Below are 288,358 nucleotides of genomic sequence, written 5' to 3'. Positions count from 1 at the left end.
TAGATAAAATGGCCCAACTTCAAGTAGGTAGACAACTATTTAATTTTAAAAGAAAATTTTAAGGATGCTTAGCCTTGGTAATGTTCTGATGCTGTAAGCAGGGCTGGGGAGTCTAGCTTAGGGCTGCTCCCCCAGGGGGAGCAGAGGCTGGGTTGAGGGTGGAGAGAACTTATATCAGATGTGATGTTGCTTAATCAAGGTTAAGCCTTAGGCTGTTACCAAGGAGAGGAAGAGCTAGTGAATCTGACTACATAATTGTTATTTACCTCTCTCTCTCTTTCTCTCTCTCTCTTTCTTAAAAAAAAAAAAAAAAAAAAGATTGGGAAAGAAGGGAGGAAGGAAGGGACAAGCTTAGACTCTGTAGGTTATTTCTGAATAATGGAAATACTTTAAATTCTTGTTGTAATTAATCAAATCTATGCTCTTCCAGAGTAGAAAACTAAATGGATGCATCATTAACGGCTTACTGTAAAAGTACAATCATGCAAATTTAACATAGCCTTCTATTCATTCCAACTGAAGACTAATGATAACAGTTAACGTCTTGAACCCTCACTGTGTGCTGGATAGACATCGTGTTGAAAGCTCTGCACACATTATTTTCCTCGAACCTCAGCTGAGGAAACTGAGGCTTACAGAAGCAAAGCCAATCGTCACATCTCAAAGTTTGTATATGGGGCAAGCAGGATTGGCATCTTGTCTCGAAGGTCTTACTCTAAAGTTGTGTTCATAGCCACTGTGCTATATTTCATCTCCTGCCTGCCTGCAACAGACACATCCTTGCAATCAGGAACAGGTTTTTCTTAAGGAGCCAAAGGAGAGGAGAGCCAATTTAGATGATAGGAGGAAAATTGTGGCAGAGCACACCTCTGTCACAGACAGCTCTTTGAAAATCCCAGGTGACTGAACTGAAATAAATGGAAACAATGTACTTACTGGATGCAGGGCATGGTTTACTGCTATAGCGGACAGCAGAGGGTGAGACGGCCTAATGCTGGAGCCAGCAGAAAAAAAGCTCTTGGTCACTGCATTCTTGGTCAGGGTTGTAAGAAGCTGGGGCATATTGTGGGTGTCTCTAGATTTAAATTTTGGTTGTTTGGCTTATGGAGATAACAAGAAAAATGATATGGAAATAGGGCTTTTCCAAATTTCAGAACTTTAGATGGGAACGCAGCATTTCCCTTGTAATAAAGGTTGGGTAGGGAAGAACCCTCTTCCCTTAGCTGGACTAAGACCACGCAAAGTGCTAAGTAGCATGTGAACAGCCCCGAGTTTAAGTGACACAGTGGTAACAGCCAGACAGACCTGGCTTCCCACTCCTGCTCCTGCACTCAGGGAGGCCCCTTAACCTCCCACACTCAGTTCCCTTACCTGTACCATGGGATTAGAATGCTTTTCTAGGTTGTCTTGAGGATCAGAGATCATGTACAATTGTACCTGGCACAGAGTACGTGCTTGATAAGTGGTAGTTATTACAGGTCTACAGTTTTTACTGAGTGGGCGAGAGAAGGCTAAACTAAGAAAGGGAAACATTGGAAGGGCTGAAAAAGAAAAAAAGGGGGAGGGAGGGGATGATGGCATCTGGCCTGAGAGCCCTGCTGTTGCCCCTCCCTAACTCTGTCCTTTTAATGAGCCATATGCAGCTTCCGATAGATGAGATCTGGTGCCTGCAAAGACAAAACAGAGCCAAAAGGCGATGTAACATGGAATTATAGACCACATTTCCCTCTAATGAGCCAGCCTGCTCGTTAAGAATGCAGTGCCGTTTGGAGCCCAGATTGGGTGCTGCGTGCAGTTGTGCGCCGGCCCCCTCCCAGCACATGCACATGGGTGGTTTGAGCACGCGAGCGTGACTGCCAATATCACGGTTGGTTAGTTCCAGCCCAACACCGGGCGGTGTGATGTATGCGGGAGGCGGTGTACTGGAGCCGGGCTGTTAAGGACAACTACGGGAGTCACGCAGCCTTCAAGTTACTTGGGAAATGGCCTCTCGTCGGACAATGATGCTCTCAAGATCTGGCTGAGTGAAGAGGCATTCTGGAAGTGAGAAGAAGAGGCACTGGCTATTCCCACAAAGGGCTTACTGCTCAGTTAGGAAGACCACCCCCCCACACCACACGTGCACTCTACACACACTACACACACATGCAGGCCACGTACAGACCACATACGTATACATACCATGCATCACACATGTATGCACGTACCACATGCACTAAATACATGTATACACAGGCACACCGTGCACACGCACCCAGCACACATACCCTCTGCATATACTACACACGCATACACACATCACACACACACCTGTCACATACAGACTGCACACACATACACACACCATTTATAACACACATTTGCATATACCACATGCCCCACACATCACACCTACATACACACACGTACACACGCCACACAAGCATGCCACACACACGGCACGTGTACACATATCCATCCATATCACTCACGTATATATACACCAATCCCATACTATAATTGTGCACTACACCACACACAACACACAGCTGGACACACACTATCGACTTCGACACCACACATGTACAGAAATCACCCACACCCCCTGCTTACATCACATATACCCCCACAGGTACACACATGTGCTATTCTCCATAATTACATACATACTATATAGATATAAACATGTACAGCACATAAACACATACAAACATGTACCACGTATCACACGTGCACACCACACTCACAGAACCCACTGGTACACACATACACACACCACACAAACACCCTACACATAACATACCAATGTACCCACACCACACAGAAAAACACATTCCTACACAATATACACACATAATACATACATATGCCTTAAATGTACACCACACAGGTATAGAAATCCTCCCACACCCCACATGTATCACACACATCCATATAACAAACATGAACACACACATCATCCATACCACCCATATGGTAGCACTTATGCACACACACACAACACATATATGTACATATATACGTGTGCACCTATACATAGCACGCACAATACACACATAGAAACACCCCCCTCCACATACACACACAACACATACAGATACATGCCATGTACCACACACCTGATCATACACAACACACACATAACACATACACCCACTACCACACACACACGCATTATCTTTCACACGTCCCATAGACACACATAACAAGCACATATAGAATGTGCCTTGCTGTGTCCCCTTGCAAGACTGTGGCCCTGTGGGGACCAGGACACTAAGCCCACAGAGCTCAGAGTGGTGGGAACAGGAAGCAAAATTGAGGCAGTAAGTCATTGGGACTGGCAGACTCTGGATGATGTGGTGTGTGATACAATGAGTGATCCCATGGGTCCACTCCCTTATTTTCTTCAAAGTGAAATGGGTCCTCTGTTGGATGCTGTGTTGTTAGGGATTCTGAGACTATGGATCAAACATACTACAAACCCCTGGATAGTGTGCTGGTTGAGGCTCTGTGGGCAGGAAACCCAAACTCATTTTGAGAAAGGTCTCTATCCCAGTGAAGAAGAGCTGCTAATCCTTCAAAGATCGGAGAGGCCCAATGTAGGTGACTTGTCACCACATGGCCCAGTGGTCTCCATGAGGAGTGCCACATCAGGGACTCAATATTGATCTTTGCTGCTGACAGGCTGGGCATTCCAAAGGCAGCCCCATTAAGTGGAAGCCAGTCCTGCTGGGTCCATCCATGGTCTCCACCTCTGTCCTTGTGGCCATTCCTTTAATGTGTCCGTTATGCCAGTTCTGAGACAGCTCATGACAAAGAATGCCTAACTAATATCAACTGGCCAAGTCATTTTGTCTACATGGTTACTCTGTACCTTTTCTGTGAGGATGCTTTTTTAGTGTGTATTAAAGTGTGATACAACAATCTTGACACTTCATGCTCAACCCCCTATGTCCATCCACATGCCTCTACCCCAGGACTCCTCACCAATCTTCCAGTTCTTTACTCCCAGGCCCTGGCTAGCCCAGGAATCTCTGTACAGTTAATCCTTGAACAACATGAGTTTGGACTGTTCAGGTCTACTTACATGCAGATATTTTTTAATACAGTATAGGACTATAAATGTATTTTCTCTTCCTTATGATCTACTGAATAACACCTTCTTTTCTTTAGTTTAGTTTATTGTAAGGATACAGTATAAAATACATACAACATATAAAATATGTATTAATCAACTGTTTGTTATTGATAAAGTTTCTGATCAATAACAGGCTGTTAGAAGTTAAGTTTGGGGGGAGTCAAAAGTTATATGCAGATTTTCAATTGCACTGGGGTTTGGTGCCCCTAACCCCTGCATTGTTCAAGGGTCAACCATACATTCTCACCTCATTCTCTCTCTTACAAAATGGATGATCAGGTACAATGCTCACTGATCTGCCCATTGGGAAGCTTTTACTTTGCTCTTGTCTTTCAAGGTTACCCTGTGAATATGGCTGTAATACAGCTGCCATTCATTTTTAGCTTGTGTCCCATATTGAGCCATGCAAGAGACAATTCTCACGAATCTCTTATTTCTGTATGTTTGCAAGGAGAGGCACTGACTACCTTTTTTCTAGATCATCTTCTCCAGGTTGTTTGTATAGTGATTGGCCTTAGGAAACAGAGATAGTGTCTCCCTCCAGAGCAAAAAGCAGGCATACTTATTATCCATTGTAGAAGATTTGGGTTTCATAAGTTCAAAGTTTCTCTCCTATAATGGAACCTACTATATGTGCATGTCACTTAGCATTCTTTACACTACCTTATAGGAATTGGAACTCAGGTAACTGCTGTAAACAAAACAAGACAAACAAAATTAACAAAAACAAAACAGAACACTGATACCCTGGCTACTGCTATTGTGCTCAGTAAGAAAGTTCTTTGAATCCTGGGCGCCTGGGTGGCTCAATAGGTTAAGCGTCCAACTCAGGTCATGATCCCAGGGTTGTGGGATCAAGCCCCATGTCAGGCTCTGAACTGAGCATGGAGTCTGCTTAAGGTTCTCTCTCTCTACCCTTCCCCTGCTTATGCTCACTCTCTCTCTCTCTCTCTCTCTCTCTCAAAAATAAAAAAAAAAAGGAAAGTTCTTTGACCACATCTTCTGCTAGCCTCAATACAACTACGGCAGGATAACTTGTTTTTGGCAAGCTGACATACCACTCATTAGTCAAGTTTGGACTTTCTCTCTCTTCCTTCAACTGGTCATATGAGGCACTCCCTTGGCAACATGTGCGGCACTGATGCAACCACAATGGGTGACAAAGGGGTCTGGGCTCCCTGCTCATGCAACCTCCTTATGCTTCTGGTTCCACTCATTTCCATCTTACAACAAATTACTTCTGAGCCTATCTGATTTCATGACTTGGCAGTTCCAACAGAACCTAGATCACAATAGATAGTCTAGCTACATAGTCATGCAATGCCTCATGGTTTAGCTTTCCATCAGAAACATGCCCAAAAATATGCCGGGAGCTTTCTCAAAAGACATAATTTTGCTGTACATAGCATGGCCTTTCTCTAGAATCCCAGAGACCTGCATTATTGTTTCTCACTGGGATTTGCCATTAATTCCATGCTATATATTTTTCTATCGCTGACTCTTTCAACACCATAGAGTCTGTTGAATCGTATGGTGCAAATGGTCAGGCAGGCTAGAGCTGCTGAAGAACCCATTCCTACTCAAAGCCCCCTTGGAAACTGGCAGTCATCTGTGTCATCTGGTATATGGGCTGGAACAGTATTCCCAAGTATGGAAAGTGCTATCTTCAGAAGGGGCCAAAGAGACCTCTTTAGCAGGGATATCCTGGACCCCTACATACTTCACTGAGTAGCAGCTCCCTGATTCTTCATATATCACACCCTCTGCAATGTACATATCTTCCCAAGGCCTCCAGCGTATAGCAACCTCTTGCTCATCTTGCCCAATCAACATGATGTCATCAACATAATGGATCAATGTAACATTCTGCAGAATGTCCAGATGGTCCAGATCCCCAGAGGCTATGTTGTGGCAGAGAGTGACTGAGTTAAAAAAATCCCGAGAACAAAATCGTTTTTTAGTAACCAATCAGTGGCTATGTACCGTATACCTGAAGTATATTAATCTGTTCTAGCAATGAAATCACATGTGGCACAATAGCTTTTATCAGGACTACTACTTGGCAAAGTCTGCAGTAGAAAATAATCATTCTCAAGGACCCAACTTGAGAATGGGGCCAGACTGGCAAATTAAACACAGATATATTGGGGACCACCACCCTGTATCTTTGAAGTCTTTAATGGGCACAAATATCCACTGCTAGAATATGGTATTGCTTTTGATTTACTATCTTAGTTGGAGATAGGGTGGAGAGTGAGGGCAATTTCAGAGGCTTCCACTTGGCCTTCAATAGCTCATACCCAATATGCCAAGGATCCGATGTTTGGGTTATACCAAATGCCACGTGCATCAGTTCTGATTATATACTCAAGGACTGGAGACATGACTACTAGGTGGATCCAAAGACTACCTAGAGTACACACTGGAAGCCAAGCTTTAGCCAGGACTTACTTTATTTCCTGGCTCTGTGATCTCCAACTCTAACAGAAGGCTGCGATAACACTTCAGGTCTCTTCTCTAGGCATCAATGTCAGCTCAGACCTGTGTCTGACAGCATCAAAATATTTGGGTATACTCATTTCCCCAGTGTGTATAGGCCCCTTTTGGAGAGGAGTAGGGGAATCATCATGGTATATACTTGCCATGGCATTGCAGTCTCATTTTGCCTAGGGATCTGGCCACCTCTTTAGTGAATGGGATCAGATCTGACAATCTTCTCAGGTCCAGGAAATAAAGCAAATGGTGATGACTTTTTATTGCAGTGCTCTCTGCTACTGCTCCTCCATTCATGCCTTCTTCTGACTGTAGGTATTAATCAGTACCCTCATTGGCTAGCTGTCATTTTACCTCCAGTCTTATGTTCAACCATTTTGATCAAGCATATTCAAAATCTAATTCCAGGGGTACCTCTCTGGCTCCTGGTGGTTCATGCTAGCTGATTCTCTCAGCTCCTTTGAGATATAATCTCTATTTTTCCTTATCAAACCCTATATGTCCTCAGGTGAATTATGCTGAAATTTAATCTTCATTACTGGCCTGGTAGCCAGAATAAGAGATGCGATAGCTCCTGGGTTGGGGGACAGGGGTACTTGGTACCTTGCTGAGGAAAGAACCCTACGGTATCTTTCTGAATTACAAAAATGCTGTTTTTTACTCTGGGGGTGGGGGGCATCTACAAGAGCTCTGAGGGTTAGGAGGGACCTGAGGAATCAAATTCTTGAGAACATCCACCCAGATGCCCCTGACTCAGTGTTTAAGGTCTTATGTTTTCTCAACCAGGGCCTTGATCCCATAAAAGATCTGTCTTGGCTGAGTACGTAAACATCACTTTGGCTTTGCAATCCTATCAGATTCTGAATTTGCTCCTCAACTGTGTCTGCTCTTCCACTGCATGAGATAAAAGCCTCTTTATAAACTACCAGAAAGGCCCCTGGCTCCCACACTTAGCTTTTGTCTGTATGTTAACTGTACTTGGTTTCTTCATACTCCCCTGGAGCCCACCAGTACAACTTAGTAGCAACCAGTAAATTCACCTGTCCTTGTAAGCCATGTTCCCCCACATATCTTTCAGATGTCTTAATCATCACACAGGCAAAAGCATTCTCCCTCACCAGAATGTTTTCCCAGGGGCAACCACACATGAAATCTTCAACAGTTAAGTTGCCACCTTGTGCCAGGGAGTATCTGTCTCCTATACACCACTCAGGATGAGGTCTTTCTGGTCAGCCAGGTTGTGGGCAGCCCAGTTCCAAAACCCACCTTAATACCAGCTTACTCAGAACACTCCTGGTGTCTCCTCTGTCTTTCAAGCAGCAGACACCCACACAGCATTAGATATACAAGATATTTATTGCAGTAAACACTCATAAAAAATAAAAGGGAAACAAGAATATGCAGAAGAGTCTAGACTCGATGCAAGCCTGACATCCATGAAAGAAGACACGGAAGGAAGAGTTGAGTTGGAAGAGTTATTGACCCCAGTGGGGTTCTAAGTAAGTCTTGGCCAAGTCAATGCGAAGGCCCTGAGTCAGAACTTCCCCTTAGATAATTCCACATTTAGGAGGAATGGGTTAGTAACCCGACAATTCTCTGTCATTGATTGGGAGCAATCCAGAAATCCAGTGGATCCAAAGGTGCAGGAGCTAGAAGCTGTCAGTCAGCTAGTCCCTTCACCCCAACAGCCCAGCAAGTTCTCTTCAAAGGAGAACTGAGTCATGGCTGCCATGATGGGTGAACAACCCCTCCTATGGGATTGATGGGGACAACTCCCAAGAGGAGAGCAAAGCACAGACAGCCTCTGGGCACTCTCTTCAGAAAGGAAGGAGAAACTAACCATGCAGCAGAAAAGTTAGGGTGAGGGTCCCTGGGAACTAGCTTCTAACTTAGCTTTCCCCTATTCAGTCATAATTTTCTAACCTTTTCATCAAGTTGGGAAGAAGTCAAAGAAGACCCTTTAGGATCACAAATACTTAAAAAAAAAAAAAAAAAAAAAAAGGCACTTATAACCAGAGTCTAAAACCCACACTGGCAGGTGTGGCTTCCATGGCTTCCAAAGCACCAAGCAATGCTGAGGGTGGCAGTCTCAGACATATACTGCAGATGTATCAGGCAAGGTCAACCCACTTGGAATGCCCATCTCACTCCAACTTTCAGCGATTCTCTCCATCTATAAACAGGAGAATAAGGCAGTGTCAACATCAAGGAAAGGTACTGAGGAGGAGGAAGTAACCTGCCAAGCAGTTCTTACTTTACCTGCCATGGAAACACCTGAAGCCAACATGAAACCTAAGTGATTCCTAAGGTATTATTGCTTCGGTGTGTACATAAGCAGAAAAGTTCCCTGCTCACGTGAATGCAGTTCTCCATCTAATTACCCAATTATCCAGCCCATTTCTAGGAAAGGATCTGGGCCCTGGAGAGTTCATCTGGGTACATATTAATTGGCTGACCAACTGGCTGGATTCTCCTGTTTAAAAACTTGGAGGAAATGAGTCCAAATTCTGACAGCAGGGAATTTTAGTGGCTGTGTTCTGTTTCTTGGGCTAATAGAGATTATATTAAGGGTCACCCTCATCTCTAGACCCACATCTGACCATTGGTTTGAAGTTCTAGTTTCAGGGAATTTCAAGGTTGGAAGGGACCATATGAAGCCATCGTACCCCAAACCCCATGACCGGAAATGTTGACAATGTACGGAAATGGTGATGCCATCCATATCAACCCTGGTATCACATTTGCTTCTTTTTCTGTTGATCTGGACACAGCTAGAGGCAGCTACTGACCTACGTTCTCGCTTTTACAATTATTTGTTGTCCAAGGTTTTCTGTGTCCAAATGTCTGGGCCCTATGACTTGAGAGCTTGTACACTGTGCATAAATGTGGTTATGATAATAAATTTGAAATCAAATTTCACACTAACTTCCCCTGGCCATCCCACACACTCCCATCTCCCCATGCAATCAGCCGGCATATGGCTTAGGAAATATCAGCCATATACCAGTAAAAACAAGGCACAGTTAGGAAGCATATCGCTGTCAAGAAACCATGCAATTAATATCAGAGTAAAAAATAATTGGATTATCTGTGCCATGGCTTTCTTCATTAATGCAGATAATTGGGAGATTTTAGTATTATATTTCCTTCCTTCTTGAAGAAAATGCTTATAATATAATGATGGGGATCCCTCCCCTTTAGGTTTCTCCTGGGTGGGAGTTCGTAGGAGCCTATGTCTGGTACCTTTGGCTGGCAGGTAAGGAATAAAGTACTAGAAAAAAGTAACCTCGGAGCCCTGGACCATGAAAAAAAAAAATCGCTGAAGCCCTAACTATCACTGCACACCACCACCCCATGTGAACATGACATCTGCCACACACTCTCACACTGGGGTTGAAGCCACACAGACGCATGCTCTCCAGAAGGAGTCAGTGGTCAGAGTCGGGCTGGCCAAGTGGGATCTGGCAACAGAGTGACAGAATAAATCCAGGCAGGAAGGATCCTAAGGGCAAAGGCTGAGAGTCAGCAAGAACAGCAGGGAGAGAAAGTTATACCCAGGATGAGAAAAGACACTGCTCTGGCCTCCATGTTGCACTGCTTGCTGGCTGGGCTTGGCACAAAGTGTGGTCACAAGAGCACGTGCAGGAAAATCACCTAAGGAGTTTGCAAAGATGCAGATTCCTGGGTCTCTGCCACAGACCTGTTTAATCAGCATCTTTGGGATCCGAGCCCAGGAATATGTATTTTAACAGGTTCTTGGGTGAGTCTAATACAATGAAAATTCAGACTGCCTGCTCTGGGCACATTGTGTGAACTCTGGCAGGGGAGTTCCACCTGCCTAGGTGTGAATCAGTATCTGACTGTGGCACACTCATCTCAGGGCGTTTTTCACAGCCCCCACCGGCATGGATATTCACCAGGATCAAATCCAAAATGGGCTTAATGAGCACGTTCTTTTTAAGAAATGCTGTTTGGAAATCCCAAACCAGCAATGGGCAATCTCTTAGGGCAGAGAGGCTGAAAATAAGCAACAATTTATTTTCTCAGAACTGGTAAGTGTGGAGCGGCTGTCTTTTCTAGCTGGATGTGCTGTATTAGAACCATGCAAAACAAATACAGTTCCCCCAGGGCCCTGTGCATGATTTATTTCTAGATTTAATGAATGACCACGTGCCTGGGTTAGTGGAAAATAACCCGCAGACTGGCTCATCCTTGAAATGCAGTGGAAAAGCCTCTCTCACTGATGCCGCTGAAGGACGCTGACCCTTTTCCACATCCTAATCTCTCAGCAAAGCAGGTGACATGGCGGGCTGACAAGGTACTCAGGATGCCAGCTTTGCCTCTGAGAACACAGTTTCCCAACATCTTATGAAATGTCTATTGATCTGAGCATGTAGCTGATGTCGACACTGATTGTCTGAAGGGAGGCTACTCAATATCACAAGGTCATGATGAGGGGAAAAAAACAACTAATAATTCACTATCCTTGTACACAAAGGACTGGGCATTGTTTTCTCCCTTCTTAATAGTATCTTTCTGTGGTGCTGAGTGACTCTCCCTGTCACTGGCCTTGCTGTGGGATTTAGGTCTTACATTCACTTGTATTTACCTGTTTCTCCCCTGGCTTAACTTTTCAGATTCCTGTCACAGCGAACACCTGCTTTATATGCTCCGTCCCTGCTGCAGCCTCATCACACAAAAGGCTGATTTAACTCCTCAAGAGAAAGCCATTATTTCACAAGCCCTGGGACTTTTCTGAATCATATTTTCTACCTGTTAGGAACACCATGTCTATACTGAAATAGTATTTATCAATGCTTAATTGATTTAATAGGCCTTGTCTTGCAGATGTACGGTCGGGCTTAATGAATTCATTCATTTGTAAGGTTCTGTGAGATATGTAGAGGGAATGAGGTCTGGTGACTCTACATGAGCACGGATTGGTATCTGCTGCCCTGGCCCACACAGCACTAAGAGATGCATCACAGAAAGTGCCGCACCTTCCCGGGAAGGGCAGCTAGCGCGAGGAGAAGCAGGGCCATTTGTAATAACACAGAGTTAGCTCTACCTTTATGGCTGTTCCTACCCAACATTACGAGGTAGGCAAAGTCCTCTTTCTTTTTTGCACATTATTTTGCCCCTTGGTTCATTCATTCTCTCCTGCCCTCCCACAGCCCTCCTTTCTCTCTGTGCGTCCCTCACCCTGTTTCTCTCTCCACCTCTTATCTGGGAAACATTCCTCACTGGTACTCTGCCTTCAGAAAAATACAGGATAAACTGATTCACATTAAGGAATACGTGACCAAGGAAAAAGGTTAATATCTCTCAACAGCATGTGTATTTTAAGAGGAAAATGTTAAATTGAAGGGGGAGAAATACTGGGATGGTGGCAATTCACACACCAGCACAGAGGGGAGAGAATAAGACTTTCTTTTTTTCTGAAATCACAATACTAGTTACATCCTTTTGCCTCTTTAAGGTCTGTTTCTTGGATCACGTGTTTAACAGGTATCAGTTTCCTTCCACAGAATCAGGTGTGTCAGAAACCTAATTCTTTGTTTGTTTGTTTGTTTGTTTTTTTCGTTTGAAGCCTCCATTCCTCTGGGGTGACAGAAATTTAATTTCAATTAATTTGGCTTCTCCCTTCCCACCCTTCCCTGGATTGCATCTACATTTTGGAGGCTTACATAGTGCCATGTACTGTAGGGGACATCTGGTCCTCGGGATCATTCACCATCCATGCTGGCCTCCCCCGAGGTGTCCACCTTGCCATCTGGTCTTCCGTTATTGGTTCACCAGGTGGCTGCTGACTCATCCCTTATTCCTGACCCTGAGACTCCTCCATATCCAGCTCTCTCTCAGCTACTTCCAGGACCTCTTGGGTATAAGGTGTTCACTGCTTTTGCCACAAAATTCTCAGCCTCAGAAATCTCCAAAAGGCTGTCCAGAATCTTTCCCCATTTTTTTTTTTTTACCACTAACATAATCCTACCAGTGCCCCACACCATGCTGGGGCATGAGAACAACATTAATTTATGGGATCATGTTGCTTCCTGAGCTCTAGCTGGGAACCTGGAATGCAGGTCCCTTCTTTCTCTAGGATGAACAGACCAAGGTGGGAAAAGAGGGCTTCTGTCCTTCCCCCCAAGTCCCACCTCATGCTGAATTCTGGAAAAGGGACACAGAAATGTATCTCAGGGACCCACCAGCCTCTAAGTCCTTTGGGCTTTCTTCTACCTCCCTTCCTCCCCATAGCTAATCATGTATTCCTCTTTTCTCTAATTTCCATTATGTTATCCTTTTCTTGAGGCCAAAAATGCAAAATGACTGAAGACAGGGAAGTCCAAGGAATGCAAGAAAAAGGTGGACAGACTAATTTTATTCTAAAATATTCATTAAACTATAAAATACTGTGCTAGCCATTGTGAGGTATATAAATGCCTTGTCTGCAAGGAATTTATACAGATAAATGTAATGCTAAATACCAACTCAGAAGTCACATGAATTTATGAGGATAAAAGAAGCCAGTTCATAATTGCCCCCACACTTTTCCTTTTTTTTTTTCTTTTCTCATTTTTCCCTTTCAAGGAATTAAAACTCTTCAGCTGTCAGTGGGAATTTCTTGGAGCTAGAAGCTAAATAGGATACAGGTTAGACTCCATATCAACAAATATTACTGTAGCTTCCATCTGTGATTAAACTAGAAATACCAAAGCTTTCTCATGAAATTTACTTACTCTGAGCGGTACTGGATACAAACGAATTCTAAGACCAAAGGATTTGAATACCGCTCTTAAAATTACAACGTCTTTTGCCTTTTTTGTTTTTTTTAATGAAAATGTTGTATTTTTTTTTTTAAGTAGGCTTCACACCCAGCACGGAGCCCAATGCAGGGCTTGAAACCATGCCCGTGAGATCAAGACCTGAGCTAAAATCAAGAGTTGGATGCTCAACCAACTGGGCCACCCAGGTGCCCCTGTTTGCCTTTTTAAAGATATATTAGTTTGGAGACTTTATTTCTGATATAAAAAATTGAGAGCAGCAGCCACAGAATTTTAAGATTGGTGAGGAAGGAGATGGTCATATCAGTCAGGGTAAGGAAGGCCAGCTGCTGTAACAACAACCTCAAGGTCTTCAGGCCTTAACACATTGAAGGTGATTTTTCACTCCACAGTCTATTGTTCCCCCCAGTCATGTGGGGACCTATTTTCTATCTTTAATGCATGGTTCCCAAGCTCCCCCTGGGTGACCCTGAGCCTACTAATGGGGATGAGAGGGCATGCAGGATTATGCAGGAGGTCTTATGGGCCTGCCTTGGAGGTACTACACATTACTTCCTCTCATTTTTCACTGGCCAGAACTCATCACATGAATTAGGCACCATTTAATCGAAGAGGGCGGGGAAATGTCATCTAGCTGTGGGTCTAGGAGAAAAAGGCAACAGGTTTGGTGAGCATAGCTTCTCTGCCATATTTGTGAGCAAAACTCTCTGACTGCATAATGCTCCCAGTGACTAAAGCTTCATTAGCAAAGAACCAGAATTGTTTCATAGAGAGAGAGAGCTGGAGGATCAGAGAGGCCTGATAGTTCTACCTGACCTCCCTCCCTCCCTTCTTCCTGCTCCAGCTTCCTCATCTCTCCTTGGGAGAGTGGGGAGGCAAGCTAAAGCCTGCATCTGCACACTCGCTGGCACTATACAGATTTCTTTAGAAAGCAGAGGCAAAAGCAGTCAGAACCGGGCTTCTCTTCCAGGTGCTTGGCAGCACCTGGCCCCGCCTCGGAAAGCACAGCACATGAATAAGCAGCACTAATCAATGTCAGCCTCATCATTCGATGTTGGCAGAGGCTCAGAATGGCACTGGAGAGAAGGCCTGGTAGTCATGCTGGGCATTTGGGGTGAGGAAGGAACTAAGGCCTACTGAGCCTGTAGGTGGAGGACTATCTGTGCCGGAAAGGTTCTGATGGAAGATATTTTGGTCTCTCTTGTGCTATTCAAGCCAAGCCCAGGCCCTGTAAAGCACTCACTTTGTTGACCGAAAAGGAATCGTTCTAAGGCAAAAAATGCCAACAGTGCGAGTGGGAATTCTGCTTTTGCCCTTTAGTGTCTAAGTGGTTTTAAGGAAATGGATTAACTTGGTGTTTTCAAATGAGATACTCTTCACTTCTGTCCTCAAACACACCGTATCTAGGTGCAAGGCAGCCTTCTTCTGGAATAAGCCACCACCTGAAGACAGAGAGCTGGCACCTCTCTAATGGCAGTGACATTTTTATCAATGGATCAAGCCTGAGGAGCTGGTTGGTTTGGGCAGCCATCTTCTTACATTACACACACCTGAAAAAACTGGGGCCTGAGGAAAGGACATTTGTGTGATGAGCCAGGCTTACAAAAAAAAGTAAGGGTTCTTAGGTTTTGGTCCAGGGAGAAGGGCAGCCGTCACCCAACAGTGGAACTGGAGATGGAGAATGATGGAAAACTAACAGAGGCTTTCCAGATGGGAGCACAGGTGAAGTCGCAGGTGAGGAGGATTAATGCATCTGATGAGGAATGCACAGTATACAGAACTCTGTTGTTCTTTCCTTTTTACTTCTAGTAAGTTCTAAAAGAGTAAGGTATTAAAATTTCCTTCCTAGGGCCTTTCAGCTAAAAAGTAATCCATCTTCCATTCATCTCTGCAGAGTCAGCAGGGGTGGAATATGTGAGATTTTAAAGTATCTTCTCTCTGACACTTCTATAGTGATAGGCTTCAAAAATATTCAATCCAACCAACTCTTCACCGCTACTTACGATCTCATAACCTTTTTATTTAGTAGAGCAGGTCAAGCTTATAACCATAGCTTTCCTCAGAGATGGCAGTTGTGCTGGATGTTGGCTCCAGAGAGATTCATGTTGAGTGCCTCCTAGAACTCTGTCCCCAACACTGTTTCCTGCTGGAGTGAGGTCAGAAGCCTAAGAATTTTCTTCTGGTAAGATTTTTGCCCTATCCTGCCTAGCTTTGAAAATCAGATGAGAGCCCGGGCCTCAGTTGTTAAGTTACAAACAGTTACAATCGATAATATAAGTACATATTTTCTCATACATGGTCAACCTGCCATGGAATTGCATGATCACTTTTTTTTCCAGAGGATTTATGTTTCCAAAAAGCAGCATAATTGCAAAAAGAAGTACACAAAATATGCTTTTGATTTCTCAAGCAATGGTTTGGATTGGCTGGGTTTTTTCAGATTATAAAACCCTGAGACAAGGTCATTGCACATCCTGACCATAGGAGGTCAAGGGAGACTTTGTCATTTCTTTCTTTCCTTTTTTTTTCTTCATTTTTTTCATGCCCTCATCAATGATTTATTGTTGAACACTACCATGGACCAGGAAATAAATTATACAGGAAAGAAGAATCTTGTTGCTGAAAGGTATTGAGGAAATGCAGTGCTTTGAAATTCTTTTCTTTAAATAATTAGAGGAATTGAAGGAAAAATCAGGAATTATAAAATTGATTTTTGGCATGGGCACTGAACCAAAATAAGACTGTGTACAGTTAGTTGACTTTCCAAATGTTTTCATTTTCCCATTCATATGTAAAATCCTTAGGTAAAAATGCACTAAAAATAAGCCAGATACTATTTCTAGTCCTGAAGTCATCCTGAACAGTATCTCCAGAATGGATATCATCCTCAATGAAAATCAGGTGATTTGCTAAGATTAGAAGGGGAAATAAATCAGCTAAGTAATGCTTATGTCATTCACAAGAAACCGAAATGAACATCAAGAGACATTATGAAGGTAGGTGTTCCTATCCACGTAGTGTTGGAAGCCAATAATGAAAGTAGATTGTAGATGCAGTTACCCAGTTGAATATTTAAATATGTCCTTATTTGACTGTGCAATCACAGCCAAATATATTCAAGGGTGGTTTCCTTTATAAGAAAAAAAAAGACTAAATGAAATGCTCAAAGATGACATTAGCTCAATTTTATGTTTGAAAACTTAATTGCACCCAAGTGAGAAAATACAAAATTAAAGTTCTCACTGCAACAATTGAGCCTTACGGTGCCTAGTAACAAGGAGAGATTTTTCCACACATGTTGGGACTCCATGTGATGTGTGTACTGAAACGTAGACTGGGAAAACGCCCACAAACCCATTACTGCCCCTTTCTAGAGCCCGAAGGAAAGCCTTCCTTTGAGATTATATAGTGATTTTATCTCGAGAGTGACACCTAGGATTTGTACCAGGGACTGTACCAATTGAAGCAGGTGAAGAAAGAAATTACCATTTATTAAACGTCCTCCTACTGAATAGGAACTTGTATGAATTTTATGGAAAAATAATTTTGTCTTTCTATATCCTCTATGCAGTGCCTACCAAGACAATCCTATCAATTCAAAAAGATGAGATAGCCTATGTGAGTGTGTGGAGGTGAAACCTCAGGCCCTGTGCTCTTGCCATCAACCTTGCTTCATTATTGTAGCACATGAAGCCACAGACTGTAGTGACCCCTGACCCTTTCCAGTGCTTCTAGTTTAAAGGATCTGTTTCTTTCCTTTGGAGACTTCTAGCATCTTAGAAATGCCTAGTGTAGCTTCTTCACACCCATACCAGCCCAGAAGAGCCCAGGTTCCTCTCTCTTTTCTACGGGATTATCTCCTGAATTCCTCGGTTCAGCTGGAGCTGTGGGAACAATACTGGGAACTCTGACTGTCTTTGTGAAATACCTACTAGAATTCAGGAAAGGGGAAGTGAGTGCTGCCTAGTGAAATAGGGTGTGGAGATCTTTTGCCTAGAATTCCCCTGATGTGACTTAATTCCTTCCCAGTGTTGTACACTTTAGGGGTAGAGGCAATAAAGAAAGCAAACATTGCCTGTGTCAGAACCATCACCTGCTTGTAAGATCTGTTCTTCAATCATTTATTAAACAAACTGGAATTGTAAGTCTACCATGGTGCTAGTCTTCTTAGGACATTTAAAAGATGATTAAGACATTGCTTGTACCCTAAAGGGACTCACACTGTAGGTTGAGAGATGATGCATGTACAAACAAATACCCATAATACCAGCTAGAATGTGATGAGTGATGTGGGAGTGCCAGGAGGGTTCAGATTTGAGAGGAGGCTTCAAGGATGGAGTGACAGTTGAGCCGGGCCTTGCAAGGGAAGAGTATGGTGCCCTGGCATGGTGAGCCACAAGATGCTGGTGCCATAGATAGGACATCAGTAGATAAAGAGGAAAGGCAGGGATTTTTGGGGTGGTGGTGGCAGATGCGTGCTACAGGCTGAGGCAGCAGGTAGGAGGTAGGGGAGAGATAAGGAGATAATACCACTTTCTGGACATGTTGAGTTTGAAATTGCAGTTGGAGATGCCAGGGGAGCTTTCCAACAGGCAAAAAAAGAACAGTCCTGGGAAAGTTTAAACTTGGGATCATGTCTGCACAAAGAGGCCTGTTGAGATATTGGATGTTGCTTAGGAACTAGGGCTAAAAAAGCCTTATAGTGAAGCAATTAACACTAAGCAACAGATAGTAATGTGTTCGTTACTTGCAGGCAGGCCATAAACCACAACACTGGGAGAAATTTAGCTTTTGAGAAATATGGGAGACTCTTCCCTAGATTAGAGCAATAAGGCTTGTCTCTGTTAAGTGGATACTGGTGGGGGCATTTTGGTACAGTGATCCCCATGATGAAAAGCTGATCTGTCCCTTTAAATTAAAAAAAAAAAAAAAAAAGAATGCTACCCTTTTCTCCTCATCTAGAACTGTTTTGAAGTGGATGTCATGAGCACCCTTTTCTCTTCTTGCTATCTGGTGGACCCCGTCTTCTCAGAATGATGTAGATGCGTGTTTGAGCCCTTCTGTGATTTGTCTGCTGCTGTACTATTATAAGCATTATTGATCACACAATCCATTAGGGCACCATTCACCATAAATAATTTATCCTTCAGGCATGAGCTCGTCTCTGCCACAGATGCCATCAGCAAGAATCCCCTTCAGGAGGTTCAGGGTGGGGGGAAAACAACTGCATTGCAAATGTAGTTTAAACACGCAAGGCCCAGGGAGAAATACAAATAATGACTGAGCAAACCTCATGCCTGAAGACTGGATTCTACTGGGGATGGTCTGTCAAAGACAGAACAGATCTGAAGTTTTTCAGACCAGTGCTGTTCCCACAAAAAAGCATGCTGTCCTGACAAATAGATATAAGCCTATCTTCCTAGCTGAGGGAATTTGTTTAGGCAGCGTATCAATATTTGTTGAACACACTAGAGCAATTCTAAATGCTATAATTGCCGGGGACTGGTGGGGCTGAGGGAGGGGTAGGAACAGGCAGCAGAAGAAATAGTAGACAAGGTCCACATGGTAGCTATCTGGACCTTAAAATTCTACTGGTCAAGGCGTGCCTGAGTGGCTCAGTCAGTTAAGTGTTCGACTATTGATCTCAGCTCAGGTCGTGATCTTAAGATTTGCGAGATCGAGCCCCGCATTGCGCTCTGTGCTGGTAGCACGGGCCTGCCTTCTCTCTCTCTCTCTCTCTCTCTCTCTCTCTCTCTCTCTCTCTCTCTCTCTCTCCCTCTTTCCCTCTCTCTCTCTCTCCCTCTGCCCCTTCCCCTCTTGTGCACACACAGACACACAGACACACACACACACAAACTCTCTCTCTCTCTCTCTTTCAAAAATAAATAAACATTTAAAAAAAGTTTTTTAAATTCTACTGGTCAAATAGGAAAGCATGTACAATTAAAACTACAAGATTTCTGACAAAAAGAAACAAAAGAGTACAAGAGCATTCAAGTTCAGAGTGCATCTATAACTTGTTGAAGGACACATAACAGAACAGGGTGATCAAACCTCAGGCTTTAAGCAGGGTTGCAAAGGAGGGAGAGCCATGTAGGCAGAGAGGCGAGGAAGAGAGAGGATGAATGTACAAAAGTGTGCACTTGGGAGCTCACGAATCACGGGTGCCAGAGAACACATTTCAGCTGGGACAGAGATTCCATACATGGTGTCAAACCTGAGAGCACTTGACAGTACTAAGTGAAGGTGGTGGAAGGGGGCTGCTAGGCTGTGGCTTTCCCACACAGCACTAGAGTCAGAAGCGTCTTTGGAAGGGTAGACAAGACCTATGGAAATTTCTTCACCTTTTCTCCCCTTTGAGCCCTTCTTTTTTGAGCTCCCCAGGACTTCCCTGCTACTGTAGGTCTTGTAGACAAAAATAACCATTAAGCTTACTTATAATATTTATATACTGACCCTCTGAATAACTCAGAGTTGAGACAAGAAAACAGAGCCTATGTCAGGTAGTTCACTAAAGGGAATTAATAGGGGAACTAGCTATAAACAGGTTGGAAGACGTGAAAAGCCAACAGGAGATGGCGAGGCAGTGATTAGTAACAGCTAGAGCTGGAGGTGCCAAGGGAGGAGAGCCTGGACTACCTGGAGGATATGGAGCCATGTTCAAGCTGCCTCGTAGGAGCTGGGACCACGGAAGAAACACGGACACCATGAGAGACACCACCCGAGGCTGAGAGCAGGGTGGAAATAGCAGAACTTCTCCCCTTCCTCTGCCCTCTGCCTTCCTGCCAAGGCCTCCCCCTGGCCTAACCTAACTGGAAGCCAGTTGGTAAGGAAATCTAAGAAATACAGTGTGTATATTTGTAGATATCAGTAGTGGAAGGATAGGGAATGATAGGTATTCTCTTGATGATCAGTACAGTAGTTGCTTTCTCAAAGGAAAGCAATGCCTGTCACTTGCAAGTGGATTTAAACTGGCAGAATTAAGCATCAGGTGAGGCAATATTTAAGGGCACGATCTTCTTAGCGACTCTGCAATTAACACTACCAAGTCTACTGCCTGTCCTATAGTAGAATAGCTGAAATCAGAATCATAGCTTAGTTGGGGAGTGGCTGAGGTCTCTCTCGAGAAGTCTGAGATTCTGTCCACCATGACTGCCCTAAGGTTGGCTCTGGAGAAGAATCAGCCAACACCTGTTTGGCCCAATGCAGGGTCAGTGAACAGTGAGCAGAACTGATGATCAAAGTGTGTGGTTTCTGCTACTCTCACTCAATTCCAGAGGCAAAGTCTTACTGCCTAGAACCCTCCAGTCTCTCGTTCCTTACAAAAGTACTCTGTTGCTATTTATGGGCCTCTATTGTTCCTCAGAGACTTCACACACCTCCGAGGAGCATTCTTGACTTGTCTGAGTCTCTTAGGTCTGATTTGAGTAACAGATTAAACCATATACAAGTTTTACCAAGGGAGCTCACACCAATTCGTTCCAAGGCCCAATGGACACTCTTAGACACACTGGGTTTCCCACAGAAGTCCTGTCCCCAAGGCGATGCTACCCAGTAACCTTTAGGGGTCATATGCCTTTACATTAAGTAGTTTGAAATTTCAAATGATGGTCAAGACTATGGGTGATAGTAAGAAGACATGGAGACCCTGTCTTGTTTTATCCCAAGAAGTTAACGTTGATGTATACCACATTGATTTAATATTGTTCACTTAACATGGATTGATCAACCACAGGGCAGATGGCCTCATAGAGACATGATCCCTGCCCTTATGCCGATTTAGTCAGGGCCAGGAAGAGGCAGTCAGATACTTGCTGGTGACAGCTCACGACTGTATAGGCAGAACACTGATTTTCAAGAGTGGAATGTGATCACTGCATTGTTCATCTGCTTGGTACTACTGCTGCAATTCGCTGATTCTTAAACAGAGCTCGACAAAATAGGCTTATTGTTAAGCCAGGCTGCTAATTGTGCTGGTAATTAAAAATTGGCTGTACTGAGTCTGGCCCATGTTCCCCACCTCAAAACCTTCCAAATCGGTGTTTGCCTTTCACGATGAGCAAAACACCTGGTCTGTTTCCCCCACTCATTTTCGAAAACTTGCAAATGCCACTTAGCTGATGCTTTCCCAGAGCCTGGAAGGACTTCTGGTATTTCATTCAGAAAGATGGCATGTGCACCGCAGTCAGCAGGGCTATATATAGCCAGGGCCGACCAAGGGGCGACTGCTGAGAGTGCTCCAGGAGCCGAGAGCACGGCTGCACTCGCGGCCTCATCTCATCCTCCTGCCAGGCTTCTTTGGTGACGCCACACTCCATTCAGTTTCTGGCTCCGGGAGCCTGAGTGTCAATTACTGGAGGCTGAGGGCCACGTGGCAGTCCACAGCTTGCAGGCTTGCTTGTGCGTGCATGTTCATGCATGCACTTCCCCTCAGAGTTGATGCGTCATCCTCCTACATTTATCCAGTTGCTGTTTCAGTGGCTCTGAGCAGCATCTGTAAAAAAAACAAAGCTGCCTCTCCTGCTATGCAAGCTGTTTGAGCTCCAGAGACAGGCTCTACTGTCTCAATCTGTGTGTGTGTGCAAGCAGGGGTTGTGATTCCCAGAGTGCCTGGGTCACTGAGGAAACACCGTCTGCCTCCTCCAGCCAGCTGAGAACTTACAATACAGGAGCATGCAGCTTTTGTGCTCTAGCCATGGTCCTGCTGTCCTTGCTCACTCCCAGCTAGGTCTGATTGGGAGAGGTACGATGTGAGCAGAATGAACATCTGGGTGGGAAAGGGGAGTTTGTCAGGCCTCTGGGGCAGGAAAAATTGGCACCAATAGCTGCAGTAAGGAATGAGGACCTGGAAAGTTATCATGAAATGTTTGAGCTGAAAGGGATCATTGATATCATCTACCTAAGACTGTTGTCTCATAGGTAGGGAAACTGAGGCCAAGCAGGTGAACAGTCATCCAGGATCAGCGCTGACCCCGAAGCCCAGCACTTCTGAATCCCAGGGCAGTGACTTTCTATGACCCTGTACCCAGCAGCTGGAACCCCACCTCACCTGTAGGCCATTCTCCAGCAAACATCCTTCAAAACAGAAAGTCTAAAGACGATGTGCTAAAGACCATTCACAAGTCTTGGCCAGGGAAGCCTACTGATAGGTGACAGGAAGTATGTTGGTGAAGAGTGACTAGAAAGGTTGTTGTACACCAGATCTCTGGCTTCTGCCAAGGGCCATCTGCTAACATATCCCTGTCACCACTCTGTGTCTTAGCCATTGTCACATCCTGCTGTGCAGTCGGACCCCTCCTCAGCACATTCTTTCACAATTACCACTTTATGCTTTGTGGACAATCTCAGCACTAGCACCCACAGGATGACTCAGTCTAGAAATATCCAAATAGGAAGATCCAAATAAATCTGGGCTTCTTTGCCATTCCTTAAATCCTCTTCCCTTATAATAACTTATCCAGGAGAAAAATAAATCCTATTCCCAAATCTTGCAGAGTGACAAAGATCTTTATGATGGCTTTCTGTGATGTAGGTTAAGAGAGAGTTACTCAGAAGTGCCTATTGAAAACTTGCTGCAAATCCTCTCCTCCATTCCGTTCTCCCCCAAATACCACAGCTCATAGAAGCTACTCAAATTTCACTCTTCCTCTCTTGCAAAATCTCCAGCCCAGGCTGCCTCTCCCATCAGCTCCCTCCTTCCCTCTCTCTTGCTATCCTTCTTGGGTCCTGGATATTTTCTTTGCTCCCTGAGGTAGTTCTATGCCTTTTCCTATGCAGATCAAGTTACTTCTTTTCACGTTCTCCCAAAGATCCTTTCTACCCATTTACCTGACCAGTACACCAAAGGCACGTGAACTGAGCTACTAAGACAACAACTGTCCTTACAATGTGGGGAGAGGAATGGTTGTAAATATTTATATGTACATCTTTGCCACATGAAAAATCAAGTCAAACTGATGTGCAACTAGTTGTACTTGGTTAGGTTCCTCCACTTATTCAATTCCTAAAGTACTGGAAGTAATACAGTAGAAGGCTCCCTCAATCTCACACATTCTTATTTAAAATAGTCTGCTGCCTGACAAAAATGATTTTAGGATGCCATGGTGGGTGCATTCCCAGCCACCTACCTGCTGCCAGCTGGATTCATATCTCCTATTTCATGAGGTTATGGTCAAACCTTAAATCAATCTCAAAGAACAATAAACCCTTCAGGAACCTTCACTCTATGTGCAATAGATTAGTGTCCCTGTTTTATCAGAGTAGGAACTCACTGTCAAAGCAGCATCCAGCATGGTCAGAGTATTCAACACAATTTCTGGCATTTGAGGGAATCTTCCTTTCCCTCCTATGGGTCTGGCCTTGGACCACTTTTGAAAAGTGTTGGGAAGTGGCTGCAGCCCCTCTCTCACCCTGTTTACCTCCCCTGAGGGCTAAGTAGTCTTATCTGCTTGGGAGGTCAGAAGGACTGAGCAAGAAACTCAGCCCTTTCTTCCTTTTTCTTTTTGATCTCCTCTGTTTAGAGGATGGGTGTGTTCTGCTTACTTCCTGCCTCATGGGTGGTCATCAGGAAGGGGTCAGAATTCACCCACTGCCAGGGTCAGCTCTAAAGACCTAGATCTCACTTTGTTCCAGTGCAGGGACATGATAGATGCACCCATTTTGCTCTGCATGTATGTACTGCAGAGCCAGCCCTCTCCGGCTGAGATGTACCAAGTTTCAGACTTGAGAAAAAGCACTGGAGAGTCTGTGACCCCAGGGAAGCTCTACTCTTCAATCCAGCTTTATCATCAATAAAACATATTCTTAAAATCTTCATTTGTCTGATTTCTGCAATTGTTTCTCAGCAGCACTTGTGAAACCATACTATCTGCTTTCAATTCAATTAAACTAATATTCAACTACCTATTTGGCACATACCCCTAGAGGTGGAGAACATTAGCTCATTCCTTTGTAATGAGATCATCTAGATCATGCAATTAACATTTTCCAACCATTCACCATGAGTGAGTCTAAAGCCAAGTAAAATGGTAGGGCCATCCTAGGTAAATTCCTAGGATTAAATCAAGGGTAAGGATGAAGACCTTAAACTCCATGATGCAACTTACAGTGGATTTTTATATCAATGTCAGAAGCCTGTGGAACTCCCCCCTCTTCCCTGTGAGCCTGGGCATGTGTTAGTAGCAGCACAGTGCTGTGGTTGGGCAGGTGACTCAGGGCCAGCGCTTGAGTTCATCCTTTCTCCACCTCAACCATAAGACTGTGGCTGGTAACATAAACTCTTTTTTTTTTCCTAAAAAAGATTCTTTATCTGGGAAAGTGGGACAATATCTCTTATAATTTGGGAGTGAGAGAATTGTGTGATGATCTTAGAACGATTTCTGGCAGGTAGTAAGCCTTCAATAAATGTTAGTGATTATTACTAGTGGTAGCAAAATATTTTTCTGTCACAAAAAATATCCCATCAGGATGCATCTTTAGAACGTGTCAATGAAAAAAAAAGGGCTTTGATTTTAAAATAATTGTTTTGTAAATATTTTGGGATGAATATTTAAGTGAGAATCAGCTATATTGCTTTCTAACAAATATGAATTGGAATTTACTTGTTAAAAAACAGAAATACCACTTTTATCACTTTCCCCATCCACACCATCTCAAGGAACATTTCTTAGCTGCTTTTACCCAGAGATGTGTCAGACCTCAAATGCAGTGACAACTGCCTCCTGAAAGTCTTGACATGGGCTCCTGAGTGGGGGCATTTCTAATCTTGAAATGAGCTATGTGGTTCAAAGCTCCATGCTTTCCAACAAGTAGATGATTGATAAGACTTTCTCGTTCACTGATCAAGCTTGGTAAAAAGGAAAAACAGAAACTAAAAATACCATTTACGTGTGAACCAGGGGCACTGAAAGGAAAAGTAGACCCAGATTTACATATGTGATTACATAAGTAGATATTTAACTGGTAGTTTGGAGCAGTTATCCTTAAATCTAGGGATTTTTGTTATTTCATCCCATAAATTTGTAGTTATTACCACCACAGAGCTGAATGCTTTTTGCTGATTTTTTTTTAATTCAAGATACTTGTCATTGTACCACCTAGAAATTTTGCCACCTATAGAGCTAACAAGAAATTCATTTGCATGTTATATCAGCCTATCTGAATTCTCTGTAAAACTGAGATGACATCGAACATTAACTAAGTAAAGGTGACATAATAAATGCTGGTCATTTAGAGTCTATCCTTCCCCTCTAGCAGGGATGCCCAGAGGAGAGGCTCCTCAGAAAACCTCTTGCTGAGTGAGTTCTCCATCTTTTCATGGCAGGAGATACTCATGTCTTTCAACTCATTTTGGTTGTTGTTTATTTATTTATTTTGACAGAAAGGGAGAGAGAGACAGGGAGCTTGGTAGGGTAGGGGAGTGTGGGGGAGGGGCAGAGAGAGAGAGTCTCCAGCAGGCTCCACGCTGACAGCATGCAGGGCTTGAACTCACGAACCTGAGCCAAAACGAAGAGTCGGACACTTAACTGACCGAGCCACCCAGGCTTGCATTTCTACTTGAACAAATAAACTGACACTAACCTGAAGTTTATCCTGCAAGCAAAAAGCTATCAAACTGGAAATGTGGATTTTAAACTTAGCATATGAGCTACTGTGGAGAGTAACAAGAACAGGAAATTGATCTCTTCTATTGCAAATCTTTCATCTGTACCTAAGAGATGGAAGTCTCAGATTCAAGTGCCTAAGCTAATATCCTGGGGGAGGTGACCATTAAATTTAAGACTGTCTTACTAATTTATAAAGTAAAGCCAAGGAAAAAGTAGTAAGTCATCATTTCATGAAAGCCTTGGGTCCCACTCTTTATGTTTTTTGGGGATTCTAGTGCTTCCCCTGAGTGAGAACTCAACCTCATAATAGGAGCCCTGTACATCACAGGGTAACTAAACATCCCAGACCGATTCTCTCCTGTGTATGAACCTCAAGGAGATGGGGAAGAGAGAATGGCAAATGTGGAAGTTGACAGGGAAGCTGGCAAGCCATTCCATGGAGATGCTAGTGTCAGGAGCAATCAGAGGTTGGTCTCAGAGGGCAATGGGATGACCAGGGCCAGAGGGGCCACTGGGACCTGAGATTCTGTATAGCCATGAATGTCCCTCCAGTTTTCCAGGAGGCATGGCTGTGTGGCTGCTAAGATGGTTCCTTGCCATTTTTTACTCTCCTATCTATCCTTACAATAACTCACTACTACCAAATAAGTCTGAGTCCCTTGAATCCAAGAGAATCAAACACTGGATCATTCTTTCTTATCAAGAATCTGAGGGTTAGTTGGCAATTCAGTGCCTTCATAGTAGGTTGGGGCTCCTCTGTAAAGAACCTTGTTCTTTGTCCCCAAAAGTCCCCTGAAGAATCTGATAGTCTCTCTTCTCAGTGAGTGAAATAATAAAAATGCAAATCTCTAATCTTCCCCTGGATGTCAACAGACATTCCTTTTCTAGGGGGAAGCGACCTTTCAGTAATGGTACAAAGTAGTAGGCTGTAGCTTAAATATTTTAGAAGGGGAGAGTGTGGCTAGCAATATCTAACATTTATTGTGTACATCCACAGGTTCTGTACTACATTACCTAATCTGATCCTTACACTAGCCCTTTGAGATGTGTGTTATCTTATCCCCTTTATGTATCTTCATAATTAACTGGAGGTCATACAATGAGGAAGTGGTAGAACTGGTATTCAAACTCAGGTTTTTTTTTTTAAGCTTTTAAATTTATTTTGAAAGAAAGAGAAATCAGGGAGGGGCAGAGAGAAAGGGAGTCAAAGAATCCCAAGCAGGCTCCTCGTCTTAACCGACTGAGCCACCCAGGCACCCCTCAAACTCAGTTTTAATTCCAGAGCTTGAGCTCCTAACCAGGATGCTGTAAGAGGAGCAAACTCTCAAAAATATTTCACCCTGTCTCTGGACACGACATCTTCTGTTCCCAGTAATGTCTCTCACTGGCAGGTCCAAGTAGTAGCCTATACCCAGGCTCTTTGGGCAGCAAAGAGGCCCTCTCAGTGTGTCTACACTGATATCTACACTGTCTGGTGAAATCTCAGTGATTTTCTGTGATCAAATCACAAGGGATAACCTCCCTTCATGCTCTTTGAACACTTTAACCTAGATTTTTAGAACTTTCTACTTTACCTGCTTCTTCCTTTTTGCTCCAATTTCCAAGAGACTCCTGGTTTCAGGCCTTTTTCCCCACCAGGGGAGAGAAGTGCTATAATATGATTGTATTAGATACCAGAAATAGGCACAAAGTGCACAGAAGCTTTAATATACCAGGTTCTGTGGGCCTTTTGTGGTGGTGACACATTTCCTAAACCAAGAAAATTAGTCCCATAACCAGGTCTCTTAACGTGTTTCTCCACAATGGCATCTGACAGCAGCCCTGGAAAACATCATACAAAATGCGCTATCCCCTCAACGCTTACTCCCAGTCATGGCCTCACTGGCAGAAACACCCCCTGAAAGCACACATCTCTGGTGTGGTAATGTCAAGGACTTCTCATCAATGCACCAGCACCAGGGCCTCAGTCAACAGAGAACTGCAGCATTTCTCTCCCATTGTTCACTTTGGGGACATTTTCATGCAGATGCTTCTGTGTGTTTCGCCGGATCCTTCTTACAACCTCGGTAGGAGGCCGGGTCAGGAGAAGGACAGTTTTCCAAATCAATAAGGAGGAAAAACACAGATTTTTGTCTCTCCTACCTGCAGATTCACAAATATACTTATTCTTTAGTTGTTTGTAATGCAAATAACAGCAATCATTTCAACTTCTGTATATAACACTGTGTGTTTTCACAGAAACAAGTTTATTTTTATATGAACTTTTCTAAGAACACACCTCCCCCTTAAAAGAGTCAAACTGTGCCTTTGTTTCAGTGTCTTAATTTCCAAGAGAGGAAAGGGATTCTCAGGGAAGGGATGGGCAAAGGGAGCTGGTATGGGGGAAGGGTGGTTTCCAGAATCACCTGGTGGGACTTATACAAAGTGCCTTTCTCTTGTAGGCTCTACCACCCACCCCACCTCCACCCCACCTCCACCCTGGAAGGAAGCATTAGAATTAAAGACCCACTGAAGCCCTCAGATGCATCAGAGTGGAAAAAAATCTTGAGTTACTAGAACCCAAAACATTTTCAATGAAACAGAATGGTAACTAGGTCGCTGAGAATTGAACCTTTTAGCATCAGGTATGATTCTCAGTCTACAAATTAAGATGTGCAAGCAATATAAATATCTATTTTCCAGAAGTCTACTATATTGACTGTGAACTCCAATCTCTCCAAACGTGTGTGAAAATATAATCTGTGCCATTACTGAGTCCTCCCCTCCCTCCCTCCCTCAAAGTCACGTAGGGTGTGTAGCAACCTCTGCAGTGTGAACATATCTGTGGAGGTGGAGAACACTGCTGTTTGTCTTCTGTCTCTCAGGTTTCCACTAAGACTTCATTGTCTTTGGCCCTAAGGGCTCTTCAGGACTGGTGGCACTCTATGCTTCCAAGTCACACCTAAGACAGAGGGATCTTTTGTAAGGTGGCATAGTGGTCCTGTCTGCCTAGATAGCACATGCAGCTCTTCCTCTATGGGCTCTTGTGGTCCCCCTTTTGTGCTCTATTCCAGGACATCCCTTTCTCCAGTCCTGGTAAGGAACTTTTTTCTAGTCTGGGAAAAAGCCTTTGTCTTTCTGTTATCCTCTTTGCTTCTTATAAAGCCATGTGCTTTTCTTTCTCTACAAACCTTTTAACTTCTACTATAGGCTCAGGGTTCTAGGAACAAAACCCAGAAGTTTTTGGAAGTTATTTCTTTCTGTCCTACCACATAACTCTCCTCCCAACCCCCCAGTCCTGAGGCAATGGAAGCACAGAATCAGCTCCAAGTTTAAGTAATAGAAACATACAGGGGAAAAAAAACAAGAAAAAAAAAATATATTCCAAAATATTCCATCACATTTTTATACACTCTTCATTGGCAATTCCCCGTTCTAGTTTCCAAATATCCCTAGAAAGATGTCTTTTGGCTGTTATAAAAATCCTCCAAAACTTTTAAAATCAAGTTAATGCTAATGATATTTAAATTTATTTTATCTTTCATCATAATAAGTGTATTTTTTAATCCACATCACCCATTTCACCCAGCCCCCCTCCTCTGGTAACCATCAGTTTGTTCTCTATAGTTAAGAGTTTGTTTCCTGGTTTGTCTCTTTCTTTTTTCCTCTTTGTTCATTTGTTTTGTTTCTTAAATTCCACATATGAATGAAATCATATGGTATTTATCTTTCTCTGACTGACTTATTTCACTTAGCATTATACTTTCACTTGCAATCCATGGCATTGCAATTGACAAGATCTCATTCTTTATGGCTGTATAACATTCTATGTATATACTACATCTTCTTTATCCATTCATCCATTGATGGATCCTTGGGCTTCTTCCATAGTTTGGCTATTGTAAATAATGCTGTAATAAACATAGGGGTGCATATATCCCTTGAATTAGTGTTTTTGTATTTGGGGGGTAAATACCCAGTAGTGTGATTATTGGGTTGTAGTGTAGTTCTATTTTTAATTTTTTGAGGAACTTCTGTATTGTTTTCCACAATGGCTATATCAGTTTGCATTCCCATCAACAGTGCAAGAGGGTGCCTTTTTCTCCACACCCTCACTAACACTTGTTTCTTGTGTTTTTGATTTTAGCCATTCCTTCAGGTGTGATATCTCATTGTAGTTTTGATTTGCACTTCCCTGATGATGAATAATGGTAAGTATCTTTTCATGTGTTGGCCATCTGTGTGTCTTCTTTGGAGAAATGTCTGTTCACATCTTCTGCCCATTTTTAACTGGATTATTTGGTTTTTTGGGGTGTTGAGTTGTATCAGTTCTTTATATATTTTGGATACTAACCCTTTATTGGGTATGTCATTTGCAAATATCTTCTCCCATTCAGTAGTTGCCTTTTAGTTTTGTTGTCTGTTTTCTTCACTGTGCTGAAACTTTTTATTTTGATGTAGTCCCAACAGTTTATTTTTGCTTTTATTTCCCTTGCCTCAGGAGACATGTTTCGAAAAATGTTGCTACCGCCAATGTCAGAGAGATTACTGCCTGTGCTCTCTTCAAGGATTTTCATGGTTTCAGGTCTCTCACTTAGATGTTTAATCCATTTTGAGTTTATTTTTGTGTATGGTGAAAGTGGTCCAATTTCATTCTTCTACATGTAGCTGTCCAGTTTTCCCAGCATCATTTGTGGAAGGGACTATCTTTTCCCCAGTGTATATTCATCCCTCCTTTGTTCAAGATTAATTGACCATATAATTGTGGGTTAATTTCCAGGTTTTGTATTCTATTCCATTGATCTATGTGTCTATTTTTATGCCAGTACCATACTGTTTTAATTACTACCACTTTGCAATGAAGTCTGGAATTATACCCCCAGTTTTGTTTTTCTTTTTCAAGATTGCTTTGGCTATATTGAGGTCTTTTGTGGCTCCATACAAATTTTAAGATTTTTTTTCTAGTTCTGTAACAAATGCTATTGGTATTTGATATAGATTGCATTAACTCTGTAGATTGCTTTGGGTACTGTAGACATTTTAACAATATTTGTTCTTTCAACCCATGAGCATGGAATGTCTTTCCATTTCTTTGCGTTGTCTTGAATATCTTTCAACAGTGTTTTATAGTTTTCAGAGTACAGATCTTTCACCTCTTTGGTTAAGTTTATTCCTAGATATTTTATTGTTTTTGGTGCAATTTTAAATGGGATGGTTTTCTTAATTTCACTTTCTGCTGCTTCATTTTTAGTGTACAGAAATACAACAGATTTCTGCACATTGATTTTGTGTCCTGCAACTTTACTGAATTCATTTATCAGTTCTAATAGTTTTTTGGTGGAGTCTTTAGGGTTTTCTATATACAGTATCATGTCCTCTGCAAATAAAGTTTTACTTCTTCCTTACCAATTTAGATGCGTTTTATTTCTTTATATTATCTAATTGCTGTGGCTAGGACTTTCAGTACTATGTTGGATAAAAGTGGTGAAAATGGACATCTTGTCTTGTTCCTGACCTTAAGGGGGAAAGCTCTTAGTTTTACACCATTGAGTATTGTGTTGGCTGTGGGGTTTTCATATAAGGCCTTTATTATGTTGAGATATGTTCCCTCTAGATCCACTTTGCAGAGGGTTTTTTTTTTAATCATGAATGGATGTTGTACTTTGTCAAATGCTTTTTCCGCATCTATTGAAATGATCATATGGTTTTCAACCTTTCTCTTATTGATGTGACATATCATGTTGATTGTTTTGTGAATATTTAACCACGCTTGTGTCCTGGGAATAAATCCCATTTGATTGTGGTGTTTTTTTTAACATATTGTTGGATTCAATTTGATAATATTTTGTTGAGGATTTTCTGCATCTATATTCATGAGAGATATTGGCCTGTAATTCTCACTCTCTTTCTCTCTCCCACTTTTGCAGTGTCTTTATCTGGTTTTGGTATCTATAAGGGATACTGGCCTCATAGAATAAATTTGGAAGTTTTCCTTCCTCTTCTATTCTTTGGAATTTAAAAATTTTAAATATGACTAATGGTTGTTGGTAAAGTCAGAGATTTAAAAACTGGAAAAAGCATTGTTCCTCTCCTTACAATAAGAAAAAAACTGAATAAGCTTCAAATTAACAACTTTTCTTGTACCTATCAGAGAACTAATATTGCAGGCAAATAACTAACTTGAAGCAAGAAAAAGACAAAGGCTTGCAGGAAGAAACAGGCTTCAAGCATTTGTTTACCTGAGACAGATGCTGCCAAATCCCCTAAAAGCTGGTAAGAAGATTCAACTAGAAATGTTTAAAGAATTGCTAAAGCCAAGTGTGGGCTAGCATGAGAGTGTGAAGTCCCAGGGGGCTGCAGACATAGGATGGTTCATACCCTCCTGTAGGTTTTACCTCTGGGAACACCAGGTGCTCATAGGGAAGATCAGAGAGAATCTTAAGAAAATGCCCTGTAAGGTGCTAGCTGGGGAAGGAGAATAGCAGCCATTGTCCACTGCCCAAATGTCACCTTGAACATCTCCTTTATCACCTCTACCCAACGCAGCCTTAATCTGCAGCAGGAAGAGGATCAAAACTGTACCCTGAGAGTATTGGTAGAAATTGACTGTAGCTAGAAAAGAAGAATAGGGAGGAAAAGAAGCTTCCCCATTGGGGGAGGGGCAAGAATATTTGCTAGCGACAGCACTACAGCTGGAGAAGAGGCAGAAACACTTGAGACCGAGGTTTCCAGTGTCTGTCTAAGACTGAGGCTTTGTGAGAACATGAGAGGTCAACCCTCTCCCATCTACTATCACCACACTAACAAGAGTTGCAGTGTAATACAGTTGAGAGAGCTACAGTGTACAGAATTTCTGGGGATCAGAAATGCAGACCCTAACTCTCACATCAAAGGCCTAGGAAAAGGAAAGTCTTGCTCATCTTTGAGCATAAAAAATATTTTTTTAGTATCTATTGTCATATACAATATGTTCACCTTTCAACAAAAAAAATTATACAGCATACAAAAAGGCAAGAAAAAGCATAGCCTGGAAAGATAAAGCAATCATCAGAACCAGAATAAAACATATCAGACAGGGAGTTTTAAGTTACTGTGATTAAGTAACTTATTTAAGACTCCAATGGGAAAAGCAAACAAAATGCACAGATAGAAAATTTTAGTAAAGAGAAAGAAATGGTAAGAAAATCAAATGAAATGCTAGAAATCAAAAACTTAGCAATATATATGAAGAATATCTTTGCAGGCTTATCAGTAGACTTGACATAGTCGAGGAAAGAATCAGTGAGGTTGAATATACATCAATAAAATTTACCCAAACTGAAACAGAAGGATAAAAAAGATTGGAAAAAAAAATAGAACACGATTCCAAAGTGCTGTGGGACAATACCAGAAAGTCCAACGTATACATAATTTAGAATCTCAGAAGGAGAAAAAAGAGAGAATGGTTAGAAAAAATATTCAAGAGATAATGGCTGAGAATTTTCTAAATTAGTGGCAAATACCAGACCTAAGATTCAAGAAGCATAGAGAACTCCAAGAAGAATTTAAAAACTAAAACAAAACAAATAAAATAACCAAACAAAACCACTAAGACATACCAAAGATAAAATCATTAAGGAAGCCAAAGGAAAAAAATACATGACCTATAGAGGAATAAGTATAACAATTATAGCAGACTTCTTACAAGAAACTGTAAAATAGAATGATATCTTCAATGTGTTGAGAGGGGAAAAAATGTCAATCCAGAATTCTATATCCAGAAAAAAATGTCCTTAAGTATAGAAACAATAAACACTTTCTCAGACAAACAAAAAAAATGTAAGGACCTACCTTCAAGCAGCACACCCACCTTACAAGAAATGTTAAAAGACCTTCTTCAGGGTAGGAGAAAATGACATATGTTAGAACATTACATCTGTACCAAGAGATGAAGAGTATCAGAAATGGAATAAATGAAGGGCTTGTAAGATCATTTTTGTCTCATTTCAATTGCTCTAAAAAATAACTGACCATTTAAAGCAACAACACAACAATGAATTGTGTGTTTATAGCATGTGTAAAATACATGAGAACAATGGCACATGAGAGGGAGAGAAAAATTGAGAATATACTGTTACAAAAGTTTTCAAACTACATGTGTAATAGGATATTATTATTTGAAGGTACATTCAGATTTTTAAAAATTTTATTGTAAATACTAGGGCAACCATTAAAAAGGTGTTTAAATGTTGAATTAAACCCAGAGAAGGCAGAGAAGGTAAAAAGAAAGAAATAACAAGTGAAACAAACAAAAAGCAGCTAGTAAAATGGCAGATTTTAATCCAATAATATCAATAATCTTTAATGTGAACAGTCTAAACACACAAGTTAAAAAGACATAAATGGGGGTACCTGGGTGACTCAGTTGGTTAAGTGTCCAACTTTTGATTTTGGCTAGGTCATGATCTCACAGTTCATGGGATCAAGCCTGCATCAGATTCCACGCTGCTTGGAAATCTCTCTCTTCTCACTCTCTGACCCTCCCCCTGCTCACACATGCTCTCTCACTCTCAAAGTAAATAAATATTTTTTTAAAAAAACAAAAATGATCAAAATTGACTAAAAAAAACCCCAAGATTCAAGTTTATTCAGTCTATGAGAGACCCACTTTAAATAAAAAGTCATATTTAGATTAAAAATAAAAGGATGGAGACAGATATATCAGGAAAACATTGACAAAGTATTATATTAATTTTGAACAAAGTAGATGTCACAACAGGGGCTATTACCAGAGATAAAGAGGATGTTACATTATGAAGAAGAAGTCAATTCTCCAAGAAAATATAATAATTGTAAAATGTGTATGTACCCAACAACAAGCTTCAAAACACATGTGGCAAAATGTGTAGACCTTAAAGGAGAAATAGACAAATCTACAATTTTAGATGGAGACTTTCAACACATTCTCTCAAAAACTGATAGAAGTAGGTAGAAAATCAGCAGGGATATAGATGACCAGAACACCACCATCAACCAATTTGTCCCATTTGACATTTGTAGATAAGCAAAAGACACATTCTTCTCAAGTGCAGAGAATATTCTCAGCCATAAAAAACCTTAGCAATTAAAAAGAATAGAAAATATATGAAGTATATTCTCAAATTATATGAAATTAATAATAATAGGTAATAATATCAATAATAGCAAGATATCTAGTAAATGCCCAAATATTTGGAAATTAAGCAACACTTGTCTAAATAATGCACAGGTCAAAAAGTAAAAGAAAAGAAAAATACAACATACCAAAAATTTGTAGGATGCAGTTAAAGCATCTTTAGAAGGAAATTTATAGCATTTAAATGCTCATATTAGAAAAGAACAATAGAAAGATCAGAATTCAGTAAACTATTCTTCCACCCTAAGACATTAAAGGGGATCAAATTAAGTTGAAAGCAAGCAGATGAAAAAAAGTAATAAGGAAATAATACAGAACAGAAATCAATGACATTGAAAACAGAAAACCAAAAGCTGATTGTTTGATAAAGTCATAAAATTAATAACTCTCTGTTCTAGCTGCCTCCCCCAAAGAGAAAGACACAATTTACCAATATTAGGAATGAAGTGATCCTATAGGCATTAAAGTATAATAAGGAAATACTACAAACAAGTCCATATTCATAAATTCATCAGCTTAGATAACATGGACCAATTCCTTATAAGGCCCAAACCATTAAGACTCACTCAAGAATAAGTGCTTAACCTGAATAGTTTTATATCTATTAAAGAAATTGAATTTCTAGTTTAAAAACTTCCAAAAAGAGGGGCACCTGGGTACCTCAATCAGTTGAGAGACCAACTCTTGATTTAGCTCAGCTCATGATCCCAGGGTCATGAGATCGAGCCCTGCATCAGGCTCCATGTTGGGCATGGAGTCTTCTTGGGATTCTCTCTCTCTCTCTCTCTCTCTCTCTCTCTGCCCCCTCCTCCACTTGTGCTCACTCACTCTCACTCTCTCTCCCTCAAATTAAAAAATTTTTAAACTTAAAAAAAAAAAAAAAAAAACTTCCAAAAAGAAAACCCAAATGATTTCACGAGTGAATTCCACAAAACATGTAAGGAAGAAACGATGTCAATTATACACAACAGCTACCAGAATACAGAAAGGAGGGGAATATTTCCCAGCTCATTATATGAAATCAGCATTACCCTAAGACTCAAACTAAATTGTATGTTGCAAGAAAAGAAAACTATAAACCAAGATATGTCATAAATATAAAGTCAAAAATTCTCAGGAAAATATTAGCAAACTGAATCTAGCAATATATAAAAAGGATAATACATGAATTGGGACTTATCCCAGATCCTAGGAATACAAGAATTACAAGAATATAAGAAGGCTGGTTCAAATTTAAAAATCAATCAATATAATTCACCATGGCAACAGCCATATCTACCTACCTACCTATGTACCTACGTACCTACCTACCTACCTATCTCAATAGGAGCAAAACCAAAATTTAACATCCTTTCTTGATAAAACTCTCAGAAAATTAAGAATAGAAAGGAACTTCCTTAAACTTTATATAGGGAATCTATGAAAAACCTTTCACTAACACCATATGTAAAGGTAAGATACTGAATGCTTCTTCCCATAGTTTAGGAATAAGGCAAGGATGTTCATTCTCACTATACCTATTCAACATCATACTGGAAGTCACAGCCAGTGAAATAAGCTAAGAAAAATATCTTAAAAGCATACAGATTTGAAAGGAAAAAGATGATTGCCTTTATTTGAAGACAACAAGGTTGTCAATGTAGATAATTACAAAGATATACAAAAACATTCCTGAAACTAGTATGTAAGTTTTAAAAGACCAATATAGAAACCATATTCTTATCTTTTGACACTGATAATTGGAATGTGATATTAAAAAACAATACCATTTACATTACTTACACCAAAAAAAAGGTGAAGTTCTTAGGTATAAGCTTCATGGAAGATGTGGAAATGATGCTGAAAACTATACTGATAAAATTCATTAAAGAAAATATTCATATATTAAGAAATAAAATGTGTTCAGGGTTTGGAAGCATCAATATTATTAAGATGTCATTTCTCCCCAGGTTGATCTTATAGATTTAACGCAATCTCAATCAAAATCACAGTAAGCTTTTTATAGATAATGACAAGCCAATTCTGCAATTTATATGGAGAGGCAAAGGACTCAGAATAGCCAAAAGAATACTGAAAACAAAAAAAAGTTGGAGGACTCACACTATAGGATTTTAAGACTTACTATAAAGCTATAATAATCAAGACAGTGTTGTATTAGCTAACAGATAATGTGCATAAAGCAATGGAACAGAATAGAGAATTCATATATGGACCCACAGAAACATAGCCAACTGATTTTGCACAAAGGTGTCAGGACAGAGCAATGGGCATAATAGTATTTTCAAAAATGGATACTGAAACAACTGGACATACATATGCAAAAATAAAACAAAGCAAAAAACCTCTGTATATATTCCACACCTTGGAGAAAATTTAACTAAAGATAGATTGTAAACTTGACTATAAAATGTAAAACCGTAAAATGTCCAAAAGAAAACACAGCAGAAAGTTTTAATGACGTGGGGTCTGGTAATGAGTTTTTAGATACAATGCTAAAAGAAAACAAAATTGATGAATTGGACTTTATTAAAACTCAAATCTTTGCTCTGCCAAAGATATACTTAAGAAAATGAAAAGACAAGGCACAGTCTGGGAAAAAATATTTATGAATCACATATCTGAGAAAAACTTGTATCCAGAATTGATAACATCTTAAAACTCAACAATAACAAAAGAAACAACCCATTTTTTTAAATGGGCAAAAGATGTGAACAGTTATTTCACTAAGAAGATATTAATGGCAAATAAGTATTGAAAGACGCTCAACATCATTTGTTACCAAGGAAATGTAAATGAAAACCATGATGTGATAGCACTATATACTTATTATAACTGCTAAGTTAAAAAAAAAAAAAAAACCTGTCAGTACCAAATTCTGGTAAGAAGGCAAAATAATCAGAATTCTCCTTCACTGTGGTTGAGGGTAGACAATAGTACAACCATATTGGAAGACAATTTGGTCATCTTATAAAGTATATGCTCACATGACCCAGACATCCCACTTGTGGGCATTTCAACCCCAAATGAATTGAAACACACACGAATGTTTATCACAAATTTTATTGGAAGTCATCCCAAACTGGAAACAACCAAGATAAACTTCAGTGGGGTAATGGGTATGGATCTAACTTGAGATCCATACAATGGACTACTATTCAGCAAAAGAAAGAAAAAAGGAAAAAAAAAAAAAAAAAAAAAAAGAATGGGCCATTGATCCACACACAATAACCTAGATAAATCTTAAATACATTCTGTAAGTGAAAGAAATCAGACCCCAAAGGCCACATGTGGTATGATTACACCTTTATAAAATTTTGGAAAAGGCACATCTGTGGGGATAGAAAATGGGTCAGTGGTTGCCAGGGGTTGGGGGAATGGGGAAAGGTTTTCTACAAAGTGGCCACATCAGGGAGCTTTTAGGGCAGTGGAATGCTCTATGTGGCACCAGGGTGGTAGAGATACGTGAATCTATGCATTTGTCAAGTCCCATAAAACTGCACTACAAAGAATGAATTTTACTGTATGCACATTGAAAAAAAATTGACCAAGATGTCAAGGAGATCCCAATAGGAAATACGGAAAATAAATATTTGCTGAGTAGCAACTTTTAAAGAGTGTCAAAGAGTAGAAAAAACAAATAGCAATAAATGTAGTGTATCGACTTCAAAACAGTTGGTGTATAAACTTTTCACTCTTCTCTGCTATGATGAATGCTGTGTTAATGTAAGCTCCTGAACAGCAAGGCCTGGGTTTGTCTCCCTCTGTAGGCCTAAGGGTTACAGTACACTGTTTCTCAAAGGAAGAATATTCAGACCACCCTTTTTGAAAGAAAAATTTCTCATAGGTTGTCAGCTTATAATGTTGACATCTTTTATCCTCTTGTTTTAAGAATATGTATAAATATAAAATATATAATTTTTATGTTTATAATTCTTATGCAGCTATGAAATGGTAACAGCAAACTATAACCCCAGTAAAGCTCAATCTAATAACAACATTAAATTGGTGAAACCAAATCACTGCTCACAATGTGGTTGGGTCTTTTGAGGTGCGCAGGCTGCACTGTTGTTGAGACTATTCAATGTTCCAGCTACTATTTTCTCCTCAATTACACAAACCTCCTTTTTTTATAACATATCTTAATGTCATGTAAGATGGCTTGAAGAGATTGGGAATCACTTACCACGGTAACAACCATTATAATTACTACTAGACCCTGTTACAATCATTCTATTCCCACCTGTACCTAGTCTGTGCTAAATAAAATTTCATGTAAGTTGAACTTGATCCTTGTCCTCTGAGGAGGCTGAGTGTGAAAATAACACAGCGATGCAGATGGACATAATCTGTCTATGTTTGAGGAGAAAAGAATCTATTGGCAATTATGAGGGAAGACTCAGCTATCTTTGTCCCGACTCTTTGTCTGCTTTAGAAGATTCTGACAGGAGGAAGATGCCAACACCACCTTCAGGTGGGATTTCAAAATTTTGCACCATTATACTGATCTATTTTGAACTATTTGGAATTGCCTAAGGTTAAAATAATGCTTTTTACTGTGCTTTCAAGACTGAAAAAAAAAAAAAAAAAACCCTTATAGATGGTGATAATAACATAACTTGTCAATTTAAATAGAAATCTATAAAAAGTGGCGCCCTGGTGGCTCAGTTGGTTAAGCATCCAACTCTTGATTTAGGCTCAGGTCATGGCCTAACGGTTCCTGAGTTTGAGCCCCACATTGGGCTCCACACTGACAGTGCAGAGCCTGCTTGGGATTCTCTCTCTCTCTCTCTCTCTCTCTCTCTCTCTCTCCCTTTCTGCCCCTCACCCACTTGCATGTGGGTGCATGTGTGCTTTTTCTCTCTCTCAAAACAAACTTAAAAAAAAGAAGTCTAAAAAAATATTGTATGACACCTGGTTCTGGTGATAATCTGTGATTCGGAGAAATTCATGTTATAACAATGGATAGTCAAGTGTGCACTGGAGTAATTTTTGATATATTTCATATGAAAGTAAAACATACTTTCGAATTTTTACAATGCTGCTGCCAGATTTTGCTCAAGTCTGTAAGATAGCAAGTTGGGGGCTGCACTAAGGCCGTGTGAGAGAAAGACAATGACTGCGTATTTTTCTGTAGTGCTCAGTGTGACTCCTGGTTCGACAACTCAACAGACAAGACAGTCAAAGATTTCCCTGCTCCCTTCATTCGCTGCCTGTGCCTCCAATACCACACTTGTGAAACAGCCACAAGGAAACGGATACACGTGTGGATGACGGAACCAAGTCCTGGCAGCCACACTTACCAGCTATACTGTCCTTGGGAAAATCACCAGCCTCTCTGTGCTTTCATCACCTCATCAGTAAAGTAATGTAAGAGTGACAAGGTTGAAATGAGGAGATGTAGGTAATGTCCTGAGAGAAAAGCTCGATGCCAGGACATACTCTATAAATGTAGCTATTTTCATTGTCATACTTAACACATTGGGTTGGAATCACCCATTTCCTCTTTTTGCTTTAAACTCGATGGTTCTATGAGGTCTTGGGGGGCAGGGACCACAATATCTTCCTCTCTGTATCAACAGCTTTGGTCACACAATACTCCATCCAGGTATCTGAACAGAAGAGAGGGAATAGAATTGGAAACAAGGAGATTGCGACCAAGCAAAGAGACAAAATGAGTAACTTTCGCTTTGTAGTGGAAGATAGTAATACCTGTGTGACACTTCAGGGTCAGCCTCTGTCCCCAACATATTTTCATCTCAATGCATTTAACAAATGATTCCCCGCAGTGCCTTCGGGTGGCCTATTGACAGTGATTCCACACCTACAGTTTGTTTTCTCTGCTGTAAAACAGACCTGAATGCTAATAAGTGAATCAATTTTTAAAAAGCCGTATCCTAAGGTGTTGGAAATATTTTGGTCTGGGTGTTGGATATGTATTATATATCTATAATCTTACAATTTGCAACTTATATATACGTACACATACAGATATATGTTTATGTGTGTTACGTATATATAATACCTTAAAACAAAATTTTAAAAAGGCCTTTGCCCATCAATTGCAATTCCACCTGACACATGTTTATAGATCACCACTGCTACCCTGAATATCCTTTCCTTGGTACTTCCCGACCTACTGATCTCAAAGGCATCCTGTGTATACACAGCATATAAAAATGGGAAATCTCCTGTTACTCACTTTGAATGGGCAAGCCCTCTAGGCTTCAAAACACTGAGGCTTTTTGTTAAAGAGCACCCAAAATTAATGTTCATGTAATCTATCCACCAGAGGGAGCCAACACAGCCAGAATAATAATATACTGACCTTAGCAAAACCACCAATCAAGTGTTTCAGACAAGGACTGCAGAGTTCCAACACCTGCAAGTCTCAATTTCTTAGTTCCTAGGAAGGCATGTGAAATTTTACTGAAGTCATATTTCATTGATGGTTTTATTTTTCTCCTCAAAAGTAGACATTTAATAATAAGAGGCAACTGACTTTGGAGACATTAACACTAATAAATGCCTACTAAGAATAAGGATGTGAGTATCAAGATAGCTCATCTTTGAAAAACACTTAACAAATTATTAAGGATTTTCAGGTGAAGAAGTGAGTTTTAGCAATTTTTCTTCTTAATACAGGAATTTAATTTCTAAATGCAGTTGTGCCTGTTGGAGATGAAAAAGCAGTTTCCATTGCCTTGATGTAGGGTTACCATTAGCATATATGCAAATTAGAAAAAGGCATGCCTGTGAGGTCTAGGGCCTGGTTCTACCAACAGAACATGGGATGGATTTCAGGCCCCACATACCCTACCAAACAGCTCTGTACTGAAACAAGTACACAGAATATTTGCAGTCCCAAAATCTGGGCAGTGGTCCCCCAGGGGATGCTTTGATAAGGACCATTCATTGATAAGGACTATAATATTTTCTTAATATCATGTAAAATGCAGTTGTAAGGCAAGTGGGCACTTGCCTCCTTCCAATCAGAATGCTGACCTTGAGTTCTTCCTGTAGAGAAGTTCTGGATCCACTACTGAGGCACAGAAATGAACATTTCCATCCTGTTCTTCTCTGCCTTCAATCCACCCTGCTGGAAAGATCTTGCTCGTATTTTCCAAATTGCCTCTTTCTTTATAATTTCCATTTCTTGATCATTCCTTATCTCCTTATTTTTGTAGCCACGACTTTTTCTCATTGGTTGAAAATTTTTGTAGGAGGAAACTGAAACCAGGCATTCACTTGAACATCTAACATATGATCATTTCTCAGTTCTTACCTTATTTGACCTGACAACACCTCTTAACTCTGTTGATCACTTTGTTCTTAGAAAACAGTTTCTTCAGGGGCACCTGGGTGGCTCAGTCAGTTGAGCATCTGACTTTGGCTCAGGTCATGATCTCACAGTTTGTGGGTTTGAGTCCTGCATCGGGCTCTATGCTGAGAGCTTGCTCAGAGCCTGGAGCCTGCTTTGGATTCTGTCTCCTTATCTCTCTGCCCCTCTCCCACTTGTGCTCTGTCTCTGTCTCTCAAAAATAAATAAATGTAAAAAAAATTAAAAAAACAAAACAAAACACTGTCTTCATTTGGCTTCCAGGACACAGCTTTTTGGATTCTCCTTCTTACATGCTCACTGCTCTTTCTCAGCCCTGGCACTGATTCTTCTCATATTCCTGATTTCTAAAGGTTGACATGCATGAACCATTCTCTCCTCTGCTCTGTCTACACCATTGCCTGAGAGATCTGAGCTCACCTATGGCTTTATATACCATCTATCATGAAAAATTCGCAAGTGTAATTCTCCCCCAGCCTCTACCCTGAACTCCAGACACATATTCTTACTCAACATCTCTATTTAGAGGTTTAAAGGCATCTCAAATTGACTGCCCCCCAAAAAACGCTTAAATTCCACCCCCCCCCCCCATGTGTTCCTCTCACAGTCTTTCTCCCTTTCTCCCCCAAAATGGTATCTTCTTTTTTGGTTGCTTATGCCAAAAACCTTGGAGTGATCCTTGGCTCATGCCTTTCTCTCACTCCCCACATCAGCAAATGCTATTGGTTTCAAGTTTGAAATCTGCCCAGAGTTGGACTATTTCATTACAACCTCCACAGCTATTGCTGAAGTCTAAATCAGCACCACCTCTTGGACTGGATTATTGGAATAGTCTTCTAATTAACTTCCCTGATTCTGCCTTTCCTCCCCTCTCCACTCTCCAACCAGAGCCAACATTCTTTACTACAGTCAGAGTGATTCTAAGTGAGATCACGTCTCTCCTCTGCATAATGTGTCCCACCTCACAGAGTGAAACTCAAGAAACTTGAAGACTCTACATGGTCAATGAACCTTGGGTCAGTGATCCCAAGGTTCTACATGGACAGCCCCCTGCTGTATTTCTGGATATTACTCAAGCCTCACTGTCCTTTGTGCACCTTCTTTGAACATGTCAAACCTGCTCCCACCTCTAGATCTTTGTACTTGCTGCTCTGTCTTTCTGTCAGGATTGCTCTTCCTTCAGAGTCCTTATCCTTGCTCCCTCAACTCCATTAGTGTCTGCTCAAATGTCATCATAACAGATAGGTCTTCCCTGGCACATTATATTAAATAACACCACCTTCCCATCACTCTCTATCTCCCTTACCCTGCATTATTTTCTTTCCTAGCACATTCTAACACTTCTCTCCATTGTATGGATGTGTATTTGGGTATTTGCATATACATATTAGTATATATATTTGTATATGTGTATGTATATGTATGTGTGTGTGTGTTTGATCATTGTCTTTCTCCCTATCAAGAATGTAAGCTCTATGATAGAAAGTATTTTGTTTCATTCATTGTTATATTTCCCAGTGCCTAGGAAAATGGCTAGCACATAGCAGATGTTCAATAAATATTTTTTGAATGAATGTAGAATAAATCCAGACATTTTATATACTAAAAGTTATATACAATATATGAAATAAAATGTGTTAAAATTTGCCTTAAATTTTCCTGTGTTGCCCAAGCAGGATTGGACATCTTGAAAGGCATTTAAAGAGACACAGTATTTACCCTTGAAGCCAATGAAGCCACATAATGTTTGCTGGTGGAGTGCAATGTTCCATCTTTATGCTCCATGACTCTCTAAAGGTAATTGGGCAAAACAGGAGCTACTCACTAACATTACTTAACTCTTTTTGGCCTTGTGTTGAATCACAAAGCATTACATATATTACATGTTTATTTCTTTTTACCAATTGCTATCAAATTCTATTACTAAACAGGATTTGCATACATGTTATATGCTCACCTAAATGAATGTATTATGAATGTCATGATATGTTATTGCAGATGCTGAAGAATACAGGCTGATGTCTTATGAGGGAATATCCATCAGTGAAGTCACAAATTGTTTCTATTTATCACTCAATTGCCAAAGCTAATTGTTTATGTAAAAACTCCTTGATGTGAATTGTTAGCATATTAAAGTATATTAAATGAAGTTGAGTATATGACCTAAATGACATCTAGTTTAAATATACTTGTGATAAACAAAACATAAATTCATTTACAACAGGGTATAATTAATGAAAATTTTTTACTTAAAAAAATCCCCACACTATACTTTAAAAAAATGGGGCACCTGGGTGGCTTAGTCGAGTAAGCATCTGACTCGATCTCAGCTCAGGTCTTGATCCCAGGGTCATGATTTCAAGCCCCATAATGGGCCCCATGCTAGGTGTGGAACCTACTTAAAAAAAACAAACACCCACACTCATAGCTAACCTGGTTTATAGTAACCTAAAGAAGAACACAAATCTAAAATTTCCTAATATTTCCTTTCTCACATATTTTAGTATTTGATCTTTATCTTTGAAATGAACATGTAGAGGTAAAAATACAATATGAATCAGATAGAATGAATCAGATGTTTAAAGGCTTATGTAAAATAGAGGCCACATAACAGAGTGGTTGGAGTGTGGGCTTTGGACCCGGACTGCCTGGGTATGAATCCTGGCTCTGCTACTTCCTGGCTGTGGGTCTTGGGCAAACTATCTTGTCCATGTGATTCTGCTTCCTTATAGGGTTGTTGTGAAGAATAATGAGATGGTTACTAGTAAAACAGACTATCACTGAGTATAATCACTCAATAAACACTAGCTATTATTATCAGCTCTATATAATGAAAGTAAAGTTCTGCCATCACATCCCCCTTTGTAGCTAATAGGCTGAATTAATCCAATTTGCACTAATTTGTCAAAAATATCCAAATAGTCTCATCTGAAATTACTCCTAAAGAAAGAGAACCTTTTATACAGCTGAGGAATGCTTAGCACCTTCTTTAAAGATGCCAGTTTCTCTCCAGGAATCTACTGATTACATGCACTTCAGATGGCGTAATTGGTACTCAGAGCCCTTAGAGATGTTTCCTGGGTTATTGCTTTTAAAAAGCTCTGTGAAAGCCAATAGTAAATACTAGCTTCCAATGTGTTTCATTCTTGATATTGATATTTTGAGATCATGACAAAGGCAGTGAGAATCTTGATTAGTTTATGAATTCTCTTCATTTTACACTTTCTTCAGCTCTGCTATCCCCAGCCAGCACCAGCACCCACTAATGTGCACACACACACACACACACACACACACACACATCTCACACTCCCCACTTAAAAGTTGAGACGATGATTTGTTATGTATCCTTATTCACTTTAGTGCTTGTGCGTTTGAATCCTCTTTTATGGTAGACTGTATTATAATAAAGATTGGTGTCCTTATCTTAACCTTTCTCACCGTATTAATTCTGTGAGATGTGGTAGATATGACACAAGGTCTATTCTAGCCCTATTAATTCTATGACAAATTGTAGACTACTCTTACATTGAATTTGAAACTGTAAATAAAGTATGTTATGATTTAGGGTACTTAATTCAATTCTTTCATTCACATTATGGAGGGACAGGCAAACCCTGCATAATTCTTTTTCCTAATCTTTCTTAATCTTTATTTTTTAAGTTGAGGTGAAATTCACATAATAAGCAATTAACCGTCATAAAGTATACAATTCAGTAGCATTTAGTATATTCCCAATGTGGTTCAATCACCACCCGTCTCTAGTTTCAAACTTTTCATTATCCCAGAAAAATACCCCATACTCATTAAATAATCTCTCCACATTCCCTCCTTCCCCCCATCCCCTGTTTTCTGCCTCTATGGACTTTCCCATTCTGGATATATCATATAAAAGGGATCATACAATATATGTGACTCTTCGTGTCTAGTTTCTTTCACTTAACATGTTTTCAAAATTCATTTAAGTTGTAGCCTACATCAGCACTTTGGTATTGCTTATTGATTAACAATATCTCATCATATTTGTATATCACAATATGTTTATCATTCATCCACTGATGGGCATTTGGATTGTTTCCACCTTTTTGCTTCTGTGAATAATGAATGCTGCTACAAACATTCATCTACAAGTTTCTATGTGAATATATGCTTTCATTACTTTTGGATATATGCTCTAGGAGTGGAATTTCTGAGTTTCATATGATAACTCTATGTTTAATATTTTAAGGAACTGCCAAAATATTTTCCGCAATGGCTGCATCATTGTACATTCCCATCAGCCATGGATGGGATTATTTCCCCATGTCCTTGCCATTATGTTCCACTTTTGTTATCTTTTTATTAATTCCATCCTAGTAGGTATGAGACTGTATCTCATTGTGGTTTTGATTTGCATTTTCATAATGACCATAATATTTAACATCTTTTCATGTATTTATTTGCCACTTGTATATCTTCTTTGGAGAAATATCTGTTCATGTTCTTTGGCCATTTTTTAAATTGGGTTGTATTTTTGTTGTTGAATTGTAAGAGTTATTTATATATTCTGGAAATTAAAGTTTTATCAAATATGTGATTTGCAAGTATTTTATCCCATCTGTAGATAGCCTTTTCACATTCTTGATAATGTCCTTTGATGTATACACTTTTGACATTTTCATGAAGTCCAAGTTATTTTTTTCTTTTGTTGCTCATGTTTTTGGTGTCAGTTTAGGAGTCCATTGGGGCAACTGGGTGGCTCAGTCGATTAAGTGTCTGACTTTGGGTTAAGGCATGATCTCATGGTTCACAAGTTCAAGCCCCACATCGAGCTCTGTGCTGACAGCTCAGAGCTTGGAGCCTGCTTCAGATTCTGTGTCTCCCCCTCTCTCTGCCCCTCCCCTGCTCACACTCTGTCTCTCAAAAAATAATAAATTTTTTTTAAATGTTAAAAAATTAATTAAAAATTTAGGGGTCCATTGCCAAATTCATGTCAATCCTCAAATTCATATGGAACTTCAAAGGACCCCAAATAATCAAAGTATTATTTAAAAGGAAAAACAAAGTTGGAGTACTCATACTTCCTGATTTCAAAGCTTGCCACAAAACTATGGTAATCAAAGCAGTGTGGTGCTGACATAAGGACAGACATATAGTCCCATGTAATAGAACTGAGATTCCAAAACTAAACCCTAACATCTAGACCCATTGATTTTTGACAAGGATGCCAAGACCATTCAATGAGGGAAAAGATATTCTCTTCAACAAATGGTGTTAGAACAGCTAAATATCCAAATGCAAAGAAATGAAGCTGCACCCCTACCCTACTCCACATGCAAAAATTAACTCAAAATGAATCAGTGACTTAAATATGGAAACTAAAACAATAAAACTATTAGGAGAAAAAAAGGGGAAAATATTCACCATGGATAATTTCAATCCACAGATAATTCTCTACTCCAGGTAAAAGTGAACATCTCCATTATAACTTTTGCCCAAAGACTATGGAGACAGTAGTAATGCTGACTGACTTGAGTTTTCTCTCTTTTCATTCCCCCATCCATTAGGATTGATACTTCATAATAAATGTCCTTTTTTAAGGTAATCAGAAAGGCAAAGAATCGTGCACTTAGGCTAATTCTGGCAAAAAGTACCACTGGCCATGAGTAATAAAAATAAAACCCCCATACACAATTAAACCAAACATACCCTTTGGTTTCTAAATTCTTTTGCCACATTGATTACTTCTCTTTCATCCCCTCCCTTACCCAATAATTTTATCAGGAGTAGTTAACACAGTGGTTAAGAGCACAGACCCTACACCCAGAGGGTTTCCATTCCCAGCTTTACCACACATTTCACTGCTTGTCTTTTATTTAATATCTTCCCATGCCTCAGCTCCCTCATCTTTTAAATGGGAATAGTATTAGCATCTACCTCATGGTTGTTGCCTAGCACAGGGTATTACTTAAGTGTGTGCTATTATTTCTAGGACTGACAGAGGAAGGATCAGGCAAGAGAGGTATTTCTATGCTTCCTAAAGTACTGGTCCATGATTATATACAGAGTTGCTAGAAAAAGCAGCTCATATGGTGGCCATGAACGTGTGCCTTGTAGACCTTCAAGTACAGGGAGTGTAATCGACTAAGGCCCCAGCTGCTGTGCTCTGAAATCCATCACCACGTTTGCACAGAGGCCTCACTTCCCACCAGCTGCTCCCACCCAGTAGCCAAGAGCTGCAGGAATGCCAAGGGAGGCCATTCCTGGGAGGCACAGGACTGCTCTTATGGTCAGCTTTGGCCAGCGTACTCTTTGACAACCCTGTTGTAACTTCCTTAGTGTGAAAGATAAACTAGACCTTCCCTCCTGCTTTGTCCTCACTGGGTTGATCTTGCATCACAGTCTGATGGATCTCCTGGTCTTTTCTTTGCTCCCTCCCTATTTTTTCTCACCCTTTTCATCTCATCTAAGAGTCCAATTCTTAAAGGACTTGGACTAACACAGTCTGACATTCAAAACACTCTTAGATATGACCTTAACCTATATTCTACCTTATCTCCTACTTCTTAGCTATGAATGTCTTCCACTCTGGGTCCCTCTACGTGCCTACTGCTTTCCCATCTCTAGGCCTTTGTACATGCTCCTTCACTGAGAAAGCACTTTTGCCTACTAGACCCCACTTGTCATTGATCATGCATCTCAAATGTCACTTTCTCTAAACCTTTCTAAGATCTGCCAACCAGACACACTCTTCCCCTTCTCTAAACCTCCAGAACTCTTGCCTTTGAGCTGTTTTATAAGCTTATTGACAGCAATAACCATCTGTTACTTTGAACCCTCCAAAGTCCCCAGCTTGTACAAAATAGGCACTCAATATTTGTAGACTGTAATTAGAAAATTGGGGGGGAATTCTATTCTAGTGAATTTAATTTTTAACATTCAGGATTTCTAGCAGTTTATATCCATTTTGCTTGATATAGCAACAATGAACTCAGGTGGATAAAAAAAAATCCTATGTATCAAAGCACTTAAGGCAGAACATATTATGTAGCAACTCAATTTTGATATCTGCTTAAAATTCTTCATTAAATTTGGTTGATTTTTTTTTCCTCTGAAAGTGATAATGAGAAACTCTAAAATAGTTTTGGGCTTGTCTATGTATCTGACAAGATATGTGACCAAGAAAAATAGTTGTAAAAACATGCTTCCTCCTCAGGGGCACTGGGGTGGCTCAGTTGGTTAAGCATCTGACTTCAGCTCAGGTCATAATCTCACAGTTCATGAGTTCGAACCCCATGTCAGGCCCTGTGCTGACAGCTCAGAGCCTGGAGCCTGCTTCAGATTCTATGTATCCCTCTCTCTGTCCCTCCCCCGCTCATGCTCTGTCTCTCTCTCAAAAATAAATAAACATTAAGAGGAAAAAAAAAAAGAATGCTTCCTCCTCTAACAAAGGGCCCTTGGCTTAAGGGCTGGCAAGGCCATCGTGCCCTCCCTTGGGCTCCTCCAGAAATAGAGAAGGGAGATCTGTCATTTTAATAAACTTTCCTAGGGTGAGGTATAGACATAGTAATATGAGAGGGCACTGATGAGCTCACTATGTAGCAAATACTACTTCCTCACATATGTCTGATCATTTGTGGTCATTATTGTGGTTGACATTTATCAAGTGCATGGCATCCACTTTTAATCCTTAACAAAAGATTTATCATCATGTAGGACAGGAAATTGAGGCTCTGTGACCAAGTCATGCTGCTAGGTCACTAACCAAAATCCTTGACAAGTTTATTGTAGGTGTCCCAAAAATATGCCAATCACATAAAATTCAATTTCTTCTCCCAATTTCATTCCAGTGCTTTTTGGACAACTTCGTAGACAATGCAGCTCAAGCAAACTGTCAATGGACTAAAGGCAAGGTTTGGCATTTAGCCAGGGTACAGCAGTAATGCCAGCTCAACAGCTTCAGGTAAAGGGTTATAGCTCTTTAACTTGGGTCTCTAACTATTTCCGGTTAGGAACACAACACCCAGGTAAGAACCTCTCAGGTGGAAAGCAGGAAGAAGGTGGCTATCGCAAAGATCAGATAGTACCTGCTTGGACACTCATTTATTAATGATTTAACAAGGGTGATCACATGGGAGAACAGCCATTTTTCCCTGCCCTCATTTATCTCACTAACAGGCCTGAGCAGTGAGCAGGATGGAGGGGTCCAGCAAAGAGGAAGAGGAGGAAGGCACATTCACCAACATTTCCCTTACAGATGATATAGGTAAGGAAGAAAGCACTTGATGAATTCTGAAATATAAAATTCAGCGACTGCTCAGTTTTTAAAAAATATAACTTACTTTTATTTTAATGGTGAAACATGCTCATTATAGAAAACTTGGAAAATATAGCTACAAAATAAAACAAAAAACTTTTGTGCAAGAGCTATTTTTCTTTTCCTTTTAAATTAAGTGATTATTTAGAAAGTTTCTGTGGTTGTATTACATCTTCTTTTAAAATAAATCAACAAATAAAAATAAAAAATGTTTATTTCCTAAAAGCCCAGGAAATATAACCTCAATGTTGTTCATAGAACAACTTATGATATTATTACCATATTTTGTTCAATTATAGTCAATTTCTTCCCTATTTTGTAAAACAATTTTATCATCTCTGAAAATTGAACTAGAATATGCTGCAATTCATTTTAAGAATTATTTTGGAAAATGCCTTGTTTTTAAGCAAGGACAAAGTTTGGTGAATTCAACATGAGAGAAGGAAAAAGGGGAGGGTAGTGGTTCTAAAATGCTGACGGAAGGGATAACTATGGCTCATTCAACATTCCAGAGAAAACAGACAATGCTGAGTTGCACAATGTCAACTGGAAACACTTCAAACCCATAAGCACCCACGTCTTGGGGTGTGTGTGTGTGTGTGTGTGTGTTGTTGGCATTGTTTGTATCCAAGTTCCTTTAGCACAATCATAGTAAGAAGCCAGCAAGAGGGCAGTGAAGCAATGGGGGTTACTGATTTTGATTAACAGAGAGCAGACCATGAATATTTAACATCAATTGCTCTTTCATACAGCCACGCTTCTCCACTTTCTCCCTAAATGCTCAGATTCAAAAAGCCTCTTTCTAAAGTGCAGCCAGACAATTAGCACAAACCGCCAGCAAGCCAGCCAGAGCTAAGCTTCCCCTCCTGGCACTGCGTAAACATGCTGGGGGCTTTGGAAATCAAAGAGGAGCATTTTCAGCCTTTATGAGGAGAGGAAAGGTACAAGGTACAGGGTCTGTTGAAGAAATGGGACACCGCTGGCCTTAACATGCTCCCACCAGGGTGTTGCTAAACACCTGACAGAGCTACAGAAGGCAGCCAAGGAAACAAAGACCAAGGGAAACCTGTTTCTTGGCTTCTAGAAGGCACTGTGAGTGAGGTGCTTATGCGTGGGGAGCTGTATATGCTGTGGGCGGGTACAGTTCATACAGAACTCTTGCTTGCTCTAAATTCACCCCAACCCAGGATTCTTTTCTAGATTGTAGCGTGGGCTGGGCCTGAAAGGGCAACCATGGCTGTGGCTGGGAAATGAGACTTTATGAAACCGCTCTCTCTCATCCAGCCCTTGGCACCGCCTCGGCCCTGCCCTCCAGGTCTCATCTTCGGCCACCCCCACACTGGAGTGCAGACAGAAGCAGAAGAGGGCGGAGGCAGGGGGGTTGAATTCAGGTGTCCTGTCTGCTGTTGGCAATGGTTTTGAGAACAACTCCTTTGGAGTTGCTTTTGCTAACCGCATCTGAGCCCGTGGGCGTGAACCTTGAATAAACTGGGACGGGGTAAGCGGTACTCCTGGGTTGGTCCTGAGAGTGGTGGCAGCCGAGTGGGGGCGCCAGTGTCTCCTTGCTCCCACTCCTGACCTCCTCTTCCTTGGTTAGAGGAGGTGCAGAATCTTTGCACACAAAGGGCCTTAAGGGATGGGACGGTCCAGCATGGTAACAGTGGGCTGAGGGACTGGTGCTAATGTGTGCTGTTTCACTATTTCAAGATGGCAAATGGAAATTGTTCATACACTTGCGACAAAAATGAACTGAAACACCATGGTTTTGGGGTTTTTTTTTTTACATAATTTTATCAATTTGATGTGGTAGCACTGGCTCGCTAAATGAGTTCTAGGTCTTTGATTAAAAATAGGAAAACAAATTATTATGAAATAAATGCGTCTTGTTTAGTAGACATCATTCAAATCGTGGAGTCTGTGCAAGAGTAAAGCATTAAAAGGGCATTGCTTATATCATACAAAGTTTAGTCCAGGGACACCTGACTGGCTAAGTCGTTGAGCACCCGACTTTAGCTCAGGTCATGATCTCACGGTATGTGAGTTAATGCCTGGCATTGGGCTTGCGGCTGTCGGCACAGGCCCCTCAGCAGATTCTCTGCCCCTCTCCCGCTCACACACACTCTCTCTTTCTCTCTCTCTGTCAAAAATAAATCTTTAACAAAAAGTTTCTCTCTCTCTGTCCCTTGTGAGATTCTCTCTCTCTCTCCCTCTCTCCTCTCACTCACTTGCACCCCTCCCAAAAGAAAGTTTAGTCCAATTTCTCACTTTTCTTTTAATATATATTATAAAATTGTGTATTACTCAATGTAATATAGATTGCATATAATATATATACACAAGTACAAATACACATATAAATACAGAGGAGGTCCAGAAAGGTTAGGTGACTTGCCCGAGGTACACACTGGCTAGCCACATGTGGTATCTGAAGCTGCTAGATAATGGAGGTTCTCATACAAGGACTTTGAACACACAGTGAGGCCCCTCGTACTCTATGCTGATTCCCAGTGTGGCTGCTTTAGATCCAGTCACTGTCTCTTTTCACCACCTCAACCCCTCTACATTGTTTTTTTTCTTAATTTTTTTTTTAGTATTTATTATTTTTGAGAGAGAGACAGAGCGTGAATTGGGAAGGAGCAGAGAGAGAGGGAGACACAGAATGTGAAGCAGGCTCCAGCCTCCAAGCTGTCAGCACAAGAGCCCAACACGGGGCTTGAACTCATGAAGTGCAAGATCATGACCTGAACCAAAGTCAGATGCTTAGCCAACTGAGCCGCCCAGGTGCCCCAACACTGTTTCTTTTCTAACCAAAGGAAGGCAAGAGAAAGGAGAATATATTTGCTAACTCCTTGGGGAGAGGACTGAAGGCATTAAACTTTGGATTTATTTGGGTAATCCTAGTTCCTAAGCTAGTTGGTAAAAAGCTATGAAAACTAGCAGTGACAGCTGTTATTCAAAGCAGAAATTAGTCATACTCCATAAATTCATTTGTAGGTTATTGGTATGGATCAGACCAACTGTCTCTATAGAAACAAACTTATACATTATAGGATTATAGATCAGCTCATATAGTCTAACCCCATAGTTCCCAAACTGTGTGCCAAGGTGCCTCAGGGCACTGCAGCAAACCTATAGGGGCTCTATGGGGCACATCAAACTCTATCAGACATTGTGAGAACAGCTAGCTAGAGATTGTTCACAATTTCACATGAGATAGAGCTACATCTCTTTCCATGCTGGATTTACTATGGTTTCTGAGATAAAAAAGCAAGTTCTGCATAAAAATCAATGTAGATCAGTTAATGAGGGTGTCAGTTTGAGAAGGTTAGAGAAATTGCACAATGCCCAACAGGTGCACACATTCCATAAGTAAATGATTGTTTATTTAAGAATGAAATAAAAAAGAAATTAAGATTTCCCTCAATTTGGTGTCTTTTTTTTTTTTTTCAAATGATTACTAAGTTTTAAGGACATAAGCTACTTAAGATGCTTGGACCTAAATACTTAATACCTGGAACTTTTTGGTATTTCTCTTGACTTTGGAGCACTGTGAAAAAATTCCTTAGACTCAAGGGCATTGTGAACCAAGGTAGTTTGGGAATCTCTGGTCTAAGTTATGCTGTAGCTAGACTGGCCTCCCTTCTGGGTTGGACACATACAAAAGCAGAACAAAGACATTTGAAAGTGTTGATCTTTCCCTCCCTTCCTTCCTCCCTTCTTTCCTTCCTTCCTTCCTTCCTTCCTTCCTTCCTTCCTTCCTTCCTTCCCATGTTTCTGCTCCCCTGGATTTGATGCCATCACACTTCTCAAATTACCCTTCAACCTCTCTCTCATTGTTCTCAGGCTCCTTTTCCTCAAGTGTTTCCCCAAGATTCTGCCCTTGGCCTACTTTTCTTCTCTCTCTAGACACACTCTCTGGATGGTCTCAACCACACCTCTGAGCTCCATTCTCACATCTTGACTATATACCAGTGACACTACAATAAAAGTTGCAAATTCAACACCTTTAGGGCCAGGCAATGATTCATGGTATTTCATCATTTATTTCATTCAATTTCCAAAAATGCTATTGAAATTTAAATTCTTTTTCAGTTTATTAGGTTTTTCACTATGCATATTTTTTTAGTTTTTTTATTTTAATGTGGTAAGAACACTTAATATGAAATATACCCTCTTAACAGATTTTTAAGTGCACAGTGCAGTGTTGTTAACTATAGGAACAACATTGTGCACCAGATATTTAGAACTTACTCACCTTAATATACCTGTTGATTAGCAACAGCCCCCTGTCCCTTCTGCCCAGAGCCCCCCTGCAGAGTTCCCATTCTATTCTTTGCTTCTACAAGTCTATCTTAGATACCTCATATAAATGGAATCATACAGTATTTGTCCTCATGTGACTGGCTTCTTGCACATGGTATAATGTCCACAAGGTTCATTCATACCATGGCATATTGTAGGATTTCTTTCCTTTTTTTAAGGCTGAATAATATTCCTTTGTGTTTATATACACATTTTTGTTTATCCATTCATCTGTTGATGTACATTTAAGTTGTTTTCGCATCTTAACTATTGTGAATAATGCAGCAATGATCGAGAGTGCTAATATCCCTTCAAGATCCTTATTTCAGTTCTTTCAGATAAATATCCAGAAGTGGGATTCTTGGATCATATAGTATTTTTGTTTTCAACTTTTTTTAAAGTAATATCTATGCCCAACATGGGGCTTGAATTCATGACCGCAAGATCAAGAGTTGTGTACTCTACTGACTGAGGCAGGCAGGCACCCTTATTGCTAACTTTTTGAGGAAACTTCATACTGTTTTCCATGGCAGCTGTACAAATTTACATTCCCACCAATAGTGTGAAAGTGTTCCAGTTTCTTCATATCCTCACCAACACCTGTCTTTTTTTTAATGATAGCTGTCCTAACAATGTTAGGTGATATATCATTATGGTTTTGATTTGCATTTTCCTGATAATTAAGTGACATTGAGCATCTTTTCACATACCTGTTAGCCATTTATATGTCTTCTTTGATGAAATGTCTATTCAAGTCCTTTGCCCAATTTTAATTGGGTTATTAGTGCATTTTGTTATTGAGTTGTGGGAGCTCCTTATATATTTTGGAAGTTAATTCTTTATCAGATACATAATTTCTAAATATTTTCTCCTGTTCTATAGGTTGCCTTTTTACTCTATTGGTTGCTTACTGTGTAGAAGCTTTTTAGTTTGTTGTAGTCTCATTTGTCTATTTTTGTTTTTGTTCTCTGTGCTTTTGGTGCGATATCCACAAAATGACTGCCATGACTGATACCATGAAGCTTTCCCCTATATCTTCTTCTAGAAGTTTTATAGATTCTGGTCTTACATTTAAGTTTTTAATCCATTTTGAGTTGATTTTTGTGTATGGTGTAAGGTAAGGGTCTAATTTTATTCTTTTGCATGTGAGAGTTGAGTTTTCCCAACACAATTATTGAAGAGACTATCCTTTTTCCATTGTATATTTTTGGCACTCTTGTCAAAGATCAGGGGACTGTATGTGCATGGCTTTATTTTGGACTCTGTATTCTGCTCCACTGGTTTATATGTCTGTCTGTATACCAGTATCCTATGTTTTAATTATTACAGTTTTGCAATGTATTTTTATTACACTGAAATCAGGAAGTATGACGCCTCTAGCTTTGTTCATTTATTTTCCCCAGATTGTTTTGGCGATTTGGGGACTTTTGTGTTTTAAGATGAATTTTAGAATTATTTTTTCTGTTTTTGTAAAAAATGCCATTGGGATTTTGATAGGGATTGCATTGAATCTGTAGATTGCTTTGGGTAGTTTTAACTACTGACAACCATAAAACACTGATGAAAGAAATTAAAGAAGATACAAACAAATGGAAAGTCATCATGCATCTTTTATTTATTTATTTATTTATTTATTTATTTATTTATTTCTCTTTTTTCCCCCTTCTCTTTATTTATTTATTTATTTTTTAAAAATTTACATCCAAGTTAGCATATAGTGCAATAATGATTTCAGGAGTAGATTCCTTAATGCCCCTTACCCATTTAGCCTATACCCCCTCCCACAAACCCTCCAGTAACCCTCCGTTTGTTCTCCATATTTAAGAGTCTCTTATGTTTTGTCCCCCTCCTTGTTTTTATATTCGTTTTGCTTCCCTTCCCTTATATTCATCTGTTTTGTATCTTAAAGTCCTCATATGAGTGAAGTCATATGATATTTGTCTTTCTCTGACTGACTAATTTCACTCATAATACCCTCTAGTTCCATCCATGTAGTTGCAAATGGCAAGATTTCATTCTTTTTGATTGCCAAGTAATACTCCATTGTGTGTGTGTGTGTGTGTGTGTGTGTGTGTGTGTGTGTGTGTGTGTCTCGCATCTTCTTTATCTATTCATCCATTGATGGACATTTGGGCTCTTTCCATACTTTGGCTATTGTTGATAGTGCTGCTATAAACACTAGGGTGCATGTGCCGTTTCAAGACAGTACACCTGTATCCCTTGGATAAATACCTAGTAGTGTGATTACTGGGTCATAGGGTAGTTCTATGTTTAATCTTTTGAGGAACCTCCATACTGTCTTCCAGAGTGGCTGCACCAGTTTGCATTCCCACCAGCAGTGCAAAAGAGATCCTCTTTCTCCGCATCCTTGCCAACATCTGTTGTTGCCTGAGTTGTTAATGTTAGCCATTCTGACAGGTGTGAGGTGGTACCTCACTGTGGTTTTGATTTGTGTTTCCCTGATGGTAAGTGATGTTAAGCATTTTTTCATGTGTCAGTTGGCCACCTGGATGTCTTCTTTGGAAAAGTGTCTATACATGTGTTTTGCCCATTTCTTCTCTGGATTATTTGTTTTTGGGTGTTGAGTTTGATAAGTTCGTTATCGACTTTGAATACTTAGCCTTTATCTGATATGTCATTTGCAAATATCTTCTCCCATTCCATCGGTTGCCTTTTAGTTTTGCTGATTGTTTCCTTCGCTGTGTAGGATCTTTTAATTTTGATGAGGTCCCAATAATTCATTTTTGCTTTTGTTTCCCTTACCTCCAGAGACATGTTGAGTAAGAAGTTGCTGTGGCCAAGGTCAAAGAGGTTTTTGCCTGCTTTCTCCTCTAGGATTTTGATGGCTTTCTGTCTTATGTTTAGGTCTTTCATCCATTTTGAGTTTATTTTTGTGTACGGTGTAAGAAAGTGGTCCAGGTTCATTTTTCCGCATGTCACTGCCCAGTTTTCCCAGCACCACTTGCTGAAGAGACTGTCTTTATTCCATTGGATATTCTTTCCTGCTTTGTCAAAGATTAGTTAGCTATATGTTTGTGGGTCCATTTCTGGGTTCTCTATTCTGTTCCATTGATCTGAGTGTCTGTTTTTTGTGGGTTTTTTTTTTTTTTTTTGGTTTTTTGTTTTTTTGTTTTTTTGGTTTTTTGCCAGTACCATACTGTCTTGATGATGACAGCTTTGTAATACAGCTTCAAGTCTGGGATTGTGATGCTTCCAGCTTTGGTTTTCTTTTTCAAGATTGCTTTGGCTATTCAAGATCTTTTCTGGTTCCATATAAATTTTAGGATTGTTTGTTCTAGCTATGTGAAGAATGCTGGTGTTATTTTGATAGGTATTGCATTGAATATGTAGATTGCTTTGGGTAGTATTGACATTTTAAAAATATTTGTTCTTCCCATCCAAGACATGGAATATTTTTCCATTTTTTTGTGTGTCTTCTTCAATTTCTTTCATAAGCTTTCTATAGTTTTCAGTGTATAGATTTTTCACCTCTTTGGTTAGATTTATTCCTAGGTATTTTATGGCTTTTGGTGCAATTGTAAATGGGATAGATTCCTTTATTTCTCTTTCTGTTGCTTCATTATTGGTGTATAGGAATGCAACCAATTTCTGTACATTGATTTTATATCCTGTGACTTTGTTGAATTCATGGATCAGTTCTAGCAGTTTTTGGTGGAATCTTTTGGGTTTTCCATACAGAGTATCATGTCACCTGAGAAGAGCAAGAGTTCGACCTGCTCCTGGCCTATTTGGATGCCTTTTATTTCTTTGTGTTGTTTGATTGCTGAGGCTAAGACTTTCAAAACTATGTTGAATAACAGTGGCAAGAGTGGACATCCCTGTCTTGTTCCTGACCTTAGGGGAAAAACTCTCAGCTCTTCCCCATTGAGGATGATATTAGCATTGAGTCTTTCATATATGGCTTTTATGATCTCGAGGTATGATTCTTCTATCCCTACTTTCTTGAGGGTTTTTATCAAGAAAGGATGCTGTATTTTGTCAAATGCTTTCTCTGCGTTTATTGAGAGGATCATGTGGTTCTTGTCCTTTCTTTTATTAATGTGATGTATCACATTGATTGTTTTGTGGATATTGAACCAGTCCTGCATCCCAGGTATAAATCCCACTTGGTCACGGTGAGTAAGTTTTTAATGTATTGTTGGATCTGGTTGGCTAATATATTGTTGAGGATTTTTGCATCCATGTTCATCAGGGAAATTGGTCTATAGTTTTCATTTTTAGTGGGGTCTTTGTCTGGTTTTGGAATCAAGGTAATGCTGGCTTCATAGAAAGAGTTTGGAAGTTTTCCTTCCATTTCTATTTTTTGGAACAGCTTCAAGAGAATAGGTGTTAACTCTTCTTTAAATGTTTGATAGAATTCTCCTGTAAAGCCATCTGGCCCTGGACTTTTGATTTTGGGGAGATTTTTGATTACTAATTCAACTTCTTTACTGGTTATGGGTCTGTTCAAATTTTCTATTTCTTCCTGTTTCAGTTTTGGTAGTTTATACATTTCTAGGAATTTGTCTATTTCTTTCAGATTGCCAACTTTATTGGCATATAATCACTGGTAATATTCTCTTATTATTGTTTGTATTTGTGCTATGTTGGTTGTGATCTCTCCTTTTTCATTCCTGATTTTATTTATTTGGGTCCTTTCCTTTTTCTTTTTGATCAAACTATCTAGGGGTTTATCAATTTTGTTAATTCTTTCAAAGAACCAGCTTCTGGTTTCATGGATCTGTTCTACCGTTTTTTTAGTTTTGATAACATTGATTTCTGCTCTAATCTTTATTACTTCCTGTCTTCTGCTAGTTTGGGGTTTTATTTGCTTTTCTTTTTCTAACTCTTTAAGGTGTAAGGTTAGGTAGGTTGTGTATCTGAGACCTTTCTTCCTTCTTGAGGAAGGTCTGGATTGCTATATACTTTCCTCTTATGACCACCTTTGCTGCGTCCCAGAGGTTTTGGGCTGTGGTGTTATTATTTTCTTTGGCTTCCATGTACTTTTTAATTTCCTCTTTAACTTCTTGATTAGCTCTTTTATTTATTTATTAAAAGATATGATTTTTAAGTAATTTCTACACCCAACATGGAGCTCAAACTCACGACCCTGAGATCAAATCACAAGCTCTACAGACTGAGCCAGGCACCCCATGCATCTTTTAAATACAGCAGATACTGTTCTTAATAAAATTTATTTCCAATAGTGTCTTAAGTTTAATTCTTTCAAGAAGGACATGTTTTGTTTGCATATCAAATATATAGGCACATTCTTCATTTCTTATCACCATTTTCCTTGAAACACATAGTCCTCTTGGACTCAATTTCATTTACTACTTTTGATTGAGGTAAAGGAAGAATAAAAGTTTACTTTTATCTTAACTCTACTGTATGAAAGGCAACAGAGCAAACCGTGCTGATAAAATGGTAACCAATGCTGAGCCTAAGGGCCAGGAGTCCAGTCAGGTGAGGACTCCGGCTCCCTGGAGAGCACGTGCCCTGACCAGAATGCAGAGCTGTTTTCCACTTCTAGCTGACCTTTGCCATGAAGAAACAGAAATGCAAACAAGCAGAATTTTCAAGGGACACCAGAGATGAAGATTTTTTGTATGTGCAACTTTCTGATTTTCCCATGGTTTTCACCTAATTCTAATTGTAGAAATGATATCACAGAGGTCCCAACAAACCATTTCTGCAGGATGGATGGGACTGCAGAAAATATTTTCACACTTCTGGTCTTGAATCTTTATTCTTTATCATTTGTCTTTATCTCTCTTCTGAGTTTCTGATTCATAATCCATCTGCTTCCTAGGCAACTAGATAATGTCCCAGGTGTTAAAGGAACTTATCTCCCCCCACCCTCACCCCTCAATCTGTTCCCACTCCTCATTCACAATCTTAATGAATGGTCCCATCATCCACCCTGTTCCTTAAGCTAGAAATTCGTATGCCATTATTTCATTCTCATCTCTCACAATCCAAACAGTCACTGATTCCTGTTCACTTGACCTTGAAACTGTTTCTCAAATATATCTGGCCTCTCTATCCCTACCACCACTTCCCTGGACAAGGCCCTCATTATCTCCCACATAAACCACAGCATCAACCTCCCAACTGTTCTTCCTATTTCAATTCCTATCCCTTCAAGTCAATCCTCCACACTGACCATACCATACCTTCTCCCTGCAGAGAATAATCAATGTGTTCCATTTCCTGCTGGATGAAGTCCAGGATGCCTAGCATGGTATTTAAAGGTTCCCTCTGCTTGGTGCTAGAGTTCTCTTCAGCGTCATTTCCCACAAACATGGTTTGGGCGCAGTAATAAACCATTTTCCATGCATGTACTATGTCATACCTCTGGACTTTGTCCATGCTGTTCTCTTTGCCTGGAATAATACCACTCACCCTTCTCTTGCCTAGCTAATTCCTACTCATCCTTTAAGAATCCACTGAGTGGAGGGCCTGGGTGGTTCAATCAGTTAAGCTTCTGACTTCAGCTCTAGCTGTGATCTCACGGTTTGTGAATTCGAGTCCCACATCAGGCTCTGTGCTGACAGCTCAGAGCCTGGAGCTGTTTCGGATTCTCTGTCTCCCTCTCTCTTTACCCCTTTCCCCACTCCTGCTCTGTTTCTCTCTCTCTCTCTTTCAAAACTAAATAAACATGAAAAAAAAAGAAGAACCTACTGAGGTATCTCCTCCTTCTGGAAGCCTTCTTTGACCTTCTGAGACTGAGTTAGGTTTCTTCCTCCTTCCTGAGAACCCCAAGCTTACCTTTACCTATGTTTTTTCACAGCATATTGTATTGATGTATATGTCCTACCCAATAAACTGTGAGCTGCTAGAGGACACAGCCTGGGTTTTTAAATGTCTGTACTTCTAGAACCTAGCACAGTGTCCAGCACAAAACAGCCAATATATTTTTGCCAAAGAATTCTGACTGAGTTTGTGTGTATATTGGGGTGAGGGCCAGTTAGGCAGGCCAATCCCTAGCTGAAAATCATCTCCTACGAAAATTATACTTTTTAACATTTGTTTTGTATCTTCATTTGTGAATTAGTTTAATGCTGCTTTCAGAAAACATTTATTGAGGCTGTACTATCATGTTTCCGGTAGTAGGCAGGGCCTGGCTATTTGAAAAATTGGCTCAGGGTAGTGTAGCAGGAAGGGCTTAAACTCTGGGGCCAGAAATGCCTGGATTTGAATCCATTAGACCAAATTATTTAACATCCCTGAGCCTCAGTTTCCTCAGTTCAAAGTGATCATAAAAATATGTCTCAGAATTGTTTTGAAGATTAAACGAAACAATAAAGGAAAGTTCTTGAACTAGCCTGGCATACAGAAAGTGTTCAGTACATTTTAGTTCATCCTCTGTCCATTTCAAGGAGCTCACACAAAAGTTTCTTTAAAGGCTCCAAGATTTGGCCACATCAGTTGTCATAGTAACGGCAGCGTCCTGTGGACTCGGTAAGCCAGGACTGCCTGTTGACATCCTCCTGATAAGGAGGCTTATGGAAGAAGGAGGAGGTGGATGTGAACAAACTCTAAACAAGAGCATGAGTCTTTTCTGATAAAAATAACACAGCTCCTCTGTTTCCTCTTCATCCTGGCCCTCACGTCTTCCCTGCCGCTGTTGTTCCCATCGCTGTTCTCCTTTATGCCTCAGCCTCCTTCCTGACTCTGCTCTCCAAAACCTCTCCTGAATAATATTCAAAGCTGCTTCTGCGTCTGCTTTTGGCATCAGCCAATTAGCCCTCATTGTAAGGTTGTAATAAGCTTCCCAGAGAAGTGGCACAATTGTTGTGCGCTTTTATTCAGTGCTGCTTCCTACCACTATATGGAAAATGCAACAATACCCTCCTCATGCCCTGCTGAAAGCAGCCTGGGTTTGAAAAGCTTTCAGAAGGCCATCTGCCATCCCCTCAGCCAAGCAGAAGATCAGACACGAGGCCCTGCATTAGTTAGCACTCCAAGTAAAAGGTATCAAGGGCTTGTATTGCTTTTCATCTCACCCTCCATTATAATACAGCTAAGGAAGGAAATAGACTTGTGGCTATCCAGCTGGGAAACACACTGAGCCATGGCAGGAGTTTTGTCCATGAAAAGGGAGCCGGCCTTTCTTTTCTGATGGTGAATGGAGCCAGTGTTTGCAGCTAGCACGACGCTCTGACGCTCCCGAGGGTTTGCTGCACTGCTGGTAATGGCTTTGCCAGTTACTCTGGACCTTTTGGGAGGATAGTGTGCAGATGAGAGTCCCAGAGTGGAGGCATAGTTAAATAAGTACACAAAGATGAGGCAAGCATCTGCATGTGTGCTGGTCAGGAACAGTGAAGCTTTCCCTAGTCATCTCTTTTTACCCTCTACCATAAATTTGGCCATGAATATTAATTTAAAAGATTATTCAGGGGGGCTCCTGGGTGGCTCAGACGCGTAAGCATCTGACTTCGGCTCAGGTCATGATCTCACGGTTCATGGGTTCGAGCCCTGAGTTGGGCTCTATGCTGACAGCTCAGAGCCTGGAGCCTGCTTTGGATTCAGTGTCTCCCCCCTCTCTCTCTGCTCCTCCCCTGCTTGTGCTCTGTCTGTCTCTCTCAAAAATAAATAAACATTTAAAAAGTTAAAAAAAAAAAGATTATTCAGACATCCTTAGGGATGTCGAAAAAAAGATCATCTCTAGCATGATAGAAATGGTTTTGTAGAAGAACTGAACAAATGTACTCATTGCACCAGCAATGGCAGAAAGTTTCAGCAAATCTTAATTGACATGTGGGATCCATATAAGTATAGATAATGACATTGGTTGAGTGGAATATCTGTTCCTGTAGGCTGAAGATAATATGGACAGTGGCATTAGGAATACCTCCGCTGGCCCAGCAAAATGCCTTAGAGACTTAGCATAAGAGATTCAATGAGAAAAAGGAGATTAACTCTGCTTCTCAGTAGCTTTTGAGAGTTGCATGGCTCTAGGGTCACTAATGTATTGCTAGAAATTGTAAGTGCTCTGTCTGTGAAAAATCTTCAATCGGAGGAAATCCACTTAACTGAAATAAATTATCTAGCATAATGCAAAAACTAGTTTTAATAAACAAGCTTAGGAAATAGAGTGTTAGGACAGTATCTGCATGTTTTCGGTAATCTAGAGTGTTCTCTCATTTTCTCATCAAAGGATGAGTATCAATATTTTGACTCTTCCTTTAAAAGACAAAACCATCCATCAGTTGTCTTGTATCAGAAATGTGTTTCTTCTCCATTAGATTAATAAAAAAAAAAAAGGGAGCAAGAATCTTTTATGTGAAAATATACAAAATCCTTCATAATTGTGCCAATTTTTTCTAATGAAAAATCCATAGATGATATAAAAACAAAAACAAAACAAAAAAACCCTCAGGAGTGAATTTTATTTACCTCAGCTCATGACCTAATGAAATGCTGATTTTTCCCTGGCCCTTTTACTGTTGAGAAGGGGGTGAGGCAGCTATTTTCCAACATCAGGACCTTCCTTTCATAAAGGCTCCAGTTGGGTTAGATCAGCTTTGGGCACACTTCTTCTCCCATGTCTCCTGCCAGCCTGACTCATTCAGAATTTGAGGGTCAGATCCCAGTTCCTTAGACCCTTATAGTTCCCTCAAGCAACCCTTTGAAGATTCTCTTTAAGCTTTAAAAGAGAATCTGAAGATATAGAAAGGGAGGATAACTCTAAAAGAATAGGACAAACTGGATGAACCAGCTTCCTTGAACTCCTCAACCCTAGGAATAAAAATTTTAAATGATCCAAAAGTTATAAGTGGCCCTCCTGGAAATAATATGTACATCAGTCACAGAACCAGAGTTATTGTAAAAACCGTCCCAGAAAGACATGTTTTGCTTGCACAGATAGACATTAGCATTCATTTTCAATCCTTGACATTGGACATGGAAAGGACTCAGTGGCAGCCCAATGAATGGTTCGGGAGAACAGTGAGTCTCCCCTGCTCTCTTTCTGTTTCAGTGACCTGGGTCTTCCCTCCACCAGCCTTCCCAGGTTGCACGCAGCCAACAACCGCTTCTTTTCAGCCCTCACTGGCTTTCTTCCCCATTTAATCATTGTTCCCTTGTTTCTCCACACACACATTTCATTGTCAGCTTAATGACTTTGGCTCAGAGTCCTTGGCTGTGCACATGCGTGGTTCTCTGGTGTCTGGTAGCATGATGTTACGAAAAGCTGTTTGAAAAAGCTTGCATTTTAAAACACATTCTCCCTTTTTTATCCCTCCTGAGAATCTTTACTACCTTTTCCCAGCGGACAAAAGACTACTATTATTTGGTCATCCGTGTGAAATTCTGCTTTCATTTTCATTCTTAACGGCAAGGTTAGTGGGTTTTTCTAAGGTCACGATAACTCTTCAGAAAGCTTCATTTATAAAAATATTTAGAAGATTTTTTTTATCCCTTTTTATTTTAGAATTTTAAACGGCTTCAGCTTTGTGCTATTATAGTGTTTCTCAACTTACACAGTGGAGTCCTGTCCCTTCTGCTTTGAAAAAAGTGTAAAAGAAACCCCCAGAATTTCTGTAAATAAAATGCAATTGATGTATAATTTGAGAGACTCAGTCACAGTTGGCAGTGACTGTTGGCCCCTAAACCCTAAATTTCTCAGCCAATGCCTCTCTGTTACATAGTGTGATTCCCAAGCACACAATTGCCCAGAGAAGCCTGTATTTCAAGGAATTTCTCAAAGAATAGTTTTTTTGCAGTATGTTTTCTATTAACACAAACAGTAACTCCTTTATTGGCCCATTTTGTAAGTTGAGACATTATCCTTTTTCCATAGTAGGTAATCATTTGACTGTGAAAGGAATTAGGCAAATTGATAGCTCACTGATCACTTTTTTTTTTTTAATTTTTTTTTTTAACGTTTTTTTACTTTTGAGACAGAGAGAGACAGAGGATGAACGGGGGAGGGTCAGAGAGAGAGAGGGAGACACAGAATCTGAAACAGGCTCCAGGCTCTGAGCTGTCAGCACAGAGCCCGACGCGGGGCTTGAACTCACAAGCCGTGAGATCATGACCTGAGCCGAAGTCGGACGCTTAACCGACTGAGCCACCCAGGCGCCCCACTGATCACTTTTTAAAAGCAAACTGTATATGAAATATTTTTGTCATGTTCCAATGATTAAATCTTTAAAGGTTTTATTTTGTTTTTTAACTTTTTTGTTTCTGTTTTTGGTTTTGGTTGGGGAGTCAGAAAAACTAAAGCAGGCATTAGAGAAAGAGGATTAATCAGCTGTCACTCTAGTTTTCCACAGGTTCTCAATTCTGATGATGCTTTAAAAATCAGTTGGGTTCTTTAGAAATCCTAGTTAACTCTCTGGATACTTGATATCATCTAAAAAGTAACACAGCAAAAAAATAAATAAATAAATAAAAAGTAACACAGCACTCCTCACAACTAAGAGAGTCACAAAATTAAATACTTGGAGTAAGCCCACATTTTACTAACTGGTCATGTATCTCCTAGATGAATAATAATAACAAACATTTACAGAGAGCTTAATACATACCAGGCACTATGCCAAGAACTCCACACTCATTATTTCATTTAATCCTTAAAAATACCATGTGATCAGTATTATCCCTACTCTTCACATTGAAAAGTGAGGCTCAGAAAGGGTTAGTAACTTGTACAAAGCACAGGTGGGATTCCAGCCTAGGTCTGAGTGACTTGAAAGCCTTTTGTCAGATGACAATGCATCTGGGTAGAAATTACTAGTTAGATAGCATGACCACATTATACTGACTAGGTAGAAGCAATAAGGTACCCACACTGCAGGTATTGAATAATGAAATGTGGTCCCTTAGTTATATTATGAGGTCAGTGTTTCAAAAATGTAATCATAGAATCAGAGGGCACAAAGAGCCCCAGGGGCTCTCTGACAATGTTGGAATATGTTTAGACAAGAAAGGTAGAATATAAAATTTTATCTATGTTGTGATTACAGCCATGCGAAGGTAATTTATATATATGGACCAGGATGGAAAGAGAATTCAAAACAACATATTTATTAGTGTGAAGGGATTATAGGTTATTACATTTTCATGTTATATTTATGCAATAATTTCTTCTTTAAAGATAAGATTAACAGGGAGAGTTTTTCTAGCATATGGAAGTAAGATATAAATCCTAGTAGGAGTGCTGATCTTGAGAGGCATGCGAAATTACCAGTGCTAGGATTAGGGACATCTATCAAGACATCACTAACAGCCTTTTGCATTTTTTAGTGATGCACACAGTAATCTGTCTTAAAAAATAATACGTAGAAAGTGGCAAACTTAAGTATAGGACACACACAGGCAAGAAGAGCAGGGGAGATAAGACATGAATTATAAATGCCACCCTTCAGGACAGTCATGTCTTGCTTTGGTTTTTTATTTTGAAACAATCTCAACTACAGAAAATTTGCAAGTATCCTAAAAAGGATTCTTTTTTTTTCCCCTGAATTATTTGAGAGTAAGTTGCCAAACCAATGCTCTACCACCACCAGAAGCATGTGGTGTGTATTCCATACAAACAAGAACTTTCTCTTCATCGTCACAATACAGACAACAAAGCCAGGAGAATGACATTCATACATTACTATCACCCAATCTTCAAAGAGAATTTGTCTTACTAGTTGCCTTGATAACATCCGTTACAGCAAAAGCATCCAGTACAGGATCATGAATTGCGTTTAGTCATCATGTTGCTGTAGTCTTCTTTAGTCTGAACAATTCCTCAACCTTCACTTGACTCTCATGACCTTAATACTTTTAAAGATTATAGGGCAGTTATTTTGTAAAATAGTCCTCAAGATCAATAAGTTTGGCAAGAATATCACAGAAGTGACACTGTGTCCTTCTCACTACATCCTATCAGGTGGTACATAATTTCTACTTGCCCCTTTACTATTGAGGTGAACTTTTATCCTTTGATTATGGTAGTATCTTACTCCTTTTTCTTTTAGTAATAAACTAGTATTTTGGGGTGAGATATTTTGATACTATGGAAATATTCCATTTCATATCTACCTGTCTATCTATCTTCATCTATCTATCTGTATCAAAGTAAACTCATGGTTTCCTAATTTACCGTAGGAGTTATAATCCTCAGTATATCCTTAGAGAAGGAGAAAAGGAAGAGCTACATAGTTGTTTGAAATCTTTATAGGTAGCATCTTAATCAAGTATATATAGATTCTATTCCTACGTCCATGAACTATTAAAATTCTCACTTATACTTGCTTTATTTCTTCTCTATATTTTGAGACTACGTAAATACTTCATTTCACATCAAACTATTTATGTATTTATTTATATCAGAATAGAGACATGATTTCCTAAATTATTGAATGGCTTCTAATTCTTAGTATATGAAAAGAGAGATAGGGAGAGATGACCAACAAGGAAATACTGAATACTCCTTTATTCATTCATCCACTTAACAGATATTCAGTGGAGCCTAGGATGTACCAGGCACTCAATTCAGGCTGTAACTTCAGTGCATCTGGTTTGAGCCTTAAGCAGCGTTCCTTCCTAAGTGAACAGCCACTGGGTACAAGACAGCACTTGTTCCTATTACCATGTGGCTGGGACCCCCAAAGTTGTTAGCCTTAATTTCTTTAAAGTTGTGAACGTTTATTTCTCTTGGGAGATGGGATATTTATAAACCGAACACTAGTATTTCATACAGATCTCAAAATCAGGACTCAGTAAGTTAGGATTATGGTCTTAACTTTCACATATCAGATATAACACCCTTACAAAATGTTACAAAGTGATGTATGGCAGAGCTGGCTGTCTTTATCGTGTCATTATACTATTTTTTGTAACTCTTCCTCCTACAATGTTTGAAGGAAAACACTTCATCACATTTTGTCTCATACTCAACACTAATAAAAATCAGTTCATAGTAGCATCTTTAATTCATTGTACCTCACGCCTTCTCTTTTTCTCCCTTTTTCCTCATTCCTCCTACAAGTTTTTATCCACTCTGTTTTCTTTACCTTGCCTTTTAGCCTCTCTTGATGGCCCTCTGTGACCTTGTTTCTCCCTTCCATGCCTTGCTTTATCCTTCCTCTCTCTCTCTCTCTCTCTCTCTCTCTGTCTGTCTCTCTCACATCTAAGAGGTCTCAGGTCCTCCTTCTTTTATTCTCCATCTTGATCTCACGGCCTGACCTTGGCATTTTTTGTTCCTCTCATTCTGACATTGACTACACTCCCTATTGGTTGTTGGCTTAAGGGTTTGGAGATCAAGCAATACCTCACCAGAGTTGAATAATTATTTTTGAAAAGTTTTAGTTTTATTATTTTAAGCACATGGAAGGAGACTCTGTGGCTCAGGTAAATTTAGGCTTAAGCACTGATAATCTGCAATAGTTACAATCATTGCTGCTAAATCTATTAACTGTTCACATACAAACACTGCTGCTAAGGTTTGTTTGTTTTCTCCTATTTGTTATTCATTTATAGAGTATGCCTTTTCTTAAGACAGTACTGAGTAATGATTAGTTTTCTAAGCTCTTCAGTTGAAGTCTCTGAAATCAAATCCTGGCTCAACTAGCAGTGGTAACATGGGACATGTTGAAGCTCTCTAACTTTGGTTTCCTCATCCAGAGCATGGGGACAGCAAGTGCCTACCTCATAAAAATTGTGTTAATAACTAAATAAGATAGGGGCGCCTGGGTGGCTCAGTTGGTTAAGCATCCGACTTTGGCTCAGGTCATGACCTCATGGATCGTGAGTTCGAGTACCACGTCAGGCTCTGTGTGCTGACAGTTCAGAGCCTGGAGCCTGCTTTGGATTCTGTGTCTCCCTCTCTCTTTGCCCTTACCCCGCTCGTGCACACGCTCTCTCTCTCTCTCAAAAATAAATAAATAAATACACTTTTAAGAAAGAACTAAATAAGATAGTTCTTGTGAAAGGATGTGTCACCTAGGGAAAGCTGAATGAATGTGATCTATTATTACAGGTGGTGCACTAGATGGTACAATGTTCTTATATGGTTTTGTACAAAAAAATCTATTTGAAAATATAGTAAACATATTTGTGATAAACAATGGAAAATTCTCTATAATTAATATTCCTGGTTTAACAAATTATTTTTGAAGGCTTTTTTTTTTAATTCTCACTGCTAATAGGCAAAAAAAAAAAGCTCAAAATATGAACTCTGTATTGCACTTAGCTAAAATTCTAAAATTCACCCATGATTCTTTATAGTTCTACTTGAAAGAGCAGTTATTTTCCTTTTTCTATCACCCCCTCTGTCCTAATAATCCCCTCCAGGAAATTCCATTAAGTTTAAATATTTAAGGATATAGGGGCACCTGGTTGGCTCAGTCAGTAGAGCATGCAACTCTCGAGCTCAGGGTTGTGAGTTTGAAACCCACATTGGGTGTAGAGATTACTTAAAAGTAAAATCTTAAAAAAAAAAATATATATATATATAAAAACTGAATGCCTTAAGATTGGGAGGCTGTAGAAACCTTACTTCATCAGCGTGGTAAATGACAGATGTTCTGGTCAATGCCCAGGACTCCCCAGTGAAATGTCATCATGAGGTAAGCCCTTCCCAATCTCAGTGGATTGTAAGGCAGAGAAAGGGCACCAACCCCAAGCTTGGAGAAGGGAGCACTCAGTGCTTCAGGCAAGACCTGTAGAGCTCTGGGAACTCTGGGCTGTCTGCACAATGGTACAGTGTGACCAACTGACAAGGTCCAGATGCTGGAGTCATCATTTTACAAAGCCAAAGTTACTAATAGAAGAGAAAAATCTTTCCAAGAAGATTCCTTATAGAGAAAACAGAAAAGTAAAACAAAGCAAAACAATTAAATTCAATCGACTGGGACATCAAATGGTCTAGGAGCTCAGAGCTAGGAAGTTACTTAGTAAAATTAGAACTTTGATAAGTTTTACAGTTTTCCAAAGGAAATCTTCTGCTAAATAATTATACCTTTTTTCAACCATGATCCTTCCTTCCTTCCTTCCTTCCTTCCTTCCTTCCTTCCTTCCTTCCTTCCTTCTTTAGAGAACAAGTGGGGGAAGGGCAGAGAGAAAGGGAGAGAGAAAATCTTAAGCAGACTCCATACCCAGCATGGAGCCCGGGGTGGGGCTCCATCTCAAGATCATGAGATCATGACCTGAGCTGAAATCAAGAGTCAGAAGCTTAACCGACTGAGCCACCAGGTTTCTTTAAATGAAACATGAAACACATAAAATGATTTATGACTACTTTCTCAATGTTCCCAGGGATGGCATATAACTAGTACTTTTCTAGATACAAGAAGATCATTTATTTCATACAATGGATACTTTAGGAGGGCTTAGTTCTCTCTCAGAATCTTGGGTTTAAAAGGGCTGGAGGCACAGTATAGGCTAACCCAACCACATGGTAGAGTTGCAACATGGTACTATCAGTATTCTAGAAACTGACGCTTAAAAAACATAGTCATCTCTGAACTTTCCCTCACCTTTATCTTCCAGAGTTGATTTAATCTTTTAACACAACCAGCTTTTACCTTCTTTAACATGTTTATGTTAATATCCCCTCTTCTCCATATCCACTGCCTCTACCTCTCACAACTGAATTATTGGAACAGTCTTATACAGCCATATAACTTAGCATGCCAGAATCTTAGTTTCTTCATGTGCAAACTAAAGATAATCATAGTATCTACCTTACAGGATTATGGTGAGGATTGAATGAGGTATTTTAAGTGCTCAATTCAGCACCCTACAAATAGGTAGAACTCAATAAATGTTCGATATTATTGTTGTTATTATGTATTCTTCCTGCTATAGTCTCTTCCTACCAAATTCATCCTGCACACTATGTCTAAACAAATCTTTCTGGAAAACATGTCATTCCACCTTAGGAATCTGTCTTATCAAATTCCTGCTTCACTTTCCATGCCCTCTTCGGCCGAATCATTCATTCACTCTTTCATCTATTAATCTTTCGTTCAAACTCTTGATATATAACTTATTTCCTATTACTTCCAAACATGTATCATTCAACCATTAAGTTTATATGTTATCACGGATCCGTGCTACAGGGCAGGTATTGGGTATAGAGTAAAAATTATGGCAAAAGAACTGCCAACTCTCAGGGAATTTACAGTTGGGAGAATAAAGAGTATACTAGTCAGAAAAGTGTCTTCACATGCCCCCCCCCCCACCATATGTTCTATGTGTTCCTAACCCAGCCCAACTGCTCTCTCTTCTCTTCAAAGTTCTGTCATACTTAGTACCACCCTATTTTACACTTTTCTGTCTAATGAGGGTTCTATGGGTCTTAACAAATAGATAATAAACTCCCTGAGAGACTTCTATATTCTCTTAAGTGACTAACACGCTAGGAGCTCAAAATGTACTTTTCAACAGACATTGACTCATTTTTATAGGGTTTTATAAGTTTTTATAGGATACAGAACACATATATTCTCTTTTGGTCCATATTTTCAAAATTTACATATTTAAAATCTGAAGACTAATAAAGGGAGGAGAATTTATATTTTTGTCAATTAGAATATGTATTCATTTGGACCTAGAGCTCTTTGATTTATTATAGCTGATTATGGCCTGTTATTGGATTAACAGAGTCCATGAGTATTTGAGAACTGCACATTAGTTTGTATTTTTCATTCACTATTTTTTATAGAATTGGAAAATGTTCCTAAATAAACTCTTCGTTATGGCTATTATTACCGTGTAACGAACCCAGAAACTTAGTGTTGTAAAGCAACACTCACTTTATTTTGCTCACGATTTTTGTGTCTCAGTGATTCAGGAGGGGCCTAGCGGTAGTTCTCCCTTAGGGGTCTCTCATGCTAGTGAGGTCAGACATCAGCTGGGGGTGCTGTCTGACGTTTGGAAATAACCTTAGACTCGTTAGACTTTTATTCCCATCCCCGAAGTGAGACTGCAGGCAAGTCACTTTATTTTTCCTGGGGCATTTTGCTGGGGCTCTTTTTTGGCACATGATGAAATAAAACCAATAAATTGAGAATTCTTTCAGCTCAAAAGTTCTATGATTCTATGAAATGCAAAAATAATATTTGTATGTACAAATCACTGTGTATAATTAAAGTTATTCTACAAGCAGAAAATGTTACTAAAGGGAAGGGAAAACATAAGGATAGAGGTAATGAAATAAAAAAGTTTTGTCGTGAAATAGAAACTTATCTTAAATCAATTTTGCCACTAGAGGTCACTAGTGTACCATCTCAAAAGAGAATACATGCACTCAAGTCACTAGCAGTTCCCTGTCTATGGCCCCCAAATGACATTCATGGTATCTCAGTTTATTCTGAATATCTCCTTTAGTTGTCAGAGGTATATGTTATGATGAGGTCACCATGCTTGTCACTATAGGTGATGTTTCATGTGTGCTTAATGTGGTGTAAGTGTGAAGATCCCTGACTGGAACCATAAGGAAAATGACTTCTTTGGCTATTCTGCCCTCTCAATGGGATGTGATGAGGAGCAGTGAGATAATTTGACAGAAAGTTATATGAGCTCTGAGGTGGAAAGACACTGTGGAAATACACTATCATCCTCTCATGCAGCACAGACATGCCTGCTTTTTATAAGACAGAAAAAGTGGCAGAACACTCAGTCATTCATTCATACAACCTATATTTGTGGACACATACGTAGGCACCAAGCTTGGCAATGGGGCTACATTAATGAAGCAGATCAACTGGTCCCTTCAAGGAATTTAAGGAATCAGGTTTAGGAGGTTTTAGATACAATTAGTTCTTCTAGACCACCATGCCAAGCAACTTGCCCTCAGATATTTTTCTTTCATCTTCCCAACAGACCTTTAGGATAAGCTCTGTAATTCCCATTCCCGTAGATGGCCACTTGCAGCACAAGAGCCAGTGGCTCTTATGAGGTGATGTTAAGAGTAGACTATACACTTTTTACATCAACTCCAAAACTGAACCACAGAGATGCTTGCAAGAAATGTTAAAATACAGAGTTGGGTTGTGGCCAGTGATGCTTGTTAGACAAAAATATTAAAATTTATTTCAACAAAAACCTCTTCAGATTGGAGAAACAATGTTCTAAATGAAATTAATACCCTGAAACATAAAAATACAGAGAGATCACCTCTAAAGAAACTTCTTTATTTATTTAAAAAAAAAATTTCTTTTTATGAAGAAACTTCTGTAAGAAGGATGAACTCCAAAATACCTCTGAAGGCCATATCAATTTTCTCCCAAAATGAAAACTACATTGTATTTTCTTCTAATTTGCTGCCTGTTGTACATAAAGAAACTCAAAACTCACAAGTCTATCATCAAGGATGAGTAACAAGGAATTCTGGGCTCTTTCCATAACTTGAGGACCTGTTTCTTCTACAGCTTTAAGGGGACTTGAACTGATTTAAATTAGTTGTCATCAGACTCTAGACCAGACACAGGCTGTTTCTGAGCAGGGACACAAGCAAAGCCCTCATCCCTTAGTAGCGAGCCTTTCTCTTGTTATCTGCCTTCACGAGAAAAGGAGAAAAACAGCCTGGACAAATCCCTGCTTCAAACTGAGGACGCTTTGATCTGCTTTTGCTGTGATGAGTGTTACTAACTATCCTGAAAATTTCTAATTTTAACCACTTATTTTAAAACAAACTACAGACAGGTTTTTCCTTCCTTCTGATTGTTGCAAAGTTCAGTGAAACAGCGAAAAAGAAAAGGTAGGACTCCAAAATAGCTACAAAAAAATACCTGGTTGATTTTAAAAAACACGATTGCTATTGTGCCATTGACTTCTACTGATGCTTCTTCCACGCCGGCTAGTGTGGTTCTCTTCCATTTTGACTTATAGGCACCCTATCATTTTATGAGACAGACATTTTGTAGTATTACCCTGAAATAATTGCGTAAGGAAGGAAGAAGAAAAATGGGAATTTGTCACAGAACTAAAGATTATTCAAGTTAGAGATTTGGGGGAGAGGCAGTCCGTAATTAGCCCTGCGTGTCACTATATGCTCTTGCTGGCATGCTAAGAAGTCTTTATCCAGACCGTTTCTTGGGGTGCACTTGCAGAGTGCGACTTTAAGGGTTGAGGTAATGCCTCTCCCTGGTTAAAGAGCAAGCTTGCTTCCACTAGCCGTAAAAGCAATGGACTCCCTGAGTTCAGTATTCCTCCCTGTACTGTAACCCCCTGTGTGTGCAGGCACCTACCTGGGTCCCTCAGCCTCCCCACTGTGGGACTTGGGGAATGTGGAGGACAGAAGCTAGCCAGCGTGAAGCTCACGTTGCTGGCGAACTATCCCTAATAGAGTTCTCGGACTCTGACCAGGCATCTCCTGTCTCCTACCAGCATTCATGAATTCATAACAGGCTAACTTGTTAGCCTTTAAGTAACGTAAAATCTCAGAGCCTAACAGAGGAACTCTCCCAAGTTGGTTATTTTTAGCACAAACAGTTACTAGGGAAACAGAAAAGTATGAGAATCATGCTTGTATATTGGAAGTAGGAAAATACATTAGCACTCTTAGCCTTGCTAGTAAGGCATTCTGGTACAAAATATCAGTTTCACTATTACCCTGACACCTATGCATGTCAAAGAATCACTTTGTCATATTAAAACAGAATCCCCTTTATGCTCCCAGAGCCCAATGATTACTGTTGATTTTAAAGCAAAGTGTTTTATGAAGATGTAGTGGAGCATGCACCCAACCAAAATGATTAATAATCGTAGATTTGCATATAGAGAACCACAGAAACCCAAAATCTTAAAAGCGGGAATGGAGTGGCGCAAAGATCAATCACTGAGGAAAGCTTTCAGGACCTATGGCAGGCCTGTTACTAAGGGCTAGATGGTCAGACACAACCAAACCATCAAAGGTTGACTCTTAAATATGGGAATCATCTGTTATCACTCACTGGTAGTGTTCTTTGATAAATGCAGTGGTATTTTATATAATATTAGAGAAGCAGAATGAACTGTATTACAATCCTTCACTTGAGGAAACAGGAGTCTATAGAAAAGTGACTCATCCTCTACAGATTTATGGTCAATTTCAAATATTTGGATATTCTACAGTATTTAGCTTATAATGAACCCTGAACCAAAATTTTCAACTAGTAAATATATGAAGAATTGAATGGACAAATATAGATTGAGCCAGAGCTGGAACCCAGGCTTCCTCTTGTTCAAACCAATGCTTATTACAACGCTGATAGATCAGGCTTTCCAAACCAGTCCTTTGCATACCATCATCACACTTTTTGCCACATTAAATTAACCCTTTAATTAACGTTATTTCTGAACATACCTTTGTTTTAGGCAACAACATCTGCAAGTTGAGGGTCGGTTGTATTATTTGTATTTTTCAATTACAATAAAATATGCAACGATTTTTAAAGGCTAATCTTGCACAGCCAGAGGTATAAGCACCAATCTTTGGGAAACTGATTAAACATTACTTTGTGTAGAGAAAAATGAGCATCAAGACTGCAGAATCATTCCCAATTACTTTCAGTTTTGCCATAAAGTCCAAAGCTTGATTCCATGAAGACCCTGAAGTCCTTCTGAATTCTCATTTGAGAAATTCTAAAAATACACTGGCAATTTCTTACTTTTTCTCTATTAAACCAATGAATGAAAATAACTCTAATCAAATTAGCCAACTATTGGTTATTATCAAGAAATTATAATGTTGAAAAAAGTATACATGAACAGCTTAATTTACCAAATAGCAGCATGGTATACTCTTAAGTCTAGTTTTGAAATCAAGTTTCAACAAGTAGAGTATATTCTTGACTCACCAAATTTAGGACATCACTCACTCTCCAATGAATTCAATAACCTTTCAAGGGAAAAAAATAAGTAAAAAGGAAAATGTGAGTTCTTATTTAGGAATGAGATGAAACACATTTTGCAAATTAATGAGCTTAAAGTATCAGGGAACACACCTGGTTACACTTGAAAGTTATCAAAATGCCTCCATTTAGCATATTTCACTTTAAAATATCCCCAGAATGTTTAGAACTCTCTAATTGCTTAAGTTAGAAGTTTCATGTTCATGATGAGATTATGTCAGGCTGAAACATCAAAATGATCTTGGAAGTTCTCTACTATTTATCATTTCTTCCTTACATAATACATTGTTCTGTAACAATAGTTTTCAATTTAGAGTTCCCCATTCTTTACGAAGAGTATTTTACTTTTACGCTTTTATTTAGATGGTTATAAATTAATATATGCATATCCCAGATAACAAATGTTCATCTTATAATCAAATATTTCTGTGCAATTTCAGTGATTTCTATTTGTACATGTATGTTTGCCTTATTCAGAAGAAGGGAATTTTGTGGCTATTTTTAAACCATTTTTTAATTGAAAAATATAATGCAAATATGGAGCATTTATTTTTATATAAAAATAAATGTATAGCTTAATGAATGTTTACTCAGGACTAGTTTGGTAAAATTTCAACTTCCTTTTTCTATCCACTTGGGTGTACTGTTCTTTTTTGTTATATTTTTGTTATTTCAAGGGTTTTTCTTCTTTTTCTTTTTTCTTTTTTTATACAGTATTTTTTTAAGTTTATTTATTTATTTTGAGAGAGACAGACAGAGCACACAAGCGGGGGAGGGGCAGAGAGAGAGAGGAAGAGAAAGGAAATCCCAATGTGCAGCTCAAACCCACAAATAAGAGATCATGACCTGAGCCGAAGTCAAGAGCTGGACACTTAACCGACTGAGCCACCCAGGCCCTATCAAGGGTTTTTTTCTACATTCAAGGGCAGAACTTAATTATCAGTAACACTGTTTTATCAAATTTGCAATATTCTGTGATTGATATATTGCTAACTTTAGGATTATCATTTGGTACATTCTCTTTTTTGAGATAGTTTTTCTAAAGACTTCCTTTAAACTCTAAAATATCTTACAAGATATATGTTTGGTTCCAGAATTTTTTAAAAGGCAAATGCTTTAAAATAATCATATTCTACTTGATGACAATCATTTTCTTGCATCTTTTCGGTGGTTTTAGCATCCAAAATAAACCATAGATTTTTTTGTCTGTTTTTAAAAATGTCTTTAAAAATTTTTTTCTTAATGTTTATTCATTTTTGAGAGACAGAGCGTGAGTTGAGGAGTGGCAGAGAGAGAGGGAGACACAGAATCCAAAGCAGGCTCCAGGCTCCAAACTGTCAGCACAGAGCCCTGCGCGGGATTTGAACCCACAAACTGTGAGATCATGACCTGAGCTGAAGTTGGATGCTTAACCAACTGAGCCACCCAGGTGCCCCTAAAAGTATGTATTTTAAGTGTCCTTTTATCTACAGGTTTTCTTTGCATTCTTTTCCCACCCAGTGCATTTTATTTTCTTTTTGTTGAAGAAAAGGTTGTTTTTGTCGTTTTCTTGAGAGCCAAATTTTGCTAATTTTGTCCAGGTGGTAGATTTACCATATTTCTCTCTGACCTCTGTTTTCCTATTAAATTGCTACTTTATGGGCTTGATCAGGTCAGGTTGCAATTTCTTTTCCTTTTTTGGTGGGGGCGGGCAGGCAAGACTATTTCATAGGTGGTGGTACATTCTTCTTCCATCAGGAAATAAATGCTGTTTGGTGCATTCTCTTTGCAGTTTAGTGGTACTGGTGCTCTAGATTAGTGTTTCTCAGGGGTCTTTCTCATTGTATCCCAACCCCCAGAGCCTTTGAGACATTATTTTCCTAATCGCACCCTCCCCTTATGAAATTGTCTTTGCGAAGCTTGGAAAACAATTATTTCTTCAAGTATTTTTTAGAACCAAACTCTCCTTCCTTTCCTTCTGGGACTCTGATGACACAAAATGGTATCTCTTTTGTTGTCTTTCATTCCTGAGGCTGATTGGTTTTTCCCATCATTTTTTCCCCTGTAGTTCAAATTGCACCACTTCTACTGAGGTTTCCTCAAGTTCACTCTTTCCTCTTTCACCTCCATCATACCACTGATTCTTCAGTTTCCCATTTTAGTTATTTTAGGTTTCAGTTATAAAGTTTCCATTTGGTTCGTATTCATAGCTTTTATTATGTTACTTATACTCTCAATTGTAACCTCTGTTTCAGGATTTTTCATGATTGCTTGTTCAGATACTTTTTAATAGCTGCCTAAAATCTTTTCTGGATATTTTCAACATTTGTGTCATCTTAGTATTGGTATCTGTTGACTGTTATACCCATGTGAATTGAGATTTCATAGTTCTTCATAAGCTGAATAATTGTGGATTGGGTCCTGGACATTTTGACTATTAGATCATGAGACCCTGGGTCTGGTTTAAATCCTATGGAAAACGTTAATAGTTTTGTTTTAGTGGGAATTTGAGTTGGTTAGGTTGAGGCAGCAAGTTCCAACCCACACCTTCTTTGGGCTGTGGTTTCAAAGTCATTTCAAATTGGAAAGTCTATGCAGTGCTTTATTTTTACTTAATTCTAATGATCCTGATAATAGTTCAATAAAGTTGGTTTTATGATACTTACTTTACTGATAAAAAGAGAAGTTTGAATTCAGCCTATCACTAGCTGTATGATATTGGACAATTTAAGCCTTAATTTCATCTCCAAAATGGGATGGATAATACCTACATCATTGGATTGTTTGAGAACTGAGTAAAATAACACATGTAGCATATCTAGCATACTTCAAACCCTAAAGAAATCCTGGATAGTCTTCTCATTTAAAAAAAAAAAAAAATCACTCTCAGGGCTCCTGGGTGGCTCAGTTGGTTGAGCGTCCGACTCTTGATTTGGCTCAGGTCCTGATCTCACGGTTCATGGGATTGAGGCCCATGCTGGGCTCTGCGCTGATGGCGAGGAGCCTGCTTGGGATTCTCTCGCTCTCGCTCTCTGCCCTGCCCCACTCTCTCTCTTTCTCTTGCAAAAGAAATAAACATTAAAAAAAATCAGTTGCAGGGGCACCTGGGTGGCTTAGTCGGTTAAGCATCCGACTTTGACCTCTCCCCCGACTCGTGCTCTGTCTCTGTCTCTCTCTCTCTCAAAAATAAATAAATAAATAAATTTTTAAAATCAGTTTCAGTGGGAAAAAATAATATATAATCAAATACAAACAATTTAAGTTACAGAAGATGACTTTTGACAGTCATATACACATGTAACCACCACTCCAATAAAAATATATAGAACATTTCCACTACAACAGAAAGTTCCCTCAGGCCTCTCTGTGGTCAACTCTTATCTGTCCTCAACCCCAGGCAACCACTGATCCAACTATTATAATAAATAAGTTTTGTCTGCTCTAGAGCTTTATATTAATAAAATCATACAGTTTGCACATTTTCTATCTGGCTGTTTTCACTCAGCATAATACACTTCAGATTCATCCATATTGGTACTTTGTTACTTTTTATTGCTGACAAGCTTTCTTCCATTATTTTACTGGGATGTTTTTCCATTATTGATTGAAAGAGTTCTTAGAAATTCTGAATTCAAGTCCTTTGTTAGATCACATATTATGATTTTTTTCCCAGTCTATACATTGTCCTCATTTTCAAAATGGTGTCTTTCAAAGAGCAGGGTCACCTGGGTGGATAGGTTGGTTAAGCATCCAGCTTGGGCTCAGGTCATGATCTCACAGTTGGTGAGTTCGAGCCCCACATGGGGCTCTGTACTGACAGCTCAGAGCCTGGAGCCTGCTTTGCAGATTCTGTGTCTCCCTCTCTCTCTCTCTCTGCCCTTCTCCCACTCATGCTCTGTCTCTCTCTTCTTCAAAAATAAACATTAAAAAGAAGAGCAAAAATTATTAATATTTATAATGTTCAATTAATCATTTTGTTCTTTTATGGGTGTGTGTGTGACCTTTCACAAAAAATTCTGCCAACACCAAAGAGATGAAGACTTTTTTCTTTGACCTCTTCTAGAAGATTTACAGTTTAAGCTTTTATGTTTTAATTTATGATCCATTCAGAATTAACAGTTCTCTGTATGCTATAAGGTAGGGATCGAGGTTCATTTTTTTTCCCTTCAACTGATATTCAGTTGTTCCAGCACCATTTATGGAAAAAAATCTATCCTTTCTCATGAAAGGTACCATTGTGAAAATCAATTGACCATATTATGTGTGGGTTTATTCCTAGATTCTATTCTATTTCATTTACCTATGTGTCTATAACAATACTCCATTTATTTTATTGCTTTAACTTTATAATAAGACTTGAAATAAGGTAGTATAAGTCCTCTAACTTTATGGTTCTATTACAACATTGTTATTCTGTATCTTTTGTTTTTCCATATGAGTTTTCGGATCAGCTTTAGACCATAATCTGTGAGAAAAGTGAAAGTTCTGGGATCAGGAATCACAACTGTTCAGACCCTTTGTCTAGGAGCAATTATTGGATTCAATCTCCTAAAAACTTGTAAAGGACTTTTGTGTCTATGTTCAGTTTTATGTCTTTTAATGTTTTTGTCTAGTTCTGGAATCAGGGTAACACTGTTCTTATACAATGAATTGGAAAGTGTTCTTTCTTATTTTATTGTCTGGAAGAGTTTGTGTAGAATTTATATACTTACTTAATTTCTAAATTTTTCACAAATACCTTTGTTATTGATTTCTAGTTTAATTCTTTTGTAAGAAAAGAAAATATTTTATATGATTTCAATGATCTTATTTATTTTTTTTAATTTCAATCATTTTAAATGTGTTGAGGTTTGTTTCATGATAGAGAATATGATCCATTTTCTTGAATACTCCATGTACATTTGAAAAGAAGTTATGTTCTAGTTATTAGATGGAATTTTTTATAAGTGCCAACTAGGTGAAATTGGTTGATAGGCTTTTTAAGGTCTTCTATAACAATAGTTCCCAAATTTTCCCGCACTCTGTTGAAATCACCTTTGTATCTTCCCAAAGTATCAATGCCTGTATCTCAACCCTTGAGATTGTGACTTAAGAAGTAGGGGGTGTAGCCTGTTCTTTAGAATTCTTAAGAGATTCCCAGGTGATTTTAATGTGCAAGCCAAGCTTGGGACTTGAGTTCCTTACTAGTTTTCTTTTTTTATATAATTAAAAAAAATTTTAATGTTTTATTTATTTTTGAGAGAGAGAGGGTGTGTGTGAGCAGGGGAGCGGCAGAGAGAGAGAGGAAGACACAGAGTCTGAAGCAGGCTCCAGGCTCTGAGCTGTCAGCACAGAGCCCTACACGGGGCTCGAACTCACAAACCGTGAGATCATGACCTGAGCCCAAGTTGGATGCTTAACCAACTGAACCACCCAGGCGCCCCTAATTTTCTGTATATGTGTATTTATTTTACAAATTACAGAGAGGGGAGTGATGAACTCTTCAGCTGCACTGTGGGTTGGTTTCTTATTTCAGTCCTACCAGTTTTTGCTTCAGTGCTAGTTTATAGCACTGTTAGGATTTTTCATATTCTTTTTTAAATTTTTTTAAACATTTACTCATTTTTGAGAGAGCGTGAGCAGGGGCGGGGCAGAGAGAGAGAGGGAGACACAGAATCCAAAGCAGGCTCCAGGCTCTGAACTGTCAGCACAGAGCCTGACATGGGGCTCAAACTCAAGAGCCGTGAGATCATGACCTGAGCCAAAGTCGGATGCCTAACTAACTGAGCCACCAAGGTGCCCCTCATTACCACATTTAAAAATGTTGCTTATAAAATAGAATTACCATATGATCCAGTAATTCTACTTCTGGATATACACCCAAAAGAATTGAAGGCAGGGTCTCAAAGAGATGTTTGCACACATCATTGTCATAGTAGCATTCACAATAGCTAAAAGTTGGAAGCAACCCAAGTATCCATTGACAGATATATAGAAAAACAAAATGTGCTCTATACATAAATGTAATGTTATTTTGTTTTAAAAAGGAAGGAAATTCTGACACATGCCACAATATGGATGACCCTTGAGGATGTTATGATTAGTGAAAAGTCAGTCACAAAAAAATAAATACTGAAAGAGATTCCACATACATGAAGTACCTACAGTAGTCATATTCACAGAGACAGAAAGAATGGCAGTTGCCAGGTGCTGGAGGGAGAGATAAATGAGGAGTTGCTTTTTAATGGGTATAAAGTTTCAGCTTTGCAAGATGAAAGGTGTTCTGGAGACTGGTTGCATGCCAATGTGAATATAATTAACACTATCGAACTGTACAATTTCAAATAGTTAAGATGAGGGGCGCCTGGGTAGCTCAGCCAGTTGAGCATCTGACTCTTGATTTCAGGTCAGGCCATGAACTCTAGGATTGGGGGCTGGAGTCTGACGGGGCTCCGTACTGAGTGTAGAGCCTGCTTGGGATTCTCTCTCTCTCCCTCTGCCCCTCTCCCCCTGCTTGTGCACCATGCTCTCTTTCTCTAAAACAAATCAAAAATAAAATAAGAAGATGGTACTTTTTTTTTGTTATTTGTATTTTATACTATAAACAGCATGTATATTTTATGCTCTAACAACAACAAAGTTTCTTTTAATACTTCTTAGTCTTTGGTGTTCTGCAGTTTCATCAGGATGTGTCCAGGTATGAAATTCTTTATTTTTAACCTGTGCAAGAATTAAGTGCTTCTTGAATCTGAGCATTCAAATATTCCACAGTCCTGAAAAATTCTTAGTTATTATTCTTTGAATACTGCTCACACCCATTGTCTGTAATTTCTCTTTTTGACACTCCTACTGGATATACACTGGATCTTTCTTATTTTCCATTTATTTAGCTCCTGTGTTGCATTCTAGTATATTTTCTCAGATTATGTCACATAGTTCCAGCCAAATATACAGTTCTCAAATACTGAATGGAAGATTTTTAGATATATATACATATATATGTGTGTATACACACACACACACACATATATATGTGTATATACATATATACATATATATACACATATATGTGTGTGTGTGTGTGTGTATATATATATATATATGTATATATATATATACATATATATACATATATATATATTCTTAAAAGGATTAAGGCGGTATGTCAGCAAACTGAACCCTAAGTGAAAAATCAAGAAACAGGCAGACATAGGCTCACCTCTACAACTCAGGAGAATGTGCCAGAGCCAAAACAATATGGTATTACTACCCTGTACTCACAAATACTAAACACAAGCAGGATGCTGCTTTGTGTCAAGTGCTAGATATCAATGAATGCTATCAAGCCAGATTACATTACATCCCAAAGCCTGGCCACAGCATTTCACACTGAATGTATGACCCTGAGCAAGACATTTATTTATTCTTAAGCTTCAGTTTCTTTCTGTGGGTTGCTGTGAGAATCAAAATGAGAGAAGGTGAGCGAAAGTTCTATATATCAAAGTACTGTTAAAGTATTTTCTCAATTCTAAAATATTATTAAATGGTCAGGTGCACTATGGATTTAATAATCGTTTGGAAAGGAGGTGGAGAGGAACAATCCACTAGGGGTATTTGGGAAATTTAAAAATATGGAAAAGTTTGCTTTTTGAATTGAGGTACTACAGTATTATACTGGCTTTATCTATCTTTCACGCCCACAAATACCCTTTTCTTAAATCTGAATGATTTCTCTCTCCCCCGGCATTTGGTTTTACCAACCTCCTTCCTGACAGCTGTCAGAATTTTCCACACTGGATTTCTGACCCCAATTTTCAGGCTCCTGCTGAGACCGAAGGGCTGCTTTCCTGGTACTGGCTTTCTCACGCCTAACTTCGCCTCTGTACTGCCATTGGGTGTTGCTTTTCCTGGACCCGCCCACATCAGCCTCAATCCTGATTGGATGCCAACGTCCTTTTGTTATGGCAAAAGGTGGATCCCTGGGCTTCGACAAAGGACGATTGGGGCGTCGTACAGCTAATGCGCAGGCGTGCCTTCTTGAGTGGGGATTGGTGGGAGACGGGGCAGGACGGGGCGGGACAGGGCGGGACTCCCGTTTCCGCGCACGCTCTGTGGGCGCAGAGGGCGGAGCTGCCGGTACCGGTTGGTGAAAGTGTTGGGGCCTGAGGCGTCCTCCCTATCCCTCCCACTCCCAGCGCCTCCAACGGCAGGTGAGGACAGTCTTGGGCGGCGGAGGGCCTGGCCCCGGGCTATTGGAGTTTGCGGCCACGGTACAGCCAAGGGCCTGGAGGGCGGGGTAGACTGGACGCGATCCGGCGCACCAGGGGCCCGGGAAGAGCGGCCTCGGGCCTGGGCATTTGGTGGGCGGCGGAGGCCTGGCTGTCTGCAGAGCCCCTGCGCAACCTCCGTCTCATCTTCTCATTATTGAGCCTAGAGGTTCCTTTGGGGAGGGGCTGCTTTCATCTCTGAGGCGGACGTTCTGCCGCCTTCTCACCGTCTCTTCTGAGTCGAAGGCCGTTGTCCAGCCTCCCGCCCTGATTGGGACGGCGGAGGGGCGTTTGGGTGGAATGGGACCTGGCACGCCTGGACTAGTCCGTGGGTGCTCTGCCGAGAGCCCGCAGGTTGTGGGGAGAGGATGCCAAGGCGGGGAGGGTGGCGAGTGAGCGATAAATAAGGGCTTGGCGACAGCTTTCCAGGGGCTGAAAGCAGCTCCCGGGTTAGTTTCTACTTGGGCTTTAGGGTCCTGCTGAGCAAGTTTTGGGGAGTTAGGATTGAAAAGGAGAGAGAAGATACATTTCTGAAAGGCAGGACTTTTGTTATACAATGTAGCGAGACCACTACTATGACGTAACAATGTTAAAATGCTGTGCTGCCGACACCGTAAGTCTGTACCTGAAGATCCAAAGCTGTGCCTGTATATTGTTGCCGTACTCTTTGATTAAATTCACGGTAGCTAGTCATTCTCTGGGACTCTAGCTTCCGTTCCTGTCCTCATTGGACCGATCAAATCAATTCCTTAATCTTGTAGAATCTCAGACTGCATTTATCTAACCAGAACAATTCAGAACTTGAAGGAGCCTGAACAGATAAACTCATGTTGAAAGTTGATACAGCTTGAAGGGAATGAAATTTGTTTTCAGTTGCTTAGTAAAATATCAAAGGGATTTAACATCAAAGATTGCAAAATATTTGGAAAACTGAGATTAGGGCTGTTATTAAAGTTTTTTTCCATTATATAGTGGAAAAGCAGGAACGTTATAGTTAGACCTGCCTTCAAATTCTTGGTACAAACGTTGGCTGTGAAGTCTAAGGCAGATACATAGCCTTTCTGAGATACAGCATCCACAAACATAAATTACGATGCCCTGTTGATTTGATGAATACGAACTAATAATATATGTAAAGCATTTAGTTGATTAACGCACAGTCAGTTTTAGATGCAGAAAAGTTGGTTGCATTTCAGTCTTAACTCTCAAAATCTTAGGTCTCAGATGTGAGCATACCTGGAATGGTATGGTGGAAAAAACTAGCCTGGGTACTCCTGGCTCTGGCAGTAACTACTTTTGTGATTTTGTGATGTTGGGTAAGCCATTATTACTTTTGGCCTTGGTTTATTTGTGAAATGCGGCAGCTAGACCAGATGATTTTTCCAAAATTTCTTTTTGTGGCCTGAATTAGAGTCAAAAGGGAGAGAAGATAACAGCTAATATTATTCAATACCTTCTTTGTACAAGGTACCATTGCAAGCACGCTATATATATGAACTCATTAAATTCTTGACAACAAAACTATGAGGTATATACTCTTATCCTCATTTTACAGATGAGGAAACTGAGGCTGAGGTATAACCTTGCTTGAGGTTCCAGAGCTTATAAATAGCAGAGCTAGGATTTAAATACAGGTAATAAAAATTTATGTTCTTAATCACTGTGCTACACTGCCTCTTAACAGTGGTACTATTCAGGGTACTATAAAAGAAGGTAGAGGTCTACTTTGGTAGAACAGTAGTCTTTGGTCACAAGTGTGTGGGCATGGAAGATGGGTCCGTCCTAATGTTTGTCACACTTCCTGACCCTTGTTCTCTCCATACCTCTTACATCCAGGACTTAAATTATCAAAATAGTTCTAGGTTCTCTTCCACTGACCAAGGCTAGATGAAGATAGGCATCAAAATTTACTGCAATTTGTTTTGTTTTGTTTTGGTTTGGTTTTAATATGAAATTTATTGTCAGATTGGTTTCCATACAACACCCAGTACTCATCCTGTAAGGTGCCCTCCTCAATGCCTATCACCCACCCTCTCCTCCCTCCCACCCGCCATCAACCCTCAGTTTATTCTCAGTTTTTAAGAGTCTCTTGTGTTTTGGCTCTCTCCCTCTCTAACTTTTTTTTTTTCCTTCCTATCCCACATGGTCTTCTGTTAAGTTTCTCAGGATCCACATAAGAGTGAAAACATATGGTATCTGTCTTTCTCTGTATGGCTTATTTCACTTAGCATAACACTCCAGTTCCATCCACATTGCTACAAAAGGCCATATTTCGTTCTTTCTCATTGCCATGTAGTACTCCATTGTGTATATAAACCACAATTTCTTTATCCATTCATCAGTTGATGGACATTTAGTCTCTTTCCATAATTTGGCTATTGTTGAGCGTGCTGCTATAAACATTGGGGTACAAGTGCCCCTATGCATCAGCACTTGCATCCCTTGGAAAATTTACTGCAATTTTTGAGAAACACTTCTGATATCCAATCTAGGCTTGAGTCAGAGCTGACAAGTCTCAGAACCGTAATCATTTTGGAACTAAGGCAGCCTTAGGAAAAACAGATCAGCCTTAGCACCCCACATTCATTTCAGTGTTCTCACACTTGAGATACTTTGGTCTGGATTTTCTTTTCACATCAGATTTGCATTTATGTATAGGAACAGAAGAATTGACAGTGAACTCTAAAAAGTGCATTTCACATGAAATTGGATTGATATGATAGCAGCTATAGATTAAAAAACATTTTATAGTTGAAAAACTCAGTCTAATGTGCTAATGTAGACATCATGAAGTTTGAAGATTGATCTTATTTTGAAAGAAAAAATCTGTGGCTAAATTGCTTTGATACAAAGAGCTCAATGAACCTTCTGATCTTATATATAAAATAAATCAGTTTGTTACTCTAAATTTACTGAAATAACTTGAATATATGCAAGAAAGCATTTTGAGGCCAGCCTATTTAATCATATCATAATAATAGAAAATTTTATTTGTCTTTTTTGTTGTTGTGCAGAGGCAGCTGGCAATACTCCTGTCTCTTTTATTAAAGAATCATGAATACCCTTTTGTACAAGGCTGCCACATACAGTAGGGCAGATTTTGCACTGTGCAAGCCTCAAGTGCAGTCTTACATGGACTATGATATGAATGGTGTTCTCTCAGGTTGTGTTGTCGATCCCATAGCACTGTCCTTGTGCCTGCCTGGCTTCTGTGGTATTGACTCCACCCCAGTCTTTAGTGTGTGTTTCTAAGCTTCATTTTTCCTCTAATCCCCCTCCACCCCATTTTTCTGCCTTTTTTTCCTTCATTTTTTCAGATGAAGTCAAACTGTTGATAAACCATACAAAGATTTTCTATTGTTTGGTTTACATGTGGCCAAAATTTCAGAAACTGGCTTCATGATTACATTGATCAGTTTGGAACAGTTTGCTTTTGTAGACTTTTTACTTTTCGTGTTAGACTGAAACATAAGCAGGAAAAATATACCATATCCCTATACGAAATCTGATATCAAAGTCATTTGTATTGATTGCATGATTATTTGTTCCTTGGCTTATGTATCTTACAACACTTCTCATTTGTCATGAAAATTTTGTTTTAGCTGTATTTTTAAAAGCAAATATTAGAAATTTGAAGTACTTTTTATATATTATTTAGCAGGGGAAATAGCCAAGCTGCCGGCTATTGTTGGCTGAGTACTCTCAAGATCACTTTTGCTTTTGGCTGTGGCCTAGGTCATCCCTCCCAGACCTGTGTTAGCCAGGTCAGTGGTTGAAATGGTAGGAAAATTGCAAGTGTCAAATAAAGTTTTCACTGTTAACACTCTTCCTCTTCGATTGTAAAGAGATACGTTGGTGATTGAATGGAGACGGATAATTTTTGAAGTGTGGGCTTCACATATTATAGTAAGTTGAATAATTTAAATAATTTTGGGGGGCGCCTGGGTGGTTCAGTCAGCTGAGTGTGGAACTGTTGATTTCTGCTCAGGTCATGATCTCCTGGTTTCTGAGTTTGAGCCCTGCATCTGGCTCCATGCTGATGGGGCAGGGCCTGAGATATCTCTCTCTCTCTCTCTCTCTCTCTCTCTCTCTCTCTCTGCCCCTACCCCACTCACGCATGCATGCACACTGTCTCTCAAAATAAACGAAACTTTAAAATAAATAAATAATTTTTAAAAAGATTTTTAGTAATTAGTCTACCTGGATTTATGTAGATGTACTGATACATATTACATATTAACATATTATGTGTATATATTATTAATATGTATTTAATCACGTATATATTCTCAGGTTCCTTGCACTTCAGAGAAATTTTATATGTATATTACATATGTACATATATTACATATGTATGTATATATATAATGCACATGTAATATGTATATAACACGTACATATATCACAAATATATGTGTCAACTTTCTCTGAAGTACAAAGAACCTGAGAATTAAAACCATGTGAATAAGATATGAAGGGGAGAGTAACTAATTCTAGAGAAGTAGAAAGATGCCCGAAGACTTGGGAGTAGATTTATTAAGCATTAAATCAATTTTACATCATTTGTAGCTAGTTAATTCTTTAATAATGCTATGTGTAGGATGTTTAATGTCTTTCTTTTTTAGAATAATACGTGATGTCTTATTTCAGAGATAGTTCATATGTACGTACACTGAGCATTTTATCTTCACATTCATGCCAGTATCTGAAAACTCTTTAATGTGATTCTAGTTCTAGAATGTCGACATCCTTGTTCAGTAGGTCTGGGTTCCACTGTTTAGTATATGGAAGCATAACAATGTTTTGGGTATAAGAGGTGCTTCATAAATAATTTGTTGAAAGAGTAACAATATTGACAGGTCTAAATTGCTTCAGTGAGTAGATTAGATTGGTGACCAGTAATAATCTGGTTTATTTAATAACTCTTGAACACACTGAATATGAAATGAATGTTAGCTATAGAGCACAACGTATTTCATAAGAATTTTATGCTTTAATATTTTGAAACCTTTTATAGGAACAATAAAATGTTAATGTTTTACTTATTCACATCCTAATTAATTTGTTTTAACTCTAACTAGGATGTAACAGGTTGATATTTTCATTTATCCCACATTAATGTTTCAGGTAACTAGTATTTTTCTCTTGAACGTTATCAATAAAAAGTTTTAAACAGTATATATAAAATAATACTTTAATGATGAAAACTATTTTTAAACACATTTGTTTTCATCCCTATTATCATCCTTAATAGAAGAGCTTTTTTCATTTTGCTGTTCTCTTTATTTGTATTTATGTATATTTTACATGATTTACATCAATGAATACACCATTTTATAAACATTCTTCTATGTTATTTTAGTCATCCTAATTATTTTTAGTACCCACTCAATTAGAAACTACAGTAATTACAGACTGAATGGACAGTTTATGTTGTTTCCAATTTGGTGCGTTGTAAATAAGGTTGAAGTGAAGATTTTATGTGTATAATTTTTCCTTCTTTGTAATTTTCCTTAGGCTAAATTTCCAAGAGCAAAATTGCTTAGTAGAAAATATTTAAATGTTTTTATGAGTGTAATTTATTACCATACTGCTTTCTAAGAAGATACATATTTAAAATTTGTGTCTAATATTTTGTATTTGTTCTTCCATAACTTTACTACTATTGATCATTATCTCCTTTAAAAAAATTTGATAAATGTACAATGGTATGTTATTGCTATATGTGTCTGTTTCTTTTTCTTATTGCAGACGATTCATCAAGGATTTTGTATCCAAGGCCCAAAAGTTTGTTACCCGAGATGATGAATGCTGACATGGATGGTATGTTCTTTATTTTCCTTTTTGTATGTTCCTGGTTTTGTGGATGCTTTTGGCTTCATAGAGCAACAGAAAGAACAGAGAAGCAATATTTAGAAGGGTTGGATTTGGCTAATTTACTGACTTATATACTGTCTAGTTCTAGAAAGAATTGATGTTGGCAAAACATATCTGCCATGTGGGCATATAACTTTTTCCTTTACAGGGTTCTTGTGTAAGGCAAGTAAGATAACAAAGATGAAACATTTTGTACGACTTTAAGTGCTGCACTACACAAATGGTACCTAACGTTAATAGGAAATGCAAACCTTTGTATTACAGCAGTTGATGCTGAAAATCAGGTGGAACTGGAGGAAAAAACGCGACTTATTAACCAAGTGTTGGAACTTCAACACACACTTGAAGGTGAGCCTCCATTTTGTAGTTTTCTTGAATAACATCCAATAGTTGAAATTGTAAGCATTTATGTTGCTAAATTTTGTTACTGTGCCCCCAGTTTTTGAAAGTATAAACTTCAAAGTCCATTTCGATAATGTTTTCCCCCTCCTGCCTGCATCTTTGGCTGGTGATTTTAAAGAAGAGGTGTGCTTCAATGAGAAAGTCAAATAGTGTTCCTATGCATCCCTCTGGGTTTAAGGTAATGCTGTTTATTACATGAGAGCCCCCTTTTAAGCATTGTGTTATTACTAAGTCCACTTTAATACAGCTTAAATTAAAATAAAAAGTGTTTTAGCTTCAGAGATTAAAAGTAAATTGATCTGAGGTTTGTTTTCATTTTCTAAATGTCTTGCATAAAATTAATACTACCAGTGAAACATCTTTTTTTTTTTTAATGTTTATTTATTTTTGAGAGGGAGTGCGAGAGTGAGCAGGGGAGAACCAGAGAGGGGGACGGGGGATCTGAAGCAGGCTCTGCACTGACAGCAGCATGCCCAATGTGGGGCTCAAACTCACAAACCCTGAGATTGTGACTTGAGCCAAAGTTGGATGTTCAACCAACCGAGCCACCCGGGTGTCCTGCAACATCCCGGTTTTTAGTGAAATTAAGAGGTTGTGGGTTTTTTTTTTTTCTTTTGTAACAGCAGGGTGAGCAGATCATGTCATTTCACTGGCTTCCTATTTCACAGTTAATAAAAGCCAGGTTACTCTCTGGAAACCTGTTACTTTTTACCTTTCAGAGTCAGTCATGTCACACTGTCTGCCTCATACATTCTGCCTCAGACACTGGCCTCCTTGCTGTTCTTTCAGCATATGCTTCTACTTAGGGGCTTGAATCTTTCCCTTAGGTGTTTGCGTTCTGTATGGCTCATTTCCTTCCTTTAGGTCTCTGGTCAAATTCCCTTTATCAAAATAGCTATCCCTGACTATACTATATAAAAGGGCAACTTCAGGGGCTCCTGGGTGGCTCAGTCAGTTGAGCATCCAATTTCAGCTCAGGTCATGATCTCACGGTCTGTGAGTTCGGGCCCTGAGTCGGGCTCTGGGCTGATAGCTCAGAACCTGGAGCCTGCTTCGGATTCTGTGTCTCCCTCTCTCTGCTCCTCCCCTGCTCACGCTCTCTGTCTGTGTCTCTCTCAAAAATAAACAAACATTAAAAAAAATTTCAAAGGGCAACTTCCCTTTTGCTTCCTACCACTCTTACCCTTCTTTTTTTTCCTTTTACTTGGGACCCCCTAAATGCACATGTGTTCACATGCATATTAGAATGTAAGCTCTGGGAAGGCAAGGGGTTTTGTTACTGTTGCCTCTAGAACAGTGCCTGACTCTTAGAGGGCACCCAATACTTAGTTGTTAAGTGAATGAATGGAGGTGATGTTTTATTTGATCATTAGGAACTGTGTCTTTTGAATTTCTTACTAAGGTAAAAATGCAAAATATTTCATTGCTTGGAAACTGACTTTCTATAGTCCGTGTATAAAGCAAGTTGTATTTGCCTACCACATTTTCTGAAGCGTTTCTAGCAAACATGTTAGTTTTTATGTTAAGGCATGAACCAAAATTCACATTTTGGTGAAAAAACTGAATCTGTACTTTTTAGAAATAACCATTTAAAGAAATAACCACTCAACATAAATGCTGTTTACCAAGAATAACATTTAGTCTAATGTGAAATCACTTTTTAAGAATTTTAGCTATTGACCGGCACTCAGTTTACTTTGTTCACCTGAATTCTAAAGTTACTTGAATTTAAAAACAGAAAATTTAAAGATCATGTTATCTATTTTAAGAATGAATCTTAAGTCTTTTATGATACGGAGTCATTGCCATTATTTTACTGATAATGGGCTTTTTTATTTTTAATATAGACCTCTCCGCAAGAGTAGATGCAGTTAAGGAAGAAAATCTGAAGCTAAAATCAGAAAACCAAGTTCTTGGACAATATATAGAAAACCTCATGTCAGCTTCTAGTGTTTTTCAAACAACTGACACAAAAAGCAAAAGAAAGTAAGGGATTGACATCCCTTCTGTTTTATGGAATTGCTGCTGATCTTTTTTTCTTTAAAACTTGGATAGGTTCAAAAAGTTATAGTACTTTTGTTTGTGGCTTAATTGAATATTTATGAAGATAATATCAGATCTAGGCAAAATTAAGAGCATAACAGAAGACTTCCATGAGCTTGTGTATAATATGTTAGTCTATGAAAATGTGCTAATGTATTGTAGAGACTTTATAATTAGAAATGCATATATTTATGAAACTTGAAAATGAATGTTTTATCAAATTTGCTTTGATTTACAGGTTTAGCACTGTCTTTTATTATAGGCATATTAAGAGATACAAGAAAATAACCACCGTGTTGTGAAAAGTGACCAAAATCATGTACTGAACGCACAGCTTTATGTACCCTGTCTACCATGTTGTGCCTCTTCTCCATTTGCTTCTTCCTTCCCATTTCCCTTCCCCTAAGGAAAAAATTGTTTCACATTTGTAAAAGTAATTTTAATAGTTAATCATCTGTGAGAGTAACCTGAGCTTGAATTGTTGAAACTTAACCAAAATAAGACACTTTCTCAGTTAGGGCTTGTCATAGTTAGTAATAAGATAGGATTGTTGGTTTGTCTTTAATTGATTGAAAACAGAGGCCATAAATATGAAGACTTTCCTTTGCAACTGAGTTATCAAATTGGGAAGGTCTGTTGTTAAAAACTTCCTTTTGCACAGCTAATGCACTTGGTATCTGAAAAGATGAGCTCCGGTTATATGTTTGAAATAGAACAGAAATGGGATGGGAAAGGCACTGGGCAAACAGTAGTAACCAGCTCCAAATGTTTTCACTCCAGATTCGTGTGATCTGTGGCACAGACGATATCTTTTGGGGAATATATGAATATGAAAGTAGATTAAATGTGACTAACCTTAGGTCAACCACATCTAGAAGAGAACAGTTACAAAGAGTTTAGTCTCACGGTTTCTTTGTGGTACCCAGCACATCAACTTTTGCAAAATCCCTTGAGAGTGTATTAGTGTCAGAATCATGAACAAAATGGAGGAGTTTTACGTGTATACTAAGTGATATTTTCTCAGTATTTTAATCTCACTACTTCCCCAGAATTTTCTGTAAACCTAACTACTTGGTTTGCAGAGTTTTAGTCACTCTTTGACAGTTTCAAGAAATTTAGTTTGTAGATTCCATTTGGTAAGAAAATTGATATCAGAAGTAATGTTAAGATGTTAAATAGGAAGAGAGATCCACTAATATAGTTTTGGTTATTAGATTTGGGCTACTTTTAATCATGGAATAATCTTAACGTTTGTATTGGTGTAAGATTCAATGAATGACTTTAGCTGTATGAATATAATAGTTATACTGCAAACATTTTGCATCCCTTTTGTGACCTAATTTACAAACATTTAAACTTGTGTTCCAGTTTTGCTTTACTGTTTAATAAAAACCTGTTTCAGAGATTGTGTGTGTGTTAATATAGTAACTGTGGTGTGTATAATGACGTAGTGGTGTATCCAGGGTTGTTCAAAGCTACAGGATAAGTAGCATATCTTATTTAAGCACCAGTTACTTTATGTTTAGGGGAATATTTTTATTAAAACAAATGTTAGAGGATATTATACATTGATTTTTATTTTTAAAAACATTTTTTTAATGTTTATTTATATTTGAGAGAGAGAGACACAGAGCATGAGCAGCGGAGGGGCAGAGAGAGAGGGAGACAACAGAATCTGAAGCAGGCTCCAGGCTCTGAGCTCTCAGCACAGAGCCAGACGCGGGCTCAGACTCACAAACCACAAGATCATGACCTGAGCCGACGTTGGATGCTTAACCAAATGAGCCCACCCAGGTGTCCCTGTACATTAATTTTTAAAATAAAAGCAAAGAATTCAGAGGAAGATCCAAGATTGTCAGGGAAAAGGTGGTTGTAATGTTTAGGTTAGGCTAAGTTCCTGTAGCAAGAATGCATTGATAATATAGAAGTTTTTCTCCCAACTAACGGTTGTGAGGTAAGCATTGCAAGCTAGTGGACTTTGTTCCACATAATGACTCGGGGGCTTGAATGGAGGATAGCTCTGCCATTTTCAGACATGGCTTCATGGGACACATTTGCAAGGTTTTAAGTGTTGGGCCTGTTGGCACGTAGGTTTTCCCACATTCCAATGGCATGGAGACTTCATTACATCTAGATGGAGAAGCTGAGAAATGTAGTCTTTGGCTGGAAGCCATATTCCAGCTACAACTTTCTTACCATAGAAGCACATAGAGGATTTTGGTAGCAACTCGCAGCCACAGCCGTAGCCCTTTTCTCTTGCTATTAAGTCTCTGTGCACAACCTTCTTCCTGCACAAAGAACATACTCAACCCGTCCTCACCAGTTACTGATTCAGCTCAAAATCCAGGATCTCTATTAAGGTCCATCAGTTTTAGATGTGGCTTCTAAATAGTGTGACGACTTCTAAACTGATGGGCAAATTATTTGCTCTCACCCTCACTTCTTCCCATTTATAATGGTGTGGTGAGGTCAGGAAACCCAAATAAAAACTCTCAACTTGGAAAGAGGAATAAAGGGAAATGTATTGATTCAAACCAACTGTGGGATATTCCTGGGAGACCCTGAGAAGAGTCTGTCTCTGATGGTGGAGAAGGAAGTTCCTTGATGAGACCCTGATTCTGCTCTCTGGCAAGGGGGTCCCTTGTTTATTACCCTCAATGGCTTCCAGTCTGGAAAATTATTCCTTATCCATTTCCCTCCACGGCTCTAAGTAGAGGCTAGGAGTGTGCCCTTTATGGGAGACGTGAAAACAGTCCACTTACTGCTGGCATGAGCTTGGTGCCCATTGTTTTAAGGCCACGCTCACATTTCTTTGGCGGCAAAATTCCCACAAAAATGTAGCTTTTTGGTCTATACAGTTCTAGTTTCACCTGTTAGGAACCACAATTAAGCACTTTTCTAGACCAAATTCTCAAAAGTATTTTTCATCACAGGACCCTGCCTCTCTTTAATGGAGGCTACCTTGAGACCAACTGAAAATAAGACTGCTCTGGGAATGCTACACCCAGATTATCACCGCAGGCCTGGATCCCTTTGTGTGGCTTAACCAAGTGGCGGGGAGGTCTTGCTGGGCTTACCACCCCCACCTCCCGCACCTCAAAAATAAAACAATCCTTTTTTGTTATTCAGGGTACAGAGGCACTCTAATCCTTTGAGGTTCCTAATACTGGTGTTTATTCCATCTCTGCTTAGAGACTAGTAAATTCTTTCTTGTGATGCCTTGCTAAAAGCACCAAGGACCAGGCAATTCATTGTACATTCTGACTTTTCCAACTGCTACCCATAGAGCTATCATCTCAGTAGGTGACAAAATGTTACCTGAGGGGAGCCTGGGTAGCTTGGTCGGTTAAGCGTCCGACTCTTGATTTCAGCTTAGCTCATGGTCTCCCAGTTTGTGGGTTTGTGGATTCAAGTCCTGTGTCAGGCTCTGTGCTGACAGCATGGAGCCTGCTTGGGATTCTCTGCCTCCCTATCTCTGCCTCCCCCCACTTGCATGCACTCTCTTTCTGAAATAAACATAAAAATATTTTTTAAAAATGTTACCTGAAATACAAGTCCTACCTGCTTGTCGTGTGAATGGTAAATCAATGCTATACATTGTTTTTCTTGTAACAGTATCCTACTTCAGGCTATCAATTTCTGTATTAGAAATATAGATGTGCATCTCAACAATAGCCAAATTATGGAAAGAGCCTAAATGTCCATCAACTGATGAATGGATAAAGAAATTGTGGTTTATATACACAATGGAATACTACGTGGCAATGAGAAAAAATGAAATATGGCCTTTTGTAGCAACATGGATGAAACTGGAGAGTGTGATGCTAAGTGAAATAAGCCATACAGAGAAACACAGATACCATATGGTTTCGCTCTTATGTGGATCCTGAGAAACTTAACAGAAACCCATGGGGGAGGGGAAGGAAAAAAAAAAAAAAAGAGGTTAGAGTGGGAGAGAGCCAAAGCATAAGAGACTGTTAAAAACTGAGAACAAACTGAGGGTTGATGGGGGGTGGGAGGGAGGGGAGGGTGGGTGATGGGTATTGAGGAGGGCACCTTTTGGGATGAGCACTGGGTGTTGTATGGAAACCAATTTGACAGTAAATTTCATATATTAAAAAAATTAAAAAAAAAAAAAGAAATATAGATGTGCACAGGAACTGTGTCTAGCTTCTGACATAGACTCTCTTTGACCAAATTTTAAGCAGACCTTTTCAACTGGGCCTCTCATAGGCCCTGTCTTTGGCCTATTGCCAGTTTCCAAAAGAATCCTGCTAAGTCAACTTAGAGAGGATTCCCTCCGCCGCCCCACCCTCTGTATCTGATCACCTTGGTCTGCCTCCAGCAAGAATCGCATTAAGTCAGTTTAGCAAGCATTTCCCTACTCTTGGTGTCTCCTCTTAGCAGTTTTCCATCTATGAACCCTCCCCGCATTCTGCTCAATGACTTTAAATTGCCAGCCATCTTTACTGTATTTGGAGTTGAGCAAAGTATCTCTCCCCTACTCTGACAGTCTTGGGCACCTATTGTAGCTAGAACAGTCTTCCTCACTGTCTTAACAAGTGTCAGGATACTTTTTTCTGTAATACTTCTAGTGTAAATGCCGGTGGAGTGATGATTGGCAGGGAAAATGAGCATATCCCTTTTCCTCAGTGGCCCCCAGTGGGACTTCCCTCAATACTGATAATATTCTATCCAGAATTTGTCCTCTCTGTATTCCCTTTGGACTTTATTTGTAGCAAGTTAACTATAGATCACAATCCCTTATCTGGAATTCTTGGGACTAGATGTTTCAGAAATTGGACTTTTTCAGATTTCATAAAGTATTATATTGTTTTAGGCAGCACTTGTAATCCAACACATTTACATTTTTGTATCAAATATATGAATTTAATAAGCATGATAAATGCTATAAAAAGCCTGTCAGGGAGGTCAGGTTTGGTTGCCAAATGAATTTTGGTGTCAAACATGAAAACACTTTTGCTTTTCACAGATTTTTTTTGACTTTTTTGAATTGTATGTGTAGCAACAAAAATTTTTGCAGAAAAGTAACCAAAATCATCTAAACATGTAACCCCCACCAGTTTATAGTGTCACATTTCTGTTCCTGTCCATTACTCTTCCGTTTGATCTAGTCCTTTTTCCAAAAGATAAATGAGAGGTGAATTATAGAATCCAAAATTAACTTTGCAGTCCAAAGCAAAGCAAAATTGATCTTAATTCTTTAGAAAGTAAAACCTTTCTTCACTTTTCCCAGTAACTGTTTTTCTCTCTTTTGAGGTAACACCCTCTAGTGGTTGTCTGCAGGTATTTCTTCAATCTGAAATTATCAAAATTACCAGCAAAGACAAAGAGATTACTTAAGATCACTTGCAAATTATGAAAGAACAGAAAATATCATTACATTCAAGTTTGTTTAAGAATCCTAAGAGAGACGGGGCACCTGGGTGGCTCAGTCGGTTAAGCACCCGACTTTGGCTCAGGTCGTGATCTCACGGTTTGTGATTTGAGCCCCACGTAGGGCTCTGTGCTGACAGCTCAGAGTCTGGAGCCTGCTTCAGATTCTGTGTCTCCCTCCCTCTGCCCCTACCCTGTTCCCACTGTGTCCCTCTCTCCCTCTAAATAAACGTAAAAAAAAAACTTTTAAAAAAAGGTATTCAAGGAAAAGGAATCTATTTTAGCCTGGTCAAGTTAAAAAGCCTCTAAAAAGGCCAACTAAAATAAAGAAAAGCAAAATACACTTATTTTTCTTTATTAGAGAAAAGGATAAAATTTAAGTTATTTTTAAACAAAGTCAGATTAGGATGGTAAAAGGAAAAAAGCCATCTTGTTATTAAGGAAGACTCAATGCTTTGTCTACTGCATGGATCTGGTACACGTGTTTGTACGGGTTTAAGTTTTGGTTAAACCTATCAGCCATGATACATCCACGGAGGGTACAGCCACAGGAAGTAAGAGTGAGCTGGCAAAACTGGTTGCTCAGATGTTAGCACTGCAAGCTCATGGGGTTTAACCAAACACTGAAGTTAAAATGAATCTGCAACCAAGAAAGTAAAAAAAAAAAAAAAAAAAAAAAAAAAGCTTTACTCAATATTTAGAAATAAATGTTCACATACAAGACACTTGTTAGGCTAGAAGGTTTCCATAAACTTACGGAAGGATTTATGTCCTGAAGTAGCGGTTTACTTTTGGAAACATTCTCTAGAATCACTCAGTATGTCTAGTTCATTTGGACATTCCAAATACAAAGTAAGAAAGGGAGTCCTTGCCAGGTTTTTTTGTATAAAGTTCAGGTAGTATTAAATAAATACAAAATATGGTTAACTATGTATTAAGATTTTCTACCATCAAATTATGAAAGTCAGTACACAGCAAAGAGAATAAAGCACCTATTTTCACTCTCTAAAATAAGGAGTGAATAGTATTACTGGCTGTTTGGCTTAATTTTAGTAAAAAAGAGAAGTAAGACACTCATTTTACTTATACATACGCTCTAACTATACTACTGGGGAGCAGGCTGTATGGGAACTTAGCTGGGGCTTGCCCAAGAATGGGGGTGTATATGTCCATGAAGAAATCCAAAATACTACCCAACTAGTGTGATATTACCTAACTAGTTCCCTAGATAGCTAGCATTAAAGTGGTTCTGTGGTCTCAAAGATTCAGATCCTCTTCCAAAGGGCCTAACCTGTTCCCCAAACATAAAAAGTTCTTAAAATATTTTAAACGGAATGACACAGCTCCACTATGATGCACTTCTGTGATTTCTGATAACTACTTTAAAAAGAGGAGCAGTATCTGCTATCTACCTTAGAGACAGCTTTGAAGCCAGATGATATAACAGACTTAAAATGGATTTGAATTTCAGGAAAAAAGCAAGATAAAAATACAAAGCATGATAATTGATATTAGAATTTCTTAATGACAAGAAAAAAGAAAATAATTTCAAGCCCCCCCCTCAATAATTTTCCTATTCAAGAGGGTATAATTTAAAAAAGAAAAAATGTTTAAATTTTCTTTTCAAGAGCGATGTATGCATAAGCAATCTTCTGAGCAGGGTAAAAGCCATTCTGGCATAAAACAATTATAAAAGCTGAAAAAACATCTGTACACCATTTTATTTTGATGAAGCTATTATCTTTGTATTCAGATGTAAAATACGATGCACTATTAACCAGTGATTCTACGAATGACACTTAGACATTTGTTTTGTTGGCTCGTCAACAAAACACCTCTTTAACGGAATCTATAATTTAAGCGAACAATGGACCATAACTATAATTTGACACAACTAGGCAAATGGGGGCCACATACGACACTTTCAGCTGTTGATAGAATCAAACAAGCATACAGAAACTTTATTGCGTTTAGCTCTGTACAACAGAACACACTCTCGTTTTCGTTGTACAACTGCCGGTTATATTGTCGTCGAGCTGTTTTAAGAGGAAATTCCAATAACTGATTTTCCAATAGCCGTGAAGCTGCTGCATATTATTTTGCTCTGTACAAACCAAAACTTCTTTCTCCAAACTATTAAAACTCTGTAACATCTAATGACATTATTCTCTTAAATCTGATATACAACGTGCCACTCTTTTTTATTCTAAATTCAAAGACCAGGTAACTTCAAAGTTTGGTTTTTTTTTTTTTTCTCCTGAAAAGAAAGACTAAAATAAATGTCTGAAAGAATAACATTGCTAGGTATTAGAAAAATGTGCAGGTGACTCAAGTTCAGATATGGCACACTGATTTTAGAATGCCAAATATCTCGCTCACGAATTAAAAATACTTGAATTTAGTTTATTCCTTTCGCACTCTTCTTTTGCGTACTGACTTCACTGGCCCATCTCCAGATCCTGTGCTCTCATCTGCTTCCTTCATCTGGAGAAAGAATTATGCAAATGTTTATTTTCATACAATGGGTAACTGGTAGATAGTAGTAAATATTTCTTATTCTTTAAAATGTAACAATCAAACGCTACCTTATATGTGTTCTTTAATTCATGAAGCTGATCAAAAATGTGTACATAAATTAATGTGTTTTGTTCATCTTTTGGCATGATTACATTTTAGAATAACTCTGCTTACCAAATATGCATCTGACAAGAAATACTGCTAACAACTCTACTCATGATTTTATTTTATCATTTAGAATTTAATCTCAGTGTCATAGTTAACTAAAGGTTGTATGACATTTTCATTGTGGGATAGTCAACACTAACTTCATCACAATAGTTCCATAAGTAATGAATTGCTGAGCTGGATTTATAGAGACTTTTTCAGAACTTCTGGCATACAGTACTTTGAGAAAAATTAGGAGGCAGAAAAGGAAACATCAGGTTTATAATTTGGGGTTTTTCTTTCCTTATCCTTCCAGAACAAGCATTCATACATGAATTAAACTCGTGTAACAAAATAAAATAATGAAGGGGGCGCCTGGGTGGCTCAGTTGGTTAAGCATCTGACTTCAGCTCAGGTCATGATCTCATAGTCTGTGAGTTTCAGCCCTGCATTGGATGATCTCGAGCCCTGCTTCACATGAGCCCTGCTTCTCTCTCTCTCTCTCTCTCTCTCTGCCCCTTGTGGGATTCTCTTTCTCTCTCCCTCTCTCTCTCTGCCTCTCACTCATTTGCGCCCCCTTCTCAAAAAAAAAAAAAAAAATGAAGGTATTATATGGTGTTATACAAAACACTACTTTTCAAGGTCATACTATATAAAAAGTTGGCTAATTTTAGCTCACTGACATAAAAGAAGAGTAAAAGACAAAGACGGAATTCAGTTTTTTTGTTTTGTTTTGTTTTATTTTTCTAAAAGTGAGAGAGCAAGCAGGGGAGGGGCAGAGAGAGAAGGAGAGAGAGAATCCTAACCAAGCTCCACGCCCAGCATGGAGCCCAACGTGGGACTCGATCCCACAACCGTAAGATTGTGACCTGAGCCAAAATCAAAAGCCAGATGCTTAAACCGACTGAGCCGCCCAGGTGCCCCAAGATATTTTTAAAGGTGCACAAAATATTTTGTGAAGCAAAATATAACTAGACACATATTCAAATGAATGAGTGCAAGTATTATTATTAAGAGAGTGACAGGTGAAACAACGACTGTTTAAAATCCTATCCTGGAGGAAATTATCTTCACCCAGCTTCCTCTAGATACAGATATTCAGACCAAGGTTCCCCTAAAACCTCAAGAGGCAATGAAGACCAGTCACCAAGTATATATACTGAATAAGCTTTAGAAAACAGGTAACGATGAAACAAGTTGGAGAGATTTCTTCAAACTCACAAAATAGAAACTTTATGTCATCCCATGTAGTAGACCAGGCAAAACTGCGCTTTTACCCTACCAGCACTGAGTAATGAGGGTGGTGAGGACGGTGACTGGGGTAAGATCACGTAGCTCCTAAGGGCTAGCAAATAGAGAAAATAGGCCTTTGGTACATGCTGGGCAAAAAGAGAAAGCTCTGGTTCTGACTCATATCCTGGATGGTTTCGGATTCCATAACTGCCTAAAAAGAGGCACTGTGGAAAGTTCTGTTATATATCAGGATACAAAAAGGGGTAGAGGGGTAGATGGATCAAATTAATGGGAAAACTAGTTTATTAAAGCTTTGAAAAAAAACAAACAAACCACCGTATCAGGCAGATAGTACTCAACTACCCAATGAATGAAATATTACAAAATGTGACAATAAATTATCCAGACAAAAAGAATGTTTTTATAATAGGTGTAAAGAAAACTGTCTTATAATAAACAGAATTACCTTTTAAATATTCAAGTGGTCTGTTTATAATCATTTTCAACAGAATACTTTAATGATAAAGTCATAATATTTTACAGATGCAGCTCTCTGGATTTTGTAAACCCCACCCTTTATGCTGTTTCTTATCAGGGGTTAAGATGATTAAATTATTTTCTTGCCTTCTTTATGGATACATTTTTTTTTTTAATGTTTATTTATTTTTGAGACAGAGAGAGACAGAGCATGAATGGGGGAGGGTCAGAGAGAGGGAGACACAGAATCTGAAACAGGCTCCAGGCTCTGAGCTGTCAGCAGAGAGCCCGACGCGGGGCTCGAACTCACGGACCGCGAGATCGTGACCTGAGCCGAAGTCGGACGCTTAACCGACTGAGCCACCCAGGCGCCCCTATGGATACATTTTAAAAACAATATGGAGGCTCCTATGAAACCTGGGAGAAACACGGAAAAAATTCTCCACAAACCAGACTGCTTTTACTAAAATAGTTTATGGATAACAGTCATACATAAAAAATGGTTTATCTTCCATTAAAGAGCTGCTTACCTCATCCTCTGATCCAGGTTTATTTGATTTATTACCTTCTTCTTGTCCTTCAATGATTTCGTTTTCTTCTTCACTCTTTTCCTCAGGTTCACCTTCCTCTTCTAGAATATAGATTTTTATTACAGGCAAAGACTTGAATTAGAATTTTGCTACTGAGAAGTATTGAATGTAGTAAGGGGGATTTATTTAGATTCCAATATTTAAAAGCAATTTCTACTATTAGAAATTTCTAAAAATTAATGCAAATACTCATTATTTTACCATATTTTATAAATAAATCATCATATTTGAGGGAAGGGACAGGCTTAAGAAATTCTTAAGCATTTAGTTTACATGTAATATGAAAAGCAAATATATCTGTGTGTATGTGTATATATATGGACACACAATGTCATATATATAATATATGTAAATATACATGTGTGTGTATTTTTTTGAGAGTACGATTTTTAAGTCAACTCTTTCATCAACTCTTAAGTTAAAAACAGTGCACAAGGCATAATTTAAGTTGTAGGGGGCTCAATCTGGAACCTGACTTGGGACACCTGGCAAATATCAATAGTTTTATTTCTACCTAGATGAGTGAAAGAAAGTCTCAATAGAGACCCACCAAAAAGCCTCAGTTCTTCAGTTCTAACATCTTTAGGAGTTTAGTGTAGGGTGGGAAGGAGACATATAATTCAGCAATCCTTCTGGGACATTAAATTACTCATTCTGTATGATAGACTATCTGATAGACGACAGCCACTGAAAGACTTGCTATTGAATTTGTTCCCGCAATCACCTGCCTTAAACCTAGTCCTCTCCTTCAGAGGCTGTGCTCTCTGTACCTCCCATCTCATCTATGTTCTTGGAGGTAAGAAAAGTCCCTGCAAAAAGCTAGGACACACTGGATCCAGGCTCCCAAGCAACTGAAAGATAGCTAAATCTCTTTCTTCTTAGAGAACAAAATCGGTAAGCAGATGGCTATCAGGGTGCAAACCCAGGCCAGGGGCCATCACTCCTCTCTGCCCCAGGCATGCACCTTCTGGGGATTCAGAAGGTACATATTTGACAATAAGCAAGTGCAACAGCTATTGTCTACTAGATAATCTGCTCTTTTTACAAGCTTTGCCGTGGGGGTGGGGGGTGGGGTGGGAGGGAAGGACTCCTGTTATAACTTGATATCATTATCCTACCTTTTTCAAGACTTTCACCATCACTTTGCTTTTTTTCTTCTCCCAAGTCGACTGGTTTCTCCAGGATGGCTTTCTTTTCCTTCACTTCTTGCTCTAGTGCTCCCTTTGTTTGTGGTTTACATATGTCAGTTTTTTTATACTCTGACTCTTCATATTTTTTCTGTAGTAGTTTAACAGAAGCTATTTTTAGTGAAAGCAAAGCCCTATTTTTTAAAAAGTTTTTTTTTTTTTGCAATAACTGATATTAAACATAGTGAACACAGTAAAAACTTACAGGAAATTTATTTAGCTTACTACTCTTAAGAAATCACTTGCTCAATTCATAGAACCGCTGCATACTAAGAGATTTATTTTAAGTTGAACGAAATTCAATTTCTTTACCTTGACTTTTCTTGGCCAACAAAATAAAGCAATTAATGCTACTGGAAGCCCTGCCGTCACAAGATAAATGAGCCAAAGCCATGGGCGCTCTTCGGCAGCTACCATTAACTGTTTAAATACACCAGGCTATAGAAGAAATAGGCATAAACATGAAATTCAGATTTTATGAACATTCATTAGGAAATGCAGTCTATTAAAAACAACTTATTTTATGTAGGTGTTTCATATTAAGGAGTGATGAACTTCTAAGCGAAAAATACTTTATTTTCCCATCTTATGCACTGCACAATTTAAACTCTATTAGCATGTATCACTGTTTGAAACTTTGTAGTAGAAGATGTTACTATGTAGGTAGAAATTACTAACTTACCAGCAAGAATTATGACAATTTTATTTTTTAGTAAACTTCAGGATAGAACTCCTCTCTATGGATGTATTCTCTTTCATTTAGAAGTATATAATGCTCTGATAACTCTTTATTTATTTATTTATTAGAGAGAGAGAGAGAGAGAGAGAGAGAGCAAGGGAGAGACACAGAGAGAGGGAGACACAGAATCCGAAGCAGTCTCTGCGTAGTCAATGCAGAGCCCAACGCAGGGCTCAAACCCACACTGCGAGATCATGTCCTGAGCCAAAATCAAGAGTTGGATGCTTAACCAACTGAGCCACCAGGTGCCCCTCATTCTTTACTTTTAAATAACTTATTAATAAGATCAACCTGGGAATTACTGCGTTTTCTTTTTTATTAACAAATTTCATACAAAAGGAAATTGTTTCTCTTATTAAAATAAAATATAAATTCATTAAAAGCTTTAGTTAAGAAAGTTTCAAAGTGCAAATCTCTTTACCTACTCTTTTGATGGCTTTTGCTAATGTCCAAAGAAACCAAACGTGAGGTACTTTTCTTTACAGTAATTGATTTTAAAGATAAATTCTCCAAGATGCATTATGTTGAAATACTTAGCTTAATGTTTCTAAATAATGTTAAGATTTGGGTAAAAAATACTGGAACACAATTTAATAATAATAAATTTTAAAGTTCCCTGTACTCCTCTAAGTGAAAAGTAGTTACAATGAATAAAGAATAATATTTAGATTGCTGTTACTACTTAGGCCTTGAATTGATAAGGTGACAAAGATATTAAGTAGTCTCCTTATAAATAGCAAGTAAGCAATTAAATCACATTATGCTATCATAATTTAATGAATGAAAAATGTACACACATACAGTTCATTATATAGTTCATGATGAAGTTATAGTAAAGCTAACTATTTTACCTACATAAAATTATTTAAGTATATTTCTTTGGCATTTACTAATGACTACATATTTATTTACCTTTTAGGGCCATTTGTATAACCTATAACCAGGACGAAGTCTTATTATTATTCTATGGTAAATACTGTACCTCATTAGCATTTGCTATCATTATTTTCACTCCCCAACCATCTGCAGCCCAGCGATCTGCTATTTCCTTTTCTGAACAGATAATAAAATTATCAAAGTAGATATTAGAGGTCATAGACCAAAGCTCTAAACCAAGAGCACGGAAAGAAGTCAGAAGAAATGGATGATCATCCTCAAAATAATCTGGGTTAGGAATTTTTCGAGGACTCCAGATTCCCTGGAAGAAAAAATAATTAAAGACATTTTCAAATAAAATAATGTCATTATAAATGCTATTCAAGAAGTTGTTGCTGTTGAATGAAATCAGCAGTACTATTTGGAGAAAAAAGAAAATCTTATCTGATGTTAATTCATCAGCAAGTCATTGGAAAGAAAAACTTTTCTTCTCATTCTGTACACAATATTCCCTATGAATAAAACTGACTTTAAACTCCAAAAACGGCAAAGTGAAAATCCAATACACAAAGAAACTTGAGTAATTAAATTTCACAAGTGATACCATTTTAGACAATATTTTTTACCTTTAGCAAAGTTATTAAAAGCAAGAAGTCATTAAAATTGCCCAAATCAGAGAGATTACTGTATGCTAAATATGAAGCCATTCCTTTAACATATACCAATGATGGGTATGGATATGTTTTTCTGCACCTCAGAAAAAAAAATTCAACATAGAAGTTCCATTAAATCTTAAATGATTAAACTCAGCCAAATCAAAAAAATTCAACAATATGATTACTGACTCACTCACTCTTCCATCATGTATGTCTATTCTGCACCAGGCACTATGCTAGATACTAGGGATAGAGTGATGATCAAGAGAGACATGGTTCCTCTATTATTAAATTTAAAGTAGTGAAAGAGACAGACATTTAAAAAGTTACCAAAATAAGCATTCTGTAATAAATGCTATGAAAAAAACCTCACAGGAAACAATTAGAATATGCAATTGCCTATGTATAATAAATGTTAGAAAATGTCAATGAATAATTAGATAAAACTACAGGGTTAAATGCATAACATAGAGATTCGACCCCAAAATCCAGGTACACTCAAAAGACATCTGATATTATTGAAAAAAAAGCCAAAGTTTAATAACACCAGAAAATAAAGAGCACATCATTTAAGCACAGGCATCAATTACTAAAATGTACAATGTGAGGTCTCCTGATCAGAACTCATTTCTTATATTTAATTCTAAACTGGAACTTGGTTCCAGAGTGATCATCGATTAACAGAGAAAAATATAGTATGAAGTGACTGATGTTTAGTTCTTAATATTATTCCTCCAGAAAATTACATAAAGAATATTTTACTTTTTTTTTTTAAAGTAGACTAGGGGCGCCTGGGTGGCGCAGTCGGTTAAGCGTCCGACTTCAGCCAGGTCATGATCTCGCGGTCCGTGAGTTCGAGCCCCGCGTCGGGCTCTGGGCTGATGGCTCGGAGCCTGTTTCTGATTCTGTGTCTCCCTCTCGCTCTGCCCCTCCCCCGTTCATGCTCTGTCTCTCTCTGTCCCAAAAAATAAAAATAAAAACGTTGAAAAAAAAAAAATTTTAAAGTAGACTATGCCCAACGTGGGGCTTGTACTTATGTGACCCCAACAGTCACATGCTCTATGCACTGAGCTGGCCAGTGCCCCAAGAATACTTTACTTTTTTTTTTTTTTAATGCAGACTTAGACTCAGTAGGTTTGAGACCTGAGATTCTGCATTTCTTTTTGTTTGTTTATTTATTTAAAAGTTTATTTATTGTGTGTGAGAGAGAGAGAGAACGAGTAGGGGAGGGGCAGAGAGAGAGGGAGAGAAAAAGAATCCCAAGTAGGCTCTGCACTGTCCGTGCACAGCCTGATGCGGGGCTCAAACTCATGAACCCATGAGATCATGACCTGAGCTGAAATCAAGAGTTAGACGCTTGATCCACTGAGCCACCCAGGCACCCCAAAGTTTATTTATTTTGAGAGAGAGAGAGTATGAGCAGGAGAGGGGCAGCGCAGTCCTAAGCAGTCTCCATGCCCTCAGCACAGAGCCTCACACGGGGCTCGATCCCACAAACCATGGGAGATGGACCCCAGCTGAAATCAAAAGTCAGATTCCCAAATGACTGAGCCACCTAGGCGCCCCAAGAGTACCTTACTTTTTTAAATAAATTAGGGGCACCTGGGTGACTCAGTTAAGCGTCTGACTTCAGCTCAGGTCATGATCTCACCGTTCATGAGTTCGAGCCCCGTGTCCGTCTCTGTGCTGACAGCTCAGAGCCTAGAGCCTGCTTCAGAGTCTGTGTCTCCCTCTCTGTCTGCCCCTCCCCTGCTCACACTCTGTCTCTTTCTCAAAACATAAATAAACATTAAAAAATGTTTTAAATAAATTAGTTGGAGTCTATTTTCTTTTTTTTAAGTTTCTTTATTCTGTGGGAGAGAGAGAGAGAGAGAGTGACTGTGCACATACTGGGGAGGGACAGAGAGCGAGGGAGAGAGAGAATCCCAAGCAGGTTCTGTGCTGTCAGTGCAGAGCCCCATGTGGGGCTTGAACTCATGAACCTTGAGATAATGACCTGAACTGAAACAAAAGCCGGACACTTAACCAACTGAGTGCCACCCAGGCACCCCTCCTTTGGCTTAAGATAGCTAAAGTATACTATTACAAATCAAATTTCTAAAAGTTAACACAGCATTATCAATAACTAAATATATAACAGAAATATCACAGCATTTTAAACTTTACTATGGAATTGGAAGAAGTGGGTTATTACCTGGTAGTTAGGATTATCTATCATTGGAGGTCTCCACACTCCTTTGTATTTGGGGTTATCTATCATGGGAGGTGTCCACTCACCACACCCAATTTGACATGCTGGATTAGAAATACGAGGTGCCTCCCATTCCCCATCCATGTCTTCATTCCTTAGGAAATTAGAACAAAGCAAATATAGTAACCTCACGTCTCTCCTGTCAGCCAGTCAGTAACAAAAAGCAATGGATGAAATTGACAGCTGAGGATGAAGAGTGTTTACCAGTCATCAGGTTTCTCAGCATTAGGATCTGGAATAAATTTTGGTTCATCATCAAGCCAGCCATCAGGCTTCACAGCACTTAAATCTTCTATTTGGGCAGGTTCACTTTCATCCCTGAAAATACAGTATTTTGTGCCAAGTATTAGTTATTCAAAACGTTTAGAAATGCATATGTTACAGAAGTCAGAAGATACCAAAAGGTATTTCCTACCCTTCTGTCTTTGTGTCTACTATCTCCCCCTTTTCTCATCCACCAAAATCTTCTGCTAACTTGTTACTTTCTTATGTATATATTCCCTGTTGTGCCCCATGCATACACGCACATAGGTATATACTGGGTTTTTTTATGCAAATGATAGCATTCTATACAGAGTATGTTTTTGTTTACTTAAAAACTCATCAATTCATCAACAAACACATATTGGAAGCCTACTGTGTGCCAAGACTGCTCTGTGAGCCCTGTTTTATATAATATGTATCTGCTTCATTCTTAACTGTTGTACAGTTTTCTAATTTGTGGCTATACCATAATTTATTTAGACTAACTACTCTTGAGGGACATTTAGTATTTCTAAAAATTTACTATTACAAATAATTCTATAATGAATATCCTGGAATATATTAGAAATTAACATGCAATTAGCTGTCTGAATTGAAAATATTTCTTCCTGTTTCTCATGTATTTTTTGATATAGTTTATGATAGGTGTTTTTTTGGTTATACTCAAATAATTCATTTTCTGTGTTGAAATTTATTAATATTTTCTTTTATGATTCTTAAATTTTATGTCATATTAGGAAAGGTCTTCCTTACTCTAATATTATTCTTTTTTAAACTCTCCATATTTAATTCTATTACTTTTATATTTTCATTAAAAATTATACTTAGAAAATAAATTCTCAAGTATATAAACATAATCATAGTAAGTACTGAATAAAACTACTAGTATAATTTTCATCTTTATAGAAAAGTACAAATTTTAAACAAGAGGTTACATGTAATTTTTCAAACAGATCTACATAACAAAATAAACTCAAATAATCAACTCTCTATATGTAAAGACTTATACTTGCCTGCTATCAATTTTGAGTCTCTCAGGGCTCAGAGTAACGAGAATTTAAAATTTAAGGGAGCATTTCCTTTATCAGCTTATAAAACAAATTCTAACATGCATCACCAATCAGAAAGAGCTTATTAGTAGCAGTTTCTTTCATTTCAGGGCAAACTTACTTCCCAGGCTTACTCTTTATAGGTAAAGAAATATGAAACAATGGAAGAAAATCCACATGGAGGGAGGTACTCCTACCATTTCTGAAAGTATGAATTCATGAAAATTATGCATTAATAGTGACTTTTTATTAATTAAAAAAAAACCATACTGTTATTTCTTCCTTGTAGAAGTTACTTCCCTATGATACTATTTGCTTGAATGCAAAGACATTTTTATGATAAATCAGGATCTCTCTTTATCTACAAGAGAATTAACAAGGAAACACTTTTGGTTATCCAGGAGCAACACTCAATTTCTGAGTCAGTAGTAACCCCAATGTTTACACACAAGAGCTTGAAGAAACAGAGTCGACACTTTCTAAAATGAAGCAGAGAGAGAGAAATTGGCTTAAAAAAGTGAACAGACACTCAGTGACCTGTGAGACAACATAAAGCAGTCTTACATTTACTTGGTGTCCCAAAAAAAGAGATGGAGAGGCACATATAAATATTTACAGAAATAAAGGCTAGGAGGTGCCTGGATGGCTCAGTCAGTTGGTTGAGTGGCCCACTCCTGATTTTGGCTCAGGTCATGATCCCAGGGTCATGGGATTGAGCCCTGCATTGGGCCCCCTGCACTGTGTGTGGAGCCTGCTTAGGATTCTCTCTCCCTTGGCCCCATTCCCCCACTTGGCCGCACTCTCTCGCTCTAAAAGTGAAATGGAAAAAATACTGAAAAAAAACGAGGACAAATATTATCCAAAGTTGATACAAACTATACAGTCACATTCCAAAAAGCTGGAAAGCAAGGCAAGCATACACATACACACACACACACACACACACACACACACACACACAACCACAACCACGGCACAACACTATCTAATTGTTGAAAACTAGTAACAATAAATCTTAACACCAAACAGAAAAAAAAATTACATATTAGGTAAAGGAGAAAAAAGATGGGAATAACAACTGACTTCTCATTGGAAACAACGCAAGCCTCAAGACAACTCAAGAAATGACTTTAAAAATAATTATCAACCTATAATGGTGAAAACACCTTTCAAAAATTAAGGAAAACAGGGGTGCCTGGGTGGCTCAGTTGGCTAAGAGTCCCACTTTCGGCTCAGGTCATAATCTCACAGTTCGTGAGCTTAAGCCCTACTTCGGGCTCTGTGCTGACAGCTCAGAGCCTGGAGCCTGCTTTGGATTCTGTGTCTCCCTCTCGCTCTGTCCCTCCCCTGCTCGTGCTCGCTCTCTCTCTCTCTCTCTCTCAAAAATAAATAAACATTTTAAAAAATTAAGGAAAATAAAGAAATTTTCAGATACTTAAAAGTTGAGAGGATTCAATGACAGCAGACATGTACCACAATACATTGAGAGAATTTTTATCAGGCAGAAGAAAAATAGTAACAGATGAAAATGTGTATCTACACAAAAAGAGTATCCTAAGTGGTAACTATGTGGGTAAATAAAACAACTTTTCCCCTAATAACTGTCTGACTAAAATATACTGAGTGAAGAATAAATGTGTGTGGCCTTCATAGAATAGATAGACATAAATGTATGATAATAGCACAAAGAATGGAGGAGAAAATGACAAGACCCTGATAAGATTAACTTAGACATAAAGTGATATAATATTAGTTGAGAGTAGACTGAAGTCAGTTAGAAATGCAAAATTCTGTAAACCCTAGGGCAACCACTAAAACAATAAACCACAGAGGAAAAGGCAATATGCCAACAGGAAAGAAAGAATACAAGACTAAAAATAAAATAAAACAAAATAACTCAATCTAAAAGAAGTCAGGAAAAATATTTTATAAAGTACCACAGAATATATGGGACAAACAACACAAGTGGCAAGAAAACAAGTATGTTTCTATCCAATCATATTAATAATTACATTAAATGTAGACAATTTAAAACACTCCAATTAAAACACACGAACCACATATAGGTTGCCTACAAGAAAATGACTTTAAAAACAAAGGCATATATAGGTTAAACAAAGGAAAATAATACTCAATGGAAATATGATTTAAAAGAAACCAGAAGTGTTTGTTGACTTAGTATGAGACTAAGTAGACATCAAGACAAGAGTATTACAAGAGTTTATAAAGAAGGATATTATTCTATAATAATAAAACGGTTAGTTCCTCAAGAGGTCATGAAGTACTACGAATAGAAGTAGTGACAGATCTTCAAATACATGAAGCAAAACTAACAGAACTCAAAGGGGATACCAATCCATCAAAAGATTTTAAAACTTTTCTCTCAGTAAGAGAATAGACTGAAAACCAGTAAATATGTAGATGCTTTCAACAACCCTGATGCAATTGACATTTGTAAATTTTCTGACCACAGAATTAAAAATTTGGAGTCAAAATGAAAATCGTATCTGGAAAATCCATAAATAATTGCCAACAAAGCAACACATATAAAAACACATGGATTAAAGAAAAAAATCACTAATGAAATTAGAAAACGGTATGAACTGAATGTTCTTATAAGTGACATATATTTGTAAAACACACTTAGAGCAGTGTTTAGAGAAAATTTACAGCTGCTTCTGTCAGAAAAGATTTTCTAAATAAGGCCCCCCCCCCCAAAAAAAATGAAGCAAATTAAGTCCAAAGTAAGAAGAAGGAAACAAATAACAAAATTTAACAAAGGTCAATAGAGGGAAAAAAAATAAAACAAAAGCCAGTTCTTCAAAAAGGTCAATAAAATCGATAAACCTGTAGCTAGATTCATCAAAAAAACCCCACAAATTACCATATTATAAGTAAAATAAAAGTTATCAGCATAGATCATTATAGACATTAATGATGATAAGAGGTGCTGGCACAATTAGACATCCTTATTTTTAAAAATTGATCTTGATTTAGATCTCACACCACATACAATTAACTTAGAACAGAGTTTTTGTCAAAATTATTTGTCTAGGAAAAAAAAAAGCAAATCTTTGTGGCATTCATTTGGGCAAAGATTTCTTAGGTAAGACAATCAAATCATGAATCATCAAAGACAAATACCTCACTGTTCCCGAGTTCAAGCTCCGTGTTGGGCTCTGTGCTGATAGCTCAGAGCCTGGAGCCAATTTCAAGTTCTGTGTCTCCCTCTCTCTCTCTGCCCCTCCCCTGCTTGCACTCTTTCTCTCAAAAATAAATAAACACTAAAAAAAAAAATTTAAGAATCCAGCAAATATAAAAAGGGCAACACTTGCTGACCAAGTGGACTGTAAGTTTAGTCTAGTATTGAAAATCAATCAATATAATTCACCATACTAAGCAAATAAAAGAGGGGCACCTGGGTGGCTCAGTTAGTTCAGTGTCTGACTCTTGATTTTGGTTCAGGTCATGATCTCACCATCACGGGATCGAGCCCTACATTGGGCTCCACGCGGAGCATGGAGCCTGCTTAAGATTCTCTCTTACCCTGTCCACCTCTTACTTTCTCTCTCTAAAATTTTTTAAAAAAGAAGAAAAGAGAAAACCCACATGGTCATCTCAATGCATGCACAAAAGTACTTTACAAAATCCAACACCCAATCATGGAAAAAACAAAACTCTTAGTAAACTAAGAAAAGAACTTTTAAAAATCATACTTAGTGGGGCACCTGGGTTGCTTAATCAGTTAAGCATCTGACTTCAGCTTAGGTCATGATCTTGAGGTTTCTGAGTTCAAGCCCTGTATTGGGCTCTGTGCTGACAGCTCAGAACTTGGAGCCTGCTTTATATTCTGTGTCTCCCTCTCTCTCTGCCCCTCTCCCGCGCACACTCTGTTTCTCTTTCTCTCTCTCTCTCTCTCTCTCTCTCTCTCTCAAAAATAAATAGTAAAACCATACTTAATATTTACACCTTTGTGTAGTTCCCTCCTAAATGTACCAGGCAGAGTTAGTCTTGTGGCAAACAGAATACAGCTGAAGTGATGACACGTCACTTCTGAGATTAGGTTATAAAAAGATGTTACAAGCCCTGTGGCTGTGCTCTCTCCCCCTCTGGGATCACTCCCTCTGGGGAGGGGGGGCATCAGCCACGTCATGAGCACACTAAGGAGAGGCTCAAGTGGCAAGGCACTGAAACTTCTTGACAACAGCCACGTTAGCCAGTTATAAAGCAAAGCAGATCCTCCAGTAGCCAGAGTCAGACCTTCAGATGAATGCTGAACTCTGACCTCAGGAGAGAGCCTGAGCCAGAACCAGTCTGCTAGCCACACCCAGATTCCTGATCCTTAGGAACTCGGTGAGTTAGAGTGAGTTAGCAGGCATCTCTCACCGTCTGAACTCAAAGCTATGGAAACTCAGGAACTGAATACATTTCTTTTAAGGCAGACACTCATAATCCTATAGAATGAAAACAACACAAATACTCAGCTAAGGAATTTAGTACGAGTGAATCTTATATGGCTTTAGAAGATGCTGAACATATGTCTATTTTAAAACCAGTAATCATTAACTGAAAAAACTAACTATATAAGATGTGCACACGCATACATGATAAAGATCAAACTAGGAATTAAAATTAAAGTGTCGGTGTCTTAGATTCATGGAATGCCCCCCACCCACAGCATTGGAAACATAAAAAAAATATTGAAAAAATGTTGAAAAAATATTAATTAAAATGAAAATTAAGATAATTAAAAGGCAAGGAAATACAAAGTCTATTTTAGAAAATTATTTCACCCCAAATAGTCAAAATAAGTAATTTTGACGTTTAAAGGAATATGTTTCACTGGTTGTAAACTTGACTTATATGTAATATCTCATTATTGAATTATACCAACTAATGCTTTGCTACTGAATTCTTTGCTTACCAGTCTTCTGGTTTGACAGCAGAAAGATCAGGGATTTTTGCTCTTTCATCCCATTCATCAGGCTTTTTGTCACTGGGATCTTCAATTTCTTTGGGAGGATTGATAGGAGGAACCACATCTTCTAGTAGGCTTCCTTGGTTTACAACTATTTGATCAATTAATACTTCAAATGTGTCATCTGGATTCATCACTAAAGACCAATTTAAATAAATAACACCTATAATGACTGACATTTAAAAAATAATCTTCTAAATAAAAAACTACCCTAAATTTTGTGAGTAGAATTTTTTATTAACCAGAAATAGAGGAATTACAATCAAATATTAAATCAAAATATGCTGAGATCACTAGGTACAGTGCTTCCTAAAACCAAAGGGAAAAATTTGTCTTAAGTAATAATTTAATAAAATGCTCCATTATTTCTCAAATAAAGAATATCCATTAGCTAACTCAGTTTGGGACTCACGCAACCAGTGAGCTTCACTTTTTTATTATCACAGAAGGCAACCCAATCTTCTTCAGTATTCTAAAATAACTTTTTTGAAACTATCTCAAACTTCAAAACTTGCAAGTACACTATGAAGAACTTTATTTTTTCATGAACCACTTGAAATTAATTTACTAACCTCATACACATCATCCCTGAATGTTTTAATGCATATTTCCTACAAACAAGGGCATTCTCCTATATAACTTCAATCTAGTCACCCAAATCAAGAAATTAACATTGATGCATGACTACCATTTCCTAGAAAATTTTCAAGTTAATGATATTTCAAATTCAATGATACATACACTGTAGTGTAAAATATCTTAAGGTTGATGGAAAATATTCAAGTTTACACATATGTTTGTTTGGAGGTGAATGTTAGCTCTCTAAAAGTACCCAAGCCAGGGGCACCTGGATAGCTCAGTTGGTTAAGCATCTGACTCTTGATTTCAGATCAGGTCATAATCTCACAGTTGTGAGATCAAGCCCAGCATGGAGCCTGCTTAAGATTCTCTCTTTCCAGGGGCACCTGGGTGGCTGATTTGGTTAAGCATCTGACTTCGGCTCAGATCATGATCTCACAGCTCTTGAGTTCGAGCCCCATGTCAGGCTCTGCACTGAAAGCTCAGAGCCTGGAGCCTGCTTCAGATTCTGTGTCTCCCTCTCTCTCTCTGCCCCTTCCCCATCCCCACTCATGCTCTGTCTCTCTCTCAAAAATAAACATTAAAAAAAGTTAAAAAAAAAAAAAAAAGATTCATTCTCTCTTTCTCCTTCTGCTCCTCCCCCATCTCTAAAACTAATTAACTATCCAAGCCAAGTTTCATAAAGGACCCCTTATCCCTTGTAATGACAAAATAAAAGCTCTCTCCACTGTAAACTTGGATGGTATGGTCACTGGGTAAATTTTAGATCTTTGGAAGGAATGTTAGATGAAAATAGATGTCTAACATGTGCTTTTCAATAAGCTAAAGAAGTAGGAGCTATCGATGAATGTCAGGATTGTCCTGACTTAATTAGTAAGCGGGCTACCACGTTCTGAAGAAATAGTTCTAAAGCAAGAACAATCTCTAGAGGTTTCAGTAAAAACAATGCCAAATTACTTATACCAAAATCAAATACTGTAATTTATATACAAATTCATATAATGCAACACTCTGTGTTTTCTCCCTTTTTTCTCCAATATTTCCTCTTCTACTGCAGCTGAGATTATAAAACTATATTAGTACGTAGGGAAAAAGTCAAGATTTAAGCAGAGCTAAGAGTAAGATCTTAAATGTAAAAAAGTACTAGATTCTTCCTAATTCAAAAAAGGCATTTCTCAAGAAAAATCTTGAAAAGAATGTTCTGAATAAATTCTGCAACTGAAATGTTTAAAAATTACCATGAAAAAACAAAAAAGCACACGACAAATCCTAATATGTGAAAAGACACCTTTGTCTAAAACTGTATTAAAATATTTTAAATGAATTTACAATAAAAGACATTGGATTTTATGCCTTTAAAGGTGTACTCTGTAAAGTTCTTAGAACAACTATAAAATAATGTTACAAAAATATATTAGTAGTACAGGAAAAAATTAAAAAAAATTTTTTTTAACATTTATTTATTATTGAGAGACAGAGAGACACAGAGCATGATCAGGGGAGGGGTAGAGGGAGGGGGAGACACAGAATCTGAAGTAGGCTCCAGGCTCTGAGCTGTCAGCACAGAGCTGACGCGGGGCTCAAACTCACAAACTGCGAGATCATGACCTGAGCCAAAGTCAGTCACCCAACCCACTGAGCCACCCAGGCACCCCTACAGGAAAAATTTTTAAAGTCATTCAATAATCCTAGTACTACAAAGTTTTTGTGTATAGTAGTAAGAAAGCAAGTGTTTAAGAGTCAGACCTGAATTTCAATTCTAGATCTACCAATTACTTTTATTTCCTAGAGCGAGTTACTTAACCTAAGTTAAGGTACAATAGAAAGAAACTGTTCACCTCACATGATGGTTCTAAACCAAGTACCTAGCACAGAGCATGGTATGTATCAGGTGACTAATGACAATTAGTTCTTTTTTTTTCCTGGTCTTTCTATTTGCTTGCATAATTTGCCTAGTGGCCCCTACAATAATCTACTTCCACTTTATATCTCATTTTCTTTTAACATTTTAATATTGTAAACATTTTCCCTTGTTGCTAAATATTTTCATAGTTATCATTTTTGTACTGCATATAAAATTCCTACCATAACATTTGGGTTGCTTTAAATTTACAGTATTATTTCCACACATAGCTCATTTTCTTTCTTTTGGATTATTTTCTTTGGATAAATTCCTTAAAATGGAATTGTGGTTTCAAAACACATAATCCTCTTACAGTCTTTGATATATTATACCAAGTTGCTTTTCCCCAAATTTGTACAAAGTCTAATGAAATTTATTTGTTCTATTCTAGTTATAACTTCTCATTACTTTTACTTTACGTTCCTCAAAACATCCAGTTCTATTTTCCAACTTTAGAAAAAGCTCTTTGATATAAATGCGGACATTAAAAATAAAATTGGTCATTGCCTTGGCAGACAACTTCAATGTTTCTGCCACTGAAGTCTTTGGAAAGAGAACTGAAATATCTTAGTCTTGGATAGAGCTGTCCTTCAGATTCTGACACGCTGTGATCTTAAATAATCATCGACACATCAAAGCTCCATAACTGTATGTACTTGGGAAGAGGAGAATCAATTCCTTACAACGTTCCTCCCGATCAATGTCTATGCAAACTCCTATTTACAAAGTAAAGCTAAGTACGTTAATATAATGGTTGCTCAATACTTTCCCTTTCCAAGTTTAAATATGTGCTACAACTACCATGAGGTAGGAAGTAACAATAATTCAACTACTTGTAAAGTCCAAGTTTCTTAGCTTGGCATCAAGAACTTTTTCCTTTTTAATCTTTTCTATTCTTATAGTACCACTAATGTCATATCACCTCAAATTTCCTTTTCTTCTCCTATCTTCCAGGTTCCATCTACATTTCAAGACTAGTTAATATATAATCTCTAAGTTTTCTCTGGGGGCGCCTGGGTGGCTCAGTTGGTTGAGCATCCAACTTCGGCTCAGGTCATGATCTCGCAGCCTGTGAGTTCAAGCCCCACGTCAGGCTCTGTGCTGACAGCTCAGAGCCTGGAGCCTACTTCAGATTCTGTGTCTCCTTCTCTCTCTGCCCTTCCCCCACTCATGCTCGCGCGCTCTCTCTCTCTCTCTTTCTCAAATAAATAAACATTAAAAAAAAATTAAAGATAAAAAAACAAAACGTTTTCTCTGTGTCTCCAAACTGGAAGTAATATTGATTTTGAACTCTTAACTGTACCTCATCTGCACCTCTCATATGGCATTTTACTTTCTACCTGCACTATATGCATTATAATTATCCTAAAAAGATAAGCGCCTCAAGGGTAGGATCAATGTTTATTTCTCCCAAATCCCTTGCCATGAAATAAAGGTAGTCAGCAAATATTTTTGAATTAATGAATGAATTAAAAGGATATACCAAGGGTATAAAGATGAGTCTTCCTGTCTGTAAAGAACTTTTTAAGGTCTACATCTGGAGGTTTGGCATGTTTCTCTTCAAAAACTCCAGTTTTGGGATGTTTATGTCTGAAGATAAAATGAAGTTTATAATCTTCTCCACATTTATCTGGTCCAAACATAATGGTATAGGATGTTTTATCATAAAAGTTTTCCTTCAAAGAGAGATGAGTGTAGGGATTAGTCCAGAATTAGAGTATTTAATGAATTTTTCTATTCTATCCAACCGGGTAGAGGTTATGAAGATCTATTGAATGCTAATTCACCAAAGAATCATTTGACACAAGTGACAATAAAGGATGTGGAAAAAAGTTTTACTTCAAAAATAGATTTTTTAAAAATGCACATGCTACTTCTTGAAGATGCAGGAGATGCTGAAACCACCCTAGCAACATCATAATAAACTTGAATTACTTTATTAAATTAAATCTGAACTATTAATATTTTGTTCAGAAAATTTAAGCATAGAGTAAAGCACACTAATGACCTTAATGATTACCCATTACTATTTTTCAAGAAGATACCAGAAAATGACCTTCCTGAGCACATGGTGAAGAGAGACTCAGACATAAAAACAGACACAGAGACATGCTCCCTATCTTACTACCAGTAATTTCTCTTTATCTGGCATGGCCTGGTGGTTCAAAGCATGGGATCCGTTGTCAGATAATGGGATACAAATGCTACCACTGCCACTTAACCAGCTGTATATGGCCCTGAACAAATTTCTTGGTTTTGCTATAGTCCTGTTTCATCACCTCTCAAGTATGGAGATAATAATAGTACCTACCTTAAAGGTTTCTCTGAGGACTTACTGAGTTAATCAGGTAAAGTGCTTAGAAAAATACCTGGCACTTAATTTCATTATGTCATTATAGCTTTGAGTGACAGTCACCTTTCAATACCCAAAACCTTCAACATATACTACAAACGGCCTCCCCTTTACCTAACTCTAATATGTTTCACGGCCTCGGCATAGCCATGCATTCTGACAAATATCTCATTGATGCCTCATTTATCTTATGTCCATTATACGCAGAAGCCCTAATACAGCCCCCTATAGGAGAATGCTACAAGAAACGCCTCCAACCTTCAAAACAGTTCTAATACACTTGCTTCATTATGAAAATATTTTTAACCTGTTATTTTTGGGGACTGCCAACTCCTGAACTGGCCCACCTTTTATATTTGGTGGTTTGACCATTTCGTTTTACTGCTTTGCTCCGTTATTTTACTTCTCTGAACAAACTTATGATTCTTAATTTGTAAAGAAAATAACTCTAAGCTGATCTTTCCATGACATTTATAAGCACCATGTTATTTTTTTACTTATAGACACAGCAAACTATTATTTTGCTAAAGATTACAAAACTGATGCCATCAAGTAACATAGCTGCATATGAAACTGGAAGGCGCACTCTGAAAACTATACAGACTCATTTGGACAAAGATTTTTAAGGTTCTTTTCAATTTCAGTTAAAATAAAAATTTCAGCTTTATCAATTGCTTCTTAAAAATATTATAAACTTTAATACGGTTTTCTTAAACATTAAAATATCATACCAGATTCAAACCATCAGTGTCTGCTAGGAGTTTAATGTATGCACCTCCACAATCAATACCATCTTGAAAATTTACTTCATATCTAAATGAAGGGAAAAAGAATCATACTGCTGATAAATAAAAAATTACTAATCGCTCTTCAAACCGAATGTATTATTCTCAATTCATTTAAACATAAATGTTTTACATTACCAGAAGCTCAAATAAAGCATATCCACAACGTGTAGGGAATAAGCAGACATGCTTTTTCTATGCACATTCTTAAAATATTAATAGAATGATTATAATCAGAAAAGTCAGCCAACTTGTTGCCATAATTTTTTCCATCAAAACTGCTGAATTAAGAATAAGATACTTTAAAACTAGAACAGGAAACTTCAAAGTCAGATAAGGTGTACACTATACATATATCTTTATAAACTAAAAAACAAAAACTGAGGACGATAGCTACAGCAATAGATTTCTAAGAAATTGCTGATAGATCTTAAATACCCAGTTCACTAATTTGTATTGTAGTTCAACTACGCCTACATGTTAAATAGCTCATACATTTAATTAAATACATCCAGCAAAGAGATTTCATAATCTCAGTCAATAACCTGGAGTACTTCACACCTCAATGGCCAGGAAATGCAGAAAAACAACTGGAAGAATGAACCGACAAGAGAGCCTTTTCATGGATTTGCAACACCGTGTCATTTCCAGCAAGAGTTTTTTGTTATTTTGTTTTTTTAAAGAAAATAATCTTTCTTAGGCAAAGATGTAGGCATATCGAGCAGTATTTAGGAGAGATTTTTGGTAAAGTAATGAATTACATGTGAAATGATCAATGAAATGGCCCTCACAGTGAAAAACAGTAAAAACCAAAATGGTTGTGATTTGGCTTGATGAATTAAAAGAAAAAGAAGTGAGAACTAGAGAAGTAACAGAAACCAGTGATAATTTTAAGAAAGGACTGTAGTTTCATTTGTTTCTAAAAAAACTTTAGTGACACAAAAGTTAAAAAAAAAAAAAAGCATACGAAACTTTTGACAGTTTGAACCCAATTAGTGTATATATTTTGCACCGAAAAGAACAAAGGAAATATAGTAAAACTTTAAGTGACTCTGAGTTGCCAGATTATGGTGATCTTTCCCCACTAATTTCCACTCTGCTTTGTTTCTCAAGAAGTCTACAACAGTGGTTACAAGCATGTAATTTGGAGCCAGAAAGACCTGAGATTTATTCCTGATTCTGCCACTTACTCTAGTGACACCTAGGAAAGGCAAGTTATTCAAGCTCACAGACCTCAAAGGACAGTGATGATTAAATAATACCATGTACAGCAAAGGCCAGATGTCCAAAATGTTAGCTTCTGTTATGACCAGAAGAAAGGGTCTGTTTTGTTCTTTTTCATTTTTTAAATAAAGGACAATCTGTTTTCCTCAAACCTTGCCCTTATATTTATTTTAAGCAGTAGCTGAAAAAGAGATTTTTTTTCTCATGGAACAGGTTTTTAAAGATTATAAAGTAAAAGAAATGGTCCATGGTGTGAATTAAAGGTAAATATTAACTATTTTAGGTAAAATAAAAAGATACTTTTATTATAGGTGATCTAAGTACAAAGGGTTCTGTGAGAAGGTAAGAACTGAAAAAAAACAATTCTGTAAAGTGTCTCTATAAATATAATATAGTTTTGTTGTTGTATTATGTCTAGACCCATTGTTACATCTATTTCTTACACTGCAAACTTTCAGAGTTTTCAAATCATTAACTTGTGCAGATTATAAATAATTCACAATGGATTAGAGATGAGTGAAATGTGTATCATATAGCTTGACGGCTGTTATCGTTTAATCACAGGAAAAATGAGGATATATTAGAGTATATGGCAACCTGATTCTCTTTTAGAGTATCATTTCCCATACCGTCTTATGAAACAGTAATTATCATTAGGGGGAAAGAATTCTGTAGTCAAGTATGTCTGGAAAACAAAGTATTAAAGTTAGAAAAAGGTTTTTACATGTAGAAGTTTTCAAAACCTTTAACGGGCAAGCAAATATGCTTCCTTATGTCAAAAGTTAGGATATTCTTAGTTTCTAAAACTTATATGACCACATAACGCATATTACACAAATTGTACACAATTTGGGAAAAGGTTTTGAGCAAAGTTATATTATAAATCCACAGTATTTATAGTAGTTAATATAAAATTTCTTTATTTGTCCCATTTCATCAGTATTAAGAGAAGACATTCACTCTCCTTCTCCAAATTGTTTGTAAGCGTATCAAAGACTGCTATTCAATTCTTGGCCCCCTTCTTCCTTTTTGAGGATATAATTTCACAATTACTTTAATATTTCTTCTAGACTTATTACCTAATCTTTGCTTCTACTTTTGCTTACTTGCCTAGTGGTGATTTATACTTTCTGAAAATACTATATTTGATTCATTTTACTCTGAAAATATTAAATTCTATATTATTTCCCTTGATCTTTTCATTTAAGCCACAAAGGGTCAAAATAGAAAGTGATATTATATTCACCTAAGTTTCAACAGAATAGGATTACTTTCAAACTTTAAGAAAAAGGAAAAACCAAACCCTGAATAATGATAAATAATATCAAGCTCAAATATTAGTTCCAATAAGTAACTGTAAAAATATTTTTAATTTGCTAAAATAATAATCATATGCTCTTTGACATTATTCAAAAATTTAAATTTATTGACATGACAATGCAGCTAAGTCAAGACAACACAAGTGAAAAATTAAGCCAATGATGCCAAATGCCATGTTTTAAAAATTTTCTAAAACACAGAATGGCATTTTATACTATGTGGAGAACATGTTAAACATGTTAACAAAAATACTGAAGGGGTTCTAGAGTGATAAACTTCATAGTTAATGATACTTCTTTGTGTTGTAATTAACTCTGGGTAGCCAAATCTTCTAACATAAGGTAGAAAATAACATTTATACATTTCCTTTTCTTTGCTTTTAATTTGAATTTTTTGACTTTGTAATTGTATTCGTGTAAGTGGATTTTGTTTTGTATCAGTTTTATATAGGTGAAACTTGAGGAATTTATACCTGACAGTGTACATGTAAGCAACATCATAATAAAACTAATTTATGTCACACTATGGGGGAGTGAAGGATTGTGAAAACATGTGCCCTTTAAAAGGGGTCTATGCTGGGGCGCCTGGGTGGCTCAGTGGGTTGAGTGTCTGACTTCAGCTCAGGTCACGATCTCAGTTTATGAGTTCGAGCCCCGCATCAGGCTCTGTGCTGACAGCTCAGAGCCTGGAGCCTGCTTTGGATTCTGTGTCCCCCCTCTCTCTATCCTTCCCCCATTCATAGCTCTGTTCTTGCTCAAAAATAAAAATAGCCATTAAAAAATGCTTACAAGGGGTCGATGCTTAGAAGACACTGATCCATATATGTGTATCTTTTTAAAAATAAATTTGTTTCCTTTGAATCTTATCACTGGTTTAGCAGCAATATTTATGGTTCTATTCTGAATATACTGAGATTAATATCTTAACAGTAAGTAATTTTAAGAAAAGAGCTAAAATAAAAATGGTGATTTTAGTATGTATTATACGGTCTACGGTGGCAGAATTTTTTATATTACAGTACATATTATAAAACTTTTAAATTAACCTTCCTTTTACTCAAAACCTCAGAGTGCCTGTGCGTATTTATGCCTTCTGTATTTAAGTAAGTGAAACTGAAAAGGAAATCTGGACTTTTATACCCATTTTATACCCTTCATAGCTATATTCAGAAGCCAAATTATACAAAACTAACATACATTTCAGAGAAAGTACTGTAAAACATAATAAAACTTACTGAACAATCAAAGGTTTATCAGCAAAAATGAAGGGTTTTGCTAATGTCGCAGATATCGCATGATGCTTTGCTTGAGATTTCAACACCAGCCCTCTGTCACCAGGTATTCGGTTTTCTTTCAATTCTTCTATTTCCCATCTTCCTAAAATATAAAGCAAAGTAGATTAAATGAAAACCAAAAACAATGACTTATAAATTATTTATCAGCAGTGGTGACTAGTAAGATTTTTTTATGAAGGCTGATTTGCGAAAAATAGAACAAAATTTGAAAAACAGGAAATAATATCTGCAATTGTATGCATGCCCACTCTTTTTTTTTATCTTAGTAGAGAATAGTTTCATTTTCTTAGCTAAAATTAGATTGTATTTCTCTGACTTTTTAATCAATGAAATTACAAAATGTGGTTTGTAGCATGATCTAGCAATACTGTATTTTTTTTTTTTAATGTTTATTTATTCTTGAGACAGAGACAGAGCGTGAACAGGGGACGGGCAGAGAGAGAGAGGGAGACACAGGATCTGAAGCAGGCTCCAGGCTCTGAGATGTCAGAGGACTAGAATCACAGATTGTGAGATCATGACCTGAGCCCAAGTCAGACGCTTACCCGACGCAGCCACCTAGGCACCCCATCAAATGCTGTATTTTTAAAATGATAAATTTTATTTTTATTTTTTTAAGTTTATTTATTTATTTTGAGAGAGACAGAGACAGCACGAGAGAGGCAGGAGCAGCGACAGAGAGAGAGAAAGAATCCTAAGCAGGCTCTGCACTGTCAGCACAGAGCCTGACACAGGGCTGGAACCCATGAACTACGAGATCATGATCTGAGCCAAAACCAAGAGCTGGACAGACGTTTAACCGATTTGAGCCACCCAGGCACCCCTAAAATGATATATTTTAAAATTACATAGGAGATAAAGAGTTTCCTTAACACAAAATAAGCAGTTTGCGTCGGTCTGTTTTGCAATATATGATACTCATCAGCTGCTTTCTTTACTTTGCAAAAGGTACTGTGGGGATTTAAATTTTATTTTGAAAACTGTATGCCCAATAAACACAAATTAAGGTCACTGTTCTCAGGCTAGGTCAATTAGCTCTCAGAACTTTTGGCCAAGAAAGTAGCAAGCACTGGATAAGCACTAAGCTATAATAATGGCAAAGTTGCATTCGCTCCTCTCTGGGCTGGGATTTTCCATGTTTAAGATCAGACAGCTCCTGGAATTACATTTGGGGCTACAAACGTTGTAAAGTTCCATGGGTTGCCGGTAGCCCAAAAGTTGCATGTTGGACTTTTCTCCTTTTTTCTCTTTAGAATAGAAAATAACCAACTTCTATTAATTTGTATAAAATGTTCTAGCTTTGAAAATTATAGGTACTGTCAATTCCCAATGAAACTCAATTTAGCAAAAACTAGCTATTTTTCAGCATTATACCAACTTGGAATATTTATTAACAGGCACTTATGAATCATAAATGCTCTTTATATTACTTGTTTTCCTTTCTTTTTTTTTTTTTTTTTAAATTTTTTTTTCAACGTTTTTTATTTATTTTTGGGACAGAGAGAGACAGAGCATGAAGGGGGGAGGGGCAGAGAGAGAGGGAGACACAGAATCGGAAACAGGCTCCAGGCTCCGAGCCATCAGCCCAGAGCCTGACGCGGGGCTCGAACTCACGGACCGCGAGATCGTGACCTGGCTGAAGTCGGACACTTAACCGACTGCGCCACCCAGGCGCCCCTACTTGTTTTCCTTTCTAAAACAAAAAACAAAACAAAACAATAGTGCAGGAACCTGAACAATCATGAATCAGAGAGAAATAATTTTTGGTCTGTCTATCACTGTGCAGAATTTATTGAGTTTTATAAAATCCATTTCATAGGTTTCTTTTCCTTTTCTCTCCCTCATTTGGTTACACTATACCTTTCTAAAAAAGATGAATTCATTTGATATTTATTCTCTCACATTGATGATAAATTGTATTATCACTACTAACCTGACCAAAATCAAAGGTCTTCTTTTAAGGAATAACAACTTCATCTTTAGGATTTTCAGGATATTTATAGCAAAGAATTTTTTAAACTATCTTGTCTTTTTTTTTTTTGCAATTATGCACATATATTTATCAGCTATGAAAAAGGTACCATCTAGTGCTTTAATTTTAGAAAACTTGTGACAGGGTAATTATTGCCCAATGACAAGAGGTTTTTCCAATTCCAAATAAATAATAACTTGCTATTAATTTATCACTTAGCCAAATTCTAGACAATACCAGTGAATATATATTCTGATATAAATAAAATTTTAAAAAGAATTCACACAGTTTAAGGGGCATCTGGGTGGCTCAGTTGGTTAAGTGTCAGATTCTTGATTTTAGCTCAGGTCATGATACCGTAGTTTGGTTCCTGCTTGGGATTCTCTTTGTCCCTCCCAGTTCATGTAGGGGCGTGCACCTTCTCTGTCTCTCTCAAAATAAATAAACAAACATTTTTCTTTAAAAAGGAATTCACAGCTTTTATATCCTGAAAGTTGGTCACTTAAAGAACTGGTATTTATTAAACATTTGTACTTTTATTAATAACTTAATCTAAAAATGTAAATAGGTCTACTCCAAATGCAAACTCTACATCCCAGCACATGTTTCACAGATCTGCTTACTCCTGAAAAGCTCAGAATGAGCTTTATTCAAGTGGCACTTGACAGAAGCTGTCATTAACTATTGTGAATAATAAATTCTCTTGCAAAAGAACATAATATTAATCTCAACTACCACTTTTTTTTTTTTAATGTTTATTTATTTTTGAGAGAGAGAGACAGAGCATGAGCAGGGAAGGGGCAGAGAGAGAAAGGGAGACACAGAATCTGAAACAGGTCCCAGGCTCCGAATGTCAGCACAGAGTCCATTGCAGGGCTTGAATCCATGGACTGTGAGATCATGACCTGAGCTGAAGTCAGATGCTTAACTGACTGAGCCACCCAGGTGCCCCTCCACTAACCAATTTATAAACAACACTGCTACTATCAATATCCAAAACACCATTTTTAGCATCTAGAACTTTGATTCCATATTTTTCAAAGTTGCTTTTAAGACACTGGTAAAAATCATTCAAAAACTATACTAAATCTAATATGTGAGAAAATTATTTTCATGGATATTTATGTTTAATGAGACTACAGACCAAACTTCAGTGCTAAGAAGCTTGGTTTTTTTGTTTGTTTGTTTGCTTCCTTGTTTGATTTTAATTTTAAGCTAAAGAAAAGATTCATTTAAATGTTAAAAGACACTTTTGTCCATCAAGAAACAGAGATTTAAACTCACTTGTAAGATAGAGTATATCTTAATTTTAGGAAACTAAAATACAAATGTGAAACAATTATCTACCCAAAGTTCTTGAAAAAAACTGGAAAGTAGTCTAAACATAGTTTTTTTTTAAGATTTTTTTTTTTTTAAGTAATCTCTACACTCAACATGGGGCTCAAACATACAGCTCTGAGATCAAGAGTTGCATGCTCTACTGACTGAGCCAGCCAGGTGCCCCTAAACCTAGGTGTTTTAAGCCAAACATTCTGTTTGATAATGTGTATCTCTGCGGGCATATTTTAGGTCATGTTACACATCTGCAGACTTCCTGCTTCTTTGGGTGAAATTATTCTTTTCTCTAAATGGATTTGGACTGAATGCAATATTGCTTGATCTGTGCATATGGCAGAGTTCTTTTTGGAGAATATAAACACAAAAAAACCCAGAGGAGTTCTGAGGATGGAGAACACTGCAAAGAAAGACATGCAGGCATGATTTTCATCTCACATTAAAACAAACTATGAAAAGGAATTAGACAGCTGACATCCAACACAAGCTATTATCTGTTTTGTTACTGTTCTCATGTATCTGCCTGTTGGAGTCTGAGTGTGAGGTCATACCCTTATGGGTATGAGGTCCCCTGAGAGAAAGAGAACTCCCACTACCAGTCACTATGAGAAGAGGCTGATCTTGCTTTAGCATACAACCAAGGAAGAGGCTGATTTTAGACTAAAAGGAAAAAGAAGTTCTTTTGTCATCCTATTAGGGAAGAAAAGATGACCCCTGCATATAGGACATTTTTTTTTCTATGGCTAAGCTTGAAGATAATCCTATCAACCAACGAAAGTAGACATTAAGGCCTAGAGATATGGGCTCCAGGAGTAGCCACGTAACTAGTAGCTCTCATTAATTACCCTGTTTCACACTTGCTAAGAGGATCTTGCCCTGACTTACAACCTGATCTAGGTGTGCCCATGCTGGAGTTGAACCACCACAGAACAGCAGTAGCCTGGGAAATACTGCTGCAGGAAATGCAGTGACTAACTGCACTGGAGTAAAAATTCAACTCTTTCGAGTCAGGAAACCAGATGGTGGCTTAAGTATGGGTCACCCAGAGACCTCCAGAAATATCAGAAAGGAGATATAAGGCTGAACATTCTATTGTGGAAACATGACGGAGCCCCAGACCTCATATATTATATATATTATATATATATAATAGAAATATAATTTTAAAAGGTAGTGAACTCTGGATCATACTGGTTATATTGAATATTTAAATAAATATTTTACCATCATATATGGAAATCTCCTCATCTGTATCATCTTTCTTAGCTTTTGATAAGACCCACCTATAAATAAAGATGAAAGCAAATACGTATCATTAAAAGTAAAGCCAGCAATTTATAGACACAACATATACTAGAAACACAACAAAAGATTACCCAATAGTCACTTCTCATTAAAAACTAAATGCTTAGAGGCTAAATAAGGATGCCCATACATAATCTCACAAGGCTAGAGTCCAAACACATTTGGAATCCACAATTTACTAGCTGTATGATCACACATCAGATAAACTAAGCCTCAGTTTCCTCACCTGTAAGGCGATAAAGCTATGGAGATAAATATAGTACTGACCTACCTACTTGGGACAGTGTCTGGCATATAAAAATCAATAAATAGTGGCATTTACTTTTTTAGCAATATTTAGGATGGGACAATAATTTGAATTTGTCATCTGAAGTTTATCATTAATATCAGTCCTTAGGAATGAAGAAATGGTATAATTTTTTTCCTTTATATTTGTAATTCATTTGCATATTTTCTTTGTATAAATGAGTAACTCTCCAAGTTAAACATTTCTATCAATAACAAAAATGGTACTGGTTTACAGTGCCAAATAGAATACTTAAAAATTTTTTATAGTTCTGTAGTAGAGGCAATTTTAATAGGCCAATAACTTTGAAAATGCTAATTAAATCAAAGAAAACATTCTCTTGAATGAATACTCACCCAGCCAACCTTCCACTATCAAAAGTTTCTGTAAAATATACTTCTCCTATAGGTTGAGGTGTCTTATATTTAATCTAGAAAATAGATTTTTTAAAATCTAAAGTTATTCATCTTCACAAATACTTTAATTAAATAATCTCACTAGTTAAGAACCTAATATGCAATGCACATATAGGTAAAACAGATAAAAGGTGACATGACCTCAAAACTTTGTATCCTAGTGTGATAAGGTACAAGAGAATGTAAAAGATACAATGATGAGAAAAATACTGTAAATGCAAATAAAGAATACACTGAGTCCTTCCAACACAGGAAGGATGGGAAAAAGTTCTAGAGAAAGCCTCATGACACAGCTGGCATGGCCTTGAAAGGATTCTAACAGGTGACAACATTTGGGAATATAAATCATCAAAGACAGAGGACAGAGCATGGTCTAACGCATGTAAGATGAAAAACTTGGTAAGCATGTAGACAAGTTTAATATCAACTCTTAAATTTCACTGTTACATGATAGAGGATGAAGATACCATTTTGAGAGATTAGGAACCCAGAGAAGAGAAAGATTCAATACAGAAAGCACTGTAAAGCAATTATCTGCAAAGAATGGTTTCAAGTGTTCTGTAGTGTTAGCTGGTATGATGATGACAGTGATACTGGTGGTGGTTATATGGTGGCTCTTTTAATCCTCATAATACTTCTATGAGCAAAATAGTATTATTGCACCCATTTTACATATGATGAAACTGCGTGACAGAGGCCAAGTAACTTGCCCACTGTGGCACAGTTAGATAGTTTTGGGACATGATGTGAACTAAGGCTGTTTGGCTCCAAAGCTTATACACTTAACCATTATGCTGTATAGAACATATCAGCAAAACAATTTAAAAGATTAGAAATAATTTATTGACAAATTATCAAAACGTAATTTGAATTGATGAACAAATAAAATTTTGCCTAAAGTAATAGATCAATCTGGGTCGTTTCTGAATCAAGCTCTGTAATTTTATGTATATGATTACGAGATTTCTTTTTTCAGCCTTTAGGTAAAAGAATTCAGAAGTACTTTCTCTATTCACTGTCTCTACCCTAACCTGAGAGTACTTTTCCTGTCTATTTAAGGGGGGTGGATATTAATAATCAAACACAATTCCACATAATTACTGACAGGGTCAAAATTCTATCAAAATTGCCAATTTTTCTTTCTTTATTTTTTTTAATGTTTATTTATTTTTGAGAGAGAGAAAGAGTGTGAGCGGGGTAGGGGCAGAGAGAGAGGGAGACACAGAATCCGAAGCAGGCTCCAGGCTCCAAGATGTCAGCACAGCGCCCGACACGGGGCTTGAACTCACAGATGTGAGATCATGACCTGAGCTGAAGTTGGACGCCCAATGGACTGAGCCACCCAGGTGCCCCTGAAATTGCCAATTTTTCATGAAGTTTACTGAATTACAACTTTACTGTTCTCTATATTTTTATGGACTGGCAAAATGAACAATGGTACCACGAGCCTTCTTTCTATTAGATCACTCTTTAAATCACCAGAAGTTTATATTGCCCTTTATTTACATTTTACTGTGTCTAGATTACTTTTACTACATGCTTATAATACTATAAAATTAGAAGCATCAGAAGTTGTTCTTTCCCTTTCCAACCATTTTTTTCAACTATCACCTAATACAGTTAAAATGGCAGGTATCTCTCAATTCATTTCAAGTTTTAACTTCCAAAGACTGTTGTAGTAGCTGTATCTCAATTAATCATCAGCACTTCGATTACTTAACTTTCTGTAGATCGCAGAACTAGGTTTTAGAAGAAATGTACTCATGGAGTTTAAAATTTAAAAGAGAAAGAATAATCACCTTAAACAGCTAAACAACACTTTCATTTGCAAATAAAAAACTCTAAAATAAGTGAGGTGAAGTCTATAACAATAATATATTTAAGCAGTTGCTGACACAATACAATTGATGCATTCTTACCATCAAAAATATTTCTGAAAAATTTCCTGATCGTCCCAATATTATCTATGAATATTCCTCAATGTTAAAGTTCTTCTGGATTGACAAGATGTACAAAAATCTCCTCAAGGTTTTTCAGACTTGTTAGTCACCACCTCAAAACATATCTTAACAATGATGAGCCAGAAACGCAGGTGAGCCTTATTAAATGTCTACCTCATTACCACCTCCCTTTCTAATTCATCCTCCTATTTAGCATCTCCTTTCTTCAGAGAAATAAGAAAAATGACTTATTTTATCTCTAGAACTGCAAATGACACTACCTTATCTTTTATCTGAAGAGGGCCAGCAGTGTCCAAAATAAGACTGAAAACCTTTCTCTTAGATAGAAGTGCTCAGCGCTCTTTAGTCAGTGACAAATTCCTATTTTGATAATAAAAATCTTCTGCATATTTACTTAGTAATAAAACTGTGCTAGGTGCAATGCACAAATTTCTGTAATACATGAGCATTCTAAAACACAGCAAGAAATAGTTAGAAAAAAAGCAGTGTTTTTCTATTTATTTAGAAAATGACTACTATTAAAACTGAAATGAATCTTAGAGGTCACTCTCCTCTATATTCTGTGAAGGAATGATTTACAACTCATTTTGCAGTAACCTTACCTCTGAGGAGAGTTCACCTTCATTAACATCAATTTCTTCTGAATTTTCATCAAAATCTTCCATCTCACCACCATCATCCATAAATTCTGCATTAATTGAGATGAATAGAAGACCCAAATATAGCCAAAATCTTTGGAAATGCATACTGATTACCTGTGAAATTAAGAGTTATCGGTGAAAAGAAAAGTTGTGAAAAATATGGAAGTACACTTACAAAGAAATAGTTTCTCTTTAATACCTCTTTTGTTCTAGGATAGCTTCATTAATGAAGGTATTTAAATTATACTTTGAATAAATAAAATACAAACTTCAACTCCTACAGGACACAGATTCTACAGCTACACACCTGCCTCTAAAAACAAAGAACCAAGAGCACAAAACCTAAAGAGATAAGCAACAGTGACTGCCAAACTCAAATATTATGTGGACTCCTTTAAAAGAAAGAAAAGGTTGGGGTTGGCACATGGCTGGCTCAGCAGATTAAGCATCTGATTCTTGATTTTGGCTCCCATCATGATCTCAAGGTTTGTGAGATCCATTGGGCTCTGTGCTGACAGCATGGAGCCTGCTTGGAATTCTCTCTCTGCCCCTCCCCTGCTCCCTCACACTCTGTCTCCCTCTCTCTCTCTCTCTCTCAAAATAAACAAGTAAACATTAAAAAAAAATCATGGTTCTCAAATTTATTACAATCTTGCTTAAGTATATATAAACATACAACTGAAGTTTCATAATTATAAAACCAAAGTACATTTACATATAAACACCAAAAACCTAAAGAAAAAAATTTTTATCATAATTTCACATAAGTCTTTTACTGAATCAAATCACAGCTAAAGACAAATAAATATGGGCTTACTGCAATCAGGTTGACTGTATTGGATAAACTTCTTTTACATTTATCATAATACTTTGATGACTCAATAATCTAACCATTTCTCTAAGTACTGCAAAATGTCTGTTCATTATTATAGCATTACTTGAGTAGAAATCAAATATAATTTGGCTGCCTTTTGGCAGAAATACATGATTTGTATGTCTTGCTCTATTCTCATTAACACGTTAAAATTCAAGTTTTATTTTTTGGTGCCAATGGCCTTTTAAACACAAAGTAAACGTGGATACTGAACTCGTGTGGCAGTCCTTGGTTATAAGGTGGTCAGAGATCCAGGTGATCCATAGTACAGTTCTATTACTTTTTTCCCCCAGTTACCATCATTACGAAAGCTTTTTTTTTTTTAATTTTTGTAATCTTTATTTATTTTTGAGAGAGAGACAGCGTGTGAGCAGGGGAAGAGAAGAGAGAGAGGGAGACACAGAATAGGAAGAAGGCTCCAGGCTCCAAGTTGTCATCACAGAGCCCGATGCGGGGCTCGAACTCACAAACCGTGAGACCATGACCTGAGCCAAAGTCAGACGCTTAACTGACTGGGCCACTCAGGGGCCCCATGAAAACTTTTTTTAAAAGTAAATTCTTGCCCTGGTGGCAAAACAGTTTCCTGCCTTAGCAACCCAAAGGCACCAACTCATTTTCCTCGGGTGCAGCAGTTTCTTCTGGCAGATTTGAGGTGTCTAAAATTCATCTCGTGAGAATATAGCTGCCTGTTCGTGGAGCCTTTCACGTGAAGAGCAGCCTCAGGACATTATTCTCTTTCCTATGCAGCGCACCTTTACCGCACTATTCACAGTAGCAAAAAGGTAGAAACAGCCTAAATGTCCATCAGTGGATGAAAGGATAAACCAGTTGCGGTATATGGAAATAATTGGAATATTATTGATGTTTTACCTGGAAACATCTAGCATATTCTTTCATAAATAGTCCTTCCTGACCTCAAGTCCTGAATCTCTTCTCCATGAAAATCTATTTGTTGCCATCTTCCCAAGATCTTGGTGGAGAAGAAAGAAGGATCCTTTCTGGGAGACAGCCAAGTCTACTTTCTCATCCTTTCCCTGTCATTCACTGAAGACTGGTTAGTAGATTTGAATTTGAACCAAAAGTATGAGAAATGCTATTGGAGGATGTGAGAGAATCCACTCAGCTCTATAACCTGGATTGCAAAAAAAGATCCATAAACATATTCTAAAAGGAACCGAAGGGATTGCTGGGAAGATGGTGGCTTAGGAGGATGCTGGGCTCACCGCGCATCCTGCTAATCACTTAGATTCCACCTACACCTGCCTAACTAACCCAGAAAACCACCAGAAACTAGCAGAACGGAGTCTCCGGAGCCAAGTGCAGACGAGAGGCCCACGGAAGAGGGTAGGATGGGCGGAGAGGCGGTGCGCACTCCATGGACTGGCGGGAGGGAGCCGGGGCGGAGGGGCGGCCCGCCGGCCAAGCAGAGACCCCTAGTCTGGCTTACAAAAGTGGAGGGGCCAGACAAAGTGTGTTCCGACAGCAAGCAGGACTTGCTTAGTATCTGGGAGGTCATAAGTTAACAGCTCTGCTCTGAAAGTGGGAAGCCTGGAGGACAAAGGGAGGGAGAGTTGCTGAGCCCCAGGACGACAGAGCTCAGTTTGGCGGGGAACAAAGGCGCTCACCAGCGCCATCTCCCTCGCCCATCCCCCAGCCAAAATCCCAAAGGGAACCAGTCCCTGCCAGGGAACTTGCTTGCTCCTCGCAAACACCCAACGCGGTGGTTCTGTGGAGCCACCCCTCCAGCAGCGGGTCTGACTCCCTCCCGCTGCCACAGGGCCCCTCCTAAAGTGGATCACCTAAGGAGAATCGAGCTAAGCCTGCCCCTCCTGCCCCCCTGCACCTTGCCTACCCACCCCAGCACCACAAGCCTAGCAGTGTGCAAGTAGCCCAGACAGGCCACGCCACCCCACAGTGAATCCCGCCCCTAGGAGAGGGGAAGAGAAGGCACACACCAGTCTGACTGTGGCCCCAGTGGTAGGCCAGGGGCAGACGTCAGGTCTGACTGAGACTCCGCCCACCAGCTCCAGTTATACACCACAGCACAGGGGAAGTGCCCTGCAGGTCCTCACCACTCCAGGGACTATCCAAAATGACCAAACGGAAGAATTCCCCTCAGAAGAATCTCCAGGAAATAACAACAGCTAATGAACTGATCAAAAAGGATTTAAATAATATAACAGAAAGTGAATTTAGAATAATAGTCATAAAATTAATCGCTGGGCTTGAAAACAGTATAGAGGACAGCAGAGAATCTCTTGCTACAGAGATCAAGGGACTAAGGAACAGTCAGGAGGAGCTGAAAAACGCTTTAAACGAAATGCAAAACAAAATGGAAACAATGACGGCTCAGATTGAAGAGGCAGAGGAGAGAATAGGTGAACTAGAAAATAAAGTTATGGAAAAAGAGGAAGCTGAGAAAAAGAGAGATAAAAAAATCCAGGAGTATGAGGGGAAAATTAGAGAACTAAGTGACACACTAAAAAGAAATAATATACGCATAATTGGTATCCCAGGGGAGGAAGAGCGAGGGAAAGGTGCTGAAGGGGTACTTGAAGAAATAATAGCTGAGAACGTCCCTGAACTGGGGAAGGAAAAAGGCATGGAAATCCAAGAGGCACAGAGAACTCCCTTCAGACGTAACTTGAATCAATCTTCTGCACAACATATCATAGTCAAACTGGCAAAATACAAGGATAAAGAGAAAATTCTGAAAGCAGCAAGGGATAAACGTGCCCTAACTTATAAAGGGAGACCTATAAGACTCGTGACTGATCTCTCTTTTGAAACGTGACAGGCCAGAAAGGATTGGCACGAGATCTTCAATGTATTGAACAGAAAAAAATATGCAGCCGAGAATCCTTTATCCAGCAAGTCTGTCATTTAGAATAGAAGGAGAGATAAAGGTCTTCCCAAACAAACAAAAACTGAAGGAATTTGTCACCACTAAACCAGCCCTACAAGAGATCCTAAGGGGGATCCTGTGAGAAAAAGTACCAGAGACATCACTACAAGCATGAAACATACAGACATCACAATGACTCTAAACCCGTATCTTTCTATAATAACACTGAATGTAAATGGATTAAATGCGCCAACCAAAAGACATAGGGTATCAGAATGGATAAAAAAACAAGACCCATCTATTTGCTGTCTACAAGAGACTCATTTTAGATCTGAGGACACCTCTAGATTGAGAGTGAGGGGATGGAGAACTATTTATCATGCTACTGGAAGCCAAAAGAAAGCTGGAGTAGCCATACTTATATCAGACAAACTAGACTTTAAATTAAAGGCTGTAACAAGAGATGAAGAAGGGCATTATATAATAATTACAGAGTCTATCCATCAGGAAGAGGTAACAATTATAAATGTCTGTGCGCCAAATACCGGAGCCCCCAAATATATAAAACAATTACTCACAAACATAAGCAACCTTATTGATAAGAATGTGGTAATTGCAGGGGACTTTAACACTCCACTTACAGAAATGGATAGATCATCTAGACACATGGTCAATAAAGAAACAAGGGCCCTGAATGACACATTGGATCAGATGGACTTGACAGATATATTTAGAACTCTGCATCGCAAAGCAACAGAATATACTTTTTTCTCGAGTGCACAGGGAACATTCTCCAAGACAGATCACATACTGGATCACAAAACAGCCTTTCATAAGTATACAAGAATTGAGATCATACCATGCATACTTTCAGACCACAATGCTATGAAGCTTGAAATCAACCACAGAAAAAAGTCTGGAAAACCTCCAAAAGCATGGAGGTTAAAGAACACCCTACTAAAGAATGAGTGGGTCAACCAGGCAATTAGAGAAGAAATTAAAAAATATATGGAAACAAACGAAAATGAAAATACAACAATCCAAACGCTTTGGGATGCAGCGAAGGCAGTCCTGAGAGGAAAATACATTGCAATCCAGGCCTATCTCAAGAAACAAGAAAAATCCCAAATACAAAATCTAACAGCACACCTAAAGGAAATAGAAGCAGAACAGAAAAGACAGCCTAAACCCAGCAGAAGAAGAGAAATAATAAAGTTCAGAGCAGAAATAAACAATATAGAATCTAAAAAAACTGTAGAGCAGATCAACGAAACCAAGAGTTGGTTTTTTTGAAAAAATAAACAAAATTGACAAACCTCTAGCCAGGCTTCTCAAAAAGAAAAGGGAGATGACCCAAATAGATAAAATCATGAATGAAAATGGAATTATTACAACCAATCCCTCAGAGATACAAACAATTATCAGGGAATACTATGAAAAATTATATGCCAACAAATCGGACAACCTGGAATAAATGGACAAATTCCTAAACACCCACACGCTTCCAAAACTCCATCAGGAGGAAATAGAAAGCTTGAACAGACCCATAACCAGTGAAGAAATTGAACCCGTTATCAAAAATCTCCCAACAAATAAGAGTCCAGGACCAGATGGCTTCCCAGGGGAGTTCTACCAGACGTTTAAAGCAGAGATAATACCTATCCTTCTCAAGCTATTCCAAGAAATAGAAAGGGAAGGAAAACTTCCAGACTCATTCTATGAAGCCAGTATTACTTTGATTCCCAAACCAGACACAGACCCAGTAAAAAAAGAGAACTACAGGCCAATATCCCTGATGAATATGGATGCAAAAATTCTCAATAAGATCCTAGCAAATCGAATTCAACAGCATGTAAAAAGAATTATTCACCATGATCAAGTGGGATTCATTCCTGGGATGCAGGCTGGTTCAACATTCGCAAATCAATCAACGTGATACATCACATTAATAAAAGAAAAGAACCATATGATCCTGTCAGTCGATGCAGAAAAGGCCTTTGACAAAATCCAGCACCCTTTCTTAATAAAAACCCTTGAGAAAGTCGGGATAGAAGGAACATACTTAAACATCATCAAAGCCATTTATGAAAAGCCCACAGCTAACATCATCCTCAATGGGGAAAAACTGAGAGCTTTTTTCCTGAGATCAGGAACACGACAGGGATGCCCACTCTCACCGCTGTTGTTTAACATAGTGTTGGAAGTTCTAGCATCAGCAATCAGACAACAAAAGGAAATCAAAGGCATCCAAATTGGCAAAGATGAAGTCAAGTTTTCGCTTTTTGCAGATGACATGATATTATACGTGGAAAATCCGATAGACTCCACCAAGTCTGCTAGAACTGATACATGAATTCAGCAAAGTTGCAGGATACAAAATCAATGTACAGAAATCAGTTGCATTCTTATACACTAACAATGAAGCAACAGAAAGACAAATAAAGAAACTGATCCCATTCACAATTGCACCAAGAAGCATAAAATACCTAGGAATAAATCTAACCAAAGATGTAAAAGATCTGTATGCTGAAAACTATAGAAAGCTTATGAAGGAAATTGAAGAAGATATAAAGAAATGGAAAGACATTCCCTGCTCATGGATTGGAAGAATAAATATTGTCAAAATGTCAATACTACCCAAAGCTATCTACACATTCAATGCAATCCCAATCAAAATTGCACCAGCATTCTTCTCGAAACTAGAACAAGCAATCCTAAAATTCATATGGAACCACAAAAGGCCCTGAATAGCCAAAGTAATTTTGAAGAAGACCAAAGCAGGAGGCATCACAATCCCAGACTTTAGCCTCTACTACAAAGCTGTCATCATCAAGACAGCATGGTATTGGCACAAAAACAGACGCATAGACCAATGGAATAGAATAGAAACCCCAGAACTAGACCCACAAACGTATGGCCAACTCATCTTTGACAAAGCAGGAAAGAACATCCAATGGAAAAAAGACAGTGTCTTTAACAAATGGTGCTGGGAGAACTGGACAGCAACATGCAGAAGGTTGAAGCTAGACCACTTTCTCACACCATTCACAAAAATAAACTCAAAATGGATAAAGGACCTGAATGTGAGACAGGAAACCATCAAAACACTAGAGGAGAAAGCAGGAAAAGACCTCTCTGACCTCAGCCGTAGCAATCTCTTACTCGACACATCCCCAAAGGCAAGGGAATTAAAAGCAAAAGTGAATTACTGGGACCTTATGAAGATAAAAAGCTTCTGCACAGCAAAGGAAACAACCAACAAAACTAAAAGGCAACCAACGGAATGGGAAAAGATATTTGCAAATGACATATCGGTCAAAGGGTTAGTATCCAAAATCTATAAAGAGCTCACAAAATTCCACACCCGAAAAACAAATAACCCAGTGAAGAAATGGGCAGAAAACATGAATAGACACTTCTCTAAAGAAGACATCCGGATGGCCAACAGGCACATGAAAAGATGCTCAACGTCGTTCCTCATCAGGGAAATACAAATCAAAACCACACTCAGATATCACCTCACGCCAGTCAGAGTGGCCAAAATGAACAAATCAGGAGACTATAGATGCTGGAGAGGATGTGGAGAAACGGGAACCCTCTTGCACTGTTGGTGGCAATGCAAACTGGTGCAGCCTCTCTGGAAAACAGTGTGGAGGTTCCTCAGAAAATTAAAAATAGACCTACCCTATGACCCAGCAATAGCACTGCTAGGAATTTACCCAATGGATACAGGAGTACTGATGCATGGGGGAACTTGTACCCCAATGTTTATAGCAGCACTCTCAACAATAGCCAAATTGTGGAAAGAGCCTAAATGTCCATCAACTGATGAATGGATAAAGAAATTGTGGTTTATATACACAATGGAGTACTACATGGCAATGAGAAAGAATGAAATATGGCCCTTTGTAGCAACGTGGATGGAACTGGAGAGTGTGATGCTAAGTGAAATAAGCCATACAGAGAAAGACAGATACCGTATGTTTTCACTCTTATGTGGATCCTGAGAAACTTAACAGAAACCCATGGGGGAGGGGAAGGAGAAAAAAAAAAAAGAGGTTAGAGTAGGAGAGAGCCAAAGCATAAGAGACTCTTAAAAACTGAGAACAAACTGAGGGTTGATGGGGGGTGGGAGGGAGGGGAGGGTGGGTGATGGGTATTGAGGAGAGCACCTTTTGGGATGAGCACTGGGTGTTGTATGGAAACCAATTTGACAATAAATTTCATATATTGAAAAAAATAAAAATAAAAATAAAAGTAAATTCTTAGAACTCTTAGATCTTTCAGAACGTTTCTATAGACCTACATTGGTCCGCTTTAGAAACACTGGTATGAGATTAGCAATTTACATCCACCAGAATGGCTATAATCAAAAAGAGAAAGTAACAACTGCTGAGAGGATATAAAGAAACTGGCACCTTTATACATTGCTGGTAGGAATGTATAATGATGTAAGTTTTGGAAGATAGTATGTCAGTTCTTTAAAATGTTAAAAATAGAATTACCCTATAACCTAGCAATTCCGCTACTAGGTATCTGCCAGAGAGAAACGAAAACATATATGTACACAAAAACTTAAATATGGATGCTTAAAGAAACATTTTCATAATTAGCCAAAATTTACAAACAACACAAATATCCATCTACTAATGGTTAGACAAAATATGGGCTATCTATACAATAAAATATTACTTAGCAATAAAAATGAATGGTATACTGATATGTTCAAGATAGATGAATCTCAAAAAACATGCTGAGTGAAAGAAGCCCGTAATAAAAGACCACATATTGTATGATCCCATTGAAAAGAAATAGGTAAATTTATAGAAACAGAAAATAGATTCAGTGAGTGCCTAGGGAAAGGAATTGGAAGAAAGGGTTAAGGGAGGTAAGGTTTTGGGGGAGGTAATGAAAATGTTCTAAAATTGGATATGGTAATGGTTACATAACTGTGTTAAGTATATTAAAACCCATTGACTTTTACACATTAAACAAGTGAACTTGAAATTACAAATACTGTATTAATAAAGTTGTTCTTAGAAAATAAACATTATAAAAAGTTTTTTCCCATATAGTTAGCCCAACTAATTAGAACCTTTCTTTTTTTTTTAAATCCCCATCCCCTATATGTCCCATCCACCCACCCACCTTCCCTCTGGTAACCATCTGTTCTCTATAGTTAAAAGCCTGTTTCTTGGTTTGTCTCTCTTTTTTCCCTACGTTCTTTTGTTTTGTTTCTTAAATTCCCCACAAGTGAGATCACATGGTATTTGTCTTTCTCTGACTGCCTTATTTCATTCAGCATAATACTCTCTTGTTCTATCAGTGTTGTTGCGAATGGCAAGATTTCATTCCTTTTTATGGCTGAGTAATATTCTATTGTATATATATACCACAACTTCTTTATCCACTCATCCATCAAGGGACACTTGGGCTGTTTCCATGGTTTGGCTACATCCCATGAAGTAGTGTTTTTGTGTTTTAGGGGTAAATACCCAGTAGTGTGATTACTGGATCATAGGGTAGTTCTACTTTTAATTTTTTGAGGAAACTCCATACTGTTTTCCACAATGACTGCACCAATTTTTATTCCCACAAACAGTGCAAAAGGGTTCCTTTTTCTCCACATCCTTGCCAATGCTTGTTTCTTGTATTTTTGATTTTAGCCATTCTGACAGGTATGAGATGATATCTCATTGTAATTCGATTTGCATTTCCCTGATGATGAGTGATACAGAGTATCTTTTCATGTGTCTGTTGGCCATCTGTATGTCTTTTTTTGAGGAAATGTCTGTCATGTTTTGTGTCCATTTTTAAGTAGATTGTGTTCTGAGTGTTGAGTTGTATCAGTTCTTTGTATATTTTGGATTCTAACCTTTATCACATGTCATTTGCAAAGATCTTCTCCCATTCCGTAGGTTGCCTTTTAGTTTTAGTTTCCTTCACTGTGCAGAAACTTCTAATTGTGATGTAGTCCCAATAGTTTTTGCTTTTATTTCCCTTGCCTCAAGAGACATATCTAGAAAAAATGTTGCTATAGCTGATGTCAGAGAGATTACTGCCTATACTCCCTTCAAGAATTTTTATGGTTTCAGGTCTTTAATCCATTTTGAGTTTGTTATTGTGTATGGTGAAAGAAAATGGTCCAGCTTCATTCTTTTGCATGTGGCTCTACAGTTTTCCCAACACCATTTGTTGAAAAGACTTTTCCTATTATATATTCATTCTTTCTTTATTAAAGATTACTTGACCATATAACTGTGGATTTATTTCTGGGTTTTCTGTTCTATTCCATTGATCAATGTGTCTATTTTTATGCCAGCACCAAACTGTTTTAATTACTACCACTTTGTAATATAACTTGAAGTCTGGAATTGTGATACTTCCTGTTTTGTTTGTCAAGGTTGTTTTGGCTATTTGAGGTCCTTTCTGGTTCCGTACAAATTTTAAGATTGTTTTTCTAGTTCTGTGAAAATCGCTCTTGGCATTTTTATAGGGATTGCATTAAATCTGTAGATTGTTTTGGGTAGTATAGGGCCTTTTTGACAATATTTGTTCTTCTAACCCATGAGCATGGAATGTCTTTCCATTTCTTTGAGTCATACTGAATTTCTTTCATCAATGTTTTCTAGTTTTCAGAGTACAGGTCTTTCACTTCTTTGGTTATGTTTATTCCTAGATATTTTATTGTTTTTGGTGTAATTGTAAATGGGATGGTCTTCTTAATTTCACTTTCTGCTGCTTCATTATTAGCATATAGGAATGCAACATATTTCTATACACTGATTTTGTATCCCGCAAATTTAATGAATTCATTTATCAGTTCTAGTAGATTTTGGTGGAGTCTTTCAGGTTTTCTATATATAGTTATCATGTCACCTGCAAATACTGAAAGTTTTGCTTCTTCCTTACCATTTTGGATGCCCTTTATTTTTTTATGTTGTCTAATTGCTGTGGCTAGAACTTTCAGTATTACATTGAATAAAAGTGGTGAGAGTGAACATCCTTGTCTTGCTCCTGACCTTAGGGGGAAAGCTCTGTTTTTCATCATTGAGCACTGTGTCGGCTATGGGTTTTTAATATAAAATCTCTATTATTTTGAGATATGTTCCCTCTAGAACTACTTTGCAGAGGTTTTTTTTTTTTTTTTATCATGAATTGATGTTGTACTCTGTCAAATTATTTTTCTGCATCTGTTGAAATGATATGGTTTTCATCCTTTCTCTTATTGATGTGACGTTATCATGTTGATTGTTCTGCAAGTATTGAACCACCCTTGCATCCTAAGAATAAATCCCACTTGATCATGGTGTATTATTTTTTTAAATATATTCTTGAATTCAGTTTGCTAATATTTTGTTGAGGATTTTTGCATCTATATTTATGAAAGATGTTGGCCTGTAGTTCTGTCTTGTGGTGTCTTTATCTGGTTTTGGTAGCAGGGTGGTACTGGCCTCATAGAATGAATTTGGAAGTTTTCCTTCCTGTTATATTTTTTGAAATAGTTTGAGAAGGGCTATTACTCTTCTTTAAATGTTTGGTAGAATTTGGGGCACCTGGGTGGCTCAGTCAGTTAAGAGTCCAACTCTTGGTTTTGGCTCAGGTCAAGATCTCACAGCTCGTGGGTTCAAGCCACGCATCCAGCCCCACGTCCAGCTTGCATTGAGTCCCATGTCGGGCTCCAGGATCCATGCTGCCACTGCTAGTGCAGAGCCTGCTTGGGTTCTCTAACTCCTCTCCCTCTTTGCCCCTCCCCTGCTCACACACTCTCTTTCTCTCTCTCAAAATAAATAAACTTAAAAAAAAAAAGACTTTTCAATGTTTGGTAGAATTTGCCTGTGAGGCCATCTGGTACTATATTTTGTTTGTTGGGAGTTTTTTGATTACTGATTCAATTTCACTGCTGGTAATTAGTCTGTTCAAATTTTCTATTTCTTCCCGTTTTAGTCTTGGTAGGCTACATATTTGTTTCTAGGAATTTATCCATTTCTTCTAAGTTGTCCAATTTGTTGGCATATGGGTTTTTATAATATTGTTACCACTGTTTGTATTTCTGTGGTGTCAGTTGTTATTTCTCCTCTTTCATTAGTAATTTTGTTTATCTTCTTTATTTTTTTACTGAGTCTTGCTAGAGGCTTATCAATTTTGTTGATCATTTCAAAGAACCAGCTTCTGGTTTCACTGACTTGTGATTAGAACTTTCTCTAATGAGGGGCGCCTGGGTGGCGCAGTCGGTTAAGCGTCCGACTTCAGCCAGGTCACGATCTCGCGGTCCGTGAGTTCGAGCCCCGCGTCGGGCTCTGGGCTGATGGCTCGGAGCCTGGAGCCTGTTTCCGATTCTGTGTCTCCCTCTCTCTGCCCCTCCCCCGTTCATGCTCTGTCTCTCTCTGTCCCAAAAATAAATAAAAAACGTTGAAAAAAAAAAAATTAAAAAAAAAAAGAACTTTCTCTAATGAGATCAAAACTTTATGTGAATATGTGGGCCAGTTGGCCTTGATTTCTTCTAAGGGACACTGAATATAACACTAAAGCTTACTTTGAAAAATGTGTGTTTTTTTTTTAATGACACCAATTTACAATAGGAATATTCTATATTAAAAAGTGTGTCAATACCACCATCTTTATGGACAAAGACAACACAAAAAATGATGCATGCTGTTATTTGTTGGAAGAGTTTGAGAACTCTCTGAATCATAAAAAAGAGATGTAACTGAGAAAGTAAATTTAAAGAGATCAATTGGACTCAATAACCATAGGTAGGTTTATTTAAATTTTTTTGTACTTATTGGCAGAGAAATGAGTGCACTGCAAATTGCTTATTAATTGTTAATAATTCTAAAGCTTCAGGTGTGCCTGGGTGGCTTAGTTGGTTAAGTTGCCAACTCTTGATTTTGGCTCAGGTCATGATCTCATGGTTCATGAGATCAAGCCCAACATTGGGATCTGTGCTGACAGCAAAGAGCCTGCTTAGGATTCTCTCTCTCTCTCTCTCTCTCTCTCTCTCTCTCTCTGCCCCTCCCTGATGCATGCATGCATGCTCACACGTGCTCTCTCTCCCTCTCTCTCAAAATAAATAAACATTTTAAAAAATTATAATAATTCTAAAAGCTTCATTGTTCTAAAGTTTTGCAAGCCTTGCATATTTACATAATGTAGTAAAGTCTTTTGCTTGAGTTACTATTTGAGTAAAACAGAAATGCATAAAATAATAGTAATAACGAACATTAGTATCACTGGTGGCCCATATCTCCTCCTTTAAAATTAAAACACACTTTAGTTTCCTAATAGTTTGTCGAAAAAAATATTCTAAGTGCTTTGTTTGAGCTCTGGTGTATTGGGCTGTTGGGAAAAGTTAAGGTGAAACCAAGCACGCAGTGCTCTCTCTGGAATCCTATTCTCACATCAACCAGGGCAATCCCCATTCTATTTTCTATATTATAGTTCTTCCTAACTTCCCTTCAGAAATAAACAGTTGGCAAAGCTTCATGAAAAAAAGTTTCGAAAATCTTTTATCTTAAAATCTGTCTCTTCTCTAAAGTTCTAGGACTATGATCATGCATTTGCATAAAGGGAGAAGCCAAATTAATCTCTGCAGCCCAGGACGTGAATAGGATAGGCATTATTACTTCCCATCTACAAATTGAAAACAGATTTTAAAAACTTGGTCAAAGTCACATGGGTTGAAAATGTGAAACAAGATCAGAATCTAGAACTGTACATTAATATACCATGCTACCTCTAAATTTAATCTTATCCCACTGCATTATTATATGCCTTTTGATAAAGCAACAGAAAGAAATTACAAAAATAGTAACAGCATATGTTTTCAAAATTCTTGAAAATTTCTCAAATTTAGGTTATTAGTATTAAGTTATTAAGATATTTACCCAGAAATGAATACATGACCTTATTACAGAGTGAAATACTTAAAAATAAATTGCTATTGGTCACAAACCATTCTGTAGCCAATGCAGTTCTATAGATAATAGTCTCCATTTAAAAATGATGTAGTTCAAGGTTGTTGCTGCTGTTCATTCCTTTTTTTAAAAAATCAGCAATATAGACCTAATAGTTTCTGTTTAATTCTTGAGTGCTCTATTATTATTCAATGATGCGCCAGCACAACTGAGAATTAAATCATGAAGGTCAGGGGCGCCCGGATGGCTCAGTCATTAAGCATCTGACTTCGACTCAGGTCATGATCTCCCAGTTTGCAAGTAAGAGTCTCACATCGGTTCACAGAGCTCCAGCCCTGTCTTGGGTGAATATGAGCCCCACTTTGGGTAAAACATGAGCTCCAGGTGAGCCCCAATTTTCTCTCTCTCTCTCTCTCTCTCTCTCTCTCTCTCTCTCTCTCTCTCTCTCCCTCCCTCCCTCCTCCCCTTTTGGATTCTCTCTCTCTGCCCCTTGCTCACTTGCACGTTCTCTCTGTCAAAAAAAAATCATGGTCACAGTATTACTTGAAAGATATCACACTATGGTACCAATATATCATCAAGCTTCAAAAAAAACTATGAAGTTTGTCACATATCATTTCTCAAAGGAAGTGGTAAAATATGGCCAGGTCTGTACTGGAACTTTGAGAGGCCTGACAATGGGGTACTACCACAAAACACAAGTAACTAATTTGTGTAAAGACATGTTTTTAATTGTGGTAGAATACGCAACATAAAAGCTACCATTTAAACCAATTTTAACTGTTCAATTCAGTAGTGCATTTACACCATTGTATAACCAATCTCCAGAACTCTCTTCATCTTGTACAGCTATTAACTCTATACCATTAAGCAACAATGTTCTCATTCTTCCTCCCTCAAACCCCTGGAAACCATCATTCCTTTATTAGTTCTTACATTTTTTTTGGTTCAGTCTTTAAGTTTTTTTCTACATATAACATCATGTTATCTATGAATAAATTTTATTTCTTCCTTTTTAATTTTATTTCTTTTTCTTGCCTAATTGCTCCTGCCAGGACTCCCAATAATATGTTGAATAGAAGTGTCAAAAACAGACATACTTGTTTTGTTCTAGTTCTTAGAGGAAAAGCTTTCAGTCATTCACCATTGAGTATGGTGTTAGCTGTTGGCTTTTTACATACGGCCTTTATTATGTTGTTACTATTAAAGGTAGTTTCTTTCTATACATAGTTTGAGTGTCCATCATATAAAGGTCCTGAATCTTGTCAATTGCTGTTTCTGCATCAACTGAGATAATCATGTCCCCCCCCCCCCTCCATTTTGATAATGTGTTATAGTACATTGATTAATTTTCGTATGTTGAAACATCCTTGCATGCTGGGAATAAATCCCACTTGTTCATGGTGTATAATCTTTTTAATATACTTCTGAATTCTGTTTCCTAGTATTTTGTTAAGGATTGTGGCATCAACATTCATTAGGGATATTGGTCTGTAGTTTTCTTGTAGTTTCTTTGTCTGGCTTTGGTATCAGGGTAACACTACCCTCATGGAATGAGTTTGGAAGTGTTCCTTCCTCTTCAATTTGTCAAAAGAATTAGAGGAGGATTGGTAATAATTTTTCTTTCAATGTTTGCTAGACAAATAGACTTTATTTGCTCCTAGGCTTTTATTTGTTGGAAGGTTTTTGATTACTGATTCAATCTCCTTTCTAGTTATAGATCTGTTCAGATTTTCTATTTCATCATGATTTAGTCTTAATAGATTCTATGTTCTAGGAATTTATCCTTTTCATCTAGATTAACCAGATGTTGGCATATAATTGTTCATAGTATTCTCTTACAGTCCTTTTTATATCTACACAATCAGGTGTAATGTCCCCTCTTTCACTTCTGATTTTAGTTGAGTCTTTTTTTTCTTACTCAGTATAGCTAAAGCTTGGTTAATTTTGTTGATCTTTTCAAAAAACCAACTTTTAGTTTCAGTGATTTTCTCTATTGCTTATCTACTCTCTATTCCATTTATCTCTCTCTCACCTAATCTCTATTATTTCTTTCCTTCTTCTAGTATTGGTTTTTCTAGTTCTTTAAGGTGTAAAGTTAGGTTGTGAATTTTAGATCTTTATTTTTTAATGTAAACATCAACAGCTATAAATTTCCCTTTTTGCAAAACTTTCACTGTATCTCATAAGTTTTGGTATGTTGCATTTCTGTTTTCACTTATCTCAAGATATTTTCTATGTTGCATTTCTGTTTTCACTTATCTCAAGATATTTTCTAATTTCCTTATGATTTCCTCTTTGGCCTTTTGGTATGTTTAAGAGTGTGTTGTTTAATTTCCACATATTTGTGGATTTTCCTGGTTTCCTTCTGCTATTGATTTCTCATTTCATTACATTATAATTTGGAAAAAATACCATGTATGATTTCAGTTTTTAAAAAAATTATTAAGATATGTTTTTTGGCCTAACATATGGTCTATCCTACAAAATATTCCATGTATACTTAAGAAAAAATAATTATTTTGGGGAGCCTGGGTGGCTCACTTGGTTAAGTGTCTGACCCTTGGTTTTAGCTCAGGTCATACTCTCACGGTTTCATGAGTTCGAGCCCCATATTGAGCTCTACACTGGCAGTGTGGAGCCTGCTTAGGATTTTCTCTCTTCCTCTGTCTCTGCCCTTGTCCCAACTTGTACTATCTCTGTCTCTTTTAAAATAAATAAGTAAGTGTAAAAAAAAGAAAAATAATGTATTCGTATCAATATTCATCAGGAATATTGGTCTGTACTTTTCTTGTAGTGTCTTTGCCTAGCTTTGGTGTCTGAGTAATACTGTCCTCATAAAATGACTCTGAAAGTATTCTCTCCTCTTTGATTTTTTGGAACAGTTTGAGGAAGACTGATATTAATATTTATTTCAATTGATTGGTATTAATTTTTCTTACTGTTGTCAGATAGAGTGTTCTGTATATGTCTATTAGGTCCAATTGGTGTATAGTGTTGTTCAAGTCCTCTATTTCCTTATTGATTTAAATGGTTATACGATTTTAGTGTAGCCAGCGCTTGTTTATATGGTATAAGGTAAAACATTTAATGCTAATACTATCCCCTCTGCCCCCGGTTATAAACATATAAAAAATTGTAGGCCCAGGGCTCTAAGCTTCCTGTGTATTCCTTACTCCACACAGACTGCTGAAATCACTAAATAGTATTTGTGCCTTCATAAGGTAGAAGGGAGGCCCTAGAGAAATCCATCTATTGTCATGTACCCATCATCTCATGTATGTTCTCTGCACTGCTTCTGCACTGATTCAATAACAAATTACAGCACATGTGACTTTGGCCAAGTATGAGATGCCATTCTCGCTCATCTCTGAAACCAAGACCAAGCAGCCTGATCTACCTCGAAGAGTTTCAGCAACATTACCTAAAAGCCCTATTGAAAGAATCTCCACCGTGAACCCACAGTCACAAATTATAAAGTGCAGCTCGTTTACTGGTATTGAAGTAATGCTCACTCCCACATCGAAGGTAGCTGCTGCTACAGCACGAAAACAAAAAACAATCACAGGATACCCAATGATTGTTTTAAAGCGTGAGAGACATTGTTGGCTGATCACCATGCTCAAGGGACATGACTGGACTACATTTTCCTTGGCGTTAGGTGAGACCCAGAAAAGCCAATGACATAGTTGTAGTCTGAGTCTGAAGGCCTGAGAGCCAGAAGTCAATGGTAAAAGTTCAAGCCTGAAAGCCAGCAGGCTCGGGACGCAAACACAACTAATGTTTCAGTTCGAGTCCAAAGACAGAAAAAGACTGAAGTCCCAGCTCAAACAGTCAGGCAGGAGGAATTCCCTCTTCCTCACCAGAGGGTCAGCCTTTGTGTTCAATTCAGGCCTTCATCTGACTGGATGAAGTACCCACACTGGGAAGAGCAATCTGCTTTCCTCAGCCTGTCACTCAAATTTTAACCTCATCCAAAAACACCCTCACATACACACCCAGAATAACGTTTAAACGTACCTGGGCACCTTGTGGTTCAGTCAAGTTGGCACACTCCTCCAGAATGCCCACAACCAGAAATTGTGTTAGGTCTCTGAGATAGTTTTATTTTCTATTGGAGCACTACCTTGACTAATACATACTTTTAACTAACACCAGGCATTTTTTTTGTCTAAATCAGAAAAACCTAGAAATAATGAAAATACCTCAAGCAATACAGCACAATAGTAGAAAAAGAACCATAAGAGCAGAAATAATAGTTGAAAATACAACTTTCTGGGAGTTCGGACACTGCAGTACTACAAAACATTTCAAGAAGTCTGGATCTGATCCTAGAAGGTGAGAAAGTACGAAGGTCTGAGATTAATGAAATGAACGTAGATGAAATCCTGGATATAATTATATTACTTTGGTTATACCAGGTTCATTTTCAAAATAATGTTTATATAAATATTATAAAAATATACTTACCTATGTATTTAGGATTTATACTACTTCTACATAGTTCCAAAGAATAGCTTGAGGTATCATGCAAAACAAAAAAAAACAGACAAAAGTTGCTGAGGACTGGTACTCCTTCTCATTTCTGTATTCCCAGTACCCAAGAGTGCTGGCATGTGATAGGAACAGATACATGTGTATAGAATCAATGAATGAATGCATATGTAAGAGGGGGAAAAAAAAGTCAGGTGGCAAAGGGACTAGACGTTAGTAAGCAACAAACTAGGATGAGTTTCTTGTTGAGGCAGTACGCGGCAATAAATTTAGCAAAAAGATTTTTACACAATTAGAGGAAAGCAAAAATAAAATGAGGGAGTTTTCATTGTCTACAAAAGTCTACGAGATCCTTAAAGAGAAAAATCCTCTTTTAGAATTAACTGCTAGAAAAATTTATGGACTGAATCCCTACATAATAAATGTCTTTATTGTCTTGAGAGAAAAATAGTTATGTCAACACTTCTAACATTGGCCTCCTAAAGTTTGTTAGAACATTGGTAAAACTTAACACAGCAAACGTATTTCCATAGAGAAAAGAGATAATGGTCCAGAAAGTTTGCAATTCTATGATCTAATTTAATATGGGGAAATTAATCATATTTTTAAGTTCTATATCTATTAAGAAATATCTCTTCTTATGAGTTATTTCAGAATCTTGCTACAGACAGCATTTTAACAACCCAATTCATAATTTACTAGGAAAGATAGTGAACAAAAAGATCAAATTAAGAGGTTTTGTGTTACCATATCACAGAAATAAAACTGGACAAATTCTCACCAAAATTAGAGGGCATTCTTAGAGTTTTCTATGTAACACATAGAAAATTCACTTTGAAAGATCACAAATGAGGTAGAGAGGCAGGTAATAGCGGCATCTTAGAAGGCAGCCTTCTTCCAAAGAAGCTGCAAGACTCCATTTGAAATGCAGTTATTTTCTCACAGAAGAAATGAGCATGCTTCAGAATAAGCTGCATCAGGGATTTATTAATCGTGATTGCTGATGTGTCCAGAAATTCAGGGAAGGTTAGCCAATAGACAATAAAATTCATCATTCACAAATTCATTTAACAACTATTTATGATTGCCAGTTATGTGCCAGGAACTATGTTAGATGCTGAATTTACAGTAATTAGCAAAACATACATAGAAAGCCCTTGATCTGAAAGAGCTTCTAGTCTAGGATGGAAAGCAGACATCAAACGAATAACCCAGGTATTACATGTAAACTATAATACAGAAAAGTAAATAAGTTCTGGGGTGCCTGGCTGACTCAGATGGTGGAGCATGAGACTCTTGATCTCAGGGTTGTGAGTTCGAGCCTCACTCTGGGTATAGAGATTACTTAAAAATAAAATCTTAAAAAAAAATAAAAGTAAATAAGTTCTAAGAGTTGGTAACTGGGAAACTGAATTTGCATAGTAGGGGAAAGGTCAGAGAAAGCCTCCTTGAGAAAGTTACATTTAAGGTGTGATGTAAAGGATAGAGAGGGGTGATTGCCCTAGGCCAAGGACAAAGGAAGCAGCAGCACATGATGAAGGAACTGAAAGGGGAAGAGTGGAGCAAGAAGAGTACGAAGTGCTGTCTCGAGTACATACTATTTTACAAACGTTCATTCTAGTCTTTGCAGCACTCTGTGGTGAAGGCGTTAGCATCCCATTATACATACGCAAAGCAAGGCTCAAGGAGATAGGTAACTTACCTAAGAATACAGACTGCCACTAAATAGAAGGGGCAAGACTCAAAGTTAGGTCTAGTTTCAGGCTATACATTCCTTTTACTCAGGCTCTAAGTTAGAACAAATGACATTAAAGTTCTAGGCCTGGGGTGCCTGGGTGGCTCAATCAGTTAAGCATCTGACTTCGGCTCAGGTCATGATCTCACTGCTCATGGGTCAAGCCCCGCATTGGGCTTTACACTGACAGTTCAGAGCCTGGAGCCTGCTTCAGATTCTGTGTCACCTTCTCTCTCTGCCCCTCCCCTGCTTGTGCTCCCTCTCTCTCTCAAAAATAATAATTAAATAACTATTAAAAAAATAAAGTTCTAGGCCTATAAAATATAAAGTTAAATATTTTCTCTTCCATCCTTTAGACATATATTTTGGTTTCTGTGGGTTTTATACTTGAAAATCCTTTTTTTATGTGTATCCAAACTATGACTTACGCATATATAGTTTAAATGGCTTTTAAAATCTTTCCAGCAAAGATTTTAAAGCAGCTTAAGCCTATATAAAAATATAAAAACTAACAACTTCATGGTAATACCTTACATTACTATGACCCTTTAAAATTTTACAGTGCTCATATAAATTTTAAGACATTTAAGAAGATAATTGGCTTACTATCAGAACTATAATTATTACATGCCAGATAACATAAATGTATCTAGGTATCTCCTCTCCTTAACAAAGCTAGAAGGTATGTTTTCATTAACTGTTAATACTTCTACTTTCCTACGTTAGACAGAATAATGACCCCCCCCCCCCAAAGATATTTACACCCTAATCCTTGGGTCTTGTGAATGTTACCTCATATAGCAAAAAGGGCTTTAAAGATGGAATTAAGGTTGCTAATTAGCTGACCCTAAAATAGAGGGACTATGCTGGATTATCCAGGTGGGCCCAATTTAATTACATGGGCCCTTAAAAGTAGAAGAGACAGCCCTTGAGAGATGGGTAGAAGAGATTTGAAGAGTAAGAGGAACTTCACCCACCAGAGAGACCTTGTAGACGGAGAAGGGGGCCGTAAGCCAAGCAATGTGAATAGTCTCTAGAAGCTGAAAACAGCCCTCAGCTGACTGTCAACAAACAGGAACCTTAGTCCTACAGCCACAAGAAACAGAGTTCTGCCACCAACCTGAATGAACAAGGAAGCAGAACTTTCTCAGAGCTTCTAGTAAACAGTGATGCCTGGCCTACGCCTTGATGTTAGCTCCGTGAGACTGTGTCAGACTTCTGGCCTATAGAACCGTGAGAAAATAAATCTGTATTACTTTAAGATCCTACATTTGTGGGATCAGTTCTGGCAGCAATGAAAACTAATACTTTTATCATTCCTGAGCTTCTTGATTCAACTTCTTTGAAACTGATGTTACTAACAAAGTCATTTTTAATTCTATTGCCTACTGTTCTCCTGACTGCTTTCCTCTTGGAGTCATCTCCTCCCTTGGTTTTTATGTCCCTGTTCCTGATTCTTGATTCTCTTCATCTTCTCTGCCCCCTTCATGGGCACTTTCTCCAATCTTCTGTAAATGTTGCTATTCCTTAGGGTTCCATCCCCAGGCTCTCTTCTTACATTATATATACTCTTGATTTCTACCTATAAAAGCTAGGTAAGGACTCCCAAATCTTACCCTCAGCTCAAAAAGCACTCCTTTTTTTTTTACAAATATAATTTATTGTCAAGTTGGCTTACATACAACACCCAGTGCTCATCCCAACAAGTGTCCTCCTCAATGCCCATCACCCACTTTCCCGTCTCCCCCACCTTCCCATCCACCCTCAGTTTGTTCTCTGTATTTGAGTCTCTTGTGGTTTGCCTCCCCCCACTCCCTGTTTGTAACTTTTTTTTTTTTTCCCAAGCACTCCTTGATTTCAAATCACTATCCATCTTCAAGGGTGTCCCAAAGCTTCTGCTAATTTGAACGTGGGCTTTCCACCCAAATCTGCTTCTCTTATCTCTTGAACGCTCTGCTTCCATTAACCATACCTCCAGTCAGCTAAATCAAATTACTTTGCCATTATCATAAGACTATTGTTTCTTACTGATCCCCTATGTCATTAGCAACTGAACGCATTTGGGCATTTCTTAAATGCCTCAGTCTATCCCCACGACACAGCCTGATTTAGGAACCTATCATTTCTGAAGAGGATCAACAAACTCCCACTTTGCCTCTTCACTTCCAGTCTTGCCAATCTCCAAATCTATCCTCTCTACCTTCTCTCTAGCATGAGTTTTCGAAAACAAGTCTTACTGTTTATAAAAATGTACAGTAGTTCTTCGTAGTGCTCAGCATAAATTCTGTCCTTTTCAAACTCCTTTCTTTCTCTCCAACACTCAACTCTGTAACACATTAATACTTTTCTGTATGCTGTATCTTATAACTGAGAGGCCCTTCTGCTGTTCAGCTTCACTGAGGACTCCCCCAACACTGGTATGCCTCAAAAGTGGTGTTTCAAAGTCACTATTTTTAAAGTCTTAGTTGTCCTGTAGCTTCAGGAGGAACCCAACTACAAGATGATACAACAGAAAGTTATACACTGAACTTGGCACTATCACACCAAGCTTCTAGTTCTATTATTAAAAAGGCAAGAGGTTAAAACTGCTTTGGGCTTGTTTTGTTTTTCATTTTGCCAAGTGAAAGAGTTAAACTACATGATTTAAAGGTCTATTAAAGTGGACAATTCTAGCTTTCTAATTAAGAGCACTAAAACTCGGTCCGGAAAAGCAGTAAGGCTAACTTATAACACTGTTCAATTTCTAGAGATCCATCAACATACTTGCATCATTCATACACAATTAACTTTATCAACTAGATAATATAATTATCTTTGTTTAATTAAAAAATGTTTATTTATGGGGCGCCTGGGTGGCTCAGTTGGTTAAGTGTCTGACTTCAGCTCAAGTCATGATCTCACAGTCTGTGAGTTCGAGCCCCGCGTCGGGCTCTGTGCTGACAGCGCAGAGCCTGGAACCTGTTTCAGATTCTGTGTCTCTCTCTCTGTCTGCCCCTCCCCTGCTCAGGCTCTGTCTCTCTCTGTCTCAAAAATAAGTAAAAACATTAAAAAAAATTTTTTTGTAATGTTTATTTATTTTTGAGGGGCGGGGAGGGGCAGAGAGAGAGGGAGACAGAAAATCCCAAGCAGGTTCCACGCTGTCATTACAGAGCCAGAGATGGGGCCCACTCACCAACCATGATATCATGACCTGAGCGGGGATCAAGAGTCCCAAGCTTAACAAACTGAGCCACCCAGGTAACCCTAATATCGATTATCTCGTTCCAAGGCATCAGGGATAGGTCTACATGGTACTGGAAGACCAAACCAATTAAATATGAAGGCAAAACTGTAAAGTGAAGAGAGGCCAACTTAAGGTGACCAAAAGGAAGGATACCTCGAGTGATTAAATGACATAGAGTGATGTAAAAACTTTAAGAATTTTTTTCTTAAAAAAATTTCTTTAATGTTTATTTATTATTGAAAGACAGAGACAGTGTGAGCAGGGGAGGGACAGAGAGAGAGGGAGACACAGAATCAGAAGCAGGCTCCAGGCTCTGAGCTGTCAGCACAGAGCCGGATGCGGGCCTAGAACCCACGAACCGTGAGATCATGACCTGAGCCATAGTCTGACACTTAACCGACTGAGCCACCCAGGCGCCCCTCTTAAAAAGTTTTTAAGTAAATCTTACGACTACATCAGGGTTTTGATGGCTTTTATGCAGCAAAATTTTCAAAATAAATTAACTTCTAATTTGAGACTTCTTCCCATGGCCATTCAATTTACTTTCTCGCTCCTTGCACCACCCCCTCCTCTTCTGAGCTTTATTGACACTTGATTTTAAATCCCAAGCAAATGCCTTCTTGTTACTTGGGCGATGCTAAAATAATATCAGCTAAAATGTCTTGATTGATCGTAAGCAGGCTTTAGGCGATAATGAGTCTATAGTAATTAGGGCTTCACTGGATTCAACCCAACTCTTTTGCTCAGTCCCTGGAGGCACACACCGGGCTCCAAGCAGCGCATCTAGGGAGTGGCCAGGAATTAAAGGCCACCACTGCCAAGAGGGTTGAATCTGTTCGTCTTTACAAAGCTGGGAATTGCGTAAACTGAGCCTTTTTTGTTTTTGCTCACGATTTTAAAACTAGTGGGTGGGGTGAGCCGCGCCCTGACACGCCCGGGCCTTCCATACATCCCTCGGGAGCGCGCACCAGGGCTCGAGCTTGGAATGGGGCTGAAATGGTAACCGCTGGAATAACGGACTCGGCTCGCTGGGGCCGCGCAAGCCTTGGAGGCAGAGAACACCAGCCTCCTCGGCGCCCCAGCCCCCGCCTCAGCGCAGCAGGTGGACACCGCGGTTCGCGAGGACCCAACGGACCCGATGTGGCATCAACTCCCGCCGCCCTTGGTGGCTTTTCTCCTCCCGAGGACAGGACAGCCCACCCAAGAACCTCGCTCGGGGCACCTCCATCCCAGAACTCAAGAACCACTCCCTCACCTGGCCCCAACCAGTTCAGCCTGGCGGGTTGCCAAAGAAAGGTGTGCGGCCCAGGAATCCCCGCCCTGGGCGTAAATGCAATGACTCCGATTCCTCACTCTAGCCGGAGCGCAAAGGGCAGTAGGAAAGTGGCGTACTGCCCACGCACCTGTCTTGCGGGCCCGTTTTCAGCAGTGGCAGCTCAGATGTCCGAGTCGCTGCCACTTGGTCCCCGTGTCTCCCCAGACCAATCCCGCCGGCGGCCGCCCAGAAGCGACTGCTAACTGCGCATGCGCGAGCGGCCGCAGGCAGGGAGGCGGCGGCGGCCCGCGCGCACCTGCGTGGAGGCTCAACTGGCGCGGAGGGGGCGCTGCCCAGCTAGGCTAGGCTGCAGCTGCGGGGCCCAACCGTAAGGCGCGCCCTTGGGCCTCGCGCCCGCTCAGCGGGCCAGGAGTGAAGTGGGCTGGCCGGGCACGAATTCCTCCCTCTTAGCCCAAAGAGTTTCTCCTCCCTGCCCTCTCTGCAATCAGAGGGGTAGTGCCTGCTATTGCACATAAATGGATCCTGAGTTTTATATAACTCACATTTTTGAACAGTGTCCAGTTAGTACCCCAGGCCTTTCCTAGAGTTCTAGATGTTGAGAGGTCGTTGTGCTCAGCAGGGAGGCTTCCTATTTCGTGTGGGTGTGTGGTTAAGTATAGACGTATTAAATGTGAACGTAACACATTATTTTCTTTCTGAAATTGCTAATATTTATTGTGTTCTCTGTACTCCAGGGGTTTTACATTATTTTATTTAACCATCACAACCCTGGTGAAGGAACTAAAGATAATTACTTGCCTGAATCTATGATTAACAAATGGTGGAAATAGGGTTTAAATCCAGGCGCATCTCTCTCATAGTCTGTACTTTTAACCAAACACACCAAAATTAAAAATACAACATAAACGTAGTATTGAATCTCAAGTTTCCTTGCCTCATTGATAGTGGATCATACACATTTTGCTAATATTTTATAGCAAATCTTGACTGAATTAGAATGTTTGGGATGTATAGTAGGCATATGTTTAACTGTTTTAAAAAATGCTGAACAAGCTTCCAAAATGGCTGTTTTACATCCCCACCAGAATGTATGAGAATTCCAGTTACACTACATTTTCACTATTGCATAGTATGGTCAATCTTAGTCTTTCTAGAGACCAATCAATGATGTCTCAATGTGGTTTTAAATGCTATGTAGTTTTCTTATACATACCAAATCCTCTCCTTAGGACTTCTATCATTTTGTATTTCCAGTGTATGAGAGTGTTTATTTTCCACATAACCTTACCCAACAGAATGCATTGTCAAGCATTTGAATTTTTGTCAACGTCATGACTGATATCTCAGTGTAGTTTCAATTAAAAAAAAATTTTTTTTTAATTTTTTTTTTTTAACGTTTATTTATTTTTGAGACAGAAAGAGAGCATGAGCGGGGGAGGGTCAGAGAGAGAGGGAGACACAGAATCGGAAGCAGGCTCCAGGCTCTGAGCTGTCAGCACAGAGCCCGACTCGGGGCTGAAACTCACGGACCGTGAGATCATGACCTGAGCCGAAGTCGGACGCTCAACCGACCAAGCCACCCAGGCGCCCCTAAAAAAATTTTTTAATGTTTATTTTTGAAAGAGAGAGCACAAGCAGGAGAGGGACAGAGAGAAAGAAAGAGGTACATACAGAATCTGAAACAGTCTCCAGGCTCTAAACTGTCAGCACAGAGCCTGTCACAGGGCTTGAACTCTGGAATGGCAAGATCACAACCTGAGCCAAAATCCAGCACTTTAACTGAGCCACCCAGGCGCCTGCCCTGGTTTTGATTTTTACTTGTGAGGTCGGATAAATTTTTATGCATAAGGACAATGTTTCCTTTTTATTGCGTCCAGATTTTGAGTCATTGAATAGCTTTCCCTACTCCAGGTTCATCTATATTTTAAACTTATATAATTTTATTATTTTTTATTATAGTTTTTTATTATACTATCATACTATTATACTTTATTTATTATACTTTTTTATTATAAGTTTATTATTTGAAGTTTATTTTTCTGTAACATGTAAATATTTCTTTAAATGGCTATCCAGTTGCCCCAATATCATCAGAATATCTCTTTGCCCAGTGATTTAAGATACTGCTTTTATCATTTACTAAATATCCATATTTACTTGGGTATATTTCTGGACTTTTGATTCTATTTCACTGATCTGTGTAGTGCTAGCACAAAGTATCACACTATTTTAATTATAGAGGCTTTGAAAAATGTTTTAGTATCTGGTTGTTTCAGATGCCCTCTTAGCACTTCCTTTTCAGTGCTTTTCTAGATATTCCTGAATGGGTTTTTTTTCCATATGAACTTGAATATCAATATGCCAACCCCCAGGAAAAAAAGGATTGTTCGCGTGTTTATTGGAATCACAATAAAATTTTTAGTTAACTTAGGAAGAACTAATATTTTGATGAGATATCCTGTCCAAGAAGAGAGAGGTCTATTTGCTTGAGTCTCCTCTTGCATCTTTAGGAGAGTTTCATAGCCTTCCTCATATAGGTTTTACACAGTAGTTTACCTTTAGATCAACTTTATTGAGATTTACATACAATAAATATCATTCATTTAAAGTTTACAATTTGACAGGTGTATGTATACACCTTTGAAATCACTTCCACAATCAAAATACAGGATATTTCCATCACTTTCAAACCGTTTCCTGGTTTTGTACATTTCTTCCTAGGTTTGTTCCTGAATCTTTTTCACTGCTATTATAAAAGAGATTTTCTCATTCATCACATAATCTAAGGATTTATTTTCACTTTTAAGAAGTTACTCATTTATATATATATATTATATATACATATATATATATGTAATTTTTTTTTTTGAGAGAGAGTGCACACATGAGCAGGAGTGGGGGAGGGGGAAGTAGAGGGAGGGAGAATCTGAGAATCTCAAGCGGGCTCCATGTCCAGCACAGAGCCCGACGTGGGGCTTGATCCCATGACCCTGAGATCATGACCTGAGCTGAAATCAAGAGTCTGACATTTAAATGACTGAGCCACCCAGGCACCCAAGTAGTTAATAATTTTTGAATGCCAAATTTATATCCTGATTCCTTGCTAAATTATTTTATTTGAATTAGTTTTGTGATTAAGTCCCCTGACTTCTTCAAACAGAATTTTACTTATTTTCCAATTCTTATGTCTATAATCTTTTTTTCTTATCAAATTTCACTGGTTAACATTGCCAGAACAATTTAACAGTCCTGAAGATAGCAGGGGATCATTTGCTCTGTTTTCTGATGTTAGTAGAAATGCCTCCAGTGTTTCCCCATTAAATAAAGAACCATTTTTAGGACTGAGGTACATACCTTGTATTTATGATTGTCAGATTTAGCAAATTAAAATACACAACACCCCATGAGATTCTAATTTCATATAAACAAGTAATTTTTTAGACATACTTTTAGACATGCATTTTTCATATGTGTTTTTTATCTGGCCCTTAATTTTATCATGTTAAGAAAGTATCCATTCATTGCAATTTTCTTTAATATTCTTATTGAAAATAGGTCTTGCCTTTTTTCAAAGGCTTTTTTCAGCATCTATGGAGGTAATCATTTGATTCTTCTCCTTAGACCTATTAGTAAGAATCCTATCCAGATTTTTGCACCTCTGGTATTAAAAAAACCAGGACATGGTATGTTGTTTTCTTAACGTGGCTTGGGAGTTTATTTCTAATATTGCATTTAAGATTTTTGCATCAATTGTCATAAATGGTATAGGTCTGTGGTTTTCTTTTTTGTGCTCTCATTATTAGGACCAGGTATTCATGTTATACTTACATATTAAAAGAATTTGTGAATTTTCCTTTATTTGCTATACTCTGAAACAATGTTAAAACATTGGGACTATCTGGTTTCTAGGAGCTAAGTTCCCCTGTGCAATCATCTGGGCCTGGTGGCTCTTTGTGCTTATAATTTCTCAATAAATTTCTCTATTTCTTCTATGAAAATTTATTGGTTTAAACTTTCTGTCTCACATCTCCAAAGGCAAGGGAATTAAAAGCAAAAATGAACTATAGGGACCTCATGAAGATAAAAAGCTTCTGCACTGCAAAGGAAACAATCAACAAAACTAAAAGGCAACTGACAGAATGGGAAAAGATATTTGCAAATGACATATCGGACAAAGGGCTAGTATCCAAAATCTATAAAGAACTCACCAAACGCCACACCCGAAAAACAAATAATCCAGTGAAGAAATGGGCAGAAAACATGAATAGACACTTCTCTAAAGAAGACATCCAGATGTCCAACAGGCACATGAAAAGATGCTCAACTCACTGCTCCTCAGGGAAATACAGATCAAAACCACACTGAGATATCACCCCACACCAGTCAGAGTGGCTAACATAAACAAATCAGGAGCCTATAGATACTGGAGAGGATGTGGAGAAACGGGAACCCTCTTGCACTGTTGGTGGCAATGCAAACTTGTGCAGCCGCTCTGGAAAACAGTGTGGAGATTCCTCAAAAAATTAAAAATAGATCTACCCTATGACCCAGAAATAGCACTGCTAGGAATTTACCCAAGGGATACAGGAGTGCTGATGCATAGGGGCACTTGTACCCCAATGTTTATAGCAGCACTTTCAACAGTAGCCAAATTATGGGAACAGCCTAAATGTCCATCAACTGATGAATGGATAAAGAAATTGTGATGTATATACACAATGGAATACTACTTGGCAATGAGAAAGAATGAAATATGGCCTTTTGTAGCAACGTGGATGGAACTGGAGAGTGTTATGCTAAGTGAAATAAGTCATACAGAGAAAGACAGATACCATATGTCTTCACTTTTATGTGGATCCTCAGAAACTTAACAGAAGACCATGGGGGAGGGAAAGGGGAAAAAAAGTTAGAGAGGGAGGGAAGCAAACCATAAGAGACTCTTAAAAACTGAGAATAAACTGAGGGTTGATGGGGGGGGTGGGAGGGAGGGGAAAGTGGTTGATGGGCATTGAGGAGGGCACCTATTGGGATGAGCACTCGGTGTTGTATGGAAACCAATTGGACAATAAATTTCGTATTTAAAAAAAATTTTTTTTAAAACTTTGTCTCTACTCACATCAATTTTGGTAAACTGCATTCTAAGAAATCCTCATTTTATCTGGGCTTTTAGAAAGAAAACTAGTATCAGCAAAACAAAAACCTATCAGCTCACATAAACTTCCTCATAATTTGTTGCCTATGACTGGCTATTAATTAATAACACAACATCTAAAAAGTAACTCGTTTTCATAGGAAAATGCCTGCCCAGATAATTACTGAAATTCTGCCACAGGGTGGATGGTCCATATTAAGAGTGTACAACCAACCCTGAGATACTTTTATACACCTATGTTGGTAGAGGGTTAACTCTCTCCCTCTCCCCAAGAGTGTAGTCACATTTACTATTACTGCTAATATTGGTTATATTACCGTGTTACTGTTTACTTCAATGGTAAATAGTGCAGTTGTTGGTAGCTTATCTCAATACTGGAATTTTTTGTAAAAGGGAATTTTACCTATCATGTCTCCAAAGTTTGCAGAGCTTCTATTTACTTCAAAAGTAGTGTTTGAGGGGGGAAAAAAAAAGATTTCAGTAGAAATGTGTCTGAATGTGGTTTCTACAAACTCATCTGTTATATTGAGCCAAGGGCATAAATATATCATATGCTTTCATACATATGCTTGAGGGAAAGTGACTTTTAAAAGCAATCAGTATGAATGTTATAAAACAATGCCCAAAACAGCCAATAAGCACTATTTGCTCTGCTATATCCCAGATGAGTGTCAGGGATTCTCCAAATCACCCCTTTCTCAGACACCTCAGTCCAGGGACCATGGGTGAGGAGTGAAACGGTCCAAACATCCAGCAATTGGGCAGAAGAGATGGGGATGGAAACTGGGGGTGTCTCTCCTGGCTACACTATCAACATTTTCTGGAAATGCTTTGTGTTGACTGCCAAAATTCTCTGTTCTGGAATCATTTCATTAAGGGCAACAGTTATTGTGTTGAATCTTTAAGGCTTCTCTTCAACTTCTCTCTCTTTTTTTTCTTCTAGCATCTGCCACAGGTAACATCCATGTAATGTCTTTTCTTCTTCTCCCCCCACCAACCACCCTAACCCAGATTCACTGAAATATACTTGACATATTGCTTCTTCTTTTCTAAAAGGAGAGACTGAAATGGACACATGTGAACAGTTCATCTTTCATATTCTTTTTATATGTTGGTATGTGATACTGAGCTAAATATGTAAAGTTTTGGCACTCAAGGATAGGTAATACACAATAGGAAGTACAATTTTCATATTTTATTGATGAATAAGAAGGAAGAAGAAATATCTCTTATTATCTTTCAAAATAAATAAAATAAAACTCAACAGAATAACAAGAAGAATAGTGGAGTTTAATAGACTCCTATAAGAAACTGATAATCAAGCAGACAAAAATTAGGAAGAATTTAAAAAACCTGAATAAGTAAATTAAAAAGCCTGATATAAGAGAATTCTGCACCCAATAATTGGGAATATTTAAGAAGACGTTTTTAAAGCACAAAACACATTTATAAGAAACAAATGAATGCAACATATTTTAAAGGGAGTCTACAGACACTATACATTCTTTTCAAATTCACATGAAACATAAGCATTCTTAACAATTCTCAAATCTCATCACACAGATAAAATCCACTAAGAACAATGTAATTAAATGAGAAATCAACAGTAAAAGATGGCAAAAACCAACATATTGGAAAAAAAAAGAAAACACTCCCAAATAACCCATGAGCTAAGAAAGTAATAATAAGAGAAATTACAAAATCTTTTAGAACTGAATGACTATCGGAATACATAAATATCAAGAGGCTGGTAAACCAGTTCAAACAGCACGTTAGGGGTAAGTTTATAGTTTTAAATGCACTTATTTAAAAGACAAGAAGATATTGTGGCACTGCCAGACCCAGGCTTAGATTGTGCTTTCTTTAGATGTCCTAACAAAATGGATGAGAACATATACCAATTTACACAGAACCTATCCATGACAAGTTTCTGAACTATTAGCTATTTATTAAGATTATGTGATAGCATAACTACGTCAACAAAATTCATTTCTTAATTTTCAACAACTTCCCTGCCTTTACTATTTTTTTAATTAAATTATAATAGTAAGGGTACAAACATCATAAATAAACACTGTAATTTTCCTTGACATAAGAGGAAGCTTAACACTTTCAAGCCTACAAGTGTGTTAATTTCTGAATTCTCTTCTATACAATTATGCATTTTCATTATTATAATTTCTGAAAGATGCCATGAGAAATCAGGCTTATCTGAGGTTCCAATGTATTACAGAATTTTTCTTGTTATGCTTATTATCTTCATATTTTCTGAAATAAAAACAAGAAGTGTATAATATCTAGAAAATTAATTAAATAGAAATTAATTAATTCACAAGAATATAATTATTTTTATGAAAAATTTTGATAACATTCTTTATTCTATCCTTTTGACCACTCTTTCACCTTATAAGTAGAGAAGAATATTTAAATTGGCAAAGACATGATTCTTAAGATATATTAGACAATATCAATTTTAATACCATCATGGTGTTAAAATTATTGAAAATAGATTTCCATCACTGGGATACCTGGGATTATCACTAAAGCCAACCAACTGTTATAGATAAGGTACAAATATTTTTAAATAAACTGTACACCTAACATGGGGCTCAAATTCACAACCCCGAGATTAAGAGTTGCATGCTCTACTGAGCCAGCCAGGTGCCCCTAATATGACAATATCCAGATATCTTTAAACATTTACTTTATTTTTATAATTTAAAATATAAATAAATATAGGAAAGATTTAAGATTGAAACATAATAAACATAAACATAAAATTGAAACATAATAATCTTTTAACACTAATATATGAAAGAAAATCAGAGACTAAATATAAAATTAGAACTGGAGAAATTTTGCTGTGAATGCAAGAAAATATGAGTACTACATTTCATATTAAATTAGTTTTGAATTTCTTGTTAGTCAAAGGGAACAAAAATACCCACAATGGGCCAAAGAAATCATGACTACTCCTTGGGAAAGAATATCCTTTTTCTAGCTAAGAGAAAGTTGTCACATGTATCTTTACATTAAAAAAAAACAAAAACAAAACTTTAAATAATACTCTTGAAAAACATGCAAATATGCCATATATTGTTATTTAATAAAAGTCAAAGGCATAAACTCAAATAATTCAATTAAAGCATTTTGATGGGAGATATCTATCTACTTCCTTTCCCTCCATCACCTCCAACGAGGCTTAGTAGATTTAGCAACGGCAATAAAACAAATGGGTCACACATACAAAAAAAAAGTGATTGTTTAACTAAATTCAAAGTTAATTAGGTATCCTGTATCTTATTTGGTAACCCTACTTTAACACATTGAAACACTTTGCCCTATGCCCAGTGAGCCACAGTAAAACAAAAATAACTTTTCATGTAGGATGCAGCGCTGGCAAATTATAAAAACACACTATTCTCTTGCTTACCAACTAATAGAAAAACTAAGTATCTTATTTGAGTTTTCAGAAATTATTCATACAGAAATATTTTAGTTGTTTCTAAATCTCTTTTATGTTTATTATAGACGTAGAACATGAAATGATAAAGAACATTTAAATTGATGGCAGGCAAAATTTTTAAAAATTTAAAACTTAGAATATTCATCACCAAGATAAATGTTTTTATTAAATTATTTTTGAACTACTACCTAGATGAATAGAAATAAACTAAACTATTTTTCTCCTTAATGAACTATAGAAAATTTATCTTACATTTTAAAAAGTTTTGTGAGAAGTGTAATATATAATTTAACTGGTTAAGGAACAAATTTTACATAAAAGTTTTTTAAAAAGACTTAAAGAAATGAATATTAAAGTGTTGCTATGTTAGACCTGGTTAAAGAAAAGAGGGTGACATTTATCTTGCTGGGGTCATGAATGTAAATTTTATTTTACTTAATAAAATTAAAAGTTGACAAAAGTTGAAATGTAATATCTAAACTCTTCTAGGTAGTGGACGGCTAGGCCTACTGAAATGATAGTAAATGAACGAAAAAGATGTAATTCCAAACGACATAAAGAATAGAGGAGGCCCACAGCTGAGGAGACATTTAATCAAATTAACGAGAGACATAAATCTGGTGGAAGAGTGGGGCCTGACAATGGAGCCGAGGAGTCTGTGACTTCAGCATGTGGAACATAGGGCTAGAATGGAGATAGCAAATTTGATGACAGATGGAAGCCAAAGCGGAGCTAACCCTGAAGAAGGAAGGGGGAGTGTTGTCAGGAGCACGGGAGAGCTGCAAGGCCTTTTCGCCCCAGGCAACTGATACACATAGTCTTCTCTAAGGAAAGCTGAATGAGCCACCCAGATGTAACTAGCAACTAGGGCAGGCATTGGGTGAACCTGTGTCCCAGAACAAAGCTCTTTGGGACATAGGTTGCGATGTTGGTGCCCCTTCACTCAAACCACTGGGAAAACAAAAAACGGAAAAACACTCCAACACAAAACAATCACAGCCTAGTCACCCACATACTCTACAACAGAGTTTGTAAGCCAACAAATTCTTTTTTTCTTTAAATGTTTATTCATCGTGCAAGAGTGCACGCACACACGTGTGAAAGGGGTGGGGGCTGGGGACAGAGGATCTGAAGTGGGCTCTGTGCTGACAGCAGAGGGGCTCGAATTCATGAACCATAAGGTCATGACCTCAGCCGGAGTCGGAGCTTAACCGACTTATGGTGGCCATAAGCCAACAAATTATATCCATGTACCAAAAACTCTCAGGAAGCCTCATTCCTTTCAATTTTATAAAGGAATATGAAGATAAATGCAGTGTGGGGAAAGGAGTGGGGAGGGAGAGGAATTAAAATTACCCATATTTGCCACCAGACAACCAAGAATCACTAAATATTTGAGGAAAGTGTGTAACCTAACAGACAGATCAAAATAGACAAGCAGATAGATTTATCTGGTCACAGAAAAAACAGCGCATGCAGAATGCAGAAAAGAACTTTAAAAATGTTTCATGAGGGGCACTTGGATGGCTTAGTAGGTTAAGCATCTGACTTCGGGTCAGGGTATGATCTCATGGTTCGTGAGTTCAAGACCCACATCAGGCTCACTGCTGTCAGCACAGAGCCTGCTTTGGCTTCTCTGTCCCACTCTCTCTCTGCCTGTCTCCTTTCTGCACTCTCTCTGTCTCTCTCAAAATAAATAAATAAACTTAAAAAAAATAAAAATGTTTCATAAAGAGATCTAATAGTATTCTGAGATTTGAGAATAATTGTATCCACAACACAAGTAGATGCTAGGGAAAAAGGAATAAAATAAAAATAAAGTAAACATTCATTAGAAAAGTTAGTCAAGGAATCCACCCAGTGCATAGAAAAACCAATGATAGGACATAGTAAATAAAAGCTATGACATATAGAAGATCAATTCAGTAAACTTAATATTTGATTATTCTTTCAGAAAAGAAAACTCAGAAAAGAAAGGGGCAAAATAATCAATGTCATAATATCCCATCAACTGAATATTTGCATCTCCTTCCTCAAATTCGTATGTTGAAGCCTAAATCCTCAGTGTATTTGGAAATATAACCTTTGGCCTTTGGGAGATAATTAGGTCAAAAAGGTGGAATGTTCATGAATGACTTTAGTGCCTTTATAGTGGGATAAAGAGACCAGACCTTTCTCTACTCTTGGCCATGTGAGGATATAGTCAGAAGACAGCTGTCTACAAACCAGGAAGTGGGCTCTCACCAAAAGCCCCCATGCTGGCATCCTGATCTTGGACTTCCCAGCTTCTACAAATGTGATAAATAAATTTCTGTTGTTTAAGCCACCCAGTTTGTGTTTTTTTGTGTGTGCGTGTGTTTTGTTTTTTGTTATGGCAGCCCAAACTGACTAAGACATGGTAAAAATGAATAAGTAGCTAAATTTTCATCTATACTGCAGGAAAAATAATGTGGATAAATAAAAATTAGCAGCGTAAGTGTATTATTTAGCAATATAAAGAAAACTACCAAGCATTTAAACCAGAATGATTAAATGTCTTTGCCTCTGGTGAGTCAGATAAGGATGGGGAAAATGCAGAGGATTGTTGCTCTTTTTGTTAATGTTCAGCCGGATATATGTACATTATTTAATAAATATAAACAAAGCTAAAAATCTGATACGATTGAATTTTATTGCATTTTGAAACGCACCCTTTGGAAAATGGAAGGGGTAACCCATTCTGCAGCTCTTTCATCAGTTTGGAAACACCTAATTTTAAATATCTAAAAATGTTAGCAAAAGGACAGTTCCCTATTTCCCTGAAATTGTTTTTGATAGGGAAATCTGGTTGCAGTGGAGGGTGTTGAAGGCATTTCAAATTCCTAATGTGGGAGGGAAAAAATGAGGTGGTGGTGGTCTCTTGCTGTTCTTGCAGGAAAGAAGGGAGACCTTCCGAAAGGAGCTTGTTAGAAAGACAGGTGACTGAGAGGGTAACAGATAAAGAAGTTGCCTGGGAAATTTGTTACCTGCGCTACCTTCTTCAAATTTTGCTGACCTCAGTCCCACTAAAAAAATAAATAAAACAAACAAACAAACAAACAACATGATGCAGGTCTAATTGAACTCACAGAATGCAGGGTTATCTTCATGGAAATGCACCCACATTTTCATGGTGAAGTGGTATGTATATAAATAATGCATACTTTTGGTTATATACTATGTACCTTTTTAATTTATTTTTATTTTTTTTAAGATTTTGATGATTTTTATTAGTAGTTTATTTATTTTTTAATTTACATCCAAGTTAGCATATGGTGCAATAATGATTTCAGGAGTACATTCCTTAATGCACCTTACCCACTTAGCCCATCCTCCCTCCCACAACCCCTCCAGCAACCCTCTGTTCTCTATATTTAAGAGTCTCTTATGTTTTGTCCCCCTCCCTGTTTTTATATTATTTTTGCTTCCCTTCCCTTATGTTCATCTGTTTTGTATCTTAAAGTCCTCATATGAATGAAGTCATATGATATTTGTCTTTCTCCAACTGACTAATTTCGCTTAGCCTAATACCCTCTAGTTCCATTCACATAGTTGCAGATTGTGCCCCTTTTACTGTTGAAGTATCAAATGTTAATTCTGCATGAACACCCTTCCATCCATAGAAATCATTCTGAGAGAGTGTCAGATGGAAAGCATATGAGACCAGATGAGAAGGGGAAGTTTTCAAATTCTAAAACACACTGGCACCAGCTACTAACAAAGGTGAGAATAGCTCTAAGGATGACCCAAACTGAAGAGACAGTGGATATAGGGGAACAGGCAAGGGCCCTGGGGTTAACTGGAGAGTCACAGTTGGAATATACATGCTTATGCAGAGCAGCAGACGTCAGAAACGACCACAGATCGACCATAGAAACTATGCAGGAATAAGAAATTTAAAAAAAATATTTTAAAAATATTAGAATCCTCAGAGGGTTAAGTAGAAGTATTTCAATCATAAAATAAGAACCAAGGGTTATAAAAGAGGACAATGATATTAGGAGAACAAAAGGAGTTCTTCAGACATTAAAGCTACAATAGCAAAAACAAACAAACAACCAAACCAACCAATCAATGAAAACTGCCCTCCTTCCCAAAAAACAAAACAAAAAAAAGCACTCATAAAAAGGATATAAGCCAAAATTCAGAAAAACTTTCAGACAGTGAAGCAAATAGAAAGAAAATAGGAAGGAGAAAGTAAGAGACAGAGAGAACATCAATCTAAGGAATCTTACATTTGAAATAGGGTTCCTTAAAAAGAGCATAGAAAACAGAGGGAGAAATTTATCAACAAAATAATTTCTGAATATTTTCCCGAATCGAAACACGAGTTTTCATATTAAAAAGCCCTACCAAATATTAAGCACAATAGATAAAAATAGACCTATCTTATCATCATGAAATTGTACAATCTCAAACAGAAGAAAAGTTTTAAAGGTCTACAGATGGGAAAATTGGTCTGATACCAAGAAACAGGAATTAGAATGGCTTTAACTACTTTTCATCAGTTACAGTCTTGAATACCTTAAAAAATCAGAATTCAGAATCTTTTGCCTAACCAACGTAACAATTAAGTTTGATAGACTGCAGTCATTTTAAGATGTTTTAGTTTTCCAAGAATTTACCTTCTACACAATCTTTCTCAAGAAATTACCAGGGAGAGGGGAGTGTGCTTTACTAAAACAAATGAGTTGACCAAGAATGATACAGATTTGAGATATAGAAAACAGCAAAATCAACTGCCTGGTTCCTAAGATATATGCTAGAGCTGGTCAGAAGGCTGCAGGAGAGAGATTTTTCAAGGTTAGGAAGTGGTAGAAATGCAGAAAAGCATTCAACAATATTCAACATTCAGCCATGATTTTTAAAATGTTTGAATACATCAGGAACAGATTTAGATAATTCGCAGGGAATCTGAGGATGAATTAGTGATAAGTACATTGAAATAAAGCAAATTTAAAACAAAAAAAAGCTGCATAATAAAGGAAAAATGGAGCATACTATGCAGTTTAAGTGTAAACAGGTTTTATATTCTCGTTATGAAATCATTGAATACTGAACTAAGCAATGACATAACTATATGGACAGAGTGGAGGTTTGGGTGGAGTGACCTGTATCAAGGTGAAAATCTTTCATTCGTTGAAAGGCACTGTTAAGAAAATGAAAGAGCAAGTCATAAGCTGAGACCATGTATGTACAAACAAAAGTAAACAGGTGAACAACCCACTTTTTTAAATGGGCAAATACTCAGACATTTCATAAACTATATACTACATTTCATTAAAATCCATATTTGGTAAAAATCTATATTTCATTATATACACACACACATACATATATACATACATACAACTAGCACATGAAAAGATGCTCAACATCATTTGCCATCAAAGAAATGCAAATTAAAATCATAATGAGATATCAGGATCTGCCTTTTCTAGAATTCCACATTGAATCATAGAGTATATAGTCTTTTGCATCTGGCTTTTTTCATTTAGCACAGTGTTTTAGAGATTCATCCATAGTGTTGCATCTATTGATAAGAATGAGGCTTCAAACTGAGATCTATTGTCTCCAAATTCATTGTATGTATACAGTATATGATAAAAAGGAAAAGAAAATACTCATTATTCTCAAACAAAATATTAGAGAGTATATCAGAAAGTTATATGTATAAAGTTTTAAAAATACACAAAATATGATTATAAAATAAGGCTAAAAATATCTGATAATTTTCTATATATTTATATCAATCTTTATACTTACCACTATATTATCAAAGGCTTCATTTTTTATATGAGATAGTCTCTTAGCCACTATGAAGAAAGTTGAGAACTAAGACTAATCCTCATTATGTCATTTTTTCCAAAGAATGATGCTGATCATTTTTAAAGAAGGTACTCGAATTATGAAACTCCTAATAATAAATATCCTGTTAGAAAATTTTAAAATAATATGATTAAATAATTATAATAATTAAAGTAATATATATTTTAAAAATATACAATCCACATTGGACATGTCACTAAATTGTTATTTATTTCTATTTTACATGGTGTGAGGTATAAAAAGGTTAAGAGCTAGGTTATAACATTAAAATATGAGTGATTAGATAAATATTCTATTTTATCGGTTGTAAATTTACAAAGGTAAGGTTAAAACAGCTCATCAAGCAAAAAAATACAATGCAAGAAAAGAGTTCCATTGTAACAGCACCAACAAATAGAATGGTATAGACCAATTTCTTTCTGCATCACCTGCAGCTATGTTTTATGTATTTTTATGGTGTTATTTTTTGCATGCAGATTCATAAATTTTCAATATACCAGACACTTGTCTGTTTTGCTTAATGAATACTTTCAATCTAGAATTTCACCTTGCATAATAGCTAATAGCTAACATCTACTAAATTCACACTATGTTTCAGGCAGTGTTCCAAAGAACTCAGTACAATAAATATATAGAGATAAGGAGTAGAAAAGGTGGAAGGAGGGCTGATCATAAATAATGAATGAAATGATGAGAGTATGTGCACGTGCATTTCTCTCATTTCAACTGCCAAAGATTAAAGCAATCATTTGCTTTGTTGTGTGAAGAAATGAAGGGAGAGATGTCAATAGTATTTCAAAGGTGGAAAACATCTTAAGGATCATCTAATTTAAACTTCTCCCTCTTACAGACTGAAGAGAGCACAGAGGACATAGGTCACCGTAACTAAAAACTAGGTGTTTTGACTCCGAAGTCTTTGCTTCTTCTACCCTACCAAGATGCTAATTCAATTATAAATAACATTGTTTCCAAAAATGATGGAAAATTTAAGAATGATAAAAACCAAACAATACCAAAAAATCAAATTTTTGTTGATACAATAAATAGTGATCTGAAATAAGAATGTTGATACATCTAAATTAGATAATAGGGACATTTTATTTGGAAATATTCTTGTCTAATTTTAAATATTAGACTAAAATAGTGAGTATATTATGATTTTTAAAACATGTTTTTAGTCATTACTTGAATTGCACAGCTGTTACATAATAGTAAGGCAAAGAAGTTAACATAGGCTAGATTTTTCTAACCATGACAGATAACTTGGGTCTTGAAAAGATGATTGCTCTTCACAACATATAGCTATTGTAAGATGAACTATGTTTAAACAACCATATTTCACAGTCTGTCTCATGTTTCCATCTCTCCTTTCCTGAACAATATTTTATAAGTTCACAAGACATTATATATTACTCAAGTAACATTTCAAAATCTTACTTTGGAATATTGTTCTCTTCCAGGGAATGATGACTGTATACCCACATGCTGGAAAAGAGAAGGTTTATATCGAATACGAATTTGCTTATTTCGTTCTGCACATTTTTCCTGGGGAAAAAGAGAAACAATAATCTTCTGTAACAACCCAAATACTCCTTTTTATTGCTTTTATGGATGGAAGAATTCTGTATTATATTAGTTTTTGCCAGAGTTCTATTTTAATACTTAAACATTAAATAAAACTTTATTACTTAGATTTTTCTTCATAAGAATAATAAAAGTTGAGGTACAAAAAGGTGTTAGTTAAAGCATGTATTTTCTTGAACTCTGTCATAGAAAATCAGGCTACTGCTGTACCAACTATAATTTTCCACTCCCTTCTTGTTATTTCAACAACATAAATGAAATTTTTTGTATTTTTCTATCCATTCTCTCAGACTATATTATTCTTTGTCTTTTCATATTAATTAATTCCTACACTGTTACACCCCCCTCAATGTATTAAGTAGAAAAAAAACATGATTAAAACAACCAATATTATGCTTTATAGAAAAAAGATTTGGTTAATCTCATTAAAAATAAAAATAAGAAAGATGACCTGTGAAACCACCCCTTAATATTACAAGCAAACATTTGAAATTATTATGATCACTGAGAATTACTTTACATACTGTATACTTAAAAATTCGTAAAAATACATCTCAAATTTATATACTCAATATATTCAAGTATAATTAACATAGTGTTGTATCAATTTCAGGTACACAATATAATGATTCAACAATTCTATATATTTCTTAGTGCTCATCAAGATAAGTGTCCTCTTAATCCCCTTCACCTATTTCTCCTATCTCCCCACCCACCTCCCCGCTCTGGCAACCACCAGTTTGTTCTCTACATTTAAGGTTCTGTTTGTCAATCTCTTCATTTGTTTGGTTTCTGAAATTTCCCATGAGTAAAATATTATGGTATTTGTATTTCTCTGATTTATTTTACTTAGTATTATACCCTCTAGGTCCACCCATGTTGTTGCAAATGGCAAGATTTCATTCTTTTTTATGGCTGAGTAATTTTCCATTGTATATATACCACACCTTTATCCACTCCTCTATTGATGGATACTTGGGTTGCTTCCATATCTTGACTATTGTAAATAATGCTGCAATAAACACAGGGGTGCTTATATCTTTTCCAATTAGTATTTTGTTTTCTCTGGGTAGATATCCAATATTGGAATTACTAAGTCATATGGTAATTCTATTTTTAATTTTTTGAGGAGACTCCATACTGTTTTCCACAGTGGCTTCACCAATTTGCATTCCCACCAATAGTGCACAAGGGTTCCTTTTTCTCCACATCCTTGTCAACACATGTTATTTCTTGTGTTTTCTATTTTAGCCATTCGAACAGGTGTGAGGTGCTATTTCATTGTGGTTCTGATTTGCATTTCCCTAATAATGAGTGATGTTGAGCATCTTTTCATTGTGTCTGTTGGTCATCTGCATGACTTCTTTGGAAAGTATTCAGGTTATCTGCCCATTCTTTAATCGGATTAGTTGGGAGTTTTTTGGTGCTGAGTTGTATAAGTTATTTATATATTTTGGATATTAACCCTTTATCTGATATATTATTTGCAAATATCTTCTCCCACTTGGTAGATTGCATTTTTGCAATCTTTAAACAGCAGGCTTACTTAAATGTATTTCTACTCAGTACAAACATGTAGGAAAGTATTATATTAAAGGATTGTTTTTATAACTGTAAAGTATTTAAATAATCTAGAGTTAATTTAATTTGAAACTAAGGTTAGGTAAAATTAGTTGAGGAGTTAAAAACCAGCAAATATGATAATATTTGCTAAGCTATTAATAGAAGTTCTAATGAGATGGCATTATCAAATGTTGGCTTCCCACAAAATGCCCTTTTAGCTCTGCTAAAGGAAAGCTGAGTTAATTGCTTATTGCAGTAAGGGAGAAACTACCTTAGCAGTGTCTACTCAAGTGTTGTGCTTATTTTTTAATTGGGTTATTTTCCTGTTATTGAGTTTTGGGAATATTATATATGTTGTGAATACAAGTCCTTGTTGTATATGGAATTTACAAATATTTCTTCATAGTCTGTGGTATGTTATCCTCTAACAGTAAAATTTACAGTACAAAAGATTTGAATTTGATGAAATCTAATTTAGTAATTTAAAAAAATGGATCATAGTTTTAGTATCATGTCTAAGAACTCTTCTCCTGGATCCTGAAGATATTTTTTTACACTTCTAAAGGTTTTAAAGTTTGTTTTATATTTAGATAGGTGATCTACTTTGAAATAATGTTTTTATCAAGCAAGATGTTTAGGTTGATATGTAGATGTTGGTATGTATATACATATCTACATATCTACATATGTACATACCTATCTACATATCAACCTAAACATCTTGCTTACATACATACTTATCTGCATATCACATTTACACACATCTAATCCATGATCATGGTATGTCTATTTCTTTCATCAGCATTTTTAGGTTTTCAGCATATAATCTACATATCTTGTTAGTACACACACACACTCATACATATGCATCATGATAGTCTCTATTATTGATAATTTGTTTTTGAGTCTTCTTTGTCAATCTTATCAGTTTTCTTGCTCTTTTCAAAGAACTACTTTTATGTTTTCAATTTTGTTGCTTTCGGACTTCATAGCTAATATTTTCTTACTTCTGCTTGATTTGGGTTGATTTTGCTATTTCTAGTTTCTTAAAGTGGAAGCTGACATTATTAATGCAAAATCTTTCTTCTCTTCTAAGATAAAGATTTCTTCTAGGATAAATTTCTCCTTAAGCAGTGCTTTAGCTGAATCCCACAAATTTTGATAGGTTGTATTTTCATTTCATTCTATTCAAAGTATTTTCTAATTTCCTTTGAGACTTCCTCTTTCGTTCATGGTTTATTCAGCAGTGTATTGTTTAAATTCCAAGTGCTTGCAGATTTTCAGTTATCTTTCTGTTATTAATTTCTTCTTTTTAAATGTTTATTTATTTTGAGAGAGAGAGCGAGCAGGGGAGGGGCAGAGAGAAAGGGAGACAGAGAATCCCAAGTAGGCTCTGCACTTCAGCACAGAGCCTGATGCAGGGCTCAAACTCACGAATCACAAGATCATGACCTGAGCTGAGGTCAGATGCTTAACCGATTGAGCCACCCAGGAGTCCCCATGTGTATTTTAAAATAATGTGTTTTGTATTGCTGTTGGACGTAGTGCTTTTTAAATATCAATTAAATCCAGATGGTAGATGGTGTTGTTCAATTCTTTTATCTCACTGCTGATTTTCTACACACCAGTTCTGTTCTTGAGAGAGGAGTGCTGAAGTCTCCAACTATAATTGTAGACTAATCTATTTCTCTCTTTAATTCTGTCATCTTCCAATCATGCATTTGAGTCTCTCTTATTAGATGCATACACTTTTAGGATTGTTGTATCTTTTTGGTGATTTGACTCTTTTACCAGTATATAGTATCCTTCTTGATCCCTGGTCAAATTTTTTGGGTTTTGGCACCAAAGTCTACTTTGATATTAATATAGTTAGTACAGATTTCTTTTTGTTATTGTCTGCGTGGTATTTATTTTTCCATCTTTTACTTTTAACCTATGTATTTCATTATATTTTAACTGAGTACAGACAGCAATAATTGCATTGTGTTTTTTAATCCATTCTGATGAACTATCTCTTAGCTGGCATATTTTGGCCACTTATATGTGATGTAAATATTGACATATTTGATTTGTATCTATCATTTTATTATTGTTTGTTTGTCACTTTTCTTCCACTTTTCACTAAATTTGTGGCCTCTCATTACTTCATGTAGTAGGTATAAGTGTCAGTAAAAATTCTGGATACCAGACTTAAAAACTAGTGCACTCATCAGGTTTAGTTCTGTAAACAAATTTCAGGGAATTACATTAGACAGATAGTATTTTCCTAAAATAGTTTGTATTTACAAAGTAAAGAAATACTCACAGGAGTCTCTCCTGGGTTACACATCTTTACCTGAAAAATATCCCCCAAAAGCAAATCTATGGGTTTATCTTTGTAGAACATTAAAAAAAAACGCACCAAGTCAGTTAAGTCCTCAGATTTAAATAGCTTTCCTACGAAGAAAAAGTAAACAAATCCAAATAACTCTCGAGTGTTTATACCATATATTATAAAATAACCCTTATATATAGTTGTTCATTCTATTAACAAGAGAAAGGACGAAAAAATCATTAAAAATTAAATATATCCTTATATAAGTATATCCTTAAAGCATTCATGAAGTTGAAGGATAATAAAATAATATATCTGCTTAAGTATTACAGATTACCACTTCTGGGAGAGAGAAGTGTGAAGCAGGTTTAGAATAGTGAATACCCTCAGGAAACCAATTTTGATAACCAATGAGGATCAATTTCTAAGTCTTGTGAAAGATACATACATAAAATGAAATGTACAGAAGCTATAATTTTTACTTCATTTTGTAGAAGCGGATCTATAACCTGACTTTTGTAGAACTTTATCAATCTACCACACTTTTTATGTTTAGTATTTAATTTTGATTAAAATATAGCATTATTTCAATATTTGAGCATCATTTTATAAGAATTAAAAAAAATTTTTTTTAACATTCATTCATTTTTGAAAGGCAGAGAGAGACAGAGCGTGACTGAGGGAGGGGCAGGAGAGAGGGAGACACAGAAACAGAAGCAGGCTCCAGGCTCTGAGCTGTCAGCACAGAGCCCAACGCGGGCTTGAACTCACGGACCGTGAGATCATGACCTGAGACAAAGTCGGCTGCTTAACCGACTGAGCCACCCAGGCACCCCTCATTTTATAAGAATTTTATTTCTATCTTATATTTGTGATACTTAAAGATTTGCTATACTTTAAAGTAGGATATTTCCTTAGGTCCAATTGCTTTCTTCTAATATACTGCATCTTTGATTTTAAAATGAAGTTGAAGATATAAGATTCAGGTAAATGTTAAAGTAAATAGTGTAAAATACACCTATTTAATAAATATGATAGTAGGAAGTAATCATGCTTCCTTTTCTTTACTAGGAGTTGAATCTGTATGAGTTATTTAATCAAATGTATAGTTATATTTTAATTTTTTGGTTTTTATATAGTAACCAAAGTAAGTGATTTAATGATGGAAATAGTTGAATCAATATTTGTCTTTTCCTTATCTGCTGTCAGCATGCTGTAAAATTCTATTTAGCAAACTCATATTTTTGGTAATATTGAGTAAGAAAATTGTTAGTTTTATAACAACACTAACAACAAAAAACAAAACTGTTGTAAACTTAAGCTTAAATAAGACTTCAGCATTACATATACAATGCTCCTTGTTCAGTGTGCTCTTGGTCAGAATGTGAATATTCTCCAGCCTTCTCACACCGGGCTTTGGTGAGAAAGATACAAAAAATTTCAAATTTTCACAGTAATGTATCAACAAAATTACTTCCTCTTCAAGCTTATCAGGTATTGCTGTTACCTATAATTTTTCCTCGTATTTAAATCAAAGCTGAGCATAAACCTTTGGGGTTTCAAAATTGGATTCTGCAATACTTGACAGAAAGTATGGAAAAGAAAGTTATCAAGTAAGTATATGAATAACAGATTTCACTAGCAATCAGAGAAATTCTTAACACTCCTCCCAATGGCAAAAATAAATAAATAAAAAATGATGTAATAAAATCACATGTTGTCAAGCATATGGGGAGGTGGGAACTCATACGCACTGCTTAGGGGACTATAAACTGTACAGCCAATCTGCAAAGTAATCTGGCATGACTTAGAAACACAGTCATATTCACCCTCAGTGGTCCTGATCCAGGGGACAAAATATGTCACTTCATTTCTTTGTGGCAGCAGAGAGTTGGGAGCAAAGTTGACCGCTTTGAGGACGGAGAAGTCAAATGCATTATTATGTGGGGCGTATGCAACAGCAGTAAGAAACAATAAACTAAATTGACACAAATCAACATGTTGACAGTTTCAAAATCTAGTTTTGAGGACAAAAATGTTAAGGGGCATGAAGAGGGATATCACATCACCATTTATGTAAATTTTAAACAGATAAAAACATGATAAACACCAATATAAGCATATTTATATGTATACTTTGTTTTAAACATTTTAAAATGTCTATTATTTATTTTCGAGAGCGAGAGACAGACAAAGCACAAGCAGGGGAGGGGAAAAGAGAGGGGAGTCACAGAATCTGAAGCAGGTTCCAGGCTCTGAGCTGTCAGCATAGAGCCCGATGCGGGGCTTGAACTCACAAACTGTGAGATCGTGACCTGAGCAGAGGTCTGACGGTTAACCGACTGAGCCACCTAGGTGCCCCTATATGTACACTTTGAACATGTTAGAATGGAAGCCTATTGGGGGGTGGGAGGAAGTGGGAGTAGGGACTGGGCATAAAATGAAAGAACAAAGTAAAAGAGGGCTCCTGTATGAAAGCAAGGATGATATGCACCATGAAATAGTGTGGTAATTCAACTTGCAGCCTCAAGGTTCAAACAAAAGAAAAAGTATAGGAGGGAGGGTAGAAAGAGTGGAAGGAAGAAGAAAGTCTATAAAAGAATTTTTTTTTTAAATCCCATGATTGGCCCAATTTTAGGCATTCTTCCATGGTGGGTATGATTCACATAGTTTTATACTTTTCTAAGTATGTCACATTTGGCATACTGGAAATTACCAGGAATTTAGAGTACGGTAGTCCTAAATCAGAATTCCTGTCTTACAACTTTAATTCTTTGAGTTTTCATGTAAAATAGAGCAGTACCCCTTAGTCACTGAGTTAACATGTGGGCCAGACTTGCAGCAAGCATTTAGCAAGTAGTAGCTTTCTTACATTTTCATCACATGTATAGGCTGCTTATTTATATTGTCTATCTCAGGAAGATTGGTTTAAAAATACATTTACTGAAACTCAAGATACTTGAATTTGATCTTACTGTTAAATTAACAGTATCTTCACAGAAATCATGCCATTCCTTTCCGTTAAGTAACAAACTAATAAGTTTAAGAAATTTTAAGATTATTGTGTGCTAGAAAATACAAGGCTTACCTATGAATCCAAGAATTGAAAACTCAATATAAAACCAATTATTTGAAGTGATATTATGCACAAAATCTGTGATTTTTGTAAAGTACATCTTTTTAGCTATGATATCATCTTCTAGCTGGAAAAAAACAAAAGTCATTAGTTCCTTTGATGCTTCCATTGAATAAATTGCATTTGCTTGAGAACTGAAAATACTTTCTCAATAGAATACACTGAAAAACCAGTTTTTATGAGGTTATTTTATTTTTAGTTCAATTCACTGAGGGTATTTACTATTAGTTAGTTTTCACTTTGAGATTCTAAGACCAGAGATGAGGTTTCTTTCCTAAGTAGTAATATGCAACACTCAATCTAAATCCTCATTGAAAAAAATCTATTTATCCGAATCTATTTACATCCTTACAAATACTTCCGTTCCCAGTTTAAGCCTAACTAGCTTTATGTTTGAGATGATAGGCGCCAGGTCCTGTCACAAGAGAACCAGGGACTGTGCTTGGCAATGAGATGATGAAAGGGAACTGACACTCTCATCCACAACTAGCTGGGTAGATGTATGTTGGTACACATAAGCCTAAGAATAGTTCTCCATAAGAGAGGGGGAAAGAGAAACTAGAATTTTCTCCTAAAAAATATTTATTTATTTATTTATTTATTTTGAGAGAGAGAGAGGGAGAGGAAGAGCACGAGCGGGGCGGGGGGGGGGGGGGTGGGGGGGGTGGGGGGGGGGCGTGAAAGAGAGAGGGAGACAAGACAATCCCAGGCAGGTTCTGTGCTGGCAGCACGGAGACCAACTCGAAACTCCATCTCATGAACTGTGACATCATGACCTAAGCTGAAATCAAGAGTTAGACACTTAACATACTGAGGCACCCAGGCTCCCCTAGAATTTTATTCTTTTAATTTTGTATATATTATGGGTAATCTATACAATAAGAGGGCCTCCTAAATGATTCAGAAAAATGTGGAAATCCGCAAGCACGTTACCAGAGCACAAACTAGAATCACATTGTTTCAAATTGGGAAGAATACATTGGGTGGATGTCATGTTTCTGTTAACCAGAAATCAAAAGGCTCTTTTTTTTTCTTCTGGTAAAAGAGAAAGACCTTGCTTCAGGCTTTTTTCTAACGTTTCTCTCATCTCCAGTGGTATCTTACAAACTCTTCTTACAACTGCACATTGTCACATATAGTGAAGTATATACTCACGGCTGAAACATAAAACTCTTTATTTAACAATATGCCAGAATTCAGGGGATCCAAACTATATACAGTTTATTTATTTCAGAAATATAGTAAGGCACTGTAGAAGTGGGTAGAACATAAAATACAAGAGGAGACAATGTAGGGTACCAATGGCGTATATTAAGTGTTCAAAATGTTTGTTTAATGTAATAAATTTGCGGCGAGACAAATGTAGGGAGCATAATTTCTATTTTTTTCTAACTTGAGAAGTTCTTTTCAGTTTGCTTCAGGTAACTATGATTTCCTCTGTTAATAGTAAACCCTGCTAGAAGACTTAGTTCAAATCAACTTTCAACTTCCTTTTGGCATTTTCTTATTTTCTGAATACATAGTAAGGTGGAGGAATACAAGCAGGAAGGAAGGAGAACATAATACTTCCACTTTAAATTATACATATATATACCAAGGTCTTACCTGTAAATAATACATGGCCTTTGGTTGGGCATACAGCATCAAAAAACAAAAATCCAGTACTTGTTTGATGCGCCAACTAAAGATAAATAATAAAATCTGTTAATATTTGTCATTATTATATAATTATTTATAAGCACACCAGTAATTAAACACAAACTTTGTTTAGCCCTTTGCTAACATGGAGTACTGTCTACAGTAAGTGAAATTGAGTGTTACACTGAAAAGTTACATCAAAAAGGTTCCCATCTTCATTTAGTGGCCGATATCTGCCATCGCTAAACTAGAACAAGCATAATCTATTAATTTTACGTTTTGGTCAGTTAATTTTTGATCTGTACAAGAAAGTTAATATCCTTTCTCATCTTAGGTCCTGTTCAAATAAAAGTAAGAAGAAACTTGATTCTAATTTAACACTAAGCTAGATGCAAGGCCAGTTCCTTAAGATACAAAGAACAATACACAATGCACCTCTCGCCCTTCTGGGTTTCATAATCTTCTATGAAAATATGGAAAAATAATAAGATCTGAATGATTAGATAAGTGATATACAAAGACGTTGGCAATGATGATGTAACATAAGACAGGGCGGGTGGAGCAGGGAGCAGGGCATTCAGTGAGAGGACCAGTATCGCAAAGACATGAAGCATGTGAGAGAGCCTGCCACCTTAGATCTACAGCACCAAGAATGGATGGAAAAGAAGCTGACGATGGTAAGGTGGGAAGAGACCAGATCACGAAGGAAACTTTGCACCTGATCTCCTATGAAAAGGGATTCTTCTGTCTACACTATGGAGAATGAATTGGAAGACAGGCTAGGTGAGGCTTAGGGAAAGCAAACAGATCATTAATCGCCTGAAGCAGAGGAATGGTCCAGAGCAGAGGAATGGGAAGGAGAGGGATGATGCAGAGAGAGATTTTTTTTTAAATAAATGTTTATTCACTTTTGAAAGAGAGAGTGTGAGTGGGAGAGGGGCAAAGAGAGAGGGAAACAGAATATGTAAAGCAGGCTCCACGCTGACAACAGCAAGACAGATGCGGGGCTCGAACTCACCAACTGTGAGATCATGACCTTAGCTGAAGTCGGGACACTCAACTGACTGAGCCACCCAGGCGCTCCAAGAGAGATTTTTTTTTAAAGAAGAAATGATAGAGACATAAAGGGCAGAAGGAAAAACAGGATCTAGAATGCCTCCCAGCTTTATGACTCTAAAAACTGACTACTTAATTAAAACAAAATCCTTAAGAGAGTTCCAGATTCTGACATACCATTTATTATTACAAAACAAAACAGAGCTAAATGAGTTTCCTGGGATAAGATGTTTTTTCTGAATTCTGGCATTTCTTTTACTCTATTAAGTTTTGAGGAACCGAATTACTACATTTCTTATAATACCTTCCACATGTATAATCAAACAGTAGTGTTCCTTTGTACACATACAAACCTTTTAATTGTTCAAAATTCTTTCATAAATACTATCATATTTTATTCTCACCATGATTTTTCCAAATATACAATGTAGATTTTATTATACACACCAGAAAGTGGAAGAAGCTAAGAAAACAAAGGCTAAATTGCCAGGATGACCAACAAACAGAAAAGCTGGAATTAGAAGGCACGTGTAATAATTTATAACCCCAGGCTTTTTTCCCCCATCATTATGCCCTTGCTAATTATCAGCTGAACATGTGAACACTGATAATCCAGTGCTGGTGGTAAATGTTTTCTGGGGAGTGGGGTGGGGATGAACCACGATTTGTAGCTCCTGCCCATTTCCATAGTGTAATTGCTCCTACCATCGCTGATTTCATGCTACCAACCTGACGTCGCTGGACGCAGACTGGGAAGGGACACACATAGTCATTCTTGCAAGAACTGACTGTGAAATGGGATCTATTAGATGCTGGTTCCAACAGTACATCCGATGACGTTTGTTATTTGAGAATACTGTCTTCTAATACATCATACCTAATTTTTTTTAATGTTTATTTATCTTTGAGAGAAAGATCCAGTGTGAATGGAGGAGGGAAAGAGAGAGAGGGAGACACAGAATCCAAAGCAGACTCCAGGCTCTGAGCTGTCAGCACAGAGCCCAACGCAGGGCTTGATCTCACAGACTGTTAGATCATGACCTGAGCTGAAGTCAGACACTTAACCGACTGAGCCACCCGGGTGCCCTGATACCTCTCTAATTTTCCTGAGTCCTCAGTTGACTGCTTGACATGTAACATGTTTGGATAAAAAAAGGCAGGTATTGAAATGACTTCCAAGGATCCAGACTTCAGCTGCCTTTTGAATCTGTAAACAGAAGTGGAAGTTTGTAATTGAATATTTGATTTACCAAATGAACAAATACTTAAAAAGAATGTCTTCATGCACGTCCATGTAATATTTTTATTCGAATTATTTCACAGGTTGATACATGATATCCACATTATGAAACTAATACTTTTTAGCTAAAGTATTTCTTTTATAAATTAGTGCACAATATAACAAAAAGTTAAAATATACAATATAAAATTAGTTTATTTTCATAAAAATTATAGGCACTTTAAATTTTTGCAAGTTTACAACCATATATATATACTAAAAGATTCAAAATAATGAAACTAGTGAGTTAGCCTAGAACATTAGGTGATTTTTAAAAATGCATAGTTTTGGGGCATCTGGGTGGCTCATTCAGTAAAGTGTTTGACTCTTAGTTTGGGCTCAGGTCACGATCTCACAGTTTGTGAGTTTGAGCCCTGCATCAGGCTCTGCACTGACAGCACACAGCCTGCTTAGGATTCTCTCTCTCCATCTTTCTCTGTCCCTTCCCCCATCTGTTCTATCTCTCTCTCTCTTTCAGTAAATAAATAAACTTAAAAAATAAAAAAATGCATACTTTTGAGTTTAATAAGATTCCTACTGGATAACAGCACTGTGGTTCCTGAAACTATAGACTCATCACAGCAAGCAAAGATTAAGGGTGACTCTTGTCCACACTCATTGGATGACTATGTATGCTTTTTATAATCTTTATTTTGTTGAGTGGAGGGATGGGATAAATGGATGATGGGTTTTGGGAAAGGCCCTTGTTGGGATGAGCACTGAGTGTTAAAAGTTAAGCGTCGAATCATTAAATTCTACTCCTGAAACAATCATCACACCATATGTTAACTAACATACAATGTATGTTGGATTTAAATAAAAATATATATTAAAATTGAAGAAAATTGAAAATTAAAAAAAAATTGTAAGTTAATATTTATAGACCATCATTAAAATGCACAACACACGGCTCACAAAAGCTGTTATACAAATCTTCCACCATCAAGGTAAAGGATGGGACACCAGGTAGAGCATTTTGAATGATTTTCCTTTAGAGAGAATACGACTTTAAGTGGGATTTACGTTTAGGCATTACATTATTTATTAAAATGTTAAAGTCTCGAGAAAATGTTTGTTTTTTACTAATAGGTGGAAAAGCAGGGCAGAGTTTTACATGCACAATCTCAATTATGTGCAAAATAGGCAGTTCTCACTTTGCATAATTCCAATACGAATGAATCTCAGTTACCATGTATTAGATAACACGTCTCCCTCAACAACACTGTTGGAATTTGAGTCATCATACTATATTCACCGCGAATAATTCCATAAACTACAAACTTGCTTCAGGCTCTTCAGCCCACATACCGCTACACAAATAACAAATGCACATCATCATCTCACCCCTTCTTCCAAAGTCTGTTGGCGCCTGATCACAGTGCTTGTGTCGCCTTCTTGTGACATTAGAATGCAGACAATTTTATTCCTTTTGTTTGCTTTTAATTTTTTTTTTTTTAACGTTTATTTATTTTTGAGACAGAGAGAGATAGAGCATGAATGGGGGAGGGGCAGAGAGAGAGGGAGACACAGAATCGGAAGCAGGCTCCAGGCTCTGAGCCATCAGCCCAGAGCCCGATGCGGGGCTCGAACTCACGGACCGCGAGATCGTGACCCGGGCTGAAGTCGGACGCTCAACCGACTGAGCCACCCAGGCGCCCCCCTTTTGTTTGCTTTTAAAATGGTTTCCAAATTTTTGAAATTGGTGTGTATCATGAGCATGGGGTGGCAGCAGCAGCATGTGCTACCGAGAATGTGGGGTTTGAACCCAGAAAAGGGTCTCTGCTAATTTTGCTTCCATCACTTACAAACTTTAACCAGCCATTTACTTGCTCTAACCTTCAGTTTCTTCATCTAGGAACCTAGATAAAACCTAGCATAGCGATACACTCCCCTCCAGGGAAAGAACTGTTCTACAGGTAACTCGATTCTAACGAGGCTCTATGCATCAGCGGAAGAGTTTCCGGTTATTTGCTTGTTGACTTATTATTTATTTAGGTGGGAGTGTAAATGGGGAAGTGCAGGAGATGAAAGTCTTCCTGAATCCTCTGATTTTATGGTGTATCAACTGGAAAGATTTTTAAACACTGATTTTAGTATGTTCCTTGGAGAGTAGAAAATGCTGGATCAAAGAAAAGAATGAGGAATTCTGCTTGCTTTGGGGTAAAAATTAGTAACACAATACCTACATTTTAAAAAAGTAAAATTGCATAACTTTGTACAACAATTTAGAATAGCAGAGGTACATGAAAATAACATTAAGTTGCAGCACATACAATCATCAAAAAATAGGATTACAGAAGCTTATAAATTTTGTCCTCTAGAAAATTTCATGCAAAGTCTCAAAACAACAAAGGCCCAGTTACAAATAATTTCTATCTTGATGGTATAATTTCCCATTACTGATAAAGATTCCAGGCTCATTTTTTTTTTCCAGTCTGTCTTAAGCAAGACCCTTGAATCTTGTGTGGTGACATCTTTCTAGGATTCTTTAAACCTTTTCTAGCTTATGAGGTTACGGATAGCATCAAAAGTCCTGGAGATAATGATACCAGAATTGCGAATTGCCAATGACTAGAGAAAATAATATAATTGTATGTTGTTGCCATTATAAATGAATAATTTTACCTTACAGTCATAAAAGTATGGAAACCATACAGCTTTACATTTTTATATAAAGCATATAGCTACATACAGTTTCATATAAGGTTATATATAACCTTAGTCGGGTCCTTTAACAATTACTATGTGGTCTCAAATTTAGGGTCAATAACATATAGAGCAATCTCTCATTAACCCCAACGAGAAGACCTAGAAAAAGGGTTTTGAGCTAAATTCAATACAGAAAAATGTAGGCATATAAATGAAAAGTTATGAGTCTACATTAAAATTTTAAATTATAGTTTTATTCTAGTCTCACAAAAAATAAAATTGTATTCCAACCCTTTATGCTGTATTGTTAACATTAATATCCTTATCATCATGCGAATCTTTTTGAATCATCTAATACAGTTCTCTGATACACATGATCTTCAAGCCTAGCTAAAATACCAGTTAGTGACATCGTCTTTGTACATTTTATAGCAAAACGTAAGTATCCCTATACATCAAGTAATATTTTTGTGATCTCCACAAGTAACCATATACTAGAATTCTTTTTTAAAGTCATCTTCAAAAGTTTTGCAATTATGCAAAGACTTCCCCAGGAATTGTTTATAAACCTCTACCTTCTTTGTAACGGATCCTATTAAGACTCCCTTATAAGGACCAACCTAGTATAGACTGAAGTCATTTCAGGCTAATGTGTATTCTCCAAATAGTGGATTATTATGCAGAGTAAAGCAACCAAGAGAGCATATCCTGGATTAGGAGAACATTTCAAGTATGAGGCAACTTTTCTCCTGAGCAATCTTTTTTGGGAAAAAACAGACATATATGGGTGTTTTCCTTAATCTCGCCCAGCTCTATCTCCCTCCACACACAACATCTACTTCGAGGCTTCACTACCATTCTCCAGTTCAAGCTCACTGCCAATAAATCCCTCATTCTCAACATACTATTTTTCTTTCACAGGGAACAGCCTTTAAGGATGGAATTCTTTAGTTTCACCCTCCTTTCTCAAACTAATTATTTTTTTCTGCTCCTTCACCTGTTCTTACTGTTTTCCCCCTCATCGTAGCTTAGTCCGGCCTAAAAGTCCTTCCACATGTGCCTGGTATCCACTGCCCCTAGACCTTGTCCATCAGCTTCCTCCCATGGATGAGATCACATATAAAACCACTCCCGGAGCCCCATCTCCAGACCTCCCCTAACACAAGTTTTCCCTCAGGCTGCTGTGTTTAACTTTACTCCCCATCCATCAAGCTTGTTGAAAATAGTCTAATTCAATTCTTTAAACTTTTATTATGAAAATTACCACACACACACAAAAGTGGGAATACAACGAATCCCAAATCATCTGATTTCAACAACCATTATTTTTTTTTTTTACCACACTTGTTTCATCCATACAGACCACTTTTTGTTGTTGAAGTTTTTAAAAACAAATCCTGGATATCATTTCTTACCCTTAAATTCTTCAGTGTCAAAATCAAAAAAGGGCATTTATTCACATAACTGCATGCCATTATCACACCTTACAAGACTAAGAATAGTTATGTAATATCACATAATATTCACCTGATAACTCACATGTCCCCAGGAGCCTGACAAGTATTCAGTGGGGGATGTGGAGTGTTCAAATAAGCATCCACATAAGATCCCCTCGTTGTAATCTGTTACCTCTTACTTCTTTTCTAAATTTACTACCCAGACCGATCATTTCAGTTTCTCTTTCTTCTTGTTCTCAAACAAGTCTTGTTGAAAGAACGGGGTCACCTGTCTTACAGAATGTCCTCCGTCCTCATTCTGGTGGCTACTCCAGACTGCTTCCTCTGTTCACTGTGTAGACGCCAAACTTGTATTTAAAGTAGATGTTGTATTTTGTGTTTGTGTTGTGTTATACTTTGGAGAGTGGCGGGCAATAATTCCCTAGAGTTGTTTCATGGTGTATTTCATTTACATCACAACAGAAGGCACAAAATGTCTCACTGTCTCACTTCCAGGGGTGCTGTGACTGATCACAGGTTCAGGTGGGAGCACTTGACCCCCTCCTGCGGATTGCCCATGTGCCCTCAGCCCCCATTCTCACACTTCTGTTCTCCCAGGTATTATAGGGGGAGGGTTCCTGCACACCACAATCCTAGGCCCCCTTGCTAGACACCTTCCACATAGGTTCTGCCCATGGGAGGCAGTATCAAGAGACTGGAAGGCAGTCAACAAGGAGGATATCCTTCCTACTTTCAGGATCTGGTGAAGGCCACAGCAGCAGCAGGATAGAGTAGCAGGAAGCAACGGAGAACTGGAGATCCCAGCCGAGCAAGGTGGCACAGCTCAAACCTGCGATCATGGCTGTTTCAACAACACAGCAGCAGGTGCAGCCCAACATCAGATCCTGCGGTATATATACTCCTGTCTCCCTTCATGCTTCCTCCATTTCCTTTCTCCTCTCTTTGGTTCTCTCAGCCCATGTAAACACTTTTTGACCAATTCTTCGTATCAAATTCTATCTGAATTACCAAAGGTTTTCCTGTTTGGATGCTGGCTAGTACACCTTCCTTGTAAAGCTCCCCATCACTTAATGACATGCCTGACTCTGTTGTTTTCAAAATGGTGATTTTCTAATTCTATTCATTCTACACTTATTAGCTGGAATTCTTTTGACTAAAATAACTTTGCCTCATCCCCTTGAGTTATTTGGCGAGGAAACAAACAAACAAACACAGAACACTTTGCTGTCTAAGCCAAACGCGTCTAGTAGCCAGATTCAGCTGGAAGGCCATGTTTTGCAACTCTGGGCTGTGGAATCAAGTGCATATTCCTTAGCATGGTATCCAAGACTCCTCATGATCTTATTACAGCCAGCCTTAACTCCCACTGATACTTCTTCCTCAAGCCCAAATATCCACACCTCAGGATATACTTATATTTCCAAAACTCTAGCATACTCCTGTTTGGCCTTGCTGCCTTCTCAAGCAATTCTCTTTGCCAGGCATTCCCTTTCTCTTTGGATCTACCTGAAGAAGATCTCCTCACACCTTTAGACTCAGCCCGTTACTTACTTCTCAGGAAGGACCTTCTTGATATCTTGCAGGCAGAATAAAATACTTCCTCCTCTACATGTTCTCATATTGCTCTCCCCATACCAATGCGAAACCCCAGCTTCCTTGTTGTGATTTGTTTTTTACCAGTTGTATCACCCACGTGAACATAAACATCTAACAAGCTGGGGCCAATTCCATAGGGTTTTGCTGGATGAATCACCTCATGTACATTCGTCAGCATGTGCTTGCTTCTCCTGGGCTGCGTCCAGTAGGAGATCATAAGCAGAGGCGGAGAGTGTAACTTCATACGGTAAGGAACACAAGATCGCTTAAAAAATAATCTAGTAGGCTTCTCTCAGAAGAAGTGGATTTCAGGGAGAATAGATATAACAATCATAACATGAAAAAGATGGATTTTATGGGGCAGATAACCTACAAAATTGGGGAAAGTTGTAAGCTATACTTCATCACAGCTTAGAACTACCCTTAGTTCTAAGTAGTTCCATCTACACTCATCAAGAAGAATATGATCACTAATAAAATAATTGGGCAGAAAAAAGAAAAGAAAAAAAATGAAAGAACAACTATTTTTAAGCTTATCAGACAGTACTCACCTTTTTGTAATCATGTCAACAACAGATTTTAAATAATCTTCATTTCTCTAAAAATGAGAAAAATATTTTACTGAAATTAAGCATGCCTCATAGTTTTACTGATACGTTTGCTACATGTAAATCTAGTTTATGTGTGGAATGTCACTGTGTCCTAAGAATTTTTTTATTTTTTCACTTTCTATAAAAGAATTTAAAATATCCTTGTGTCTAAAAGACCTGACTGGAATACTTAAAATATTTCATTCTTCTTTTGTCACAATACAAAATATCACTATACATTATTTGCACTTAAAAATTAGTATGCAAAAACCTATGTATCTAAAACAGTTTTGTCCTAAAAATGGGATGGCTTATTTCTAAGAACTGCTCTTTTTAAAAAAAATTTTTTAGAGGCACATTGGGTGGCTCAGTTGGTTAAGCATCCAACTTTAGTTCAGGTCATGATCTTGTGGTTTGTGAGTTTGAGCCCCATGTCGGGTTCTGTGCTGACAGCTCAGAGCCTGGAGCCTGCTTCACATTCTGTGTCTCCTTCGCTCTCTGGGTCTCCCCACCACCTGAAATTTAAACATTAAAAAGAAGTTTAAAAAAATTTTTAAGTTTATTTATTTTGAGAGAGAGAGAGAACACACACGCATGTGTGAACAACGGTAGAGAAAGAAGGAGAGAGAGAGAGATTCCCAAGCAAACTCTGTGCTGTCAGAGCCCGATGTGGGGCTCATTCTAAAGAACCCATGAGATCATGACCTGAGCTGAGATCAAGAATTGGACGCTTAAACAAGTGAGCCACCCAGGTGCCCCTAAGAACTGCTCTTTTTGAAGATGTCTTCATTTTGTGAGTATTATATGGTACTAAATGTACCTCAATACTATACCACAGTTTTCCAGATAGTATTACTCAGCCGATTTCCCAAATTTTTGCCCATTAACAAACCTTATTTGCCTACTCTTCATCAAATGCTGCGCTAGATTAGATGGCAGACTCATTTGCAAATATCTTTCGGTAGTTTATTCTCAGATGGCATTTTTTTTTTTTTTTTTTACAAAAGTGATGGCATTTAAATGATATTGCTTCAGGGCCACAAGCACTCTCAAAACAAAATTCTGAAAAATGTCTGAATGATGACAATTGTATTGTCACATCTGAGTACCCTGAAAGGTATATAGTCAGATCATTTACTTAAAAATATCTGTCATAAGGAACACCTGGGTGGCTCAGTCAGTTGAGCATGACTCTTGATTTCCATCCAGGTCATGAACTCGGGGTGCCTGAGATCAAGCCCTGCTGGGCATGACGCCTGCTTCGGATTCTCTTTCTCCCTCTCTTTCTGCCCTTCCCAGCGCACACTCTTCCTCTCCCTCTCTCTCTCAAAATACATAAACATTAAAAAATATATATCTGTCATGATACAGATAACTCTATGACAGTACTTAAGGTTCTTAAGATAACCATACACTGAATCACCAGCTATTTGTTACATACTGAAACATATTACTTATTTTTTTTAAGTAGGCTCCATGCCCAGCGTGGAGGCCAACAAGGGACTTGAACCCATGACCCCGAGATCAAGACCTGAACTGAGATCAAAAGTTAGATGCTAAACTGACTGAGCCACCCAGGTTCCCTGAAACATATTACATTTTAAACATAGTACTAAAGTTACACTTCTTAAGCATTCTACACTCCATTTTAAAATCTGTCCCTAATATTTTATCATTGGTCTAAACATTTTAGGCATATGTGCATGTGTCAGCAGCAAAGAAATGAAGACTGTAATATGTAATATACAGAAATGTGGCAAAACATTTTGGAGATTATGTATATTCTTCCAATATTAAGAAACTAAACTTGGACAGAATGACTATTTAATCTTTTACTTATATTTTCCTATTAGTTCTTCTATTGCTTATTTTGAGTTTTTTCTGCATTCAAAGACATGTTTATTATAGAAAATTCAAAAGAAAGGACAAAGGATCCCTACATCTCCTACTATCCAGAGATAACCATTATTTATATTTTGGAGACCATTATTCCAAGGTTTGCTCATTTTTTTTCTTTATACATTTCATCTATCTGTATATCTTTTTTTACTTCTTTCCTTCCTTCTATCGCATTTTACATAGGTAACATTATGTTAAATGAGATGCTTAACAACTTTTTTCCCACTCAACAGTATGATAGGGACATAATTTCATGTCAGCGAATATAGATATTCATTCTCTTTTCAATGGTTACAATTGCACTGCAGATTATCACAATGTAGACAAGTATTTAGCCAGCCTCTTATTGATAGACATTTTTGGTGGTTTCCAATATTATGCTTTTAAAAAGCAATTGTGCACTGAAAATCCTTGAAACAATTACTTATTGAACACTTACTATGTGTCACGCATCATTCCAAATACTTTAAATACAGTAGCTAATTTAATTGACAAAACAACACTATGACATAGGTAATATTATGATGCCTGTTTTCAGAAAAAGAAAGTGAAGCATAGAGAAGTGAAGGAACTTGTTCAAGTTCACAAGCCAGGAAGCAGAGAAATCTAGATCGAGTCTGTGTTCTCAACGACTATAGATACTGTCACATACTGTCATATTTTTATTATTTTGGAATTCTTCCTGATTATCTCCTTAAGATAACTTCCCAGAATTGAGATTTCTGAGACAAAGGATATAGACATTTTAAATCTAACACAAACTCCCAAATTCCCCTCCAAAAGGTTTTATGGTATTAATATTTACGCAGTGTTTTATAGTTTTACATGGCATTAGAGGCAAGATAGAGAATCTATTAGACATAGACTTGAATCTGCTGTATTAATTACTGGGCAAGTTACTTACTTTCTATAAAGCCCCGGATTTTTCACCTGTAAAATCAGGAGAGCTATACCTATTTTACAAGGATGTAATGCAGGCTACAAATAAGGTATATAAAAATGGTCCACAATCCTTGAGATACAGAAAGGAGTGCTTCAATATTCATGGTAGTTATTGTTACTTAATTTAACAGAAATTACCTCTTGATTCATATGCCAACCTTTTATTGGGCTGGGCAGGGTTTTTGCTTTTTTGTTTTTGTTTTTACAATAGCTTCAATTTTGATGTTCTGTTTATAAATATAATTTCTGTACCATATAGTACACAGGGCTCCTAGTAACATATTTAACAATGCAATCTTATTTCTCTGCAGGTAACCATTATCTTTTCTTTTTAGGTTGACATATTTAATTCTTTCTCAGTGGTGTCAAACAAGTATCAAATACATTGTCTGCTATCCAAAACTGGCATCTATGAATTGCTTTTTTAAATTTAAGAAAAAACATCTGAAACGATACAGTGATTACCATGGAGGAAGGGTATTTGGAGAGCTACTTATTTTTCATACGTACATCTGCGACCGAGACAATCACCACAGAGTCCTTCTCTTCTGAGAGAGTCATCCTGGAGACAACAGAATTCAGGGTTTGCTTCAGGTAACTTTGATTTCCTCTGCTAACAGTGGAAATACCCAGCGCAAAAGAGACTGCAGACATAGGTGTGTGGAATCATCATTTTGAACCACAGAGAAAAACATAATTTATCATTAATATCTATGCTTATCACTATGCTTGGGTTAGTTGTATGGTCAAAAAAGAGTGTCTGAGACTGTATTACAAAAATAATCCAAACTACTACTAATTTTTATTACAAAGTTCATTTTGTGCTTAAGCAAATTCCAATTTGCAATGGAGTCTTGGTAAATGCATTAAGTAGACTCCAAGATTTTCTCACGTTGGAGGGTTTCAGTGTAGTGAAAAATAAAACTAACCACTCTCTATTTATTATAGCTTTTACCTAACTGGATACAAAATGTGACACACTGGCCGATTGTCTACTCTTCCTAAGAACACACTGGAACCCAAAACAGGAAAAATACTATGAAATATTTTCATCTGTGGAAAAAAAAAACATATGAAGTAATTTCCAAGTGACTTGATGGAATGAATCCATGCCCCTGAGTTACTTTTATTGCCCAACATTGACTGGAACACTGGTGGAACAGACCTCTTGCCACCCTAAATAGCTACCAAGATTGTTATCACTGAAGTCTGCGCAAACTCAACACCAGTGCCTGGCTGTATGAACTTGGGCAAGATACGCAGCCTCTCCAGCCTCAGTTTCCCCTCCGTTAAGACAGGGATAAGGACTTCTAGAATGGCTAAGTGAGGAATTTAGCAATAATAGAACTTGGCAATAATAGAACCGGGGGGAAAACATGTTGAAACAATCAGGGCTCTGGTATACAACAAACTGAGAAGCATTTATGTAACAAAAAATTATTGAACTTTGGTGAGAACAGTAAGAATCAGTATTTCCCTGACTACTATTGAGTTGAACGTATTTTCATATGTTTATAGGTCTTTGGATATTCTTTTGTAAAATCTCTGTTTAAGCTCTTACCTGTTTCCCTATTAGAGTTGTCTGGATTTCTCTTATCTATTGATGCACTTTATAGATTCTGAATATAAATGCTCTGTCAGTTATACGTATTACAAATATCAATTCCTATTCTGGGTTCCCTTTTCAACTTTTTACCTCTTGATGAACAGAAATTTTTAATTTTAATATAGTATAATTTATCCGCCTATTATTTTATACTTAGTGTCTTGATTCCTGTTGAGAAATCTTCATTTATCTTCAAGTCATAACAGATATTCTCCTAAATAACTGTTTGCCTTTTATATATAGGCTTACAGCACATCTGGAATTGATTTTTATGGGTGGTGTGAGGCAGGAATCAAGTTTCAAATTTGGGATCCACTCTAAAATGCAATTGCTGAAAGGGCGTCTGGGTGGCTCAGTCCGTTGGGCATCTGGCTTTGGCTCAGGTCATGATGTTGTGGTTTGTGAGTCTGAGCCCCACATCGGGCTCTGTGCTGACAGCTCAGAGCCTGGAGCCTGCTTCGGATTCTGTGTCTCCCTCTCTCTCTGCCCCTTGCCCATCTCTCTCTTGATCTCTCTCTCTCTCTCAAAGATAAATAAACATAACAAAAAAATCAAAAAATAAAATGCAATTGCTGGAATGACTTCCAGTGCCTTAGGATAAGGAATACGTTTACAAACATTTCCAAGGCCTTTAGTGACCTGGTCCTAACCTACGTCTTCTATTTCAACTGTCTACAAATCATCTTTCAGCTTCATACACTGACCAAACAGGACTCTCACACCTCCAAATTGTTGCACATACACCATTCCTTCTCTGCCTAGAACATTCTTCTTCAGGCTCCTTGTGCCAATTCTACTCATTCTTTCTAAATGAGGCTGAGTGTACCAGCTATATATTTGTCTTACATAGTACTTATCATCCTTTTTGTTATTAGAATACATCATAACAGCAATATATTTGGAGTGAATAAGTGAATGGCCAAGCCCCTTTATTATTTGGCCTCTGCTTCATGTCTCACTGCCCCAAACTTCCAGCTCCAATTGGGCACATATGCCACACTTTTTCTCTAGGCCCTCTTGCTGTTACTGTTAGACCTCTCCTTTCCTTTTCTTCTACCTGGATGAACATCCTCTACTTTTCCACTGTCCATCACATGCTTTTTCCCCATTCAGCCTATTCTAATTCTTTCTACCCTTCATGTCTCAGTTTAGATGCCACTTTGTCCAGAAAGTCTGCCCTAATTCCCAAGTATGGATTACCTGCCCCACCTTGTATTTCCCTTGTGATAGCACTGGTCACTTTATACTGTAATTGTTTTCTCACATGTCTCTAGGAGGATGAGGGTCACGTCTTGCCCACCACTATTTCCCAGGGCTTAGTAGAGACCTGGTAGAGGCTGGTCCCTTGAGGACGTGGAGGACTGCACAAAGAAGTTGTTAGCTAAGCTGAAAAGTCATATTGGATAAAGACTTCCATGACAAGTGAGTTGTGGTTGACAGGAGGTGGTATGTTCATTACAGGCAAGTGATTAGCATGTGCTAATCACTTGGCCTATCTGTGGGGACTATAAGTGGTTTGGGGTTGCTGGAAAGGAAGGGAAGTGGCAAAATTTGAGATTTGAAAGATATGGTCTATTGTGCATATACCATGTCAAGGAGCTAACATCCTAAATATACTGACGATCCAGCAAAGGACTTTAAGCAAGAGTTGAGCATGATACACATTTTAGTACATAGCTCTGAGGAGGATATGAAGAATGGATTGACTTTAGTAACACTAAAACCATGAGAAAAATTACAAGTCTATTACACTGGGCAAGAAATGAAAGCTCAAGGAGAATAGTTATAGAGGGTAGAGAGCAGAAATTATTTGAGATATACTCAGAATACAGAATAAATAAGCCTGATGACAGATTCCCCAGTAGACCTGGCTATAGTCTTCAGTGCTTTTACAAATGTCTTATGTGTTAAGGTCTATTAGTTACTGGGTTTCTGCTTATCTTTGCTGATGTTTATTCAAGGGTGTGCTTATTCTTGGTATCCAATATTTTATATGTAATGGGTTTCTATGTAATGGAGTTTTGTTCTACGACTTTCACCTCATCCTCCTGTTACCTATAGCTTTTGTGTAGCACACACTTTCTCATATGTACACACAGATACACATGCATGTGTATGTACACATTTACATGCCACACTCAAAATACTCCTAAGAGGGAACCTGACACTCAAGTGTGACCTCAGGAAGTACCTTAATATCTCTAAACCTCAACTTTCTTAGGCGTAAAAGAGAGATAATCGTATTGGGTTGTGAGGATCAAATGAGATAATGAAAGAAAACATACTAACTCAGTATATGGAACACTGTGAGAATTCAGATGTTAAACACCGCCGTCTGGCATCCCCATCCCAACACAACAGGCTTGGCAGAGGCATGTGATATCAAACAATCCTACATATTCCCAAGGAACTACCTAGATCAAACAGAGATCAATGAGCTTTTTCTGTAAAGGACCAGATAGTAAACATTTTTGTCTCTCAGGCCATACTGTCACTGTCACAGCTCTGCCACTGTGGTGGGAGAACAACCATAGACAAGTAACAATGAACACTGACCAGGTCCACCAAAACCTTATTTTAAAATAGCAGATTTGGCCCAAGGGCTGTAATTTGCTGCCGCTGGCCTAGAGTGACTCACTCATTAGAATGATTGAGGTTTGTGAGAATGGCAAGCACTCAGACTCGCCCTAATATCCCTGCTTCCAACTTAAATGCTTTTTCTCTTCTTTAATACCTGCTAAGGTTAAATTCATTATTTCAGGCTTAGCTCAAACATCACCTCCTCTGTAAAGACTTTGCTGACCTTGGTCCCCAGAAAGATGGGGAATAGGAAGACAACTGAATAAGAATGCACTTATCAAAACCAAGAGAGATAAGGGTTGCCAGATGCTTCAAGTCACATCCGCATGTGACTTATAATGACTTGTTTTTGAAACATCTGTATTAAAATTGAATTTGAATTCAAGTCTCTAAATATCTACTGAACTAGTTTCTTCTTCCAGATAATGTACTGATTTCTGGCAGTCCAAATTAATGCCACATAGGCTGGTGGTCTATGTATCAGAGTATTATATCAATGGATTACATTTTAAAACATAAAAGCATGCATAATAATAGAGAAGTGTTCAAAAAAACTTAAAAGCTTGTCCCCCAAGATCAAAATATCTATATTTGATTTTCTAAATCTAAGTTTGCTTACCACCTGTTTTCTCTTTGCCAATGATTACATCAGGGTAAATTCTGCCCACTTTCCTTAGATGAGGGAAAAAGAACTTTAGGACTTCAAATGTATTATTAGACACTGTTTCATCCTTACCCAGTGTATTCATTTTCTTCTCAACTGAAAAAGAGAAAAAATAGGGTTTCTAAGTTCATGACTATAGAGATTTTTCTCTCTTTGGTACAATTTTCATAATGTAATTATCAGATTAATTCAGTATTCAATATATAAGAGAAATACTAATAAATGTGAATTAATAAAATCATTTGGCTATAATTTATAGCTCAAATGTTATTGATTCCTATTTCTTTAAACTTATAAGAACAGATAATACATGTGATCTTAGCCAAAAAGCCTAGAAGTAATGATTCATATTTATTTAAAAAGTAATATTTAAGTCTAGCACTCTGAGCTACATAACCAGAGACTAACAGAACTGTCAGTTCCAAATGAAGTATAACGGAAACATGCTATAATTGATCTGATCTGCTATTCAGATTAATATCACATTAAAGTTTGTATCTATAACTTTGTTTTGTAGCTCAACATTTAATTACTCTACTTGTACCATTCATTTGAATATACCTCTACAAATTTGAAATAGAAGAACAAAATTAAAAGACTCACATTATCTAATTTAATTCATAATACATAATACAGTAATCAAGACAGCATAATATTGGGGTGGCTGGGTGGCTCAGTCAGTGAAGCATCCCACTCTTGATTTAGGTTCAGGTCACGATCTCACGGTTCGTAGGATTGAGCCCCATATCAGGTTCTGCACTGACAATGTGGAGCCTGCTTAGGATTCTCTCTGCCTCTCTCTCTGCCCCTCCTCTGGTCTCTCTCTCTCTCTCTCTCTCTCAAAATAAATAAATAAGACCAAAAAAAAAAAAAAAAAAAAGACAGCATGGTATTACATTAAAAAGAGATACACAGACCAATGGAATAGAATAGAGAATCCAGAAATATACCCATATAAATATTGTCAGTTGATTGAAAAAAAATTACAAAGGTAATTCAATGCAGAAAAGACAATCTGTTTGACAAACGGTGCTAGAATACTTGGACACTCACATGAAAAAGACTGAATCCTGACCTATACTTCATGCCATTTATAAAAACCAACTCAAAGACTTCATAGACCTAAATGTAAAGCCAAGACTATAAAATTAAAAACAAACATATAAAAGAAAATCTTCATGACCATGATGTAGGTAGAGTTCTTAAAGATAACACCAAAAACACAATAAAAAAGAAGAAAAATTGACAAATTAGACTTCATCACAATTAAAAATGTTTGCTTTCTGAAGGACATCACAAGGAGAAGGAAAAGACTAGCTACAGACTGGGAGAAAACATTTCCAAATCACATATCCATCCGATATGTATTCAGGATATATATATATGCTAAAGAAAATTCTCGTCAAACAAAAAAACCTATATGTGAATGTTTATGTACTTGTAATCGCCAAAAAATGAAAACCCAAATGTCCTTCAATTGGCAAAAGGATAAACAAACTGTATCCAATCTACAACCATATAATGAAATGCTACTCAGCAATATAAAGGCAACAGTTGGTCACATAACAACTAAGTGATTACCTGCAAAGAAAGCATATGTGTATCAATAGTATCATACAATTTATATATGTATCAATAGTATCATACAATTTTCTATAATACATAACAAAAAAAGTAAAATACATGCTTTGATGTAGCTATATATAACATTCAATGTGTGCCTGTGTGTGCGTGCATGCACATGTGTGCATGTATATGGTTTATATATAAATTGGTCACGTAACAACTAAGTGAAAGAAGTTAGTCTCCAGGGATTACACACTGTATGATTCCATTTGTATGGCATCCTGGAAAAGGGAAAACTGTAAGAACAGAGAACTGACTAGTGGTTGCAAGGAATTAAGAGCAGGGAGTACCTGGCTACAAAAGGAGAAACAGAGGCAGGACTTTTTATCCTGGAGAAATGGGAGCCACTGCAGGATGATATACAGTAGAGTGAGCATTCACTGTCTATGGTGGAAATAGACAGGTGGGAACAAGTCTGGAGAGGGAAAAATAGAAGTGTTAGCAGTCATTCAGATGAAATATGAAGATGTCCTCACTAGAGCAGCAGAGATGGTGATAGGAAAATGTGGACAGATTTGTGAAGCACGTAGGATTACCAACCTACAGGATTGCTTGCTGACTGAAATGGAAATAAGCAAGAGGGAGAGGGGAGGGGTCAGAGTGACCCTCAGGGCAGTGGCTGTGTCTTTTGGATGGAACACGAAGGCGGTGCATTTCACACAGAAAACACAGGAAGACCATTTCTGGGCTACAGAGAAGAGGCGTATCAGTGCTATCTCTTACCTGATTTTTGTATGTCTCACAATAAAAGAGCAAGTACTAATTTAGTTCTAGTGGTTGGGGAGAAATGTCCTAAAATCAGAAAGCAGAAAATCTAAATTTCCAAACACAAAACACAAAACACAAAACCAACAAACAAACCACGACACACAAAAACAAAAGTAACACAAACCTAAGTCCGTGGACGTATTTTCTCTCTGTGTCATTTCATACTTCATTTTACTCAAGGCATTGATCAGCTCTTGGCGATTTCTTTCAGTTTTATTTTTTAAACGTAGAATTTTCTCCTTAAATTCCAAAATATGGTTTCTACAATTAATTAATTGATTACCTGCAAAGAAAGCATATGTGTACATGCTCATATATGTATCAATACTATCATACAATTTTCTGTAATACATAACAAAAAAGTAAAATATATGCTTTGATGTAGCTATAAATAACACTCTCTGTGGCCTGTGTGTGTGTGTGTGTGTGTGCATGCACATATGTGCATGTAGATAGTTTATATATAAATATGTACATATGATACACATAAAAGGTTGGAGAAAGAGTAAGACGTTAAAATAGTACTATCTGGAAGGTGGAATTATTATAAATAGTTTCTGCTTTATAACTCTGTGCTATTTAATATTTTCCAAATTTTTCATTTTGTGCATGTATTAGATTTGTAATTAAAGGAAAAAACCAATTGAGCCAAAATACTGGCTTTTAAGAATTTATCTGAAGAAAACGACCAGAAATATATACACAGATTTGGCTCAAAGGATGTTTAATATAGGCAGCATTACTTATTATTGTAAGAAAATAAGAAACAACCTTAATGCCCAACAATGGAAATATGTTAAATAAATTACAGAATATCCTTTTTTTTTAAGTTTATTTATTTCGAGAAAGAGAGACAGAGAATGAGACAGAGAGAGAGAGAGAGAACGAGTGAGGGAGAGGCAGAGAGAGAGAGTGGGAGAGAGAATGAATCCCAAGCAGGTTCCACACTGTTGGTGCAGAGCTTGACATGGGCTTAATGTCACAAATCATGAGATCATGACCCGAGCCAAAATCAAGAGTTCAATACTTAACCTACTGAGCCACCCCGGCGCCCCCAGAATATCCTTTTAAAAGTTATATTGGCTCTGGTATTAAATCATATATAACTGAATCCTAGTTTTGCCACTTAATACCCAAGTGACCTTGGACAAGCTATTTGATGCTTGTTAGCCTATGTTCCTTCATATGCAAATGGATAAAAATCCCTGCCCCACGCCTGGGTAGCAAAGTTGGTTAAGCATCCAATTTCTTGATTTCGGCACAGGTCATGATCTCACAGTTTATGGGATTGAGCCCTGAGTTGGGCTCTGTGCTGACAGTGCAGGGCCTGCTTGGGATTCTCTCTCTCTCTCCCTCTGTCTCTCTCCTCCTCCCCCATTCACACATACATTCTCTCTCAAAATAAATAAATAAACTTAAAAAAAAAATTCTTGCCCCAGAGTTGGGAAGAAGAAATGCAATAACTCATGTAAACCATGTGGGAAAGCACATGAAAAAAATGCTTTGATAAATGTGTGAGAAATATTACTTATCAATGGGCTACTTTTTATTCATTTATCAATGCAATACTATGCAGCTATGAAAATCATCTTATATAAGAACATTATATTTAATGTTGCACAAACAACTGATTTTTGTTATTTTATTTTCTTTAATGTTTATTTATTTATTTTGAAAGAGTGAGAGAGCATGAACAAAGGAGGGCAGAGAGAGGGAGACAGAGAATCCCAAGCAGGCTCCTTGCTGTCAGTGCAGAGCCTGATGTGGGACTTGAATTCACGAACCGTGAGATCATGACCTGAGCTGAAATCAAGAGTCAGACGCTTAACCGACGGAACCACCCAGGTGCCCCAAAACAACTGTTTTTTAAAAACAAAACTGTACATAAAATCATTTCCTTTTTTCAAAAAAAATGTACAGATAGTAAAAAAGAAAAAGTATACAAGTTTACATGCTGTTAATATATAATCTTTAGTTTGTTGAATCACTTTTTGTTTCCTATTTTTATAAAATTCTTTTGTTCTATCATGCTGCATTGCTTCTATAATCAGAAAAAAAGTTAACAAATAAAATAATTAAACACCTTTTATGTGCCACCTACTGTGTGTCAAGGGACATACAGCAATAAAAAAAGATATGGTAGTTCTTGCCTTCAGGAAGTTTATAGACTAATTGGTACAACTAAATTAATTGATAATTTAAATCATTGTGAGATTTCGGATGTTACAAATTTCCTTCTCCTTATTAGGGTTTTAACTTATTGGGTACACATAGATAACACCAGCCCCAAACACTGGCTGTCAGCTTTATTTGGGGCTGCCTGACAATGGGTACATTGCAGTGTGTGCTGGGATGTCCTATTTCCCTATCCAAGTTAACTTACCCCCACCCCATTATCAAAAGAGCCACTGGACAACAGTGGGGCCACACCCACAAAGGGGGTGACTTGTCACATGTGCTCACTACTTCGGGGGAAAAAGCAGGGAGAACTGGCCCTTCTTTCATAGAGTACATAAGAGATGTTATAAGAGAAAGAGCCCAGAGATGGCCCAAGTTGCCTTTTTAAGGAAGCCATTCTGCCCCCCTGTCAGTGTGGTCTATAGAAGTCGAGTCTGACCAATTTCCCCATTCAGATGACTCTCTCTGTCTTCTGAAAAAGGTAATGAGCTTCTGAGAGAAGGCCCAAGTGCTCACTTTAAAATGGCCTTTCTAGAATGAAATGAAAGATGTCCCCATGAAGGAAAATATGAGCACAGCAGAATAAGGTTTCAGCCCCTAACTTGTAGTGATAATGGTATGCATAGAGGACAGAGCCCAGACAGCTGGCGGGGGGGGGGGGGGGGGGGGTGGGTGGGGGGGGGGTTGGGGGGGGGTGGCAGGGGGCAGGGGGAGAAGACAGAGAAGCATTCTGGAGGATGTGCTGCCTGAGGGGACTCTGGAAGGAGTGTGAGTTAGGTAGTCAAGGGAAGCAAGGGAAAGTGTTCTATTTGGAACACTGTGTGCAAAACACAAGGAGGCATTCAAAACATGGTCTCTATACCCCTAGAAGCTATTCAGTATCTCAAGGATAATAGTGGGAAAATTCAGAGGTGAAAAGAGGAATCTGGTTCTGCTGATCATTTTGATAAGCCATGATAAAGACCTTGAAGTTTTCCCTATACACCAGTGTTTCTCAAACATTTCTTCTAAAAACCCTCTAATGGCAGTAAATTTGAATAAAAGGGATGTGGGTGGAGGCATAACCTGAAATAGCCCACCACAGTCATGAAACGTCTGTGAAGTTCTTTTAAAATGTGTGCAGTTTTGCAGCCCATTCTACGGTATGTATTTGTTTTGTTTTGTTTTTCGGTTAAGTAATTTTCAGGGGTGCCTGGGTAGCTCAATCAGTTACACGTCAGACTCTCAATTCCTGCCCAGGTCATGATCTCGCAGTTCGTGAGTTCAAACCTCCTTGTCCAGTTCTGCAATGACAGTATGGAGCCTGATTGGGATTCTCTCTCTCTTTGCCCCTCCCCTGCTCTCATGCATGCATGCTCTCTCTCTCAAAATAAAGAAACTTTATACAAAAATTTTTAAAAATGATTTAATATTTGCCTATATTGTGAAATGGTCACCACAATAAATCTAGTTAAAATGTATTTGTTTTAATATAAAGATAATGGATGGAATCATGTTCTGCCCTTCTCCCAACCTTTTTTTCCGATGACTTTACATACCTTGGAACATCACTACAGGCTACCACTTCAGTTGAGAAACACGGCTGAAGACTATCATGTGCAACGTGTGTTTTAGAAAGATCATTCTGGGCGCCTGGGTGGCTCAGCTGGTTAAGTGTCTGACCCGCTCAGGTCGTGATCTCACAGTTCATGGGTTCAAGCCCTGCGTCAGGCTCTGTACTGATGGCTCGGAGCCTGGAGCCTGCTTTGGATTCTGTGTCTCCCTCTCTCTCTGCCCCTCCCCTGCTTGTGCTCTGTCTTGCTCTTTCTCAAAAGTAAATAAAAAACATTAAAAAATTTTTTTTTCAGAAAGATCATTCTCGTAGCCATATATTGTTTCAGGAAGGCAAAACTGAGGCCAGAGAAACCACCATTTAGGAAACTACAGTGATAGCAGTTTCATGTGAGAGATGACCAAAGAATAAGCCATAGCAGAAAGGACTAGGAAGTAGGGGTTAACATGAGAAATATCTGAGAGCTTTCATTGGAAAGACTTTGCACTGACTGAAAGAGGGAGACTAGAATCCCTGCTAGGCTTCAGACATGACCCCTAGATTTCTTCAGTCGTAATTGGGGAAACAGGAAAAGAGCAATCGTGATGCTTATGAGGTTTCCAAATATGTGGCAAACATTTGAAGTTCAAGGGAGAGATTAGGCTTTGAAGCTCAAGGGAGAGATTAGGGCTGGCATTATAGTGAGAGCAAAAGTAAGATTCACTTACAAAATGGAGTAAGAAAATGTAGTGATAAAAATACTGTCCCAGTCTTATCTCCTGCATGTTTCCTTCATCCCTGCCTTGGCGCACATCAGCCTTAGCCTAGGGCAGAGGGTTCAGTCTTTGAAATCCAGCAGGGTGCCTAAGTGTCTGGTTCCCAGAAGTCTTGGATCCCCGGCCATGGGCAAAAGTGGCCCCTCTTGACAGCACTGTATATCCATCTTGCTGGTTCCATTTACCTTTCAGATATGACAGCTTGGAACAAAACTTGTGTCTTGCCTGAATTCTACCTAACTGAAGATAGGAAGCAACTAGTAAACTGTAATATTCTAATACTTCCCTGCGAAGGCTCAATGGACCATCCACTTCAAGATACAACAGAGGAAAGTGAACCTGCTGCTTCGCTGCTCTCTAATAGGATGTTTTGTTTCTCCCCTTTGGGTTGCAGGGAGCCCCATCGCTCCTGTGCTCAATTGGCAGCCAGCTCCATCTCTAGGGTCTGTCACAACACCTCCCCGTCTCCAGTTACCTGTCACTGAATCTCTCAAATGCAACAGTTTCATGTTATATGGATTATCCTGCCAACAGGGACACCCATCAATAGAATAACACAAACAAACAAGTTGATTTGGGTTTTATGGATGGTTGGGCTGGCTGAAACAGGGCTGTGGAGGTTTAGGGAAAGACCCAACTGACTGGCTAATCATCGCAGAGAATTGTGTAATTATGAGGAGTTCTGGCAGTCCTCGGCAATGTGTTGTACCCCACCCATGCACAAGTCCCTGGCCTTTTATGATACAACCAGCAGAACTCAAGGCTCTACACCTGCAGTCTTCACTAGTGACTGGCTGGTGGCACAAGATATATGGTGTCTTCCCTCCATCCACCTCCAAGGGAAGGCCAGACAAGAGTGAAAGACAAGTGACAAGGGTGAAAAGGCACTGTTCGATCCAAGCCACAATTTCATCTGCACATATCAATCACTCAGTCACGATTAGATGGAGGATTTGGTGCTCTGAACTAATTTTTTCTCAGCAGCCTTGTGAAGGCCTCCTAATTTGGGCCCCCGAATCGATCCAGCTGACCCAGTGAATAGGCAGATGTCTGGGACCGGTCAGTTTACTGGTTGGCAATTTGTGTGGGTTGTCACTGCCCTCACACTGCAATACTAGGAATTTTGCATATTCTCTACAGATGGAAAGACGGGGCTATAGCTGAGAGATCACAAACCATTTGGTTTCAGTAGACAGTGGGGTGTGAAGAATAGAAGCAACTTGCTGTTTCTTCCTGAAACACGGTGACGAAGTGTTCAGAATTCATTTACGATTCCAAGGAAAGCCTGAGTTTTTCTTTGGGCAGGACTGCTCTTGTCAGGGGCCTCTACAGCTCACTAAGCCAGAACAGTCGCCTGGCCACTCAATTCATTCACTTGTTCAACAAATATTTATTAAACTAAATAATGTTACATGTCCTGTGGGTATGACAATGCACAGAACAGACAGAACTCCTGGTCCCCTTGGAACTTACATCCTACTGGAAGGAAAAAAAAGAATAAGTGAATTATACATTTTATTAGAAAGATGGTAAGTACAAGAAAAATATAAAGCAGGGAAAAAGGATACAGAGTGTTGATGACGGCCGGGTTGGGGAGGTTTTAACTGTCAACAGGGTGATCAGAGAAGGCTTTTCTAAGGAGGTAACATGTGAGCACAGACAGGAACAAAGTAAAGGAAGGAATGCTGCGAGTAACTCTGGTGCAGCGAGAAGAGCACGTGCAAAAGCCCCGAGGCAGGAATGCACCCATTATTTCCAGAAATAGCACGCAGCCCAGTGTGGTTGAAGCAAAATGAATGACAGGAAGAGTAGCAGGTGATAAAATCACAAAGCCACCGTTGTAAGGACTTTAGCTTTTACTTGAAGCAAAGTGGAGACCCAACAGAAGTCCATAAGCACAGACTCAAATAATCTGATTTACATCAGGACAGGTTCCTTCTATCTGCTGTGTGAAAAACAGAATTAGAGAAACTGAGACTGAAGAAGGGAGATCAGGGGAGAGATGTCTGTGGCTTAGAAAATATTGTTAAGGTAAGTGGTGAGGAATGGTTTAATTCTGGATATATTTTGAAGGGAAAGAAAATAGAATTTGCTGACATTGAATGTAGGACATGAAAAAAGAGACAGTGATATTCTGAGCAACTAGAAGAAGGGAATAGCCATTTACTATGACGGAGAAGGTGAAGGGAGCAAGCTTTGGTGCGAATTCTAGGAGTCTGGCTGGAGATGCATGAGATTTGAGGTGCTTCTCACACATCTCAGTAGGTAGCTCCACATGGGAGCCTGGCAGGAGGACTGGCCTGACCTGAACATATACATTTAGAGAGCCCTGTTTAGATTCAGGAGATCACTAGGGGAATGAGGATGAGTAGAGAAGAGATGAGGTCCCAGGGCTAAATCCTGGGGCACCCCAAGTTACAGGGTGAATAAATGAGAGAAGACAGTAACAAAGCTAAGATGGATTAGCTGGTGAGGCAAGAGGAAACTCGTGTGTGTGTGAAATCCTGGAAACCAAGTGAGGAAAGTGTTTCAAGGAGACGAAAGGCATCAACTGTCAACTGCTGCTGAACAGGACGAGGGGGATGAGGACGGGGTGGACGGTGACTCAGCAGTGTGCAGTCGCCAGTGGCTGTGCAGCGGTAAAGTGAAAGCCTATAGCTGGATGGGTTCAGGAGAAAGCAGGAGGAGAGGGCTTAGAGACAGGGCATCTAGACAACTCTTTTGAGGAGTTTTGCCATGAGAGGGGGTAGGATGATGGGCAGTAACTAGGGTGGGAGTGGAAGCGAGAGAGAGAGAGAGAGAGAGTTCTTCATTTTCCTTCATAGGATGGGAAAGAAACACAATGTTTGTATACAGATGGATGTGATCCGGGAAAAGGGAGAAAACTGGAGATACATGTGAAAGTAGACAAGAGGGAATGGCATCCGGTATGCGAGGGGAAGGTGGGCTTCAGCCAGAAGCACAGATGGTTATGCACAGCCATAATGGGATAGAACTCAGGATGCCTGGCCCTTAGCTACCCCAACGATGGTGGGATTTCCATTGACTATGGAACTTCTGGAAGCTCTCTTCCCATTGCTTCTAGTTGTCAGTGAAATAGGAAGTACGGTCATCAGCTGAGAGTGAGGGGAGGAGAAGGTACTGGGGCCTGATGAGAAAGAAGTATGGAATAGTTTCCTGGGAGAGCAGGAGGGCAGACAGGACAGGGAAATGTAGCATGGTTCTGATGCAGCCTCCGGGGCCTGCTGGAGTTCAGGGGGTCATGAATTCGAAGTGAGACTGTCACTGTGGCTGTTTATTTCACTCCAGCCACATTCAGTCATCAGGAGGCAGATGCAGAGTAAAAGGAGGACAGGATTTCACCAGGGTGTGATTTAGCCAAGTGGATATAACTGACAAAGAACCAAGGGACTTGAGGGTGTACACTAGGGAGCTGTTATAATGATTGTCCACGGAATCGAAACCTGATGAGGAAGAACACAGTGAGGGGGAGGCATGTGAAAAGGTAGATGAATCAACAGATTGTAGGTCTCGGTGTGTCAAAAGATTACAGTAGTTGGGGTACTAAAGACAACGGCCTGGAAATTTGGGAGGTGGTGGTCAGAGATTTGGTTGCATGAAATGGAGATTATGGAAACATGGCAATTATTGCTAATGAGAGAGAGTGACCCGAGAGTTTAAAGATGATTGCAGAAGGAGAGAAAGTGGGGTATCGCTTGATATCGTCAGGGTAAATAATGAGGCATCTTGGGAAGAAAGGTGAGAGAAAGATTTGGAAGCAACAATGAGAGGGAAGGCGGGCATCTACCCTACCTTGAGTACTAATGGTGTGGGAGAGAAAACACCACTATTTGAGAACAGTGTCCTCAGGCAAGTGTCCTCAGTGTCTCAGAAGCAGTGTCCTCAGGCAAGAGCTAATTTCAGTGAAAGAAAGAGGGCAAAAGAAACTTAAAGGGATGAAGACATACACAATGCTCATAATAGCCGTGAGCTCTAGTGAGCAGTCAAGGCTTTTGGGCACTGGGAAGGCTGGGGAGTAGAACTGGAAAGGCCGGGGGCACAATGTGTAGAACCATGTGTGGGTTAGAGTCCAGAAGAGGATTAACGTGGGAGTCAGGGGCTGGGATAAAGGGCTTAATGAGATCAACCTCGATGGTCTCAACGTAGAATGTGGGGACAACATTATGAGCGTTGGGAAGACAGACGGATGTGTATCTATCTTGTCAGGGGCTCCAGGAACACCGCCGTTCTTTCTTGAGCTTTATTGATGGAGGTGTGAGGGCGAGGGGTGGGTGTCTTACTCTGACCATTAGGGTCTCTGGGACTCTCTTTTGTCCCTGATGACAGAGGCATTGAGACTGGGAGGAGAGGTCTTAACTCTGAGCACATGCAGCTCCCTACTGAATTAGCTGCAGTCTTGGAAATCAAGTAATTTTAGGTGATGCATTGCTGGCGCAAACAATATCACAGCTCTGTAAGTGAAAAAGAGGCTGAGGTTGCACATGGATGAGCAATCCCTGGTGTTTGCCATAGTCAGGGAGATAAGAGATAGCCCAAAGAAGTCGGGAGCCTATAATGGGCGTGTGTGTGTGTGTGTGTGTGTGTGTGTGTGTGTGTGTGTCTGCCTGTCTGTCTCATCTCCTCTTCCCTCTTTCTCTCACTTTCCTTCATTCCTTCTCCATGAAGTTGCTACAGTAACACAGGTATTCTGCCTAATGAATAATGAAGAGCAAGGAGTTGGAAGGAACCCAAAGCCTTGAATAAAGTTAGGGAGAAGAGTCTCCCCACCAGCCTATTATTTAAATGTTAAACCACTGCTGTTTTGGATACCTGTTAACACATTGGAACTTGCATTCTAATAGATACAAAGCAACTAGAATATGGCCCAGAGAAAATAAGGGAACAGGGGTCCCAACTGGCTCAGTCAGAAGAGTACCATCTTGGGGTCATGAGTTCCTGCTTCATGTGGAGAGTAGAGATTACTTAAATAAATAAAACTTTTGGAAAAAGACAAGAAGAAAAGAAGGGACCAAAGCAGCTTCCAATCTTGGCTGCTTTGTTAAAATATTTAAACATTTAATTAGATAAGCAATTCATAGGTTGACACACACACACACACACACACACACACACACACACGATAATCACTTCTAATGTTTTGTTTTACATGGTTGTAAACTTTAACCTACTTTTTTTTCTGTCATATAAAAATCAGATAGAATAATGCAGGGGAAAAGGCATTAAGTTAAAGTGATTCCCTTTATGCTGAAAAAGGTATAATCTATGATGAAAACAACATAGTTATTTTTTAAGTAGTCAAATACCAAAATACATAAAGAAAAAACTATTAGAGACAAGAATATAGGATATTGTATTTCAATTAGGAAAAGCATAGGAAATGGCTAACAGTTTGGATAGAAAAAAGGTAAATTCACAGTTTGGAAAATAAATTTCAGATGGGTTTTTTTTAATTAGGGTAAAATATGAAACTGTAAAAGTAATGGTGGTATTTTTGGGTTGAAACACGTAATACTTTTTTCATTCATCTGCCTCATATGAACCAAGGGCACACACTGTCCAGCCAGTGTCAAAACTGGATAATGCCACTCCCCTGCTCAAAATCCTCCAGAGATTTCTCCTCACACTTAGTAAAATCAGCAAAGCCCTCACCATGACAGGATCAGTCCTCTGACCCTCCCTGGCTTCATCTCCTACCTGTTCTGCCCCACTCAGAGGGAGCTCAGCTCCAGCCACGCTGGTAGCTGTTCCTCACAGGAATCACCCTCCTACCTTGGGGCTTTGACTTTTGCAATTTTCTGAGCAGGCAATGTTTGTCCCCCAAATACTGATATGGCTAGAGTTTTCCAATTTCATTCAGTTTTCTGTTAAAATGTTACCTCCTCTGAGAAGCCTACCCTGCCACCCTATGTGAAACAGTACCCCTTTCTCACTCCTCTTACCCTTCCCCATCCCCAAATTTCTCATCACTACCAGACTTTCTATCATGTATATGCTGTTGGGGTTTTTTTGTTTGTTTGTTCGTTTGTTTTGTTTTTTGTATTTACTGTTTTTTATGTCTCTCTCCAGAGCTCTCTAGAATGCAAGCTTGAGAATAGCAAGAATTTGGGGGGTTTTGGTACTAAATTCCCAATGTCCGAAACAGTAATAGGCATATAGCCCCTCACAAATATATGCTGAAATGAATGAACAAATTAATGCATGGACTTGCCAACATAGTAACTGAGTGATTTAAAAAAATTTTTTTTAATGTTTATTTATTTTTGACAGAGAGAGAGAGAGAGAGAGAGAGCCAGCATGAGTGGAGGAGGGAGAGAGAGAGAAAGGGAGACACAGAATCTGAAACAGGCTCCAGGCTTTGAGCTGTCAGCACAGAGCCCGAGGCGGGGCTCGAACTCACAGACGGAGAGATCATGACCTGAGCCAAAGTCGGACGCTCAACTGACTGAGCCACCCAGGTGCCCCTTTTTTAATTTTTTAAATGTTTATTTATTTGAGTGATTTTTAAACTGAATTGCGCTTTAATCAAAAGAACTGCAGCTATCCCAGATAAATCTTGAATATTCATAAGGTAGATACTGCTTGAAGATTTTTACAAACTTTAGAAGTAGACATAGGTTAACCAGTATAACACCATGTCCTGGGACTCCTGGAGTGATATGCTCTTTGCAAATTGGATCATGTGTTTGAAATTGATACATCATGGGTGATGCAACATGTCTAAGCTTCCCCAATGTAAGTCAGTCCCTGAGGGATCAATTTGGTAAACATGAAAAGAGTTTTCTCTAGAGGAAACAGTATTTGCAGAAACATCCATGCAAAAAAGGTAAAAGAGATATTCCCTAGTCTTACATCTGCTTCTTATATATGTTTACTTGACAATTCAACAAGAAAAATATTTATATTATTTGTGTATTCATTCAGGTATTTTGTGAGGATGAAATGTTATAAAAATATGTTGCAAAGGTTTGAAATTAATAATAATATGATGTTTTGAGTCAATTGTGGTGAAATTATAAAAACAGACACCAGTCCATGTGTGCAATGGGCCAATGTGACTTCCACCCATCAGAAAGGAGCCAGGTGAGGTCCTAAGTACCACTGACTTTTGCAAGAGTCTGAGGCACAGCCCCCCAGTAGAAATAAAACATAAGACTCTTTTGTAATTTTAAATTTTCTGTAGCCACATTTAAAAAAGTAAGAAGCAGCAAGGTAATTGTCAAGAATATATTTAATGTAATTCAATATACCTGAAACATATAATCACCATAAAAAATAATTAATGGAATAGTTTACATTCTTTTTGTACTAAGTGGACTAAATCCTGTGTATATTTTATACTTGTAGTACATCTTCATTTGGATGCTAAATTTTAATGGTAACTGACATGCAGTCTTACCAAAACAATAAAACTTTGCTTAGTGGAGAAATATTTTGCACTGTTTCAATCCTTACATTTAAATTTAAATTGGGGCACCTGGGTGGCTCAGTCGGTTGAGTGTCCGACTTCGGCTCAGGTCATGATCTCACGGTCTGTGAGTTCGAGCCCCGCGTCGGGCTCTGTGCTGACAGCTCAGAGCCTGGAGCCTGCTTCGGATTCTGTGTCTCCCTCTCTCTCTCCCCCTCCCCTGCTCATGCTCTCTCTCTGTCTCAAAAATAAATAAAAACATTAAAAAAAATTTTTAAAAAATTTAGTTAAACAAAATTTAAAATTCAGTGCCTCAGTTGCACTAACCATATTTCAAGTGCTCAACAGCCACCTAGTTAAGGGTCACCATACTGGACAGCAGGTCTATGGCACCAGCTGTGAGGTTATTACAAATGCAGTATCTCATGGGGCACCTGGGTGGCTCAGTCAGTTAAGCATCTGAATCTTGGTTTTGGCTCAGGTCATGATCTCGCAGTTTTGTGAGTTCAAGCAGGCTGTTAGTGCAGAGCCTGCTTGGGATTCTCTCTCACTCCTCTCTCTGCCCCTCCCCTGCTCATGTTCTCTCTTTCTCACTCCCTTTCTCAAAATAAATAAAAAATAAACTTGAAAAAAAAAAAAGAGAAATGCAGTATTTCAAACTGCACCCCAGACTTACTGAGTCAGAATCTGAACTTTAATAAGATTCACAGGTGACTGGTATGCACGTTCAAATTTGAGAAGCAGTGTTATCAGTCTCTTTAATTGTTTTATCTTTCTCATCATTGGCTTTACCATAGTGTAGATCATTATTGCTTCTAGCTGCGCTATTATAACTGCCTCTTAATTAGTCTCTCACCGCCAATCCACACTTAATCTTCTGGAAATACTTCCCAAAGACTTTAAATGGTTCTCTGAATGTTTACTGAATAAAGTCCAAACTGCTTGCCTTAGTATACAAGGTCCTATCCATATGGCCATGACCTGACTTTCCCACTCTGTTTCATTCACTAAATAACTCCAGCAATGAGAAGCATCCCAGGGTCTGCATTCTTTCTGCCATGTAATACTTACCACGTGTCACTCACTGAGCTATGTGAAAGGTAAACAAACATGGATAAGTCAGGTCCCTGCTCTAAATTACCTGACAAGACATGGGGGAAGGAGCGTATATTTAAACAACCAGTTAGTGTAATTGTGAAAACAGAGTTATGCTCAAATACAGAGGCAAAGGGAGGCAGAAATGCTTAACTAGTAAGGAAGACTGAGGAGTGGGGGAGGGAGGGAAAAAGGTCTCAGAGCAGAGGAAATATTTGAGAATTTGAAGAATGTATAGAATTTTGCAACACAGCAAAGGGCAGGGAAGGCCATTTCAAACTAAGAAAATAACAACATAAATGCATAAGTATGAAATGGCAGGACGTTCTGAGGGGAAAGCAAGTAATTCACTCAGGGTAGAAAGAAAGGAGAACGAATGGCATGAAGTGAAAGTATTGGCAGACCACTTCAAATTTATTATTCATTTATTTGTACCGAACATGGTTCCAAAGAAAGACTATCTGAGGCAGCTGGTAGGAGATGAAGTTAAAAAGGTACAATACATTTTGGATTATTCCAGCCCACATAGACTTTGCAATAATCAAATTACACTACGAACCATGCGCTTTGAACTCTCTCTGAGTGGTCCCTCTGTGCATGGGATTTTTATGATGAACTATTTCAGACATTGCAAAGAGTATGTAAAACAGTCTGAGACAAGAATGAACATCCATGAAGTCACTACCTTAGACTTAAAAATATTCCATCTGTTTCCTTCCAAGATCATGTTCCCCTTCCTCCCCACTCCCAGATCAGCAGAATTTTGAATTTTGTATTAATCATCCATTGCTTTTAAGTTTTACCACTTTTGCAAGCTGATTCACATTTGTTTTTAGACATTAGTCAAAAAATAATACTTATATGTATTCTTCTATACTTGTTCCTTTTGCTTAATTTATGTTTTTGAAATCAATCCAGAGGCGCCTGGGTGGCTCAGTCGGTTGAGCGTCCGACTTCGGCTCAGGTCATGATCTCACGGTCCGTGAGTTCGAGCCCTGCGTCAGGCTCTGTGCTGACAGCTCAGAGACTGGAGCCTGTTTCAGATTGTGTGTCTCCCTCTCTCTCTGACCCTCCCCCGTTCATGCTCTGTCTCTCTCTGTCTCAAGAGTAAATAAACATTAAAAAAAAAAATTAAAAAAAAAAAAAAAGAAATCAATCCATACCGGTAAGTCAAGCTCTAGTTCATTCATTTTTACTACGTTAAATGTTCCATTGTTTTGAACATACAACAACATATTTACCTCTTCTACCCTTGCTGAACACTTACAAAAAATGCAACCAAGAATACACCACATATGTATGTTCAAGAATTTCCCTTGGATGTATCTGGTGGTAGGGACGTTATTTTAAACACTGAACAACGTGTATGGCCTGGGTACTGATCACCAAGAAGAGGACTTGGCCATAAACCACTGAGTAAAGCTGCGCACCAGTGTCAGCCCTGACTAGCAGAAAAATTGCTAGGACAGAGGAAATGCACGTCACAGAACGAAAGTGACTGAATGTATACGCCCCACTCCCAAGGGGAGTGTGTGTAAATTCCTGCGCTTCCATATCCTTACCAAATGTCTGATTTCCTAAATTTAAAAATCTGAAAGGTATGAAAGGGTATCTTGTGTTTTTAATTTGCATTTCCTTAATTGCTAATGAAGTCCTCCATGTTTATTCAACATTTATGTTACACTTGGCCTTAGAGCCTACTTTGCTGATAATATAGCTATACCAACCTTCTTTTGGTTCAGGTTGCTGATATAAATTTTTCCATCCCTCTTCCAACATTTCCAGGTCTTTGAAGTTCAAATGTATCCCTTGTAAACAACATTAAGTTTGGTTTTGTTTTTATATCCAGTCAGAAAATACTGTAATTTCCTCTTTGGAGCATTTACTATAATGAGTGATATTGTTATGCATTATTTTGCTATTAGTTTAGTAGTCAGACTAGATTTCAACCTGAGTCCTTGACTTATTGCAGTCTCATACAAATTCTTACATTCTCACTTTTCAACAGTGCTGCAAGTCTGTACCATTTAACTCCACTGACCCCTCTCCTATCTTGTGATTGTTCATGCATTGTTGTTCTAGATATACTTTAAATTTCACAAGACATTCCAATTATTGTCTTTTTTTAAAATTTTTTTTAACGTTTATTCATTTTTGAGACAGAGAGAGACAGAGCATGAACAGGGGAGGGGCAGAGAGAGAGGGAAACACAGAATCTGAAACAGGCTTCAGGCTCTGAGCTGTCAGCCCAGAGCCCGACACGGGGCTTGAACTCACGGACCGTGAGATCATGACTTGAGCTGAAGTCGGATGCTTAACCGACCAAGCCACCCAGGCGCCCCTCCAATTATTGTCTTGAATGGACCCCATTTGCATCCTGGACTCTGCTGACGTAGAGCTACAGCTGGGACCGCTCTCCTCACCACTTCTGCTCCATGGCATTTTGTAGGCATATTCTCACAAGGTCATACACTTTGGTATTTATGTACATACTACAACACATATAGTTACAACAGTATATACTATGTACTTATCCCAATTGGATGGGATGGAGGCTGCTTTCCCTCTACCAACGGTAGAAAGTGAGACCCCAAGAAATTCATTTATAAAGAAATTCATTTATAAAGTGAGACCCCAAGAAATTCACTCATTCTGGTGCTCCAGAATGAGCCCTCTTCCCACCAAGTCAATGGCTGGAGAGCATTTCTACCCTGAAAATTGCTGAACTGCCAAACTAACAAAATGTCTCATGCTGACAGATGAAAAGGGGCAGGAGAGTGGGAGAGATATTGCTAAGTTAAGAGAAAACGTCTGTGAAGTACCCTGCATGCAGCTAGAAATGGCAAAGATGCATGAGTCAGCTATGGCTCAAGTGCATACTGCAGGTCCTGAAGAGGGCCACCTGCTAGGCAAGAAAGTCCTAGCAACAAGAGGCTGTGGCAAGGGCAGCACAAGGAAGGGGGCCCTCAGGCAGATGGATACCCCACACCAGGGAAAGGGAAGTGAGGAGACCCCAGCAGATCTCAGAAGTAGTCACAAACTACTGTGTAAGAGTCAGCACTGGATTTCTGCCACACATAAGCACTCTCCAGAGAGACTGAAACCATCAGGCTGCCATCATGCAAGGAAACCTCTGTCCCTGCACCCCTTCCCACCCCAATACCACAGGGGTACAGAGCAAGGGTGGAGGAAGGGTGCAGCAGATTATATTTTCCAAAGATGGCTACAACAGTATCTCCCACAGCAAATGCTCTTCTGCAGTCACCCGTCAAGAGGTATTCAGTTTCTCTGTTCCCTCGATTCTGGGCGAACCCGTGATGGTTTTAAACAGACCAGCAGACTACGGCAGAAGTAAGGCAGTACTAATTTGGGGGGCAGTTTCCTAACTGGCTTGGAAACTAACACTTCCTGCCTTTTGAAGGGTAGTTGCCTTATAAAAAGTAAAACTCTGCTGAGACCACAATGCTATGAGGAGCCCATGCCAAGTGGAGAGGCCATGGAGGATAAGCCACCATGTGGGGAGACAAGAGAAATGCCAGAGTGAGAAAGCCTCTTAGGAGATCCTCCAGCCCCAAGGACCCCAGCTGATACCACTGCAGATCACAAATCGCTCAGCAGAGCCCATCCTAAATTTCTGATTTAAATTTCTTTGTAAACCAAGAGTTAAACAAAATTATTGTTTTTAAGCAACTAAGCTTTGGGGAAGTTTTACACCAATCCCAGGACAAGTGTCTCAGAACACATCATTTTCTTCTCTTGCCACGGAGTTTTCCTAGAACCACAAGACTGGTCTGTCCCATAGGAAAAGGGAAAGAAAGCCCTTAATTGACTATGAGGTTAAAGTTCTAAAAAGAATGGGATAGGGTCTCTAGTAACAGGAATGAGACGGTTTGAATAACCAAAAATAAACAAAAGAGATAAAGAATACGTCTTAAATATCACTATGAATCTCTGTGCCAACAGAATAGGGTGTTTGACGGAACACACATGGGCAATTATTGGAAAAACAAGTCACTCATATTTATAACCCTCACAAGTTGAACTGCTTTTAAACATCAGTTACAAGGGGTATGGGGTGGCGCCTGGATGATTCAGTTGGTTAAGGGTCTGACTCTTGATTTCGACTCAGGTCATGACCTCATGGTTCGTGGGATCAAGTCCCACATCAGGCTCTGTGCTATTAGCTTGGGATCCTCTCTCCTCTCTATGACCCACCCCTGCTTGTACTCTCTTTCTCTCTCTCTCTCGAATTAAATGAATATTTTTAAAAAGTCAATTACAGGGGTGCCTGGGTGGCTCAGTTGGTTGAGCATCCAGCTCTTGGTTTCGGCTCAGGTCATGGTCTCACAGTTTCGTGAGTTCAAGCTCTGCGTCTGGCTCTGTGCTGGCAGCACGGAGCTGCTTGGGATTCTCTCTCCCTCCCTCTCTTTCTGCCCCTTCCCTGCTCACACTGTCTCTGTCTCTCTCAAAATAAATAAACTTAGAGTAAATCAATTACATATGTCTGTAAGAGTACTGGCATTTATTTTAAAATGTCTTAAAAATGCATTCTGATTGTTTCTATATTCTCAAGTGAACTGAGTACCATATGCTTCCTATCATTTCAGTGTTCTTGCTTTCATATTTTACACTGTACAAATTCTTTTGATTTTTAATAACTTTATACATACAAAAGAAAAATGTGGAATACATAGGTAAGCTCTGTAGCATAATGTGAAATGAACCCAGGTAACCTATCACCCAAGCTACTAACTTGAACACCGCCCAGTGCCTTTGCTTCCAAGAGTGGATCCCTGCCCCATCCCATGTCACTAATGTCACTACTCTCCTGAGTTATCTGTTTATTGTTCCTTTGCTTTTTAGAGTACAGTTTTTATCAACTTATATACGTCTCTTCACTATGTGCTATTTAGTTTGGCTTGTTCCTGGACTCTGTGTGCTGACATCCGGTCCTCATGTGCCCCTTCTAGATCCTCTTCAGTTTGATTAAAACCAGAAGTCTGTTACTTGTCCCAGACTTCCTTACCAGCCATGCTCTCATCACATTTTGCCAAGGGGAGGCAGTTGTGCCAGACTGGAGGCTGCAAAAAGGTGGACTCCTCCTTCTTCTGATGGTTCCTCCACCGAACTGCTAGCTCCTGCTGGAGTGTCAGATGTTCAGGCAGCAGCAGACCAACTGCAGCCCCACTATTGCCAATGGTAGTGGCAGGCCAGTGCTGGCTTTTCCAGGGAGGTAGCTTTTCCATGGGCAGTGGCACTAAATGCTGCATTACCCAGAAACACACTCAGGAGAGGATCTGGAATTGGTTATCTGCCCTACATGGGCTTATGTGCCCTACTTGGGCTTAAATGCAGGGATAGCCTACCACCTGCCAGAGAAGACGCGATACTGGAAGTCTGGGACAGGCACTGGCAAAACACTTACCTAAGTGGTCTTCTGTGCTTGACCGGGAAGTGCCTTCTCAGACTGTAGCCTGCAGAGGAAGTGGCTGTGGCATTCACCGATAATATAGGAATGAGGACTGTAAGGATTACGAGTGGATGGGTGTTTCTTCCTGTACTGAAGAACTTCATCAGCATTTCTGACACTGTGAAACTCTCCTCCTTGAAATATTTTCTTGGCTCTCTCAGTTTCCTAGTTTTTCCTTGACTTTGAAATGTTAGTATTCCCCAGGGCTCATTCTTTGGAATCTTTCCTTATCTATGTCAACTCCCTATATGATCTCATCCAATCTCGTAGCTTTAAATACTGTATGCTGACAGCTCTCCAATTTTTGTCCCCAGTCCTGACCCAGAATGACATAGTCAATCTCCTATTAATACTTTCATTGGGATGTCTAATAGGCGCCATGGAAATACTCATTTCACCCCGATCTGCCCTTGTCCCGGCCTTCACCGTTCCAGTACATGGCACCTCCACTTCTCCAGTTGTCTGAAGTCCACAGTTTCATTTTAATAGTATTAACTGTATTAAAATGCCTTCTGAGGTTACTAAAGTGAATTGCCTTCCAAGATTACTAGAAAAAGGAGTTTATGTTTTGCTTTCTCATTATGAGTTATGATCTATTTATTTGTGTCATAAAAAAGTGCAAATTGTTTATTGTCCTAAAATACATGAAAACACATTTGGATAACGTTCCTTATAGAAAATGAAAGAGAGAAAGTGTACAAAATGATCAAATATTAGTAGCATGAATCAGATTAATACACGTCTAATCTCTGAAACAAATGGAATAGAATGTCGATATTGTGTGTGCATGACAAAATTAAGTATTAATTAGAGGAATAAAGCCACTTCCACACTTGATCCTTGACACGACCACCAAGGTTACGTTGTGTGAACCTGAGTCATAAGTGTGTTTAGTAAGAATGAAAATTCGGTGTGCCTGGGTGGCTCAGTCCAGTAGGCCTCCCGCTCTTGATTCTGGCTCAGGTCATGATCTCACAGTGTGTAAGTTTGAGCCCCAGGTCAGGCTCTGTGCTGACAGCATGGAGCCTGCTTGGGATTCTCTCTCTCTCCCTCTCTCTCTCCCTGCCCCTCCTCCTGCTTGTATGGTCTCTAAACAAACAAACAAACAAACATTAAAAAAATGAATGAAAATTTAACCTGAAACAACCTAAGAGCCATCTTGGAAGGCTTAATATATTTACAGGATTCTTGAGCTTAAATTCAAAATCCAATTATATGGACACTAAAATGTTACACTAGACATTGGACAAGAAGAGCTGAAAGATAAAATACAGGAAATCTAGTTAAACTTGAATTTCAGACGAACAATAAATCTTTTAGTATAAATATATCCCGTGCAATTTTTTAAAACTTATTTTTAAAAAGAGAACGAGCGAGTGGGAGAGAGGGGCAGAGAGAGAGAGAATCCTAAGCAGGTTCCAAGCTCGGTGCCAAGCAGGTGGGGGTGGGAGGGCTTGATCCCACAACCCTGGGATCACGACCTGGGCCAAAATCAAGGGTCAGATGGATGCTCAACTGACTGACTACGCCACCCAGGAGTCCTACCTCCCACCTCAACCCCCGTGCAATGTTCATACTAAAAACTTACTCATTGTTTATCTAAAGTTCAAATTTCACTGGGAAAATTTCAAATTGAGAACCCCATAAACAAAATGAATTAAAATCTTGGTGTTTCAAAGTTGCAACGCAAGACACACGGCCCACTTGAGAATGTTCGGCTGCTATACCAGTGCTCTAAGTTGTCTCTCTCCATCATCTCACCCCTTTTCGGCTTCGCAAAAAAATACTCTCGGGAGCCTTCAAAGGTGGCTCCATAATTTAACAGTGGAACACGAAAGTAGAAAGGGTTCTTAAGTCGGACATTCACCCGTTTCTGGAAACGATGGGAAAGAGGAAGACGCTGGTGGCGGCAGGGAAGCAGGGAACACCCTGGGGCGTTGAACCTTGGGAGGGAAACCGAGTGCGCAGGCAGGAGGGCGTCGGGAGGTCCCCGCAGGCCAATTGGTTAGCGCGCGCGCCTGGCAGGGGTCGCGGCCACCGGGGTAAACTAGGGGCGTCCGTTACAGCTTAACCGCCGGTCGGACAGGAGCCTGGGGGCGGGGGTAGGGCTACAATTGTAAAACACCTTATACGAGAGCGGGCGACAGTGTCAGGCTCTCACGTCGCCCCCCTTCTCTTCCACCCGGCCGCCCAGGCAATCCCGGAGCCCCGAAGTCGGAGGGGCGGCAAAGGGGGCGGAGAAGCCACCCTCAGCTTACTAGTTTGAGTCATCCTGGAGATGCAGAAGCAGGAGAAGCTGAAAAGCACGAAGGCGGCCAGCGCGATCAGCACGTTCACGTGCTTCGTCCTCATGGAGCCGGCCTGACGCGGGCGACAGCGGCGCGGCGAGTGGAGGCACCAAGCAGCGACCCCGCGCAGCGGAGGATGAGCGCGCGCCGCCGCGCCTGCGCCTCTGGACGCGCGCTCTCGCGCCCTTGCTCTCCCTGTGTCGGGGAGGACCTCAGCACGCCTGTCCTTTGGCTCAGCACTTAGCATCCAGAACCCCTTGCTAGGACTAAGGGTAGTTAAATGCCATCAACTATGGGAAAGCTCTGCACTGCGTGGCACAGTGGTGGGTGCTCAGTAACTGTTAATTTATTTTCCTGTAGCAGTGGCTTTTGCGCCAGACCCTAGGCTAAGCAGTTTGCATGTATTAGCTGGGTAAATCCTCACAACATCCCAATTTTTTTAAGGTAATAAAGATAATAGTATCTAATATGCTATTGGTATCTTTTACCTTGAAAGAAAGGAGCCGTTGTGAATTTGAGCTACAGGATACACAGCTGGAAGTAGTTCTGCTACAAACCTTGTACATAGATAAGAAGTTTATAAATAAAAGTTCCTAAATAAAATATGTATCTTTAGCCTTAAATGAAAGCCATCAAATGCCCAAATAATTTAGGGGGCTTAGATTTTTGTGTGGGAAATGGCCAACGCCAGACTTTCAGCTTTATCCCTTTATCTTTTATATTTTGGTACCCCCCCCCCCCCAAAAAAAAGGATGAAGGAGTCAACTATTGTAAAAAAAAAAAAAGTTATATATACAATGAGCACTGCAAGGGAGGTTTGCTAACCTTTGCCAAGTTCAAGATATCAGTTTTTCAGCCCTTTACAAACCAAGGCTGGGAAACACTAGGAGAAAATCAGTAGGGTGAGACTCTTTGGGCTCCATGAACTGTGGTTTGCTATTGGGTTCTCCACACTGAGCAATCTTCTTATTGTCAGTGTCTGGTTATAAGCGTTTTACTTCGAACCAGCACTATACCACTGGATGGGCTGGTTTCTGGCTCCTTGAAAGAAGAAACATTTGAACACATATCAGCGTAAGGATGCCATTGTAAGCTGTGTTTTCTCATGTGATGATGGCCAGGAGTTGTGACCTTCAGTTGAGCAGTGACCCAGCCAGGTCCCAGGAATGGCAGCTGGGAGAGACACCTCAACTTCATTCTCCTTCATCCCTTTGGTCCCTTGCCAGTTCCTCCCATTAGCTAACCTCTACTGGGAGCCAGAAGGCAAGGAAGTTCTGTGCAATGTATTAGATCTTAAGAACTGCCTCCTGTAGAGTAGACTGACATGTGGGAAGAAGCTATCCAGCGCAAGATATCTCCAAATTCAATAGCTTATAGTCCTCTTACTTGGTCTCCAGTTTCACACCTTTCAGCTTTTTGTTGGAAAGCAAACGATGTCACAATCCACTAGCAGTATCCAGGGAAAGTTTTTAATCCTCTCTGAGCTAGTGTTCCTCAACAGAAAGATGGGATGAATAATACCTGTCCAAGGTTGCTGAATTAAATAACATTCAAAACCAGTTAGCATTATTTCTTGTCATTATGTAATGCTCAATACATTTTGGTTTTCTGTTGTTGCCCATCAGAGCAATATTCATTTTCTCACTAATTCTATTATTTTTTCTATGGCAGACTCCCTGCTCAAAAATCCTTCAGCAACTCTGTGTTAAAAATGAAAAGTCCTGGAATCCAGGACCTTACACGATCTGGTTCCACCTACCTTTCCAGCTATTGTATCTATCCCAGCTATTGATATGCCTCCAATTTAGTACTCAAAAGTTCTGCTGCACTCAAACTCACCAAATACCATGTTCTCAAGATTCAAAAAAGCATTTTGCTCTCACATCTTAATGCTTTTGAAATCAGCATGTGTCTTCTGATTTTTATATTTTAGTTATTTCTTTTTGTCTTTTTTTCCAAAGAAAGGAAAATCCAAAACCCTGATAATCAGGCAATGGCTTGTCTATGAATCAGAACACGTGATAGTTATTGAACATCTACACTGTGCCAGTCACTGAACTAGGTACTGGAGCTACAAGTAGTCGATTGCTGGCTCATGGCTCCACCTTCTTCATGCACAAACACGGACTACACCACACACACACACGCGTACGCCTACCTTTCAAAAGTATTCAAGACTCAGCTGAAATGTCACTTCACGAAGCTTCATTGATCACCCACGTATAAAGAAGTTTCTATGCTCTTTGAAAGCCTGTAGCCCTTGGGTTCTCTCTCAGGACACTCAGTCTGCATCACTTATCTGTTACGTACGTATTTTACTCCCTTTACCATGTTAGAAGTCCCTGAAAGAAAAAGATGATGCCTTACATATCTCCATATCATATTCCCCACTGTGTGCTCCAGGGTGTTTTACAGATGAAAGGTGTTGATTGAAACACAAGCCTATAGTACAACTGGGCTATGTTCACAACTAACCACTATAGTCACTACCTGCTACCATTCAAGCCAACAATAAGTATCACTCCAGGAAATCCAGTAAAGAATGCAGTAGTGTTTTCAAAGACCTTCACACCTCCCTTTTGTGATTTGTTTTCTAAAAGTATTGGCACAGGGGCGCCTGGATGGCTCAGTCGGTTAAGCGTCCGACTTCAGCTCAGGTCATGATCTCACTCTCGTGGGTTCGAGCCCTGCGTTGCGCTCTGTGCTGACAGCTCAGAGCCTGGAGCCTGCTTCGAATTCTGTGTCTCCCTCTCTCTCTGCCCCTCCCCTGCTCATGCTCTGTCTGTGTCTCAAAAATAAATAAAAAACATTTAAAAACTTTAAAAATAAATAAGTAAAAGTAGTGGCACATTCAGAGCACAAGGAAGTGGAGAATTGCCAGGCTAAATAATTGCTAAATACTTATAGGAATAATAACAGGGATGAGAAGAGTATCCTATGGGGTTATTACCAGCATTATAGCCCTCAGGGCTTCTAGAGTTAACTTTAGTCTAAATGGTGGTCTCGCAACTGTTATTAGTACAGCAGAATAAACTTATTAGTGGAGACAGATTTTTCTAGTCTTGTATAAATATAGGATCCTGAAGGTGAAAACAGTCTGAAAGATAATAACTTGATAAAATGCCAGTTGTCTTGGTCCTATTTTCTGTTTCAAGTGATTTAGAATTAAGTCATCTGTGCCCAGGGCGAGTGCCATCTGTTCAGCACAATTTGGGTAAATTACAGTACTGAAAGGAACTTTTATGGATCATCTAGGACAGCCGTTGTTCTTAAACAAGAATCACCTAGACACCTTGTTAGGCAGATTTCTGGGCCCATGCTCAGTTTCTGATTCAGCAGGGTAAGGTTGGGACTCCAAAATTTGCATTTCTCACAAGTCCCAGATGATACTGATGCCTCTGGTCCAAGAGATGACACTTTGAGAACCACTTCATAATAATAACACTGCATGGAATCAAAGGTTGGACTTAGAAAAAGGTATAGATTGCCTAATTTATTCTCTTTGCTCAAACCATCCCAAAATACCCATTTATTTTTTTTAATTATTATTTTGTTTTTTAAATTTTTTTTAATGTTTATTTATTTTTGAGACAGAGAGAGACAAGAGCATGAACGGGGGAGGGTCAGAGAGAGGGAGACACAGAATCTGAAACAGGATCCAGGCTCTGAGCTGTCAGCACAGAGCCCGACGCGGGGCTCGAACTCACAGACCGCGAGATCATGACCTGAGCCGAAGTCGGCCGCTTAACCAACTGAGCCACCCAGGCGCCCCTTAAATTATTTTTTTAATGTTTATTTACTTTTGAGAGAGAGAGAGAGAGACAGACAGACAGACAATGTGTGAGTGGGCGAGGGACAGACACAGAATCTGAAGCAGGCTCCAGGCTCCGAGCCATCAGCACAGAGCCTAAGATGGGGCTAGAACCCACGAACCACGAGATCATGACCTGAGCTGAAGTCAGATGCTTCACCGACTGAACCACCCAGGCACCCCCAAAATACCCATTTAAAAGACACCACATTAGGGGCGCCTGGGTGGCTCAGTCGGTTAAGCGTCTGACTATGGCTCAGGTCACGATCTCACGGTCCGTGAGTTCGAGCCCCGCGTCGGGCTCTGGGCTGATGGCTCAGAGCCTGGAGCCTGTTTCCGATCTGTGTCTCCCTCTCTCTCTGCCCCTCCCCTGTTCATGCTCTGTCTCTCTCTGTCTCAAAAATAAATAAACGTTAAAAGACACCACATTCTCTGCCACCAGCGAGGGGGATTCCATTATGTGCCCTGGTAATTATATTCTACAAGTTAACAATATTTATAAAAATTTATTTCCTACCCCTGAATGTACCAAGATGGGCCTGGTTAGGTAAACAAAACAAAAAAATAAAAATGAAATAAAACCAAAAAAAAAAAAAAAAAAAAAAAAAAAGCTTTCAGTTTCTAGGATTGCCTCCTGAATTGAAAGGCTGTAATCCCACCAAAGGGGCCTTGCCTAGGTGAGGGCTGAAATCAGCCCTTGTACCACCTGCATTCTGCTGCCGGGTTGGTTCTGTTGAGAGCAAGGAGTGCATCTTGTACGAATGCACACAAAAGCATCAGGTAGGTGGCTGAAGCCTCACCGTCCCTGGAAGGAGTGAACAAGGACAAGACATTGTCTTGTCACTAACACTAGGAAGCTGTGTAGGTACCACATAGGGTACTAGAAAAGCAGTAGAAAAACAAGCATGGCTTATAAATCACAACCCGAATGATAGTGCCACTCTGTTACTGTTGGGGCAGGGGTTCAGTGGTCCTGTGTCACAGTTTTTCTCCAGATTACCCTGGCAGAGTTTTCAAGCCAGACGTCGAAATCGGCTTCAATCTAATTTTCAGGGGAGAACAGCTCTTAGGGCTTCTCCCGTCATCAGCCATGATGTAGTTTCACATCTGAGAGAAACCACTGTAGTAAGTATCATTCTCTTACTCTCAGACATTCTTGAGGACTAAGAATGACAGTCTCTTTTCCCAGCATCGCCAGTTACTTGTTCTCCTTCTTGTAAAATGTCGTCTCTTTTCCATTTATCACCTGTCAGAATACAAACCTGGTCTCCCCTTCGGTTCAGCCATACTCTCAACCCACAAAAAGAGCAGTGGTCAGAAACTTGCTGGGGCCTCCCCTTTGTCCATTCCGGGGGAAGTGGGAGGCTTGCCTCAGTCAAGTACGATGTAGCTATCTTCCCACCCTATGGGGTGACTGGGAGTGAGACCTATAGCCAATCCTTGTTTGGCCACAAGATGTGAAGTTGAGTAGGGAAAGGGTTAACATTAGGCAGGGAGAGATAAGGGAGTGTCAGGGAGGCAGGCAGGAGCTGTAATCTGGAGGCTGAAGAAGGGGGGATTTCAGGTCGGGGGTGTGGGTGGATAAATGTATTCCAGACCTGCCTAGGCTAGATGTCATGAGTGGAGTCTTACAAACTTTCTGATAAAGTGCCAATAAAAATTCAGGGACAGAAATCCTCTGTGGCTACCCAGTCAGGACCCCTCTCACTCTTGAGAGAGCTTTATACTTTCCCCTCAATTAACTCCATTGCTTTGCTCACTCTCTGTGGTCCTCGAGATTCATTCTTCGAATCCTTGAGACAAGGACCAGTGTCTCTCCCACCCTCCTGTGACAAAGTCACTATCCAACACAGGGGATTCCTTAAAAAGATGCACATTTAGGGCGCCTGGGTGGCTCAGTCGGTGAAGTGTCCAATTTGAGCTCTGGTCATGATTTTATGCTTCATGGGTTCAAACCCCACATCAGGCTCTCTGCTGTCAGCACTGAGCCTGCTTCAGATCCTCTGTCTCCCTCTCTCTCTGGCCCTCCCCAGCTCACACTCTCTCTCTCCTCTCAAATAAATAAACATTTAAAAAAATATGCACATTTATGTCAAAAGGAATGGAAATTGTGTCTTGGGCAGCAAGTCTTCCTTTCACTGGGTCTTCCAAGGGTAGTGCTGGTCCCTTACCCATGGGATCCACTAAAATAAATTTGTAAAGTGGGAGAGAGAGAGTCAGAGCACCATCCTCCACCTCTTCACTCCCATTGCAATATTGTGATTTATAATAAGAAATATTGTGTCTTTAGCTGGTCCTGGCACAGAGCTCCTAAAACCCGTGGAATTTCCTAAGATGAAGAGTGATAAGAGTGGTTTTTGTTATGTTAATAAAGTCGCTTTCAGAAAGCACCTAAGTAAGGTGGGATGTGGGGGGTGTTAGAACATTTAGTCCCATCTCCCTGACCTCTGAGGATGGGAAAGGGGCAGGAGATTGAGTAAAAATCACCAAGAGGGGCAAAGTAATAAAGGCTCCATAAAAAAACCCAAAAGATGGGGGGAGGGGAGCCTAGGTGGCTCAGTTGGTTAAGCTTCCAACTCGTGGTTTCGGCTCAGGTCAAGATCTCACAGTTTGTGAGTTTGAGCCCGGAATGGGGCTCTGCACTGACAGCACAGAGCCTGCCTGGGATTCTCTCTGTCCCTCTCTCTCTGCCCGTCCCCTGCTTGCATACTCTGTCTCTCAAAATAAATAAACTTAAGAAATGAAACAAAACAAAAGGACAGGATTTGGAGAGCTTCTGGATTGGGGAATACATGGAGATTAGGGGGAAGTGGAGCTCTCAGAGAGCGTGGAAGCTTCATGCCTCTTTCTCCATATACTGCCCTATGTTCCATATGACTGTTCCTGAGTTATATTCCCTTATAATAAACCAGTAAGTAAAATGTTTCTCTGAGTGCTGTGAGCTGCTCAAGCAAATTAACCCAACCTATGGAGGGGGTCTTTGGAACCTCTGATCTATGAGAGTAAGTCAGAAGCACAGGTGACAAGTTTCAAGCGGTATCTGCAGTAGTGGGTGGACGAGAAGTATTGTAGGACTGAGCCCTGTAGGATCTGACACTATCTCCAGGTAGATAGTGTCCGAATTGAACGGAACTGTGGGTTACCCAGCTGGTGTCTGAGCATTACTTGGAGGTGTGGGGGAAAAAAAAAAAAAAAGAAAAACCTATACACTGGAATTGATGGCCAGAATTGTACCCATCCCCAGCACTCAAAAAAGCCATTCCTCCTTTACTACCCCTCTATTTGGACAAAACACATTTCACCTAACTGATCTAGCCAGCCCTCCGTATCTTTTACATCGTATTTTCAATAATGTTTCAATGACCAGTTCTAGCATTGATTTAACAATTACTTTACAGGTAGCAAAGAATTTGATGTGTCCGTATCACGTTGGGATTTGGGGGGCCTACTTCTGCACACCGGAATGTAGAATGCATTCTTTGGTCCAGAGTTTAGAGCAAGGCAAAAGGGCCCACAGCAACCACACAGCTGGATGCAAATAGGCTCATTAAGCGACCCACCTCGAAATAGCCAAAGGCCCTAACTGTCCACTTACAACCAGGCACCCTTCTTATGATTAGCAAAAAAGGGACAATTCCATATGTCCCCATACTCTCTCACTCTGCCCTAGAACTGTGGGCCCTCACCACCACCTGGTCACAAACAGTCTCTCCTTTGCTGTCCTGCCCACTGCTCCCTGGCAGTGTATTCAATAAACTTTTATCTCTTTTATTCGGCCTTAGGTGAATTGTTTCACCACCCGTGCCACCAGCCTTCACCGGATCAGAGCGCCCCACATTTGGTGCTCCCTGCGTCATCCTATTGACACAGCCCACACAGAGAGAGGTATTATAGGGAACCAAATAGCACTGGGCAGTGTTTGTTTGGGCTTTAGTCCAAGACAGAATAAATGTCAAACTCATTTGGATCCTGTAGGGACTGCAAATAGTAATCTTATATAGTTCACTGGCTTTTATGCTTGGATCCTTTTGCCCAGGAGATTTTTCTGAATGCCATCTTTAAGTAGCTAATTTTGTTGCTGTTGTTATTAGCATTCAATAGTCTCTTACCACATTAGTGGCACAGGTAAAACACAAGTGGAATACATCATTATTCCACGCACTATTGCATGGCTTTGGCTCACTGTACCCACTTAAATTACGTGGCTACTTCTAGAAAATGGCAGGGCATCAGCTTGCCATTTCATCCTCCTCCTGAACAACTCCATTCTCTCTTTGTTTTAATGTTTATTTATTTTTGAGTCAGAGAAAGCACGAGGAGGGGGACAGGTAGAGAGAGAGGGAGACAGAGGATCCGAAGCCAGCTCTGTGCTGAGAACAGCAAGCCCTATGTGGGGCTTGAACTCACAAACCGAGATCATAATCTGAGCCAAAGTTGGACGCTCAACTGACTGAGCCACCCAGGCGCCCTTCACTAACTCCATTCTTATGATCCACTATAATTGAGGCCCCATAGGGTCTTCCACAATTGCATCACCTACAATAGGAGTATTCTTCATGTTCATGCACCAAGATTCTCATTTGGTTACTGGCTTATGACCATTTAAATGTGCACACATTGCCCTGAGTTTAAAAACCTACGTTCTTCCTGCACTGCCATATATACTGCCCTCAACTTGGCCCCTTGCATGAACTTACCTTGGCATTATTTCACTGGGTTTTTACTCCATAGAGCAAATAGTAGCTGACTTTTATATGGCAGTTTCTATGCCACAGGACTTCTCATGGATAAACCAAGAAAACTTACCTTTGTTTTTGTTTGTTCATTTTTAAGAAACTTGTTTTATTTTGTTGAAAGGGGAGTCATGAGATTCAGACGCTTCAGCAAGAGAAGTGAACTGCGAATCAGTCCTAATGCCAAATGCTACTTGGTCATGGGTGTGTTGTAACTCCTCGGAGGTCCCTCTGAGGACACGAAGTCCATTTTATTTGAGAACTTTGTTGTGCAGCTTCGTATTTATCACAACCTCCTTTTTTCCCCTGTTATTACCCATGAAATATCATAGATAGTTCAGATCTTCATTTGCTCAAGTTGTGGGGTTTGTTTTCATTAGAGCCCAACATTATGCTGGCAAAATGGCTCTCTAGCGCCATCATTAGGAACTTTTTGAGTAAAAATATCCCAGTGGTCGCCACAAGGCGGCAGTATTATCTACATCTTATTCAAAGCTTCCAATTTGCTTGTATTCTGGCATCAGAAACTTCTAAAATTATCCGTGAATGTATTAGAATCGTAGGGTCTCAAAGCATACTTAGGCCACTGCCCATTATATATTTTTCATAGCTTTCCAAAAAGTTCATAAAGGTATTGTGCCTTTTTTAATTGGCGGAGTCCTGGAGGGAGAGTTATTTATTATTTACTGTTCACAGAATACCTCTGGTAACCGAAAGTTATGTTGATAAATTTAACTGATTGTGGTAAGTGCTGAATTTTACCTGAGTTAATGAACCATTTGCGTAGTCATATCTGCTTCTACTTATCTCAAATCTTCTGAGTTCCTTCCTCCAAGGGGGTAATGATCATAATATCATCACTGCAATAAATTAACTTCATTTTGATTGTGATCATGTCTACATCCAATCTCATCAATTGCGGCAGTGAATTGGAGAGGTCAGATGTCTTGGGGAAGGACTCTCAACAGATATTACATTCCTTTTCATGGACAAGCAAACTGTGCTTGATTTCTGAGAGTGGGATCAAGAAGACAGAACCAGCTGAAATGATCACAAAAACTCTCAGTCCCAGTTAGCCTGTTGAACCTCTTACAGTTTTTACAATGTCTGGCACAACAGACGTTTGTTTTTGTTATTTATTTATTTATTTATTTAGAGAGGGAGGGGCAGAAAGAGAAGAAGAGAGATTATACTCTGTGCAGTCAGCACCGAGCTCAACATGGGTCTCAATCCCACAACCATAAATAAGATCCTGACTGGAGCCAAAATCAAGAATCAGATGCTTAACCAACTGAGCCACCCAGGCACCCCCAGACACTTGTTTAAATCATGGAGACTACCTTGTTGAAATCGTAATAGTTAACATGTTGTTTTCCAGAGCCTTCTTTTTTGGTCCTGGGTCGCAGAAGATTAATACAAAGCATTAGTGGAGATTAGCTCTTCTGCTCTCCTTTAGTTACTGAAAGGTGAGATTTTCTGTGTCGTTCCAGAATCTGACACTACCCAATATTTACTACAAAGGAAGGTTTGGGCAATTCTCAGGGCTTTCATTTTGCGTGTCCAACTAAAATTACATGAAGGCAGACTTCTCTGGCTCTTAAAACCTTTTGGCTTTAAGCTGGTAGTGACAAGGACCATCATCACGTCGATTCTAATTATATATTCAGGTAAAGTCAAGAACTGGATAGTTCTTCCTTTCTTATTCATCTTTGGCTTCATGGTGATTCTGGTGTTACCTACCCCAACATTCTCATATGCTCCACTTGTCTTTCCAATGCCCTGTAGGCACTATGCTACATATCACACCATCATTCAATAATCCCCCAAAAGTATTCCACTATCCTCTGCTACTCGACATTAACAATATCAAGCAATCTCAGACCTGCTACCAGGGCCCAAATGAAGATTTCTTGACCCTCAAGTTAACTGTCATTTTCTCCCACAACCTTAATAGATGAATTAAAATCACCATCCTGTGTTAAACACACCTCTCTTCCCTATTTCTCTTTAGCATCATTGGCTTTAAACTCTTCCAGGCTGGGATCATTGGAGCTGATCTGATAGGTTAACTTAGGTGAGGTGGATGCAGGGCTGGAGTAGATTTCCCTCATCTCAACTATTACTACCAAACGTGCTAATGAACCCCTTGTACATCGTTTCCTGCTTCTCTATTCCAATTTCCTGCTTCTCTATTCCCTCTCACCCTCTCTTCTTTTTAAAAACAATCATACAAATCATTTGACCTGATTAAATGTTTATTTCCTTTGTTCTGGTTACCATTTTCACTTCAGTGCATTAGCTTACTTGTGAATAGTTTAAACTTTCTTTTCATTGGTAAAGCTCATTACCGGTAGCTAGGGGAAACAATCTGCTTTGGCATTCTGTGTATTTCCTGGTTCTCCCACTAAAAGAATCTGATGGTAAACCATATACATGTGAGGTGTTTCCCCTCATTACAGTGTCTAAAATAGTATTTAAAATAGTTTTAGAAAAAAATAGTTTTAGGGAAGTACAACACAAATCATAAAACCTTAACATTTTTAATGCTTCCACAGAGATAATCCATCTCACTGTTAGTGAAAGGAATAAATTCTTCTCAGTATAAATTTCCTTCTCACTATGCTGTATTACAGACCTCACATACTCCAAAAGGGGGTATTTAATTTGATATTAAATACCAAAAGGGGATATTTAATTTGAGTCCTTTATGAATCAAATACTGAACACTGCAACAAGTTGTTAACAGTCATGCCAAACAACATGTCCATTAAACAATTTGTAAAATTTTTTTATGTTTATTTACTTTTGAGAGAGAGAGAGAGACCGAGATGGAGCATGAGCTGGGGAGGGGTAAAGAGATGGAGACACAGAATCCGAAGCAGGCTCCAGGCTCTGAGCTGCCAGCACAGAGCCCTACACGGTGCTGGAACTCATGAGCCGTGAGTTCATGACCTGAGCTGAAGTCAGCCACTCAACTGACTGAGCCACCCAGGTGCCCCATGCAATTTCTAAAATTAATAGTGCTTGATTGTTTAGTCTGAGAATCCAAGAAAACAGGGATTCCTCAGTACTACTCAAAAATATAAACAAACATCATTACACTGAGGCCTTTGTTTTCCATGTAGGTGATTTGATAGGGCCAGCTACAGCACACAGGTTAGTTCAGAGACCTAAGTAGGTTCCACCTTCTCCTTAAACCCAGAATTCTAATCTCAGGACTTAAATACCATTTAGCCAGAAAACCAAAGAGAATAAGAGAGAGAGAGAAGGCCAATCTTCCCCGAGAGACAAGAAGGGCTTCATGTATCTGCCAGTTATATGCAAATGAATTAGTGGAAAAGAGGAGAGGCAATCATATGCACATGACATTTTAACGTACAATGACCTTGCTTCCAATAAATGCAGTTCGATCAACTTTTCAGGTTCTAACCAAACAGGTTACCATTACTTTCTCTTAGAGAAAAACATGGACAGAAGTGGGCCATGGGCAGCATGGAGACAAGGCGAGAGTTCCTCTGTACTCCCGACTCTCAGCATAGCAAATTTAAAAGGTAAAAAGATTATATATAATTGCACCACAGGATTATTTCACTTTAAATCATATAAAGGTCTTGTGTAATAATTGGAAGACCCTTGAAGTAGAAATTTGTTTCTATTTCTTAACTTGCCAAATTGGCTGTGTACTTTGCCTTTCTGGATCTTTTTTACGTACAATAAGAAGTGTCCACTGAGATGATCTCTAAGTTCCCTTCAAGATCAAAGATTCTAGGGGCGCCTGGGTGGCTCAGTTGGCTAAGCGACCAACTTCGGCTCAGGTCATGATCTCACAGTTCGTGAGTTCAAGCCCCGCGTCAGGCTCTGTGCTGATAGCTCAGAGCCTGGAGCCTGTTTCAGATTCTGTGTCTTCCTCTCTCTCTGACCCTCCCCCATTCATTCTCTGTCTCAAAAATAAATAAACGTTAAAAAAAAAAAAAACTCATTAAAAAAAAAGATCAAAGATTCTATGATTTTATTATTATAGTAGATGGTCAAATTTCATTACCAAATTGATTGTTGGTTGCTTTTACGGAGCAGGGATGATGGCTCAACCTTCACATGTCTAATTTTCTACAATTTAGTACTTTTTAAAAAATATGTTGATTTAAGTGTGGAAAAGTGTGTATTGCTGCTTCAATTTGTGTTAACAAGGGGCTGCAGGGACTATACAAATATCACTTGCGAAAACACTCCTGGAGGTATAAACAAAAAACTGGCTGCTTTTGAGAAAAGGGGTTGAGGGATTAGGAGTTGTGGGTAGGTAGGGGTAAGTCATTTCTTAATGGAAGTTGTCCTTCTAACTTATATTCTACTCTCCCCTTGTCCTTTCTCCTCCGGCCACACTGGCCTTCTTGCTATTTCTCAAATGTATGAAGTATGCTCCTGGCTCAGGGCCTTTGCACTTGCATTTCTAGTGCCTGTAATATTCCTCCTACAGAAACTCAGGTTTAGGACAAAGTTCAAATTCCTTTTCTCAACATACAGAGCTCTACTTTTTTGCCATGCATTAGCCATGGGCAAGTCATTAAACGTAAATCCTGTTTCCTCTTCTATAAAGTAGGACTATTAATAATCACTTCGCAAGATTAAGATTACACGTAGGTGAAAGCGCTTTTGTAACCTTGGTGCTCTGAAAGTTACCAAAAGTACGCTGTTTCTTCCGTGCTTGGAGTCTAGGGGTAGTACAGTTTCAATCAGCGGAAATGACCTAGGTTTAAGGCGAGAAAAACCTCCAGAGCTGCACTTTGAGACCAACCTTTGGCGCCGGGTTAGCCTCCAGGTAGCCGTTGCCAGGGAAACCGTTGGGAGTCCGGAGAACAAGAGCACGCGCGCCGGCTATTCAGCGCTACCTCCTTTTAGCGTTAGCAATTGGTGGAGCTCGGGCCAATCGTAGTGGCCGGAGGGGCGGGGGCGGGCAGGGTCCCGGGAAAGGCGTTCTCGCGGCCTCGCTCCCCCACTTCCGGGTCGCGGTGCTTGCAGGGAGCGCTCCGCGGGTAGCGTCGTTTCCGTTGCCGGCTGTTTGCAGTTGGGGAAACCGAGGCAGCTCCAGCTTTCCCCCTAGTTCTTCCGCTCCTGTGAGGTGGCTGCTGTTTCTTTTCCTCTCGCCCCGTGCTGCTTCGGTGCGGCTGCGCTGAGGGCGCGCGGGCTAGTTGAGACCCTCGGTGTCCTAACGAAAACCGTGGGGCGTCCAGGCCGGCGGGGCTTTGTGCGAGCCGTACCTTCCCACTCGCGGCCAGCGCGCGACCTGGGCTCGGCCAGGCTCCGGAAGGGGGGGCTCCGCGCAGCCACTCCCCGAGGTCTGGGGAGCTCAGGCGCCTCGAAGCTTGTGTTCCCTGCGCTTAGCAGTTCTTGTTTCTTTTGTCCTATTGAGCGCGGACTAGATAGAGTCATTTTAGAGTAACAGTTCAGCCGATCTCTGATGATGGGCGCTGCTTCTGCGCTGGCCTGCGGGGATTTCAAATTTGACAGCCCCCTCAGACCGTAGTCTAGAGATGATGTATCTAGGGAATGTTGAAGACAGGAAGGAGATAAGCGTTTTTATTTTAAAGTAACTCCTCACTTGTATTCCCCCCACCCCCGCTTCATTTAGAAGCTCAAGATTTTTCTAATGGCATAAAGATTCATTTCTGTTGAGGGTGTAGTTTGTTACTTTTCTTAGTGTTTCTGCCCTTCTCCTGTTGAATGGAAAATCAACAATTATTAGCCAGGGTGCGGTCTACTTTGTGTTCAACTTATATACTTCAATTTGTAAGCCATATGTAGTGGTTTTTTTTTTTTTTTTTTTTTTTTTTTTTTTTTGCTGGAATCTCCTTGACTGTGGGACAGATGTAACTGGAATTATACATAGGGGTTAAAAGAACTCTTCCTTTTACAAGCGATTCTGATATAAGGCATATTTGATATAATTGTTGCTAAGTTGGGCCCCTTTTGTTCTTGAACTGTTGAGCCCCATTTTCAAAGATGAGAACATAGGGAACTGAGAACTTGAATCTAAGTAAGTAGTTTGATTTTTACAGTTAATTCCTAAAAAGTGATAAATTGGCCATTTGACCATCCGTCATTTAATTGATCTAAATGGTATTTATTACTTCTGTCTTTGTTTTCTTACATGCCTAAATAACTGCTACAAAGTAGACCCAGTGGAAAAGCATGATAGGTATAACTTGGGATTTGATGAGTTGGATAAACTGTAAATTTTTTTACATTTTAAAATCGAATTCAAGGTCATTAAATCTGTCATATATTTCCTTCTCCAGGAAAAAAATGTTTATTTCTTTGTGGGAGTTCTTCTATGGGCACTTTTTTCGATTTTGGATGAAATGGCTCTTACGGCAGATGACCGGAAAGTGTGAATTGCAGCGAATTTTTGATACCTATGTAGGTGCACAAAGGACACACAGGATAGGTAATGTTATTTGAAAAAGGGTGATTAAGTAATCTGAGTGAATATTTTTTTCTCAGTATTCATAGTGGCAGTTGCACTCATTGTGTATCCTGATCAAGAAACTTAGTTTTTAATCTTTGAAATCTAGCTTTGAATGATTTCTGCTCTAAAACTATATTATGATTTTATAGGAAAAGAAACGTTATTGTTTAATTCCACATCTGTGCAAAGAATGATCTTGGCCCGTAAAATTCATCAGTTATGCCTTAGATTATAGTTGCAACCTATTTTCCAGAGAAAAATTTCTGTATTTCTATGCCCTTTGAAATTTTTACTTAACTGGTGGGGAAGACTGGGTGTCTGAATCTGGATCCACTTTTATATTCATCATCTTTCATCAGTCTTTTAGTGTCTTATGTAATTCATGAAAGAACAGTAACAGGTATCTAGTGATCCCTGGTAGAGATTATTGCACTCAAAGTCTGCACTGTCCAGTGTTGTAGCCAGCAGCCACATGTGGTTATTGGGCACTTAAAATGTGATTAGTCTGAATTAAGATGTGCAGAAATATATAATATACACTGGGTGTCAAAGACTTTATATGAAAAAGGAATGTAGAAAAACCTCATTAATATATGTTGAAATGATAATGTTTTGGATATATTGGGTTAAAATATATAAAATTGTGTGTGTTTTATTCCAATGTGGCTACTAGAAAATTTTTAAAGTACACATGTGGCTCACATTTTGCCTTGCATTATATTTCTGTTGAACAGTGGTGCTCTGTTACCTTCTAAAATTCATCAGCTTTCAGTGCTTAATTGAAATTATTGCTTTAAATTAGAACACAGAGGAGTGAGAAATATGGTTGAGGTCATCACTCTTTGACCAGAGTAAGGGAGATCAGGAATTGGTTACAGTTCATGTTCACTGTGTTAAAGGGAAAATCATGACTTAACCAAATCCTCCTTTGTGTTGAACAGCGTGCTTCAAGGAAGAAATTCACCCCTGTGAGATCTGGGGGGGTGGGTGTTGGTATCCAAGGCAACTTGGGAAGAATGAGAGATATAAGGAGGGAGTAAGCCTCAGGGCAGCTGGATGATTGAAGTTTAATTACTTCCCTAGTTTTTTCACAATTTTGTGGCTGACTTCAATTACTGCCTGCTCTTTTGATTTGCCCTTTTGGCTGCTCTAAGAAGAACAAAGTACTTTTGATGAGAAATCTTAACAGTAGTGGTTTATGTTCTGTAGTATGGGGGAAGAACATGTTAAGGCATTAATTTGTAGCAAAACTATTTGTCTTGAATTTTTCAAATTGCTGCGAATAAAGAGACTGTTAGTACATGTACCAGAAAAAAAATGTTAAATAGTCTAGTAAAAATGTTCTGGTCATTCTTAAAATAAAAGACAAGAATGGAAAAGCTGTTTTTTTATTTGTCTGTTAGAAGATAGTTAGCCAAATAATCTCTTATTTTTGTCCCTTCGTTGTTGTGTGATTCACTTGCTAGTTCCTCAAATCTAAATGCCTACTCCATAAGGCTAACAAATGAAAAAAAAAAAAAAAAGTAGTAGAGAGCACTTTCCTTATATAGTATTTAGATGAGTTTCTGGGACCCAAGCTATTGTGAGGCAGCCATGAATGAATTGCAGTGATTAGTAGACACTTGGCAGTTTGCATAGAAACAGATGACCCTGGGGAAATTAGGACAGTCCCACCACTTTGGCTCTGGTGTGTTGTGTTGGGTTGAGAGTCTTGGAATCATATCTAGTTATCTATAAGGATAATTTTTAAAAATTTTTCCTGTGTTATTCATGTGGAAATTACATCTTCTAAACTATTAACTTATTGCTGGCTTGATATTTATACTATTTTTTATAAAGTAATTCACAAACAGCATTTAAGTGGTAACATTCTTTTTTTTTTTCTTTATTTCAGAAAATTCCTTGACCTACTCCAAGAATAAGGTAGGATTATATCACGCTGGTAATTTTAGAAAACTTTTTCTTTAAAATAATACCTCAGTTTTTGAATTAATTATTTTTTTATGTTCTACAAGTCTTTGCTGTAAAGAGTATTGCATGAAATTTCCCACTTTTTTAAAAGTAATGTCTCACAGTTGTGAGATCGAGCCCCCTGTGGGGCTCCTCGTTGACCTGGACCTTACTTAAGATTCTCTCTCTCCCTCTCCCTCTGCCCCTCCCCTGCTCTCATACTCTCTCTTTCTTTCAAAAAGAGAGGTAATATTTTATTTTTGAAACATTTTCTTTATGTTAGTGTGCTACTTGTGCACAAAGAAGGTATTTGAATAATTTGCCTTTATCTGAGGTTTTGCTTGTTTATTTTGCCTCAAAACTTGATAGCCTTTGAAAAAGCAAGTTCTCAAGAGAAAAACCTCATAAACTGTTTTTGGGCTAGATTCTTACGTGAGAGATAAAGCAAACGATTTTGGATAGTTATAAAAAACTGTATCATGTGTCTTTTGATCTAAAATAAGTCATACCTCATGCTATTCATTAGTTAGCTTCTGCTGTGTAACAAACTTATAAAATCTCAGGGGCATGTATAATAATACATTGTTTATTTCTTGCTCATGGTCTGTGGGCCAACTGGAGAGGCTCTTCAAGTTGGTCCCAAGTTCAGATCTGTTACAATTGTGTCATTATGAAACCCAGGTTGAAAATGCATTAGATACCTGGAGAATGTTCTTCTTGCAGTAGGTCATTATTTGTCCAACCACACAGACATGTCTGTCATGTCTATTAACATCTCATTTGCTAAAGTAAGTTACATAGCCAAACCCAAATCAAGGAGTAGAGAAATACACTATGCTCGCTATAAAGCCATGGTAAGCATGTGAGTATATAATTTAATTATAGGGGAGTGAAAAATTGGGACCAGTAATTCGATCTACTGCATGCTGTTCTTTTCTATAGTAGTTCACAGTTTTTTCTATATATATATACATATACGTATATATGTATGTATATGTATCACTCGGTGTGACAAAGGTAGAGTATGGGTCATTTAGATCATTGTTTGAAATCCCGTAGGAGATCACAGCCAACATTAACAACAAAAGGAATAGAATAGAATAGAATTAGAAAACATTGGTCATAATAAGGTTAAATACTGTTTTATGAAATTTTAATATTCATTATCTGTGTGTGTGCATCTGTTTATATTTTAGATATCCATGGGTATGTTTGTCCTTGGTCATGATGTACAATGTGGATAAAAAAGAGTCAAAAACTGTTGACTTACTGTTGTCTAGTGATATTGATATGAGTTACTAATTCATGCCAGAGAGTAAATGGACATTGTTGAATATTGCAAGCATATCAGTTATGTTCGGGAAAGTGACCTATAAAATAAGTGTTTTACTGATTAGTTACCATCTTTTTCTATTAATGGTCAAGGTAAGAAAAGCTCATGTACATGAATATATATTGGGGAACAAGAGTCTGGAGTCCCACTCTTTTATTCCAAATCCTAGAGAGATTAATATTCTTCGTCTTTTTTAATGAGAATGTAAGGATCTAAAAAGTTAATAAGTTGTTGGTTCTAAAAATTTATTTTTACCTTATACACCCATATGGTTCCTTCCATTAATTGAAACTTAGGATACAATTTCACAAAGTAACTATCAAAAATTGTGGAAGAACCTCAAGAGGAATTCTGAAACTAGCTGCTCAGTGTCACCGTGTGTAACTATTGTTACCATAACTGTAACAACAGTTTTGGTCACAGATTTTACTAATGGGATTTTATGTGTAGTAAAATTATGCCAAATTTATGTGGGACCATACATAAGATTTTACTTTTTAAGAACTCTAGTGCCTTGGCCGAATCTTTGACCAAAGATTTGAGCAGTGCTATATATTCAACATTCCACCAGAGTCTTTGCAATATACAAAAGAAATAAAAACCAGTGTTGAATATACTTATGAATAGGCAATTTGTGAAAGTATAGATAAATAGAGGCTGAAGTGTTTGGGAACTTTAAGGTAGGGGTAATGAGTTAAAGAGCAGTACAATGTTTATTATTTTTTAATCTGATATACTGACTCTGAAAAGTCCTTTTGAAAAATAAACATTTGTATTGTTACAGTTTTATTATTAAAAAGTATAGATTGCTAATAGTGTTATGTAGGGCATACTAAAAAAAAGGATGGGTGGTGAACAAATGTAGTTACTGAATTATATATCACAGAAGCTTTGTTTTCTTGAAGTTTGAAATCTAAAATAAACTTGTCAATAAACAAATGGAGGAAGCCTCATCAATTTAAACATACCATTTCTGGTATGTATTGCATCTCACATATTTCCAGTTACTTTGTAGAGTAAAATCAAATTCTGATTTTGTGATATTTCTACTAACCTGATCTACTTTTTTATGTACATGAGAAAAGTCTGGGTTCAAATCCTGATTTTATCACTTGCTAGTTGTTTGACTTTTGTGTAAGTTACTTATTTTCTCATTGTAAAAGGAGGTGTGAATGCCCAAGTGATTGTTTTAGGTTAGGAGATATTAATATGAAAGCAGTCTAAGAGAATGCCTAGTACACGATAAGTATCCAACAAATAGTAATTATTGGTAATATTAATGGGATTAAACCAATATACACTACAAGATTTTGAGAACTTTAAAATATTCATGAAAGCTTCTTAGGTATTTCAATTCTCAACATTACTGATGATTGCTGTGAATAAAAGTGATTTTAATCTAAGGCCAGTTTCCTAAAGCAGTGATAGAATGGTCCTGTTGGGTTGTGAACTATTTCATAGTGGAAATTCTTTTCTTGACTGTTAAAAATTGAGTCTCATTTGCTGGTATTTTAGGCTAAGGACTACTTATTAATTATATATTAAGATCTATTAAACTTTGGGATTTATAAATGAAAATGGAAACTTTATTAGAATTTGAGGAGTCTAATTCAGTATTCTGCTAAGAAGCATGGCTGCTGTGGAATGTATGGTAATGTTACAAAACTTCACTGTACTAATGCATATACAAGTATTTGAAATATTTGAAATTTAGGAAAAGAACACTTTGTCAATCTAATAGTGTTTTTAACTGGCTGCATTTGTTTCAATTGCAGCTGCTGTCTTAGCTTTTAAATAATAATAATAACATTCTAGCTGTGGAATAATAAATTAGTTTTATGGCATCAGTTTAGTCGCCTGTGGGTCATTGCTATAGTGATGTGTATTTGCATATTTTTTGGTATCTAATTTTGCAAAAGCTAGACTTTAAGTACCCAACCTTTAAGTATATAACTACACAGGCATGGTGTTTCAAAAACGAAATGTTCACACACTGTGTATACAAACACAAATGTATGTATAATCTCCCCAAATTTGCTTGCATAGTGAAACTTACTGTTGATATTTGCTGCCTATGAATATGTGTTAATCATGTAATTTGTAATCTATCAAGGCAGGTATAATAAAAAAGACTATATTACTTTAATGTTCATCTAATGTTTTATAATAAAATCATATGTATAAGCATATATATCTTTTCTTACAAAATATATGATAAGTGATTCATATTTGTTGTTCTTATACTGTCACCCGCTTTTTCTTTAGTAAAAAGTAAATGATATTGGGAAAATAGTCTTTGGGTGCTTACATGGTTTGAGGTTAAAAAAGAAAATTTTAGAATTGCTGACCTCAGAAATTCTCTGAGTACTATATATTCCAGTATGGAATATACCTTCAAAATGGTGGGGTACATAAGAACTAGAAAACATTGTAATGTTTTATATTTATCCTCCATCCAGGCTGCTATTTTGTTTTTGATGGGGAAGCAGACCTACCAAAAAGGTAGAGAATAAGCCAGGGATTGACAGATGGATAAAAAAGTAAGAAACCAATTAACTGAATATTGTTTCAAGAAATATACTCTAAACATAAAGACACAAACAAATAGAAAACAAAAGGATACACCATGCAAACAATAAGCATAAAAAAACTGTTGTGTCTTTGTTTCAGAAAATATAAACTTGGAGTATTACCAGTGACTAAATACTTTTTTGTATTGATAAAAGGGTTAATTTATCAAATACAACATATTAAGTGTATGCACTTATTAACAAAGCTGCCAAATACTTGAATAAAAATTGACTCAAAGGGAGAAGTAGATGAATCAACAATTGTAGCTGGAAATACCTCTCAATACTTGATGGTACAAAAAGACAAAAAAAATCAGAAGGGATATTTACCATTTGAACAATACTTTTAACCATCTTGATCTAAATGGCATTTATAGTCAACAAATGCAAATGCAAAATGCACATTCTCAAGTACACATGGAATATTTATATAGACACATCAATATGTGAGTCTTTAAGTCTCAATAAGTTTCAAAGGTTTGAACTTATACAGAGTATGTTTTCTGTCTCCCAAAGTACTAACTTAGAAGTAAGAAAAGTATGACATCTAGAAAATTCCCAAGTATCTGGAAGATAACCCATGAATTAGAAAAGAACTCACAAGGGAAATTAAAAAGAAAAGAAACAAAACTGAACTCAGTGATAATGAAAACACAACATATCAAAATGTAAAGTGCACCTAAACAGCTTTTAAAGGCCTTAAATCAATGATCTATGCTTATGCCTTAAACCAGAAGAGAGCAAATTAAACCCAAAGTAAGGAAAAGAAAGGATATAATTAAAAGATAAAAAATTAATAAAATGGTAAACAGACAAAAGTAGGAAATAACAAACTCAAAAACTGATTCTTTGAAAAGATTTGATTCTTAGTAATATTAATAATCCTCTAGGAACATTGATCAAGAAAGAGAGGAAACCCAAATTACCAATATCAGGAATGATAGAGGAGACATCAAACTACAGTCATTAAAAGTATAAGGGGATGCTATGAATTTATCCCAATAAATTCTGTAGCTTAGATGAAAGGGACAAAGTCCTTGAAAAACACAATTTATCAAAACTAACACAAAAAGAAATTTAAAAATATAAATAGCCATATACTTAACAAATGGAATTTATAATCTAAAAGTATTGCACTAAAAACTCTCCTTCACTAGTGAACTCTTATTAAACATTTAAGAAGAAATAATACCACTATTACATAAACTCCTAGAAAATCAAATAGGAAGGGGCGCCTGGGTGGCTCAGGCGGTTAAGCGTCCGACTTCGGCTCAGGTCATGATCTCATGGTCCGTGGGTTTGAGCCCCACGTCGGGCTCTGTGCTGGCAGCTCACAGCCTGGAGCCTGTTTCAGATTCTGTGTCTCCCTCTTTCTCTGACCCTCCCCTGTTCATGCTCTCTCTCTGTCTCAAAAATAAATAAATGTTAAAAAAAAAAAAAATGAAAAAAAAAAAATCAAGTAGGAAGAAACACATTTTGTGAAGCCAGTATGACCCTGATACTAAAACCAGACAAGGACAGTATACTAAATAAAAATTACAAATCAATATCCTTCATGAATACAGATGTAAAAATTCTTCATTAGCAAATTCATCCCGGTAATGCATAAAAAGGATATTACATCATGATTGAGTTTTCAAAATCAATGAATGTAATTCACCACATTAACAAAATAAATGAGAAAAATAAGATCATTTCAATAGATACTAAAAAACTATTTTGACAGAACTCAATACCCATTTTTGAGTAGAAAGCTAAACTAACTAGGAATAGGAGATTCTTCATCCTAATAAAGGCCACCTGTGAAAAACATGCAACTAACATGATACATAGTACTGGAATATTGAATGCTCCCACATCGAATGGGGAAAAAGCCCAGGATAGTTACTCTCTGATTTTATTCAGCCTTGTACAGGAGGTCCTAGGTAGTCCAGTAAGGAAAAGAAATCTAAAACATATGATTAAAGAGAAAGAAAGAAAACTGTCATTATTAACAGGTGGAAGAGTTTGTGAGTGCAGAGAACCCTAATAAATCTACAAAAACTACTAGCATTATTAATAAATGAATTTAGCAATGTCTCAGGACACTGTGTTTCTGTAAGTTAGCAACAAACTTTTGGAAAACAAAAGAACAATACCGCTTACAGTAGCATTTAGAAACAAAGTACTCAATGATAAATTTAATGAAAACTACACAAGACTGCACTAAAACTCGTTTTCCTAAGAAACGTTAAAAGCACAAAGATTAATCATCAATTGGAAAACTCAATATTAAGATGTTAATTCCCAAATTGACCTGTGGATTCAGTGCAATTCCAGTCAAAATCCCAACAAGCTATTTTTGAAGAAAGTGACAACTCATTCTAAAGTTTATACAGCAATGTAAATTTCCTAGTACACCCCAAGTAATCTACTAAAAAAACAAAATTAGAGGACTTAAACTACCTGAATTGAAAACTTTCTAGGCAAATAGATCAATATAACAGATGAGAAACCAGAAATAGACCACATGTAATTTTTTCTTAGAAAGAGTATGTGTATGTGCACATGTATAGGAGCAGGGGAAGGACAGAGGGAGAGGGAGAGGCAGAGAGAATCCCAAGTAGGCTCCACGCCCAGTGTGGAGCCTGCCACCAGGCTCTGTCTCCCAATGGTGAGATCATGACCTCAGCCCAAATCAAGAGTTGGATGCTTAACCAGCAACCACCCAAGTGCCCCATAGACCACATGTCATTTTTAACAAGGATTCCAGAGCAATTCAGTGAGAACAGGAAAGTGCAACAAATAGTGCTGGAACAATTGGATATCCAAATTGAGGAAAGTCGGGGCTCAACTCCTATTTCCCCTACATGTGAAAATTAATTTGATACGTGCTTTACACCTGTGTTTAAAATTTTAAAGCTTCTCAAAATATTGGAGAATATCTACCACCATGGGTTAAGCAAAGTTTTCTGTTAGAGAAGATAGAGTGCTACCATTTAAAAAAAAGTTGAAAAATTAGGCTTTATCAAGATAAAAACTGCTTATCAAAGATGTCTTTTAAAAATGAATTGGCAAAAAAAAAAAAATGGATAGGCAAGCAGCATACTGAGAAGATATTTGGTTAGCACATATATTTGGTTAGAGATTTGTATCTAGTAAAGTACTTTGAGATCTCTAATAAAAAGACAACACAGTTTTAAAAAGGGGAAAAGCCTTGAATAGTCACTTCACAAAGGAAAGAGATGCATATGCGTGTATACACACATATACATGTATATAAATATATAAATATACATACGTACATATACATGACATGGAACATATATTCATATATATGTACGTATAAAAGTATATATAAATAAAAATGGCCAAAAAGCACTTCTAAAAGTTCTCTACATTATTAGCAGGGAAATGCAAATTAAAAGCACAATAAGGGGATGCTACATGCACACTAGGATAGGATGATGAAATTTCCTAAATGAAATGGGCTGACAGCACCAAATGTTGGTGAGCACCTATGGGAGTATAAAATGCTACCATTACTATGGAAAATGGTTTTGGCAGTTTCTTCAAAGTTAAACATATCCTGTGTCTTAGCAATTCCACTCTTAGGTGTGTAAGAGAAATGAAAACCTGTATTTACAAAAACATAATAAAGGATCTTTATGGCGACTTTATTGATAATCATCTAAAACTGGAAACCGTGCAAATACCCATCACAAGAATGAATAAGCAAATTAAGATCTATTCATAAAATAGAATATTACTTGACAGTGAAACAAATTACTGTTAAAAGCAAGAATGTGAATGAATCCTAGGAACGTTGAAAGAAGCCAGACACAAAAGAGTACCTACTTTCTGATTTGATTTATGTGTACACTACAAAGTTATGATGATAGAAATCAGGGTAGTGGTTGCTTCTTAAAAGAACAGTTGATTGAGAAAGGGCACGAGGGAACTTTCTGGGGTTATGGAAATGTTCTACATCTTGATAGGGATGTGTAATACTTGGTTATGTGCATTTGTCAAAATTGATCAAATTGAGTAACATCTGTTCCTTTCACTGGATCTGTAATATACCTCGATTTTTTTTTAAAAAGTCAGTCTGCAGGAAAAAGTATTTGCTAAGAGACTAGACATTGTTTCTAATATGAACTCTGAATTTATGTAGGGCTTTAGCAAGTTCAGTCACTCATTCATTCATAATGTAAGAGTAAATAAGAGAGACAAAGCCCGTTGGCAAATATATAAAATAAAAGTAAACAAATATGGTGTAGTCAGTGCTCTGTCACTGAGGTATGAGCATAAAAGGAAGTAGCTGACTCCAGGGCCAAGGAAGGCTTTACAAAAGGAGGTGATATTTGATTAGGTTTGTCATGTTTTAGGAGGCAAAAGGCTTCTATCCATGGTAAAGGTAGCCCTTTCATTAGTCCTGAGTTTTAAGCTTAAGTTTTAAGATATTTCCTGTAGGCATATGACCTCAGCATTTGACCAACTAGACCTTGTTGACCATATGTGTATCTTTACTGTCAGTCTTTGATCCTTTTCCTTCTCATTTTTTAATTTACTTTGGGGAGTCTTCTTTTTCTTCCCTTTTCTTCCTTTTAAATAATAGTATGCATTGCTGTACTTATCTTTTACTGAAACAGTTGCCTTCCCACAGGTTTTTATCTGTTAAATATCTCCATTTAACAATTATTTGTCACTTATCTTTTACACTCAGGATATGAAAAGATGAACTAGATACAATCTCTGTCCTCAAAGAATTTTCTACTTAATATAAAAATAACTATAATATAGAAAGTAGAATATATCATAGAAAGGTTATAGAGAAATTATTATGGGGATTCAAAGAGAGGAGAGGTTAATTCCACTTGAATAGAATCAGTGAAGGCTTCTTTGACCTGGTATGTGAGCTAACTTAAAAATGGGAAGTATTGATATGTTAGTGATTGGGAAAGAGCATTCCAGAAGAAAGGCCCAGGATATGCAGAGGTATAACTCCAGGTATGATGAGAATATTTTGCCTGGAGTTATAAGGGATACCAGAGAGGATTTTGATGGTAGTTTACAGAGGGATAAGAGTTAAAGAAACTTTTTAAGGGTAAGAAAGACCTGAACTTGTTTGATTGTTGAAAGAAGGATCCAGTGGACATTTATAGGACATATTATGTAAGAAATCTGCTTTATATGCATAGAAAAAAGACTAAGGATATCTGTTACCATGGGCTATGTCTGGGGGGTCAGTAATTACAAGAATATTTGAGTTCTTTCTGCTCTTCTGCATTTAAGTTTTTTAACTTTTTTTTTTTAATATTTATTTATTTTTGAGAGAGAGACAGAGAACGAGTAGGGGAGGAGCAGAGAGAGGGAGACAGAATCCAAAGCAGGCTCCAGACTCTTAGCTGTCAGCACAGAGCCCACTGTGGGGGCTCGAACTCACAAGCTGTGAGATCATGACCTGAGCCGAAGTCAGAAGCTTAACCAACCGACCCACCCAGATGCCCCAAGTTTTTTTTAACTTCTGCATTAAAATTTTTGTACACATATTTTTGTTATGTAATTAAAAAAAAATTATATATCTGCTTCATGCACCCACTGTGGTGGTAGCTCATTTGCTAAGAACTTACCAGTTGAGAACCTATTGATTCCAGTTGAAGAAGCCTTTATCTGATACATCATGCTGCTTCTCTTTTATATATGTTTGTATGTATGTATGTATGATTTTAGCCCTAGTGAAGCAAATTTGGTTTATTTTACATTTTAATATATGCATTGTAAAGACTAAATGCCCCCAAAACTTACTGTTGTGTTTCAACTATAAGAGATTTTCCTCATTCAGCTTTCTTTCACATAAACAGGTTTTGCAGAAAGCAACACTTGTTGTTCAGAGTGAAGTAGACAAATGTGTAGAAGATATAATGAAGGAAAAGAATATTAACCCTGAGAAGGATGCCAGGTATGCTGTCTTTACAGTATTCTCTTTTATTATACACTTGTATGGTGAGGTGTGGAGATCACATACACAGTTATAAAATATTGGAGCTGAAGGATTTGTAGAGATCATCCATTTCAACCATTTCACTTCACTAGATGAGGAATTGAGGAGATGCTTTCTAAATACACATATGAACCACAAGCTATGGAAGACATTATTGTGATAAGAAGATGTGATTTTTAAAAATAATAATTTTATCGTTTTCAGTTTTAAAATCTGCATGAAGGCATGCTTACTGCAGATATCCGGTTATAAACAGCTCTATTTGGATGTAGAGAGTGTGAGGAAAAGGCCATATGATTCTGATAACCTCCAACATGAAAAGCTGCTTCTCAAGGTAAAATTTTGTTTTCAGTATTTGGAGTTATTGGACACTGGAAAAATAAATTGGGCTTGAGCTAGTAAGGTCTGTGTGCAAATTCTAGAGGCTTACACAGTCATCCAATTTCTTTGCCCCTTTTGTTGGCAAAAGATTTTGAGTTAACTATTTTTATAATATTCTGATAAGCCTCTTTAAAATATATTCACATAAATTTTAATGTTTTTAATTCTGAAATAAAAGATAAACTTATTAAGAGAGATATCTTTTTAACTGATAAGTATGAGTCCAGAAGCTTCAGATGTTCCCTCTACTTTTTGTATAAATCGCTCATTTAAGTTAGGCATTTTTTTTTTTAGCTTACTTTCAAATTGTGAACATGGATGTCCCATTTCATATTATTATGTCAAATATTTTAGGATTTATGGAATGTGAATTGCCAAATAATGCCACCACAGATTTAAAAATTAATAAAGTAATAAAATTTACTTTGAATTTTCCTATTTCTTATTTCTAAAGTATAAATACGTGAGGCTGGTGAGAGGCCAAAATTAGAGATTAGTATACCCGGAATAAGCTTTCCAGATCATCTGGTCTAGCATCTTCATTTTAGGTTTAGGGATGAGGATTCTAAGGCCCAAAGGAGATAAAGTAATTTGCTTTAGGGCCAATTTTATTTTTAATGGTTAAAGTCAAAGAAAATAGCACATTGTACTTGGAGTTAAGGGTTTGTTATACATAAAAATGTTGTAGAAAGAGGCATTAGTAGTATCTAAGTAACAGTAAGAGACAAGTTAAAAAAAAAAACAACCCTGTTTTTCAAAAAGAGTATAAATACATACTTCACTTAATTTTAAAATTAAAAATAAAACTTGATTTTGTCAAATGAGGATGATGAAAATACGTATCTCAAAGGGCTGTTAGTGTAGACTGAATTTGTATATTTAAAGTTATAGAAAAAAAATAAAAAAACACAAAGTTTTAGAATTGTGCTGGGCACTCACTGTGGCTTGGCCTCTGTTTATATCCTCATTGTTAATCATTATTCCCTTAACTTCTGACCCTTTTTACATAATACCTTCCCTTTAGAAGGGGTAAGATGTAAATCCAAGCATTTTAGTCAAGGGAATTTTTATCTTAGTGATTCATCATGAAACCCAGTTTTAAAGGTAAAAAGCCAGTTGCTGGCAGTGAACCACCCAGCCATTGCACAGACTCAGCAGTCTCTGTGGGTAAAGTAGGTACGTGTTTCTGTAAGTGTAGTTTAAGGCCCACCTTCACTAAAGTTAACGAGTGTCTTAATATTTAGAATTGAAGGTTCTACTTTTACCCTATGAAATCAGAATCACCAGAGATGGAACCCAGCAGTTTGATATTTGTGTATTTTATTTTACTTTATTTTATTTTTAATTTTTTTAAGTTTATTCATTTTGAGAGGGAGTAAGTGGGGGAGGGGCAGAGAGAGAGGGAGGGAGAGAATCCTAAGCAGGCTCTGCACTGTCAGCACAGAGCCTGATGTGGGGCTCAAACTCACAAAATGGGAGACCATGACCTGAGCCGAAACCAAGAGTTGGACACTTAACCAACTGAGCCACCCATCATCAAACCCCTTGCCAAACTCATGGAGAGATGCCAATATGTTAGTACAAAGAGAAGAGACCAGGTAAAATCTAATGTAATGCCTGGATTCACTTCGGGGCCAGAGTCTTGACCCTGTCTTAAAGTCACAAGTCTTCACATTTTATTTTAGGTGACAGGATACTCCTTTCATTAGGAGTCCTTTACTCAACAATGCCTGAAATTGTAGTGAAATGGAAAAAAAAATGCAGGTATTTCTGTTCTGCAAATATTCACAAACTTTTTAATAATTTTTATAAGTTTGTTTTCTTTGATGACTTTTGTGGTATTGAATTTAGAAAAGGATTAAACTTTTTCAACTTTATTTTGCTTTGGTTAGTTTGTTGCTAATATTTGATTTCTGTTCTTAAATCCTCAGTCTTAAGGAACATATTTACTTGAAACCAAGCCATATTATATTTTTCTTTTAAAATTATGAAAATTTATAAAATAATGATCATATGGATTGAAATACTAGCAGTCTTACTTCTTCATGATTCCCTCCCTGTCTCCCTTCTGATTAGGGACTAATCACTCACCATTAGAGTGGAGCCTACTTAAGTATTTAGTGTTTGAGGCAAGGACCAAGTACCTAACAGTGTTTTTTTAAGGAGGCAGTTTACCAATGCTGGTATATATGTATTACTTAGTAAATAAAGATACTTCACTGTTTTAGGTATCTGTATACTTGACACTTTTTCAAAGTCTACTGTTCTTTATATCAGTCTTTTAAGTTAGGGTAAGTACGCTGCATTTTTTAGGATAATTGTAATGTTCTCTTAAGTATAGTTTTTGTTGAACCTATAATTTGTCTACAAAAGCTATTTAACATTGAAAGCATTTGACTTAACTCATATTAGCTATGAGAAGAAAAATGTCTTGGTAAATTAAGAACATCACTATTATTTGTAATATGGAAGCATGTTTGTACAGCTTTGGAATCTTCTAATGCCCACGAAAAAGTTGAAGGCTAGAATCTCCAAGCAGTGGGCCGACATTGGTTTCCAGGGTGATGATCCCAAAACAGACTTCAGAGGCATGGGCATACTTGGATTAATCAATCTCGTGTAAGTGAAAATAAACTTTTTTTTCTTCTTTAAGTGAAATTACATGGAACCTCCAATATTATTAAACTCTAATAATTGATCTAGTTGTTTCACACTTTCTCTGAATTTGAATAGCTACACTGCTAGAAGTATTTACTGATGTGCTGGCAACAATATGAAAACATGGGAAAGATTTTCTGTGTGTATGATTTCTTTGCTGACTAATATCTTTCTTCTTCCTTTCTCTCCCTGGCCTCCTTTCTGATACCTCTTAAGTAATTATATACACTCTTTTCTTACTCTTTTTATCTTCTTGCCTCTTCTCTCTTGATTCTCTAATTCCATTTTGGGAAATACAACTCGATAAGATACAAATACAGTGTCTTCACGCTTATTCTTCACCATCTGTAACAAGTGATCCAAAGCCCTGACTTTTCAGAGCCTATATGAACTCTCTCTTTTTGTTTTTTCCTCCTTTAATACTTACACTTGGGCACATACATGAAATTCCAAAATATGTGATTAAAGTCAGAATTGATGGCAAAACTATTCTAGAAAATAAACTGAAAGATTAATATGGATGTGGATATGCAAATTAAAAGATTCTAGTGTTTGGGTCTCTCCTCGAATTGTGATTTATAGACTATAAAGTGCCTAGAATGGGGAATGTAACCAGTAGCAAAGTTTGGATGGTTGTCACTGTGAAAAAATTATTCCTAAAACTGTGCTCGATTGTTAATATTGAGAAAAAATGACTAGATTTGTATGGATAAAGCTATTTTTGGGGAAAACAGACACAGGAGGGTTTTGATATCTCCAGTTTTTTTTCCAGTTACAAAAGTATTTAATTTTCTGTAATATCTAAATTTTATAAGTGTAAAGATTCCCTGTAAGTACAACTGCCAAAGATGTAACATAATATAAAAATAATAATTACAAAAAGTGAGATTGCCAGTTTTCTACTTCGATAAGCAAACTTCCAGTTGGAATTGAAGTAGAATAAATGCAGTTTGTTTCCACTTGGAAGAATTATAAAATATTTTAAAATTCATTGTTTTTCAGAACACATGGATTCTTTGTTCTTAACCTTTAAAAACCATCTTTTTTCTTGGTACTTGTAAATTACACAGATACTTGAACCTCAGTTAGCTGAACACTATTCTGATGTTTCTTTTCTTTTTATGAGTAACATTGCTTCTTGCTCTTTTCCTAAGAAATCGAGATTTTTCAGCATTTGCCAGGGGGGCACTTAATTTAACTTAACATTGAAATAAGTTGGTAGGATTTGATTCAAGACTGTAGCAAGGGATTCCAATAGACCTTTAAATGATTTACAGACACTTGTATGTGGAGCTAATATTACTAATTTGAAAAATGACCAAGACGCACATATGTTAATAGTTATTTGATTGCCAATGATGTACTAGAGATGGTTGAAAACAGAAAAAATCAGAGCTGATTCCTCTACAGTTACGTTTGTTGTTCTGTGTATGGAGCTATGAGTCTTCGGGGTCAAAGTAGCAAGACAGTCAACAAGCAGGCGAGCTGTTCAAATATCCACATGTAATTTATTTATCTTTCTCTGCCTTCATTATCTACTCTCTTGAGATATTTTGTTGCTTTGAAATATAGCTGGTAGTTTGATAATAATGACTTAGGTTGAATGAATGTTGAGGCAGGTGTAGAAGAAGAAAGGATACTGTACAGAAAATGAATTCAAGAGAGACTGAAGAATTCAAGAAGAAATCTGAATAGAGGAGCAAATAGAAGCAGGTGACTAGAAGAACGTACAAATTAAAGCCAAAACTGTATGTAGGAACAGAGAAAAGTTAGGAAGGAAGGAGAAGGATGGAAGGCGGGCAGGCAAGCAGGTGAGAGGGAAGGAGGATAGGAAGGAGGGAGGGAATTCAGTGCAGATTATTGTAAGGAATAGTTTTCCTTATTGCACAGATGTTCCTTTTTCTTAGATGCTGTTAAGAAAGGGGTTGACTATAAGTTCATCAAGGAAATTAAATACTGTTCTGTGTTACAGATTGAGTATTTTAAGAGTAACTTGATTATTGAAATAATGTACTACTGAATTATATTAGTATCATGTATGAAAATGAAATATAAATAGTTTAGTAAAGGCATCCTTAGAGCCAACCTAGGGATAAAGAAGAAAAATGAGAGTATGTAAGGAAAGCATTGCACTAAAACCGAACTTTTCCTTTTTGGGGAATTATAGATCCCTTTGAGAATCTGATGAAAGTTTTGTATATTCTCTCCCCAGAAAATGTATACTCAGGAAAATTATGCATAATTTAAGGTGGTTCATGGGTACGCCTTCATTCATGAATGATCCTTCATTCACAGACTTCTGAGTTAACAACTCTTGTTTTTTAATGGGTTGAATGTTAGAGCCAGTAAAGAAAAATGGAAATCTATATTATTAATCTATAGAAGGAAAATTTGGTTAGAAATTTCTGTACTTTATGAAAATCTCAATGATTATGCCCTCTAAAATTTAAATGAGCCATGGAAATCCACTTTTTATTCTACTTCTTATCCTCATATAAGTATACATGTATATGTGTAGGAGTACCAGTGCGTCATGAGGTGATCCAGAAGGTTGAACAGAAGACTAGTCCCTAGCTTTAAGAACTCAAAGAAGTTCATTACTATAAGCCAACAGGATGTATGAGCCTGCAAACAGATAGCTTTATATATTTCTCTGTGGTACCTGCTAATACTTCTGTTTTATGGCCAGCATTTTAGTTATACCACTGACCAAGGAGGATATTTTTAGTGCAGAAGAAAGGCTATTGACCTTCTTCTCTTTGCACGGAAAACACCATTACACAATACTGACCTAAGCTGCAATAGAAGAAATAAGCCAAGGTGAAAGGATGATGTCCCAACAAGCACACATGGACTATTTTATAGAAAATTTAAAATCACAACAAACAAACAAGAAGAACTCTAGATCTGTTTTAAAGATAGATAGAATGCCTCTTGTTAAATCATTTGTTTGCTTAAGTACTTTAAAGCCTTGCCCTGTACTAACAGGATAGGCCTGATAGCTCAGAATTAAATTTTGACTCAGAAGCATTTCCAAGTCCCTGAAATGATTTGAGATGGAGATTGGGATGATTGTGGCAGTGTTATCGTCTTAACAGTAGTTTTTTAAATTTCTCCTGGATCTCTTCAATTTGAATGATGTATTTTATTATTTTTCCTAAACTTCTTAAAGGTATTTCAGTGAAAACTATACCAGTGAAGCTCACCAGATTCTTTCCCGTTCAAATCATCCAAAATTAGGGTAAGCTGGATAGATCAAGGCAACTATAAATTCTTGAATGTTAAAGTGTTGATGAGATTATCTGGATTTGAAAGTATTTCATGGTATTTTAAAAAATGAGATTATTTTTAATAAGAACTTTATAAAGGATATTGCATGATACATTATTTTAAAAGTTAAGTGGATCATAAATCAGTTTTGTATTCAGTATATTTTTGTCACAAGATATAGTTTGTCTATAAAATGGGGGTAAGGAACTTTAAGAAGGTTTCTTGAGGAATAGATTTGAAAATAGGAATAGGAAATAGCTTTGAAATAGAAATAGGAAAATGAAAAATAGCTTTGAAAATTGTGAAGTGAAATGCAAATGAGGCCCTATTATTAGCTTTGTCATTATTATTTTATTCTCATATTCCAATGAGACCTATCTTTGAAAAAGCATTATTAAAATATTACATTATAAAAATAAATACTCTGATAATGGAGAAAATGTCAGGTTACCCAGTGTGTGTTAGAAGTCAATGAGAGTGTATGTAGTACTCTTTTTAATTTTTTTAAGGATTTTGGTTTTTGGTATTTGTGTGACCAAAGCTTCATATTTATTTATTTATTCATTTATAGCTTTACATATATGTGTGTGTATATACATACACGCACACATATGCGTGTATATACACACACACAAACATATATATTGGATTTTTTTTTCAGATTTTTATTTAAATTCTAGTTAGTTAACATAGTGTAATATTGGTTTCAGGAGTAGAATTTAGTAACTCATCACTTACATACAACATCCTGTGCTCATCACAAGTGCCCTTCTTAATACCCATCACTTACCTAGCCCATTCCCCACTCACCTCCCTCCATCAGCCCTCAGTTCTCTATAGTTAAGACTCTCTTATGGTTTTCTTCTCTCTCTTTTTCCTTACCCTATGTTCATCTGTTTCGTTTCTTAAATTCCACATGAGTGTAATCATATGGTATTTTTCTTTTCCTGACTGACTTGTTTCATTTAGCATAATATACTCTAGCTCTGTCCACATTGTTGCAAATGGCAAGATTTCATTCTTTTTGATGGCTAAGTAGTATTCCATAGTGTGTGTGTGTGTGTGTGTGTATGTGTGTGTGCGTATGTGTGTGTGCGTATGTGTGTGTGCGTGCGCGCGTGTGTACATACATACACACCACATCTTCTTTATCCATTCATCAGTCAGTGGACACTTGGGCTCTTTCCATAATTTAGCCTTTGTTTATAAAGCTGCTATAAACATCAGGGTGCATGTGCCCCTTTGAGTCAGTATTTTTGTATCCAAAGCTTCATTTTTACTTTCTTAGATTATATCCAGAAAGTCAACAGCCTCTAAAAGAACAGAAATCTTTTATCTATTCTGGTTTATTTTTCTTAATAGGTAGAGATTATTAGAGAATCAATACTGTATTAGAAATGGATCAAAGTAACTTTTCACTGATTTCTTGCATAATTTTAAAGTTATTTTATGAGCTGTTTGGCTAGCTGCTATAACTGGTAATGTTTCTGACATAGGTATTCTTATGCAATAGTTGGAATCAACCTTACTGAGATGGCTTATAGCTTGCTAAAGAGTGAAGCTTTGAAGTTTCATCTCTACAACTTTGTTCCTGGTATACCGACAATGGAACACTTTCATCAGTTTTATTGTGAGTATTAAAATGACTTAAAACTAGATATTTCTAAGAAAATCTTTAAATCATTAGGAAGATATATAATTTAATATGTCTATTAAGTATATAACTTATGCTTTTATTTAGGGTCTTTGAAAAACAGGGAAATAATGGTAGATGGGTCCCCAAGAGTATTTTACCATCAGTTTCTATATTTGCTGAATAAAAAAATTTAGCAAGGCAGTTTTTTCACATATATGCAAATTTAGGATTTATGCAGTTTTTCTGTAGACATCCATTTTTGTAGTCAACTATAAAATGAATTTTCTCTCTTGAATACTGGTTAGTGAATGCTGCTGAGTCAAGGACAGACCATTCACAGATTATTTTGTTAGTCTTGTAAGAAAATTTAAAGGAACGTTCCCCACCTCCTATCCCCACCCCCCCCCCACCCCTTTTCAAGGCCAGGTTTTCTTGTGTTAGGTTGGTGGTACTTAATAACTGTTCCTAATGCTGTCATTATTACCACTGTTCCATTAACTTTTATTGTGATGGTATTTGCACACTGAAGGTTTAATCAAATGAACTTATCTTGTGAAGCTATTGCTCAGAGGCAAAGAATTTAAACCTAGCATAGTTTCCCATTCTCCTTTTCTTGATCTTTTTGTAACACCTTTTGCATGCTGGCAGGATATAGGAAACTAGTTAGGTAATAAATTGCCGAATCATAACTTCTTCATCTCCATTGTTGAAGGTGTCATCCAAGTCTCTCCTTCACACAGCCTCCCCGGCCTTCACTTGATCTCTTACTCCCGGCGTGTCGCTTCCTAAATTTCTCTTGCCTTTATCTACTTTTTCCCATCCCCCTTGTAACTGCACGACATCAGGCTTTTGTTACTAGATTACTGTTTTAGCTTTTTCACTAGTCTTTCTCTGATGACCTTCTTCCAGTTCTTCTACACATTGAAGATAGGACTATTTAAAATGAAAATCTAGGGGCGCCTGGGTGGCTCAGTCGGTTAAGCGTCCAACTTCGGCTCAGGTCATGATCTCATGGTCTGTGAGTTTGAGCCCCGCGTCGGGCTCTGTGCTGACAGCTTGGAGCCTGGAGCCTGCTTCCGATTCTGTGTCTCCCTCTCTCTCTGACCCTCCCCTGTTCATGCTCTGTCTCTCTCTGTCTCAAAAATAAATAAACATTAAAAAATAAATAAATAAATAAATAAATAAATAAATAAAATGAAAATCTAATCGTTTTGCTCCACTGCCTACAATTCTTTAAAAGGTTCCATTAGAAGGCCTTTCATAATCCATACCTTGGTAACTTCTCCAGGTTCATCTTCTGCCAAACACCAACTCCCCACAGTCTGAAATTTAGGCACCCTGGTCTTCTTTTAGTTGAGCAAATGTGTCGTGCTCTCTCTTGACTCTGGACCTTTCACTCTGCCTGGAGCACTGTTCTGGTCCCTCCTTTGTTTCTAGGTGATGCTACTCATCTTTCAAATCTCAGTTTAGACATGACGTTCTCAAGTCTTATCAGAGACTTTGTTCCTTCGGCTACCCATTTCTTTCTCTATTATTCTTCTCTTCTCCTCTTTTGGAATATTTTTATCAGAACTAGTGACCTGCTTTGGTATCTCCCATTCATTCATTCATTCACTTGCTGTGTGTCAGATGCTGTTCTGGGCACTGGGGATATGGCAGAAATGAGGCAAAATCTCTGTGTTTATGGAGCCTTCATTTTCCAAACCAAAACGAAACATTCCCTTAGTGCGGCATCTACCTCCAGTTACCACTCCCATTTATCTGCTCCCCTTCTTGTTGAACTTTTAAAATAAATGCTGTTTTCACTTCCTAACTGCTAATCTTTTTTCTAACTCCAGTTTGGTTTCTCTCCCTACTACACTGCTAAAACGGATTTTTTCAAATACATGAACAACCTTTTTTGTTGCCAGATCCACTTGCCACCTTTTTTTTCTTCGTGTTATTTGATACTTTTAGCAGCACCAGGCGTAAACCACCATGCCTTTCTTCTTGCAACCTTATCTGGGCTTTTCTGATGGCACATTCTTTTGTCTTTTCTCTGGCCCCAACTGACTCATCCATAGACTTTTTATGCTGAGCCTTCATCTACTCCCTTACTAAATGTAGGAGCACCTCAGAGCCCAGTCCTAGACCCCCTTCTGTCTTCAGCCCTTCATTCTATCTGCAAGTGGTTTTATCTAGTCCCCTGTTTGACATACCATATATGTACTAGTGATGCCAAAATGTACATCTTCAGCCCAACCTCTCTCTTTAGCCTCCAGCATTTGGATGTCTAGGTTTTGGTTTTTTTTTTTTTTTTTTTTTTTTTTTTTTTCAATGGAAAAGGTTAAAGGATCTCATGGGGATGGGCACACAAAGTAGGAGTTGATACAATGTGTTTTCAGATGGAGGGTCAGGTTTTTCAGGTCCCTGGGACCCCTGTCGATGATCTGCCTGAGGGCACTGGTTTCCTTTACCATAGCAGAGTTATCATTGTAGTTTTATTTATACACCCTCCTGGCCCTTCCTGACTGTACTGGAGATGTCTCTGTGCCTTGGCTGCTCCCAGATACAAATCGTGAAACCGGGTCAGTATAGCCCCAGCATACCTATCCATTAGTACAGACTCTAAGTGTGTGTGTTCGTCCTATGAGCTGGGAAGAGACCCTTCCTTGCCTTGGGTCAAGCTCAGCCAGTCTCCTTTTTTAGGGGTTGGGCATTTTGAACAGATTTTTATCCAAATCTGCATCATCTTTTCCCTGTTCTCCAGGTCTTATCTTTCATCTTGTTGCCAGGGAACTATTTATCCCCATTAGTCTTGTTTGATTTACTCCCCTAAACCTCTCATTGACTTTTAGCATAGTGTCTAGACTCCTGGGACTTCACTGACGGCCTCTGATAATTTGTTTTCTCTATGAAATATATGCTTGTTTAAAGATGCCAATTGAACATAAAACAAATATAAAAAGAAACAATCAAAAAATTCTCCCCTCCCCCAAATTAAACATTTTACCATATTTAAGTAAATACAAAGTGTGGTAGGTAAGAACGCAGTGCAAAATGACTTCTGCCCAGTATTTTTTCCCCTATTTATGGGTAACACGAGCATCTTTGAATATTGTTGATCTCAGTGCCCTCAGCATCAACATCTTATTTGGCTCCTGTCTAGGAAGAGCATCAAGGTAATATCTGAGGTGCAAAAGTCATTATAGGACCTTCTCAGTTGCCTTGTTTTTATCAGTTCTAGATTCATAAGAGCTGTGCATCATCCTAGAAACAATTAAGCTTATGTCTCAAATTTCTTGGAACATTTAAAGCAAACACACACACACACACACACACACACACCTCTCTTAATCTTACACACTGGAGTTTCCTCCCCCAAATTGATTTTTATACACTTTACTGTAAAGTTTTATGTCTTTTTAAAAAAAATCTTTATTATTATTATTATTATTATTAATGTTTATTTATTTTTAGTATATGTGCTGCCGAAGCGAGCACAAATGTTTATTTATTTTTGAGAGAGAGCACACATTGAGCGGGGGAGAGAGACGGGGACAGAGGATCCAAAGCGTGTTCTGTGCTGACCACAGAGAGCCTGACGCGGGGCTCAAACTCACGAACTGCAAGATCATGACCTGAGCCGAGGTTGGATGCTCAGTCTATTGATCCACCCAGATGCCCCTAAATGCTTATTTTTTGAGAGAGAATGAGCAGGGGATTGGCAGAGACAGGGGGAACAGAAGATCCAAAGCGGCCTCTGTGCTGACAGCAGAGACCCGATGTGGGGCTCTCACTCAAGCTCTGTGAGATCATGACCTGAGCCGACACTTAACTGAGTCACCCAGGTGCCCCTGAAGTTTTTTGTCTTAATTAAGGTTTTATTCTTATATTCTTTATTTTTAGATATTCTTTTTAGATATTCTTTTAGATATTCTTTTTTAGGTATTTAAATATTCTTTATTTTTAAGAGCATATTCTAACTAGAAAATAATTTCAAACCTTATTTGTTGGGGGACCGGGCCCAGTTCATTTGCACAAATCAATTCCAAGGTCAAAGTTTTTGTGTAGAATAAAGAACTATAAAAAGACTAGCTTTCACATATATTATTTCCCTGTGATATATCTCCATCTCCCATTCCCCTCGTTATCCCTACTGCTTTTTTGTTGTTGTTACTGTTCTCCATAGACAAGGCTGGAAACAAGTGAGTGCCAATTCAGTTTCTTAGCTCCATTGTCACCCTTGTGTTGTATGTCAAAAATGCAAGCAGATATCCATTGTCACCTGAGTGGTTTGGTGATTCAAAAAAAAATAACTCAAGTTTGTATAACAGAAAAGTTATGGCTCAATAACAACTTTATTGAGGTATAATTTATATACCATAACATTCACCCATTTCAAGTGAACAATTCAGTGAGTTTTGGTAAATTTGCCGAGTTATACAACTAACACCATAGTCCGCTTTTAGAACATTTTTATCATCCCAATAAATCCCTCATGCCAGTTTACAGTTAATCCCTGTTCCTATGGTTACCTTCTTTTAACCCCTTTTGGAAAACCTTAAGTGCCCCTGTGGCTTTGGTCAGGGACAGTAAAAGCATACGGGGAATTTTGAGGTTAGAAATTTTGTATGGTGTTTCTGTTGAGTCTAGTGTTTGAAACCTCCTAGAGGCAAAACAGCAATAGATGTGCTTTGTGGATACAACTCTTTTCCATCCTTTTCTGCAAGGCTTTCGGAGTCTTGCAAGGCCCTGTCAGCCCTCTGTAATTTTGTTCTAATCTCCTGCAGTTTCCTGATGTCTCATTAAATCAATTTAGCCATTATAGTCTCAGGCTGGTCTTTCTCTGAGACCAGTTTACATTATAAACCAACAACTCAGTTCTGAAGCAAGAAATTTCTAGTACCTTATACTTGCGCAGTTTGTTCGAAACCTAAATACTCATTTGCTTAGGCAGTAATGAAAAGCAATTTAAAGGACTTACAAGAATGGTAAATAGATGAGATATAATTGCCAAAAATAATAAACCAAAAATATCAAGTTTGCATAGATGTCTTAGTTTTCATACTACCCAACATATTAATCTCCAAATTTTTTATTGTACGTCCCTATCAATATATTGGGAGTAGGCATGGGGGGGAGCAAAGGTTCAATTTATATATGAATGTATAATTTCTATAGATGTACTATTCTAATGTATGCACAAAGTAAATTTTGAATGAAATAAAGATTAAAAACAATACCACTTAAAAATAAGTACAAGATTACCATTCTCAGTTTGGCTTTTGGAAATGAAAAGCCCTCTGCTCAAAGAGGCCTTATTCTTTGCTGTTCTCATATATCCTAGTTAACAAAAATCTGTTTTATCATATCAAGAGATTACTTTGAAATCTTTTTTAAATTGGCCTTCTTATGAAGTGATATTTCAATGTTGAAATGTTATGGTTCTTAACTGTTAGTATTTGCTTTATGACTAATTTCTAAAATGGAATTTACTTTTTTTCATATTAAGTGATTATGATAATCTAGTCACACTTTTATGTAGTCACTGCCTTTCCCTCCCCTCCTCCATTTATCTGAAATAAGTCACTTCTATCTCTTATTAAAAATCCTCTCAGAAGAGGAAATGAGATTCTGGTGGATACAAAGTCTAATTTATAACATAATAGAGACCACTTTTGAACTATATGATTTGGGCAAGTTACTTAAGCTCTCAGGGCACCTGGCTGGTTCAGTCACTAGAGCATGCGATTCTTGATCTCAGCATCATGAGTTCTAGTCCCATGTTGAGCATAGAGATTACTAAAAAAAAAAAAAAAAAAGTAAAAACTCTCTGTGCCCCCCATTTCTTCATCGGTAAAATGGGAATAACAATACCACATCATAGGCTTGCTGGGAGAGTAAATACACACATGAGCAAGTGGTGAGCACGACTATAGTAGCATTTGTTAAATAAATACATACATTTGATTGAATCCAAATATGGTTTAAGAGTGATTTTAAATTCACATTTTTTGCTTGTAAATGTATCTATTTACGTTTTTATTTTTATTATGTACTGTTAATACTTTGAGGGTTAACTTGGCTACTGTCATGAGGATATTGAAAAACAAAAACATTAAGCCTACTATTTAGAGTTTGTGTATACTTTTTTTTTTAGTGTATATGCTGCCGAAGCAAGCACTGTGTATTCTTTTTAAAAAGAGAAGATGTTGATATTTCATTGAAGAAAGTAGAAATAATTATTAGATTTATAAATCAATAGAAAACGGCTTTTGTGTACTTTATCCTTGTCTAATGTCTTCTTGTTATTTCAGATTTTTTGTTTACTTGAGGGGGGTGGAGAGAGAGAGAGAAAAAGAGGGGGGGGGGAATCCCAAGCAGGCTCTGCACTGTCAATGCAGAGCCCAACGAAGGGTTCAAACTCACGAACCGTGAGATCATGACCTGAGCTGAAATCAGGAGTTGGACGCTTAACCAACTGAGCCACCCAGGTGCCACATTTTCTCATTACTTTCATATTTGTGTTTCAGGGGTCTCTGGGAATAACTTTTTTTCCTATTCCCAAGGCATCTTTTGACAGTACTGTATCTCTTACATTTGAGGGATTTTATTGATACTTGAGACAAACAGTAAATATACTAAATATTTTATTGAAATTCCTGCTTATTTTGAACAAAAATATTTCTTATAAGGTTTTTCAGGTTTCTAGTAGTTTAATATGATTTCTGATTATTGTATTTTAATATATAATTTAAAGGATGGTCCTGTACTTTAAAATGAGGTGGTTTGGTTGTGATTTCCCTACTGAGACTATATTTATGTTTTGTTTTTCTTTAACCGCAGGTTACCTTGTCTATGAATTTGACAAGTTTTGGTTTGAAGAAAAGCCAGAAAGCATTATGTATTTCAACATGTATAGAGAGAAGTTTCATGAAAAGATTAAAGGACTCTTACTGGATTGTAATGTATCACTTACTTTAAAAATATGAATCATCCGTAGTATCTTCTATTTCTACCACATTTTGCACACACAACAGAATTTATATGTTGTAATAGAAAGTATCTGATCAATTACACTCCTTATATATAATTTCCTACAAAAAGATTTCAGAAATTCTATTTAAGAAAGCTAGTGGACAATCAGTGTATGTTTACAGTTGTTTATACACTGTTTTCCAAAGGTACCTTATCCTTCCAAAGATCCCTTCTGTAGAGTCCTGTGAACTACAGTTTGGAACTTGGGACTTAGCCCATTTAGTGTAAAAGTACAAATCAGGTATTTGTATTTAATTGGTTGATTAAAATGTGTCAGAATCAGTTTTCATTTTTATGTGTTGTACTATCAAGTCAGTATTGTAACCTTTCAAAGCTCTTTTAAGATTTTTTTGTGTTTTAGTTTGGAGATGATTGTTCTTTTTCTTTGTCATGTTTTCTTCCTAGGTTAATTAACAGGAAGAGTAGTTCTTCATGGTTTTCTTTGTTTGCATCTCAATCACATGCCCTAATGTTGCTTCATTAGTAGCAAAAAGCATTGATATGTCAGACAGGATAAAGAATCATGGCCTCTTCCTTTTTGGTTTCCCTGATTATTTAGCATAATGGATAATGAGAGAATGACGGTATTGGTGACTAGCTTTTTTGTTTCTAAATACCACACTTTAAAATATCACAGTGGTATTTTAAAGCTTAAAAGCATTTTCTCATCTTCAGTTATTTGCTTTTCAGTCAGTTATAGAAAAGAATAATAATGCTTGGTGTGAAGGCCTTTTATGAGGCTTCTCTGCCTGTGAGTGTTTATGAAAAGAGATGTATTGGCTAAGAAAATCTCAACTGTATTCAAAGGACAGTGGCTATTTCAATAAAACTGTCTTTGAACTTATACAAAAGGAAAACTTAAAGCTTTTCAAAAATACTGGTGAAACATCATTGGTTTATTTTATTTACGATTAACTGTTGCTTCTTTTTGCTTTGCCTCCATGGTGTTTCTGGATAATGGTATATGGACTTTATGGGTATTCTTTGAGTTAGTGGTCTGTGGGATTCAAAAGTAGCCTGAGGATGATGACTGTGCATTTCGTATAGCTTTATTCTCCTAAAATCTCAGGAGGGCATCAAGTGCTGTCAAGGATTATATAGTGATGAGCTTCTCATGGGAATGATTTCTTCCTTGTGTGTTTTAGACATTTGTACTCCTAGCAAAACTAAAAGAGTTTGAAGATAGGTTTGTCTGATCACTAAGTTCTTAAATCCTACAGAAACCGGCCTAGTAAAGACATATTTTAAATATGATGAGAGTTAGCCCGTCTTTAAATGTGTATATCAAGTGCTTAAGGACTGACTCATGTGGTAGCAAGACCTGAGACTTTCAGTGTTCGTTCATGTCTCTTGACAGACCTCTTTCTGCAAACTTGTCAAAGAGAGGTAAAAAACATCTGAGCGGAAAGTAACAGATGCAGTGTCGTATAGCACACACATTGAAAGCGCAGCATCAAAACTATTACTTTCTCAACAGGATAAAACACGTAAAAATTGGGTTCACTTTATTATTGATTGTGGTGGTTTAGTGTCTCCATATCACAGGCATTTAAAATTGGTTTCTTGTAGGAGACTTCTAAACCCTGGGATTATCTCAATTTTTTCTTTATGCTTTCAGTGCATTAGTTTCTAGCTCTGCAGTTCTAGGAGATGTAGCAAAATCCTGGTAAGGATCAGGTGCTAACCATTAAAGCTCATTTTATAGTGTTTACTATTACATGGAAAGCAATTCTGTTAGTCTTTTAATGTTTATGCTGAAAATTCTTACCTTTATATTTTAATCTTTCAACAGCTGAGGTCTTGAACTGATTTAAACCTTTGTCAGTATGCTTAATAAAGAATGACACAAGTATGTATGGAAGGGAAAACTTTTTAAAGTAATCAAGTTTTTTGTCTTCTATGGAGGAAAAACACTTTGTAATGTTTTGAAAATGTCATTTGAAAGTTTGGTCAGTAATATGTTCTTTAAATCCATCACTGTTTGTACAATATAGATACTGTCCTGCTCTTGCTTCAGATACTCAATAACCATTTCAGAAGCTCTGTAGTGAATTGGTCTAAAAGATACCAATAAATTTTAAAGTTTGATAGTCTGGAAGCCAAACTAAGCGTCCCCACTTGTAAATTAGAATGTAACATAGTGACATACGTGAAAAAATATAATTGTGTCTCCTGTCCTATTTTTCCTTGCTTTCAGCATATGTGTGTTAGAATTTTATGTAGTCTTAAAATCCATGTTTAGGATCTTCCCTGTTTCTGTAATAATGAATAAAATACCAAAGTAGTGATAGAATTGAAGTAGCAGGAAAATTATGTTTGTTTTAGCATCAGAAAAGTGAATCGATGTTAAAATCAATTTTTGTATATGCCAGATCAAAGAGAGCGTGCCAGTGACAAGAATGGTGTAAAAATAGAATTATACTGGTCGTAGTTCAAGTATGTTCTGAAAGACAATCTTTAGGGAAATGGGAGAATCAGGGGATATCAGTATGTCAGTGAACCTAGATCAGCCTCTCTTTGTATATAAATATGGTGATATAGTTAGATATAAAAATCAGTGTCTTACTGGCACCAGTTTAGAAAACAGGATCTTTTTCTTAAAAAATGCCCATCCTGATTTTTTTTCTACTTTAACAGCTACTTGGATTTGTATGTATTTTTCTATGTGGAAAATATATGTACTCTTCATTTTTATTCCAGTATTAATAATTGTTTAAATACTGTTTCTCCCCTTTGCATTCAGCGAAATAGAACTTGGTCAAAGATTTGCTCAAAGGAGCAGCATTACATGAGTGGAAAGTGGAATTCTCGTTTCCAGAGCAGAAAAGATTACACACTATCATGGCACAGAAGAGAAGTTTGGCTTGGAGGGCAATAATGTTTAGAATTAATGATCAGGGGCCAGCAGCTATTTTCTCAGGATAAATGGTCCACCTAACTTCTCTCTGAACAAGTCTGGGGAGGCTTCCTTTCCATTTTCACATTTTTGAACCTCTCCGCACAAGCAGATTTTTAACAAAGACGAAGGGACTTATTAAACATCTGAGAGAAATCATGAGTGAGCTGGTTCTTTTTTTCTGGCTTCACCTTTTGACAAGAAAAAGTTTAAATGTAGTTCAGGTAAGACCTAACTATTATAGGGCAATCCTTTCTTCTTTCTTTCTTTCTTTTTTTAATTATAGGGCAATTCTGTGGTTCTGTTAATGTATTAAAAAAATAAGCAGTGGCTTTCCCTGGGGGAAAAAGTGCTGGTTGTCAACTTAAAGAAATCGATTTTTGTCTACTTTGGATAAAACAATTAACTTCATATGTAAAAGCAATAGTTTAAATGTGATGTCATTTTGTTCAGAATGTTGTGAACAAATAAAGTGTGTCAAAATTGTTACAAGCCGCTCTGCTAATCCTTCGGTCTCTTCCTATCCTCCCCATCCCTTAAGCCATTTATGTTCATGAAACAGTGACTTCCTTATTTAACCCTTTAATCATGTTCCTATAGGGTAAATCAGAATACACAGAAAATTTTTATTTTTGTGACTAACTCATCCACTAATTACCTATTTAAGATGTTACTGGGTAACAACAATTGGTTATGAGACCAGAAAAGAGCTGGAAAAAAAGAAAAGAAGCTACCACTCCCACCCCCCATTCTTACAAAGGATAGGAATAATTCATACTGCACTGCGGTGTGCTTTTCTTAACTTTACAGTGTATCTTAGATACATTTTTATATTAATACATAGCTTCCTTATTCTATTTATTTACAGCTGCAGAGCATTCCTCTGTGTGTGTATCATTTTGAACTAAATAAAAATACTACATATGGAACTGGTTGGATTCAGCAAATGAACTTTATTAAAGCTAATACTAATTATAGCTTTAAAATGTATGTATTAGAAAAAAGTGGCTGAAAATTAAAGACCAAGCAGTCATCTCAAGGAGTTTGGCGAAGATCAAAATAAATGTAAAGAAAATAAAGAAGGAGATATTAAAGGTCAGAGCTTAGATGCATGGAATAGAAATGCATACAATAGAATCAACAAAAGTAAAAATTTGTTGCCTGGAAAGACTAATAATACTGATTAACCTTGGTGAGATAAATAAAGAGTAAGGGGGGCGCCCAGCTGACTCAGGTCAGTTAAGCATCCAACTCATAAATTCGGCTCAGGTTGTGATCCCAGGGTCGTGGGATGGACCCCGATGTCGGGCTCTGTGCTGAGCATGTAGCCTGCTTGGGATTCTCTCTCTTTCTCTCTCTCCCTGCCACCTGTTCATACTTACTCTCTCTCTGAAGTAAAAATTTTTAAAAATTTTAAAGAATAAGGAAGAAAACAAATAATGATACCAAGAATTGAGTGTGAAACATCACTACAGATCCTGCAAATACTGGAAAGAAAATGTATTGAGGATAACCTCAAAAATTTGAAAATTGAGATGGGATATAAACATTTCTAGAAAAATATAACTTACCAAAACAAAACTGTACAAAAAGAAATAGGGAATCAAAAAGTCCTAGCACTATTAAATGGATTCAGGAATTAAAAACCTTTCCATTAAAAAACCTACAGTTCTGTGTAGCTTGCACTGGTAAGTTAACACATTTAACAATAAAATGGTAACAATTTTCATAATCTTTTCTAAATAATGAAGGGTGGACACCCTATAATTCATGAGACTATCATAATCTTGATGACTCAACCCAACCAGGACAGAACAAAAAAGAATAATTATATGCTAATGTCACTTTGGATGCAGTAATCCTAAATAAAATAGAAGCACACTGAAATCCAGAAATATATTGAATTTCATATATTACATAATAAATAATGAACTGCATATAGATATGCTGTTTTAATGTGTGATCAATTATAGCTCAGTTGGGTTAATTCCCAGAATAAAATTAATGAAATTTACCACGTTAATATTTGAAAATCACATGATGATCTTAAAAGTCACAGGAAAAGCATTTGATAAAAACTCGACATCCATTCATGTTAAAAACATAGCAAATGAGAAATAGGGGTTACCTTAATTTTACAAAATGTGTCTTTATAAAATAAACCCTAGCAAATATATTTAACGGTAAAATGTCTGGATCAGAAATAAGAAAGGGTGTCACCACTTGTATCAGTCACCTTTTGCCACAGGAACAATGCATAACAACCAATCATACAAAAATCTTAGGGGCATACAAAAAAGCATTTCCTCCTCACACATGGGTAGGCCAACCAGGCAGCTTTGCTAATCCCAGCTGGATTCAGCTGGCCTTAAATATAGGTCGTGGGTTTGCTTCTTGTCAGCTCCATGTGACTTGTGCGTCTGGGACCAGTGGGCTACCTGAGGTATGCTCTTTATACGGTGCAGCAGAAGCACAGAAACAACAAGCCCAGTGGCTCAAAGGTATTTCAGGCCTTTGCTAACATCATGTCCACCAACGTTCGCTTGGTCATCTAGCAGGCCACATGGACAAGTCCAACATCAATGAAACAGCGAAATATACTCTATTAGGAAGGGGTAAGGAGTGAACATTTGACGAGTAATCCAAATCGTCACAGCACATCTGTTCAAAGTTGTGATAGAAGTCCCACCTGGTGCAGTAAGACAAGTGGATGGAAAGAAAGAAAAGTGACTATTCATAAGTGATATATGTACATAGAAAATCCAAGAGAATTGATAAGCTATCAATGGTAGAGGAGGAATTTGATCAACTATCAAGGGTGATCATTTATCAAGGGTGAGGGATTCTGGCTAAACCTATTCAGCCTGATTTTTTGCTAAAACTGAGCTTTGAAGACATGCCTAACAATGGCACTTCTTGGGAAAACACGGCTCAGAGGAGCCTGATTACAATTTGGTCAAAGGGGAGCATCTTGTTACTACTGCCTATTGCCTGAGCAAGATTTCAGCAAAGAAACGAAGTTTTATGTTTTCTTCCTAATCCTTGACAGAAATATGCAGCTGTAAGGTGGTGATCTTTCATCATTTGGATTCCCCCAGAATCAGACCTAGAGATAAAGAAGTGTCATTCATTTGGGAGGTGATCCCAGGAAGTGCTGGTAAGGGAGTGGGGAACTGAGGGAGGGAACTGAATTCCTCCCATTAAGGGTATTTTGTATTAAGTAGAATAACACTGTGTGTAACTGGATTCTGAGCCCTTGGATGAGGGTGAGGGGTGACTCCATCTGAGGATAAGGGGACTGAAGTATTTATACACCAACTCCCATCAGTTATTGGGCAAGGGCCCTCCCAGGGGTGTGTTATTTTCCCTGCACTTCTAGCATGCCGTGCACAGGTGTGCAAAGATGGTTCTGATGGCCAGAAGACCCTGTAGAGGTGCTGACATGACAATAGGAAGTAAGGCCCGTGTGTGCTAAAGTGGTGAGAGCAAGGTGACGGGTGAGGGATATTGAAGACATTTGCTACAAGACACTTTTGCAGGTAACAACAGGGGAAATAAGCACCAGGGAAAAACCTCATAAAGTCAAGGGGAAAAAGACAACAGTAGATATAACATGGAGCCGATAAAAACAAATAGAATGCTGCCTGACAGCCTGTGGGCTTCCTGGACCTTGTGTCATTCCTTGTTTGGGGTTGAAAACAAGCTTGGGCCATGTCTTATACTTTGTAAATCTCTTGTTTATTCTTTCCCTGTCTCTTCTGCACTCAGTTTGTAGGCATGAAAAAAAGGTTACTGCAGGTGTTAATAATGAATTTAGCTTTGCTGGAAAGATGCCATGAAGATTCATTTTTATCCCAGTAGAAATCTAAGACTGTTCCTGTATCTAACCAAAGGTACCTTCTGGCTCAAAAATGCTGTAACTCTGGGATAGATACCACGATTCTAAAATTTTTTTTAATGTTTATTTATTTTTGAGAGAGAGAGAGAGAGAGAGAGAGAGAGAGAGAGAAGGGGAGGGTGGAGCAGAAAGAAAGGGAGACACAGAATCTGAAGCAGGCTCCAGGCTCTGAGCTGTCAGCACAGAGCCTGACATGGGGCTTGAACTCACAAACCATGAGGTCATGACTTGAGCCAAAGTCAGACACTCAACTGACTGAGCCACCCAGGTGCCCCGACACCACGATTCTAATAACAATAGGCCCAAATGATTATAGTGACTTAGATTAGAAGTTGTTAAAAGTGCTGTAAAATATAGATTCTAAAAATTAAAAAAAAAACTAATAATTACATTTAAAGTAAGTTTCTGCCTATTGGTTCTAAAGACCTTCACTTGTTATTGGACCACTTTGTAGTCTAGGTGAACTGCAAGTCTTAGATTCAGATATAGGTCCAAAACGGCAAACCTTTAAAGGTATTAACAGTCCTTTATTGAATATATTAACTTACAACTGGGTTAATAAGTTAAAAGGAAACATTAAATATTTATAAACCTAAAATGCACCGCTCCATTTGCCTCTTCTGGCAACCTGAATTATAATTAAAACATATTAAAGTTCTTCATATCCAATCGTAGGACCCCAGCCCTCCCCAAACAGGCAGATTCAGTCATTTATCCGGGCACTGCATTTGCCAGGGTGCATACTGAATGTTTTGTTTTCTCCCTCTTAAAACACTGAGAATAAAAGTCACAAGAAATAAATACAATTTTTTCTTTAAAAAGTCCAAAACTCAATTAGTATTCCTCTATCTTTTTAAGGTGAAATAAAATGAGTAGGTTCTGTTTGTTTTGGATTTTAATTATCTGGTCAGTCAGCACAGATTCCCACCATTGTGTTACATCCTTTTCCTGAAGACGATTATGTGGCACAGTCCATGGTCTGCCTTGACTTCATCAGTTCCCGCTTCAGCTGTTCAAAGCACACAAACATAATGACGTTCCAGGATCCGAGTCGCAAGAAGGAAGGTACAAATCTAGGAAAGTGCACATCACCATTCTCTGAGTTTGTTAGAATTCTTAAAGTTATTGCAGCACAGACAGCTTATGCTTCTCACTGTGCCACTCTTCTCAAATAAAGGCACTTAAAGGTAGCTATTTTTCACCCTTCCCTACTGTGCACCTAAAATAATATTGTCTAAAACTTCTTCAAAACAACAAAACCGAGGTGCTCACATCTAGACACATACATACACAGCCTTCACTCCCTCCAAAGCATGTCTCGTTCCTGAAGGGGCATTTTCCAATAACTCCCCTTTTTTGAGGGGTGGGGAAAGTTCTGCTTTGTTTTGCTCTGCTTTCTGGATGGGAGATAGAAACTGTTGAAAGAGGAAAAGGAGAAAGCAAAGAAAAAGTGATGAGTAAGTGGACCGACCATTTTCCGGAGTGAAGAAATTCGTGCTGTCCAGATCTTGGCAATTCTTGTCCTTAAACTGTCAAGAGACTAAGTGCATTTTTTGGTTTTGCTTTTTGTGGGTTTTGTGTGTGTGTGTGTGTGTGTGTGTGTATTATGTTTAAGAATTATGTCAAACTGTGCAGACCAAATGATTGACTTTGAACGCCTGCTTGCAGCAATGAGATATTCCAGAAAAAGATGTCATCAGTTAAATCTGCCTTGGATAGATTTTTTAAAGAGATCTGGCCTATAAAAATCAGACCCCCAAGGTTTTTGTGTGTGGTTTTGTTTTTTGTTTTGTTTTGTTTTGTTTTGTTTTGTTTAGGTCTCAATACATTTCTTCTGACTCCTGGATGGATGTGTGTGTGTGTGTGTGTGTGTGTGTGTGTGTGTGTGCATATTTTAATTACATATTTTAAATGTTCATAAGTCTACCATTTTACCATTTTAAGTGTGTAGTTCAGTAGCATTAAGTACATTGTGAGCAACCACTGCCCATCTCCAGAACCTTTTGGTCATCCCTAACTGAAACTGTACATATTAAACAAGAATTCCCTATGCTCCTACATCCCCCAGCCTCTGCTAACCACATTCCACTTCTGTCTCTATGAATCTGACTACTCTAGATGCCTCATATATGTGAAATTACACAACATTTGTCCTTCTGGGGCTGGCTCAATTTATTTAGCATAATGTTTTCAGGCTTCATCCTGGTTGTCACATGTATCCCCAAAAGGTTTTAAATTTGAAAAAAAAATATTGTTAAATGGTTAATGGTTGATAACTGATATATCCATTTTAAATTAATTTTGTAATGTATTTTATTTGTATTAACATATAAGTGCTGATTATGGTGAATTAGAACCTTGTGGATAATGTGATTGGTGCATCTATGCTTTTGATAAGGTTTGAGGCATTGCCTTACAATTTTAAAGCGTTATAGAATTTTGTTATATTATCACTAGTTTAGTCCTTATGAAGTATATCCATAAATTAGTTCATACTGTATTTTCTTAGGAAGGTAGTTTCTGATATAATATTGCTTAATGGGAAATGGGATCTACACAATACTAGTTTCTAGGTGAGTGTAATAATTATCTAAGCCACACCATTTTCTGCATCACTTTTCCAGGTCAGTGGCAATGATTTTTCTCTACTTTTACTTTAATACAATCTAAAAATCTGAGTCCATCAAGTCACAATAGTGAAAATTCCAGCTATCGCACTACTGGATATTTACCCAAATATAAGAAAGCTAATTCAAAGGGATACATGCATCCTTGTGTTTATAGCAGCATTATTTACAATTGCCAAGATATGGAAGCAGCCAAAGTGTTCGTGGATAGATGAATGGATAAATATGTGGTACACACACACACACACACACACACACACACACACAATGGAATATTACTCAGCCATGAAAAGAATGAAATCTTGCCATTTGCAATGACATGGATGGAGCTAGAGAGTATAATGCTAAGGGAAACAAGTCAGTCAGAGAAAGATAAATACCATATGGTTTCACTCATAAGTGGAATTTAAGAAACAAACAAGCAAAGGGAAAAAAATAAGATAAAGAAAACCAAGAAACAGACCCTTAACTATAGAGAACAAACTGATGGTTACCAGAAGGGAGGTGGGTGGGGGATGGGTTAAAAATGTGATAGGGGAGAAGGAGGGCACTTGTGATGAGCGCTGGGTGATGTATGGAAGTGTTGAATCACTATATTGTACACCTGAGACTAATAGAACACTGTGCATTAACTGGAATTAAAATAAAAACTTGAAATTAAAAAATATTTTTAAAAAATTTAAATAGTAAAAATCACATCCTATTTTCTCTTATTCCTCTATTACACTTTCTCTCCACTTTATAGTTCTCTAGCCCTGATCAGGCAAAATCCCATCTACGTTTCCAATAGACTGGGACCAAGTGAGAGTTCACTGATTTTAAGTGAGCTTCTGATCAAGGCTGAGAAAATTTTAATATCACAGTTTTAAATGTTCTGGCCCAGTGTTGGAGGATTGGAGATACTTATGGCAAGGAAAAATAGATACTAAGTATACTGCATAGACAGGCTGGTCAGCTATATGTCAACTATTTGGACAAGACAGCACCCCAAAACACATAGATACTGTGAACACAGCATTACAGATAGAGAAGACCATATCCTACCCTTTGAAAAAAGCCAGTGGTCCTTCTTTAGTGAGCATTGTAATTGCACAGTTGGGCACACTTGTGTACTGTCCTGGTGGAGAATTAACAAATCTGGTTTTTACCACATCCACTGGAGAGGACAGAACAGTTGTGCAAAATCCGGCGATGAGAGCTGACACAAAGTGGCAGGGTAGGTCATCTAAAATGGACCAATGAGACAAGTCAGCATCAGACTTTTGGAAGAAGCTTCTAATTTTCAGTTCTCTATCAGATCCTTATAAACTTAGTGATATCAGGAGACCAACGTGGATGTCTGATAAATAAAAGATAATAAAGAAGGTTATACTTAGCCTTACCAAAAAGACAGCAAATAGTACCTGGCAGAGTGGATTGTAAATGCTTTAGGAAAATAACCTGTCAGTTTTCTCTGTGCCCTTAGGATATGGGACAAAGCCTGATACATAGGCATCTAATAATTTTTTAGTGTGAGGCGAACGTGATAACCACTACACTATGGAAATGGCCTAATAATTTTTTTAGTGAATTAAAGTCATTGTTCAGGGAGAATTTCAATGTCTCTAGAACCTGTTAGAATATTTTAGGAAACCTATCCAATGGTACTACATTTTAGATAAAAACACTGATGAGCTCCTTATTTAACCAGCTCATTTGGATATAGTGTGGGATGGACTCACCTTCTGAATTATGCTATATAAAGAATAAGATGCCAACAAAGTCCCATATATTAGTATTAAATGAGAATAATGCTGATTAAGAATATAGTTGCATTTTCTTTTTGTTGTAGCAAAAAAAAATCTAATATTTAGAGTTTGGGTTTTTTAAATTTTTTTTATTTTATTTTATATTTGAGAGAGAGAGAGAGACAGAGCATGAGCAGGGGAGGTACAGAGAGAGAGGGAGACACAGAATCTGAAGCAGGCTCCAGGGTCCAAGCTATCAGCACAGATCCGGACACGGGGCTCAAACTCATGAGCAGTGAGATCATGACCTGAGCCAAAGTCGGACGTTAACCGACTGAGCCACCCAGGTGCTCCCCGCCCCCTTTTTTTTCTTAAAAACTCTATCTAATGGGGGCACCTGGGTGGCTCAGTCGGTGAAGCATCTGACTTCAGCTCAGTTCATGATCTCAAGGTTCCTGAGTTCAAGCCCTGCATTGGGCCCTCTGCTGACAGCTGGGAGCCTGGAGCCTGCTTCAGATTCTATGTCTCCCTCTCTCTCTGCCCCTCCCCTGCTCTTACTCTGTCTCTCTTTCTCTCTCTCTCTCTCTCAAAAATAAATAATCATTTAAAAAAAGTTATATCTAATGTTCAAAATTACTTAATTTTTTAAAAGAGAGAACTGTTACAATTAGGGGGTTCAGTACAATGTGGCTGGAGAAGCTCCAGGATGAAATTGTAAATGTGCAGACCTGGTTGTTATCAACAATAGGAAGTTACCTGCTAGTAGTTTGTTTTTCACGAGGGCCTCCTTCATTAGATCATATGTAACTAACTCTGTACAATTGATGATGACATTTCTCGTCAGGTTGGGAGTAGTCCCTGAAAAGAAGAAAATGTTTAATAGCTCCAGTATACGATAAAGCGGTAATTGAATACATGTGTTTTAATAATTATAAAATTCACCTTAAAGTCAGTTACCTTTCCAAAGGCCTGTCAGGCCTTCCGTTGTTGCTATAATTCGGTAAGCGTTGTAAGTCCCGGTGTATCGGGGTTTGAGACCATGCAGATGGCTCTGTGCTTGAAGTCTGACCTTCACGACCTCTGTGGGTTGCCCTATGAATACTGCTACTCCTCCAGTCGTTAGACCAGCTGAGATCTTGCTTCCTAAACCAGCTGTTGCTATTCAGAGAGAAAAAATATTTATCAAGCAAAAATTTAAAAAAACAAAAACCAAAAAACAACAAAAAACCAAGACCCAGAATGCAACTCTGTCTTTTTAATTTTAGTAGTTAGTATTATTCTATCTTTATATCTTTTCTATTTCCCCAATGCTTGTGATGATCATGCACTAAGTATGTGCTAAATCACTATAGGCTAGAAACCTCAAAGTTGACTAGAATTTTTTAAAAAATAAAGACTTTGAAGTGCCAAGAAACACAATACTTAGTTCTTTCCTATATTTGGCTCTCTTTTTCTGTATATCCCAACTGGGAGGAGGCACCAGTCACCAGGGAGGCTTAACCTTCCTCTCATCAATGGTGATGTTAATTATTGGACTTCGAGGTCTTAGGAAAATCCAAAGTGGACAAATAGCCCCTGCACGGGATGTCAAGTGGTATCAGGCTATGAAGGGTTACAAAGGGAATAACAACAACAAAAAGAAGTGAAAAAAGTGATTTTTGATACAAAATTTTGAAACCTTTTAGCCTAAGTTACTCAAGACAGATAATTATTTAATCAACTATAAATAGTCTTGGAGCCCTCCTTCCCCACCCGCCCCCCCATGCTCATTCCCATAATTAAAGTATGGATCAAAAACATTTACTCATCAAGGGCTTTCTCGGTCATTCTGTTTCCTAATCTGTAAAATAGAGACAATAACATCTACCTCATAGAGTCACTGTGTCAGTTAAAATAATATCAATTCAGCACTTAACATACTAACCTGCATATAGGAAGTATAGCAATTCTTTTCCTAACTGTATGATTGTACTCTTTTCTCATCATGCTTGTCTAGGAGCTGAGCATACAATAGATAACCATCTTTTAAACTGGCAAACTTAAGTCCACTGTAGTCCTTCCTCACCGCTGCACCTGATTCGGTTCTCTGGTCTTCTCTAACACTGGAGACCTGACAAGGAAACTCTTAAAGGAAACGAGTTTTTTCCTGTCCTCTCAACTCTCCTCATGAGGTCTGATTTTCTTCCCTTCAGACCAAAAGTTTTCAAATTTGTTGCATGCCAAAATGTCCAAGAAACTTGTGAGAACATAGATTCCCTGGTCCCAACCTGAGCAATTCAGATTCGGAGGACAAGGCAGTCCTCAGCATTTGGGAGTTTTAACAAGCTCCACTGGTGTTCCTGAGAGACTTCACTGTTTGGAGAACTTTGACTTAAATGTTATTTTGCAGCCCATCCATCTTCTCCAGATGGATATCCAAATGAGGCCCCAAATATCTAGGATCCACCAGGTGATTTTTACAAGTATAAATCTGCATCTGAAAACTCGATTTTGCACACTTTTCTTTCCATGAACGGTGAGCACCAAGCTAATATTGGATGCTTCCTTGACAATTTGTTATGAGGACCACTACCCTGCATGTAACATTGCTTGACCAGAGCTGGGCTCAGGGCATGTCTTTCTCCCTATCCTTCCCAGGAATGTTCCCTGCTTACTTTCTTTCCCTGCGCTGAAGAACTCCTGGACGGTGTCATAGAGGCCGATCCTAAGAGAGGCAAAGCTTATTTGTCTCTGGAGGCCAGCAGGCAGCCCACTATAGAGTTTCATCGGCCCTTCTGTTTTTGCCAGAGTGCTGATTGTTCCCAGGACACCTTTGTACTTAATGGTACTGGAGGTCTGGCATTCGCCTTGGATCTGGAAATGAGAAAGAACAGGTCAGAGCGAAGTTAAAATTGAGTAAGGGGATCCTAACTGGTGAGGAAAAAACGAAAACTGGCCATAGGTGGTCCTCGGTGGAGAAGAAACTTTAAGCCAAGATTTTTCCGGCTGTGTTCCTATTTTCAGTTCCTTTTCCCTTTTCAGCAACGTCTCCCTATATATCTCTGTATCTCTCTAGCTATGTATATATGCAGAGAGATCAGCTATAATGCACATTTTGAACATTCCCACCCTCCCTGTATAAATTCTCCAGGACCCCTAAGCGGCAGATGTGAATGTGACCCCTCCAAATTAAGGAAGGCAAAGAGCCTGGCTTGTAAACTGGGAGAGGCTGGTATTGTTAGCCGTTAGAACACTTAGTACACCCTAACTTTGGGGGCTTTGGCAGCCGACATGGTCAACCTGTCTTCCGTGGCTTCTTGTGGTTCTTCCGTTACTCTCAAAGCATTCCAGTTTCCCACCCTAATGCATCCAGTGCTGTGACAATGCCGCACCATTTGTTAAGGGGCCGACGGCCCTGCCTTGAGAAGGGGTGGTTAAACCAAAGCGCTTGTCAAAGGGATGCACAGAATAGATGTCCTCCCTCTCCTTGAGACACGTCCCCATCTCGCTCGCTACCTGTAGCCGGACTTTGGCCGTGTCCAGCGGGAAGGTGATCACATCCGCCACACAGGCCGCCACGCCAGCAGAGAAGATCTTGACCGCCATGGTCGGGGGCACGTCCGAGGCTGTCAGGCCCACCATCTTCGCTCAAATTGCGGAGCGACGAGAGGGCGCAAGGACGAAGGACTCGGGCCCCCGCAAGGTGGAATTTCTCCCTGCCTCTCCTCCCCTGTCCCGCTGGGACAGCAAACAGGCTTCCTGACTTCAGAGAGGCGGGAGACGCTCGCAGCTTGGGCGGCGCGCGGGCAGTGGCTGCAGGTGGAACCGGGCGCACCTCTCGTCTTCCCGCCCTCGCGCCGGGGAGGACCAAGGGTCGCTGGCTGGAAGCTCCCGTGCGCCCTGCCAGCGCCGGGTGACTTATATAGGCAGCCGCTCGGGGGCTGCGGCTCGCCAGGTCTCCGCAGACCGGGGGTGGACCTGGCTGGGGCGTGCCCTGGGGCGCCAAGTCCCTCCCACCCGCATCCTCGCAACGCGCCTGGAGAGCCGGCTTCCACCCCGAAAGCAGTCTCCGCGCACCTAGCCTTCTGCGCCCTGCGCCCTGCGTCCGGCACTTCCGAGGGAGGGCGCACCGCAGCAGGGACCAGCCCCGGTCCCACCTGGGGCCGGGAGCAGGTGCGGGCTTCCTAAACAAGCGCGATCTCGGGGATTCTGGTAAAAGGTCCTGCCGAGCTGGGAATTCACCCAAGCAAGAGTGGGGCGCCCCTTGTATCCTTCGGGCACCCTGGGAACCTTGCAGGCATCCTCTCGGCTTCCTTTCCTCTTTTTAACTTCTCATCCTCCTTTCTTCTTTCCAACCAGCAAATCCAGACCTGGGAAAATCCCAGGCAGGAACCAAGAACACCTTGAATTTTTAAAAGAAATAAAGTGTTTCTTTTGAACGCTTTTTGCAGAGGATGTCAAATGAGATCACTGACATACTAGAAAGCAAATAGTAAATTGCTAATGCACTCTATGAAGCGAGATATAATTTGCTCCTTTTACTTTCCTTTCTTAGGACAGGGCGGTGGAAATGACACCCGCAGATCCCTTGGCTCCAAGGGGCAGTTCTTCTGATCTGGCTTGGTCATCTGGACTCCCACTTTTGCTTCCTTCTAGTAAAATATGGTTCCAGAGACATCCCAGGTGGGAAATCTGTTGCTAGCTTACCTACAGTGATAAATTAAATGTTGCAATGTGTATTTGTTCCTGCTCCTACCCTGTGCAAAGCTGTATTGTAAGCATTCATTTATTCTTTTGGTTCAAGAGTAGGGAAAATAGGATACAGAGCCCCTAGAGAATTATTTCCAAATACTCTGTATGAACAGGTTGTGTGCCCTGTGCTAAAAGCCTTTCTAGAGGACTTCCAAGAGAGGACATGGCTGAGCGATATTGAGGAAGTCAATGGTAAAGGTAGGGTGGGCTCTGAATAAACAGGAGAAGAAGACAGTGGTTTTCCTCCTCTGCAAACACCTGCTGAAATAAAGAGCAGTTGAGGCAAGTAGGTGGCATATACAAAGGCAAAGACTTGGGGAAAGCAGGGTGAATGTATGGGGATGTGTTCTGTTGACCTGCCTGAGAAAAATGGGTGATGGGAAGAAGGAGAGAGGCAGGGCATGAAGTTGGTAAAAGATGAAAATGTGGAAGCCAAACATGGCCAGCTGAGGGCTGATCCTGAGATTCTATTCCAAATGTGTGTTCATGTTATCACTTCATGCCTGTGTAGTTCTTTACAGATTGTACATGTTGTATTTGATATGGTAGACAATACAGCTTTGTGAATAGTTTGATATAGAGTCAAAGATTTTTCAGAGATGACTCTAAGTTTAAGAACATGGATAGTAGTGGGGCGCCTGGGCAGCTCAGTTGGTTAAGCATCCGACTTCAAGTCAGGTCATGATTTCACCCCGCAGACCGGGGGGGGGGGTGGGCCTGGCCGGGGCATCCCCCCGGGCCGTGCTTGTGGGTTTGAGCCCCACTTCAGGTTCTATGCTGACAACTCAGAGCCTGTAGCCTGCTTCAGATTCTGTGTCTCTGTCTCCTTCTGCCTCTCCCCTGTTTGCACTCTGTCTCTTTCTCTCTCAAAAATAATATGATAAACATTAAAAAAATAAAAGAACACGGGTAGTAGGCTCAGTGATGGTGCCAGCTGATTGTCATGAGACAGTTGGTAAGGAGAGGTGATTTTAGGGGCAAGAAGATGAGATTAACTTTTAAAGTCTTGGAATTATTTGAAGAGAAGAGTGTTTATCATAGGTAAAAAGCTACCATAGGAAACTACATATAACATACTAAAAGAGCAAGAAATCAGAGCTGGGAGGTATTTGGGAGACAGCAATATGGATGCAATGAGAAAAGGTACGCTTTAAATGGGAGTGAGTACAACAGGATTGGGCCAAGTGGTAGGGGTACCCAGAGTTATGGTCTGGGAAGAATGGTCTTGTCAAAGGTAAAATTCGTAGTGTGTCCAGTCATGGAGCCGTGATATTAGAGAATATAATTTAAGGAAGGGTGGGGTCTCGACTAGCGTGAAATTTAGAAGATGTGTCAAAAGAGGACAAAAGTGAAGAAAAGCCTATTGAATTTGGCTCTAACACTATCGGTCATCTTAGGGAGTATGCTGTGGTGGAGTCATTAGGTTGAGGCTGATGGCTAAGCAGAGATCGAGAATGTTCAGTATAGTGTGACTAAGTGTCTAAGAGGGTGTCTAAGAGTGACTAAGTGTCTAAGTTACCATTTTTCCTTGGTAACTCTAGTGAACATCTGCTATCAACTGGTTAGCCCCCAGCTCACAACTCACCCCTTCTGAGAAGCCCTTGGAAGGAAGTAGGAGAAAGTTTGCCTCAGGTCGGAGAAAACAGTAGGGTAGAGGGTGGCGTCCCCAAGGTCAGACTTCTCTTCTGGCACAAAGAAGAAGAGGTGAAGAATAGGTCAGTGTGACCAAGGGTAACAGCCCTTTTATGACGTGGTTAAGGAATGGCAGCGAGTTCTTAATGTACTAAATTCCTATTTCCTTTTTGAAAATTTAGAGCAACATTTACAACTGTACTTGCTCAAGCTGTGGCCAATCAGGAATCACTGAACAAATGTCTCTATATTACATAAAAAAAGATAATGCTGTGCATTTGAATACTGTTCTACACTTTCCCATAATTCTGTCACTAACCACCAATAGGAAACTCTGTGTTGTAGTTGTATAGATAACTGTGCAAACAACAGAAGAGACGATTCATAAAAAAAGAAATACAAATTTTAAAAATAGAGGTGATATATTTAATGTCATTGATAAAGTAATGTACCTTTTTCACCTAATAAATTAATACCTTGTCTCTACCAAAATTGTAATTATTACCACATTGACATGTATATTTTCATATTATAAATTTAATCTTATAAATATACATAAATAATGAGTTAATTACAAACTGTGAATGGTAAAAACATGATAATTATAATATCAGTACTATATTAATGACAGCATTATAAATTTGCATAGTTCTTTTAGAAAACAGTTTGGCAGTATGCAATGAGCAAAGACAACATCCATGTCTTTTGATCTAATGATTCTTCTTCTGGATACCTTCCCTAAAATAATTAGCCAAAATGTGAAAAAGTCAATATAGGATGATGCTTACTGCAGTCTAATATTTGTAAGAGCAAAGTAGTGGGGGTACCTCAGTTTGTCTCACCTGGGTTTGTCAGAAGAATCATGCGTATTAGTGACCCACAGGTGTCCACCTGTATGCAACGATATGTAAATGGAAGGAGAGACTGCCCTTAGGAATTGGGAGAGTAGGGAGAGGGCAGGAAGGGGTTCTCTTAGTCCAGCCCAGCCCAAAGAGAGAGACTATCAAACTGTGTGTTAAAGGAGAAAATATTCTGTTTTCATAGCATAGTAATTTAAGAGAAACAAGCCCATGTGCAAATTCTAGCTAAGATACTTCCTGGCTGAGTAAGCGTGGACAAATGACTTCTCTGAACTCATATTCTTGACTTTTACAATGACTATTCTTGTGTCATGATGGACACAGGAATGTTTAATGTTTATTTTTTTAATGTTTATTTTTTTATGTTTATTTTTTTTTAATGTTTATTTTTGAGATAGACAGAGCGTGAGCGGGGGAGGGGCAGAAAGAGAGGGAGACACAGAATCCAAAGCAGGTTCCAGGCCCTGAGCTGGCAGCAAAGAGCCCGATGTGGGGCTTGAACTTCCAAACCGTGAAATCATGACCTGAGCCCAATTCGGACACTTAACTGACTGAGCCACCCAGGTGCCCACATTAGGTTATTCTTATTAATGGATCACTCTTTGTGCTTAGCACCAGCTGCACATAACTGTCATAAGCCTATGAAAGATTTATCCACTTCATGCACCTAACAAATACTTACATAGCCTGTAACAAGTACTGGACACTGTTCTAAACACTTTCTGAAGTTTAACACACTTACTCCTCATCTCAGCCCTTTGAAAAATGTACCACTGTTGTTCCACGTCATGGATGAGGAAACTCAGAGGCTTAGAGTGGTTTAGAATGTTCTCGTAGGTCATGTAACCACTGAATGGTACACTTAGGGTCTGTCTGAGCCCCAAACCCTCTGTCGCCAAACTGCCTTCCCAATATATTTATGACATATTTTCCTATGCTTTGAAAATGTAGAATGGCTAGGTATACTTATATATTTTCTTAATAAATTACATAAAAAGTTTCAAAGAAGTCATGTGAAATATATATCCTTTACTTGGATTGTATACATGATGAAGGGATTTACAAAGAATAAACATTGCAACACTTCTACTTTTAAAATCACTTTGATTCAAGGGCGCCTGGGTGGCTCAGTTGGTTGAGCACCTGACTTTGGCTCAGGTCATGATCTTGCCATTCCCAAGTTCGAGCCTCACGTAAGGTCTGTGCTGACATCTCAGAGCCTGGAGCCTGTTTCAGACTCTGTGTCTCCCTCTCTCTCCGCCCCTCCCCTGCTAGCACTCTGTCTCACTCTCTCTCTCTCAAAAATAAATAAACATTAAAAAAATAAATAAAATAAAATCACTTTATTTCATTTCATCTTCAGGAAGAGCTGGTGGAAGAGGTGGAGAAGGTGATATATGAGATTTAGAAAAATTTGATTTACAGGGATTGAGGCCCAGCGGAGGGACCAGAGAATGAAGAGGAAGAGGTGACTTGGAGAATAGGACATTCCTGTCCTCAGATACTTGGAGGCACATGCGGTGGACAGGTGAGATTTGTTCTGTACACAATTAGGGAAGAGCATTAGTGCCGAGGTAGGGAGAGTACTGGTAAACAGATTTTAGGTAAGCGTAAACAATATTCTACTAGTCAATGTGATGAGAGATAGAATGTGTTGCTATTTTGGGTAAGGAGTTTGCGTCACTACAGATATTTGGTTCTAGGCAGTTTTCCTATGCTTTAAAGATGTAGAATGCCTAGGTATACTCATATATTTTCTTAATAAATCATATAAAAAGTTTCAAAAAAGTCATATGGAATATATATCCTTTACTTGGTTTGTATACATGATGAGGGGATTTATAAAGAAAAGAATAAACATTGCAACACTTCTACTTTTAAAATCACTTTATTTCATTTCATGAAACATTTATTTGTTTAATCTCTTTACACCTGTTTTCCTGTGTGTAAAATAGGGATGGCAGTCATAAGTGCAGTTATAGTGGGGCGCCTGGGTGGCTCAGTTGGTTAAGCATCCAACTTCGGCTCAGGTCACGATCTCGTGGTTTGTGAGTTCGAGCCCCGTGTCTGGTTCTGTGCTGACAGCTCGGGGCCTGGAGCCTACTTCAGGTTCTGTGTCTCCCTCTCTCTCTGCCCTTCACCCACTCACACTCTGCCTCTGTCTCTCTCAAAAATAAATAAACATTAAAAAATTTTTAAAAAATTGCAGCTATCGTGATATTGTGAGGATGTAATTAAATAATACTAGTAAGATTTTAGCACAATAACTATAGAGGGGCACCTAGAAAAGGCATAATAAATGATCATTACAATTATATTTTATTAATGCAGTTTGGATGACCATTTTTCAGGTTGTTGTAAGGAACCAAAGCATTCAACTAACAGTTTTGTGGGTTTTTTTAATTTTTTTTTAACGTTTATTTATTTTTGAGGCAGAGAGAGACAGAGCATGAACAGGGGAGGGTCAGAGAGAGGGAGACACAGAATCCGAAGCAGGCTCCAGGTTCTGAGCTGTCAGCGCAGAGCCCGATGCGGGGCTAGAACTCACGGACGGCGAGATCATGACCTGAGCCGAAGTCAGATGCTCAACTGACTGAGCCACCCAGGTGCCCCATTCAACTAACAGTTTTACTGAAAGGTGTAAAAGTCCCTTCACACTCTGAGAACTTGAGTTCCGGATTCTGTGACCCATCCTGGGATGCAGTTATTATGTAGGGGAAGCAGGACTGGGACCCAGATCTCTTGGTGGAGGGCAGCCAGGAGTGGCATGAAGGTGAAATGGGGCCATTCCAGCTGAGAGCCAGCCTTGAGGCTCCCAGGGTGTAGGGGCTGCTGGGCTCTGTTGTGATGAGGACATGGTTGCCAGGTTAGAGGTCATGGCCCAGTTCCAGGATCCTCTCCCTCCCCCATTTCTCCTCCTAATCTCCCAGACCAATGGAAATGTCAGAGCGATGCATCCTGCCTGGCGGAGAGGACTTGGCTAAAGGTCAAGGATTGCAGTCCTAGTGTGAATGTGAAATGGACACGGGGGGAAGGAGCAAAGACTAACTGAGGTTACCCTGGAAGCCTTCTCGGTGATGTCTGTGGTTGTTGCTTCAGTTTGCCTGTTTCCAACACTGCTCCCAAGTCAGAGACGTCCAGGAGGCCTTCTTGGCCAGACTGTGAAATGTCCCACTGCAGCCCCTGTGTGGCAAGCTGTCTGGGAAAGATGCAGCCTGACACTAAAAATTAAAGGATGGATTTATCTCATCTACAGCATGATGGAGCCAGGCAAAGTAAAGAAATGACTACCTTGAACTATTTTCACATTGTTGTTTGAATGTGCTGGGTAAGATGCCAAAGGGGCAGGCAGTGGAGAATCTCCCCATGGAATGCAGTCTCCCACACCTGACGTGCCCAAGGTGCAGGGTCTGGAGGCAAAAAGATGGGGGAAACATCTGACTATATGCACTCTTTGTCATGTGCAAATGTATTTGTGTGCTTAAAATTCCATACAAGTTCTCTCTTTTACATTTTACTTGTGTAGTCAGAATGACTGTTTGGAAAGACATAAGCGACTGATTTATAAATGTCTAAATTTCTGGGGTGCCTGAGTGGCTCAGTTGGTTAAGCGTCTTCAGCTCAGGTCATGATCTCACAGTTTGTGAGTTATCTCTGCTACCAGCACAGAGCCCGCTTTGGATCCTCTATCCCTTCTCTCCCTGCCCCTACCCTGCTCTCTCTCTCTCTCTCTCTCTGTCTCTCTCTCTCTCTCTCAAATAAATAAACATTAAAAAAAATTCTTAAGGGACGCTTGGGTGGCCGGTTAAGCAGCCGACTTTGACTCAAGTCATGATCTCCCAGTTCATGAGTTCAAGGCCCGAGTCAGGCTCTGTGCTGACAACTCAGAGCCTGGAGCCTGCTTCAGATTCTGTGTCTCCCTCTCTCTCTCTGCCCCTCTTCTGCTCACGCTCTCCCTTTCTCTCTTTCTCTCTCTTAAAAATAAATAAATGCTAAAAAATTTTTTTAATCTTAAAAAAAAATAAAATAAGATGTCCAAATTTCACAGATAAGAAAACAAAGTCTTTTCTGCATTATTTTCCTGTGATCTGTAGAATGACCTTTTGATCAGTCTCCTGGAGGGTTTCTTTGCCCAGCTAAATTTCATAATGAAGTCACTCTCTTGGAGTTTAGTCTACTTAGAAGTAGACTCTTAGCATTGTGCTCTATTTCATGTCTCTAGCCCTTTCCCTTTGCAGGTGCTCCCTCTTTGTTTAGATCCTGTGCTAAACTCTTTTTTAGTATTTCTTTTTTTTTTAATGTTTATTTATTTTTGAGAGACAAAGAGGCATAGCATGAGCGGGGAAGAGGTAGAGAGAGAGAGGGAATCCAACGCAGGCTCCAGGCTCTGAGCTGTCAGCACAGAGCCCCACTTGGGACTCTAACTCACGAACTGTGAGCCAAAGCTCACGTGTTCCATGACCTGAGCCAAAGCCCGACGCTTAACCGACTGAGCAACCCAGGCGTCCCTCAGTATCTCCTGATAGGGTATGAAGAGGATTGGCATTTGGGGGTATCTATTCATTGGGTGGAGCTCTTCTCCCATTCTAGCTGTTCTATCATTCTACTTGTATATGCAGCGAATGTGATTCCACATGCATTTATTGTGCACTTGCTGCATGCACTGTGCTGAAGTCTGGGGAGATGGACACACTAATAATGATCGTGATATAATATGCTAGGTGCAGTGTTAGAGATGTACTCAGGTGATCAGAGAGCAGAAGAGAAGGGTATCTGACGCAGACTGTGGGCATGTGGGGGGCTTCCGGAAGATGATGCAGATGGATCCAAGTCTTAGAGAGTGAGTAGGAATTACCCAGGCAAGAGGTGTGGAGAGCAAGGTCATGCTGGTCACATGGGACCACACAGCCAAGACATGGAACCAAGGAACAGCACAGTAAGTTTGGATAAATAAAAGCTTATTGGTATTTTGGGATCATAAAAGGCAAGGCGGGGGGAGGCAAGAGACCAGACTTGAGCCTAAGGAGGCAGCGCAACTCTGGGAGGCTCTGATCTTATCGTCTTCTAAGTAATGAGGAGGTTTTAAACACAGGAGGGACAAAGTTAGTTTTGTGTTTTAGATACATTTATGTGGCTTTGGGGCAGATGTCTTGAGGACCGCGAGGAAGAATCTGTTCCATGCCTCTTGCCTACCTTCTGCTGGTTTGCTGCCAGTCTCTGGAAGGGGGAAGCATCATCCTGACCTCTGCCTTCACCTTTACATGGTGTTCTCCTTGTGTGTGTGTATGTCTTTTTATAAGGACACCAGTCCTATGGGTTAGGGCCCACCCTAATGACCTCATCTTTTCTTTTTTTCATCTATAACAATTGTATATATTTAAGGTGTATGACATGATAATCGATAAACAGGCATAATTCGGAGATGTTTTGGGTTGAGTCTCAGACCACTACAATGAAGAGAATGTCACAATAAAGCTAGTCAAAGTAATTTCTTGGTTTTCCAGTGCATATAAAAAGTATGTTTATACTGTAGTCTACTAAATGCGCAATAGTATTATGTCTAAAAAATTAATGTGCATAACTTAATTTTAAAATATTTTATTGCTAAAAGATGTTAAGCATCATCTGAGCTTTCAGCAAGTTGTAATCAGCGATCACAGATCATCATTACACATATAATAATCAAAAGTTTGTAATATTGCAAGAATTACCAAAATGTGACACAGAAACACAAAGTGAGCAAATGTCATCGGAAAAATGGGGACACAGAGTTGCCACGAACTTTCAGTTTGTAAAAAATGCAGTGTCTGTGAAGCATAATAAAGCAAAGTGCAATAAAATGAGGTGTGCATGTACCTATACATAGTGAAATGATTACTAAGTTAAGCTAATAACATATACATCTCCTCACATCGTTACCATTTTTTTCTTTTGTTGTGGAGACAGCACCTGACATCCACTATTAGCAAATTTCCAGTATTCGATACAGTATGATTAACTACATCATGCTGTCCATTAGATGTCTAGACTTATTCCTCCTACAGAACTATAACTTTGTACCCTTAAAAAAAAAAAAAAGGTTTACTTATTTTGAGAGAGGGAGGGAGAGGCAGTGAGAGAGGGAGAGAGAATCCCAAGCAGGCTCCACACTCTGAGCTCAGAGCCCCACCCAGGACTCCATCTCATGAATCATGAGATCATGACCTGAGCCAAAATCAAGAGTTGGATGTTTAACCAACTGAGCGGCCCAGGTACTCCTCAGTTTTTTTTCCTTTCTGTGTCTGACTTATTTCATTTAGCATAATTGTCTTCCAGCTTCATCCATGTTGCCTAATGACATTGTCATTAATTAATTAATTAATTAAACTAATTACATCTGCAGCAACCCTATTCCCAAATAAAGTCACATTCTGAGGTACTTGGGGTTACACTTTTAACATATGAATGTGGTGGG

General features: G+C 38.3%; 5 protein-coding genes, 1 long non-coding RNA gene and 1 pseudogene across 23 annotated transcripts in view; 2 read left to right on the top strand and 5 right to left on the bottom strand.

Moving 5' to 3' along the window:
- Positions 1-84,943, bottom strand: part of LOC109249587 (uncharacterized) — a 131,826-nt gene extending 46,883 nt beyond the window's left edge. Inside the window, exons 1-2 of the long non-coding RNA XR_002072646.2 lie at positions 84,623-84,943; positions 76,850-76,890 (exon numbers count right to left, since the gene is read on the bottom strand). This is a non-coding gene — a long non-coding RNA (uncharacterized LOC109249587). The remainder of the gene's footprint in view (positions 1-76,849; positions 76,891-84,622) is intronic.
- SCOC (short coiled-coil protein) lies at positions 50,582-94,855 on the top strand. Of its 5 annotated transcripts, none has more exons than XM_053901239.1 (5): positions 84,963-85,071; positions 86,684-86,762; positions 90,880-90,951; positions 91,270-91,353; positions 93,255-94,855. In XM_053901239.1, the coding sequence occupies exons 3-5, from the start codon at positions 90,930-90,932 to the stop codon at positions 93,395-93,397; spliced, it is 249 nt and encodes an 82-aa protein (XP_053757214.1). In that variant the 5' UTR covers positions 84,963-85,071; positions 86,684-86,762; positions 90,880-90,929; the 3' UTR covers positions 93,398-94,855. The 5 variants fall into 5 exon arrangements, with proteins under 5 accessions (XP_053757213.1, XP_053757214.1, XP_053757215.1 ...); XM_053901240.1 differs by lacking the exon at positions 86,684-86,762 and adding an exon at positions 88,787-88,892 and having other exon boundaries at positions 84,985-85,071; XM_053901238.1 differs by lacking the exons at positions 84,963-85,071; positions 86,684-86,762 and adding an exon at positions 50,582-50,711.
- A 5,927-nt stretch (positions 94,856-100,782) lies between these two features.
- Positions 100,783-157,789, bottom strand: CLGN (calmegin). Its single transcript, XM_019420056.2, has 15 exons — positions 157,677-157,789; positions 133,147-133,299; positions 130,524-130,597; positions 129,801-129,859; positions 125,210-125,351; positions 121,378-121,459; positions 119,777-119,969; positions 115,758-115,947; positions 109,725-109,838; positions 109,464-109,614; positions 106,720-106,935; positions 105,311-105,436; positions 104,930-105,089; positions 103,752-103,852; positions 100,783-101,331 (listed from the first exon to the last, which is right to left on the bottom strand). Exons 2-15 carry the CDS (start codon positions 133,288-133,290, stop codon positions 101,251-101,253), a joined length of 1,833 nt encoding a protein of 610 aa, XP_019275601.2. The 5' UTR covers positions 133,291-133,299; positions 157,677-157,789; the 3' UTR covers positions 100,783-101,250.
- Positions 157,790-163,881: 6,092 nt separating this feature from the next.
- MGAT4D (MGAT4 family member D) lies at positions 163,882-235,227 on the bottom strand. Of its 8 annotated transcripts, none has more exons than XR_008421668.1 (12): positions 235,062-235,227; positions 201,086-201,244; positions 198,523-198,663; positions 194,228-194,361; positions 190,838-190,884; positions 184,399-184,512; positions 182,217-182,292; positions 180,564-180,678; positions 177,467-177,597; positions 173,452-173,559; positions 171,952-172,117; positions 163,882-164,969 (listed from the first exon to the last, which is right to left on the bottom strand). XR_008421668.1 is itself a non-coding variant. In XM_019420075.2 (11 exons), exons 1-11 carry the CDS (start codon positions 221,787-221,789, stop codon positions 164,961-164,963), a joined length of 1,128 nt encoding a protein of 375 aa, XP_019275620.2. In that variant the 5' UTR covers positions 221,790-221,843; the 3' UTR covers positions 163,882-164,960. The 8 variants fall into 8 exon arrangements, 1 of the variants encoding a protein (XP_019275620.2); XR_002072661.2 differs by lacking the exon at positions 235,062-235,227 and adding an exon at positions 221,696-221,843; XR_008421663.1 differs by lacking the exon at positions 235,062-235,227 and adding an exon at positions 221,696-221,843 and having other exon boundaries at positions 177,467-177,534.
- Positions 198,792-198,909, bottom strand: LOC128776855 (U2 spliceosomal RNA; annotated as a pseudogene).
- A 33-nt stretch (positions 235,228-235,260) lies between the features above and the next one.
- ELMOD2 (ELMO domain containing 2) lies at positions 235,261-266,921 on the top strand. Of its 7 annotated transcripts, none has more exons than XM_053901230.1 (9): positions 235,261-235,385; positions 236,563-236,711; positions 238,627-238,655; positions 248,429-248,526; positions 248,773-248,902; positions 251,435-251,568; positions 254,780-254,848; positions 256,374-256,507; positions 263,342-266,921. In XM_053901230.1, the coding sequence occupies exons 2-9, from the start codon at positions 236,570-236,572 to the stop codon at positions 263,485-263,487; spliced, it is 882 nt and encodes a 293-aa protein (XP_053757205.1). In that variant the 5' UTR covers positions 235,261-235,385; positions 236,563-236,569; the 3' UTR covers positions 263,488-266,921. The 7 variants fall into 7 exon arrangements, with proteins under 7 accessions (XP_053757205.1, XP_053757206.1, XP_053757207.1 ...); XM_053901231.1 differs by having other exon boundaries at positions 235,273-235,380; XM_053901232.1 differs by having other exon boundaries at positions 235,283-235,425.
- A 4,010-nt stretch (positions 266,922-270,931) lies between these two features.
- Positions 270,932-278,739, bottom strand: UCP1 (uncoupling protein 1). Its single transcript, XM_019420174.2, has 6 exons — positions 278,177-278,739; positions 277,336-277,534; positions 275,639-275,839; positions 275,438-275,539; positions 273,999-274,179; positions 270,932-271,400 (listed from the first exon to the last, which is right to left on the bottom strand). The coding sequence occupies exons 1-6, from the start codon at positions 278,300-278,302 to the stop codon at positions 271,286-271,288; spliced, it is 924 nt and encodes a 307-aa protein (XP_019275719.2). The 5' UTR covers positions 278,303-278,739; the 3' UTR covers positions 270,932-271,285.
- Positions 278,740-288,358: the final 9,619 nt, after the last annotated feature.

This window comes from Panthera pardus, unplaced genomic scaffold (genome assembly GCF_024362965.1).
Source record: "Panthera pardus isolate Hobbes unplaced genomic scaffold, ASM2436296v1 HiC_scaffold_13, whole genome shotgun sequence".
Taxonomy (NCBI): Eukaryota; Metazoa; Chordata; class Mammalia; order Carnivora; family Felidae; genus Panthera; species Panthera pardus.
This window is presented reverse-complemented; position numbering and strand designations above follow the sequence as displayed.

Bases quoted from the DNA above. Each gene is read 5' to 3' on its own strand.
- SCOC (XM_053901238.1), top strand. From the start codon at position 50,642: ATGGAGGGGTCCAGCAAAGAGGAAGAGGAGGAAGGCACATTCACCAAC. The intron at 50,712-90,879 runs GTAAGGAAGAAA...TTCTTATTGCAG, and splicing joins TTCCCTTACAGATGATATAG to ACGATTCATCAAGGATTTTG. The intron at 91,354-93,254 runs GTGAGCCTCCAT...TTTTTAATATAG, and splicing joins ACTTCAACACACACTTGAAG to ACCTCTCCGCAAGAGTAGAT.
- CLGN (XM_019420056.2), bottom strand. From the start codon at position 133,290: ATGCATTTCCAAAGATTTTGGCTATATTTGGGTCTTCTATTCATCTCA. The intron at 115,948-119,776 runs GTATATCCTTTT...ATTGGTCTTTAG, and splicing joins GACTCATCTTTATACCCTTG to TGATGAATCCAGATGACACA. The intron at 109,615-109,724 runs GTAAACACTCTT...TAATTTCCTAAG, and splicing joins GCTGAGAAACCTGATGACTG to GAATGAAGACATGGATGGGG.
- UCP1 (XM_019420174.2), bottom strand. From the start codon at position 278,302: ATGGTGGGCCTGACAGCCTCGGACGTGCCCCCGACCATGGCGGTCAAG. The intron at 275,840-277,335 runs GTAAGCAGGGAA...CTCTCTGAATAG, and splicing joins CTTCAGCGCAGGGAAAGAAA to CAACAGCTGGTTTAGGAAGC. The intron at 274,180-275,437 runs GTAACTTCCTAT...GGTCCATTTTAG, and splicing joins GAAAAACAAACTACTAGCAG to ATGACCTACCCTGCCACTTT.
- MGAT4D (XM_019420075.2), bottom strand. From the start codon at position 221,789: ATGAGGACGAAGCACGTGAACGTGCTGATCGCGCTGGCCGCCTTCGTG. The intron at 194,362-198,522 runs GTAAGCAAACTT...CTATGTCTGCAG, and splicing joins TGGCAAAGAGAAAACAGGTG to TCTCTTTTGCGCTGGGTATT. The intron at 180,679-182,216 runs GTAAGACCTTGG...GTTTTTTTCCAG, and splicing joins AGGCCATGTATTATTTACAG to CTAGAAGATGATATCATAGC.
- ELMOD2 (XM_053901230.1), top strand. From the start codon at position 236,570: ATGTTTATTTCTTTGTGGGAGTTCTTCTATGGGCACTTTTTTCGATTT. The intron at 236,712-238,626 runs GTAATGTTATTT...TCTTTATTTCAG, and splicing joins ACAAAGGACACACAGGATAG to AAAATTCCTTGACCTACTCC. The intron at 248,903-251,434 runs GTAAAATTTTGT...ATGTTTGTACAG, and splicing joins ATGAAAAGCTGCTTCTCAAG to CTTTGGAATCTTCTAATGCC.